Source organism: Chiloscyllium plagiosum, unplaced genomic scaffold (genome assembly GCF_037043375.1).
Source record: "Chiloscyllium plagiosum isolate Xiang-an unplaced genomic scaffold, Cpla_swu_hap1 HiC_scaffold_34, whole genome shotgun sequence".
Taxonomy (NCBI): domain Eukaryota; kingdom Metazoa; phylum Chordata; class Chondrichthyes; order Orectolobiformes; family Hemiscylliidae; genus Chiloscyllium; species Chiloscyllium plagiosum.
Window position 1 is genome coordinate 47,709,475 of NW_028270172.1, and position 288,358 is coordinate 47,997,832.

At 42.5% G+C, this 288,358-nt stretch overlaps 5 protein-coding genes across 11 annotated transcripts; 2 read left to right on the plus strand and 3 right to left on the minus strand.

The window, feature by feature from the left end:
* Positions 1 to 14,192: 14,192 nt before the first annotated feature.
* LOC122564336 (CD83 antigen-like) lies at positions 14,193 to 43,391 on the minus strand. Of its 3 annotated transcripts, none has more exons than XM_043719060.2 (5): positions 43,236 to 43,390; positions 42,941 to 43,068; positions 39,923 to 40,151; positions 16,492 to 16,592; positions 14,193 to 16,048 (listed from the first exon to the last, which is right to left on the minus strand). In XM_043719060.2, the coding sequence occupies exons 1-5, from the start codon at positions 43,291 to 43,293 to the stop codon at positions 15,881 to 15,883; spliced, it is 684 nt and encodes a 227-aa protein (XP_043574995.2). In that variant the 5' UTR covers positions 43,294 to 43,390; the 3' UTR covers positions 14,193 to 15,880. The 3 variants fall into 3 exon arrangements, with proteins under 3 accessions (XP_043574995.2, XP_043574996.2, XP_043574997.1); XM_043719061.2 differs by having other exon boundaries at positions 42,941 to 43,065; positions 43,236 to 43,387; XM_043719062.2 differs by lacking the exons at positions 14,193 to 16,048; positions 16,492 to 16,592 and adding an exon at positions 34,564 to 35,132 and having other exon boundaries at positions 43,236 to 43,391.
* An 11,225-nt stretch (positions 43,392 to 54,616) lies between these two features.
* Positions 54,617 to 117,783, minus strand: rmp24 (ribonuclease MRP subunit p24). 2 transcript variants are annotated; one of them, XM_043719056.2, is made up of 6 exons: positions 117,635 to 117,783; positions 90,191 to 90,306; positions 82,333 to 82,355; positions 82,045 to 82,244; positions 72,928 to 73,148; positions 54,617 to 58,947 (listed from the first exon to the last, which is right to left on the minus strand). In XM_043719056.2, the coding sequence occupies exons 2-6, from the start codon at positions 90,280 to 90,282 to the stop codon at positions 58,803 to 58,805; spliced, it is 681 nt and encodes a 226-aa protein (XP_043574991.2). In that variant the 5' UTR covers positions 90,283 to 90,306; positions 117,635 to 117,783; the 3' UTR covers positions 54,617 to 58,802. The 2 variants fall into 2 exon arrangements, with proteins under 2 accessions (XP_043574991.2, XP_043574990.2); XM_043719055.2 differs by lacking the exon at positions 117,635 to 117,783 and adding an exon at positions 117,296 to 117,628.
* A 320-nt stretch (positions 117,784 to 118,103) lies between these two features.
* Positions 118,104 to 186,945, plus strand: LOC148141160 (uncharacterized). 4 transcript variants are annotated; one of them, XM_087978655.1, is made up of 7 exons: positions 118,104 to 118,253; positions 172,095 to 172,222; positions 172,372 to 172,509; positions 176,613 to 176,640; positions 176,902 to 176,964; positions 183,229 to 183,286; positions 185,302 to 186,945. In XM_087978655.1, the coding sequence occupies exons 1-7, from the start codon at positions 118,244 to 118,246 to the stop codon at positions 185,381 to 185,383; spliced, it is 507 nt and encodes a 168-aa protein (XP_087834781.1). In that variant the 5' UTR covers positions 118,104 to 118,243; the 3' UTR covers positions 185,384 to 186,945. The 4 variants fall into 4 exon arrangements, with proteins under 4 accessions (XP_087834781.1, XP_087834782.1, XP_087834783.1 ...); XM_087978654.1 differs by lacking the exon at positions 118,104 to 118,253 and adding an exon at positions 155,915 to 156,319; XM_087978656.1 differs by lacking the exons at positions 118,104 to 118,253; positions 183,229 to 183,286 and adding an exon at positions 155,911 to 156,319.
* Positions 135,379 to 155,857, minus strand: LOC122564335 (CD83 antigen-like). Its single transcript, XM_043719058.2, has 5 exons — positions 155,701 to 155,857; positions 155,359 to 155,483; positions 144,144 to 144,372; positions 138,924 to 139,030; positions 135,379 to 135,555 (listed from the first exon to the last, which is right to left on the minus strand). Exons 1-5 carry the CDS (start codon positions 155,741 to 155,743, stop codon positions 135,460 to 135,462), a joined length of 600 nt encoding a protein of 199 aa, XP_043574993.2. The 5' UTR covers positions 155,744 to 155,857; the 3' UTR covers positions 135,379 to 135,459.
* A 24,590-nt stretch (positions 186,946 to 211,535) lies between the features above and the next one.
* LOC122564332 (E3 ubiquitin-protein ligase RNF182-like) lies at positions 211,536 to 240,607 on the plus strand. The gene is made up of 2 exons (XM_043719053.2): positions 211,536 to 211,801; positions 238,544 to 240,607. The coding sequence occupies exon 2, from the start codon at positions 238,704 to 238,706 to the stop codon at positions 239,439 to 239,441; it is 738 nt and encodes a 245-aa protein (XP_043574988.2). The 5' UTR covers positions 211,536 to 211,801; positions 238,544 to 238,703; the 3' UTR covers positions 239,442 to 240,607.
* Positions 240,608 to 288,358: the final 47,751 nt, after the last annotated feature.

Genomic DNA, 288,358 nt, shown 5'->3' on the forward strand with positions numbered 1-288,358 from the left:
TGTCTGTACTGGGACATTATCCCCTTGTCTGCACTGGGGCATTACCCCCTTGTCTGTACTGGGCCATTACCCCCTGTCTGCACTGTGCCATTACCTCCTGTCTGCACTGAGCCATTACCCTTTGTCTGCACTGGGCCATTACCCCCTGTCAGCACTGGGCCATTACCTCCTGTCTGCACTGAGCCATTACCCCCTTGTTTGTACTGGGGCATTACCCCCTTGTCTGCACAGGGCCATTACCTCCTGTCTGTACTGGGCCATTATCCCCTTGTCTATACTGGGGCATTACCCCCTTGTCTGCACAGGGCCATTACCCCCTTGTCGGTACTGGTCCATTAACCCTTGTCTGCACTGGGGCATTACCCCTTTCTCTGTACTGGGGCATTACCACCTTGTATGCACTGTGCCATTGGCCCCTGTCTGCACTGGGACATTACCCCCCTGTCTGCGCTGTGCCATTACCCCCTTGTCTACACTGGACCATTGGCCCCTGTCTGCACTGGGCCATTGGCCCCTGTCTGCACTGTGCCATTACCCCCTTGTCTACACTGGACCATTACCCCCTTGTCTGCACTGGGCCATTGGCCCCTGTCTGCGTTGGGCCATTACCCCCTTGTCCGCACTGTGCCATTACCCCCTTGTCTACACTGGACCATTACCCCCTTGTCTGCACTGGGCCATTGGCCCCTGTCTGTGTTGGGCCATTACCCCCTTGTCTGAACTGGGCCATTTCCCCCTTGTCTGCACTGGGGCATTACCCCCTTGTCTGCACGGGGTCATTACCCCCTTGTCTGCACAGGGCCATTATCCCCTTGTCTGTACTGGGCCATTACCCCCTTGTCTGCACTGGGGCATTACCCCCTTGTCTGCATAGGGCCATTACCCCCTTGTCTGCACGAGGTCATTACCCCCTTGTCTGCACAGGGCCATTACCCCCTTCTCTGTACTGGGCCATCAACCCCTTGTCTGCAGTGGGCCATTACCCCCTTGTCTGCACTGGGCCATTACCCCCTTGTCTGCACTGGGGCATTACCCCCTTGTCTGCACGGGGTCATTACCCCCTTGTCTGCACAGGGCCATTATCCCCTTGTCTGTACTGGGCCATTACCCCCTTGTCTGCACTGGGGCATTACCCCCTTGTCTGCATAGGGCCATTACCCCCTTGTCTGCACGAGGTCATTACCCCCTTGTCTGCACAGGGCCATTACCCCCTTCTCTGTACTGGGCCATCAACCCCTTGTCTGCAGTGGGCCATTACCCCCTTGTCTGCACTGGGCCATTACCCCCTTGTCTGCACTGGGGCATTACCCCCTTGTCTGCATAGGGCCATTACCCCCTTCTCTGCACTGGGCCATTACCTCCTGTGTGCACAGGGCCATTATCCCCTGTCAGCACTGGGCCATTATGCCCTGTCTGCACTGGGCCATTATCTCCTGTCTGCACTGAGCCATTACCCACTGTCTGCACTGGGCCATTACCCCCTGTCAGCACTGGGCCATTACCCCCTTGTCTGTACTGGGCCATTACCCCCTTCTCTGTACTGGGCCATTTCCCCTTCTCTGTACTGGGCCATTATGCCCTGTCTGTACTGGGCCATTACCCCCTGTCTGCACTGAGCCATTACCTCCTGTCTGCACTGAGCCATTACCCCCCTGTCTGCACTGAAGAAGGGCTTATGCCCGAAACGTCGATTCTCCTGTTCCTTGGATGCTGCCTGACCTGCTGCGCTTTTCCAGCAACACATTTTCAGCACTGAGCCATTACCCCCTGTCTGCACTGAGCCATTACCCCCTGTCTGCACTGAGCCATTACCCCCTGTCTGCACTGAGCCATTACCTCCTGTCTGCACTGAGCCATTACCCCCTGTCTGCACTGAGCCATTACCCCCTGCCTGCACTGAGCCATTACCTCCTGTCTACACTGAGCCATTACCTCCTGTCTGCACTGAGCCATTACCCCCTGTCTGCACTGGGACATTACCCCCATGTCTGCACTGGGACATTACCCCCTTGTCTGCACTGGGACATTATCCCCTTGTTTGCACTGGGCCATTGGCCCCTGTCTGCACTGGGACAATACCCCCCTGTCTGCACTGTGCCATTACCCCCTTTTCTACACTGGACCATTACCCACTTCTGCACTGGGCCATTGGCCCCTGTCTGCGTTGGGCCATTACCCCCTTCTCTGTACTGGGCCATTACCCCCTGTCAGCACTGGGCCATTATCTCATGTCTGCACTGAGCCATTAGCCCCTTGTCTGTACTGGGCCATTACCCCTTGTCTGCACTGAGGCATTACCCCCTTGTCTGCACTGGGCCATTGGCCCCTGTCTGTGTTGGGCCATTACCTCCTTCTCTGTACTGGTCCATTACCCCCTTGTCTGTACTGGGCCATAACCCCACTGTCTGTACTGGGCCATTACCCCCTTGTCTGCACTGAGGCATTACCCCCTTGTCTGCACTGGGCCATTGGCCCCTGTCTGCGTTGGGCCATTACCCCCTTCTCTGTACTGGTCATTTTCCCCCTTGTCTGCACGGGGGCATTACCCCCTTGTCTGCATAGGACCATTACCCCCTTGTCTGCACAGCGCCATTACCCGCTTCTCTGTATTGGGCCATTACCCCCTTCTCTGTACTGGGCCATTACCCCCTTGTCTGCACTGAGGCATTACCCCCTTGTCTGCATAGGGCCAATACCCCCTTCTCTGCACTGGGCCATTACCTCCTGCGTGCACTGAGCCATTACCCCCTGTCTGCACTGGACCATTACCCCCTGTCGGCACTGGGCCATTATGCCCTGTCTGCACTGGGCCATTACCTCCTGTCTGCACTGAGCCATTACCCACTATCTGCACTGGGTCATTACCCCCTGTCAGCACTGGGCCATTACCCCCTTGTCTGTATTGGGCCATTACCCCCTTCTCTGTACTGGGCCATTACCCCCTTCTCTGTACTGGGCCATTATGCCCTATCTGCACTAGGCCATTACCCCCTGTCTGCACTGAGCCATTACCCCCTGTCTGCACTGGGCCATTACCTCCTGTCTGCACTGGGCCATTACCCCCTGTCAGCACTGGGCCATTACCCCCTTGTCTGTACTGGGCCATTACCCCCTTCTCTGTACTGGGCCATTACCCCCTTCTCTGTACTGGGCCATTATGCCCTGTCAGCACTGGGCCATTACCCCCTTGTCTGCACTGAACCATTACCTCCTGTCTGCACTGAGCCATTACTCACTGTCTGCACTGGGCCATTACCCCCTGTCTGCACTGATCCATTACCTCCTGTCTGCACTGAGCCATTACCCACTGTCTGCACTGAACCATTATCCCCTGTCTGCTCTGGGCCATTACCCCCTTTCTGCATGGGGGCATTACCCCCTGTCAGCACTGGGCCATTACCTCCTGTCTGCACTGGGCCATTACCCCCTGTCAGCACTGGGCCATTACCTCATGTCTGCACTGAGCCATTAGCCTCTTGTCTGTACTGGGCCATTACCCCTTGTCTGCACTGGGGCATTACCCCCTCATCTGCACTGGGCCATTACCTCCTGTCTGCACTGGGTCATTACCCCCTTGTCTGCACTGGGCCATTGGCCCCTGTCTGCGTTGGGCCATTACCCCCTTCTCTGTACTGGTCCATTTCCCCCTTGTCTGCACAGCGCCATTACCCCCTTGTCTGTACTGGCCATTACCCCCTTGTCTGCACTGGGCCATTACCCCCTTGTCTGCATAGGACCATTACCCCCTTGTCTGCACAGGGGCATTACCCCCTTGTCTGCACAGCGCCATTACCCGCTTCTCTGTATTGGGCCATTAACCCTTTCTCTGTACTGGGCCATTACCCCTTTGTCTGCATAGGGCCAATACCCCCTTCTCTGCACTTGCCCATTACCTGCTGCGTGCACTGAGCCATTAACCCCTGTCTGCACTGGGTCATTACCCCCTGTCAGCACTGGGCCATTATGCCCTGTCTGCACTGGGCCATTACCTCCTGTCTGCACTGAGCCATTACCCACTGTCTGCACTGGGTCATTACCCCCTGTCAGCACTGGGCCATTACCCCCTGTCAGCACTGGGCCATTACCCCCTTGTCTGTATTGGGCCATTACCCCCTTCTCTGTACTGGGCCATTACCCCCTTCTCTGTACTGGGCCATTATGCCCTGTCTGCACTGGATCATTACCCCCTTCTTTGTACTGGGCCATTACTCCCTTCTCTGTACTGGGCCATTACCCCCTTCTCTGTACTGGGCCATTATGCCCTGTCAGCACTGCCATTACCCCCTTGTCTGCACTGAACCATTACCTCCTGTCTGCACTGAGCCATTACTCACTGTCTGCACTGGGCCATTACCCCCTTGTCTGTATTGGGCCATTACCCCCTTCTCTGTACTGGGCCATTACCCCCTTCTCTGTACTGGGCCATTATGCCCTGTCTGCACTGGATCATTACCCCCTTCTTTGTACTGGGCCATTACCCCCTTCTCTGTACTGGGCCATTACCCCCTTCTCTGTACTGGGCCATTATGCCCTGTCAGCACTGGGCCATTACCCCCTTGTCTGCACTGAACCATTACCTCCTGTCTGCACTGAGCCATTACTCACTGTCTGCACTGGGCCATTACCCCCTGTCTGCACTGATCCATTACCTCCTGTCTGCACTGAGCCATTACCCACTGTCTGCACTGGGCCATTACCCCCTTCTCTGCACTGGGCCATTACCCCCTTGTCTGCACTGAACCATTATCCCCTGTTTGCTCTGGGCCATTACCCCCTTTCTGCATGGGGGCATTACCCCCTGTCAGCACTCGGCCATTACCTCATGTCTGCAATGAGCCATTAGCCCCTCGTCTGTACTGGGCCATTACCCCTTGTCTGCACTGGCGCATTACCCCCTCATCTGCACTGGGCCATTACCCCCTGTCTGCACTGGGCCATTACCCCCTGTCTGCACTGGGCCATTACCCCCTTGTCTGCACTGGGCCATTGCCCACTGTCTGCACAGGGCCATTACCCCTTTCTCTGTACTGGGCCATTACCCCCTTGTCTGCACAGGGCCATTGCCCCCTTGTCTGCACAGGGCCATTATCCCCTTGTCTGCACAGCACCATTACCCCCTGTCTGCACTGGGCTATTACCCCCTATCTACACTGTGCCGTTACCCCCTTGTCTGCACTGGGCCACTGCCCCTGCTCTGAGCCATTACCCTCTTGTCTGCACTGGGCCATTACCTCCTGTCTGCACTGGGCCATTACCCCTTGTCCGCACTGGGCCATTTCCCCCTGTCTGCACTGGGCCATTACCCCCTGTCAGCACTGGGCCATTAGCCCCTTGTCTGTATTGGGCCATTACCCCCTTCTCTGTACTGGGCCATTACCCCCTTCTCTGTACTGGGCCATTATGCCCTGTCTGCACTGGATCATTACCCCCTTCTTTGTACTGGGCCATTACCCCCTTCTCTGTACTGGGCCATTACCCCCTTCTCTGTACTGGGCCATTATGCCCTGTCAGCACTGGGCCATTACCCCCTTGTCTGCACTGAACCATTACCTCCTGTCTGCACTGAGCCATTACTCACTGTCTGCACTGGGCCATTACCCCCTGTCTGCACTGATCCATTACCTCCTGTCTGCACTGAGCCATTACCCACTGTCTGCACTGGGCCATTACCCCCTTCTCTGCACTGGGCCATTACCCCCTTGTCTGCACTGAACCATTATCCCCTGTTTGCTCTGGGCCATTACCCCCTTTCTGCATGGGGGCATTACCCCCTGTCAGCACTCGGCCATTACCTCATGTCTGCAATGAGCCATTAGCCCCTCGTCTGTACTGGGCCATTACCCCTTGTCTGCACTGGCGCATTACCCCCTCATCTGCACTGGGCCATTACCCCCTGTCTGCACTGGGCCATTACCCCCTGTCTGCACTGGGCCATTACCCCCTTGTCTGCACTGGGCCATTGCCCACTGTCTGCACAGGGCCATTACCCCTTTCTCTGTACTGGGCCATTACCCCCTTGTCTGCACAGGGCCATTGCCCCCTTGTCTGCACAGGGCCATTATCCCCTTGTCTGCACAGCACCATTACCCCCTGTCTGCACTGGGCTATTACCCCCTATCTACACTGTGCCGTTACCCCCTTGTCTGCACTGGGCCACTGCCCCTGCTCTGAGCCATTACCCTCTTGTCTGCACTGGGCCATTACCTCCTGTCTGCACTGGGCCATTACCCCTTGTCCGCACTGGGCCATTTCCCCCTGTCTGCACTGGGCCATTACCCCCTGTCTGCACTGGGCCATTACCCCCTGTCTGCACTGGGCCATTACCCCCTGTCTATACTGTGCCATTACCCCCTGTCTGCACTGTGCCATTATCCCCTGTCTGCACCTGGCCATTACACTGTCTGCACTGAACCATTATTCCCTGTCTGCTCTGGGCCATTACCCCCTTGTCTGCACTGGGCCATTACCCCCTGTCTGTACTGTGCCATTACCCCCTGTCTGCACTGGGCTATTACCCCCTGTCTGCACTGTGCCATTACCCCCTTGTCTGCACTGGATCACTGCACCTGCTCTGGGCCATTACCCTCTTGTCTGCACTGGGCCATTACCCCTTGTCCGCACTGGGCCATTTCCCCCTGTCTGCACTGGGCCATTACCCCCTGTCTGTACTGTGCCATTACCCCCTGTCTGCGCTGGGCTATTACCCCCTGTCTGCACTGTGCCATTACCCCCTTGTCTGCACTGGATCACTGCCCCTGCTCTGGGCCATTACCCTCTTGTCTGCACTGGGCCATTGCCCCTTGTCCGCACTGGGCCATTTCCCCCTGTCTGCACTGGGCCATTACCCCCTGTCCGCACTGGGCCATTACCCCCTGTCTGCACTGGGCCATTACCCCCTGTCAGCACTTGCCATTATGCCCTGTCTGTACTGGGCCATTACCCCTGTCTGCACTGGGCCATTACCCCTTGTCTGCACTGGGGCATTACCCCCTCATCTGCACTGGGCCATTACCTCCTGTCTGCACTGGGCCATTACTCCCTGTCTGCACTGGGCCATTACCCCCTTGTCTGTACTGGGCCATTACCCCCTTGTCTACACTGGGCCATTACCCCCTTGTCTGCACTGGGCCATTGCCCCCTGTCTGCACAGGGCCATTACCCCTTTCTCTGTACTGGGCCATTACCCCCTTGTCTGCACTGGGCCATTGCCCCCCCTGTCTGCACAGGGCCGTTACCCCTTTGTCTGCACTGGACCATTACCTCATGTCTGCAATGAGCCATTAGCCCCTCGTCTGTACTGGGCCATTACCCCTTGTCTGCACTGGGCATTACCCCCTCATCTGCAATGGGCCATTACCTCCTGTCTGCACTGGGCCATTACCCCCTGTCTGCACTGGGCCATTACCCCCTTGTCTGTACTGGGCCATTACCCCCTTGTCTGCACTGGGCCATTACCCCCTTGTCTGCACTGGGCCATTGCCCCCTGTCTGCACACGGCCATTACCCCTTTCTCTGTACTTGGCCATTACCCCCTTGTCTGCACAGGGCCATTGCCCCCTTGTCTGCACAGGGCCATTATGCCCTGTCTGCACTGGGCCATTACCCCCTGTCTGCACTGAGCCATTACCCCCTGTCTGCACTGAGCCATTACCCCCTGTCAGCACTGAGCCATTACCCCCTTGTCTGCACTGAACATTACCCCCTGTTTGCTCTGGGCCATTATCCCCTTGTCTGCATGGGGGCATTACTCCCTTGTCTGCACAGCACCATTACCCCCTGTCTGCACTGGGCTATTACCCCCTGTCTGCACTGTGCCGTTACCCCCTTGTCTGCACTGGGCCACTGCCCCTGCTCTGAGCCATTACCCGCTTGTCTGCACTGGGCCATTACCCCCTGTCTGCACTGGGCCATTACCCACTGTCTGCACTGAGCCATTACCCCCTGTCTGCACTGGGCCATTACCCCCTGTCTGCACTGGGCCATTACACTGTCTGCACTGAACCATATTCCCTGTCTGCTCTGGGCCATTACCCCCTTGTCTGCACTGGGCCATTATCCCCTGTCTGTACTGTGCCATTACCCCCTGTCTGCACTGGGCTATTACCCCCTGTCAGCACTGTGCCATTACCCCCTTGTCTGCACTGGATCACTGCCCCTGCTCTGGGCCATTACCCTCTTGTCTGCACTGGGCCATTACCCCTTGTCCGCACTGGGCCATTTCCCCCTGTCTGCACTGGGCCATTACCCCCTGTCTGCACTGGGCCATTACCCCCTGTCTGCACTGAGCCATTACCCCCTGTCTGCACCTGGCCATTACACTCTGTCTGCACTGAACCATTATTCCCTATCTGCTCTGGGCCATTACCCCCTTGTCTGCACTGGGCCATTACCCCCTGTCTATACTGTGCCATTACCCCCTGTCTGCACTGTGCCATTACCCCCTGTCTGCACCTGGCCATTACACTGTCTGCACTGAACCATTATTCCCTGTCTGCTCTGGACCATTACCCCCTTGTCTGCACTGGGCCATTACCGCCTGTCTGTACTGTGCCATTACCCCCTGTCTGCACTGGGCTATTACCCCCTGTCTGCACTGAGCCATTACCCCCTTGTCTGCACTGACCATTATCCCCTTGTCTGCACTGGGCCATTACACCCTGTCTGCACTGTGCCATTACCCCCTTGTCTGCACTGGGCCACTGCCCCTGCTCTGGGCCATTACCCTCTTGTCTGCACTGGGCCATTACCCCCTGTCCGCACTGGGCCATTACCCCCTGTCTGCACTGGGCCATTACCCACTGTCTGCACTGGGACATTACGCCGTGTCTGCACTGGGCCATTACTCCCTTCTGCACAGGGCCATTACCTTCTGTCTGCATTGGGACATTACCCCTTTCATTGTCCGTGAACCCTGCACTGCCCAATTCTACCTCTTACTGAAGGTTCACAAACCTGACTGCCCCGGTCAACCCATTGTCTCAGCCTGCTCCTGCCCCACCAAACGTATCTCTTCATACGTTGACACCTTCCTGTCCCCCTTTGTGCAGGAACTCCTCATCTATATTGGCGAAACCACTCTCGCCCTCCACCTCCTCGAAGATTTTCATTTCCCCAGCCCCAACAGAGTATCTTCACCATGGACATCCAGTCTGGTACCATCCATCCGCCACAACAAATGCCTCCAAGCCCTCTCATGCCCTTCCCCCGACACACTCATCTGCCTGGCTGAATTGGTCCTCACCCTCAACAACTTCTCCTTCCAATCCTCTCACTTCCTCCAAACCAAAGGGGTAGCCATGGGCACCTGCATGGGAGACCCAGCTATACCTGCCTCTTTGTTGGGTACATGAATAGTCCATCTTCCGCAGTTACACTAGCACTACCCCCCCCCACCTGTTCCTCTGCTACATCAATGACTGAATCAGTGCTACCTCGTGCTCTCATGAGGAGGTTCATCAGTTCATCAACTTCACCAAAACCTTCCACCCTGACCCCAAAACCTTCCAACTCGGCACCGCCCTCCTGACCTGTCCATCTTCCTTCCCACCTATCCGCTCCACCCTCCTCTCCGACCTATCACTTTCAGCCCCACCTTCATCTACCTACCGCATTCCTAGCTACCTTCCCCCTATCCCCACCCCCCTCCCGTTTATCTCTCAGCCCCCTTGGCCCACAAGCCTCATTCCTGATGAAGGGCTTATGCCTAAAATGTCGATTCTCCTGCTCCTCAGATGCTGCCTGACCGGCTGTGCTTTTCCAGCACCACACTCTTGACTCGGAGCCTACCAAAGCCAGGAGCCCTTGATCCCACTACTGACCCACACTGCTCCAGCCTCTCCCTAATGTCAGAAGATGAAAGAGAAAGAAAAAGACAGAAAGGAGAGAGAGAGAGAGAATGATGCAGCCAACCTGGAGCAGACAGGCTGAGGAGCCTCAACATTCCCTACCATGTTGGCTCTGCCTCCTTGGAGCTGAAGATGATGATCTGCCTTTAGGCAGAGGAGGGTGGTCCAGAGAAAATAGAAAAAAGGATGGAACTCTGTTTTCACTCTCACGAGAGAAATGAGCACATGATGTTTGTGAGGGGCTCAGACAGGACAGGAAGAAGCCAAGATGTCCACCAAAACTGCTGGCCACAAGCCAGATGGAGAAGGTGAAATGGCCTTCCCTCCTGGGTAGGATGAACAAAAACTGCCCGTGTACATTCCTGGGTGTGTTACAATTACTCCTGATTGACACTATGTATCGGGAAGCCATAGCACTGCGAAGGCTTCTGCTGTTTAAGGTATGTTTGCAGTATCTCTTCCAAAATCTTCCACTATTGCTGACATTAACACACTGAAGACAGCTCCTACATCATCAACACCCCAAACACTGCTAAACAAATTAAAGGATTCAGAAGTCACAGAAGGGAGGCTGTATTTAGAAAAACTGTAACAGATGTGCTTCTGCATGTCAGAGGTCCCTAAGGTGGTACAGGATCATAGATTGATTGCAAGAGTCCATTTAGCTTATATGTCACTGTGGCTCAGGACTTTGAATGTATTGACTTTTCCACTGAGAGAGAGTGGCAAACCTCTCGGGGAGCTATATGTGACAGGACAGGACTGCATGCAAGACTGTGCAATGATAAGCATAGGATGCCCACCACACAACTTACCGGACAATAGAGTTGATGGTATAGTGATGTTTAGAGAGGATGATAGCTGTGTTCTAACTAGTGTTCTCCTCCAGCCACCTGGAGTACATGCTGTGTTTCAAGGCAGTCACTGGGGCAGATGAAGATACCATGCATCACAGGGCTGCATCATTGTGAGCAGCCACCTTGGCTCCTCCACCTAACGGAGTATCTGGACACTGAAGCTCAATGGTGGGTGCCCTGCAAAGATGGCCTCTGGAGATACAATATGAGGATGACTGTTATGGGCATCTCCACCGAAGCAGGTCAGCAACTAGTTTGACTCCATCTCATCTGAGGTCACATGGAAGACAGCACATTGGACAGAGGACTAGGTGGGACTACAATGGTATCTCAGTTTAGGCAACATTCCATTTTCCATCCTTTCAGATACTGTCAGCTGCTATACTTCCATATTTTTGAAGGAGCAAATTACTGCAGATGCTGGAATCTGAACTGAAAACAAAACATGCTGGAGATCCCAGTGAGCCAGGCAGCATCCATGGAGAGAAAGCAAACAGGCAATTCGAATCTAGATGCCTCTTCTAGACTGGAGTCATTTAAGTTCCATATTTTTGAAATTTTGTTTTGTGGCTAATCTGGTAATTTTAAGAGAAATTTAGTCACTGTTATTTAGTTCAATTCTAGCAAATCTTCATTGGTGGTCCTACATTAAGTTGGTCAATACTGTTAGGTGGGGTGTTATACATTGCAATGCAGGGAGATGTGTCACATCGAGGTTTTTGTAGAGTCATTTCTTGGATTCAGCCTTATGTTAACCATGGATATGTCTTCTCTATCCATTATCTAAGTGAACAATACTAGTGCCAAGGAATTATGACCGATAACTCTTACCGAGCCCACTAGCTGTGAACTGCATTATATGTGTTCATGTGGGCTCTGTCTTTGAAAAGTATGTTGTATATGCAAATTGACATGCAACTTTGTCATTAAAAAAATTAATTTCTTCTTATAGAAATTATAAAATTTCTCTATATTTTACATTTTGTATTATTCGCATGCATATTTTGTATTTAGTTTCTATTAGAAATCATTAACAAAACCTTGTAAAACTTTCTACTAATTATATTAGCAGCCAATTAGAAAGAGGCCATTTGGCCCATCGGGTCTACAGCAACTCTCTGAAGAGCATCCCACCCAGGTCTTGCCCCCAACCCTATCACAGCAACCCCACATTTATCATGGCTAATCTATCTAGCCTGCACATGCCTAGACACTATGTGCATCGCCCAGTGGCTCAACATTTCAACTCCCCCTCCCACTCTACCGAGGATATGGAGGTGCTAGGCCTCCTCCACCGCCGCTCCCTCACCACCAGACGCCTGGAGGAAGAACGCCTCATCTTCCGCCTCGGAACACTTCAACCCCAGGGCATCAATGTGGACTTCAACAGTTTCCTCATTTCCCCTTCCCCCACCTCATCCTAGATTCAAACTTGCAGCTCCGCACTGTCCCCCTGACCTGTCCGGACTTGTCCGACCTGCCCAGCTCCTTTTCCACCTATCCACTCCACCCTCTCCTCCCTGACCTATCACCTTCATCTCCTTCCCCACTGACCTATTGTACTCTATGCCACTCTCTCCCCACCCCCACCCTCCTCTAGCTTATCTCTCCACGCTTCAGGCTCTCTGCCTTTATTCCTGATGAAGGGCTTTTGCCCGAAACGTCGATTTTGCCTGTCCTCGGATGCTGCCTGAATTAGCATTAGCATTACCTAACCTGCACATCTTTCAACTGTGGAAAGAAACCCACGCAGATATGAAGAGAATGTCCAGACTCCACACAGCCTGTCACACAAGGCTAGAATTGAACTCGGGTCTCTTGGGGCGCGGTGAGGCAGCAGTACTAACCATTGAGCCACCGCGCCACCCATATTTGTATTAACAAATATTAAATTTGTAATTTGATCAGAGTAGTTAATCAACTCTGATGTGGGCGGCACGGTGGCACAGTGGTTAGCACTGCTGCCTCACAGCGCCAGAGACCCGGGTTCAATTCCCGCCTCAGGCGACTGACTGTGTGGAGTTTGCACATTATCCCCGTGTCTGCGTGGGTTTCCTCTGGGTGCTCCGGTTTCCTCCCACAGTCCAAAGATGTGCAGGTCAGGTGAATTGGCCATGCTAAATTGCCGTAGTGTTAGGTAAGGGGTAAATGTAGGGGTATGGTTGGGTTGCGCTTCGGCGGGTCGGTGTGGACTTGTTGGGCCGAAGGGCCTGTTTCCACACTGTAAGTAATCTAATCTAATCAATAGTAACTCCAGCTAATTATTTCCCCAAATCTCTTGAGCATCAGACACCAATCATTCAGGATATTAGTAAGGACCCTGAGGACTTTGTGATGCGTGGATCTATGTGGGAAGTGACTGAAAAGCTTAAATATCTAATCAATAGAACCTCTGCGCCCCGGACCCTCTGTGATTGCCAATCACCCTTGGAGTTAGAGTTGGAGAGGCCAGACAGTTCTGCAGTATTTTCCTGTGTGTGTGTGTATCCAGGAAAATGTTTGATGTAAACTTATTCTAACACAACTGACCCTACCACTCCATTACTCCCCTGACACCATGACTAACACCACCCCCAAAATCAAATGTGCATCTAACATGAATATTATCCCTGTTTGCCTCTCATGATTCTCTTGTGCTACTTTAAACCAAGGAATACGTAGTAAATGAAAACCAAAATAACTACAGATGTTGGAAATTAGAAACAAAAACAAAAATTGCTGGAAAAATTCAACAGTTCTGGCAGCATCTGTGGAGAGAAATCAGTTAATGTTTCAGGTCCAGTGACCCCTCTTCAAAACTGCCTGAAGTAATAAATACTTTTCTTCAGGGCGAGGAGTAGAATGGTAACATCGTTTTAATGGTTATGTAGGAAATTGCACTAGTCATTCTAGTTGAAGATTGATATCAGGGAGTCAATGTAATCAGTATCTGTATTTGTCTGGACAACTATTTGTTTTCATTATTATAATTTTATGCATGTGCATGTGCTGCTCCACCTAGTGGTAGCATTAACCACTAAAGCAGCCACAGGGTTTGCACCATTTAATTCCTGCTCAATTGCATGTGGCTCCTATTACCCTTACTTACCATTTAACTTGTAGGATCCAATATTCTGTACTTCTGGCTGGTTGCATCAGGTCTTTTAATTCACCTTGAAGCTTAATTACTTGGCTTTTAAAAGACTATCAAAGAGTATGCCTTCATAAATATGTTTGACTTTAGATGATAGAACTCTGTACACCCTATATAAAGCATTGCATCTAAACAAGTCTCAACCAACTTTAAACAGGTGGGTCCAGTTCGATAACATCTTGGAAATCGTGTGCCAATGGTCCTACAAACCATTGTGACTGCACTGGGAACAGACATTCCAAACTACAATGCTGGCACATTCAGTTTTTAGGCTCACAAGTTGTTTGGCAGTAAAACGTTTTGCTGAATTTCTAGGCCAGTACATTTCAGAATCATACACCATGCCGAATTAGCTAATCCATTAGCCAAACCTCACTTTATTGTCCAAACATTACTCAATTCGGACCCAAACCCATGGAATTGGTTTTTACTCTTAAGTTATCATTGCCTCTTAGCTCCAATACCCCTTGAATGTGAACTTACAATCCTCCAAAAGTTGATCCTTCTGGTGAGAACTGTTGGTCCATGAAAGATATCAGCCATTCCTGACCTTCCCTCTGACAATGGAGTCCATCCACACCAAGATCACTACAGTTTGACTGGAATTCTTACAATGTCCAAACTGTCTGAACCTGGGCCTTCTTCTAACTGTCGTAGTCATTTTTGCCCCTTTATAGTAACTGATAGCAAACCAATCACAACCACATCAAATATTTCCCTGTTAATCAGGATGTCTGAGAGCTAATCTTCCTTGGTGTATTTCACACACAGTTCAGCCAGGTATCATCAATTAAACAATGCAGACTTTTTCCATGAAATAAAAGCTCCAGAGAAAATGATCAGTTCACAAAAACAGACTGTGCTGGAGAATCTCAGCAGGTCTAGCAACATCTGTGCAGAGAACAACAGAACTGATGAAGTGTCACTGGGACTTGAAATGTTAACTGTTTTTCTCTTCACAGCTGCTACCCAATCTGCTGAATTTCTCCAGCATTTTCTTTCACAGTCTCAGATTTCCAGCATCTGCAGTTCATCGGTTAATTTTATATTATTATCATCAGCTCAACCACTCATTCTTGCATTTGCTGCATTCTTCCATCTCATTTCAGGTTTCCATCATGTGTGGTAGTCTTCTGATCACAATATAATATAATCATTTTTTGTTGTCAATACTTAAGATAGTCCAGAACCACGGGCAGAGAGAAATGCCAATTTCGTTTTTTTTGCTGATGAGCTCCAGCTTGAAAACATTTGCACCACTGATGTTGAACTCAAAAATATATCCCAAAATGTGAAGTTATTTTTCCTCTCTGCATACAATGGTTTTCTCTACAGTTCATGCAGTTAGTCATTACAGGGGAACCTCGATTATCTGAATATTGGATTATTCGGCAAGATCGCAAGGTCTCGATGCTTGGCTAAACAAATTATCCGGAATTTCGATTATCTGGAATTCAATTAACCAAACAAAATACTCCCTGCCTATGTCTTTTGGATAATCGAGTTCCTCTGTATCTGCACATGAGCCTGAGAGCGTACGGTCCAAGCTCCAGGTTTTGGAAGAAGTTCGTGACCTCAGGATCAACAGTTGTGCAGATGCAGCCTATCAATGTTCCACATGTGGTGATCAGCAATAATACACCAATCATAGCATTGACTTCCGGTTCCAGAAGTCACTGCTGCGCAAGGGTCCCAGAGGCCCAGGCAGCTGGTGAGAAAATTGGAGGGAACATTGAGATAAAACCAATCAGAAGGAACTAGGCTGTAGTATTGAAATTGCAAACTTTATATTAATTGAGGGTAATATTGGTCTAGGTTTTCCACTTCTCAGCACACAGCAGGAAATCCTGTTGGCTTTTCGGTTGTTGGAAATTCATGATCTGGTAGTTCAGAGCTTTTCCATTGTATCCCTGAAGTGTTACAGAAGTAGAAAATCTAGGCCATAATGTTGTGAGCTGCATTGAGAATGTTCAATCTTATTTCAGTCTCAGAGAGAAAGCTTTTTGTCCCGTCAATGTATGCAGCCTTCAATAGACTTATGCTACTCAGTGAAATCCAGAGTTGAGACTGTGGGTCCCCCATGTTTGGGTTTCAGTCTGCCAGAGCTTCAACACCGAGTATTGAGAGAGCACATTGTTGCCAAACGGCCATGAATAACTCTTCACTGTCTTGCTCATTTCTTTTACACAGGTTTCTATTCCTCTGGAATACTTCTGGAAAGGGGAAAGAAAATCACAACATAGGAAACTTAAAAACATATTTTTAACCAAATTCATTTTAAAGCTCAACTCCATTCCAAAGTTATGATCTTGAGAATATTTGTTTCATTTTAATTATAGCAGCTGTACTTTGCCACCATGGAAGGGCAGCAGTTCTGCATGTTTCTGCTCTCAGTAACAGTCCTGTCTCATGGTCTCTGTGGGTACATGAATAGGAAGGGTTTAGAGGGATATGGGCCAGTGCAGCTGGCCAGTGCAGAATGACACCAACATCCTGATACCAACTGCAGTTGTTCAAAGAGACCTCCCTCATGGCCTTATCTGATGATGATGCCATGTGGTGTCCCTCAAGCAAGATAATCAATCAGCTCTCTCTTGTTATTACCACCCACAGTCTGAGTGACAACTTTCATTCAAACAAATAAAATGTAACTTACTTTGTATACAAGGTACATGCATAGAATGGGAGGCAGACACATTGCCATTACAATGAATATCAGCATATTCCTGGTTATTCCTTCAAACTGGTTAGATTCACCTGTATTAAAATAAAAATCAGTCATTCCAGTATCTAATGTCGTAAATACATGTTTATACATACAAATGAGGAATTAGTGAGTAATTGAGCTATATGAGGTCATAGAATTATATAGCACAGAAACAGATACTTCCATCCAACTTGTCCACGCTGTCCAGATATCCTAAAGTGATCTAGTCCCATTTGCCAGCATTTGGCCCTTGTCCCTCTAAACCCTTTCTATTCATGTACCCATCCAGATGCCTTTTAAGTACTGTAAATGTACTCAACTCACTATCTCCTCTGACAGCTCATTCTATACATGCACCGTCCTCTGTTTGAAAAAGCTGCTCCTCAGGTCCCTTTTAAATCTTTCCCCTTTCACCTTAAACCTATATCCTCCAATTTTGAACTCCCCTATCCTGCGAAAAAGACCTTGGCTATTCACCGTCACCATGCCCCTCGTGATTTTATAAACATCTTTAAGGTCACCCCTCAGCCTCCAGAGAAAAATAGCCCCTCAGATTTCTTCACACCTTTATTCTCAATCTAAACTGAGAAACTGATCTCATGTCTTTGAATGAACCTTGAAACCACGTTGTTCTAACTCAAAGCACCACCAACTGAGCCACCAAATAATTATCAGGTGAGGGTGGGATTAGTTACCACCCCACCCATTGCTGAAACATTTGACACCATTTACTGTTACATGTCTAATTGCCAAATGGGTGAGGTACCATGGGATGGATAGAGCCAGTCCTGTGGGCTTTCTGCAATTGCAGCTTAGTTTGATTAATTATCCAAAGCCACAATGGAATCTGCTTTGACCACACTCTCAGCAACCCTTGCAAATTTTAGCCACTCATGAGGTTAAAGTTCTTCCTCACATTGCTGTTGTTTGTTTTGCCATTTGTCTTAAACTGATACCTTCAGATTCTTGTCATTCCACAGAAGAGAATAGGTTTCTCCCTATCTACTCTGTCCAGACCTTTCATGATTCTGAACACATCTGATTAATTCCCTTCGAAGGATCCTTTTCTAAGAAGAACTACCCCAGCTTCCTCAAATCAGTCGGTCTTCAAAACAAATTCTACAGGCACAGCATTCAACCACATGACATAGAAGAAGAAATATGACATCCAGCCCATCACATCTGCTCCACATTCAATGAGATCATGGCTGATTTTACAATTCTCAACTGCCTTTTCCCCATAAGCCTTGATTTCAAGTCTTTCTCAGCATTGAACATATTCAACAGACAAGTCTTGACAGCACTCTGTAGTAAAGAATTCCACAGATTCAATACCATTTGAAAGAAGAAGTTCCTCCTTATCCCTGTCTTAAATGTGCTACTCTGAGAATGTGCCCTTTGGTCCTAGACTGTCCCCCAAGGGGAAACAATCTTCCTGCACCTGCCCTGTCAAGTTCCCTAAGAATTTTGAAGGTTTCAATAAGATTTCCTCCCATCCTTCTAAACTCCAACGAGTACAGACCCAGCCCACTTAAACTCTCCTCATAAGACAGACCCTCCATACCTGGTATCAGCCTAATGAAACTTCTCTGGACTGCCTCCGATGTCCACTGCATCTTTCCTTAGATAAGTATCCAAACTGTGCACAGTATTCACAGTAGTTCACACAACAGGCCTGCAGTGTCATATACAGTTTTAGATATTCCATTCCCTTTGAAATGAAGGCTAACATTCCATTTGCTTTCCCTATTACTCACTGAAAGTGGATGCTAACTGTTTGTGATTCATGTACAAAGATTTTAAATCCCCTGTTCTGTAACTTTATGCAGTCTTTCTCAATTTAAATAACATTTGGCTCCTCTATTCTTCCTGCCAAAGTACATAATCTCACAATTTCCCACATTATATACCAACTACCAAGTTTTTGACCACTCGCTTAACCTGACCATATCCCTCTGCAGACAATGTCATCCTCACCAGTTGCCTTTCTACTTATTTTTTGTGTCAGCTGTAAACTTGGCTACCACAAATTCACTCAATCATGAAAAGCAGCAGCCCTAGAATAACACTGCATATTTTCCTACAGTCCTGAAAGCTTGCCGTTAATTTCTGTTTGAGATTAGATTCCTTACAGTGTGGAACCAGGTCCTTCGACCCAACAAGTCCACACCGCCCCTCCAAAGAGTAACCCACCCAGACCCATTTCTCTCTGACTAATGCACCTAACACTATGGGCAATTTAGCATGACCAATCCACCTAACCTGCACATCTTTGGACTGTGGGAGGAAACTGGAGCACGCTGGAGGAAACCCATGCAGACACGGGGAGAATATGCAAACTCCACACAGACAGTCACTCGAAGCTGGAATTGAACTTGGAACCCTGGTGCTGTGAGGCAGCAGTGCTAACCACTGAGCCACTGTGCCGCCCCCATGTAATTTCTTGCTACTCAACCAATTTTATCACCATGTTGCCACTCTCCATTTTATTCTGTTAACATCAACTTGTTCATTTCCAAAAGCTTTTCCATGACAAGAATTAAATTTAATAGCTGCACGTTGTACCATGCTTCCACCTGTTTTGACTTGCAAACTTCCTGTCCTGGTGACTAATCAATTTTAAATATAGACAGCCTTTCTAATACCTCCTCTTGATCAAACATTTCAACTACTCTCTCGTTCAACATGAATTTGGCATCTTCATTGCTAAAGAAAGTTGCAAAGTGTACATTTAAACCCTTAGCCATACTCTGCATTATTTGAGGACACTGTTTTAATTCCTAAATAATCCCATGACTAACTCATTTATATGTTTTTGATTCCCTTTTATGTTAGCTGCTGGAATTTTCTCATACAATATCTTTGCCCCTCAGAATTCTGCCTTTCTCTGTACCTCTCTGAACTGAGTCTAGTCAGCCTGGTTCTCAATTGGTGAATTATTAACCTGACATCTGTCATAAGCACCCATTTTCTTCATCTTAGGATCATCATTCAATGAGCACTAGCTCTGGTTGTTCTACCTTTCCTATTTTTGGGAATTGTCTCAAATATTTAATCCATAAAGTCGCAGTTTTGTCTGCCATCTTCCATTTCAACAGACTTGAGCCTGATCCATTCTCACTGCATTTTCTAAACCTCTTGTGTGGGACATGGTTTTTACTGGCAAGGTGGAATTTGTTGCCCATCCCAGTTTTCCTATAACTGGTTGGTCTTCGGCCATTTCCGAAGGTGATTAAGTGTCAACCACGTTGCTGTGGGTCTGAAGTCACATGTGAGACAGACCAAGTAAGAATGGCAGACTAAAGGACATTAGCCAACCAGATGGGTTCTCATGACAATTGACAATGGTTACATGGTTATTACTGGACCAACTTTTAACTCCATAATTCTTTTCAATGCAATTCAGATTCCACCACCTATCATATGAGATTCAAATTCATAACTTCAGAACATTATCCAGAGTTTCTGGATTACTGGTCCAGTGACATTATCACTATATCACAATCTCACCTTTTCACTCCAATGAAATTGACCCTCCTCTAATTGAGTACTTTTACTCTGGATTGCTCCTTGTACTATTTTGTGGCTAACCTATACATTATGACCAGGTCCCTTTCGGAATGACCAGTGGGGTACCACAAGGTTCGGTGCTGGGACTGCAGCTGTTTACAATATATATCAATGATATAGATGAAGGCATTAAAAGTAATATTAGCAAAGTTGCTGATGACACAAAGCTGGGTGGCAGGGTGAAATGTGAGGAGGATGTTATGAGATTACAGGGTGAATTGGACAGGTTAGGTGAGTGGACAGATGCATGGCAGATGCAGTTTAATGTGGATAAAGTGGTTATCCGCTTTGGTGGCAAGAACAGGAAGGCAGATTACTATCTAAATGGAGTCAAGTTAGGTAAAGGGGAAGTACAATGAGATCTAGGTGTTCTTGTACATCGGTCAATGAAAGCAAGCATGCAGGTACAGCAGGCAGTGAAGAAAGCTAATAGCACGCTGGCCTTCATAACAAGAGGAATTGAATGTAGGAGCAAAGAGGTCCGTCTGCAGCTGTACAAGGCCTTGGTGAGACCGCAGCTGGAGTAGTGTGTGCAGTTTTGGTCTCCAAATTTGAGGAAGGACATTCTGGCTATTGAGGGAGTGCAGCGTAGGTTCACGAGGTCAATTCCCGGAATGGTGGGACTATCATGTGTTGAAAGATTGGAGCGACTGGGCTTGTCTACATTTGTGTTTAGAAGGATGAGAGTGGTTCTGATTGATACGTATAAGATTATTAAAGGAGTGGACACTCTGGAGGCAAGAAGCATGTTTCTGCTGATGGGTGAGTCCCAAACCAGAGGACACAGTTTAAAAATAAGGGGTAGCCATTTAGAACAGAGTTAAGGAGAAATCTCTTCATCCAGAGAGTGGTGGATATATGGAATGCTCTGCCCCAGAAGGTAGTGGAGGCCAAGTCTCTGGATACTTTCAAGAAAGAGATGGACAGAGTTCTTAAAGATAGTGGAATCAAGAATTATGGGGATAAGGCAGGAACAGGATACTGATTATGGATGATCAGCCATGATCATAATGAATGGTTGTGCTGGCTCAAAGGGCTGAATGGCCTACTCCTGCAACTATTGTCTATTGTCTATAATAACATTATCAGTGCTTTTCATTGCGAGAATGAGGATTATGAAAGGTGTGCGGTGAGGGCTTTCAGAAGATAAAACCCGAGCAAAGTTAGCAAGGGAAAAAAAGATCATGGAAGATCCACATCAAAAACATAGAATACAGAATTATTTAGCTGAAACAGCAGTGTGTTCATGCTCACAGTTGAATGCCAATTGTAACCATGGCAACTCCCTCACCATAACTAATCGCAAGTAGTTCAAAAACAGAAAGGAAATCTCACTGGAAATTCAGCTAACCTATAAATACCCTGACAGAGCCCATAGAAAACACCACTTACATAAAACAGCATACAACAAAGTTCCTACCAAGGCCACATCCCAATTGTCTCACACACTGCAGCCTTCGCCAACTGATGTTGCCATGACCACAGTGATCATGACTTGTAGAAAGACACAACAACTTGCATTTTTAAAGTACTTTTAGGAAAGTTCTCGAAGCAAATAGTTCAAATGACGGCCTGCAGGGAGGGAAATCTCCAAGGCCCAAACCTTTTAACTGTTGTTTAGAAGGATTTGCATCCACTCATACAAGGAACACAAAGTCTGCATTCAGTACAGTAAGCAATTAGGAAGGCAAATGGCAAGTTGTTCTTCCACTGCAAGGAGATTGGAATAGAAGAACAAGTAAATCTTGTTGCAATTGTATTACAGCAGTTTGGTGCAATAACACCTGGAATACTGTGAGCAGTTTTGGTCACCATATCTAAGGAAGAATATACTTGCCTTGGAGGCAGTAGAGGAAAAGTTCACCAGATTAGTTTCTTTCTGGATGAGAGAGTAGCCCTTTGATGAAAGGCTGAGTAAATTAACTCTATACTCTTTAAAGCTTAGAAGAATGAGAAGCAATCTCATTGAAACATACACGATTCTGAAGGGGCTTGACCAGGTAAACACTAGAAAGTTGTTTCTACTGACTGGGGAACCTAGACCATAGGGCTACAGGTCAGGTTAATGGCCAATCATTTAGGAATAAGATGATGAAAATGTTTTTAACTCAGAGTTGTGAATCTTTGTATCTGTTTACACCAAGAGAATTGTGGACACCCAAAAGTACATTTAAGATGGAGATGGATAGATATATTTTAATTTTTCAGGAAATCAGAGGATATGGTCTCACTGGCCTCCTCCAGTGGTCCCCAACATTACAGATACCAGTCTTCAGCCAATTCGATTCACTCCATGCGATATCAAGAAATAGTTGGAGGCACTGGACACTGCAAAGGCTATGGGCCCTGACAACATTCCAGAAATAGTACTGAAGACTTATGCTCCAGAATTTGCTGCTCCCCTAGTCAGGCTCTTCCAGTATAGCTACAACACTGGCGTCTACCCAACAATGTGTAAAATTGTCTAGGTAGGTCCTGTACATGAAGAAGGACTTGTGCCCGAAACGACGATTCTCCTGCTCCTCGGATGCTGCCTGGCCTGCTGTGTTTTTCCAGCACCACATTTTTCATCTCTGGTCTCCAGCATCTGCAGTCCTCACTTTCTCCCTATACATGAAAAGCAGGACAAATACAACCCAGCCAATTCTGCCTCATCGGTCTACTCTTGATCATCAGCAAAGTGATGTAAGATGTCATTAACAGATGCCCAGTTTAGGTTCCTCGAGGGTCACCTAGCTCCTGACCTCATTATAGCCTTTGTTCAATCTTGGACAAAACAGCTGAATTCAAGAGGTGAAGTGAGAGTGACAGCCCTTGACATCAAGGCCACATTCAAACAAATGTGGCATCAAGGAGCCCTCACAAAACTGAAATCAATGGGAATCGAGGACAAATTGGTTGGAGACATACCTGACGTGTAGGAAAATGGCAGTGGTTGTTAGAGGTCAGTCATCCCCACTCCACTGTAGTAGTTACTCAAGGTAGTCTCCTTGATGTTGAATGCTATTACCATCACTGAATACACCACTATTACCATCCTGGGGTAACTATTAATCAGAAAATCAACTACACTCACCATTTAAACACAGTGGCTACAAAAGCAAGTCAGAGGCTAGGAATACTATGGCAAATAACTCACCTCCTGACTCCCCAAAGCCTGTCTACTATCTACAAGGCATAAGAAAGGAATGTGTTGGAATGCTTGTCTGGATAGATGCAGCTCCAACAACATTCAAGAAGCTTGACACCATCCAGGGAAAAGCAGCCCACTTGATTGGCATCACATCCACAAGTATCCTTTCCCTTCACTACTGACACTCAGTAGCAGCTGTGTGCTCTAACTACAAGATGCACTGCAGAATTCACCAAAGATCCTTAGACAACACCTGTCAAACCCACAATCACTTACATCTAGAAAGATGAGGGCAGCAGATACATAAGAACACCACCACCTGCAAGTTTCCCTCCAAGTCACTCACCATCCTGACTTGGAAATATATTGTCATTTTTTTCTCTGTCACTAGGTCAAAATCTGGAAATTCCTAATGGCACTGTGGGTCTACCTGCAACACATGGATTGCAGAAATTCAAAACGTCAGATCACTATCACCTTCACAAGGGCATCTAGGGACAGCAAGTACATTCTGGGCAGCCAGCAACTCCCATGTCCCACAAACGATTTTTTAAAATAAGGAGGTGGGCAGCAAAGTGGAATTGAGGTAAAAGGATCATCCATGATTATGTTGAATTGTGGACAAATCTCGAGGGGGAAAATAGTCTACTTTTCCTCATAAAATAAAGAAAAATGAAAGAATTGCAAATGCTGTTTATCAGAAACAAAAACAGAAATTGCTGGAAAAGCTCAGCAGGTCTGGCAGCATCTGTGGAGAGAAATCAGGGTTAACATTTCGGATCCAATGACCCTTCCTCAGAACTTGAGCTCCTGAAACGTTAACTCTAATTTCTCTCCACAGATGCTGCCAGACCTGCTGAGCTTTTCCAGAAATTTCTGTTTTTGCTACTCTTTCTCAGTGCATCCCTCACCTCTTCCACTGTGACCCCATTTTGGGTTTTAGATCCCAAATGAGAATTGAGAGCACAAGGAGCGTGCCTGTTAGTGGGAGCACACTGTTATAACTCAGTCAGAGCTCCATGGGGCGCATTGCTGCTTCAGAGCACACAATCCCAACATTTCAGCTCACAACCCCACATGGGGCCTCAACTCCAACTTTGGGAAGCCTTGAGTCCTGTTCTAAATGCAGAAGGTTATTTGTAATGTGAATCAGGGAGACTTTTGCACACAAAGGACAGAAGATCTGTAAACTGCTCCCCCAAAAGGTCTGAAGCTGTGACAACTGGAGCTGTCAACACCCAGGTCAATAGAGTTTTTTAAGGTAATGATAACAACGGACAAGAAACAAAGGTGGGAAAATAGAACTGATTTGATTGAGTGGTGAAGCAGGCTTGAATAGTCTCTGCTTTAACAACCTGCTCCTGTTAATATGTTTAATTAGGATGTTGCCAGGGTTGGGTGGTTTGAGCTATAGGAAGTGACTGAATAGACTGGGGCTATTTTACCTGGAGCGTCATAGGCTGAGGGGTGACCTTATAGTGGTTTATAAGGTCATGACAGGCATGGATAGGGTGAATAGACAAGGTCTTTTCCTCAAGGTAGGAGAGTCCAAAACTAGAGGGGAAAGATTTGAGAGGGACCTAAGGGACAACTTTTTCATGTGTATTGAATGAGCTGCCAGAACATGTGGTGGAGGCTGGTACAATTACAACATTTAAAAGGCATCTGGATGGGTATATGAATAGGAAGGGTTTTGAGGGATATGGGCCAAATGCTGAAAATGGAACTAGACTTATTTAGGATATTTGGTCGGCATGGATGATTTGGACCAAAGGGTCAGTTTCTGTTTCTTATCTTTTGCATCTATAACTCTGAAATGCCTCCTTTCATGTGTGAAAACTGATTCTCCAGTCTTCTTTATAGTGAGTAATCAATAGAAAGCATGGAGGTTTCCATTGAAACCTTGAGTGAAATTTTCCACTTCCTGGAGTTGGCGAGGAAGGGAAGTAATTGGAAGGTTTATCCTGGAGAGAAACTCAGCTGCTGTTCTCACTCTGCAATTACATTCAGGGCATGGGTGACTTTCTCAACTCAGCAGCAATTAAACCTGTAATTAGTCAATTAATGGTCACATAAGGGCGTCAAATGAGCACCTCCTTGACCACCTACCTCTCTGGTTAAAACAATAGCTAGTTCCCTGATTGGAAAACCATAGTAACCTGTTGAATTGTGGGAGGGGACCAACTGGCACAACCTGGAGGCCATCAGAAACACTGAGGCAGGTGAGGTTGTGACCTAAAATCCCTGGGCCTACCTTGTCTCCAAACCCTTTCTCTCTGCTGGCTCCATCCTGTAGGGAGAACAAAACTGAGGGGATGGCCTTGACTGATGGGTTTTAGAAATCTGAAGCTATTGGTATTTGGTTGGCTGGCAGCTTTTGCTAACCCATTTAGCCACTGATGAGGCCTTTGATAGGGCAAGATCCTCAACATTTATTGGCTGGCAGCTCTTAATAAATTGTTTAGTGAATGGTCTGGTGAATTGTTTCACTGGTGGAAGCAACATAAGCTCGCTTGCCCTCAAGGGAAATTGCACTTTTGCTTCTGTTGAATGAAAAAATACTATGATTAATTCACTTCTTCTCAGTATATTGTACAAATAGAGACTCATATGTTGCTGTAAAAGTGGAGTAATTGGCCCTTTTCAGCCATTTAATAAGATCATCTGAAAAAATTCTGAAACTCATTCATTTGACAACTTCCATCTAATCTTCAGCAGAGTATGAGAGAATGAGCTGTACTACTGAAAATAAGGAATAGGTTATCAAATTGGATTTGTATTTGCAGCAGAACATATTTGTGTCACAATTCTAAGCAGATTACAAATCAAATTTAGTGGAAGTTTGCCCTGGTTCCACACAAGCTCATAAATATCCAATATGTGAGTCATAAAAGATTTCCAAATTGAATCAGTGCAAAGTGACAAATAACAGTGAACTGTTGTACTTTGGGTCTCCATGTTGCTATGGTTCTTTCTTGTTGCTATGACATTTTTCTGAATCTTTCTGTTGTGTTGTGCTTCTTATGGTGAATCGCATTGGCTGTATTCGCTGTTTCTATATATTTGTGGAACATACTGTGTATATATTAATCCTGTTGCTCTCAAAAGAAATAAAGTAAAAAATGACAGCGACTTTGCAATAAGAGCATTCAAGACAGGGCATGAACTAATTAAATCTAACACTTGCCAAAAATCTCACTGCAATAACCAGAAATGACTTCTCCAAGGCCAGCCCTAATTACTGTATCTATCCAGATTGGGTCTATCGCTAAGAACTTGCTGTGTTCATGGCAGGGTCAGGCAGAGATGAAAACTGACTGAATCAAATCTTAAAGTGAAGTTGCCGAAATGTAAAGTAAGAGAGATGAAAAGAAAATCTTGCAGAATCCATGGGCCTTTCACTGATTTTCTCATATGGTACCCTGAAGTGACTGTCATAGCACTTTCATGCTATACTTATTGAGTGACTGGATTTAAAGGATAGCAAAGATGATTCTCGATAGGAGCAAGAGTGACAGGGTAATTGACATGGGGGACTTCAACTTCCCAAATATTGACTGGGAATATGATAGTTCAAGTACTTTAGATGGGTCAGTTTTTGTCCAATGTGTGCAGGATGGTTTCCTGACACAGTATGTAGACAGGCCAACAAGGGACGAGGCCACATTAGATTTGATACTGGGTAAAGAACCTGGCCAGATGTAAGGTTTGGAAGTAGGTGAGCACTTTGGTGATAGTGACCACAATTCAGTTATGTTTACTTTAGCAATGGAAAGGGATAGGTGTACACCAGAGGGCAAGAGTTACAACTGGGGAAAGACAATTATGATGCGATTAGACAAGATTTAGGATGCATAGGATGGGAAAGGAAACTGCAGGAAATGTGCACAATAGAAATGTGGAGCTTATTTGAGGAACAGCTACTGCGGGTCCTTGATAAGTATGTACCAGGCAGGCAGGAAAGAAGTTGTCAAACACAGGAGCCATGGTTTGCTAAGAAAGTTGAATCTCTTGTCAAGAGGAAGAAGAAGGCTTATGTTAGGATGAGATGTAAAGGCTCAGTTAGGGAGGTTGAGAGTTACAAGGTAGCCAGGAAAGACCTGAAGGGATAGCTAAGATGAGCAAGGGGCGGACATGAGAATTTGGTGGCAGGTAGGATCAGGGAAAAACCCTAAAGCTTCCAAAGGTAACTAAGGGATACATGAATGACTAGAGTAAGAATAGGTCTAATCAAGAATTGTAGTGAGAAATTGTGCATGGAGTCAGAGGAGATAGGGGAAGAGCTAAATGAATATTTTTCATCATTTTTCACAGTGGAAAAAGACAGTGTTGTTGAGGAGAATACTGAGAGACAGGCTACTAGACTAGTTGCGATTGAGGTTCACGAGGAGGTGGTGTTATAAATTCTGGAAAGTGTAAAAATAGATAAGTCCCCTGGGCTGGATGGGATTTATCCAAGAATTCTCTGAGAAGCCAGGGAGGAGATTGCCATGCCTATGGCTTTGACCTTAAGGTTGTTATTGTCTACAGGAATAGTGCCAGAAGACCGGAGGATAGCAAATGCTGTCCCCTTGTTCAAGAAGGGGAATAGAGACAATCCTGGTAATTATAGACCAGGAAGCCTTACTTCGGTTGTAGGTAAAGTGTTAGAAAACATTATAAGAGATAGGATTTATAATCATCTAGAGAGGAATAAGTTGACTAGAGATAGTCAGCACAGTTTTGTGAAGGGTGGGTCGTGTCTCCCAAACCTTATTGAGTTCTTTGAGAAGGAGACCAAATAGGTGGATGAGGGTAAAGCCATTGATGTGGTGTATATAGAACATAGAACATAGAACAATACAGCACAGAACAGGCCCTTCGGCCCACGATGTTTTGCCGAACATTTGTCCTCGCTTAAGCACCTATCCAATTGCCGCTTAAAGGTCACCAATGATTCTGACTCTGACACTCCCACAGGCAGCACATTCCACTCTCTGGGTAAAGAACCTACTCCTGACATCTCCCCTATACCTTCCATCCTTCACCTTAAATTTATGTCCCCTTGTAATACTCTGTTGTATCCAGGGAAAAAGTCTCTGACTGTCTACTCTATCTATTCCCCTGATCATCTTATAAACCTCTATCAAGTCACCCCTCATCCTTCACCGTTCCAATGAGAAAAGGCCTAGCACTTTCAACCTATCCTCATATGACCTATTCTCCATTCCAAGCAATATCCTGGTAAATCTCCTCTGCACCCTCTCCAAAGCTTCCACACCTTTCCTAAAATGAAGCGACCAGAACTGCACACAGTACTCTAAATGTGGCCTTACCAAGGTCCTACACAGCTGCAACATCACCTCACGACTCTTGAATTCAATCCCTCTGCTAATGAACGCTAATACACCATAGGCCTTCTTACAAGCTCTATCCACCTGAGTGGCAACTTTCAAAGACCTATGAACATAGACCCCAAGATCCCTCTGCTCCTCCACCTTACTAAGAACCCTACCGTTAACCCTGTATTCCGCATTCTTATTTGTCCTTCCAAAATGGACAACCTCACACTTGACAGGGTTGAACTCCATCTGCCACTCCTCAGCCCAGCTCTGCATCATATCTAAGCCCCTTTGCAGCCGACAACAGCCCTCCTCACAACTCCACCAATCTTCAATATGGATTCCATTAAGGCTTTTGATAAGATTCCACATGGTAGGCTACTGCACAAAATGTGGAGGCATGGGATTGAGGGCGTTTTAGCTGTCTGGATCAGAAATTGGCTAGCTGAAAGAAGACCTGACGAAGGAGCAACGCTCCGAAAGCTAGTGTGCTTCCAATTAAACCTGTTGGACTATAACCTGGTGTTGTGTGATTTGTAACTTTGTATACCCTAGTCCAACACTGGCATCTTCAAATCATGAAAGAAGACAGAGGGTGTTGGTTGATGGAAAATGTTCATCCTGGAGTTCAGTTACTAGTGGTGTATCGCAGAGATCTATTTTGGGTCTACTGCTGTTTGTCATTTTTATGAATGACCTGGATAAGGGTGCAAAAGGATGGGTTAGTAAATTTGCAGATGACACAAGGTCGATAGAGCTGTGGATAGTGTCAAAGGATGTTGTGGGTTACAGAGGGACATAGATAAGCTACAGAGCTGGGCTGAGAGGTGGCAAATGGAGTTTAATGCAGGAAAGTGTGAGGTGATTCACTTTGGAAGGAGTAACGGGAATGCAGAGTACTGGGCTAATTGTAAGATTCTTGGTAGTGTAGATGAGCAGAGAGGTCTATGTCCATGGACATAGATCCCTGGAAGTTGCTACCAAGGTTGATAGGGTTGTTAAGAAGGCATATGATGTGTTAGTTTTTATTAGTAGAGGGATCAAGTTTTGGAGCATGAGGTCATGCTGCAGCTGTACAAAACTCTGGTGTGGCCGCACTTGGAGTTTTATGTACATTTCTGGTCACCACATTATAGGAAGGATGTGGAAGCTTTGGAAAGGATTCAGAGGAGATTTACTAGGATGTTGCCTGGTATGGAGGGAAGGTCTGATGAGGAAACGTTGAGAGACTTGAGGCTGTTTTTGTTCGAGAGAAGAAGGTTGAGATGTGACTTAATTGAGTCATATATGATAATCAGAGGGTTAGATAGGGTGGACAGGGAGATCGTTTTTCCTCAGATGGTGTTGGCTAGCACAGGGGGACATAGCTTCAGATAGAATGGTGATAGATATAGGACAGATGTCAGAGGTAATTGCTTTACTCAGAAAGTAGTGGAGCGTGGAATGCACTGCCTGCAACAGTAGTAGACTCGTCAACTTTATGTGCATTTAAATGGTCATTGCATAGGTATATGGATGAGAATGGAATAGTGTAGGTTATATTGGTCTCACAGGTCAGAGCAACATTAAGGACGGAAGGGCTGTGCTGTAATGTTCTATGTTCTATGAGTCATTTATCTAAAAGATAAACACCTCCATCTCTCAAACCCATAATGCGCTGAAATTGATTTCCACCAATAATTAATCTCAGTCATTATTCACTCAGGGGTGATTTTACATGGTCCAATATAAGCAAATCTCTTGTGAAGATACTGTGTAAAGGCTTCAAACCCTGATCATCACAGAATATCTCAAAAACTGAATAACTAAGTGAGCCTAGAAGCCAGCTGTTGATGGCAAAGACCTGGACATTCCTTGCAGGTAAACAGCATTCCAAATTTTTCTTAGATGACCACACCTTTCCTTACTCTAATCTGAGGTTCCCACCTGTTTCAAGAAGTCCATTATCACCCTGGTGCCAAAGTAAAATCCGGCAGTGTGCTTTAATGATTCCTGCCCAGTGGCTCTGATATCCAGGATTATAAAGTGCTTCAAGAGGTTAGTAATTGCATACATCAGTTCCAGCCTCCCAGGTGGCCTTGATCCACTACAATTTGCCCACCATCACAACAGGTCCACAGCAGACACCATCTCCCTGTTCCTACACTCATCCCTAGAACATCTGGATAACCAGGACAGACTCCTGGTTATTGACTTTATCTCCACCTTCAACACCTTAATTCCAAGCAAACCCATCTCCAGTCTCTGAGTCTTAGGACTCTGCTCCCCTCTCTGCAACTTAAGATCCTGACACATGGACGGCAATCAGTAAGGACGGGTGACAACACCTCCTCCAAGATAATCCTCAATACCAGTGCAGCACAAGGCTATGTGCACAGCCCCTTATTAAACTCCTTATACACTCATGACTGTAAATTCAAATCTAACTCCACTTACAGTTTTGGTGATGACACCACCAGAGTGGCTCAGATCTTAAACAATGACGAGACAGAGTACAGGAAAGAGATAGAGAGCTTCCTGGTATAGTGTAAAGACAACAATCTCTCCCTCAATGTCAACAGAAGAAAGGAGCAGGTAATTGACTTCAGGAAGCAGAGTGGAGGACATGCCCCGACCTGTATCGATGGTGTTACAGCGGAGATGGTCATGAGGTTCAAGTCCCTATCACCAACAATCTGTCCTAGTCCATCCATGTTGATGCTACAGTCAAGAAAGCACACAAAAGTTTCTACTTCCTCAGAAGGCGAAGGAATTTCAGCATGTCCAAAATGACTGTTACCAATTTTTATAGATGCCCCATAGAAAGCATCGTATCCAATGGATCACAGTTTGCTATGTGAACCGCTCTGCCCAGTTACACAGATTCAAGAACAGCTTCTTCCCTGCTGTCACCAGACGTTTGATGAGACCTCTCTGGAGCTGTAACACTATATTCTACATTTGGTTCTATTATCTTGATATACTTATGTAAAATATGATTTGCCTGCATAGCACGTAAAACAATACTGTTCACTCTTTCACAGTCAAGTGACAATAATAAATCAAATCAAACCATCGTATGGTGTGACTATCCACCCATCACTTCCTCAGAGGTTCCTAGTTGAACAAACCATCATTCAATATGACTTTCATTTAGGAATGCAGAAGCTAATGGGATAGGAGAAGACTGTGTACACCATATACATAAACAATATCGCAGGAAATTATTTAAAACAACCACGTTCAGCTTTGTACTCTCCAATTATATTTTCTACAGTGAGAAAACCCACAGGAACACTGGATAACAGGGTTTAGAACTCAACAGATGACTACCTTCTGAACTCCATGACTTCAGTAGTCTCAGATCTTATCCACTGCTCCAAATATATATGACAACAGGTACAGATAATAGTTTTAATGTTGCTACTTACAGAATTGTTGTGCTCAACTTTTAGTAATTTCTAATCAACCTGTTCAGAGATGGTATTACACACCTCTGGAACAGGTGAGACTTGAAACCAGGCTTTCTGGCTCAGAGAGAAGGATGCTATCATTATGCCACAACATTGCCAGCCCCCTCTGCCTTGCACAACTATGTCTCATGATTTAATAACTCCACTGATCATAGACTTTCCCTTTAATTATATTGTGCCCTGCTTTCTACTGCCACCCTGCAGCAAACCATTTGCTGCTCCAGTACATTTTTTCAGAACTGCTACATTGCTAACCTCTTCCAATTTTGATAAAAGATCATCAAACTAAAACCTTGGGTTGAAATGTTCCTGCAGGTAAAAAAAAAATCACTGCCAGGACCAAAAAGGGGGATCCCGAGTCAGTAGCTTACCAGTGGGTGCCTGCTGCCCCATGGAGGAGGGTGACCTACCTCACAGCTGCCAGGCCATTTGTGGTGACCATGGCTGAGAGTAAACAATAAAGAAAAGGATACATTGTGTGAGTGCGTGTGTGTGAGTGCGTGTGTGTGAGTGCGTGTGTGTGAGTGCGTGTGAGTGTGTGTAAGAGCATGTGTGTGTGTGTGTGTAAGTGTGTGTATGAGCATGTGTGAGTGTGTGTGTGTGTGTGTATGAGCATGTGTGAGTGTGTGTGGGTGTGTGTGAGTGTGTGTATGAGCATGTGTGAGTGTGTGTGGGTGTGTGTGAGTGTGTGTATGAGCATGTGTGTGTGGGTGTGTGTGAGTGTGTGTATGAGCGTGTGAGTGTGTGTGTGTGTGAGTGTGTGTATGAGCATGTGTGAGTGTGTGTATGAGCATGTGTGAGTGTGTGTATGAGCATGTGTGAGTGTGTGTGGGTGTGTGTGAGTGTGTGTATGAGCATGTGTGAGTGTGTGTGGGTGTGTATGTGTGTGTGAGTGTGTGTGTGAGTGTGTGTGTGAGCGTGTGTGTGAGCGTGTGTGTGAGCGTGTGTGTGAGCGTGTGTGTGAGCGTGTGTGTGGGTGTGTGTGTGAGCGTGTGGGTGTGTGTGTGAGCGTGTGTGTGAGTGTGTGTGTGTGAGTGTGTGTGTGTGAGTGTGTGTGTGTGAGTGTGTGTGTGTGGGTGTGTGTGTGGGTGTGTGTATGAGCGTGAGTGTGTGTGTATGTGGGTGTGTGTATGAGCATGTGTGTGTGTGGGTGTGTGTATGAGCATGTGTGTGTGTGGGTGTGTGTATGAGCGTGTGTGTATGTGGGTGTGTGTGTGTGTGTGTGAGTATGAGCGTGTGTGTGAGTATGAGCGTGTGTGTGTGTGTGTGTGAGTATGAGCGTGTGTGTGTGTGTGTGTGAGTATGAGCATGTGTGTGTGTGTGGGTGTGTGTATGAGCATGTGTGTGTGTGTATGAGCGTGTGTGTGAGCATGTGTGTGTGTGTGTGGGTGTGTGTATGAGCATGTGTGTGTGTGTGTGGGTGTGTGTATGAGCATGTGTGTGTGTGTGTGGGTGTGTGTATGAGCATGTGTGTGTGTGTGTGGGTGTGTGTATGAGCATGTGTGTGTGTGTGTGGGTGTGTGTATGAGCATGTGTGTGTGTGTGTGGGTGTGTGTATGAGCATGTGTGTGTGTGTGGGTGTGTGTATGAGCGTGTGTGTGTGTGTGGGTGTGTGTATGAGCGTGTGTGTGTGTGTGGGTGTGTGTATGAGCGTGTGTGGGTGTGTGTATGAGCGTGTGTGGGTGTGTGTATGAGCGTGTGTGTGTGTGTGAGTATGAGCATGTGTGTGTGTGTATGTGGGTGTGTGTATGAGCATGTGTGTGTGTGTGGGTGTGTGTATGAGCGTGTGTGTGTGTGGGTGTGTGTGTGAGTATGAGCATGTGTGTGTGTGGGTGTGTGTGAGCATGTGTGGGTGTGTGTGAGTGTGTGTGTGTGTGTGAGTGTGTGTATGAGCGTGTGTGTGTGTGAGTGTGTGTATGAGCGTGTGTGTGTGTGAGTGTGTGTATGAGCGTGTGTGTGTGTGGGTGTGAGTATGAGCATGTGTGTGTGTGGGTGTGTGTGAGCATGTGTGGGTGTGTGTGAGCATGTGTGGGTGTGTGTGAGTGTGTGTATGAGCGTGAGTGTGTGTATGAGCGTGTGTGTGTGTGAGTGTGTGTATGAGCGTGTGTGTGTGTGAGTGTGTGTATGAGCGTGTGTGTGTGTGAGTGTGTGTATGAGCGTGTGTGTATGAGCGTGTGTGTATGAGCGTGTGTGTATGAGCGTGTGTGTATGAGTGTGTGTGTGTGTATGAGAGTGTGTATGAGCGTGTGTGTGAGTGTGTGTATGAGCGTGTGTGTGTGTGTGTGAGAGAGTGTATGAGCGAGAGAGTGTATGAGCGTGTGTGTGTGTGGGTGTGTGTGAGAGAGAGAGTGAGAGTGTGTGTGTAAGTGTCTGAGTGTGTGAATGTGTGTGTGAGTAATTATGTGAGAGTGTGTGTGAGTGTGTTTATACCGTCCATAATGGAGGCTACTGCCTAATTTACCAGCTGTTAGCACGACTGAGCTTACACTGATCACTTCTCCAAAATGCAGTAATTCTTCCCTTGCCAGTAAAGTGATAACAGGGCTGGGAATTAATTGTTTTAATTGCCACAAATCACCAAATGTTAAATTGATCTTCCAGGTACTAGATGTTGGCTTTAACTCTGTACACTCTCCAACATCATTTTACCAGCTCTCCACCTCCTCACCCATCTCCAAAGGGCTGGTCAAATCCAGCCCCTTAACTTTGATTCTCTCTCCATGGTATTTCCAACATTTTCTACATTTACTAATGAAACAAAATTGTTTCTATCTCTGAAACTGTTGATTTGCCTTTGCAGTAGACATGGACGAGTCTGTTCCCATCTGTAATAGCATCTTGAATACAGCATGAACTGTGTTTGGCTAGCACCAGAGACAGCCCTTCCAGGTGACTGAAGTGATCCTCTGAATTAAATGCTGAACATAGCTGTGGCCTTCATGGTATAAATTCAAAGTCCTCAGCACATAACAAAGTCAATATTTGCCCTCTGCAATATATCGATCTCTTCTGACACTGCTTCTTCATTTCTAACTTCAAATCATTGGCTTGGTAACCAAACTAAAACATGGCTACAAGGAGATGTGGAGTTGAAGCTTTTTGGCCCTTATTCATCTGGAATGAAATGAGGAAAACAAATCAAAAGGAAAGAACAATTTATATAGTATGAGAAGAGGGTCTGATTGGTTAGACTATCGTTGGCATGAGATGCAGCAGAAATCAAAGATAACTGATTAAAATCAACCAGGGAAATCAACTGTGTGGTCATGTAGATTGCCTTCAAGATGCAGGAAGGATTGGCTCTCTCCACAGACGTTCCCTCATTGAAACAGATGTAATGTTGAGACACAAAATGTTTTGCACAAAACGGTGAATAAAAATAGCATATACAAATTTGACAAGCCTGAAATAAAAAGCAATGCAGCAGCTGAAGAACAAAGCAAAGAATTCTAGAACTGTCAGTAAGTGGTGTAATTATCAACTAGTTCTGATTTTGTGGCAGGTGAAGAGATTTTGAGTCAAGGAAAGTTATTTGCAAACACTAAATATGTAAAAGACTGCTTTATCAGCATTGTACACTTACTTCAAAAACAAAATGAGATTTTTTTAAAAAAATGTCTTTATCAACAAAAGAGGAGGGGATAGAACAGTGAAAGTAGTCACAGATATGACCAGTCAACAGATTGAGGATATAAATTGAGCTCCTCTTATTGCTTGTAATTAAATTTTATTGTACAACAATTGAAGATTGTTTTTTCTCTGCACATATCAAAGGGACTGTATAGAGGTTGACTCGATTGCCCCATAAAAGGAGAGGGAGAACAAATTTTCTCAAGTATTATTGACTGCCCAAGGTCAGAAGGAATTCATAACATCAATTTAATCTGCTGTTACTAATGGAGCACTGAGGTTGAGAGAGTTTCAATGTTTGGTTGCAATAAAGACCTAGATCACAATGTGGTGTTATTTAATTGCACCAAGCAGTCTGTCCCCAAATGTTTCTTCCTGCATTCACCAAAGTAATGCCTCATTTACTATATATATTTTATTTCAATGATTTACTGCAAAAGCCTTCTTTTATACACATCAGTTTTGGCAGTCATGCTATGACTGCTGTCCCCATCCCCTTATTCTTCTTTCTGCGTCAGTGTTGTTTGTATTATTGCTCAGCTCCAAAGAGTGGTTGATAGCTGAAATGTCAAATGATGCATGTTCTGGACAGATACTACCTGAGTACCTTCAGAAGTTTTGCATTTATCTACCCACCCAGTCCCTGCAAGTCACCAGACTTGACATGAATTGTCTCAAACTCTTTGATCTCTTATCAGTCATGTTTGAGGTATCTATTGTTTTTGGGGTAGAGTGACACAGGCTATACATCCGTACGTTTGAAGATATAATAGTTTAAAAGTTCCAACTGATTGGAGCTGTTACAAGTTAAATTGAGACAAGGTAAAATACTTAGAAACGCAAAACCACTTCAAGATGTAGTTAAAATAACAAAAGAATTAACATTGGAGGAGTGAAGGGGACATTTAAAAAGAGAGACTCTCTACAATCCAGAAACCATCAAAATCTTCTCAGGAAGACATTACCAAATGCAAAGTACAGGCAGTGATACCATAGGCAGTTACACCAAAAAAACCCCTTAGAAATACACAGTACAGCCTGTGTTCCAAGGGACATTCTGGGGATATGTGAGAGGGAAGCTGCTATATTTATTTCTCTCTCTTAGAAATGGCCTGCTTCCTGTGGAAATAATCACAGATAAGGAACATTAGGGAGCTGAGAATATTTAAAAGTTGCAACATTTGCTACTGATGACTACACTCAAGAAACCAGTGAATGACCTCAGGTTTAAACCTTGTATCTCAAAAACAATTAAAGGACTCTTAAAATTTATTTTCTTTTATCTTCCTTCATATTGGATTTTACCCCTATGCCTGTATGTGAGAGAAAACAAGTGACTGAATGAAATTGATGTTGCATTTTTATTGTTTTTCATGGGGTTAGCAGGTAATATCATTGATTTCCTTCATTCTAGAAAGCCTTTTGATTAATCCCTTATTGCTTATAATAAAAAATAATTAACTGCATTTTAACAGGAGAAATATACAATCTCAGGTGAAAAAGAATTTAAAACTTAACTGTGATTAACAGAGAAGGTTGAAAAGAGGAAGCTAATATATCCCTTCTCATTTGGTTGTTACAAGAAATCTTTTGGGGAAGATTTCTATATTGCAACATTATGATATTCCATTCTGATGATACAGAATAAGTTATTCCTGGGTATCACTGCTCACTTATGGTTTCATCAAAACTTCTGGTGGGGCAAATTACAAGTAAACACCTGAGCTAAAAGTTCAAAACACTGCTTGAATCCATTGACTTCACTTAAGTTGGAGAACAGCACCTCATTTTCCACTTGACATCCATCAGGACTCAACATTGAGCTCAAAAACCAAGAACTCTGTCCTCTATTTTGATTATCTCCTCCCCTCTCTTAATACTGCAAACCCCTTTCAATTCCTGAGAAGTCATATTGGATTTATATTCGGTGGACGTGGATTGAGCCAGTCTTCATTGCCCATCTCTTGCAAAAATGCCATCCCGTATTCTCAATTCCTCCGCCTCCGCCGTATCTGCTCCCAGGAGGACCAGTTCCACCATAGAACACACCAGATGGCCTCCTTCTTTAGAGACCGCAATTTCCCTTCCCACATGGTTAAAGATGCCCTCCAATGCATCTCGTCCACATCCCGCACCTCCGCCCTCAGACCCCACCCCTCCAACCGTAACAAGGACAGAACGCCCCTGGTGCTCACCTTCCACCTACCAACCTTCGCATAAACCAAATCATCCGCTGACATTTCCACCACTTCCAAAAAGACACCACCACCAGGGATATATTTCCCTCCCCACCCATTTCTGCCTTCCGCAAAGACCGTTCCCTCCGTGACTACCTGGTCAGGTCCACGACCCCCTACGACCCACCCTCCCATCCTGGCACTTTCCCCTGCCACTGCAGGAACTGTAAAACCTGCGCCCACACCTCCTCCCTCACCTTTATCCAAGGCCCTAAAGGAGCCTTCCACATCCATCAAAGTTTTACCTGCACATCCACTAATATCATTTATTGTATCCGTTGCTCCCGCTGCGGTCTCCTCTACATTGGGGAGACTGGGCGCCTCCTAGCAGAGCGCTTTAGGGAACATCTCCGAGACACCCGCACCAATCAACCAAACCGCCCCGTGGCCCAACATTTCAACTCCGCCTCCCACTCTGCCGAGGACATGGAGGTCCTGGGCCTCCTTCACCGCCGCTCCCTCACCACCAGACGCCTGGAGGAAGAACGCCTCATCTTCCGCCTCGGAACACTTCAACCCCAGGGCATCAATGTAGACTTCAACAGCTTCCTCATTTCCCCTTCCCCCACCTCATCCTAGTTTCAAGCCCGCACTGTCCCCTTGACCTGTCCGGACTTGTCCGACCTGCCTAGCTCCTTTTCCACCTATCCACTCCACCCTTTCCTCCCTGACCTATCACCTTCATCTCCTCCCCCACTCACCTATTGTACTCTATGCTACTCTCTCCCCACCCCCACCCTCCTCTAGCTTATCTCTCCACGCTTCAGGCTCTCTGCCTTTATTCCTGATGAAGGGCTTTTGCTCGAAATGTCGATTTTGCTGCTCGTTGGATGCTGCCTGAACTGCTGTGCTCTTCCAGCACCACTGATCCAGAATCTGGTTTCCAGCATCTGCAGTCATTGTTTTTACCTCAAGAAGGTGGTGTTGTGCTGCCTTCTTGAACCAGTATAGATCACATGCCGTTTAGGAGTTAATTTCAGAATTTTGACCCGGTGACAGTGAGAGAATGGTAGCCATATATTTCCAAGTCTGGATTGTGAGTGGTTTGGAGGGGAATTTGCAAGTTGTTCCCATGTATCTGCTGCTCTTTTCCTTCTAGATGGAAGTGGTCATGCTATCTAGGGATCTTTGGTGAATTTCTGGTATATCTCATGGACAGCACACACTGCTGCTAATGAGCGTTAATGTTGGAGTGACTGAATATTTGTGAATGTGGTGCCAATCAAGGAAGCTGCTTTGTCCTGGATGGTGTCAAGCTTCTTGAGTGTTGTTGGAGCTGCACTCATCCAGGCAAGTGGGGAGTATTCCATCACACTCCTGACTTGTGCAAATGGTAGGCAAGATTTGAGGGGTCATGAGGTAAGTTGTTCACTGTAGGATTCCTAGCCTTTGACCTGTTCTTGTATGTATATGGCAAGAAACAGTTATTTCTGTTTCTCATTCCACAGATGCTGCCAGACGCTTTGAGTTCATCCAACACTTAGTGTTTTTATTTCAGATGCCTAGCATTCAATATACTTTACTTTTAAGGTGAGCTGCATAAGTTTACTAACTGACATCAAAGGAATTAATGTGGGAAGTATCCAGTACCACTTTGAAGCATTTCTAGGTGAATTGCTTAGTACAAAATCAAAACAAAAATACTGTCAATACACAACAGATCAGGAAACATCTGGAGAAAGAAATAGAACCAGAAACAAATTTTAGACCCTGTCAGTAAGCTGCTAGCCAGTTAATAAAGTGCAAATGAAGATATGATGGCTGAATTAGCACCCATTGAACAGGGTTTTATGTTGTGGGACAGCATAAGACATTTTGAGTATGAAAGTCAATATCTCCCATTGAATTTTCCATCCATGGATAGAATTTCTCACCAGTACCTGATTGGTATTTCTATCAAACAAAGCTCTGCTTCAGGAGTATTAGTTCACAAACCCTCATCTATGATATAGATGTGATAAAAGAAGAATGGAAAAAGAATATTCAGTACTGTTTTTCTAACAACATGCTAATTTTAACTTTTGATAAGATACTAACTTATTTTTTGAAGTTTCACATTTCCGTCTATGTTTTGCTCTCCAAGCGGTGCCCAAATGATACACTGGTATGTTCCCAAATCTTCATTGGAGACGTTGTAAATTGTCAAGAAATACGGACTGGTAGAATTAACCTCGACGGATCCATTGAAACCCAAATATTTCCAGACAATGTTCTGTTTGAAATCCCTTCGTATAATTCCTGTTAAACTGAACCCATCAGCAGCTACCTTGTAAAACATTAAAATGTATATAAATCACAGAGAATCAAACAGTGCTATATCTTTTCATGGAAACTATTTATGATTGAAATTACACAAAATTTCCTTGCTTAACACAAAATTCGATTTTATGCAAGCAATGTTAAGTGAATATAATTTTCCATTACAACTAATGTAACAATTGTAATTAGGTCTATCTCATCAAAAAAAATCATTAACTTGTAAATTGAAGAATGTTAATTGCTCACTCACTATATTTGTAAATGAAATAGTTTTAAAAATAAATGAACAAGCACAAAAGAAATATGCTAACTCTTTCCACTTAATTCTCCTCAAATCCTCTTCCACCCCTCAAGCCTCCCACTTACCTCCTCCCATGCTTTAATCCTTGCATTCACCACCTCTCCCACGCTACCTGGTCACCTCCTCTCAATCCTTCTGCATGCCTCACTTCCCACTCCTAGTCACTACCAATCGCGCTTGCCAAACCACCTGCTCACTGCATATCAAGCTTTTTGATCCTTCTGGTCTGTGAGACTCAGGAAGTTCCAATCAAGACGCAGTCAGAATTGTTAAGCATCTAATTCATAGAATTATGGAATCCCGACAGAATGAAAACAGGCCATTCAACCCATTGAGTCCACACTAACCCTCTGAAGAGTATCCCATCCAAACTCACCCCCTCACCCTATCCCTGTAAAGCTGCATTTCCCATGAGCAACCCATCTGACCTGCACATCTTTGGACTGTGGGAGGAAACTGGGGCACCTGGAGGAAACCCACGCAGACACGGGGAGAATGTGCAAACTCCACTCAGACCCAGTGCTGGAATCAAACCTGGGTTGCTGGTGCTGTTAGGCAACAGTGCTAACCACTGAGCCACCATGCCACCCAATTCTTAAGATGGATATATGACAGTGCGAGTAACAACAACAAACAATGTCAAAACGCAATATTTATACACACAGTACTTTTAAGTTGTTTATCAATTTTTCAGTTACTACCTTGTAGAATGTAATGTATTCAAGATTTGGAGAGATATATTAAAATGATTGTCAGTGTAATGAAGTAACAGACACTTGAAATTGAATTAAAGAGATAAAACTTGTCAGGACTCCACTGGAATTGAACTTACAGTTTAGTAATCTAGATTTCTTAATTGCTGTTGTTTTGCCTAAACCCAACACTAGATAAATGAATAGTACGTTTTGGGTTATTTTGTTTGAGAGACAAATATTGCTACTTTTTCGAAAAGATTGGCCTCATGCTGGTGATGACCCATGGAAACTAAGCAGAGAGGGTGTAATAGGGGAAAAACCCAAAGTAAAGCTAAAATTTACAGAAAAATTTACTTCCATTTCCAGAAGGCAAATAATTTGAATAATACATCCTTCGACTCATCATGACACGACTAAATTGCATGATGCATTTCATTTTGGTTTTAGTCTAAAATATAAAAGTATTTTTGTTAGTTTAGGAATATATATTAAAAATCTTGTTCATATATTTCCATTTACTCCTTGAGTTTAAAAGTAGACAAAGCTGAGTATGATGGAAGGATATTTATTTTCTGGGCTTTCCAAGCTAAAATCACCCCCACCTAATTAAAATTTTCTTTATTTACCACGTCCCTGGTTTATCAGTGATCTCTTCCCAGCTCACTTCATGATGGTACATTTCTCCCTTTCAAGGTTCAGAGATTTGCATGTTAATCAAAAGCTCCATCGAGCTAGATGGAAGTAAAAGATCCTCTATCATTACTTGGCTCAACTGGGTGGCATGGTTGGCACTGCTACCTCACAGCACCTGAGTTTGATTCCAGCTTCAGGCAACCGTCTGTGTGGAGTTTGCACATTCTCCCCGTGTCTGTGTGAGTTTCCTCCGGTACTCCAGTTTCCTCCCACAGTCACAAAAATTCACCGGCTAGGAGAATTGGCCATAGTGTTCAGGGATGTATAGGTTAGGTGCATTAGTCAGAGGTAAATGTAGAGCAATAGCATAAGGGACTGGGTCTGGGTGGCCTGTTTCCACACTGGAGGGATTCTTTTCTAAGTGTCTGGATTAAAATCCCCCCTGTTGACATTACCAAAAAATATATTGACAAATCTTTCACTATAAGATCTGTTGTTTACAATTGGACCCATATTTCTCCTGATCACAGCTGTCACTACATCCCAAAAGTAACTCACTGGCTGTTTAGAAAGACAATAACAATATTCTAAAATTGTTAATCTTTCTTAAACAATTCTGTGTGATTAGTGTATGCCAGTGAACTGTCCCCAGTCCAATGTTAAATGCATAATTAGAAATGGCTTGAAGACCATGAATTATTTTGTTAAAACCAACTGCTGCATGGCCTGTTGCCCAGTGGTGGTGAAGTAGTGGAGCAAGCGATGAAGATGACAAATTGCCGGGGTACATTGCAAAGCTGTTCCAGGCAATATAGACTGCAGAAACTATACAATCACCTATCTAATGGTGGTATGGTACTATTTGTGGGACATCTCGACAACTGTGCCCAGGTTCGTGACAGAAGTGTTAAGCTTTCTCTACGTAGATGGGCAAAGAAATATCCTTTGTCCCTCTAGGCACAAGGGTCAAAAGTGGGAGGAGATTCAGGTGTGGTGTAATTAAGTGGGTAAATCATTTGTTCTCAACTTGCCCTTTCTTTTAATTCTTGATGTGTCGGTGTGCAAATACACAAGAAACATCTCCCCACAACTGCCTCATCTGCCCACAGTCCGATTGTTTTACGTGCTATAAGCTTAGTCTACAATGTAACAGGAAAGCTTCTTTACCTTGTACCAGCTGAGAGCTCTGTACTGGATTTGAGATTCACCTGCAGCATCACAGGGCAGCTTTGCCATGTCACCCAACCTGACGAATACTTCTGTTACAGCTTCTGCACCCAGATAGAACAGCACTGCTAAAACAAGAAACATCATAGGCTAAAACATCAAATATATTATATTGCAGCTGTTAGTCGAGTAAAAGCAGCGAGTCACACACTTGGTGAAAGATGCAAGAAACATCTGTAGCATTCCAGAGTAAATAAATCCAACTCCGACTTCCAGGGATGAATTTGAAATGTACCTGGCTGGAATATCAGAAGCAGAAGTCGCTTCAGATTGGATCCGGGCAGCAAACCCATGTTCAGAGCGGCGACCAGACTGAAACTAAATCATGCTCCTGTTGTAATCTGAAGGGAAGCTCAGGCAACTTCATTTCGGTTCGTCTAAGTTTCGTTTCCCCGAAATGATCTAATTTCGTTTCAGTTTCGTTCTGATTGTCAGTCTTTAGAATTGAAAGTTTATCAGTTGAATGCAGAAGCAGCACGCTGTGCTATTAGAGTGAAAAGAAAGATTATGGGATTCGCAACTTGCAGCAAAAGTATCGCTGCATCTGTTTAATGTAATTTCTTTATCTGCAAGTGAAAGGTCGAGTGAACATTACAGGACTGAAATAAAATGAGATACAGCATAGATATCAACAATCAAACTATAAAAGTACAACATGCGATTTATTCAACATCTTTAACATGTAACTACCTCAGCTTGAGGCTTGTGACAAAAGCTGTCTCTAGGGCCACACCTTTGCAAAACACACTAGTTATTTTATATTATTTATGTTAAACACGCAGAGTCCGAGAGATGGACAGCATAGTTTTTATGCCGTTCTGCCCATTGGGTTTCTGTGGGTCAAACACAACCACCTAATTATTCTTATCCCAATGTTAGGGAGAAGATTTGTAGCTCGGGTGCTCGTTGTTGTGGTTCTGTTAGCCGAGCTGGGAATTTGTGTTGCAGACGTTTCGTCCCCCGTCTAGGTGACATCCTCAGTGCTTGGGAGCCTCCTGTGAAGCGCTTCTGTGATCTTTCCTCCAGCATTTATAGTGGTTTGTCTCTGCCACTTCCGGTTGTCAGTTCCAGCTGTCCGCTGCAGTGGTCCGTATATTGGGTCCAGGTCGATGTGCTTATTGATTGAATCTGTGGATGAGTGCCATGCCTCTAGGAATTCCCTGGCTGTTCTCTGTCTGGCTTGCCCTATGATAGTAGTGTTGTCCCTGTTGAACTCATGTTGCTTGTCATCTGCGTGTGTGGCTACTAAGGATAGCTGGTCATGTCGTTTCGTGGCTAGTTGGTGTTCATGGATGCGGATCGTTAGCTGTCTTCCTGTTTGTCCTATGTAGTGTTTTGTGCAGTCCTTGCATGGTATTTTGTACACTACATTAGTTTTGCTCATGCTGGGTATCGGGTCCTTCGTCCTGGTGAGTTGTTGTCTGAGAGTGGCTGTTGGTTTGTGTGCTGTTATGAGTCCCCGTGGTCGCAGTAGTCTGGCTGTCAGTTCGGAAATGCTCTTGATGTATGGTAGTGTGGCTAGTCCTTTGGGTTGCGGCATGTCCTCGTTCCATTGTCTTTCCCTTAGGCATCTGTTGATGAAATTGCGGGGGTATCCGTTTTTGGCGAATACATTGTATAGGTGTTCCTCTTCCTCTTTTTGCAGTTCTGGTGTACTGCAGTGTGTTGTGGCTCTTTTGAATAGTGTCCTGATGCAACTTCTTTTGTGTGTGTTGGGGTGGTTGCTTTCGTAGTTCAGGACTTGGTCGTGTGTGTGGCTTTCCTGTATACCTTTCCTGTATTCACCACAAAGGTATACAGGAAAGCCACACACACAGACCAACTCCTGATCTACGAAAGCAACCACCCCAACACACACAAAAGAAGTTGCATCAAGACACTGTTCAAAAGGGCCACAACACACTGCAGGAGAAAGTGAGGATTGCAGATGCTGGAGATCAGAGCTGAAAATGTGTTGCTGGAAAAGCGCAGCAGGTCAGGCAGCATCCAGGAAACAGGAGAATCTGGAAGGTTCATATTTGAAACATTGATTCTCCTGCTCCTTGGATGCTGCCTGACCTGCTGCGCTTTTCCAGCCACACATTTTCAGCACAACACACTGCAGTACACCAGAACTGCAAAAAGAGGAAGAAGAACACCTATACAATGTATTTGCCAAAAATGGATACCCGCGCAATTTCATCAACAGATGCCTAAGGGAAAGACAACAGAATGAGGACATGCCGCATCCCAAAGGACTAGCCACACTACCATACATCAACAGCATTTCCGAACTGACAGCCAGACTACTGCAACCACTAGGACTCATAACAGCACACAAACCAACAGCCACTCTCAGACAACAACTCACCAGAACGAAGGACCCGATACCCAGCATGAGCAAAACCAACGTAGTGTACAAAATCCCATGCAAGGACTGCACAAAACACTACATAGGGCAAACAGGAAGACAGCTAATGATCCGCATCCATGAACACCAACTAGCCACGAAACCAGCTGTCCTTAGTAGCCACACACTCAGATGACAAGCAACATGAATTCGACTGGGACAACACTACTATTATAGGACAAGTCAAACAGAGAACAGCCAGGGAATTCCTAGAGGCATGGCACTCATCCACAGATTCAATCAATAAGCACATCGACCTGGACCCAATATACCGGCCACTACAACGGACAGCTGGAACTGACAACCGGAAGCGGCAGAGACAAACCACTATAAATGCTGGAGGAAAGATCACAGAAGCGCTTCACCGGAGGCTCCCAAGCACTGAGGATGTCACCTAGACAGGGGACGAAACGTCTGCAACACAAATTCCCAGCTCGGCGAACAGAACCACAACATTCTAATCCCATTTTCTGGCTTTGGCCTTGGCATCAAGTATATATTCAAATAATTATTAAATGTTATGAGAGTTTCTGCTTTGACCACCCTTACAGACAGTGAGTTCCAGGTAACCACCACCCAGTGTGAAAACCTGTCTCCTCACATCTGCTGGAAGCCTGCTCCCCCTCCCCTTAAACAGATGCCTTTTCCAAAGTCACCACATAACACCTTCTCCAAATGGCCAATGATTCCCATGATTACTAATGTGGCAAACAACTTCAGTCAAAAATGCAAAGTGGACAATCTATCTCAGTCTTTTGAGGTCTCCAGCATCAAAGATGCCAGGCTTCACCTGCTTTGATTCACTCTATGTGCTAGCAAAGAATGCAGAAAAGGTCCCTGGGTCCCAACAACATCCCTGAATGTGGTGCTGAAGACTGATGCTGAGAAGTAGTCAGGTCTATGGTAAGGATCTTCCTCTGCAGCTGCAACACTAGCGTGAACCTGACAAAGAGGGAAATTGATGGAATGTGTCTGAGGGACTCCACGTACAAACTTCTGGATGGGGGGTGGGTACGGTGTGAACAATGTACCCAATGTCACCCTCATGCCAATGTAAGAGCTGTGTGTAAATCCTCGGTACGCAAACATGGAGTGTCCCTACATATTGAGGTTCTACTTGTCCCTGGTATTGCAAAGGATGGAACTAACCTCGTTGCCATGCACACTCCAAGTAGTTGGAATGATCCATATCATCTGTCCTTCATGAATAAATTTGCATTTTTGACCACAGGCCTATCAGGAGGAATTTAGATGAATGAGGAGGGATCTCATTAGAACTGATAAAATTTTAACAGGATATAGATGAATAAATGCAGGAAGGATCTTTCGATGACCAGGTATCCAGAACCAGGGGTCACAGGACAGAGATGGTGGTGAGCTGTCTTCTTGAATCGCTGTAATCTAGGTGCTGTGGGTTGACCCACGATGCCCTTGGGGAGGGAATTTCTAGACAGCGGTAAGCCTATGGCATTCTTTGCCACAAGAAACTGTTGAGAACAAAACATTGAAGATGTTTGAGAAAGATGTGGAGATAGTTCTTAGGACTAAAGGGAAGAAAGTGGGAACAGAGTACCAAGTTGGGTGAACATCAATAATCATGTTGAATGATGGAAAAGGCTCACAGGGTCTAGGCCACCACCCTGTGGAACTCCTGCAGAGATGTTATCTCCTACTCTGAGGAAAGGTCACTGGACCTGAAACATTCACTCTGATTTCTCTCTACTGATGCTGTCAGACCTGCTGAGCTTCTCCAGCAATTTCTGTTTTGGTCCTTGCAGAGAAGTTCTGGAGCTTAGATGACTGACCTTCAACAACGAGAAATACCTTCCTATATGCCAGGTACGCCTGCAGCCAGCAGAGAGTTTGCCCCTGATTCTAGTTTTGCTAGGGCTTCTTGATGTCACAACTTAGTTGAAGCAGTCTTAAAGTCAAGGGCGAACACTCTTACCTCTCCTCTGGAACTCAGCTCCTTTGTCCATGTTTGAATCAAGGCTGCAGTGAGATCAGAAGCTGAATGGCCTCGACAAAACCCAAACTGGGCATCACTGAGCAATTTATTGCTGAGTAGGTGCTGCCTAATACCACAGTTAATGACACCTTCCGTCATTTTACTAATGATCAAGAGTACACTGATGGGCCCAATGATTAAACATGTTGGATTTGTTCTGCTTTTTGTGTAAAGGACATAGCTGAGCGATTTTCCACATTGCTGGGTAGGTGCCAGAGTTTGGCTAAACGGACAGCAAGTTCTGGAGCACAAGTCTTTAGTACCAGTGCTGGAATGTTGCCACAGCCACAGCCTTTGTAGTATCCAGTTCCTCCAGCCATTTTGTTGTGTTATGAAGTTGAAGGCATGTACTGCACCTTTAAGAGAGAGTGAATGCTGTTTTGCACTGAGATGATTAACTAGCAGTCTCAGATTGTACTGGAAAATTGAAAATATGCAACATTTGGCTGTGAAATAGATACCTGAGTTGGTTGCTGTTTTGACAACAATTTGAATTTAACCAATCAGTTTAAATTATGCCCCAGGATACTAAAACCCAACTAAGTTTGATTTTATTGTTTTTTGCCAATGTTGAACCAATCAGATGATCTAAAAAAGGCAGCCAGTTTGAAAGTCTGACAGAGTAACTGCTATCAACACAGCAATTGTGATTTCAAACTCTATCAAAGGTATCTTTTCATATGATATATCTTCACAGTAAAAAAAAGATGACCCAGGGAGATCTTCTGCCAGAAGAAGAAAGAAGAAAGACAATGACTCGGGAGGATTTAAACTAGTAAGGTGGGGGTGGGGGTGGGGTGGGGTGGGGGGGTTGGGACCACAGAGATACTGAGGAAAGAGATCAATCTGAGACTGGTACAGTTGAGAACAGAAGCGAGTCAAACAGTCAGGGCAGGCAGGGACAAGATAGGAGTAATAAATTAAACTGCATTTACTTCAATGCAAGGGGCCTAACAGGGAAGGCAGATGAGCTTTGGCCATGGTTCGAAACATGGGACTGGGATATCATAGCAATTACAGAATCATGACTCAGGGATGGGCAGGACTGGCAGCTTAATGCTACAGGAGGGATAGAAAGGGAGGCAGAGGAGGGGTGTGGCAGTTTTGATAAGGGATAGCATTACAGCTGTGATGAGGGAGGATATTCCTGGAAATACATACAGGGAAGTTATTTGGGTGGAACTGAGAAATAAGAAAGGGATGGTCACCTTATTGGGATTGTACAGACCCCCTAATAGTCAGAGGGAAATTGAGAAACATACTTGTAAGGAGACGTCAGCTATCTGTAAGAATAATAGGGGGTTATGGTAGGGGATTTTAACTTTCCAAACATAGACTGGGACTGCCATAGTGTTAAGGGTTTAGATGGAGAGGAATTTGTTTAGTGTGTACAAGACAATTTTGTGATTCAGTATGTGAATGTACTATTAGGGAAGGTGCAAAACTTGACCTACTCTTGGGAAATAAGGCAGGGCAGGTGACTGAGGTGTCAGAGGGAGTGCACTTTGGGGCCAGAGACTATAATTCTATTAGTTTTAAAATAGTGATGGAAAAGGATAGACCAGATCTAAAAGTTGAAGTTCTAAATTGGAGAAAGGCCAATTTTGACGGTATTAGGTAAGAACTTTTGAAAGTTGATTGGGGGCAGATGTTCGCAGGTAAAGGGACGGCTGGAAAATGGGAAGCCTTCAGAAATGAGATAACGAGAATCCAGAGAAAGTATATTCCTGTCAGGGTGAAAGGAAAGGGTGGTAGGTATAGAGAATTCTGGATCATAAAGAAATTGAGTGTTTGGTTAAGAAAAAGAGGGAAGCATATGTCAGGTATAGACAAGATAGATCGAGTGAATCCCTAGAAGAGTATAAAGGAAGTAGGAGTTTACTTAAGAGGGAAGTCAGGAGAGCAAAAAGGGGACATGAGATAGCTTTGGCAAATAGAATTAAGGAGAATCCAAAGAGGTTTTACAGATATATTAAGGACAAAAGGGTAACTAGGGCGAGAATAGGGCCTCTCAAACGTCAGAATAGGGCCTTAGTGTGGAGCCGCAGAAAATGGGGGAAGATACTAAATGAGTATTTTGCATCAGTATTTAGAGTGGAAAAGAATATGGAAGATTTGGACTGTAGGGAAATAGATGGTGACATCTTGCTAAATGTCCATATTTCAGAGGAGGAAGTACTGGATGTCTTCAAACGGGTAAAGGTGAATAAACCTCCAGGACCTGATCAGGTGCACCCTCGAACTCTGTGGGAAGCTAGAGAAGTGATTGCTGGGTCTCTTACTGAGATATTTGTATCATCAATAGTCACAGGTGAGGTGCCGGAAGACTGGAGGTTGGCAAACATGGTGCCACTGTTTAAGAAGGGTGGTAAGGACCAGCCAGGGAACTATAGACCAGTGAGCCTGATGTCAGTGGTAGGCAAGTTGTTGGAGGGAATCCTGAGGGACAGGATGTACATGTATTTGGAAAGGCAAGGACTGATTAGGGATAGTCAACATGGCTTTGTGCGTGGGAAATCATGTCTCACAAACTTGATTGAGTTTTTGAGGAAGTAACAATGAGGATTGATGAAGGCACTGCAGTAGATGTGATTTATATGGACTTCAGTAAGGTGTTTGACAAGGTTCCCCATGGGAAACTGGTTAGCAAGGTTAGATCTCACGGAATACCGGGAGAACTAGCCATTTGGATACAGAACTGGCTCAAAGGTAGAAGACAGAGGGTGGTGGTGGAGGGGTGTTTTTCAGACTGGAGGCCTGTGACCAGTGGAGTGCCACAAGGATCGGTGCTGGGTCCTCCAGCTTTTGTCATTTACATAAATGATTTGGATGTGAGCATAAGAGGTACAGTTAGTAAGGTTTGCAGATGACACCAAAATTGGAGGTGTAGTGGACAGCGAAGAGGGTTACCTCAGATTACAACAGGATCTGGACCAGATGGGCCAATGGGCTGAGAAGTGGCAGATGGAGTTTAATTCAGATAAATGCGAGGTGCTGCATTTTGGGAAAGCACATCTTAGCAGGACTTATACACTTAATGGTAAGGTCCGAGGGAGTGTTGCTGAACAAAGATACCTTGGAATGCAGGTACATAGCTCCTTGAAAGTGGAGTTGCAGGTTGATAGGATAGTGAAGGAGGCGTTTGGTGTGCTTTCCTTTATTGGTCAGAGTATTGAGTACAGGAGTTGGGAGGTCATGTTGCAGCTGTACAGGACATTGGTTAGGCCACTGTTGGAATATTGCGTGCAATTCTGATCTCCTTCCTATCGGAAAGATGTTGTGAAACTTGAAAGGGTTCAGAGAGGATTTACAAAGATGTTGCCAGGGTTGGAGGATTTGAGCTATAGGGAGAGGCTGAACAGGCTGGGGCTGTTTTCCCTGGAGTGTCAGAGGCTGAGGGATGACCTTATAGAGGTTTACAAAATTATGAGGGCCATAGATAGGGTAAATAGACAAAGTATTTTCCCTCGGGTCAGGGAGTCCAGAACTAGAGGACATAGGTTTAGGGTGAGAGGGGAAAGATATAAGAGAGACCTATGGGGCAACTGTTTCACATAGAGGGTGGTACGTGTATGGAATGAGCTGCCAGAGGAAGTGGTGGAGGCTGGTGCAATTGCAACATTTAAGAGGCATTTGGATGGGTATATGAATAGGAAGGGTTTGGAGGGATATGGGCCAGGTGCTGGCAGGTGGGACTAGATTGGTTTGGGATATCTGGTCGGCATGGACGGGTTGGACCAAAGGGTCTGTTTCCATGCGGTACATCTCTATGATGGAAATGTGTTGCTGGAGAAGCGCAGCAGGTCAGGCAGCATCTAGGGAACAGGAGAATCAACGTTTCGGGCATTAGCACTTCTTCACCATCTCTATGACTCCTGGGAAAGCACCACTCTATACTAAATATACAAAACTTAGCTTCTTACCTTGGGAATAACTTTAAGAACTAGTCTCCTGTGCCAGAACGTGCAAGTCAAAAGTAAATCTGGAGTACCCCGATAATATGTTTATATTAGAGCTTGCTACTAAACTTAAGTGGAGCCGCCTAAACCTGTTTTCAGCAGGTTCAGGAGAACAGCTTGATCTGACCAAGAGTATCGAAAATATAGTTTACAACTCATTTGAAGTTCACTCAAAAATTAAAAACAACTTTTATGATTATATCTGGTTGTGAACAGAATATCTAATGCTAAAGTAACTTTGAAGTTCAGATCGAAGATACATGACACCATACAATAGTTCCAGCACAGAAAATGGCCATTCAGTCTATCAAGTCTCTGCTGTCTTTCTGCAGGAATGATTCACCTAGTGCTACTCCGCAACCTTTCCCCTGTAACTCAACACATTTTTCCTTCTCAGTTAATGATCCAATTCTCTTCTGAATGACTCAATTCAATCTCAGGCAGTTCATTCTGAATCTGAAGCACTTTGACAATTATCTGAAATCTATGCTTTCTACTCCTTGATTTTCCACAAACATGCAGTTTCACTCCATCTACACTGTCCAAATTAATCAAAATGGAATACTTTGGTCAAATTTCCTCAAGTTTAAGTCCCAGATTCTGACCATCCCTGGAATAATTTCCATGGAACTTCTCTGGATGTTCTCTAATCCTCAATGCCTCCTATGTATGGTGCCCAGAACACTTCTTCATACTCTAGTTGATAATGAACCACTGTTTTTGTTTTTTTTTACATGACTTTCTTCTATTCTCTGCACCCCTACTAAGACAACAATGTTCAGTGTTTTTTGATGATGCCCCCTATCTGCTCTGCCCCCTTCAATGATTTGTGCTCATATACACTTTCAGCACCTTTATGTTCTCTATTATTCTTAATAAAATGAAAAATCCCCTACTTCTCTGCATTAAATTTCATCTGCCACCCATTCCATAAAATAGACTGACATTCTGAAGTTATACACTATCCTCCTCCTCACAGATTACAATACTTGCAAGTTACGTGCAATAGTTAATTTGTGCCCTGTACACAATGCCTAGGTTATTAATAATGTATGGGATTCTGGGTAATCCAAGATGGAAGACAGGGAAAAGTTGTGGCTGTAAGAGTTCCTCCTTTTGTGAGATACTTTCAGTTTAAGAGCTGATTTCCACGAATTCTAAGATCAATTATTACAGTTTTATAAGCTGTTGCATTGTTCTGGAACTTTGGGGGAAACAAATGATCAAAACAACAGCACTTGAAAAAGGGAGACAAAGGCAGTGACCACATGGGAGGTGATTCAAGTGGATAAAGAAACCAGCACTGCAGTCTGACCCAGCAATAACCTGTACAGCTGCTGCCTTTGCTGTTTCAAGTAGCTTTGGACATTGGAGTTTGTCCTAAGAAAAATAAACGTCAAAATTCACAGCTGACCTTGGAGAAACCTGTGTGGGGGTGCAAACAGAAGGAGAGCAATTAAGTGGTCAGTTTTAAAGTGTAATTCACTTTTTTTTGTAAATCTACAATAGTGAGTAGAATGGGTTCTTTTTTGATTTCTGTGCTTTTATTGAGATCTGTCTATTGATTAAACTTTAAAAAGGTAAAAACATCATACTGAGTGAGCGTGGAGCAGTGTTTTTAAGAGAATTAAGACTGTGCTATTTTCTGGGTCTGAAGATTCTTTAGTAGAGTGATGTGCTCTTCCTGTTGGTAGTGGAAGATTAGGGAGAATTTCCATGTTACTGATAATTTGGTCTGCAAGAAACATGTTTGCTTGTGAATCCTATCAGATTGCGTGGATCAGCTGGTGGGAATTGGAGACAATGAGGAATTTACAGGAGCTACAGGGTGTGATGGATGGCAGTTATGAGAGAAAAAAAATGCAGATACAATCAGGTAAATAGGCGACCTCCAGGAAAGATAGAAGAGAGGCAGGCAGTGCAGGTGTCCCTGGTGACTATCCCCATCTTAAACAAGTATGCTGTTTTGGAAAATGTAGGGGGTGATGGACTCTCCGGGGAATGTAGCACTGACCACCAGGTTTCTGTTATCAAGACTAGCTCCAATTCAGTTCCAAACGATTGATTGTGATAAGGGATTCTCTAGTCAGAGGCACAGACATTTCTGTGATCAACAGCGAGACATCAGAATGGTGTGTTGCCTCCCGGGGCCAGGATCAAGGATATCTCAGAGAAGTTGCAGAATATTCCCAAAGGGTAGAAAGACCAAACAGGAGGCAATTGTACACATTGGAACTAACAACATGGAAGAGAAAAGATTTTGAGGCGAGAATATAAGTTAGGCAGGAATTTAAAAAGGTCATCAAGGGTATTGATATCTGAATGTGCCACGAGCTAGTGAGGGTAGGAATAGGAGGATAGAGTAGATGAAGGTGTGGCTGAGGAGCTGATGCCGGGAAGAAGGATTCATATTTTTGGATCATCGGAATCTCTTCTGGGGTAGAAGTTACCTGTATAAGAAGGACAGATTACACCTGAATTGGAAGGGCACTAATAAACTGGCAGAGAGATTTGCTAGAGCTATTTGGGAGGATTTAAACTAGTCTGGGGGGGAAAGGAGCTAGTCAAACAATCAGGGCAGGTAGGAACAAAGCAGAGAACAAATAGGACTGATGGGATTAAACTTTATTTATTTCAATGCAAGAAGCTTGACGGAAAAAGCAGATGAAGTCGAGGCATGGTCAGCAACATGGGACTAGGATGTCATAGCAATTACAGAGGCATGGCTTGTCGGGACAGGACTGGCAGCTTAATGTTCCAGGGTATAGATGCGATAGATCCTATTCTGTGCTGTACATCTCTATGGCTCTAAGGAAGAGCAGGGTTCTCATCAGACATCTGTGGAATTCCACTATAAAGAAGAAAAGGAAAAGGGAAAAAAGGAAAGGGAAAAAGCAAAATGAAGAATGAGTCTCTGAACTAAATATTGCTAAAGGCTTTGCACACTACAGGCTCCTGCACATTAAAACCACCTTTGGGATCAACCTATAGACTATAGAGTAATTTTAAACTAACCAACCCATACTGGAAACTCCAGGGGATTGCGTAGAATTCTGTGCCTCACCTACTATCTGGGTTGTGTTTAATATCAGGAGTAAACCCAAACTCACTGGTTTCATACAAAGGGTAGGTTAAATTTGTCTCCATCCGGTTTATTTTCCTGCATTAATGTTCATCAGCCAAACGGGTCTTTCACATAATTAATCTTGCTTTTAACTTCAATCGAGTCATAAGAAGAAATCAGGACAACTATAATATAATGCTCTTTCAACAAAGCATTTATTTTTGTTACATTGCTCACCACAAACTCCAGTTCACTTTGACAGCTAGTAAATACCATACTATTACAGAGTGTAAAATTAGTGAAACTTTACAGTGGATTATACATAGGTCACAAGAAAATCATAATTATTGATTCACTTAATGCATAAGCTGTTAACTCTGTGTTAAGACTTTAAAATAACTTTCCAGTAAATTTGAACTGAACCCCCAAATGGAAAATTTTGACATGACAAATACTCCATGGAGTCTTAACATGCATATACTGGAATAAGTAATATGGAGCTTGAAGTTGAAAACCTTAGATTAACACTGACTAGTTATATTTTACTTCAAAAAGATGGAAATGTGTCTTTGAAGATCCAATAAAAATTCTGAATAGACAATTGAGATACAGCCATCTTTAAAATGTCCTCCAGTGCAAACAGATTAACTATTTTAACCAATCACTGTCTTCCATTTTTGCCTTCTTCTATGGAAAAATCAACATTTAGGTGTTCCCACTAGCATATCTTATTTAATTCTGCTCAAATAAGTGAAGTACAGAGAGTGTCTCAATCTATTAACAGAAAAATATTGTCTACAAATAAAAGCGCCATAATAGCTTTAGAAATGCTTGAGATAAACCATTCCAATCCTTTGCCATAGTGCCATGAGTAGAACAATAGACAGATTACCTTACTCTTTTGTTTATTTATTCACTTGTATTTGCACAAATCTTGGACTGAGGTGCAGACTCCACGTAAAATTCAAGACCTGCACTTCCTTAGTTTTTATCTTTTTAAAAATTTGTGAAGAAACTATGTTAATAGCCTTTCAGACACTGCTAATGCAACTGAAGTGGGTTTCTGCATTTCAACCACAGCTAACCAGCTGGTGTTACTGCCTCACCTCAAAAATTAGCAGCTGCATGATTGAGCACCATGTCTGCTGCAAAAGATTTGCAGAATTTGCGTTGTTTCTTCACAAACTTGAGTTGGGAAGCAAAAGAAAGCTGAATATTCTAAACTACATTCTTATGTGTGATACCAGAGGATGGTGCTGTGAACCAAGTTCATCGAGTGCTGCTTCATAATGTGAACCTTCTAAGCTCCAAAACTCTCAGGCCCTTCCATCAATCTCAGAAGGCTCCTCCTGCAACTGGATTTTCCTCTCCCCATTTCCTATCCTATCAATCTTTCTATCTTCCAAAAGGTTTCTTTTCTACCCATTGCCCAGTTGGCATTACTAAAATAAATAAAATCAGAGTTTATTCACATCAAAACATTTGAGCGCTTCTCAAAATTCTCAGAGGCTAGGCTCCATCTTGAACTTTCCGCTTTTCTATTTCAGTTCTACTTCACTTTTGTTTTATTTTATTAAATTCTATTGCAAATATTAGCTTCGCTCAGAACTAGTCATCCTGCTTCTCCTTCAGTAGTTTGCTAGTTCAATCTTCATTTCAGGACCTGAGCACAATCAAACACAGTAATGAAGGAATGCTGCACTGACAGAGTTGCTGCTTTTAAGGGGAAATATTAAACCAAGATTCATGAGTTCTCTCCAGTGCACACAACCTTCTATGCTAGGTGTTGAAGATAATTAAGAATTCTTCAAGTGTCCTGGTGAACATGCATCCCTCAACGAAGATCACTGAAAAATACATTTGGTCTCCTTATTTTAAAAAAATATAGCAACGAAGCAGTATCAAGAAGGTCCACTTGACTCATTCCTGGGATGAAGGGCTTAATTTATGAAGAAAGAACTTGGACACAGTTTAAGATTAATCGTCTCCCTTTTAAGATAGAGGCATTTTCAGTACTGTTAGCATGTGGAATTGTATTCCTAAGAAAGCAATGGAGATTGTATCATTGTATTTATTCAAGGCAGAGGTAGATCCAGTTTAATAAGATCAAGAGTTAAGAAAAAAAGAAAGCACAACACAGCACAGGAGCAGAGCCTTTGGTCCTCCAAGTCCACTCCAAGAATTATGGGCGCACAGAAAGGAAAGGAGTTGAAATCACAGCAAGATCAACCATGGTTGAGCAGGCTCAAAGGGCTGAATGGCCTATTCTTTTTATGATGGCCTAGAATTCTTATTTGATGAAATGACATGGCAGCCCATACAGCACACAGCCAGATCGCCTGATGGGTAAACCAGAGCTATGTTTAGTTAATGTGTGAGGTGATGTGTGAGAAAACAGAGTTCAAAAGATAACAGCAGAACTATGTTCAAATCATTCTACTCCCATCTTTTCATAAAGAAAAGACCTTTTATTCCATTACGCTTTTGCACCAATTTTTTGAAATGGCTTTTGAGTAGTCCAAATTACCTACCCTTTTAACATAGTTCTACAAACATTCCCCCCCCCCTCCCTTGCCTTTACATGCAATTTATTTTTTAAAGTTACAACTAAATCTACTTCCATTTAACAGATAAATTACAGTTTGAAGTCCAATCGAAAAGACAGCATTGCTAATAACGTAAACTCTTTCTCACTCACTACTGTATAAAAAGGAGCAACATCTTAATTGTTTATTGAGACATTATATATTTGTACATTACAGAATGGAAGTATTTGGTCATCTTTTCCATGGGTACAATTGACCCTTGCTGCACAAATGTGAATCTTACAGTGCAATGTACAAAAAAGATTTCACACCTTAAAGATACCATAGCAGTCCAATCTATAATACTGTTCAGCAAGATATATTGACCAAAATAAAAAAGGCAAAATCTGTTTTTCTTGCATGTTATAACAGTTTTCCAAGCCAAATTAGGCAAAAGAGATTGTACCTTTGTAAATATATTACCCAATCTCTGACACTTCCAAGAGCTTTACAAATAATTAGGGAGCACATTGCATTTTCAGTTCTGTAATCTAGGCTCAAAATTAGTACAGATGAATGAAACAGCCCATAGTTCTCAAGTCATTATTAATGTAATTAGGCAAAATTACTATTATTGTAATCAATGATTTTTTTTTGCTGCTGAGTACACATGTATGAGCCCTATAATGTTTCCTTAACGTGGCCATTCGTGTGTGCCAGCTTGAAGGAACTGACTGCTGCTTAGTTTCCATAGGATGTTCCAGGTTGTTGCGCAGCCATGGATTGGATGGAAAATTGATTGTCAATGTTACAGTCTCACACGAATCATTACCGACAATAACAAACTCACTTCAGCTGTTGCAAGAAATGGAAAGATCTCACTGACACAGTAAAACGGGGAATGAATAAACTTGCAATGTATCTGGCCTAGGTACTGGACTAAAACTATTTCATTTTCCAGCAGGACAATTTTTTGCTTTGATAGAAAGTTTTGTTTAAACAGAAACACAACAATATTTTAATAAATTACATCTTCCAAGATGTCTGCTTAAGTATTTCATTAATGTATACATATAACCTTGGAGACAGTATCAATATAATTACACAATACCTATTAATTAGCAAGTTTCCTATTTTTCTACAAACAGGAATTTATTCCCCCGGTCCATCTGTTCTGACCCCTTGCAGCATAACGCCAACCATCCCCAGTTCAATATCACTGACTTGGCAGACAGTCCAATCTCACCAACCTACAAGCACAGACTCTGCCTGAGACCTTTTCAGGGCCAACTAGCAAAAAGCCTAACTCCACAAACACTATACACAATTACAGAAGCCTAAAATGTTAAGTTTGTAAAAGTCGTCATTCCTTTCAGAGGAATTTTAGCAGTAAGAAAGCTGACCCGCGGTTACAGTTAACAGTAAAAGGATTTATGACAACTATTTGTTCACGACCTGCAGCTATTCCCATTTGAACTTCAATATCGAGAAGTCTCATGGATGCGTATCCGTCTGGGGTAGCAGTATGTTTCAGAGAAAAACAGATGGCAGCTTAGCTTACCAACCATGCTGCATACATGCTTCTGTTTAATCTTTAGTATTGCAGAAGCATTGTTACCTGTCAGAGCTGCAACATGCTTTTTATTGTAACATTTCTGACAATTTATTTACAAGCAAAGAGAAACTTACAGCAATATTGCAAAATTCAATTTGCATAAAGCTATATACAGTGTACAGTTGTGCACCCAACCGATTACGCAAATTGACATGCAATTAATTTTTCCCCTTTTTTTCTTGCTCTGACGTTTGTGGACACAGATTAAATGTTACAAAGGAGGTACAAACACAAATTGCAGTTTACACTGAAGTTAGGAAATCGCGAAGAGTCCCTTTATTGTTCTGCTGTTTCTGCTCACAATTCAAAAGCATCTTTAGACGAGAGCAGTGCAGCTTCTTCCCTTTAACTGATTTCAATGAGGCCGATGAAGTAGAAACCGATGTTCTAAAAGGATAAAAGTTATATTGTTAAAGCACGCATAAATAGGAATTATTTTATCTGATGAAGTGACAGACCTGATTAAATACTTTTATTTGAAATCGACATTTAGTTGAAAAATGTCATTTCTAATAACCAAATAAAAATAAGTGGTGTAAAGCCAAAAACATACCTTGCAGTTCTTGAGCTTGCAAGATTGTACCTTCAAGTGTGGTGACATTTAGCAGCCACCTTGTCAGAGGCTAACCTACAGAATGAGGAGCTGAAATAAGCCAGTCATGCCTTCACGTCTGCTCCTCCATTCAGCAAGGTCATGGATAATCTTCTATGTCAACTACACCTTCCTACATTCAACCCATATTCCTCGTTTCCTTTAGTATCAATAAAACTCAGCAATGTCCCGACTGAGTATACTCAACATTGGATCATGAGCAGCTTCTGGGGTAGAGAATTCCAAAGGTTCACAATCCTTCCAATGTTGAGTGTTTATTTAGCCTTTGACCATTAAAACAAATATTGTTCAGCATACACCGTCAATGTCTCTACCTCGCAGTTAGGAGGCCTGGGGGTCATGCCCCACCTGTTCCAGAGAGGTTTAATAACATATTTGAACAGGGTTATTAACAAAATACAGATAGTTCCCAAGTGTGTGTTCTGGAATCCATTTGCAAGTCAAATTTGTATGCAAATCAGAACGTGATACATATATTAGCATTCATAAATTGGATATTTGCAAATCAGGGACACCATGTCTGGTGTAATGGCTTTTTCGTAAATACTAAGAATCATGGGTGGCATGGTAGCTCAGTGGATAGCACTACTTCCAGGTTCGATTCCACCCTCTGGCAACTGTGTATGGAGTTTGCAAGCTCTCCCCATGCCTGCATGAGTTTCCTCCCATAGTCTAAACCCATGCCTGTATGGGTTTCCTCCCATGCTAAAACTACCCATAGTATCCACCGATGTGCAGGGTGATGGATTAGCCAGAGTTACAGGGATAGGTTAGGGGATGGGTCTAGGTGGAACACTCTTCGGAAGGTTGGTGCAGACTCAATGGGCCGAATGGCTTGCTTCTACACTGTAGGGATTCTACGATTCCATTTCTGCTATTTCCTTATTCCCAATTATAATTTCTCCTAATGCTCCCCCAAGAGACCAATGTTTACTTTTACTAATACTTTCCATTTTACATTTCTATTAAGTCCAACCCCAGCTTCAATGTCTGCAGGGCAGCTACTGCGATCACGAGTGGGCTCCTGCCTTTTTCTAAATAAAAGGAGGCAGAACATAGGATGGGGATGATGGCACTCTTAACTCCAGCACCCTGACAGAGCTACCATAGTTGGCAGAGTTGCCACAGTAACAGAAACAGACCCTTTGGTCCAAATATGCCATGCCAACCTCAATCCCAAACTAAACTAGTCTCACCTGCCTGCACTTGGCCCATAGTCCTCCAAATATTTCTTATTCCTGTACTTATCTAAATGTCTTTTAAATGTTATAATTGCATCCACATCTGCCAATTTCTTTGGAAGTCATTCCACACACGAGCCACTGCACAAGAAAAAATAAATTCCCCTTGTATCTTTAAATCTTTCTTTTCTCACCTTCAAAAATTTGCACTCGAGTCTTGAAATCCCACACCTGGTGAAAAGACACTGGCCATATGCCTTATCCATGCCCCTCACGATTTTGTAAAACTCTATAAGGTCACCCTTCAACCTCCTATGCTCCAGTGAAAAAAGTCTCGGACTATCCAGTCTCTCCTTATAACTCAAACACTCTATTCCTGGCAACATCTTGGTAAATCTCTGCTGAACCCGCTCTAGTTTAATAATTTCCTTCCTATAACAGGGTGACCAGAACTGGATACAGTACTCCAGAAGAGGCCTCACCAACATCCTGTGCAACCTCAACATGACATCCCAACTCCTATACTCAAAAGGTCTGAGCAATGAAGGCAAACGTGCTAAATGCCTTAACCACAGTTTACCTGGAATACAAATTTCAAAGAATCATGCACCTGAACCCCTACATGTCTCTGTTCTATAACACTATACAAGGCCCTTCTTTTAACTGCCCTTATTTGTTTTACAATAACACAATCCCTCACATTTATCTAAATTAGACTCCATTTGCCACTCCTGAGCCCATTGACACAATTGATCAAGATCTCGTTGTAATCTTAGATAGCCCTCTTCACTATCCACTATACTACAATTATGATGTTATCCACAAACTTACAGACCATGGTTCTGAAAATCAAACAATTTTTCTGTTGGTAGATTAGATTAGATTAGTGTGGAAACAGGCCCTTCGGCCCAACAAGTCCACACCGACCCGCCGAAGCACAACCCACCCATACCCCTACATTTACCCCTTACCTAACACTATGGGCAATTTAGCATGGCCAATTCACCTTAGCTGCACATCTTTGGACTGTGGGAGGAAACCGGAGTACCCGGAGGAAACCCACGCAGACACGGGGAGAACGTGCAAACTCCACACAGTCAGTCGCCTGAGGCGGGAACTGAACCCGGGTCTCTGGCGCTGTGAGGCAGCAGTGCTAACCACTGTGCCACCGTGCCGCCCACAAAGTAATTCATCTTGTTTCATGCATTTGAATCTACTGCTCTTGACCTTTCTATTTTAGTGTCACTCTTAATGACTAAGTGATGTGCGATATTACCCTTAATCATTAAGCCCCATTGCGATTATCAAGCTTTCTGGCTTGATATCTGCTTATAATCACAGCATAGAAGAGACTCTTCAGCCCATCTTTCTTGCCATTGATTCTTACTCAAACTGCTACTCTGCTCTATGGCCTCAACATTTGTTCTTTTCAAATTTAACTTTTCCTGAATCCTTCAATTCCTTCATTTGGTTGAAGGCCTTTCTAATACTCTAGTCCCAGCCAGATTTATGTGCAGTTCAACCCATAGAACCTTCCCCAGTATTGGCATCAGCTCTCCAGAAATCAAACATTGCACATGACTAGAATAAATTCCACCCTTTATAGCTTCTTAGAAAACAGTCAACATTCAGTACAGCTAATTATTTTTGGTCCACTAGATGTCCCCTTAAACTCAACTGCACAACAACAACAACAACAACAACAACGAGTTCCTCATTGTTTAGAAACAAATCTACAAATCGGTCATAGGTCCAAGTAGATGACATCACACTGCCATTTTGAGTGATGAGGGAGTCAGAGTTATGGGGGATAAGAAAGAAAGTGGAGTTATGATTAGATTAGATTAGATTCCCGACAGTGTGGAAACAGGCCCTTTGGCTCAACAAGTCCACACCGACCCTCCGAAGAGCAACTCGCCCAGATCCATTCCCCTACATTAACCCTTGACTAATCCATCTAACATTACAGGCAATTTAGCATGTCCAATTCACTTAACCTGCACATCTTTGGACTGTGGAAGGAAACCGGAGCACCCGGAGGAAACCACACAGACACGGGGAGAACATGCAAACTCCACAGGACATTTGCCAGAGGTGGGAATTGAACCGGGGTCCCTGACACTGAGAGGCTGCAGTGCTAACTACTGAGCCACCATGCCGCCACAATAAAATCAGACATGGTCATAACGAACAGTGGAGCAAACTGCTTTACTCTTGCTCCTATTTGTGACCTTATGTTATGCTATTTAATGTGCCACCTAACTAGCTGTTATCAGATTTTGATATCTTCAGTTCAGTTATAAATACAGTAAAAAGCTTAGAGCCCAGTACAGATCTTTTGGGAATTTATATAAATTATCTGGATGTGAATATAGGAGGTATGGTTAATAAGTTTGCAGATGACATTAAAATTGGTGGTGTAGTGGACAGTGAAGAAAATTACCCCCGAGTACAATGGGACCTTGATCAGATGGGCCAATGGGCCAAAGAATGGCAGATGGGGTTTAATTTAGATAAATGTGAGGTGCTGCATTTTGGTAAGGCAAACCAGGCAGGACTTATACATTTAGTGAGACTTGGCGGAGTATTGTCGAACAGAGACATGGGCTGCAGGTGCATAATTCCTTGAAAATGGAGTCTCAGGTAGACAGGATGGTGAAGGCAGTGTTTGGCACCCTTGCTTTCATTGATTAATGCATTGAGTGCAAGAGTTGGGATGTCACGTTGCAGTTGTATAGTACATTGGTGAGGCCACTTTTGGAATTCTGCATTCAACTCTGTTCTGGATGCTACAGAAGGATGTTGTTAAACTTGAAAGGATTCCATTAAGGTATACATTATATTGTCAGCAAACAAAAAATGCTGGAGATCACCGTGGGTCAGGCATCATCCATGGAGACAAAGCAAGCTAGCGTCGAGTCTAGATGACTCTTCATCAACTCGAAACATTAGCCTGCCTTCTCTTTGTATATGCTGCCTGACCTACTGTGATCTCTAGCATTTCTTGTTTCAGTTCAGATTCCAGCATCTGCAGTAATTTGCTCTTACAGGATGTTGTCAGGGTTTGAGCTATAGGGAGAGGCTGAATAGATCAGGGCTTTTCTCCCCAGGATTGATGGAGGCTGAGGAGTGACCTTATAGGTGTTCCTAAAATCATTAGGGTGAATAGCCAAGGTCTTTTTCTCCAGAGTAGGGAAATCCAAAACTAGAGGGAATATGTTTAAGGTTAGAAGGGCAAGATTTAAAAGGGACCTCAAGGGCTATGTTTTCACACAGAAGGTGGTACAGATATGGAATGAGCTGCCAGAGGAAGTGTTGGAGGCTGGTTTAACAACAACATTTAATGGGTATATGAATAGGAAGGGTTTAGAAGCATATGGGCCAAATGCTGGCAAATGGGATTAGATTAATTTAGGATATCTGGTCAGCATGGATGAGTTGGACTGAAGGATCTATTTCCATGCTGTGCAACTCTGACTCTTTCACTAGTCACAGCCTGCCGATTTGAGTAGATAATCATCATCCTTATTCCATTTCCAATCTCCTAAACAATGACTAGACTCAAGTGAAGAGATTTTTGAGGTTCTGTGTACGCTCATTTTGTAGAAGTCTATTTTGTGAAACAGTAACACTTTCTCACATAAATCCCATCCATTAAAACCCCCTTACTTCAAAGTTAGCTATTCAAAAGAAAAGCTTTTTATTAGTCTCAGCTCACCCTTTCCAATGCTCTGCTGTCTCTGACCAGGTTGTGTGTAAGCTGCCAGTCACCCTGACCTTAATATTCCCCCAATTGATATCAGACTAAAGGACATTTTCAACAAAGGAGTCCCTTGGATTGGAGAATTCTGAAAGATCATTATGATATCTACAACTTATTTATTACCCTTGAGCAAAAACAATTGAAATCTGAAGTTTTTTTTCTATCTTTAGTCTCATTATTTTCTCCACTGTCTTTAAAACTTTAAATCTCTTCATACTTCTCCTAATGTTTTTTATTTGAATGTTTATCCTGCAGCCTTTACGAAAACTAACACAAGACAAATTGGTCATCTCCTGGCTTTTAATTACAGAATGACACATCATAGGAGTCTGTGCCAATAATGGACAGGAAAAGGCATTTGCTGCTAAATGCCAGGCAGACTCAAGATTTATTGCCATTGGCTTCACATTATTTTGATTGGTACTCAAAATCAGTCACCAAGGTATCAAGCCCCAGAGATATGGGTATTGCACATGAGACAGCAGACTGTACGCCAACATGCTTGCTTCTGCATCTCATCAAATCCTCTGATTTTAAAAGGCCTAGCACAAGCTGTATACCCTGCTTCCTATGGGCACTACTTTGGGCCTCCACCAATGAGGAATGAGGAAAATGCAGTGATAAAAATTGTGCCATTACTGTTAAGATTCTTGATTACCTCAGCCCTACAGGGCCAACCCCCTTCTCCGTGGTTTGACTTATTGCCCCATTCTAGGGTGTCCAGTAAGGAGCCCATCCTCACAGCTATCATGTCCTATCAAGACCCCAAGTATCATTTTTGGTTTAATAGGATTCTCTCATTTCTCTCCCAAGAGAGCACAAAGGTTCATTTAACTTGATCTGTTCTTACTGGACATCTCTCCCATCCAAACAATCAATAAAATGAACCTTTCATGCACCCAGAAGGAAAGTATATCCTCGAGACCGAAAACTAGTCATGATCTTAATGGATAACAGACTAGACACAAAGGGCAGTATGGCCATTCTATTTAGGTTCTTACACTTGCCTCATCATTAATTTATCTAAATTCAGGCACCTGCTCCAGGCACTGGTGCACCACAGGGAAATTTTCAAAAGTAACCATGCTGCACAAAAGGAATGGAGATCTGACGGCACATGGTCTGTCCATTTACATTGTCTAAGCAAAAGTAACCCAGGCACTAAAGTAGGAAACCATGCAGCACACGAGGTTTTTACATGATAATTTTTCTCAGCATATGAAACAGCTTTTCCTTCAAGCTGCAATGAGTACTATCATGAAAACAAATCAATATTTTGAAATTAATGCATGGATCGCATATTCCATTGGAAAAAGTGTTCATAGAGATTCCTGTGGGAAATCTCATGATAACATGCTCACAGGTAAATTATATCTATTTCCCTGTAACACTAACAGGTCGAGCTCAAATTGGATTGAGTGTTAATCTGTTGACTGACTCTATTTCCTTCAACATCATAAATCGTTCTTTAGGAAACACAGCTTTGTTTCATTAGTAACATCTCCCACCTGCTCAGTTTGTTCAATATTAAGAACCCTATCGTTTACACTTTGATTCTGGTCTTAAATGCCTCCAAATCCTAGGTGATTTGAAAACAAAAAATTCTGATGTTATATCAGGGGTTCGGGATGCATAGCATGGGTACTGTTGCTTCTAAGATGACCAGTATCTCCAAGGGTTGTACAAGCCAAGTGATAACATTCAGGACAATACTTGCAACCCAGCTGTTTCCTTTGGTCTGTCTTGAACTCAAATCATTGCTTGATCTACACCATGAACTGTGCAGCCCACTCCACATTTCAGACGACTTCTTTTCTATGCTAACCTTCTATAGTCAACTCTGGTCATATAACAAATTTCTTGCTTCTGGTTTTGCTCTCCCACTCAGAATTTACATCAACTCACCCATATTATTTACTGTGCATTAATATCTGGCCCTTTGCTTGCTTCAACACCATGGTCCTTCTCTGGACTCTAATCCCTAACCTCAACTAACTCAGTAATTATTTATGCCACCTTTTCTACAGTAGATCAATTTCTTATTATCCTTGAATTAATTTCTCAATTAAATAAACTTCCAGTGGTAAATATCTATTCCTTTAAATCCTCCAGCTTTTATTCATCTCTGGATTCTATTATCCCTTATTACTATTCATAATATCTGTCCTCTAATTGCAGGTTACTAAATACCTAGATATCTGCATATTTCCAATCACAACTGACAGTTTAACATTCAAGGTTCCTATTCAAATATTTAAGATGAAATTAAAATTGACAATTAATTAATTGGGCAATGCAAAACATACAATTGATCACATTTTGACACTATACACTGAATAATTCAACTACTTGTGCTAAACTGACTGAAAACATTAAAACAGAGGCTGCTGGAAGTACTCAGCAGCTTAGGTAATATCTGTAAAAAAAAAGAGAAAATTAAAATTTCCGGTCAATGATCTTTGTTCAAAATTGAGCAAATTTCGAGATGCATTAGATTTGAAAGGGAGGTTTTAAAGGACACAGAGTTCTGAGGAAAGGTAGAAGACAGGAAAAACTGAACGACAAAACAGCAGGTCTTACAGAACCCAAGGGAATGGCAATTGAGTAAGAAATTGTTGAACTGAGAGTCCAGAAGACTTTAAAATGCCTAATCAAAAGATGAGAGGTTGTTTCCTGAATTAAGCATCACTGCAATTGTGCAGCTTGACATCAGGCCTTTTGACTAGCTCTTTGCACATTTTGTTTTTTGTTTAATTTGTCCCATCACCATTTCCTCTAACCCTAGAAGACTAACTTTTGTTATTGAATCTTTCATCTTCCACGCTATCACATACTGCTGTCTCTTTTTGGCCCTATAAGTTTGAAATAACCATTCTTCCAGACTCAAAATGCCGGAGCTTCGTAGAGTTTCCTAACAGTTCTCCATGTACAGTGGATGACAAATTGCTGCACGGTGCTTGACTGCAGTGACACCATGGTTGTTCGTTCACATAGTAATTTGTTCCTAGTGCTTTCGGAATAAATAAGAGACCTTCCTTTGTCTTTGTCCCTTCTACCCTTGCTCAAACCTTTTTTCTTCATCTTTAACTTTTTCAAGCTCAGTTGAATGATCAAGCTGAAACATTAACTTTTATCTCTCCAGATATGCTGTCTGACCTGCTATTTCCAATGTTTTGTTTCTATTTAATATTTCACACATCTGCAACATTGTTATTAAAATATTGATTTATAGATTTATTCATTGCATCTGCTCTATGTATTTTCCTTGTGAAATCAACAGAAAAAACTACGCAATGTAGCAGGCAGCATGTAAATTTATTCACCAACACTTCATGACCCACTTGCCAAAAATGTCTTCCCTCCACCTACAAATTTATCAGAGCTTCACACAACTTCATTTTTCAGTTCAGAATTCAATTATGAAAACATTTTTATATATACATATATGCACCTAAATCAAATGTTCCTCTCAAAGAAGAACATTAATAAAATTTATTTGACAGACATTTAAGGAACCTTACTCAATATATAACACCACACAAAGTTAACAGTTAAAATAATTAGCATTTTCATGTATCTTACAAAAAAATTGGGTCACTATACTTGGGAAATGCATTATTTTTGTTCAGCACTGCAGTTGTATGCAGAGTTGAACAGTTATTTGAAATAATTGAAATATTTGAACTTTGGATTAGAGAAATTTAATTGAACTTAACCACAAAGGTGGCAGTGTACAGTATTTATTATAATTGCAGTGCATGAGCACTGGGACTGTTGCACTTACACTCTTTTCAGTGATAAGAGTATACATCATTGCAGGGAAAAGGAGACATTTGACAAAATGTTATTTCTCTTTTTTTCACAAATGCTGAAGACCTGCTGAGTATGCACAGCACCTTTTCTTTCCCCCAAGTTTCAATTCATTCAAAATCCTGCCAAAGCTATCTTATGTCCCTTTTTACCCTCTGATTTCCCTCAAGTATACTCCCACTGCCTTTATACTCTAAGGATTCACTCGATCTATCCTGTCTATACCTTACATATGCTTCCTTCTTTTTCTTAATCAAACACTCAACTTATTTAGTCATCCAGCATTCCCTATACCTACCAGCCTTTCCTTTCACCCTGACAGGAATATACTTTCTCAGGATTCTTGTTATCTCATTTCAGAAGGCTTCCCATTTTCCAGCCGTCCCTTTACCTGCGAATATCTGTCCCCAATCAGCCTTTGAAAGCTCTTGCCTATTGTTGTCAAAATTGACCTTTCTCCAATTTAGAACTTCAACTTTTAGATTGGTCTATCCTTTTCCATCACTATTTTAAATCTAATAGAATTATGGTCACTGGCCCCAAAGTGCTCCCTCACTGACACCTCAGTCACCTTATTTCCCAAGAGTAGGTCAAGTTTTGCACCTTCCCTAGTAGGTACATCCACATACTGAATCACAAAATTGTCTTGTACACACTTAACAAATTCCTCTCCATCTAAACTCTTAACACTATGGCAACCCCAGACTATGTTTGGAAAGTTAAAATCCTCTACCATAACCACCCTATTATTCTTACAGATAGCTGAGATCTCCTTACAAGTTTGTTTCTCAATTTCCCTCTGACTTTTAGGTCTATAATACAGTCCCAATAAGGTGATCATCTCTTATTTCTCAGTTCCACCCAAATAACTTCCCTGGATGTATTTCCAGGAATGTCCTCCCTCAGCACAGCTGTAACACTGTCCCTTATCAAAAACGCCACTCCCCCTCCTCTCTTGCCTCCCTTTCTATCCTTCCTGTAGCATTTGTGTACTGGAACATTAAGCTGCCAGTCCTCCCCATCCCTGAGCCGTGTCCCTGTAATTGCTATGATATCCCAGTCCCATGTTCTTAACCATGCTCTGAGTTCAATGCCCCTTGCATTGAGGTAAATGCAGTTTAATTTGTTAGTCCTACCTTGTCCCTGCCTGCCCTGACTGTTTGACTCTCTTCTGTTCTCAATTGTATCAGTCTCAGATTGATCTCTTTCCTCACTATCTCCCTGGGTCCACAAAGAACTGGGCACTGTAATATATGTAGCTTCCAGTTTGCAAACAAGCGCCATACTCTGAGCCTGACTGACAATCTTAAAATAATTGTCAACATAATTCTTACTATGCTCAAGATTATTTAAGAAATGTTGTCCAAGCATGGAATCGCATCTAATGTTGGAGATTGAGTTTTGTAAGCCCTGGCTGGTAGGTTACAGAGAGTATCTTGCTTGTTCTGCACCAGTGAGAACTTATGCTATGATCCACCAGTTTATAGGACATACACCACATTACTCATTTGTGAGATCAGCATAATATACTTTTGGCTTGACAATCTGATCCTGTTAGTTGCGAATATTACTCGTGTTGCTATTACATCGCAGCATGATTGAGCTAATTCCACCTACTCAAAACTTTTGTGATACTTTACCCCTCATTGGCAATCTGAAAGAGACTGGGTCAATGAGATGGTCTTGGGCTCATTCATAAGTTTGCAGTGATGTGCAGGAAATAAAAATGCCCTCATCACAATAGCAATTATCCTGTAGAATGATGTGCCCTGTTTCAGCATTAAGGATGCACAGGAAGGAAATGGCTGAGCCCTATTTATGAGGTTGCTGATAAAGTTCACCTTGTAGTGTGAGGAACTGCAGAAATCTCAACTTGTATACTGCCAGTGAAGATTGTGTGTAAACAGTAGTAGAGAAACCCTTGGCCAATTTCTCCACTAGGACATAAAGGAAAGGGACTTGTTTGACTGCTTCTTTTCAAAAAGATGAATTTGAGTGCAGAATGGAGCCCTTTAAGACAGGCAAAGAAATTCTTACATGCAAATACAGATTAAAATCGAGCAAGCTTATTTATTCACAAAATGAAAACTGCAAAATTTAGGAGGTTAAATGTAATTCCAATGAAGACATGTTTCTCATGGAACCCAAAGATGTTTGGGAGAGTTGGGTCTGGTTTAGCATATGAATATCATGTGGCTGTGACTCTCAGTATGTAGATTTTGTATCCCAAAGACTGGCAGACTGTATCCAATGGCATACTCCTTCAGATCCTGTTGTGCAACAAAGAAGATCCTGATGGTACTCAACCAGCCTGAGCTTGCGAAATTCAAAAGTGTGTCCAACATTAGATGTGATTCTGAAACTGGGTAACATTTACTAAATAATTCAGAGTGTGCCAAGAATTACACTAACCAATTTAGGATTGGTAATTTTAATTAGCATTGGACTGTTTTAACTCCATAAAATAGTTAAGACATTCTCTGGTTTATTTGTCAGGGCAATGCCTTTAAATGTAAATAAAACAAAAAAACTGCAGATGTTGGATATCTGAAGTGAACATAAACAGAAATTGCTGGAGAAACTCAGCAGGATCGGCAGCACCCAAACAGAGAAAATGGAGTTGACGTTTTGAATCCAACGACCCTTCTTCAGAATTTAAACAAAGCTTTGCAAGTAATCAGTCAGTCATCAATTAACTGGCATATTCTCCACAGGAACAACTTTACCAGAGTCTGCTTGCCAACCAAAACAGATTACATGCAGAATAAAAAGGTTGGTTTTCCTTTACATTGGTATTTCTTGTACATCATCCTGATGAGTACAAGACAAAAAAAAATTAGACAATTTGTCTTTCTTCAGCAATCTCAAGGTCTATGCTACCAAACAACTATTTATAAAGCATGCATTCTCACTCATTTTAAAGGAGAAAAGTGAATTTGGACTTGCAGACCAGACTATAATTTACCAAAAAGCTATTATAATGTTGTCTTCGTCAATTTCAGCTCCCCAAACACAAGTTTTAAAATTTAATTAGATTAGATTACTTACAATGTGGAAACAGGCCCTTCGGCCCAACAAGTCCACACCGACCCGCCAAAGCGTAACCCACCCATTCCTGTACATTTACCCCTTTACCTAACACTACGGGCAATTTAGCATGGCCAATTCACCTGACGTGCACATCTTTGGACTGTGGGAGGAAACCGGAGCACCCGGAGGAAACCCACGCAGACACGGGGAGAATGCGCAAACTCCACACAGTCAGTCGCCTGAGTTGGGAATTGAACCCGGGTCTCTGGCCCTGTGAGGCAGCAGTGCTAACCACTGTGCCAACGTGCCACCCACAAAATGTGTCTACTCATTCCACAGAATCAAAGTGTTATGGCACAGGAGGATACTTTTCAGCTCCTCATGTGTGTACCAGCTCTCCACCAGCATCATGACTTAGTGTCATGCACTTGCCTTTTCCCCACTGGTTTGCACATTATTTGAACATTTTCAGCACAAATCATCCAATGCCTTCTTTAATGCCTCAATTGAACCAGCCTCCACCACACCTCCAGGTAGTATATTCCCGATCTGAACTACTTATGCGAAAGTTTTTTCTCATATCACATTTGCTTTTTTGTCAAATCGCTAAATCTGTGCCCTTTAATTCTTGATTATTTTCCAAGCAGGAATAGTTCCTCTCATCAACTCTATTCAGCCTCTTCACAACTTTGAAAGCCTCTATCAGAGCTCGTCTTTGCCACCTTCTCTCCAAGGACACCAGTCCAAACTTCTCTAATCTAGTCTCTTAAATTTTGTATCCTTGAGAACAAAAGCTTATCAACTTCTAATCTTGCACCATGATATGTTGCCGACACCTCAAGTTTGGCACACTTCTCATTATTTGCTATGAATTCAACCTAACTGCGTTTTCCTCCAGTACAATTCAGTTAAGATCATATCCAGATCCAACTTTGGTAATTCAAATTAATACCTCATTCTGCTCCCCATCTTAAATTCATGCTGATAGTCTGCTTCACTCCTTCCATTATTATGCAACTTCCTCATTACCATCCTGCTCCTGCCTTCTTTCACTGCCATTTATTTTACCCATTCATTGCGACACCTTTGTTTTATTAAATTATCTATAATTACATAATCCACTGCTGCCTTATTTCTACCACTTTTGCAAAATACTCTTGCTTGTTCACCTGTCCTGCTGCTAGCACCAAGAGCAGGGATGCTCTTTGAATACATATGAGAATCTGAAGTCCTACTCTTATACTAGCCAGTGTATACAAAGATGTGGTTTTGCAAAAGCAGCCTTATGAAGAAAGTGAGGCACTAGGTCTGGTAAATCAACGGGACTAAAATAGAACTGGACCAGGTGGCAGAGACAAGGGAGTTCAATCTACCATGACATACGTCAGCAAATACTACCATGCTGATTAGACCTCCAAAGTGTCAACTGTCAGTGTGATAACAACAGAAGGATTGGACTTGTCTCCTTCTGGCTGTCAATATGACCAAAGTCTAATTAACAACATCCTATTTATTTGCTGTTATTGGCATCATTGTTATGAAAATCCTCAAATCAGAATTCTAAGATCCATCAATATTAGCAAATTTGGAAAACACAATTGTTTGGATTCTCTAGCACAGAAACAATGGGCCAAAATAGTCTATAGCAACAAAGAGCTTCTTGGCATCATGTTCATCTAATTTTTATACAAATTTATTGAAATATGCCAATATTAATCTATCATCATGCAGCCGACAAAGACGTAACCTTGGACATCCTGGATGCCTGTTCAGTAATACTAAAAGCAACAAAAAAAAGTGGTTGGACTTGTCCATAATGATAAAGTTATAAAAATGAGTTACGGCTTTGAGAAAAATTAACTGATGTTATTCCAGAAAATTAGTTAACTTAGTGACAAGGTTATGACAACAGGTAGTTATGACTGAGATACAAATACATACAAAATAAAGAGAAAAAAATACATAATTACCGTGGAGTTGTAGCTGGGCACTTGCTTTTAGAACTTGACTTATTTGTAAGCGGGGAATAACGGGTTTCTTGCTGCACGGACTGAGGCATTTTTGCTTCAAGTGTCTTCATATCTGTTTTCGTTTTACTTAAGCTTCTAGGGATGCGAGGCCTTGCAGGAAGACACATCCTATTTGCTCCATAGAATTTGGAAGTTTCTTTACAGGTATAGCACGTAACCAGCTGCAGGGATTTTAAAAAGATATAGCTAGTAAATATAGCTATGCTCAGAATCTCATATTAAACTGACCAATGACAGGTGCTTTCTAAACAATCACCAATCTTTGGCAGCAACTTTCAAACTTGTGACCTCTAACATCTATAAGAGCAAGGGCAGTAGACAGATGGAAACACAAGCACCTGCAAGTTCCTCTCCAAGCCACATACCGTCCTGATTGAGCTATAATCACCGTCCCTTCAAAGTCATCAAGTCAAAATCCTGGAATTTCTTTTGTAACAGCATCCACATCAAAAGGACAGTAGCAGCTGAACAAAGTAGTTCACCACTTTCGCTACATAAATAAATAGTTGAACCAGATGAAGATATCATTCTGAGCAGTACCAAGACAGAAAGAGAGGATTTCCAGTCTCGTCCAAAATACAGTATCTCTGACAACAGATAGACTTCCAATTTCTGTTAATTAAAAAATAGCCAAGAATGGTTTGTACTTATATCATTAAAATTAACATGAGCAATGACTCCTGAATGGTTGAACAAGTTTAACCTGACCAGTGAGGTCGTAACCCTCAGTCAAGATAAGTGGTAGAAATGCCATAATTAGACTGATCATATTCTGGGCTAGGGGAGGGGAAATTGGTCACTGTTGACTACCCCAAACCCAATACAGGAATTTAGAAATTCAGGTGTGTCCACTCTAGTGGTCAATTGTAATGCTCTTTGCATTGAATACCCTGCTGAAATAGAGCCAAGTGTGGAGCACAAATAACCTGTGGTACACAGGGTGTCCTGATTTGCAAACTAAATATCAACAAGATGGTATCAAATAACGATTGCAAACATTTATAAAAGACTAGGAACACAAGGTTTCTTTTGTGAATATATTTTTTGAATTAAATAGGGGATGATAATGGAATAAATTCGAGCTTATAACTGCTCCTTTGTTAATACCCCTTGTGCAGCTGCAATCCCTGCCTGCAAGGATTTGATGCAACACTAAATATAGCATTCAGTGGAGTAGGTTTTATGCAGTGAGCAAGGAACAAAGATGAGAAACAAAATATTACGAAACTGATAGATTTGGACATTCAACAGATAATAGCAATTCAACAGTTTAAGTTCAAATGTCAAATTGAAATCACTTATTTATTTTCAAAAATACAGGAAAAAATCTTTATTGAGATTTCAGGCATGAATGTAGGATTTGTTTCACAAATCATTGAAGTAGAATCCATTTTTTAAAAAGCATGCTTGCAAAGGAAGATTATGATGGAAGTACGGAAATTCAGCAATCTACTGGGATTATATTGGTATTTCATAAGGGAATTAGGAACATTTGCTGAGTTGAATGATCCATTTCTGGTTATAATATTCAATGACTATTTTGTGACATAACATTAATCATTGTTCCTTTCCAAATGCAGAGTGAAATCAGAGACATTTTGATGCTGGGAATACAATTACTTATACATGACATGCAGCATGCATACTAAACAGATCCAAAGTACAGATGACATACTAAGCAATATATTACTATAAAGCAAGGATCAGTCACCTAAACACATTACTCAGTGAGAGTGAATCAAATTACAGTCTATGTAGGTTACCGGTCTAATAATGCAGCATTTATTAAATGGTCTTGGAAACTATCATTGTGGTCAATCCAGATATTATGCCGAAATAAAAATCAGGTTCACTGAAACACAAGCTCATTAGCACTGCACAGAGATGACTGTACGAAAACCCAATAAATATTCCTCTAGGCAGAATTATATTATTTCTGGCAAAGAACCTATTGAACACAACATGTTACCGACAGCCTGTCAAAGTGTTCAATGCACTTCTTGTTATCTAAACCCAATGGGTTTCTCTGGAGTGCTCTGGATGAACAGACGTGCACTGCATGCTCACATCTGAAGGTCAGTTCAATTTTATTTAGTAGCACAGAATAGTAAATTTCAATTTTTAACCATTTGAACCAGATCCTACTCGAATCTTCTCATGCATAATTAAAGGGATCAGTTTAAAATGTTTCTACTTGGCGATTTGGTAATTATAGTGCTAGCTCACATAAATACAATAATCTATCCACAGATAACTGTAAATAAGCACATACACTAATTTTTACAAAGATTGAATACTAATTTTAAGATGATTCAATACTTACTGACACAAATGCAGCCATAACAAAAGAAACTTGACATTTACGATTTGCAAACTGTACAGTCGTGTTCTAAACACTGGTCCTGATGAGGACAGAAACGCACTAGCTTCTAGTCAGACTGGAGTACTGAATTGGGTGGGACTAGTTGTCGCCACTATTGGCTCTTCACAGAATTTTGAACCAACCCCCTGTCACAAGGGAGGGTCATCAATTCATTCATGGTGTTCGATAGACTAATTAGCAAAGAGGAATAAAAAGAACATAAGCTTTGAGCAGATTTACAAAGTGACAAATTTACATAACCCTAATAAAGAGAGTAATTCAAATGAAGGCAGAGTTTGTAATAAAAAGAATTGTTTTAAAGAACCAAATTTGATAATATAAATCATAAAACTAAAGCATAAATTGGAAAACAAATTGCCCAAATATTTAACACTGATATTTTCAAAACAAAAGTCCCAGTTTCTAATTTTTAAAGATTGAAATAATCTTAAAAAGATAGGAATTATTATTGCTGAATGTATGTTACAGGGACTAGCTAAGACTCTTATGATATAAAGGTCTTTTGGGGCAGCATGGTGGCTCAGTGGTCAACATTGTTGTCTCACAGCACCAGCCACCCAGACTCGATTCCACCCTCAAGTGATTGTGTGTGGTATTTGCACGTTCTACTCAGGCATCGGCATGTTTTCTCCAGGTGCTCTAGTTCCATCCCACAATCCAAAGATGTGCAGGATTAGGTGGAGTGGCCATACTAAATTGCCCATAGTGTCCAGGAATGTGTAGGTCAGGTGGATTAGTCATGGGATATGCAGAGTTACAGGAAAGGATACAGGATTTGGGCCTTTCCTGTGCGATGCTCTTTAGGAGGGTCAATGTGGACTCAATAAGCCGAAAATCACCAAAGGAATTCTATGATTCAGGTTGGCAGGTAACCTAGCACTTATATTACAAAGTGCATTTAATGTAAATAAGATGTCACGCAATGCTTCATAAAAATAATATAAAACAAAATTTGACTACAAAATATTGGGGGAGATGGCCAAATGAGCCACAATGTCTTTGCACCTAACCAATGTACAGCAAGCAGAATGGTTGGAGAGAAGTCAATAGACTTTGATTATTTTATGTTGTGACTTTGATTCTGGCAGGTAAAGTTCTCATTTGGCTGTAATATTGACTATAAACTTTAAAAATGATTTATCAAGCAGAATATAAGTGAACAGTTACTTGACATGCTGTAAATTTACAGTTATGAGCTGAATTCTGCTGGCTCAGATGTCAGAATGTTTCATTTGCTGCATGCACCTAATCTGCAAAGTAATCTGACATAATCAAGATCTCTGAATACTAATCCTCATATGGTAATTTTCTTTTAACCATTTATTCCCTCTTCACTTTGATATCCGCAGATGGATTTCTCAATTTAAACAAGATAGGCTGAAAAAAGTCCTTTAGTCATTTTAACACTGAAAAATCAAAAGGGCTGTAGCAACTGAAGCAAAACCTTCAAGATATTTAGGACTTTAGGCAGGAGGTTAAAGAGTAGGCCCAAAAGGTTTGTAATATCTGGATCACTCCTGGTGCTACGTGCTAGTAAGAGTAGGGATTGGAGGTTAGAGCTGATTAATGCGTGGCAGAGAAGCTGGTGCAGGGGAGAAGGATTCATATTTTTGGATCGTTGGAATCTCTTCTACCGTAGAACTGACCTGCAAAAGAAGGATGGATTGTACCTGAATGGGAAGAGGACGAATATACTTGGGAGGATTTAAAGCGGTGGTGATGTGTGTGTGGTGCGTGCGCGCGTGTGTGTGCGCGTGTGTGTGAAATGTTTACGATGACGCTGGTTTGGGACCCACAAAGATAGGTCGGAAAAGTTACCACTCTGAGGTTGGTGTAGTTGAGGGAAAAAAAACAGCAAGTCAAACAGCTAAAGTAGGTAGGAGCAAGCCAGAGAATGAGATAGGACTGATAAATTAAAGTGCATTTATTTTAAAATAAGAGGCCTAATAGGTAAGGCAGATGAACTCAGGGCATGGTTGGTTACACAGAACTGGGATATCATAACCATTACAGAATTGTGGCTCAGGGATAAACAGGTCTAGCAGCTTAATGTTCCAGGGTCTCAATGCCATGGGAAGAATAAAAAGGGGGGTAAGACAGGAGGAGGGAGAGGTGTTTTTGGTTAGGGATTATATTAAGAATGTACTTAGAGAGGATATTTCTGAGAGTACATTTAGACAAGCTATTTGGGTAGAATTGAGACATAAGAAAGGGATGATATGGAAATATAGAAAAAGGGCCACTATAGAGCGATAGGCTTGCTGGGACATTACATTTAGTTAACTTAGAATTGAAGCTTACTACAGCGACTAATATCAAAAAAGCTATCAGCAGTTGTAACTACATACTGCAATATCTTGCAGCAACAAACATCACCTGTGTTCCTAGCTTAAAGTGTAACTACAATGAGGTTTGATACGGATGCCAGACACTGAATTCAGCAAGAGAGACCAGGAAAGGTTAGTCCCTCCTGTAGGGATTCTATGGTTTAAATGGCATGCGGATGAGTGTATGAATGGGAAGCACTGAAGGATATGGCCAAATGCTGGCGATGGGACTAGATTAATTTAGGATATCTGGTCAGCATGGACAGGTAAAACCAAAGGTTCTATTTCCATGCTGTACAGTTCTATGAGTCTATAAGTGAAGAAGATGGATTAATGCAGAACAATGGACCCTGTCTATATGGACTTCAGTAAAGCGTTTGATGAGATTATGTATGGTAGACTGGCTAACAAGGTTAGATCACATAGAATACAGGGATAGCTCTCCATTTGAATACAAAATTTACTCAAAGGTAGAAGACAGAGTGTGACGGTAGAGGGTTGCTTTTCAGACTGGAGGACTGTGAGCAGCAGTGTTGTGCAAAGATCGGTGCTGGGTCCACCACCTTTTGTCATTTAGATAAATAATTTGGATGACAGTATAGGAGGTATGGTTAGTAAAGTGTGCAGATGACACCAAAATTGCTGGTGTAGTGGTCAGCAAATAAGGTTACCACAGAATTCAACAGGACCTTGATCAGATGGGGCAATGGATTGAGTTGTGGCAGATGGAGTTTAATTTAGACAAATGGGAGGTGCTGCATTTTGGTAGGCGGAGGTGGGTACTGCAGAAGCTGGAGATTAGAGTCAAGATAAGAGTGGTGCTTGAAAAGCACAGCAGGTCAGGCAGCATCCAAGGAGCAAGAAAATCGACATTTCAGGCAAAAGCTCTTTATCAGGAAAGGTATTTTGGTAGGGCAAATCAGGTCAGGATCTACACACTTAATGGTAAGGTCCTGGGGAGAATTGCTGAATAAAAGCGACCTCAGAGAAGGTACATAATTCCTTGAAAGCCGAGCCGCAGGTCGACAGACTGGTGAAGGTAGCGTTTAGTATGTTTGCCTTTGTTGGTCAGTGAATTGAGTATAGGAGTTGGCAGTCACATTGCGGCTATACAGAATATTGGTTCGGTCACTTTTAGAATACTGCATCCAACTCTGGTCTCCTTGCTGTAGCATAGATGTCATAAAACTTGTAAGGGTTCAGAAAAGATTTACAAGGATGTTGCCAGGGTTGAAGGGTTTGAGCTACAGGGAGAGACTGAACAGGCTGGGGCCATTTTCTTTTGGGAGGAGACAGGTGGTCAGACGCCGAGATTTAGAAGGTTGTTTGAGGCATGGATAGGATGAATAGCCAAGGTCTTTTCCCCAGGGTAGGGGAGTCCAAAACTAGAGAACCAGGTTTAAGGTGATAGGGGAAAGATTTAAAAGGGACTCAGGAGGCAATTTTTTCCACACAGAGGGTGGTTCATGTATGGAATGAGCTGTCAGAGGAAGTGATGGAGGCAGGTACAATTGTGACATTACAAGAGGCATCTAGATGGATATATGAATAGGAAGGATTTAGAGGGAGATGGGCCAAATGCTGGTAAATGGAACTTGGTCAATTTAGAATATCTGGTTGGCATGGACAGGTTGCACCGAAGGGTCTGCTTCTGTGCTATACAAGTACGTCCCTATGACTCAATGGGCAGATTAAATAGTTAAGTTCCTGAACCCACAGAACATTTCTGTAGAAATGCTGGGTCAGTTTATGCCGGTGATTCAAGTATTCTGACCAAAACAGCCCATGACTTGAAAGAAGCCATCATTCAACCAAACAAATTATTTCAGTCCAGTAAAATGCAAATTTAATCCAAGGATGTTTTCATATATGCAGTCTTCAAAATGCAAAAGAACAGAAATCTTTGATCACAACTTGTGAAATTTATGCTATATAATTTTTGAACATGTACAAATATATTGCATCAGTACTCTAGAACGTCTCTCCCCACTGCAGGAGTTGGAGCTGCTGCTTTTAGAGATTTTCAAAATACTTGTGCTTATATCCCATTGACAAATATGATATATAGTTATATACAGATTGAAGATTTTTTTTGTGTGGAACTTCATTTTAGTGAGGTTGTAATTGATTAGAGTGTGTAGGTAAGCGTGGTGCTGTCTGTTTTAGGTAAAGATGCATCTAGAATTCAAAATGAGGAGTTCTGATGAAATATATCATGTACTGAAAGGATGTGCAAGGAAGACTCAGTTGAGATGGGTAATTTGGTGAATTTTTAATGTGTAACGATTAATTTTACTTATGGTCGAGATCATAACGGCGGCACAGTGGTTAGCACTGCTGCCTCACAGCACCAGAGACACGGGTTCAATTCCCGCCTCAGGTAACTGCCTGTGTGGAGTTTGCACATTCTCCCTGTGTCTGCGTGGGTTTCTTCCGGGTGATCCGGTTTCCTCCCACAATCCAAAGATGTGCAGGTTAGGTGAATTGGCCAAGCTAAATTGTCCGTAGTGTTAGGTGAAGTGGTAAATGTAGGGGAATGGGTTTGGGTGGGTCGCTCTTTGGAGGGTCAGTGTGGACTTGTTGGGCCGAAGGGCCTGTTTCCACACTGTAATTAATCTAATCTGTGATCAGGTGGAAGGGTCTGTAGAGACCAAGTGTTTTGTTATCACTATCCAAGGAATTTGATGGAATAAGTGGAATCTGATGATTTACCACTGAAATTAAGACAAAGTATTGGTTTCTTTATATTGTGCAAGTACCACTTCATATTCTGTCAGAAAATTGCTCTCAAATGTTTTCATTTAATATGTATGTGAATATTTACCTGGTTCTTCAGTATTAGTTTAAACTGTTTTGCCTTGTAACTCTACCTAAGCTGGGAATCACCTTTTTTGGTGGCAAAGAGTCTGTGTGCATATTATAAGAGGAATAATTAATGCATGAGAATAAGCACTGAATTATAGAATTGTTACAATGCAGGAGAATACTTGTTTAATAAACTTAACTAGACCTACGCCATCACAATCTTTCAAATTTTGTCTTTTCAGGTGTTTATCCAATTCTCTTAAAGACACTTCTCAGGCAGGGGAGAATAAATCTAACTTCCATATGGAATCAGTTTTTCTGTAAATGTTTTTGTCAATTATCTTGAATTGACGTTCTCTGGTTCTCAACGTTTCTAACAATAGGAACAATTTCTCCCTATCCACTATAGTGATACCATGATTTTGAATACCTCAATCAAGCCTCTCAATCTTTTCTTTCCAAGAACCAGCACTGCAGATTCTCCAATATAAATCCTTCATTCCTCGAACTATTCATCAAATGTTTTTTACACCATCTCCCAAGCCTTCACATGCTTTTTAAACTGGAGGATCCAGAACTGGACACGTGACTCCAGCTGAAGTTGAACTCACAAGTCAGCATACGTTTTTGCTCTTGTTCTCCCATCTCACTCAGACAATTCCCATCTGTGCCACCACTATTGAACTTCATGGATTTCAACTTTGCCGCTGGCCCACTTAAAACTTCTTTATTCAAAGGGATTCAAGACGAGCTAGTCTAATCTCTCTTCAAAATCTAAGCACTGGAGCCCTGAAAGCATTCTGGTGAACTTTTTCCAAAGCATTATGCTGGAACTTTACACACGGCTGAAGTTGTGCCCAGATGTTGTGATTATGTGGTGCAATCCGGTATCATAGTCAGATGTAATGTGATCAGAACCACCAGAAATGCCTCCAAAGTTAGCAAATCTCCTTTACAGAATGTCAGATGCAGACAGCCCCTTACGCAGTCTCAGCACTTCAAACAGTAGCAGCTGCAGCTTATTGAAATGAAGAGTACTGGATCTGGTGCTGTGGGTTATTATTTCTTCCTTCAATTTAGCTAGAATCTTTTTGGAACATGCAAGTCATCTTGTGCTCTGAATGCTGCCAACTTAGATTCCAGAATCAAGACATTTTTCCCTCAAAGGAATAGGACCCTGGGGATGGCAATCTCGGAAGCCCGACAAACAAACGAACTGAAACAACATCCTATTGGCCAGGGTCCAAAATGAGGCCTCACCCCAGACGGGAGCAAATAAGTACTGCAGGAGAAACAGAATCCCAGGCTATTTGGCTTATTCAATGAACTACACATGTAATGATCATTTTGAAAACAAGGACATCTGGTGTCCCTAATTTACAGGTTTCATGGTATAAAAACAAGTCCAAGCTGTCTTGATTTGGAGGCTAAGCTTTGCTCTAAGATGTTCATACTCAGAGCATACAATGAAAATGGAGATAAAGGTGAGTAAATATTGGAGCAGTTTTTCCTCAACATTGATAAGCTTGCGTCAAACCTTACCAAAGTGCTTCTAGAGTTTCTATATTTCTGCAGTTGTCGCACTTGTTTGAGGTTAAGTTTCCAATTGGCTGCTTCACGTCGTAGCAGCTTTTTTATTTGAACAGTAATCCTTCTTTTGGATTTCAGTCGCACTCTATGGTTCCCAGGGAGAAGGCACTCAAAGCAATGGCTACACACTCCTTCTGGATTAACCTTCGTACCTACAATGAAAAGGCATGCTTAACAAAATTTGGTCCAAAATCTGCATATTCATCCAAACAATGAAACATTGGAGTGGTTCATACTGACCTGCTATCAGCTGACATGTCCATCTGAAATGAAAAAAGCACAAAGATAAATAATCAAAAATATTTAACCACACAAATTATGTAAAAACAGAAACTGCTAGAAAACCCAGTAGATCTGACTGCATCTACATAAACAGAAATGTCTAATAAGGAGTCATCAACAGAAAATACCAACTTTGTTTCTCTTACCTCACATGCTTTTTATTTTAAATTTCCAGCTTCTGCAGTGCTTTGCTCCTCCATCTTTTTAAGATTACACTGTACTCTGATTAAAGTACAATTTCATAAAACTAAATCACAGAAAAAACCTTGATATAAATATTTAACAGATTACTAAAAATCTAACATCTGAATAATCTATATTAAATTTTCTTTTGCTTTTGGTAATACTCCCTTTGTACCATAATAGGCAGAAGAATAAATTCCAAAAGGAACAAATTCCCTGATCTTGGAGGCAAAGTAATAAGACCATAAGACGTGGGAGCAGAAATTTGGCCATTAAGCTCATCGAGTCTGCTCCACCATTCAATCAAGCCTGATAAGTTCCTTAACCCCATTCTCCCGCTTTCTCCCCATAACCCTTAGGTTGAGTATCAAAGGGATCATCTATCTCAGTCTCAAGTATACTCAATGACCTGGCCTTGACAGCCTTCTGTGGTGATGAATTCCATAGATTCCCCACTCTCTGGCTGAAGAAGTCTCTCCTCATTTGCATACTAAACGGTCTTCCCTTTACTCTAAGGCTGTGCCCGCAGGTCCTAGTCTCTCCTACCAATGGAAACATCTTCCCAACATTTCTCCTCTGTCCAGGCCATTCAGTATTCCATAAATTTCAATCAGATGCCCCCCTCATCCTTCTAAACTCCATCGGGTTTGTCCCAGAGTCCTCAAATGTTCCTCATGTTAAGCTTTGAGGCATGATGTTCCCTCAATAAAACCATGCTGACTTTGCCCTATTTTATTGTTCATTTCCAAGAGTTTAGAAATTGCATCCATCACAATGGATTCCAGAACATTACCCACGACTGAGGTTAGGTTAATCGGTCAGTAATTTGATATTTTGCATTTCTCCCTTTTTAACCAGGGGTGTCACGTTAGCATTTCCAGTCCTCTGGGAAGCTCTGATTCTATTGATTCCTGAAAGATCACCATTAATGCCTCCACTATCTCCCTTAGAACTCTGGGGTGTAGCCTTAAGCTCCCTTATCAAATCTGCCTCACTGCACAACACTAAATCCAATGTTGAATGTTCCCTAGTGGGCTCCATTATAAACTGCTCCCAAAAGCCATCTCTGTCTAGGTGATTTATTCATCTACAGGCCATTCAGTTTTTCGAGCACCTTCCCCTTGGTGATGGCCACCATACTCAGCTCTGCCCCCTCACTCTCTTGAATTTTTGGGATATTACTCATGTCTTCTTCTGTGAAGACTGGCGCAAAGTACTTATTTAGTTCCCCAGCTATTTCCCCACGACTTTCCCTCCAGCATCATGTTCCAGCAGTCCAATGTCCACTTTTGCCTGTCTTTTGTCCCTTAGATATCGAAAGAAACTTTTAGTCTTCCTTTATATTACTGGCTAGCTTACCCTCATTTTATCTTCTCCTTCCTTATTTTTTTTGTTGCCTTCTGTTGTCTTTGTAAGCTTCCCAATCCTCTGGTTTCCCCACAGCCCTTCACCTCATCATATGCTTTCTCTTTTTGCTTTTATACTATCCCTGACCTCCCTGCTCAGTCAGGGTTGCCTCCCCCTCCCTGTACCAGGCTTCTTTTTCCTCAGGATGAATCTCTGCTGTGTCTCCTGAATTACTCCTACAAACTCCTGCCATTGCTGTTCCACTGCCTTTCCTGCTAGGCTCCTCTCCCAGTCAGTTCTACCCAGTACCTCCCTCATGCGTCTGTAGTTGCCTTTATTCAGCTGTAATACTGTTACTTCTGATTCTATCTTCTCTCTCTCAAATTGCATATTATGATCACTGCCTCTTAAGGATTCTTTCACCGTAAGCTCTATTATCAAGTCTGCCTCATTGCACAACACTAACTCGTGTTGCCTGTTCCCTAGTGGGCTCCATCACAAGCTGCTCCAAAAAGCCATCTCATAGACATGCCACAAATTCCTTTCCTTGTAATCCACTACCAACCTGATTTTCCCAGTCCACCTGCACATTAAAATCCCCCATGATCACTATAATTTTGCCTTTCCAACACATCTCTTCTTTCTCATGATATATCTTGCACCCCTGTTCCTGACTCCTGATCTCCTTGCAGCTACGTCTCAGTGATGCCCACCACATCATACTGGCTAATTTCAATTTATGCCATAAGCTCATTTACCTTATTCCTTATACTGCATGCATTCAGATAACACATTTGGTCCTGTATTAACTCTCCCTCTTCTCATTATCATTTATTTGTCCAGTGTGGTTGAAGTTTGATTGCTAACCCTTTCCATACACTGTCCTATTTGTGTCTGTGCTGGAGATCTTAATAACCTCCCCTGAATTCTGCAGTCTTACCTCGTCCTTTAATTCAGATTTTCTAATTTTCCCCTATAACTGAACACCCCCCTCCCCCCCTGTTTACAGCCCTAGTTATGTGATTTGCTAGGACTCTGGTCCCAGCCCGGTTCTGATAAAGACCGTCCCAATGTAACAGGTCCCTTCTTCTCCTGTACCGGTGCCAATGTCCCATGATTTCAAATCCACAGCAATCTTTGAGCCACACATACTTAATCTTATTGACCCTGTGTCAATTAGCAAGCGCATGGCTCAAGTAGTAATCCAGAGGTTATTACCTTTTTTGGTTCTGCTTTTTAAGTTAGCTCCGAGCTGTTCATACTCCCTTAGTAGAACTTCTACCCTAGTTTTATCTAGGTCATTGGTACCTATGTGGACCACAACCACTGGATCTTTACTGTCCCACTCCAAGTTCCTCTGCAGCCCTGATGAGATATTCTGAACCCGAACATCAGGCAGGCAACACAACTTTCAGGCTTCTGGATCCTGGTCACAGAGAACACTGTCTAGGCCTCTAACTAGATTATCCCAATTATAATGTTTCTCTTCTCTCCCCCCCACTTGAATGGCTCCATGCACCACAGTGCTGGCAGTGGCAGCAAAGTTAGCCACAAGCAATACCATTAAGTTCAACATATAGGTGGGCTGTGCTTTAATTTAATGCATATAGCCCAGCAATGCAACACAAGATCGTGAATTGGTATGATCTACAGCCATGAATGGAGGTTAAGTTGAATAATTCTAAATCCACCCTACAACGTAAACAGACAAATGTGGCATGACCAAAATAAGCTAATTTGTTGCTGAAATATTTAAAGTCTATTGCTCTGATCTATATTCTCAATTGCTCCTTGAGAATTATTTTGAAACAATATTTTGGAATATTATGCAAAAACAGGTGAAATGTAAGACAGATTTAAAACAGCAACGCCAACATGTTCTACCACTTTCTATATTTGAAAACATAATACTGTTACAGAAATGAGTTTTGATTAAAACACTGGATTTATTTTTATTATTATGATTTTCAAAATTCTGCACAGAGGAATTCCCTTCATGTTATCAATACACTCCTGGCAATCTCTCGTACATCGACTGGAAACAGCTGAAAATACTGGCACATTTCAGCCAATCTCCTGGACATGTTGACATGGGTTAAAGTTCTAAATTTGAGAAAGGCCAATTTTGACGGCATTAGGCAAGAACTTTCAAAAACCGATTGGGGGTAGATGTTTGCAGGTAAAGGGACGACTGGAAAATGGGAAGCCTTCAGAAATGAGATCACGAGAATGCAGAGAAAGTATGCTCCTGTTAGGGTGAAAGGAAAGGCTGGTAGGCATAGGGAATGCTAGATGACTTAAAGGAATTGAGGGTTTGGTTAAGAAAAAGAAGTATACATAAGGTATAGACAGGGTAGATCGAGTGAATCCTTAGAAGAGTATAAAGGCAGTAGGAGGGAAATCAGGAGGGCAAAAAGGAGACATGAAATAGCTTTGGCAAATAGAGTTAAGGAGAATCCAAAGAGTTAAGAAATAAATTAGGACTAAAGGAGAGAATTAAGGGAGATTAAGGGACATTAAGGGAGAGAATAGGGCCTCTCAAAGATTAGCAAGGTGGCCTTTGTGTGGAGCAGCAGAAAATGGGGGAGATACTAAACAAGTATTTTGCATCAGTATTTACTGTGGAAAAGGATATGAAAGACATAGACTGTAGGGAAATAGATGGTGACATCTTGCAAAATATCCAGATTACAGAGGAGGAAGTGCTGGATGTCTTGAAATGCATAAAGGTGGATAAACCCCCAGGACCTGATCAGGTGTGCCCTAGAACACTGTGGGAAGCTAGAGAAGTGATTGCTGGACCTCTTGCTGAGATATTTGTATCATCGATAGTCACAGGTGCGGTGCGAGAACACTGGAGGTTGGCTAACATGGTGCCACTGTTTAAGAGGATTGATGAGGGCAGAGCAGTAGATGTGATTCTATAAGGACTTGAGTAAGACGTTCGACAAGGTTCCTCATGGGAGACTGATTAGCAAGGTTAGATCTCACGGACTACAGGGAGAACTAGCTATTTGGATACAGAACTGGCTCAAAAGGTAGAAGACAGAGGGTGGTGGTGGAGGGTTGTTTTTCAGACTGGAGGTCTGTGACCAGTGGAGTGGCACAAGGATCGGTGCTGGGTCCTCTACTTTTTGTCATTTACATAAATGATTTGGATGGGAGCATAAGAGGTACAGTTAGTAAGTTTGCAGATGACACCAAAATTGGAGACGTAGTGGACAGCAAAGAAGGTTACTTCAGATTACAACAGGATCTTGACCAGATGGACCAATGGGCCGAGAAGTGGCAGATGGAATTGAATTTAGATAAAATGCGAGGTGCTGCCTTTTGGGAAAGCAAATCTTAGCAGGACTTATACACTTAATGGTAAGGTCCTAGGGAGTGTTGCTGAAGTTACCTTGGAGTGCAGGTTCATAGCTCCTTGAAAGTGGAGTTGCAAGTGGATAGGATAGTGAAGGCAGCGTTTGGTATGCTTTCTTCTATTGGTCAGAGTATTGAGTAAAGGAGTTGGGGCGTCATGTTGTGGCTGTACAGGACATTGGTTAGGTCACTGTTGGAATATTGCGTGCAATTTTGGTCTTCTTCCTATCGGAAAGATGTGGTGAAACCTGAAAGAGTTCAGAAAAGATTTACAAGGATGTTGCCAGGGTTGGAGGATTTGAGCTACAGGGAGGCGCTGAACAGGTTGAGGCTGTTTTCCCTGGAGCTTCGGAGGCTTAGGTCTACAAAATTATGAAGGGGCATGGATAGGATAAATAGGCAAAGTCTTTTCCCTGGGATGGGGGAGTCCAGAACTAGAGAGCATAAGTTTAAGGTGAGAGGGGAAAGATACAAAAGAGACCTAATGGACAACTTTTTCACACAGAGGGTGGTACGTGTATGGAATGAGCTGCCAGAGGAAGTGGAGGAGGCTGGTACAATTGCAACATTTAAAAGGCATTTGAATGGGTATATGAATAGGAAGAGTTTGGAGGGATATGGGCCGGGTGCTGGCAGGTGGGACTAGATTGGGTTGGGATATCTGGTTGGCATGGACGGTTTGGACCGAAGGGTCTGTTTCCATGCTGTACATCTCTATGACTCTATGTTTACCAAAGACATCTCTAATACAGATACATACTCAAAGTTTGTGAGAAGATTTGTAGCTCGGTGCTCGTTGTTGTGGTTCAGTTCGCCGATCTGGGAATTTGTGTTGCAGACATTTCCTCCCCTGTCTAGGTGACATCCTCAATGCTTGGGAGCCTCCTGTGAAGCGCTTCTGTGATCTTTCCTCCGGCATTTGTAGTGGTTTGAATCTGCCGCTTCCGGTTGTCAGTTCCAGCTGTCCGTTGCAGTGGTCGGTATATTGGGTCCAGGTCGATGTGCTTATTGATTGAATCCGTGGATGAGTGCCATGCCTCTAGGAATTCCCTGGCTGTTCTCTGTTTGGCTTGTCCTATAATAGTAGTGTTGTCCCTGTTGAACTCATGTTGCTTGGCATCTGCGTGTGTGGCTACTAAGGATAGCTGGTCATGTTGTTTTGTGGCTAGTTGGTGTTCATGGATGCGGATCGTTAACTGTCTTCCTGTTTGTCCTATGTAGTGTTTTGTGCAGTCCTTGCATGGGAATTTGTACACATCGATTTTGCTCATGCTGGGTATCGGGTCCTGGGACAGTTCGACTGGGACAACACTACTATTATAGGACAACCCAAACAGAGAACAGCCAGGGAATTCCTAGAGGCATGGCACTCATCCACAGATTCAATCAATAAGCACATCGACCTGGACCCAATATACCGACCACTGCAGCTGGAACTCACAACCGGAAGCGGCAGAGACAAACCACTATAAATGCCGGAGGAAACATCACAGAAGCGCTTCACAGGAGGCTCCCAAGCACTGAGGATGTCACCTAGGCAGGGGACGATACGTTTGCAACACAAATTCCCAGCTCGGCGAACAGAACCATAACAACAGATACTTACTGGAGACCTCTCAGCAAATATTGACACACGCCTGCTGATCTTTCACAACAGTGACCCATACTTGGATACTGTTGCCCCTTTGGCAACATTTGGACTCAATAATTGAGTCAGATACATCACTGCAGGATAAATGTTGCATTACTGTAAGACAGAATAAAAGAATTTCCTGCATAAACCAAACCCAATAAATTCCACCAGAAATATTTTGGCTTAAAGCCAGCTAAGTCAAAATGCAGGATCATGGCAAGTTTTAAGCCCAAACTGGCTCACAACCGGAAAAAAATTGAGAAGCACTGGTTTAGAAAGGCATAATGGAGCCAAACTTTCAGCAATTGAATTCCTTTACAAGGATACTATAGACTGGGAATAATCCAAACAAGATTGGCCAACCACAGCTACTCTACAAGATTTCCTTTAAGGTGAAAAAGAGGAAGCTTGAAAAGTAACATAGAAGTCTGAACTCCACTTTGCCATAATATAAAATACACTTCTTCAGTTGCCCAGCACCCTACAATAAATCCATCTCAGGGAGAAGGACCATGAATAATGAAAAAGCAATTTCTTCCAATCTCCAAAGGAGTCTTTGAGTTTTTCAATTTTTGTGATTCCCTAAACTGCAAGATTGTTTTTTCACAGTCTCAGCAAATTGAAACTGACAGAATTCATTCCTGAGGATTCACTCAAACCTAAGATTCCCAGTCAATCCAAATCTTCCCCTCCGACTAAAAGAAATTCTCTGTACCCAAACTCCAGCATCCACATATAAAAATAATATTTTAAAATGCACTACAGCTAAATGCATTAAGAGGGGTGATGGAGCACTGACGTAATCATGACCAAATTAACAGAGATCCTGAAAATGAAGTGAGAGAAAGTTGTTTCTTTCCAATGTTCCCCTGGCAGAGTCGTTTAAAACTATTTTATCCTTTAGTTTTAATTGGTGATTATTGCAAACAAGTTTCTTTCTGCCATAATTACTAAAAATATTAGTGCAAATAAAGGACTGAAAATAGGGAAATAGTTATTACATCAAAATCATTAAAACCACCAAAAATCAGTTTCTATTCATACCTGAAGGCATTTAATATTCTTGACAGTTTAAAAAGAGGGACTATGAACAAAATGGCACAAGCAGGCAGATACAAAATTATGCTAATACCTCAATTTGTGAATTATCTGGTCATTATCATAAGTTGATCCACTTGAAGTCTCAGTTTGTCAGGAAATAATCTGCACACTACATTTTTCGGTTCATTAACATGGCAGCAACAGCAATGAAAAAGGCTGGTTAAAATTATCCACTCAACTGTTACTTACAAAAGGTAGCGTGCTTCTGCGGGACAAGCATCCTTCAGCTGAAAGGCTAACTTCTTGAGAGATTGCAGTCTTTTCACAACACTAGTGGCCATGTTACATCAGTGGAAAATAATGATCTAGAAAAAATACAAAGTATGCAAATAAATACTAATTACTAATAGCCAGAGTCCGCTGATACTCCGTATTGCTTCCAACTGTGCACACACTGCAATCCAGAAATGTGCACAATTCCAAAAATGCCTCATGATTACAATTCCAATGACATCAGACACAAAGTAATAACACTTATGCAAGGTAAAGGGAGGGAGGTCAGAGAGCAAGGATGTGATGAAGGGGATTGGTAGAAGGAGGCCTGGTAGGAGAGAGAGGGCAGTGTTGGGGTGAAGGGGAGGAACAGCTTTGAGAGAGTGAGGATGGGATCACAGCCTCTGCTTCTCCCAACCCTTGCCCCTTCCAAGATATCCCCCTTTTCCTCTGCAAAGCTGACCCCTTCTTCCCTCTTCACAGCGAGAATAAATTTAAAGCCAAACCTAGTATGTGTACATGTGTCCAGATGCATTTCACATGCCTGGTGTGTATGTATGTGGTGTCAATAAACATGGCCTTATTACCAAAAGATTGTTCACATAAAAAAAAGTATGCTTCATCATAGTAATGCTTCAGTCTTGAACTTTCCATGAGGAATCCACAGATCAAACCCCAATCTTCCCAACTCTGAAGCTGCAGGGTGCTCCATCAATCTCTCTACTCAATGAGGAATTAATACTGCCCTTCCTCAAACTTGCCAAAGATCACCTTGGGGGCACGATAGTACTTGTAAATAATGTGGACAAGATGGTCGTAGCCACCCAGTTGACGATGCTCCGGATTAAACAATTTGGTGCACAAATACAGCAACTACCTGACATCAGTAGGTGCAGCTTAGGGCCATTAGCAAAACATCATTTTTGGTGCTTGATTCCTGCCTGGCTGGAATTTTAACGGACCTGCTTAACAGAGAGCACTATATATCTAAGCATAGTTGTCTCCAAACAGTAGAAATGTAAATTTAAAGACCAAAGTTATGTTAAAGCTGTATAAAGCTCCAGTTAAACAAATTTGGAATTCTGAATTCATATTAGTAGTGTATTTTAGTACGTATTGCACAGCTTCTCCACAATACAACTATTCTGGTACTATTCTTGAAATGGTTGAAATGATGAGGGAAATGTGGTATAGACTAGGTTGCATTTCCTCGAATACAGAAAATTAAGGAAGCAACTAATTGAGATTTAAAACGATCAAGAGTTTACAAGATATCTAGAAAGAAAATTTTCTTAAATAAACTTCAGAGCAGTTTTAATAATAATCTTAAGATTTGCACTACACAAGAAATCCCTTCCGCATCATACAAGGACTACTTAAAACTTAGAACCCTCTGCACCTCCTACAACTCTATGTAAATCTCAAAAAGCATGCAACACTGCTTAGGCCTTTGTTATGAAAGGTTTTTAGAAATTAAGTTTATAGTAACATACCAAGTAAACAGTATTAGGATATGGATGATACAGGATTTAATTAAATGGCAGAACAGTCTTGGTTTACTGCTCCTTCCATGTTCCTTTCTAAAGATTTAAAGGTAAAGTAGGTATACAAAGCTCTCCAGCGATTCAACTTTGTAAACCAGAGGTTTTGACGCTGTACACAAGGTCCCATAGCATTTTAGTCTGACAATCACTTAAACAATTCAAACTTAATATTGCATTCAGCTGATTTTCTTTAACTTCTTAATCTCATTTGTCTCAGTCGGTATGGTGGCTCAGTGGTTAGCATGCTGTCTCATAGCGCCAGAGTTCAGGGTTCAATTCCAACCTCGGGTGACTGTCTGCGTAGAGTTTGCACATTCTCCCAGTGTCTGTATGCTGCAGTTTCCTCTCAATCCAAAGATGTGTAGGTTAAGTGAATTGGCCATGCTAAATTGCCCATAATGTTCAGGGATGTGTAGGGGAGGTGCATTAGTTAGGGGTAAATGTAGAGTACTGTAATGGGGTAGAATAACAGGTCTGGGTGGGTTACTCTTCGGAGGATCAGTGTGGACTTGTTGATCCAAATGGCCTGTTTCCACACTGGAGTTTCAATGAAGAGGGAAAGTCATTGACAAAACAAATAATAATTGTGCTCAAGAATTTGGTAGAGAGACAACCTTTTTTGAACAACTAGCTTGTGTGAAAGTAATTCTGCAATACTATCAAGTTAGGGGTTCAAAACTTTGACCCAGTGACAATGAAGAACCAGTGATGTAGTTCCAAGTATCAATGAAGTGCAACTTTGTGGGGAAGCAAGAGGTGGAGGCCTTCCAGTACACCTGCTGTCCTTAAACTTTGAAGTAGCAGAGGTTAAGTGTAAAAGAAGCTTTGGCAAGTGCGGCTACATTCTATGCGGGTGGTAGACAGTGCAATGGTGATAGAGAGAGTGAACCGTTGACATGGAGGATAGTGTGCCAATAAAGTGGCTTTGACTTTCGAGTATTGTTGAAGGCTGCACCTCATCCAAGTATGCGCATAGTATTCGATCACATTTGCCTTTGGTGTACAGGACTTAATTAGGGGCAGCAAGAATGGATGAGGTGGTGAGCTACTCATAAACCAAATGAGCTGCTCTCAGTTACCATGTTTGGGCTGTCAAGTTTATGTTCAATGTGATCTTTAGGATGTTGATTCTGATTTCCCCATCAATTATACCACTGAAGGTCAAGGGGAGATGGTTAGACTCTCTCTTATTGGAGATAGTTATTGCCTTGAATAAATGGAACAAATGCTGTTTATCACTCAGCAGCCTATTTGGCTCTTTGTGGGTATTATCAGAGCAAATTGTGAACACTAACCACCATGCAATCTTCAGCAAAAATACCCACTTCTGACAATGATGCAGGGAAAGCTATTGACTAAGCAGCCAATTTTGGTTCAGCTGAGGTTACTGTCCAAGGAATTTTGAACTAGTTAATCAGAAATATCAGTCCCAAGAAATTTCTGCAGCAATATCTATGTATTGAGGTGATTGGCCTTGAACAACTCAATCATCTTCATTTGTGCTCCTAGATATGATTCTAAGCCACGCAGGCAGCATTCTCCAAACACCCCCAAATTCCTATTAACTTCAATTTGATTAGCATTCCTTGATACTACACTCTTAAAATGTTGCTACAGTGTCAAGGACAGTGATTCTGATCTCAGGTCTCAAATTCAACTCTCTTACCCACATTTAGATGAAACCTGTCAATCTGGAACACAGTGATTCAAAGAACTCAAACTATGTTGCTAATAGCAGATTATTAGGTGAGCATTATGAAAGCACATTGTATAAGTTGATTATATTTTGGATTATCTTTTTCATGCCAAATAAAATGAGCTGACAAGGGTTCTGCACAATGACTGGTCTGTGACTTGGTTACCATGGAGACTGGAGCCAAAATATGTATGCAATATTTCAGACCAGAGCCTACTGTTTTGCTATGGAAACAGACTGAGGATTGAGGTGTCAGTGGGGGAGCACTTTGGGGTCAGCAACCATAATTCTATTTGCTTTAAAATATAGTGATGGAAAAGGATAGACCAGATCTAAAAGTTGAAGTTCTAAATTGGAGAAAGGCCAATTTTGACAGTATTAGGCAAGAACTTTCGAAAGCTGATTGGAGGCAGATGTTCGCAGGTAAAGGGACGGCTGGAAAATGGGAAGCCTTCAGAAATGAGATAACAAGAATCCAGAGAAAGTATATTCCTGTCAGGGTGAAAGGAAAAGGTGGTAGGTATAGAGAATTCTGGATGATAAAGAAATTGAGTGTTTGGTTAAGAAAAAGGAGGAAGCATATGTCAGGTATAGACAGGATAGATCGAGTGAATCCCTAGAAGAGTATAAAGAAAGTAGGAGTATATTTAAGAGGGAAATCAGGAGGGCAAAAAAAGGGGACATGAGATAGCTTTGACAAATAGAACTAAGGAGAATCCAAAGGGTTTTTACAAATATATTAAGGACAAAAGGGTAACTAGGGAGAGAATAGGGCTCCCTCAAAGACCAGCAAGGTGGCCTTTGTGTGGAGCCACAGAAAATGGGGGAGATACTAAATGAATATTTTGCATCAGTATTTACTGTGGAAAAGGTTATCGAAGATAGAGACTGTAGGGAAATAGATGGTGACATCTTGCAAAATGTCCAGATTACAGAGGAGGAAGTGCTGGATGTCTTGAAACAGTAAAGGTGGATAAACCCCCAGGACCTGATCAGGTGTACCCGAGAACTCTGTGGGAAGTTAGAGAAGTGATTGCTGGGCCTCTTACTGAGATATTTGTATCATCAATAGTAGCAGGTGAGATGCCGTAAGACTGGAGGTTGGCAAACGTGGTGCCACTGTTTAAGAAGGGTGGTAAAGACAAGCCAGGGACCTATAGACCAGTGAGCCTGACATCGATGGTGGGCAAGTTGTGGGAGGGAATCCTGAGGGACAGGATGTACATGTATTTGGAAAGGCAAGGACTGATTCGGGATAGTCAACATGGCTTTGTGCATGGGAAATTATGAGGGGCATGGATAGGGTAAATAGGCAAAGTCTTTTCCGTGGGGTCCTGGAGTCCAGAACTAGAGGGCATAGGTTTAGGGTGAGAGGGGAAAGATATAAAAGAGACCTAAGGGGCAACCGTTTCACATAGAGGGTGGTACGTGTATGGAATGAGCTGCTGGAGGAAGTGGTGCAACATTTAAGAGGCATTTGGATGGGTCTATGAATAGGAAGGGTTTGGAGGGATATGGGCCGGGTGCTGGCAGGTGGGACTAGATTGGGTTGGGATATCTGGTTGGCATGGATGGGTTGGACCGAAGATGCTGTACATCTCTATGACTATGAGGTGTTTTTGCTTTACTATAGATTTACAGACTCTCATTAAACATCACTGGATAGAATGGGAAAGAGAGAGAAGCACACAGACAAATATAAAATCTGCTGTGATGTGCAATGGGAGGAGGCTGTTTTGTCTATTGACTTGCAGGCAGAATGCTAAGGAAAGTTTGTCCATTCACTGAATAGAAGGAGCCTGAAGTGACTTAAGACTGGAAAATTCACCATAGCAGAGCTCAGGGAAGGAATCACTGAAGTGGGTCTTGCTGCCGAAAGTCGATTCAGGAATTCTCAGCAGACCAAAGAACAAAAGCTTTCAATAAATCACAGGATATGATAATTCAGCAAAACGAGGAGAAGTGAACTCATAGGAAGCTGGCAGTGACTGAATCATAGTTTATGAAGACTGCAATTCTGTGGACAGCATATGCAGCATGGATTATTGGTCATTTTAAGACATGAACAAGAACTCCTTTTTTTCCTGTATTATAGGTATCTAGTAGGTAGGTAACATCTAGTTGATGTTGATTATATAGTAACAAACATTCAATAGCATGACTACTGAATTCCCTCGTAACAAAATTCTGAGGTAACCATCAACAGAAACTGAACTAGACCAAACATATAAATGCTTTGGCTAAAACAGGAGGTCAAAGCTAGGAATTCTGAGGTGTGTAATTCACCTTAACTTCCAAAGCCTGTTCACCATCTACAAAGCACAAGTCAGGGGTGCATTGAATTTTCTCGTTTGCCTGGTTGAATGCAGGATCAACAACAAGGACAAGGTAGCTTACTTGAATGACACCACCTTCAACATTCACTTCCTCCACTATTCCTCCTATGCACAGTGATAGCAGTGAACACCATCTAAAAGATGCACTGCAACAACTCGTCAGGGCTCCTTTGAACAAAATCTTCCAAACTTCCAACCTCTGCCATCGAGAGGGACTAAAGCAGATGCATGAAAGCACCCCACCCAAGAATTCCACTCCAAGGTTCCTCTATCCTCACTGGGTCAAAACCCTGGAACTCCTTAGCAGCATTATAGATATACCCATCCACCATGACTCAATAATTCAGGAGGAGACTCATCACCACTTTCTCAAGTATGAATGGGCATGAACAATAAATACTGGCGTAGTCAGTGATGCCCACATCCCACAAACAATCAATCATTTTTTAAAAACCATAAGGAATCACATGACAAGATTCTAAACAATCACTAGAACTTCAAATATGTTCAAAAGTCTCAACTGAGGTCCTGACAGTAAATATTACTTGGTAACACTGCCACAAAACCTTCCATTACTATAGCTCATAGAGTGCATAGTACAGGAATGGGTCCTTCAGTTCACGATATCGTGCCAAACACGTTGCCATACTAAAGTCAACCGTCTGCCTGCCCTTGGTCCATATCCCTCCATTCCTTGCATATACATGTGCTTATCTAAAGTCTCTTAAACCCTCCTATCATATCTAGCCCCCTGATAGCACATTACAGACTCCTATGACGGTGTAAAAAACTTGCCCCTCACATCTCCCTCGAACTGCATTTCCCCCCTCCCACCTTAAATACATGCCCCTAGTTTTAGACATTTCAACTCTGGAAAAGAGAAGAGAAATGTATGCATCTCAATTTTATACAATTCTATCAAGTTTCCCCTCAGCCTCTGCTGCTCCAGAGAAAACAACCCAAGTTTTTCTAATCTCTCCTTATAGCTCATTCCCTCTGATCCAGGCAGCATCCTGATAAACCTTTTCTGCACCCTCTCCAAAGCCTCCACACATCCTTCCTGTGATGTGGCAACCAGAACTGAGCGCAATACTCTATGTGTGGCCTAGCCAAAGTCTTAGGAAGTTGCAACATGACATCCTATCTCTTGTACTCAATTCCTTGATCAATAAAGACAAGCATGCCATACACCTTGTTTACCATCCTATCTACTTGCACAGCCACTTTCAGGGAACTATGGACTTGAACCCCAAGATCTCTCTGTATATTGATCAATTGTAGGACCCTGAATAGCATTAAGAGGCAGCACATGGAGCAGTAATTGATTTTTTTTCTTAATTTTTTCACAGCACGAGGGCATCGCTGGCCAAGCCAGCATTTATTGCCCATCTCTGATTACCCAGAGGGTAGTTAAGAATCAACCACATTGCTGTGGGCCTGAGTCACATGTTTGCCAGACCAGGTAAGGATGACAGTTTCCTTCCCTAAAGGACATTTGTGAATCAGATGGGTTTTTCCAATATTTGACAATTGATTCATGGTCATCATTAAACTCTGACTTCCAGATATTACTGAGTTCAAATTATACCATCTGCCATGGTGGGATTTGAACCTGGGTCCCCAAAACATTACCTGGGTGTCTGGATTAACAGTCTAGCAAAAACACCACTAGACCATTGCTTCCCCTTGGAGGGATTATTCTGCTTTTTGCAGACAGGCCGTACAAAGCTTGGCAATCTTTCACATAGTCAGGTAGCTGCACAGATGTAGTTGTATTGGAACTGCTTTGCTACCAACCTTAGCATAAACCACATCATCCGACACCACCCCTCCAACCGTAACAAGGACAGAACCCCCCTGGTGCTCACCTTCCACTCTACCAACCTTCGCATAAACCACATCATCCAACCACCCTACCTCCTGCAAAAATGCCATCCCATATTTCCAATTCCTCCGCCTCTGCTGTATCTGCTCCCAGGAGGACCAGTTCCACCACAGAACACACCAGATGGCCTCCTTCTTTAGAGACCGCAATTTCCCTTCCCATGTGGTTAAAGATGCCCTCCAACGCATCTCATCCACATCCCGCACCGCCGCCCTCAAACCCCACCCCTCCAACCGTAACAAGGACAGAATCCCCCTGGTGCTCACCTTCCACCCTACCAACCTTTGCATAAACCACATCATCTGACCTCACTGCCTGCTTTGCTAGAGGCAGGAGTAATTCTGGAGAAGGCTTCAGCAATAACAACTAGTTTGATCAAGCCCCTGGCTTTTGGAACACATACAGCACTCAGACATTTCTTGATATCATGCAGAATGAACCAAAGTGGTTAATACCTGACATTTGAGATGGAGGAGCTCTCAGAAGGCTGAGAACAATCAATGGATCAGCACTTTTGTATAAATATAGGGGCAAATGCTTTAGTCATGTCTTTTGCATGCTCATATGGGGCTCTATTATTGAAGGTGGACAATTTTTGTAACATTCTCCTTGAGTTAGTTAACTGAACATCAGAATTCATGACCAATTATGGCAGAACATTGACCTGATCTGCTGGTTCTGGAATTGCTCAGCTCTGTGGTTACGGCATTCTGATTCGGCTTTAGCTTTCTCAGTTGACAGTTTAGTTTTAGGTGCATCTGTTGCTGCTCCTGGCATGCTCTTCTATACTCTTCATTAAGGCAAGGTTAATAACTAGTGTCAGGAATATGCCAGGTTCTAAGCTTATAGATTGAAATGGAATACAATACTGCTGCTGCCGACAACACCTCATAGATTCAGTTTTAAGCTGCTAGAACTAAATCTATCCTATTTAGCACAGCAACACTGGCACATAAATTGGACAGTAATCTACGACTTTGGTCCTGTGGCTGGTGATGAGACACAGCCTGGTAATCATGATCTTCAGGACTCGACCAGCTTAGTCAGTTTGAGAAAGTTTTGCTGGACATTGAAGTTCCATCGTCAGAGTCTACTGCATCGCTGCTACTTTTACTGTGCTTATTCCAAGGAATGTTTCATACGGCAGCATACTGATTGATTAGCTGAGGGAGGGCAATAGGTAGTAATCAGGTAGTTTTGTTATTATGCTTAGCCTAGTTCCTGAGAATGTTGAGGATTGTCAGAACTATTTAGTCTTGACTGGACATTGTTATATTGTCACCTCTACAGGTCTGTCCTGCTGATCAGAAAATCAATGCTATGAATTATGATAAGGAGTCTGAATCCAAGTCTGACTAAGTTAGCTGAAAGGTACAATTCTGAGGTTATGACTATGTAAGATTATTGCTGCATGAGTTAGTGAAGAGGACCTCTCAGGGATTTGGTCAGGTGCTCCTTCCTGATGTTAAACCTAGGTTAATCCTGCATGTTATGTCTAATTTTATTCTCATCTGAAATTTTATAGTAGTTTGATACAACTACTGGGCTATTAGACTCTTTCAGAGAACAGAGAAGATGTAAGCATATTGCTGACAGTTTATATAGTGGCCAGACTAGTTAAAAAGATGGCAGATTTCCTTACCCAACATTATATGAAATGATCAAAATGTGTCGATGATAATCTGGTAGTTTTACGGTCACCACTGATAATTCCTTTTTATTCCTGAATTAAACAAACAAAATTTAAAGGTGCCAATGACAGGACTTGATCATTTGTGGTACAGCAACATTACCATTATACCACCGTACCTGTGATTTTAGGAATCAAATGAAATAGTAGTATTCAACCCTTTACTTTGTCCTTTGTTTCTGTACTCACCTAAAATCAAGAAAGCCAAGCGCGAATATTTCCATTGCTCGTTAGTTAAACACAATGCAACAACTGAAGCATCACAGAGATCATCTTCAAACTACACTTGACGGTCCCTGCCCAGTAGCAAGAGCTAACATGGGAGCCAAGCCACTGCTTAAGGAGCTGGCAGCAACACGAACTTCAGTTTCTCCTGAAAACAGCAATGCTACTCTCAAAGTATACCTCAAAAATGCCATGCTGACCTGCCAGCTATGGAGTCAAAGAATAATAAAAATAATTTTTCTTACTATAGAACTTTAATGTATTAAAACATCCTAAAGGTACTTCACAGGAGTATTATAAAACAAAAAAATGACAAATATTTGGTCAACAAACTATGCTTTAAGGAATTTCTTAAAATTTAAGGGAGAGGGACAGAGAGAAGCAGGAAAGGAATTCCAGTTTTGGGTCTCAGCAATGAAAGGACAGCCATCAATCATGAAGCAATTAAAGTCAGGGATACTCGAGAGCATTGATGTTTTGTTGTAGGGTTGGAGATGAATACAAAAATAGGAGGGGCCTACACACAGGTATTGAAACAAAAAAGGGTTTTAAAAATGAAGGCATTGCTTAATCAGATTAGAGTTGGCCAACTAGTGTTGGGTTCACACAAGGATAGCAGGACTTTCGAAGTGCTCAAGTTTACAAGGAAGGATATTTTGGGGGGGGGGGTGGGGAAGACAGGGTTGCGACTTTGTCAGGATAGAACAGATAGGTCTGCAGCCAACAAAAAAATAAGCACTTCAGCAGCAGAATCATAACTAAGTTAGCAAAAAGAGGTTACATTAACCCTTGGAATCATGTAAGCATGCGCTACAATAATGGACTGCAGCACTAGAGATGATTCTCTGAATCTACAACCTCATAACAGATAGAGAGTTGTACCCCTTTGCCTTAAAACTTTCAAGACTGCCTGAAAAAGAACATTCCAGCCTTTGAAATTATGTTAATCTATGAGGGAAGCACTGTATTCACAAAGTTATATGCTTGCTCCCATTTATTTCCATCCATTCCTGTCATTCCCATTCTTTTCAATATACATTTAGCTGTACTCTGAAATGAAAACTCAGAACACAATTCCTCAGCCTTAAATGTAATCCTGAAAATCTGAAGTACTGAGACATTCCTTCCATTGACCCTTACGAGGTTCTGAACTCCAAGTACACTTCCTTGACACAAAGTATCCGATATGAATCAGTCTGCCTCAAAACATTCGTTAGATATTTTTCCTTCTAATCTTTAATCCAATTTCTAGCCAGTCATCCGATAATTTTAAATTGATAATCAACAATGGCAAATCTGAACAAGTTGAAACCATTGTGCTATACTTCCATTGTACTGGAACCTTTTCCTGACCTCTGTCTCCTTTTAAAGCTGGTTAATTTTGGGGCTGTTCTGCACATCCTGTCAGTCAGATATTATACAGGTCACACCACACAAGTCTGTCCGCCCTCTGGCTTTCATTACATCAATGGAAAAAAAATGAAATAAAAAAGTGAAAAAAATGAAATGGTTCTAGTGCCTGTCATACTACAAATCTAAAATATGCAATGTGTTATTGAAGATGAATAATCTAAAATTGTACAAAAATACCTTCAGCAGCTATATTGATGTTTTTGCATACATATCTGAAGTTAAGTATTTATATATATTGCAGTTCTAAAGAATAATTATATTACACTAGAAAAGTTCTCCCCTTCTCTCTTCACAGATGCTGCCAGACCTTGGAGTGCAGGTTCATAGCTCCATGAAAGTGGAGTCGCAGATAAATACGATAGTGAAAGCTGCATTTAGTATGCTTTCCTTTATTGGTCAGAGTACGGAGTACAGGAGTTGGGAGGTCATGTTGCAGCTGCACAGGACATTGGTTCAGCCACTTTTGGAATACTGCATGCAATTCTGGTCTCCTTCCTATCGGGAGGATGTTGTGAAACTTGAAAGGTTCAGGAGATTTACAAGGATGTTGCCAGGGTTGGAGGATTTGAGCTGTAGGGAGAGGTTGAATAGGCTGGGGCTGTTTTCCCTGGAGCATCAGAAGCTGAAGGGTGACCTCAGGTTTATAAAATCATGATGGGGCATGGATAGGGTAAATAGACAAGGTCTTTTCCCTAGGGTGGGGGGGTCTAGAACTAGAGGGCATAGGTATAAGGTGAGAGGGGAAAGATGTAAAAGAGACCTAAAGGGCAACTTTTTCACACAGAGGGTGGCATGTGTAGAATGTGCTGCTAGAGGAAGTTAAAAATCACACAACACCAGGTTATAGTCCAACAGGTTTAATTGGAAGCACACTAGTGTTCTGCACATCCTGTCACTAGTGTGCTTCCAATTAAACCTGTTGGACTATAACCTGGTGTTGTGTGATTTTTAACTTTGTACACCCCAGTCCAACACCAGCACCACCAAATCATGACTGCTAGAGAAAGTGATGGAGCCTAGTTCAATTGCAACATTTAAAAGGCATCTGGATGGGTATATGAATAGGAAGGATATGGGCCTGGTGCTGGCAGGTGGGACTAGATTGGGTTGGGATATCTGGTCAGCATGGACAAGTTGGACCGAAGGGTCTGTTTCTATGCTGTACATCTCTATGACTCTATGACCTGATTTTCTCCAATACAAATTTCAGATGTCCAGCATCCGCGATATTTTGCTTTAATTTTACAGAAGTTGTGTGTTTAATGTTGAAATACGAGTCAATTAATGTGATCTGATTCACATACTAATATTTTTTGTTTCAAAATGTCAACTCAAAAGGATCAATAAGAAAATTGGTGGCATACAAACAAAAACCAAGACTCTCCCACACACAGTATTACTGTCTTTCTAGTTTAAAACACAACTAAGTAGATCATACGTAGAAGCTGTTAGTACTTGAAGCCAATTCAGTCTGTACATGTGAAGTCTAACAGTTGAAATAAGACATAAGCTCCCAATGTACAACTACCCATAAATAAATCTGCCTGGATCTGCTTAGGAGCTCTCACACCATACATAAGCAGCTTTATATTTCTTGTTACAACACAGCCAGCTGTTACCAGCATCCATTGTGATTATCTAGGGCAACAATTTCTACATAAAATCTAATTTGAAAATAGGACAATATGAATCCCATGTGATCTCAATTAATCAGAAGCTCAAATGGTCTATTGATTGCTCCATTGACTAATTTCATACACAATTTTAATTTCTCAAACTTGCTAATTGCAATCATTAGAAATCCCATTAAAAATACAGACTTAACTCAATTCTTAGTTAATTAAAAATATTATATTGTTCTTTCCAGAACTCTCCTTGGCTCAGTAATAGTTTATTTTGTCCTTCACAAATAAATTAACTGATGTTAATAACAGTAGATTTAAAAAAACACAAATAAACAAACTGCAGTGTAATTTCATATCTGTCCTTGGGAGATCTCATTATCGGAACTACATAGTGATTTCAGAGCCTGGTCAGTTAAGTGGTTGCCTCAGAGACTGAGAGGCAACATTATAGAGGTTTATAAAATTATGAGGGCACGGATAGGGTAAATGGATCCGTTTCCTAGTGTGGGGGAGTCCACAATTGGAGGGCATAGGTTTAAAATGAGAGGGGAAAGATTTAAAAGAGACCTTAGGGGCAACTTTTTCACACAGAAAGTGGTGCAAGTATGGAACAAGCTTCCAGAGGTGGTGCAATTACAACATTTAAAAGGCATCTGGATGGATATATGAATAGGAAGGGTTTAGAGAGAGATATGGGATTAGATTTAATTTGGATATCTGCTCAGTATGCACGAGTTGTAGTGAAGGGTTTGTTTCCATGCTCTACAGCTCTATGTCTCTATTTGCTGGCCCCATCCCCATCCTGCACATGAAGTGCCCGATTTTAATTTAGCCTTGAAATGTGCTCGTTAACCTAAAAGGAGGTTATCAATTTTATGTAATTTTCTGGGGTACCAATTTTTCTGGCCACACAATTTGTCCCTATCTTCTGGGATAAACAAACTTCTGAAATAATGTACACTTTTGTTTCTAATGCATATTCCTAATGAAAGCACTGAATAGTTGAATAAATTCACTGACCCTGAATTCCCAGCAGGTAACTATGTTGAAAACAGCACAGTTAAAGAATGTGTGTTGTAATTGTACCAGCCTCCACCACCTCATTCCATACATGCACCACCTTTTGCATGAAAAGAGTTGCTCCTTAAGTCTCAATCTCCCACTGCAACTCCCCCCACGCCCAAACCTATGCCCTCTAGTTTTAGACTCCCCCCACCCTAGGGAAAAGACCTTGTCTATTTACCCTATCAATACCTCTCATTATTTTATAAATATCTATAGGTTACCCATCAGCCTACACAAACAGGGAGGACAGCTCAAGCCTATTCAACCTCACCCTACAATTGAAACCCTGGCAACATCTTTGTAAGTCTTTTCTGAACCCTTTCAAGTTTCACAACATCCTTCCAACAGCAGGGAGACCAGAACTGCACACAATATTCCACAAGTGGCCTAACCAATATCCTGTACAGCCTCAACATGACCTCCCAACTCCTCTACTCAATGCTGTGACCAATAAAGGAAAGCATACCAAATGCCTTCTTCACTATCCTATCTACCTGAGACTCTGCTTTCAAAGAACTATTAACCTGCACTTCAACGTCTCTTTGTTTAGCAATACTCTGAAATTAGGCTCACTCTATATCGAAGGGCCAACCTGACTATTGTCACAGGCTCAGCAGTTATCTATACAAAAAAAAGTAAATAAAATTTAGAGCTAACAGCTGTGGTAAAATGATAGATTCTTAATTTTAATCACATTAAACTGCTCTAAAATGGCCTCTTGTGATGCCCTACTTTTGGACCAGAAGTTCCAGGTTTGAGTCCCGTCTGCTCCAGAGAGCTGTGTAATAATTTGTCTGAACAAGTTGTTTAAAAATACTTGTAAGCTGCTCTATCATTACTGAAATGGACATGATTCCTTTTTGTCATCGCTTGTTCAATGGTGCTGCAAGATTCACATAAAGTGATAGTAGATGGGGATCACCTACAGTAAACTGACCATCATGCTGTTGTATTGTTTCTGAACTCTGCTCTAGATTTGCCACTAAGTAACAGTGCACCAACTTATTTATTGCAGCACAATTGACATCTTTGTAAAGAGACGTAATAGATAAACAACTTTTTCCCTTCAGAAGGAAATGAGGCCCAAGTAAACAACATTAGCTGAGATAGCAAGTCGTAACACTAACAACAAATGTTACGCAACAATTTCATAGAAAGAATCTCGTGACAATTCAACTTCACTTCCCTCTCCTTTCCTGTTGTCTTAGATTTTTCCCTTTTCCTCAACGTACCCAAATCTCACCACTGATTCTTTTAAACAACTTAAATTTATCTCAACTACAGACATGAGACCGATGGAGATTAACAAATTGCATAGTAAATCAAAATCCTTCATAAGAACCACAACCTGGAGCACACATTTAGCTCCTCAAGTTTGCTCATTTAGCCACATTCATCAATCCACTTTCCTCAATATTGGAAAGGTACAGATACCATAGTCTTACTGGACTATGGGGCTGATCTCATCCGGTCACCACTTTTCAGGCAAGGGCAAAGGTTGAGGAGAATCCTTCATGGTTACCTCACACCGAAATGCAAACCAGCCGTTCTTCAAAGTGAGCTAACTGACTCCCAAACAATACTTTGTTTTGAATACAGGCAGTCCCTGGGTTACAAACAAGTTCCGTTCTGGACTCCGTTCGCAAGTCAATTTGCATGTAATCCAGAACACAATGCAGGATAATGGAAAGCAGCTGTTTGTAAGTGCAGGAAACGTTTGTATGTTAAGTCTTTAAAACTATAACCATGTACGGGATCACATTCATAATTAGATCATGATAGATACAAGAATTTGAAAAACAAAGGGCAGCACGATGGCTCAATGGTTAGCACTGCTGCCTCACAGTGCCAGGGTCCCTGGTTCAATTCCAGCTGTGGGCGACTGTCTGTGTGGAGTTTGTCCCCGAGTCTGCGTGGGTTTCCTCTGGGTGCTCCGGTTTCCTCCCACATTGCAAAGACGTGCAGGTCAGGTGAATTGGCCATGCTAAATTGTCCATAGTTGTTGCCACAGAACGTCCTTTATGTTCCCCCTAACTATGTAGTCCCCAACGACTTGATTTTCAGCATGCGATTCCATTGAGGCACAACACCATGAATCACTGAAAGTTAACACTATGGTTAACAACCATATTTGTTAGGTGCATTAATCAGAGGGGGGGTGAGTTACTCTTCGGACTGTCGGTGTGGACTTGTTGGGCTGAAGGGCCTGTTTCCACACTGTACGGATTCTAATCTAATCTAAATCATAAGTATGGGCACTTGTAAGTTGGACATTCGTAAATCAGGGACAACCTGTATACTAAATGATTGGGCATTCACAGAACTCTTGGGGTAGATAATTCAAGATTAACAGCCTTTTGAATGATAAATGTGCTCATCTCAGTTGTAAATGGCCAACTCTTGTCAGGCTGAGACTCTGGTTTAGATTCCCCAACACAGGGAAATATGTTTGTAGCATGTCAAACCACTTAAGATTTTAACTAGATCATCTTTCTTCAAAATGGCAGGAAATAGAGGCCTAGTCCACTCATTTATTCCTAATAGGACAACCCCCTCATCCTAGGAACCCAGTTTTAGTGAACCTTTTTTGCAAATCCTCTGTGCAACAACACACTTGATTAGTTCAGGAGACCAAACCTTTCTTACAGTACTTTAAGTGTGGCCTCACCAATGTCCTGAATAAAATTATATTCTCATACTCCAATCTCTTTGCAATAAAAAAAGTATTATTTGCTGTCCAAATTGTTTACACTTACATGTTAACTTTCAGTGATTCATGGAGTTGTGCCTCAATGGAATCGCATGCTGAAAATCAAGTCATTGGGGACTACATAATTAGGGGGAACAGATAGGACGTTCTGTGGGAACAAGAGACTCACGGTTGGTGTGTTGCCTCCCACATGCCAGGGCTCGTGATATCTCAGATCATGTTTTCAGGATCCTTGAGGGGGAGCAGGAGCAGCCCCAAGTCGTGGTCCACATAGGCACTAACAACATAGGTAGGAAAATGGATGAGGTTTTAAGACAGAAATTCAGGGGGCTCTGGTGGAAGTTTAGAGCAAGAACAAACAATTATCATCTCTGGTTTGTTGCCAGTGCCATGTACTAGCAAAGCAAGGAATAGGGAGAGAGAGAGAAGTTGAACACGGACTCCAGGGATTGGGTGGTGGGGGGGGGGGGGGGGGGGGGGTAGGTTTTGGATACCTGGACAATTGGGGCTCAGTCTGGGGTAAGTGGGACCTCTACAGACAGGATGGTCAACACCAGAACAAGTGGCGTACTGATATTCGGGGGAGGGTGGTGCTAATGCTATTCGCAAGGGTTAAACTGATTCAGCAGGGGAATGGGAACCTAACCTGTAGTTCCAGTATCCAGGAAATTGAGAGTAGTGAGGTCAGAAATGAGGTTGCAGGGTCATAAGAGTTCATGGCAAGCTGGAAGGTGGTTCGAAGTGTGTCTATTTCAATGCCAGGAGCATCCGAATAAGGTGGGTGAATTTGCAGCATGAGTTGGTACCTGAAATTTTGATGTTGTGGCCATTTCAGAGACATAGATAGAGCAGGGACAGGAATGGTTGTTGCAGGTTCCGGGATTTAGATGTTTCAGTAAGAACAGAGAAGATAATAAAAGAGTGGGGGTGTGGCATGGTTAGTGAAAGACAGTATTACAGTGGCAGAAAGAATGTTTAAGGACTCATCTACTTAGGTAGTAAGGGCTGAGGTTGGGAGTTTTCTAAAGGCTTGCAAACAGTCCCAGAGATGTAGAGGAAAGGATTTCAAAGGTGGTTCTGGATAGGAGCGAGAATATGGATAGTTGTTATGGGGGACTTTAACTTTCCAAATATTGACTGGAAATACTATAGTTCAAGTACTTTACATGGGTCAGTTTTTGTCCAATGTGTGCAGGATGGTTGCCTGACAGTATGTAGACAGGCCAATAAGGAACGAGGCCACATTGGATTTGGTACTGGGTAATGAACCTAGCCAGGTGTTAGATTTAGGTAGGTGAACACTTTGGTGATAGTGGCCACAATTCAGTTATGTTTACTTTAGCAATGGAAAGGAATAGGTATATACTGCAGGGCAAGAGTTAATGCTGGAGAAAAGGCAATTATGATGCGATTAGGGAAGATTTAGGGTGTATAAGATGGGGAAGGAAACTACAGGGCTTGGGCACAATTGAAATGTAGAGCTTATTCAAGGAATAGCTACTGCAAGTCCTTGATAAGTATGTACCTGTCAGGCAGGAAGGAAGTAGGAAGGAAGTGGTCGTGAGGGGGAACCGTGGTTTACTAAAGAAGTTGAATCTCTTGTCAAGAGGAAGAAGGCAGCTTATGGAAGGATGAGATGTGAATGCTCAGTTAGGATGCTTGAGAGTTACAAGTTACCAGGAAAGACCTAAAGAGAGAGCTAAGAAGAGCCAGGAGAGAACATGAGAAGTCATTGGCAGATAGGATCAAGGAAAACCTTGAAGCTTTCTATAGGTATATCAGGAATAAAGAATGACGAGAGTCAGATTAGGGCCAGTCAAGGATAGTAGTGGGAAGTTGTGTGTGGAATCTGAGGAGATAGGGGAAGTGCTAAATGAATATTTTTCCTTAGTATTCACACTGGAAAAAGAATGTTGTCGAGGAGAATACAGGCTACTGGACTAGACTGGATTGAGGTTCACAAGGTGGTTGTGTTAACTATTTTCACACTTTCCAGAATTGCTAAGTCCCCTGGGGTAAATGGGATTTATCCTAGAATTCTCTGGGAAGCCAAGGAGGAGATTGCAGAGTCCTTGGCTTTTATCTTTATGTCATCACTGTCTACAGAAATAGTGCCAGAAGACTGAGGGATAGCAAATATTCTAGAAGGGGAGTAGAGCCAACTCTGGTAATTATAGACCAGTGAGCTTTTCTTCGGTTATAGGTGAAGTGTTGGAAAAGGTTATAAGAGATAGGAATTATAATTATAGAGAGGAATAAGTTGATTAGGGATAGTCAACACGGTTTTGTGAAAAGTAGGTCATGCCTCACAAGTCTTACTGAATTCTTTGAGACGGTAACCAAACAGGTGGATGAGGGTAAAACAGTTGACGCGGTGTGTATATGGATTTCAGTAAGGCATTTGATAAGGTATCCTATGGTGGACTATTGCACAAAATATGGAGGCATGGGATTGAGAGTGATTGAGCGGTTTGGATCAGAAATTGGCTAGCTGAAAAGAAGGCAGAGGGCTGTGGTTGATGGGAAATGTTCATCCTGGAGTTCAGTTACTAGTGGTGTACTGCAAGGTTCTGTTTTGGGGCCATTGCTGTTTGTCATTTTTATACATGACCTAGATGAGGGCATAGAAGGATGTGTTAGTAAATATGCAGATGATATTAAGGTCAGTGGAATTGTGGATGTTGCTGAAGGAGGTTGCAGGTTACAGAGGGACATAGACAAGCTGCAGGAGCTAGACAGAGGTGGCAAGTGTAGTTTAATGCGGAAAAGTGTGAACGGATTCACTTTGGAAGGAGCAACAGGAATAAACAGTACTGGGCTAAGATTCTTGGTAGTGTAGATGAGCAGAGAGATCTTGGTGTCCATGTAATAGATCCCTGAAAGTTGCCACCCAGGTTGTTAGTGCGGTTAAGGCAGCATATGGTGTGTTAGGTTTTATTAGTAGAGAGATTGAGTTCTGGAGCCATGATGTCATGCTGCAACTGTACAAAGCTCTGGTGCGGCCACACTCCAAGTATTGTGTACAGTTCTGATCACCACATTATAGGAAGGATGTGGAAGCACTGGAAAGGGTTCAGAGGAGACTTACTAGGATGTTGCCTGGTATGGAGGGAAGGATTTACGAGGAAAGGCTGAGGGACTTCTGGCTGTTTTTATTAGAGAGAAGATGGTTGAGAGGTGACTTAATTGAGACATATAAAATAATCAGAGGGTTAGAAAGGGTGGACAGTGAGAGCCTTTTTCCTCAGATGGAGATAGCTAGCCTGAGGGGACATAGCTTTAAATGAGGGGAGATAGATATAGGACAGACGTCAGATGTAGTTTCTTTACTCAGAGTAATAGGGGCAAGGAATGCCCTGACTTCAACAGTAGTAGACTCACCAACTTTAAGTTCTATAAGTCCCGCTATTCCCAAGTGATCAAAAAAGTTAATTACACAAAATTTTCTAAACTATCTTTTAGATTGAAGTTGACAGAAAGCACAGGCCAGATTAAAGTGCTTTAAAAAATTACTATTTATCAAAATAAATATATTCAAGCAACAAATTAAGTTATGAATAACTGATATATAACTCTAACCATTTCAAAAACTCCCCCTCAAAAATAAATGGACATTATGGGCAGAGGTGAACACAAGGAATATAGTTCAGTTCCAACCACAGGGTTTGCTGAGGTGATCCTTTCGCTGATCAGACTGCTGTTTCTCAATATTCCCTTTTTCGGACACACTCATTTGTTTGAGGGGGCACAGAGTGGCTTGTTCACACTCAAGGGTCTTTGACTTATTACTCAAGTCACAGCTTACAGCAGCTGATGAGGCAAAATAAACTGTCTTCATTCCAGCTAGAACGCTTTTTACTGCAGAGCAGAAACACAAAAGTCCAATTGCTTCTGACCAGAACATTCACACCCCCAAGCTATTCAGCCACCTGGGAGCCAATCATCAACAACTGGTCACTTGCCCACAGACCAGATACTTGTTGCTGGACAAATAACCAGACTTTTCAAGCAGCTATATAAACAGCAGTATGACAAAGATTATTTTATCTTTGGTTTTTTTGAAGACAGGTCGTAAAGGCAGAGGTACCAAAGAGTCTAGTTTAAAACAGATGGGGAGTGGCCAGTTCTCCCACTTCAGATTTTAATTTGTCTCTTTTGTAGCTGTAGCAGTCACAAGATGAGAGTCCAGCGGAGTTGCAAACTTCAGTAAAGAACTCCTCTAACTTTCTTCTGAAACCTCTCTCTGGAAGTTATTCCCTCCTGTCGGTAAGAATTTGTGTTTGAATTTACTTTTTTGCCAAGGGGTGTATTAATTGGATGTTACTGTATTGGAACAGTTAATGAGTAATAGTTACTATATTGAGTCAGTTACGTTATTCTAAATTCTGCTTTCTTTTGTTCATGTTTCAATGTAGCGTTTAGAATCATAGAGATGTACAGCATGGAAACAGATCCTTTGGTCCAACTCATCCATGTCGACCAGATATCCTAAATTAATCTAGTCTCATTTGCCAACATTTGGCCCATGTTATTCCAAACCCTTCCTATTCATGTACCCATCCAGATGTATTTAAATATTATCACTGTACCAGCCTCCATCACTTCCTCTGGCAACTCTTTTCATATATGCATCACCCTCTGCATGAAAATGTTGCCCCTCAGGTCCCTTTTAAATCTTTTCCCTCTGACTTAAACCTATGTCCTCTAGTTTTGGACTCCCTTACTCTGGGGAAAAGACCTGACTATTCACCCTATCCATACCCATTATGATTTTATAAACTTCTATAAAGATCACACCTCAGCCTACAACACTCCAGGGAAAATTGCCCCAGGCTATTCAGCCGCTCCCTACAGCTCAAACCCTCCAAATCCCAGCTACATCTTTGTCAATCTTTTCAGAACCCTTTCAAGTTTCACAACATCCTTCCGATAGGAGGGAGACCAGAACTGCACATAATATTCCAAAAGTGGCCTAACCAAAGTCCTGTACAGCCAAAACGTGACCTCCCAACTCCTATACGCAACGCACTAACCAACAAACACCTTCTTCTCTAACCTGTCTATCTGCAACTCCACTTTCAAGGAAAGTATGAATGTGCACTCCAAGGTCTCTGTGTAGCAACACTCCCCATGGAAAATTCATGCCCTCACTTGCCTTTCAAAATGCAGCACCTCACATTTACCTGGATTAGACCTCATCTGCCATTCCTTGGCCCATCTGATCAAGATCCCATAATACTGAGGTAACCTTCTTTGCTACACACCACCACCAATTTGGGTGTCATCTGCAAATTTACCAACCTTACTTCCTATATTCACATCCAAGTGATTCACATAAATGACCAAAAGCAATAGACCCAGCACCAATCTCTATGGCACACCACTGATCACAGGCCTCCAGTCCAAAAAGCCACTCACCACGCTGTCTCCTATCTTCGAGACAATTTTTTAACCAAGTGGCTACCTCTCCCTGTATTCCATGTGATCATGGAATCCCAAGATTCCATGCTAACCATGGAATACCTTCTTAACAGTCTACCATGCAGAACCTTGTTGAGTGCCTTACTAAAGTCCATATACAAAACATCCATCTCTCTGCTCTCAATCCTCCATCAGTTCTTCAAAAAACTCAATGCAGTTAGTGAGGCAGGATTTCCCACACACAAAGCCATGTTGACGGTCCCTAATCAGTCCTAGCCTTTCCAAATATATGTAAATCCTGATGTCAGGCTCACTGGTGCATAGTTGTCTGGCTTTTCCTTACCTTTCTTAAATAATGACGCTACATTAGCCAACCTCCAGTCTACTAGCAACTCACCTGTGGCAATCAATTATACAAATCTCTCAGCAAGGGACCCAGCAAACAGTTTCTCGGCTTCCCACAAAATTCATATTGCATTCCACTGGCCATTAGCTTGCCCACCACCCAACATGTATGCTTTTATTTTCTTATTTTCCCAATTAATTTAGCAGTGACAAACTTACATGTACTGTACTTGTTTCACTTTTAGATATTTTCTAATTAACTTATTGAGAGTTGCAACTGTATACCTCTGGAGTAGGTGGGAATTGAACCTGGGCCTCTGGATATAGAGGTAGGGACACTACCATTGCACAAGAGCTTTGTTTCCTTACCTAATTATGTTAATCAATTTGCTTGCATACGTCCCAACATGGTTTCCTTATCTATATTTTCTTAGATCACCCTGTTCAGAGATGTTATTACAAACCTCTGGAGCAGATGGGACTTGAATCCAGGTCTCTGCAGCCCAAAGGGTCTTGGTTTCCGTATCTAGTTATTTTAATCAACCTGACTGGACGTGTTATGATATGGTTTCTTTATGAAAAACACTATCATAGGTTGTAAACAGCTGAAACCCAAGAACAGATCGTTTTTGTGCCTCAATAATTATAACCTGCCAACTCAAAATGGTCTATTTCTTCCTACATAGTTTTCTATCCATGGGCAATCTTTAATCCATGCTAATTTGCTCCTAATCCCAAAAGTCTAAACTTTGTCAAATAAATTCATGTGGCATACTATCACCTTCCTTGTTGAAAATCCAATAAATTTATCCATTACGTCCTACTCAGCAATCATACGAATTGATTGAGAAACTTAGATTGAAAACCACTGTGCTAAATTTAAATGAGAATGAGGGCAATGTAGCTGGAGTGGACTGGGAAGGGGGTTTAGAAGAAACTATGATTGATGAACAATGGCAAACATCTTAAAATGGTCATTCTGAAGAGTTCAGTTCTGAAGAAGTCATACCAGATACAAAACGTTTATTCTGTTTCTCTCTCCATACATGATTCTCAGATTCATACACTCTATGGCCAATCGAGTCTGTACTGACATAACTACAACTAAAAGTGCGCTAATCCCAATTTCCTGCACTTCTCTCAGATCCTTGAATGTTGATATTTGAAGTACTCATTCAATATCTTTTAACAGTTTTAAGGTTTCCAGCCTCTCCCAACTTCCCAAACAGTGCAATCCAAATTTTCTCCGCCCACTGATTAGGAACGTTTTACCCCAAACCCCCTCAATGTCCCGGTCCTACCCTAAGATTGTGCCTTCTTGTAATTCACCCCTCAGCCAAAGGGAACAGCTAATCATCCTGTCTATACCCCTCCATCTTATATACCTCAAGTCGTCTCCCCTCAGTTTCTTCTGCTATAAAGAAAACAATCCAAGTCTATCTAATCTTTCTTTATAGCTCAGTTTCCCCATCCAAAGGCAACATCCTGATGAACCTTCTCTGGACCCCTTCTAGTGCTGTCACAACCAGAACTGCACACAGTACGCCAGTTGCCTGACCAATGATCTATACAACGCCAACATTACGTCCTTGCTCTTATACTCTATGCCACAACTGATGAAAGTAATATGCCTTAACTATCCTATTTACTTGTTCTGCCGACTTCAGGAATTTGTAAATAATTATTCCAATATCCCTCTGTTCCTCGAAGCTAACCAGTGTCCTGCCAGTCATTAAATACTCCCTCATCTTGTTTCTTCCAAAGTACATCATCCCACATTTATGGTCAGACCTGCTGAGTTTCTCCACCATTCTAGTTTGCTTCAAAATTTTCAGCGTAGTATTTTGCTTTTATTTTTAAAAAGAACTTAATGACTCACAGCAAAGATGCATTCTAGTGAGAAAGAAGAATTCTAGGAAGGGGGGGTATACCAATTGTCGATAACCAGGCAAGTTAAGGAAATCAACTGAATTAAAAGACAAACAATGTGGCAAATATTAGTAGTAAACCGGAGCATTGGAACATTGTAAAAGTCAACAAAAGATGACCAAAAAGAAACTATGAGAGCCAACTAGCAAATAACACAAAAATACATAGCAAGAGCTTTTCTGAAGGCAACTGTGAACATATGGCCCATCAAAATTAGATTGGGGAAAATAATGGTAAGTCAGACAACAGAATGGTTAAAAAATATTCTGCATCAGTCTTTATGGCAGAAGATACTAATAATATTCAAAGATTGTGCGAAGATTTGTAGCTCGGGTGCTCGTTGTTATGGTTCTGTTCGCCGAGCTGGAAGTTTTTGTTGCAAACGTTTCGTCCCCTGGCTAGGCGACATCATCAGTGCTTGGGAGCCTCCTGCGAAGCGCTTCTTTGATGTTTCCCCCGGTGTTTATAGTGGTCTGTCCCTGCCGCTTCCGGTTGTCAGTTTCAGCTGTCTGCTGTAGTGGTTGGTATATTGGGTCCAGGTCGATGTCTTTGTTGATGGAGTTTGTGGATGAATGCCATGCCTCTAGGAATTCCCTGGCTGTTCTCTGTCTGGCTTGCCCTATGATAGTAGTGTTGTCCCAATCGAATTCATGTTGCTTGTTGTCTGCGTGTGGCTACTAAGGATAGCTGGTCATGTCGTTTCGTGGCTAGTTGATGTTCATGTATGCGGATTGTTAGCTGTCTTCCTGTTTGTCCTATATAGTGTTTAGTGCAGTCCTTGCATGGTATCCTATACAAGGTATTCACCAAAAACGGATACCCGCGCAACTTCGTCAGCAGATGCCTAAGAGAAAGACCACGGAACGAGGACATACCATAACCAAAAGGACTAGCCACACTACCATACATCAGGAGCATCTCGGAACTGACTGCCAGACTACTGCGACCCCTAGGACTCATAACGGCACACAAACCAACAGCCACGCTCAGACAACAACTCACCAGAACGAAGGACCCGATACCCAACATGAGCAAGACGAATGTAGTGTACAAAATACCATGCAAGGACTGCACTAAACACTATATAGGACAAACAGGAAGACAGCTAACAATCCGCATACATGAACATCAACTAGCCACGAAATGACACGACCAGCTATTTATCACCACTAAGTGCCCCATTACTTTCTTTAGAATTTATTAACTTAAACCTGATGTATTTAAATTCCTTTTTCTCCCTTAGACCTATTCTCCATTTTTCCCCAGGATGTTTTTTGCACCTTCTAGCTTCAGGACTGCTTCAAAGTATTAGCATAGTGTCTCTACCACTTCCTTAACAGAACAGAGATTTTTCCATTTGAAAGACCAAATTTACCCTACTAATACCTGTTTTTTATATCTATAGAAATGCTTATAATCTATGATAGTCTGTTATATTCTCTTTACTCTTTCCCTGTCAATTTCTTCATTCTCCTTTACAATATTTTATTTGGCAATATTACAAGCCTCTCCTTTCAATTTCAGAGTATCTTTTAATGCATCTGCCATGTGGCAACCGCTCTATCAGATTTCTATGCCTCAAAAGAATGTATGCTGATTGCATGCCTATTACACCAGGGGAGGCACAAGATGAGGGCAGGTTCTGGGTGGTGTAGTTGAGGTGTGCAAGCAACCTATGAGTTCAGTTTAATATTTACTCAGAAGTTAAGAATGTTTTCAACAATGTGACTTTTCCTGCATAATTAGTTTACATAATTTCTTTGGAAAATTTAGAGGATTCCAATGTAAATAGAGAAATACTAAATGAATATTTTGCATCAGTATTTACTGTGGAAGAGGAAATGGAAGATCTAGAATGTAGGGAAATAGATGGTGACACCTTGCAAAATGTCCAGATTACAGAGAAGGAAGTGCTAGATGTCTTGAAACACATAAAAGGTAGATAAATCCCCAGGACCAGATCAGGTATATTCTAGAACTCTGTGGGAAGCTGGAAATGTGATTGCTGGGCCTCTTGCTGAGATATTTGTGTCATCGATTGTCACAGGTGAGGTGCCAGAAGACTGGAGGTTGGCTAATGTAGTGCCACTGCTTAAGAAGGGTGGTAAGGACAAGCCAGAGAACTATAGACCAGTGAGTATGATGTCACGTTGTTGGAGGGAATCCTGAGGGACAGGATGTACATGTATTTGGAAAGGCAAGGACTGATTAGGGATAGTCAACATGGCTTTGTGTGTGGGAAATCATGTCTCACAAACTTGATGTGAGTTTTTATGAAGAAGTAACAACGAGGACTGATGAGGACAGAGTGGTAGATGAGATCTATATGGACTTCAGTAAGGCGTTCGACAAGGTTCCCCATGGGAGACTAGTTAGCAAGGTTAGATTTCACAGAATACAAGGAGAACTAGCCATTTCCATTTTGCCTGTCCCTTCTAAAAGTCAAATATTATGGAATATTTAGTTCTCTAAGTTGCTTTAGATGTTTTCATAATAATTAAATAGGTTTGATCTATTTGTATTCAGCAATGAATATTTTGCAGTGATTCTTTTCTTTTCCTCACAAATCAATGGTACATTTTGAAACCAAAACATTTACTGCAAGATATTGTATTTTTTATTTATCTGTTAAGCTTAACTATCATTCATCTGATGCCACAAACAATGAAAAACACCTTTTGAGAATGTTACAGTGTACAATAAGAAGTGGAATACAAGAGGAACTTAGGTCTGACAGCATCCATGTCGAGAAACAGTTAACATTTCAAGTCTGGAATAACTCTTATACCAGATTCAAAACATTAAGTCTCTTACTTTCACCACAGACACTGTCAGACCTGAGTTTCTCCACGCCAGCATTCATAGTATTTTATTTCCATAATAGCGTACTGTACTATCACTGTACAACAGGTCAATCACTGCTGGCAGAGACAAGTCTGAAAATTAAAAATGACGAGACAAAGTCTGAAAATTAAAAATACGTATAATGGTGAAATAAACCAATAAATGTAAATGATGAAGTTAGTTTTACAGCATTGACTCCACCAAGACTAAACCAGACAACACTCTCCAGCAGCAAAAACAGCTAAATTTAAAATGTCGACCACAAGGACTTATCTTGAGAAGATATAATAGCAGTATCTGTAAAATAGTGCAACAATCGACTGTGTAACTGATAAACATGGAGCAAGAATTACCGTTTAAACAGGTTCCACGTCTCGGGAAGTTTTAAACCTGAAGCTAAGCTCAGATCAGAAGTTTACCAGCAAAGTGGAAGTCGCTTGCTGGGTAACTCCACGTGTTAACTGGCTCAACCGGACACTACAACAACGAGTTTCACTTGTGAAGTTCAACAAATTTCATGAGTAAAGTGACATCGGCTCATTTTCATTCAGTCTTAGAATCCTCTATCTCAAATTAACTTTAGGCTACAAATTTTGTCAGTGCCAGACTTCCATGGCAATCTCTCTCTGTGCAAAGATGATCTTCGCCTGTCACTTTCCCAATTCCACAGTGAACGACGTGATGCGGCCTACCTCAGGCGCTTTTGACACGGCAGGTAGTAGTTACCGCCTCAGGGGGAAGCAGGGTCATACAGCCAGCGGAAACACCACACTGTGAATGGGCACGCGAGACTGACGTCACTCAGAGAGGTCCTATCGGCGGCGACGGGAATAACACCAGGGCGGAGTTAAGGGGAAGAGAATGAGAGGCGGTGTTGGGGGGGGGAGGGGAAATGCTGCAAGGGCGGGGTACCGGGGGGGGGGGGGTGTGGAATATTGATAGCGCGGGGAGGGGCGGGACCATAGGGGTGTGGGGGGGATTGATTGGGCAGGGGGCGGTACCATGGGGGATGTCTCTTTGGGGGTGGGGCGGTGACGGAGTGAGGAGTTGGTTTAGGGGGAGGGGCCTAGAGCGTTCAGTTTGCGGCTGGGCGCGAGGGGAAGGCGGTGGCGCGTGACTTGCGCCTAACGTGCCGCTCGACTCAGTTTTGGTGGAGAACTCGTTGCCCCAATCGTCGAAAGAAATCGTTTCTTCGTAGTTTTATTGCATTGTCCTTACTGCGCGAAGGCGAAAATACTGAGGATGCTCAAAATTAGAAACAAAAGCAAATAATCCTGACTAGGCTCAGAAGGATCGTGATCATGATACGAAGTGAGTATTTTGAATCCATGGTTACGATGGGGAAGGGTCATGGAAGATGGAGAACTTGGGGAAATAAATAATGACATCGTGAAAATGTCCATATAACAAGAGGAGGAAGTGCTGGATGTCTTAAAATGCATAAAAGTGGATAAATCCCCAGGACCTGATCAGGTGTACACAAGAACTCTGTGGGAAGCTACAGAAGTGATTGCTGGGCCCCTTGCTGAGATATTTGTATCATCGATAGTCTCAGGTGAGGTGCCGGAAGACTGGAGGTTGGCAAATGTGGTGCCACTGTTTAAGAAGGGTGGTAAGGAAAAGCCAGGGAACTATAGACCAGAGAGGCTGACTTTGACGGTGGGCAAGTTGTTGGAGGGAATCCTGAGCGACAGGATGTACATATATTTGGAAAGGCAAGGACTGATTAGGGATAGTCAACATGGCTTTGTGCGTGGGAAATCATGTCTCACAAACTTGATTGTTACTTCAAAAAAAAAACAAACAGGATTGATGAAGGTGAGGCACGTGGTGGTCGTGGACTTCAGTAAAGCGTTCCACATGTTAGACTGGTTAGCAAGGTTAGATCACATGTAACAGTGAGAATTAGCCATTTGGATACAGAACTGGCTTGAAGGTAGAAGGCAGAGGGTGGTGGTGCAAGGTTGCCTGTGGCCAGTGGTGTGCCACAAGAGTAAGTGCTGGGTCCACTACTTTTAATCATTTTTTTAAAAATGATTTGAATGTGAAGATGTGACATATGGTTGTAAGTTTGCAGACGATACCAAAATTGGAGGTGTAGTGGACAGCAAAGAAAGTTACCTCAGAGTACAACGGGACCTTCATTAGATGGGCCGGTGGCCCAAGGATGGAGTTCAATTTTGATAAATGTGAGGTGCTGCATTTTGGAAAGGCAAATCAGGACAGGACTTATACACTTAATGATAAGGTCCAGGGGAGTGTTGATGAACAAAGAGACCTTGGAATGCAGGCTCATAGTTCCTTGAAAGTGAAGTCGCAGGATAGTGAAGAAGGCATTTGGTATACCTACCTTTATTGATCAGCGCATTGTATATAGGAGTTAGGAGGTCATGTTGTGGCTGTACAGGTCATTGGTTAGGCTACTATTGGAATACTGTGTTGAGTTCTGGAATTATGATCACTGGCCCCAGAGTCTTTCCCCACTGACACCTCAGTCACCTGCCCAGCCTTCTCAAGAGTAGATCAAGTTTTACTCCTTCTGTAGTAGATACATCCACATACTGAATCAGAAAATTTTCTTGTCCACTTTTAAAAACAAAGCTTTTCTCTATCTAAGCCCTATGGCAGTCCTAGTCTATGTCTGGTAAGTTAGAATCCTCTACCGTAACCCTATTATTGTTACAGATAACTGAGATCTCCTTACAAATTTGCTTCTCAATTTCCCGCTGACTATTGAGGACGGTCTATAGAACAATCCCAATAAGGTGATCATCCCTTTCTTATTTCTCAGTTCTACCCAAATAACCTCCCTGAACATACTCCCAGGTATATTCTATCTAAGTATAGCCATAATGTTATCCCTGTCAAATACATCACTCCCCATCTTGTCTTGCCCCATAGTATCTGTACATTGAAACATCAAGCTACCAGTTCTGTCCATCACTGAACCATGTCTCTGTAATCTCTATAATATCCCAGTCCCATGTTCCCAACCATGCCCTGAGTTTTTCTGCCTTACCTGTTCGGCCTCTTGCATTGAAATAAGTGCAGCTTAATTTATCAGTCCTACTTCGATCTCTGTTCCTGTCTGCCTTGACTGTTTGACTTGCTCCTTTTCCCAACCGCACCAGTCTCAGACTGATCTCTTTTCTTACTATCTCCCTGGGTCCCACCCTTGCTTACTAGTTTTAATCCTCCTGAGCAGCTCGAGCAAATCCTTCCACCAGCATTATGATCACTGGCCCCAGAGTCTTTCCCCACTGACACCTCAGTCACCTGCCCAGCCTTCTCAAGAGTAGATCAAGTTTTACTCCTTCTGTAGTAGATACATCCACATACTGAATCAGAAAATTTTCTTGTCCACTTTTAAAAACAAAGCTTTTCTCTATCTAAGCCCTATGGCAGTCCTAGTCTATGTCTGGTAAGTTAGAATCCTCTACCAGCATTTAGTTCCCTTCCAATTCAGGTGAAATCAGTCCTGCTTCCACAGATCACTTCTACCCCAGAAGAGATTCCAATAGTCCAAAGGTGTGAATTCTTCTCCCTGCACCAGTTTCTCCGCCATACATTCATCTACTCTATCCTCCTAATCCTACTGTCTCTAGCTGGTGGCCCTGGTAGTAATCCAGATATTATTACCCTCAAGGACCTTTTTTTTTTTTAAAATTCTTGCCAAATTTCCTACATTCTCTCCTCAGAACCTTTATCCTTTTCTATTCGTATGTTGTTAGTTCCAATATGTACAATGACTTCCTCCACCCTCTCTGAGATATCCTTGATCCTGGCCCAGGGAGGCAATACACCACTCTGAAATCTTGCTGTTGGCCGCAGAAAGGTCTGATGTGCCTCTGACTAGAGAATCCTCTATCACGATCGATCACTTGGAACTTGGCGTACCCCTCATTTCGTTAGAACCAACCTCAGTACCAGAAACTACAGTGCTACATTTCCCTGAGAGTCCATCATTTCCCCCCCCCCGCCCACCATATTTTCCAAAACAGCATACTCATTTGAGATGGGGATAGCCACAGGAGATTCCTGCCCTACCTGCCTCCCTCTCCTAACTTTCCTAAAGGTTACCCCCTACCTGACTGCATCTGTGGTTTTTCTACTTTGCAACTGACATCCATCACATGCCCCTAGCTCCTGTAAATTCCTCACTGACCCTAACTGCCATTCCAACTGATCCATGTGATCTGATAGGATTCGCGACCAAATGCACTTCCTGCAGACATAATCATCAGCAACATGGAAACTCTCCCTACTCTCCCACATCTGACAGGAACAGCATATCACCCTATGAAAGGCCATTTTTGCATCTTAAAAATCTACAGACCCAGAAAATAGCACTGTCTTCCTGCTCTAAAAACACTGCTCCAGGATAACTTAGTACCTATGTTTTCATATTCTTAAAGTTTAATCAAAAGACAGATCTCAAGATATAATCAAAAAAAACCCACTCTACTCACTATTGTAGACTTACAAAGAAAACAGGTGGCCATATTCAAAAAAATATGGCCACTTAGCTGTTCCCCTGCTGTCACCTCCCCCACACAGGTTTCACTAAGGTCAGCTATGAATCTCACTGTTTGTTTATTTTTCCTTAGAAAGGACTCCATGTGCAGAGATACTTGAAACTAAACTGCAGAGGCAGTCAGCCGTGAAAGTCCAAATCCCTACAGTATGGAAACAGACCATTTAGCCCAATCAGTCCACAATGACTCTCCAAAGATCAACCGACCCTGGCTCACTCCCTGCAGCTCCCATGGCTAATCCACTTAACCTACATAACCTTGGACACTATGGGCAATTTAGCATGGCCAATCCACCTAACCTCCACATCTTTGGACTGTGGGAGGAAACCCACAGAGAGAGAGAGAGAGAGAATGTGCAAACTCCACACAATCACCCAAGGCTGAAATTGAACTCAAGGCCCTGGTGCCATGAGGCAGCAGTGCTAACCACTGAGCCGTCTTGACACCCAACTGTGCAGGTTTACTGCTCCATTGTTTTCACCTCCCATGTGATCCCTGCACTCTCTCTTCCTCCTCTTTTAAAGTGCTGTTATTATGATTTTTTCCAAAGCTCCAAAACAATGCAACAACATTGAAACAGTTCCAAAAGTTCCCAAGTTCCAGAACAATGCAACAATAATTACTGATCAAAAAATTCGAGGAAATCAACTCAATTTTGAGGAAATACCTCAAAAAGGAGCAGCTCTTACAGACAGAATTTATAGTGAAATGAGTCCACATTGCAGAAGAAGAGCTGTTGGAGGTCTTAAAACGTATAAAGGTAGATAAATCCCCGGATCTGATCCGGTGTGTCAGGACATTGTGGGAAACTAGGGAAGACATTGTGAGGCCCCTAGCAGAGATATTTGTGTCATCTACAACCACGGGTGAGGTGCCAGAACACTGGAGGGAGGGTGGCTAATGTTGTGCTATTGTTTAAGAAAAGCTGCAAGGAAAAGCCAGGGAATTACATTCCAATGAGCCTGAAGTCAATACTGGGTAAGTTGGTGGAGGGGATTCTGAGAGAGAGGATTTACATGCATTTGGAAGGGCAAGGACTGATTAGGTATAGCCAACATGGTGTTGTGCATGGAAAATCATGTCTCCAACTTTGAGTTTTTTTGTAAGAGGTGACCAAGAAGATAGATGTCTGTTGTCTACATGGACTTTAGTAAGGCCTTCAACAAGTTTCCGCATGGTAGATTGCTTACTAAATGTTGTAACAGTACCTGAACTATCAGGTACCGTTTTGTCTGGAGTGTAGGAGGTTGAGGGATGACCTTACAGTGTTTTCTAAAATCATGAGAGGCATAGATAGGGTGAAAAGCCAAGGTCTTTTCCCCAGGGTACAGAAGTCTAAAACTGGAGGCATTGGTTTAAGGTAAGCAGGAAAAGATTTAAAAGGGACCTGAGGGGCACTTGTTTTTACACACAGTGGGTGGTGAATGTATGGAATGAACTACCAGAGGAAGTGGTAGATGTGAGATTAAATACCACATTTAAAAGACATTTGGACATATGCATGAATAGGAAGGTTTAAAGGCATACAGGCCAGATGCACACGAATGGAACTAGTTCAGTTTGGGAAACCTGTTTGGCATGAACGAGTTGGACAAAGGGTCTTTTTCCATACTGTATGACTCTCTGCTCACATTAATATCTCAATTACATTACTGATATTGAAGAAGATAAATTTTAAGGTCAAATAAACTGTTAGTGCAAGGACAGACACACCGATCATTAAATTAATATGTTAGGTTGGAGAAAGCATAAATTTAAAGGGATGGTAAGTTAAAACACAGACCTATGATCACAGCTCAGGAAGTGAACTTATAGAGAGGGAATTACTACAGTTTGAAAATCATTGAGAGACTGAAGAACCTCAGATGATCGAAATCTGAAACAAAAGCAAATTGCTGGAAAATCTCAACAGCTCTGGCAGCATCTGCGGAAAGAAAACCGTTAACATTCAGGTCCAGTGACCCTTCTTCAGAACTGATTTTAGTTAAGGAAGGGTTGGTGTATATGTTGAAGATGGGGTGGATGGAAGGTGGAAGAGTAAACAATTGGTGGAGGTGGAGCCCAGAAAGAGGAAAAATAACTGGGCAGGCAAAGGAATGGGTAAAGATCAGTCGGAGAGAATCAATTGCTGCTAATGAGCACGATTAGAGGCTGACAATGGATTTGCGGCAGCAGCCCAGTGATGGCAAGGTCTGGTGTCTGGTAGTTGGGTTAAGGACGTGGGAGAAGATGCTCAGGGCTAAAATGATTGACCTCGAATAAAATTATTGATGGCTACAGGGTCCCCAAGTAGAAAATGATGTACTGTTCTTCCAGCTTGTGCTGAGCTTCGCTGCAGCAAGCCTGAGAAAGAGATATTAGCCTTGGAACATGGTCATGTGTTGAAATGGCAGACAACTGGAAGCTCAGGGTCATTTCTGCAAACAGAACATGGGTGTTTGTAAAGCAGTTGCTCAGTCTGTGTTTCGTCTTACCAATGTAGACCAGAAGGCATTGTGAGCAGCAAATACATTATACTAGGAGGGAAGTGCAGATAGATCGCTGCTTCAAGGGGAAGGTATCTCCTGGGCTGTGGATAGTGAGGATGGAAGAAGTAAATGGGCAGGTGTTGGATCTTTTGTGTTTGCATGGTGGGGGGGGGGTGGGAAGTGTTGGGAGTGGAAATTATTCATGTTATTATTTTCAAAGGTTCGCTAACAAAATCCATGGCTCACACAAAATACCTACCGAAAGTCTAGTGCCTATCATTCCAATATATCAAACCCCATTGAATCAAGTCCATCAATACGTAGACCATGAGAATAGGTATTAAAAACAGATACCCAATGTATAATCAATTTTTTTCTACCGTCAAGGTCAAGTAATGGTGTTGAGAACTAAGCTTCACCGGGTTTGTGCTCTGAGCAGCTATCAGATATAGCACTCCCCAATATCAACCCTTTCAGAACAATATACAGTTGATTAATTTGACATTCCAAACAACCATCTCACCACTAGTCATCTGTTGCTGAAGTCAAGATGTGAAAATTCCTGGGGACGATGGTGTCATCTTGGTGAAGGATGGATGATGAACAGATTGGAATTTAGAACAATTAAACTGAATGAAATAAGAAAGCCTGTAAGAACATAAAGTGACTTGAAAGGGTGGATGCTGAGCAGGTATTTCCTTTAAATAGAGGAGACTAGAACTATGGGACACTGTTTAAAAATCAGGTATCTCCCATTTAAGAGTAACATAAGGAGAATTTATTTCTAACAGTGTTTTACACATTTTAGATAGTTTCCTGGAATGCGTTGCCAGGGGAGATGGTAGAAGTAGAGACTGTAGCAGTGTTTAAGAGGCACTTGAACAGACACAAAGAGGCCGGGAATAGAGTGATACAGACTATTTGCGGGCAGGTAAGATTACTTTAGAACGATATCATGTTGGTGCAGATATGGTGGGTTGAAGGGTCTGTACCTGTGCTGTACTGTTCTTCATTCTATATAATTGGAAAAAAATTGAAAAGTCACATGTTTAGAAACAGAAAAGATTAAGAAAGGGAATGTCTGGGGTAGTTTGAAGGGCAGGAGAGATTAAATAACAAGATGATTTATGAAGATTATAAGAAACTGGAGCAGGAGTATGACCTTCAGCCAAATTGACTTGTTCCACCATTCACTAAGATCATATCTTTCACTCTATTTTCCTGCCTGTGCCCGTTGCCCTTGTGAATCAAACATTTGCTTCCCTTAGCTATAATTGCATCAAATGATCCAGCTTCCACTGCTTCCCGTGGAAGATACTTCTAAAGACTGATGATCTTCTGAGAGAAGAAAGATTTCCCTATCTCCATCTTAAATGGGAGATCCATTATATTTACACTGTGCTTTCTTGTTCTAGATGCTTGCAGAAAAGAAATAAAAACGGACTCTATAACTGTCAAAACTCCTCAGAATCCTAAAGAAACTAAATTACTGGACTCAATATTAGTCCTGAAGGCTGCAGGGTGCCCAAAGCCAGACCTGAGATGCTATTTCTCCAGCTTGTGTTATGCCTTGCTGGAGCACTATAGCAGGTTCATTATAGAAATGTTGACCAGGGAACACAGTGATGTGTTGAGTGGCAGAGAACTAGAAGCCCAGGGTCATTTTAGTCTGTGTTTTGTCTCTGTGGCATAGATGATGGTGACATCCTGCTGGTGGTGGAGTAAATGGCAGCTATTGATCCAATAGATGCAGATGCAGCAGGGGTGGAAAGCGATGATCAGGAGACTGTGTCAGTGTTGTAGTTCTGTCAGTCCTGTTTTTGGATATTGGGAAGAAGGTATTCAGTTGAGGGACTATGAACTCAGAATCTGTTGGGGGAGAACCCCAAATACGATGAGATTTGTGATTGTTGCGGACAGTCTGAAGTCAGAATCTGTTGGGGGATGCCCTCACATAGGATGAGATTGGTCATTGTTGTGGACATTCTGATGTTTATGGTGAGCCCATGGTCTGGGGACATAGGTGTTTTAGAGCTGGCGCTCAGTCTCTATAATGTAGAGGTCAGTATGCCAGACAGCAACAACCTTGTTGGCAGGCTTGATTACAAAGTCAGAGTTGGGGGATTTGAGAGCATGGAGAGCAGTCAGTTCAGAGGGAGATAGGTTCAAATGGGTGACGGGCCAAAAAAAATTAAGGCAACTGATGTCACACGAATAGTTTGGGAGTTCAAAACTAGAGGCCATAACTTTAAGGTGAGAGGAGAAAGGGAGCTGAGGGACAACGTTTTCACACAGAGGATGGCTCGTATATGGAATTAACTGCCAGATACCGTTACAACTGCCAGGTACCGTTACAACATTTAAAACCTATTTGAGTAGGTGTATGAATAGGAAATGGTTAGAGGGATATGGACCAAATGCTGGCAAATTGGACTAGTTTAGTTTGGGAAACCTGGTTGACATGGACGTGTTGGACTGAAAGGTCGGTTTCCATGCTCTATAAGCTTTCTATAAGTGACTCTAAGTTTTCAATGAACAGGTCAACTGCAGGTAAAAGGCCAGAGGGAGGAGTCCAAGTGGAAGGAGAGTGTTGGAGATAGGTGAAGAGATAGGGAGAAGATTCTTATTCAAAGAAATAGGCATAAAGGTGACTGAAATAGAGTTCAACGTCATGCGTTGTCCAAAATTCATTATGGCGAAGGATAAATCTAAGACCTTGCTTGAGCAGAGAGCAAAAGATTAGAAGCTAGCCTCATATCTACTGCAATATATAGTCCCACAGTTACCTGGACTATATATCCTCACAGTCTGCCTCTCATAAAAACTCCATTCTATTCTCTCAGTTTCTCAGTCTCTATCATAACTATTCTGACAATGATTCCTTATGCAGGCAGGTCTCATAAATGTTCATTTTTTCCCTCAATCGGGAATTCCCTACCACGATGGTTGACAAGGACCTCAGCTGTAACCTACCTATTTCCCACATTTCTGCCCTCGCCCCTTTTCTTCTATCTCACAACAATGATAGGATTCCCCCTAGTCCTGACTTTCCACCCACCAGCATTTGTATCCAGTGGATCACAAGCTGCCGTTTCTATCACTGACAAACAGGCAAGGAATAGAGTGATATAGACTACTTGCAGACAGGTAATTAGTTTAGAACAATATGGAGGGGGCACGGTGGCTCAATGCAGTCTCACAGCGAGGATCTAAAATCTGGATTTAGGCTATTGTCTGGCTATTTTGTTAATATGTGCCCTTATTAACAAAATGGCTTCTTAATGCAAGTAACGTAACAAAATGGCTTTGAGGCTGCAAATTGACAATGCTGTTTAAAACGGCTTTTAACTAACTGAACCAAAAATTAGCAGACAATGCTTCCTTCACAGTATGGAATTAACTAAGCTAAATAGGACATTACTAATCATTTTAGCTAACCTTGGAGACGCAGGTGCCGAGAGATAAAACGTGCAAAACAAAGTTAGTTCCCAGGAAATGTCATTGGCTTAACCTTATGTCTATAATGTCATTTTATTAAATTTTATTTGATTTGTTCTGTAATTAAGGCTGTACTATTTTTCAAAAACAGTATAAAAATTGTCTTTGTTTAAGCCATTTTTGCAGCTTTCTCCTAGGAACACAGAAGTGTTTAACATCGGTGTTGCTGCACAACCTAAGCCTGGCCGTGATAATAAAGTTTGAAATCGTGCAGAACCAGACCAAATTGCTAGTGTTTATTTGACCGATCGTGGAACCGAGGGACCCTTCCCATGGGTCGAGATCTTCAAAAGTGCCAGAGACCCGGGTTTGATTCCAGCCTCGGCTGACTGTCTGTCTGTGTGGAGTTTGCATATTCTCCCCATGTCTGCGAGGGTTTCCTCCAGGTGCTCTGGTTTCCTCCCACAATCCAAAGATATGCAGGTCAGATGGATTGGCCAGGCTAAATTGCCCATGGTGTTAGGTGCGTTAGTCAGAGGGATATGGGTCTGGGTGTGTTACTTTTCGGAGGGTCAGTGTGCACTGTTGGGCCAAATAGTCTGTTTCTACACTGCAGGGATTCTGATTTAGATTAGATTAGATTACATTACATACATTGTGGAAACAGGCCCTTTAGCCCAACAAGTCCACACCGATCCGCCGAAGCGTAACCCACCCAGACCCATTCTCCTACATTTACCCCTTCACCTAACACTACGGGCAATTTCTAATCTAAACATTATATCTTGTTGGCACAGATCTGGTGGGTTGAAGGGCCTATTCCTGTGCTGTACTCTTCCAGCAAGATATATTTCTTTCTCCCTCTCTTGTCAGCATTCTAAAGGACTGTTCCCTCCAGAACACCCTGATCCACTCCTGTTTCCAACACTGCTCCACGCCCCATGGCAACCTGCCATGCAATCACAGAAGGTGTAATTCCTGCCTGTTTGCTTCCTCTCTCATTATCCAAGATTCCAGAGACACCTTCCAGATGAAGCAGAAATTTAGTAGTATTTCATTCAACCTCATCTATTGTATTCACTGCTTACAATGTGGTCTCCTCCCCACTGGGGAGATGAAACGGGGGAACACATAGATTCTGTCCATTTAAAAAAAAATGACCTTGAGCTTCCAGTTTCCTGCCACTTCAACACATGACCGTGTTCACTGGCGACTGTTTCTGTCCCAGGTCTGATGCAATGTTTCAGCTAGGCTCAGTGCAATCTGGAAGAACAGCATCTCATGCTCCACTTAGGGATCCTGCAGCCTTCAGGACTCGATATCAAGTTCAATAATTTTAGGGTCTGAACACCTTCTTCCATGATTTTTCATCCACCCCCACGCCCTAGGCCTTGTTATTGCATGGGCTGCTTTCAGCACAGCCCAACCCATTTTCATCCAGTTATAATTCCCATGAGTAGCCTTTTTCTTCCTAACTTACCATTATCCATTCCTTTTTCTGTCTGTCTCTTTCTCTCTTTGGATTCTGTCTCCATCTATCACTTAACGCAAAACCTCGCTCATCATCTCAGTCTCTATTTTCGGCATATAAACCACCTTTTCCTCGTGACTACTGAAGAAGGGATACTGGGCCCAAAATGTTAACTCTACCTTCTCACTCTACATCTGCCAGACCTGCTGAGTTTCTCCAGTAATTTCTATTTTTATTTCAGATTTCCAGCATCTGCATCTCTTTATTTCTTCAGAATCTTGATTGTTTCAACATAGTTACCTCCCTGTTATTCTAAACTCCAACAAGGGCCCAACCTGTTCAATGTTTCCTCATAAGACAACATCTTTATCCCAAGAATCAGTCTCATGAACCTTTTTCTTAACTGCTTTCATCGCAAGTATATCCCTGCTTAAATAAAGAAACCAAAACAGCAAATTACTTTGTGCCCCTCACATTTTTAGCAAGACTTTGTAGCAAAGCTAACTTTCAACTTGTCTCTCCAATCACTTGCTGTACCTGCATTCTAAAGCATTTGTAATTCATTTCCAAGGACACCCCAACCCTCTGTTATGCTGCATTTAAAGCATAAACTGCTTATTCCAGAGAAAGTGTACAACCTCATCATACTACATCTGCCAAGTATTTACCCAATCATGTAACCTATATTATTTATCAGTCCAAATCCCTTTGAAAACTCATAGCATCCTCCTTTCAATTTGCTTTATTACCTATTTTGTCATCAGCAAATTTGGCTATAATACAGTCCATCCTTTCATCGAAGGCATGAATGTAGTTCACATTCAGCAATGGAATCAAAGGTTGTCAGTGACTGTTTTGAATGTGGAATTCAAAACACAAGGAGATCAGCCATGATCTTATCAAATGGTGGAACAAGCTCTAGGAGCCAAAATGGTCTCCTCCTGCTCCTATTTCATATGTTCTTAAATAGTGGAGTCCTAATCACGGAGGACTGGGCACTTCAAAAACTATACTTTGCCTACGTGAAGATGACTGATTTCTCCAGACCCTCTGTTTCCTGTTCATTAGCCAATTCTCTACAATCATCAATTTCTACAGTACAGAAGGAGACCATTCTGCCCCTTCTGCAATGCATTGGGCTTATGGTTGGGGATTTTAATTTTCCAAACATAGACTGGATCTGCCATAGTGTTAGGGGTTTGGATGGAGAAGAATTGTGAAATTTGAAAGGGTTCAGAAAATATTTACAAGGATGTTGCCAGGGTTGGAGGGTTTGAGCTATAGGGAGAGGCTGATAGCCTGATTTTCCTTGGAGCGTCAGGGTTGAAGGGTGACCTGATAGAGTTTTATAGATCATGAGAGGCGTGGATAGGATAAACAGACCAATTGTTTTCTTGAAGTAGGTGAGTCCAAAAGAAGTGGGCATAGGTTTAAAATGAGAAGGGAAATGTATAAAATGGACCTAAGGGGCACCAATTTCCTGCAGAGGGTGGTGCGTGTATGGAATGAACTGCCAGAAGAAGTGGTTGAGGCTGGTACAATTACAACTGTTAAGACATCTGGATGGGTATATGAATAGGAAGGGTTTAGACGAATATGGGCCGAATAGAAGCAAATGGGACTAGATTTATATAGAATATCTGATGGGAATAGACAAGTTTGCCTGCAGTGTCTGCTTCCGTCTTGTATATCTCTATGACTCTGTAATTGAAGGTGGAAATAAAGGCAGTTGGGGGCAGGTCGGTCTCTCTTCCAAGATCAGTCAATAAAACTAGCAATTCAGTCTAGTTCTGTCAGATTTCACACTTTATTTTATGGCTGGGTACATGTTGTCTAGCAACACAGAGGTTAAACACTTCTGTGTCCTGAGGAGAAACTGCACAAATGGCTTAAGACAAAGATATTTTTATTTCTTTAGTACAGCCATGGTTACTGAGCAGATTCAAACAATTGCCAATCAAATTTAATAAAATGATATTATTGACAGCAACTTAGCCCAATGATATTTCCTGCGAACCAACCTTGCTTTATACATCCAAGCACCTTTATCTCCTGAAACTATTTTCTCCACCTGCACTTGCAAGGTTAGTTAGGATGGCTAATAATGTCTTATCTAGTCTAGTTATTTCTATGCTGTAAAGGATGCTAATCTTTGTTGGAGCACATTAGTAAGGGAATGGCTCTGGGTGGGTTGCTCTTTGGAGAGTTGGTGTGGACTTGTTGGGCCGAAGGACCTGCTTCCACACTGTAGGGAATCTAAACTTAAAATGCTGCAGAAATAAACAAAGCATCTTGAGGTCAACCTGGATGTGTCCCCTTGTGCCCCAAAACCCGTAGCATTGTCCTTGGAACCATGGCCCACAGCACCCTAGTGCAAAAATACCTGGAGCCATACCTGTACTGCCCCAACACAGGAACATTGAGCATGGTAAGCTTGGTTTCCGGCCCGATGCAGCTGTGCACAGGTTCTGAGTCTCCTGGTGAGGAAGGTGGTCAGTCGCTAGTGTACCTCTGCACCCAGATGACAACTTGCTGCCTTCAGACCCTGAGGCAATACCTTCATGTTGAGCCTCCTGCCAGACAGTGTGATGGTTTTTTCTGCAGGGTATGTGACATCAATCCTTTATTGACTGCAAGGGTCTGCAAACTGTTCTCTGGATGCTGCCCGAACTTGATCAATGTCTGGAGCACGATGATTCATATCTGGTCTTCCTGCCATCTGTAGCAGCTATTGTCAGAACCGTTGCTCAGGAATCCACACTTCTACCATTATGAATTTGAGTGGCTGGTGGGGTCGGGGGACCACGACACGGGTAGGTGGGGTGGTTACCAGAATCACTGACGTGGTCGGTTGCTGAGACCTCGGCTGCACGTAGCTGCAGGAATTGGCTGGCAGGCAGGTAGCAGTGGACGTCTAGCTTGCAGCCGATGTTATCCGTTACCTGAAAATGGCAGTGCCTGGACCCAACATCGTACACCAGTTGGAGGATGCTCAGCTGTGTGGTGGATTCCTGACTGTGCATACCGCTGCTCAGATGGAATTTCACATGGACCCTAAGATCCAGAATCTCTCTGCAACCCACAATCTGAACTGCCACCTGAATAGGTGTTGTGTGCCTGTTCACCTTGCAAAGAGGTGGTTTTTGTACAGACTGCTGCTGCACACCGTACACAACCTGGACACATCTTGGTGTACTTACTTGCTGCCAGGAATCTCCAATGGAGGGCTGTCTTTGCAGGAGAGCTCCATCTTTCTGTCAGGGACCTATGGTGAAGGGGATTGCATGCATCAACCCCCATATAAATGCAGAATGTGGCATTTCACAAACTCCCAGCCCAACTGTTTATTTGGTGGTGTTGTGGAATCCATGGACCATGTTATTATTGGTAATGGGCTTTTAGTTGTTTGAAAAACCTTCTGTTGTGTTTTTGGTTGCACTTCAGCCCAATGCTTCTGATCGAAGGGGTTTGGGCAGATCAGAGGGCCTCCTCATGAGTGTGCTCCTGGGCCTAGCCTGGCTGGCAATAAACCGGCTGTGGAGGACAACATTTCTGCTGACTGCCTGCCCTCTTCTGTTAAGTTTGATCCTGTGTGTCCTTGGAGAGGAAGCATGCACTGTCCACCAATGCTCTCTATGCCTTCAGGGAGAGGTGAGCACTGCGGAGGTTAGAATGCTTTATTTTGCTGTCCAACACCATTTTGAATTAGTCCCCTTCTCTCCTGAAAGAGCCCCTCTCAATTTTTGAATGGCAGTATTGCCCTTAACAGGCTCTAAATGTTAACGTTTCATTAGCCACATGGATGTTTTCCTGGTGGTGGGAAAATTGAGTAGTAATCTTTGCAGAATGGTGGTTTTTAACTTTGTCACTATATTAAACATACATAGTGCTCGAATGCTGTTGGGAGGGGGAGAAGAAAAAAGAGTGGGGCCCTCTTCTATATTAAAAAGAAAGCTCTAAGTACTCTTGTGCGCAGTGGTAATGTCCATAACCCTGAACTGAAAGCAATTGTGGGGAATCTATCACATCCACAGGAAGTAGAAGTGGATATAGACTGCTGGGAGGGAGAGGTGGGGAGACGAGACGAGACTACTCTGAAGAGAGAAGAATGGACTCAGGATCCTGAATTGGTGCTGCTGATTAGGCCCTGCCCTGCGACTGTGTGCTGATGTTCCTGCTGCCTGGGCCCTACCTTTCGACCATTGAAAGGTCCTGGGGCAACCACTTTTAGAACTCACTAGCACAATCGGGGACTTCTGTCCTCCTTGAGCTCCACCCCCTGTTTTTTTGCTCCATTCAAAATGGTGACATCAATACCACAATCACAGTAGCAGGGCCCAGCTCTGGATTAGCTGTTGTTCTGGCCCTGTTGTGGGCCCATCATCCTTCAGGACTTTACAAAAAGCCTGGGGGTCAAATCTTATGCTTAATCAAACATGACCAGGGGGATACGCATTAAGGCAATGGCTGGTCATCGACTATCATCGCTGCCTCCAATCTTTTTTCTTAAGACTGAGTGGTGAACATGGCCTTGGAGAGAGGGCTTATTCTGGGTAAGATCTTTTGCCAGTGGATCCCTTGGAGCTCAAGGCGCAGAGAATCATGATCTCCAATATTCCAACTGCTGTCGCTAGTGAGCTTCTCTCTCATTTTACAGCTGTGGGAGCAGCAAGGTCAGGTATTGTGCATTCCTGCTTGGTCTTGGGGAAAGCAGCCTGTGATACGTCTATTCCTTCTGGTGCCATGGTGTTTATTTACTTGGACTGGGAGGAGGTGGCTGAGGGGGCATTTATTGTGCACTATGAAGGGTCGGCCAACTGTAATTTCTGAACAATGTCACTTGTATAAGGTGGTGGGGCATGTGCCCCACCTCAAAGGCTGCCAAAGCTACACCAACAGCCACTGCCACACAAGTAACATCCAGAGCACCTCAAAGGGATCCTGAACCCGTGGTCACCATTCCCATGACCTCTGGGCACCAGGTGGAAAGAAGGCATGGCGTAAAACTGGGCACCAGGTGGAAAGAAGGCATGGTGTAAGACCAGACACCTGGCAGCTGCCTCTCTGGATGTGTCCCATTCTGCCCCAGAGCCCATCTCATTGCCCTGGCGTCACAATCCTGGCATGCACACCTCAGTCTGAAAATGTCCCTGTGGCTGCGCCTGTGTTGCCCTGGCACAGGAACCCTGAGCTCAATGGTTGCGCGCGGTAACCCCAGTCCTCTGCAACTGAGCCATGGGATTCCGAGCCCAATCCCTGTTCGTGCAAAATTGGTAGCCTCAGTTCTGAGCCCGAGGATTGCGGGCCTGCTTCCACATATAGGACTTCCAATCCTATGATCGCTTCTCAACCCCAACCCCCCCCCCCCCCCCCCCCCCCCCACCCCCCAAACTCTCGTCACCTGATCACCAGGATGCTGGGAAACAAGTAGTGACAGAACAGGCTCCTTGACCTCATCAACATTCTAGCCTTCCCCATCCCCGGCCAACTGTATTTGTTGAGTGGCTGGTGGAAAGCACGAGTCTCAAGAACACCGGGGAGGCAGGGCTAAGCAGACCATCATCATGATGATGAAGAGGCGGCGTTCCCTGCAAGAGAAGAATTCACGGTACCTTTTGCCCCTCTCGCATCATAGCTTGATAGGTCCAGAGGCTTGGGGGTTGCAGCAAGACTTCCCGCTACTGAAATACCACCCACCCTGGGGGGGTCATGGTGTGGGTACTATAAACCTTACTGGGTCATCGCATGGTGGAGATGAGGAAGGTGTTTTCCTCACTTCTCACTCCTAGACTCTCTTACTGGGTTCCTTGGTCATGGGTGAGGACCTTTTCACCTGACGGGCCACGATTCTCTCTCAGGAGAGGAGTGGGTCCCTGAATCTCTGCTTCTCAATAACACAGAACAAGGATATGCCCTGCTGGAGTCCACCAAAGAAGCCCCTACTGGTGACCCTGGGGTTGGTGTCACATGGAGAATAGAGTCAATTGGTGGCACTGGGCCAACCTCCATTTTCATGATGGGAGAGGGGCTGGTGGCTGAGGACAACCGCCTGGAGGTGGATCTGGGTTCGGTGATGGGTGTTCATGTGATGCTGAGTCAGTCTCCAGCAAAGTTTTGGCTTCCCTGGTATCCCCCACTGACTTCAACCTCATCTCCATAGAGGAACTCTGGGATTTTTCTGGGATAAGTCTCAGACGTCATGATGGAGTCCAGTCTGAACTGGTCCTCTGGTGCACACAGGCAGTTCTCAGTGCACCTGCGATGGCCTGGAACCACTGGCCCAAAATGAGAGCTTGATCATAAACAGGAAATGGCAGTGGGATGTCGTCTTGGTATTTGCAACCTGCAAAAGAGGTCCAGCCCACAATGGTGCTCAGGTCTCATCAGCAGTTACTGAATTTGAAATTGTCCCTGTAAATTTCTAACAGAAATGCTCAGATCTTAATCCTACCTAATCATACTAAATTGGGAGATGGTTCAGGAGGAGAGGGCCACGAATTAGTCGCAGGAGCAATGCAAAAATAAAAGGTTAAGTTTTTAGTAAAGAATTATGTTATACAAAATGCAATATCTGTTTGTTTTGCTCTTGTTTTTACACATTGTTTTTAAGCACTGAGGAGTTTTCCACAGAACATTGGTTTTGCTTGTACTGCAGTAAATTTCATATAATTTGGAGCCATTTTATGATTTCTTGCACACATCTACAGGGCAAAAAAAAGAGAAGTTAGCAAGACAATTTTAAATTCATAACTGTCACATATTTTAGACCTATAAATCTTGTCTCAGGTTCAGCCACTAATCTATCTTGTCTAGAAATCCTTATTTAGGAGTTTATATTTACGGCTCAACATCTAGACATATTGGTGGCTATAATACTGATATCTATCTGCATTATAAGGACTGCAAAAACGCCTTTCACTTGCAAAACGCATACTGATTAGTACTTCAGCAGAAAGGAGCCAAATATAAAAAAAACTCCAGTAAATCAAGTTACAATCAATTATTGATCATTTCAGAAAGATCCCTATAATCATGAAATTAATAAGTATGCTACACCATCCTTGTTTACAGGACTAAATGCAAATTTTCTGAACTATTCATCTGAATCCTAGTGAGTGTTCCCTTAAGAAAATGGTTTTACCTATTTGAATGGCAAATGAAGGCGGACTGTTGATAGCACCTCAATGATTGATAGGCACCTCTATACAAGAAGTGTAGTTGCCTTCAAGTAGATCCAGTTTTTGTTAATGCAATGTTCATGGTATGTGTCATGACCTTTAAATTTCTTAGCACCAGATCTAAGTTTAACACATCTTTTTCAAGGTTTCTTTTTTGGATAGGGTTAGGCTGCTCTGGAAGGTTAGATCATATGGAATCCAGGGGGAGCTGGCAACCTGGATCATCAATTGGCTGGATGATAGGAAGCAGAGGGAAAGAGGAAGGATGCTTGTTGGACTAGAGGCCTGTGACTAATGGAGTGCCTCTGATCGGTGTTGGGCCCAATACTGTTAGTTATCTCTCTCAATGATTTTTATGAAAATGTAGAAGACACCATTAGTAAGTTTGCAGATGTTACTAAAATAGGGCAGTGAAGAAGGCTTTTGGTACACTGGCCTTCATCAGTCAGGGCACTGAGAATAGAAGTTGGGAAGTTATGTTGCAGTTTTACAGGACATTGTTGAGGCCGCAGTTGGAGTATTGTGTTCAGTTTTGGTCACCTTGCTTATAAGAAGGTTGGTATTAAACTGGAAAGCGTGCAGAAGAAATTTACAAGGATGTTGCCTGGACTGAATGGTCTGAGTTTAGTTTAGATTAGATTACTTAGAGTGGGAACAGGCCCTTCGGCCCAACAAGTCCACACCGACCCGCGGAAGCGTAATCCACCCAGACCCACTCCCCTACATTTACCCCTTCACCTAACACTATGGGCAATTTAGCATAGCCAATTCACCTAACCTGCACATTTTTTGATTGTGGGAGGAAACCAGAGCACCTGGAGGAAACCTCTGCAGGCATGGGGAAAATGTGCAAACTCCACACAGAGAGTCACCTGAGGCAGGAATTGAACCCAGGTCTCTGGCTGTGAGGCAGCAGTGCAAGCCACCGTGCTGGTGGAGAGGTTGAACAACCCAGGACTTTTTTCATTAGAATGTGGGAGACCAAGGGGGACCTTATAGAGGTGTGTAAGATCATGACAGGCATGGGTGGGGTAAATGCACTCAGCCTTTTTCCCAGGCACAGGGAATCAAAGACTAGTTTAAGGTTAATGGGGAAGGAATAAAAGGTAACCTGAAGGGCAACATTTTTACACAGAGGGTTGTACGCATATGGAATGAGCAACCAGCGGTTGAGGTGGGTACACTAACATTTAAAAGGCATTTTGACAAATATTTGGATAGGAAGGGATTGAAGGATGTGGACGAAGTGCAGGGAAATGGAGTTAGCGTAGATGGACATTTTGGTCGGCATGGACCACTCTGGGCCAATGGGCTAGTCTCCAGGCTGTAGGACTCTATGAATCTCTCTCTCTATGCCTTTGGAAATTAATAAAATTAAATATGAATGTTTGTAAAATAAGTGGATGAAGTCATTGGAACTGTCAAGCTCCTAAACATTTAAATTCCCTTTGAACTGTCAAGTCATTTAAACTTGTAAAAATTTCTTCAACTTAAAAGGTCCCCCTTAGGTCCCTGTTATATCTTTCTCCTCTCACCATAAACCTATGCCTTCTAGTTCTGGACTCCTCCACCCCAGGGAAAAGACCTTCTCTATTTACCCCATCGAAGCCCCTCATGATTTTATAAACCTCTAAAATTGTCACCCCTCTGCCTCCGACGTTTCAGGGAAAACAGCCCCAGCTGATTCAGCTTCTCCCTGTAGCTCAAACCCTCCAACCCTGGCAACATCCTTGTAAATCTTTTGTGAAACTTTTCAAGTTTCACAACTATCCCTTCGATAGGAGGGAGACCAGAATTGCACAAAATATTCCAAACGTGGCTGAACCAATGTCCTGTACAACCGCAACATAACCTTGCAACTCTTATACTCAATGTTCTGACCAATAAAGGAAAGCATACCAAACGCCGCCTTCACTATCCTATCTACCTACGTCTCTATTTTCAAGGAGCTTTGAACATGGACTCCAAGGTCTCTTTGTTCAGCAACACTCCCCAGGACCTTCCCATTAAGTGTATAAGTCGTATGCCTTTCCAAAACATAGCATCTTATATTTATCTAAATTAAACCCTATCTGCCACTCCTCAGCCCACTGGCCCAACTGATCAAGATCCTGTCGTACTCTGAGATAACATTCTTCGCTGTCCACTACACCTCTAATTTTGGTGTCATCTGCAAACTTACTGACTGTACCTCTTATGTTCACATCCAACTCATTTACATAAATGACGTAAAGTAGTGGACACGGCACCGATCGTTGTGGCACACCACTGGTCACAGGCCTCCAATCTGAAAGGCAACCCTCCATCACCACCCTCTGTCTTCTACCTTCAAGCCAGTTCTGTATTCAAATGGCTTGTTTTCCCTGTACTCAGATTTAACCTTGCTAAGCTGTCTACTATGAGGAACCTTGTCGAACGCCTTACTGAAGTCCATATAGATTATGCCTACCCTCGTCAATCACCTTTGTTACTTCTTCAAAAAACTCAATCAAGTTTGTGAGACATGATTTCCAAGACACAATGCCATGCTGACTATCACTAATCAGTCCTTGCCTTTCCAAATGCATGTAAACCCTGTCCCACAGGATTCCCTCTAACAACTTGCCCACCACTGATATCAGACTCATCAGTCCCTAGTTCCCTGGCTTTTCCTTACCACCTTTCTTAAACAGTGGCACCACGTGAACCAACCTCCAGTTTTCTGGCACCTCACTTATGATTATCGATGATACAAATAGCTCAGCAAGGGGCCCAGCAATCACTTCCCCAGCTTCCTACTGAGTTCTAGGGTACACCTGATCAGGTCCTTAACTAAAGATATACTGGCTGTATTAGTGAAAATAAAAATTAAAGCTGCACTCATTATATTTCAACATGATTTGAATACTTACAATGGATAGAAAAATCACAAGCATTAAGAGTGTGAAACCCAGAGTGGTCAGAACAACTTGTAAGATAGTTGACTGTCGTCCAAAGCTCTTTGAAGTTTGAAGGATGCCTGCATTAAAAAGTTGTATTTTACTAGCATATTTAATATAAAGCAATTACCAATCAACAGCTAGCAGAATGGCCTCTCTGAAAATCAACAAGACTGTACATTTTTATGGAGGTTTATGTTATATGAAAGAATACCAGGCAATACATTACTTTCAAGGTCAAGAGTGTGGTGCTGGAAAAGCACAACAGGTCAGGCAGCATCCAAGAAGCAGGAGAATCAACGTTTTGGGCATAATGCCTGAAACGTTGATTCTCCTGCTCCTCAGTTGCTGCCTGACCTTGTGTTTTTCCAGCACGACACTCTCGACTCTCATCTCCAGCATCCGCAGTCCTCACTTTCTCCTATACATTACTTTCAAAATGAGAAATGGCACATAGATGTTAAATCCTTACACTGGCAGTTGGTGCATCTAAAAGTGATAGATCATTTAATGCAAGTGATTTATTGCTATTGTTAAGTTTATTCAATTATTATTCCAAGTGCCAAATATTCCACATCCCACATGTATTGAAGAAGAAACTCTGAAATATGTTGAGCAAATTTCATACCCTTGTCAAATGGTCACCACTGCAAAAAGATCGGATATCAGACCAACTGCCCAATTAAACCTTCCATAAACCATGGCAATAGGTATCTGACAACAAAGACCTTGTTTTAAAATTCCTCTCTATCTGGGTAAGCTCCTCAAGCCTGGATGGTGTTAGTGGTATCTGGGATGTTGACTATAATGGGCGATTCCGCGAGTACGAATTTGTCAGACAGTGACTTGTTTAATCTGTGAGACGGATCTCATAATTTTGGCACTAGCCCCCAGAAGATAATAAGGCAGTCTTTGAAAGCTGTGTTTTTCCATTGTAATTTGCAAATGCAGATTTTGGAAATATGTAGAACAGGGTTTTCTCGGGGGTGACTTTAACTTCCCTAATATTGATTGGAACCTACTTAGTTCAAATAGTTTGGATGGAACAGTTTTTGTCAGGTGTTTCTAGGAAGGGTTCCTGATGCAATAAGTAGATAAGCTGACTGGAGGGGAGGCCGTATCGGATTTAGTGCGTGGCAATGAATTATGCCAGGTGTCCGATCTCTTGGTTGGAGAGCATTTCGGTGATAGTGATCACAACTCCTTGATCTTTACTGTACACATGGAGAGGAATAGGAACATACGATATGGGAAAGTATTTATTGGGGAAGGGGGGATTAGAACGCTATTAGGCAGGAACTGGGGTGCCTAAATTGGGTACAGGTGTTCTCAGGGAAATGGACAAAAGACATATGGAGGTTGTTTAAGAAACACCACATGTCTTTTGTGCATTTCCCTGAGAACACCTGTTTCCAATTTAGGTGTCCCAGCTCCTGTCTAATACCATTCTAATTCCCTGTCCCTTTTGTGCATTTCATGCCTCAAAGCTTATTGAATTCTAAGGATGTGACAAAACACATTGATGAAGGTAGAACATGGATTTTAGAAAGGCGTTTGATAAGGTTCCCCATGGTAGGCTCATTCAGAAAGTAAGGAGGCATGGGACAGGGAAATCTGTCTGTCTGGATACAGAATTGGCTTGGCCCATAGAAGATGGAGGGTGCTGGTAAGTGACAAGTATTCAGCCTGGAGCTCGGTGACCAATGGTGTTCTGAAGGGATTGATTCTGGGACCTCTGCTCTTTGTGATTTTTAGAAATGATTTGGATGAGGAAGTGGAAGGGTGGATTGGAAAGTTTGCTGGTGACATGACGTTTGGTGGAATTGTGGATAGTGTGGGAGGGCTGTTGTAGGTTGCAACAAAATAATGACAGGATGCAGAACTGGGCTGATAAGTGGCAGATGGAGTTCAACCTGGCAAAGTGTGAAGTCATTCACTTTGGAAGGTCAAATTTGAATGCAGAACACAGGGTTAAAGACAGGATTCTTGGCAGTGTGGAGGAACAGAGGGATCTTGGGGTCCATGTCCAAAGATCACTCAAAGTTGCCACCAGGTTGATCAGGTTGTTAAGAAGGTGTATGGTGTGTTTGCTTTCATTAGCAGGGGGATTGAGTTTAAGAGCCATGGGTTATGCTGCAGCTCTATAGAGTCCTGGTTAGACCACGCTTGGAATATTGTGTTCAGTTCTGGTCGCCTCGTTACAGGAATGATGTGAAACCTTCAGAGAGGGTGCAGAGGAGATTTACCAGGATGCTGCCTGGGCTGGAGGATGTGTCTTATGAAGAAAGGTTGTGGGAGCTAGGGCTTTTCTCATTGGAGCGAAGAACAATGAAAGGTACTTAATAGAGGTGTACAAGATGTTGAGAGGCATAACCAGAGATTTTTTCCCATGGTGGAAATGTGTATCATGAAGGGGTATAATTTTAGGGTAATTGGAGGAAGGTTTAGGGGAGATGTCAAAATTAAGTTCTTTATTCAGAGTGGTTGATACGTGGAATGCACTGCCAACAGTGGTAGTAGAGTCAGACACATCAGGGACGTTTAAGCAACCCTTGGATAGGCACATGGATGATATTACAATGAAGAGTATGTAGGTTAGTCTGATTTTACGAGTAGGATAAAGGGCCAGCACAACATTGAGGGCCGAAGGGCCTGTACTGAACTGTACTGTCCCCTTCCAATTCAGGTGCAACCCGTCCTTCTTGTACAGGTTACTTCTACCCCAGATGAGATCCCAATGATCCAAAAATATCTGGTTAGCATGGACAAGTTGGACCGAAGTGTTTATTTCTGTGCTGTACATCTCTATGACACATGGAAATCCTCAACATCAACCTGACATGTGGGAAAAGAGATGGAAACAAAACCGAGGTAACTGGAAGTCAGTTAGCTTAACACCTTTTATTGGGAAAATGTTACAGCATTTAGAAATACATATTAAGACTAAGCAGAATCAGCATGGCTGCATGAAAGGGAAATGATGCCTGGCCAGTTTGAGAATTTTTGAGGAGGTAACAATAAGGATATATAACGGAGAAATAGTGAATGTAGAATATTTGGATTTTCATAAGGCATTTGATAACACACCACACATTAGGCTACTTAATAACATAACAGCCTATGGTGTTGGAGGCATATATTAGCCTGGGTAGAGGATCAGCTAACTAATAGAAGACAGGGAGACATTTTTAGAATGGCAACCTGTACATTAGTGGTGTGCCACAGGGATCAGTGCTGGGACCACAATTATTTACAATATGTATTAAAGACTTAGATGTGGAAAGTGAATGTACTATAGCCAAGATTGTGAATGACACAAAAATAGGTGAGAAGGCAAGTGGTGAGGATAACACACACAGTCTCAGAGGGACATGGACAAGTTAAGTGAGTGAGCAAAATCTTGGCAGGTGGAATATAACGTAGGAAAATGTGAGGTTATGTACTTTGGTAGAAAGGAGGTGAACTGAATATTTCTTAAATATAGAAAGACTGCAGAAAGCTATGGAACAGAGGGAATTGGCAGTCCTCATTCATGACGCTCAAAATTCCAGCATCCAAGTTCAGCAGGTTATAGGGATGCAAATGGAATTATGCCCTTTACAGGAGTATTAAAATTGGGAGGCTTTCCTAAAACGATACAAGGCACCAGTCAGGCCAGGATTAGTCCTGAGCCCTTTCTCTAAGGAAAGATATACTGACATTGGAGGCAGTTCAGAGAAGGTTCACTAGGCTGATTCAGGTATGGAGGGACTGTCTTATGAGGAGACGCTGAGTAGGTTAGGCCTACACTCATTGGAATTTAGAAGAATAAGAGGTGACCATTTTGAGACAAACAAGATTTTTAGGGGGCTTAACAAGATTGATGCAGAGAAGTTGCTTTCCCTTGTGAGTGTGTCTCGGACCAGAGAGCATAATGTCAGATTAAGAGGTTGCATATTTGAAACAAAGATGACAGGGAATTTCTTCTCTCACGAGTCTGTGGAATTCTTCACTGCAGAGGGATGTCAAGTTTGGCATGTTAGGTATATTCAAAGCTGAGGTAGACAGATTTTTAATTAGTAAGTGAATCATGGGTTATGGGAAAAATCAGGAAAGTAAAGTTGAGGATTATCAGATTAGCCATGATCTCATTAAATGTGGAGAAAAATCAATGGGCTGAGTGGCCTACTGCTGCTCCTATGTCTAATGGACTGAAAACTCATCTGGTTCACTAATGTCCTTTACAGAACGAAACCGGTCATCCATACCTGATCTGGTCTACATGGGATCAGGTTGATTCAAAACCATTCTCTGGGCAATAATTGTTGGCATAACCAGGGACACTCACATCCTGTGAATCAATTTTTTAAAATTTCTGCGCTCAGTTAATTACAACATCTTGAACATCATCATTTTTAATTGGTGCCTTCAGCTGCCTAGGCCCTCAAGTAATTTCTACCCTAACCAATCTACTCTATACCCTACTTTTCCCTGTTGGGACACTCTGTATATTCTCAACCCTAACCAAGCAGTTAGTTACATGATCTAATGTTTCACATGTGGCTCAGTACCCTTTGATTTGTAATGGCTCTGTGAAGTAGAGAATATTTTACTACATAAAGGTGCTATATAAGTCATTGTCAGTGCAAGTACTGTCGACAAGCCACAGTGCCCAAACAACACTTGCTGGAGATTATTGTTGGTGGTATTTAAGGAAAATTGCTGATTGCAATCATCAAGTATCCATAATTTTAATGCAGAGTAAACAAACTGTCAACACTATTTTTGGCCCATTTCTCTGAATTGCAATATCGTGATGTCACATTAGAAGTAATTCTATGCAAAACTGCTCTTTCACATTCCTGTTGCTGAGACTTCACTATGCTAAAATTGGCAGCTGCATTTTCTACTTAAGAGTGGTGACTACACTTCAGAAGTATTTCAACAATTTTGAAGCAACACCATCACCTGTACAAGGTGAACATCCAACACTTCTCAAAGTAGCCAAATTGATTGATAAATATACCTTTGCCACCAGTGCACATATCCAACAAAAAAAAGTCTAAAATAAACATTTGACATTGTGGATTACTGTAAAATCTTAAATTATCTGTAATGTTGTCTAAATCTTTAAAACAACTACAGGATAGTAAATGCAGAAAGAGGCAAGCCACAATAGGATAATTCATAATCAAAGCTCAGTAATATACTGACCCACTTCCCTGAGGTCGATATTGGCTTCTCTGTTTCGTTTCCCAAGAGGCGCCCATAATGAACACTGATATGTTCCAAAGTCTTCGCTGGAGATATTGTGAATAACCAAGGAAAAGGGTAGTTCAGAAGCTAATTCAACTGATCTGTTAAAACCCAGATACTTCCTGGCAATGTTCTCTCTGAAATCCTTTTGAACGATTCCTGTTAAACCAACTCCATCATCAGTGATCTGTAGAAGTAAAATAATTATTTTCAATAGCAGTTCATTGGCAAACCTAATAATAAAAATACCAGCTTTGGATATTTGGAGACCAGAAACTATAGTCTGAAGATTATCATCAGCACTTAACATATTCATATTGTTTTAACTTTATTTTCTTAAGGCAGTCCATTGATTAGTTGACGAATAACTAGTACAGGATAAGATTGTAAGTTACTTAGATTATATAAAATATCAGTATATCCAAGGTCCTGTGCTAAGGTCATGTGATTAGTTTTAACTTAACCCACAATGTCATAAACCATATTGAGTTAGATTCTGCCCAATTTTCCTTTCCACTCACATTAAGGAACAATGATTCTTGGGGAATTATGGTGTCAAACTTTAAGAGTCTGAATACTATTTAATTAAAAACGCAAGTTCAATCACCTTAAATCACTATTCAAAACAATACTGTACACTACGTGAATGATAATCATGTTCTTGTAGAACTGATTTAGTTAAGCAATAAACAGATTTCACATGCCCAACCCTCCTAAACTGAAAATCACTTTTGGCCTCGTCATGTCCTGTGCATTTTCTCAAATTACAATAAGTTTCTAAAAGCTGTAAAGTACTTATGGCATGGTACTGTAAAACCTTAAGATGAATAGTAAGCAGACATAGGAAAATTCTGGATGAAAAATAATCCAACTCCAATCTAAATTTTTAGCAACTTGTAGTTAGTTACATTGTCAAATGAAACCCAAAGTAAAAGGCTTTTATTTTCTGGAATTTTTAAGATTCACTCATGGGTCTTGGGCATTGCTGGTCTCTTGAGAAGGTGATATGGAGCTGCTTTCTTGAAACGGTTAGAGACAAAAAAAAAACTGCAGATGCTGGAATCCAAGGTAGACAAGCAGGAAGCTGGGAGAACACAGCAAGCCAGGACTTGGAGAAGGTGACGTTTTGGATGTAACCCTTCTGGAAATGGTGAAGTCCATGTGCTGGAGGTAGACCCACAATGCCCTCAGAGAGAATTCCAGGATTTTGATCCAACAACAGAGAAGGAATGGCAATATATGTCCAAGTCAGGATGGTGAGTGGTTTGGGGGGGAATTTGCAAGTTGTGGTTTTCCCATTTATCTGTTGCTCTTGTCCTTCTGGATGGAAATGGTTGTGGGTTTGGAAGGTGCAGTCTAAGGATTTAGGTGAATTTCTGCAGTGTGTATTGTAGATAGTACATGGGTGGTGGAGGGAAAAGATGCTTGTGGATATAGTGGTAATCAAGGGGACTGCTTTGTCAAATATTGGAAACCAAGAGAGGTAAACTTATTAACCACACAACTTTTACAGGGATTGATAGGGGAGGTGTGGGATGATTTCCCTGCAATGGGTGGGGAAGGTCGTTCTAGAACTCAAGGATAAGTCACAGAACAAGATAGGTCACTTAGGACTGAAGTCAGATTTCTTCACTGAAAGAAACCATTGAAATTCTTTGACTTAAGAGATTCTGTCAGTCTTTACCACAGTCAGTATCTGCGGTGCTGGGGCTCAGTGGTTAGCACTGCTGCCTCACAGTGCCAGGGACTATCCCAGCCTTGGGCTGTGTGGAGTTTGCACATTCACCCAGTGTTTGCATGGGTTTCTTCCGGGTGTTCCAGTTTCCTCCCACAATCCAAGGATGTGCAGGTTAGGTGAACTGGCCATGCTGAAATGCCCTTGGTGTTCAGAGATGTGTAGGTTAGGGGCATTAGTCAGAGGTAGATATAGGATAGGGGACTGGGAATGGGTCTGGGTGGGTTACTCTTTTTGGAGGATCAATGTGGACTTGTTAGGCCAAAAGGCCTGTTTCCACACTAGGGATTCTATGATTGACCATGTTCAGGACAGATAGTAATTGATTTCCACATATTACAAACATCAGTGGGTATAAGAAAAGTATATGAAAAAAATCAGTAATGATCTAACTGCATTGGAGCTGAGAAAATTCAAAAGGCTGAATCACTTACTCCTGCTCATCGGATATTGGAGTTGGGCTTCTGAGCTTGGGGCTCATCCACGTCCATCTGCTTCACTTTCTATTTTCTTTTATTTTACTTAACTCTTGTTGAGGAGCTCGGTTGCAGCAATGTCATCAATGGTTGAGTGGGCCCAGAAAGGCAGGCACACGGTGTGGGCATCAGAGGCAGGTTTGGGTTCCCGACAGCTTCTGCATTATCAAGGAGATCCTAGCTCCAACTCACGGCTGCTGCAGCAGAGGCAAGTTTGAGTTCCCGGCAAATTTTGCATCCATTGTGGATTCATGGAGATGGAGGCGAGTTTGGTAAAAGACCCGGTGGCAGCAGCTGCCTCAGCAAGGTGGGCCCAAAATGGACTCATGGTGGTGACAGAGTTGAATTTGAGTCAGTGCAATACCTGGCAGCATCAATGGTGTCTGCATTGACAAGATACGAGGACTCAGTGGTGAGGGGATCGGTGTAGGTGAGATGGCACCATAGAATGGGGACTTTTGTTCCAGCGACACGTTGAAGGGAACTCCTGGCTGCCAGCCAGGTCCTTGCAAAGCACTTAACATGAAGAACTGTAAAGTTGAACATTTTTTTCTTTGTTCTGCTGCCTTTATATTCCATGTTTGGTTTATTTTTTAGCATGTTAAGATGGTGCTGGAGAATGGCAACACTATGCAACACTTTTCACTCTATTTTGTAACAAAACACACGTGACATTAAATAAATCAAATCAAATAATTTGGGTGCAAACTGGTCCTGTACCAAACCAGTTAAACAGCATTTTGGTTCTATCCAGTGAAAAAGCCTGAAAGTGAAATCTCTGATGTCAGCAATGTACAATCACTCAAACAGGACTAGATTTGACAGTACTCATCATAGAAAACAGAAGGACCAAAATGATTTTTCAAGGGGCAGAAACAGTCTGAAAATGAATTCAGTAGACTTACCTGTGAATAATGCCTAATTTCTGACAACCATTTTTACAGGGGCCTACTTCAAGGCAGAGAAACCATAGGCCAAGTCAGACAGAGGCCCCCATTTAATAAAAAAGAAACTCCAACTGCTATCCAGTATATAACAAGAAAAATATGTGCCATGACTTCACTACCATTTTATAACTATAATAAATGCAAAGAAATTCTGTAAAATGAATTTTAAAACGTATTTATAGGGCCACTTGAGCAGAAGTAGAAGTGGGCGGCACGGTGGCACAGTGGTTAGCACTGCTGCCTTACAGCGCCAGAGACCCGGGTTCAATTCCCGACTCAGGCGACTGACTGTGTGGAGTTTGCACGTTCTCCCCGTGTCTGCGTGGGTTTCCTCCGGGTGCTCCGGTTTCCTCCCACAGTCACAAAGATGTGCAGGTCAGGTGAATTGGCCATGCTAAGTTGCCCGTAGTGTTAGGTAAAGGGGTAAATGTAGGGGAATGGGTGGGTTGCGCTTCGGCGGGTCGGTGTGGACTTGTTGGGCCGAAGGGCCTGTTTCCACACTGTAAGTAATCTAATCTAAAAAAAAAGTAATTTGGCATACTGCAACCAAGTTCTCCTCCCTTATTATCATCCTGGTTTTACCTTGTTGCAATATTATGTTGATCCAAGTTCACCAAGCTAGGTAAAGGTGTCCATTCAGGGTGAGTAGCTCACAGGTTATATTTAACAGAATTAGCTATAAAATACAGAAGAATTTTAATCAGAATTTTTTTTTTAAATATTCATTCACAGCATGCAATACCATTAGCTAAGCCAGTGGCTTTCAACTGTTGTGCCATGACAAGTTGAAATGTATGCTGTGAAATTCAGGAAAAGGGATGTAGTCGTCAGATTCTGTGCTTCTGATCTCTTCCGGCACCTTGGTGTCTATTACTGAAGGCAATAGATTCTGAAGAGAAAGTGAGGACGATGCTATCAAGCAGCACTTAGTTCTGCCAGACCCACTCAGATCCTGATTTCAAGCTGGATCTGAGTGGGATCCAGTTACAAGCTGGAATGGATAGTAAATGCCGGCTCAGATAGTGACACCCATATTTTGTGAATTAATTTCCAAAATGCCCAGGAAGTTTAAACCGCTGAATCGGCAATAAATATTAACAGGTTCGGGTTTGCTTCCCTGGGTCCTCACACAGAAAATGTGAGAAGGACTAAAACCATCTCCGGGGATCTAAGATGGTGGCGATCTGAGAAGATCACACTGCAGAGCTTCACATCGCAGCAGGAGCAGGACGGTCCTTTAACCTGCCCAACCCAGGTCATCAGGTTTTCTTGGGGCATTGGAAAGATTGTGGAGCCCCAAGAAACATTTAAAAATTGACTTACCTGTATTTTCAGCTGTCCAGAAATGCCTAAAAAGGGAGGAGGAGCATCCGAGGCCGGGTCTGCAGCTCAGCCTGCAGTAGCCTCGGAGCCGATTACTCTCCAAGACCTGATGAACCAGATCTCGAAATCCCGCGAGATGCTGGGGAAACAGATTGAAGAGAAACTGGCTCCAGTCTCTCTCATGCTGCAGAAGCATGAGCAGCAGCTGGAAGACCTGGAGAAGAGGATGGATGAGGTGGAGCACAGGGTCACAGTGGTGGAAGCTGATGCCATTTCATTCAAGGATGAGATCCAAGCCCTGAAGACGCAGGTTCGTAATTTGCATGACCAAGTGGCAGGAGAAAAAACATTTGGATCATCGGTCTGCCTGAGGGTAAGGAAGGTGAGCAGCCTGTGGAATTTATTGAAGATTGGCTTCCGAAATTCCTTGACTTGGAGACTGGCACGAGAGGATTGAAGATAGAGAGGGCTCACCGGGTCGCAGCACGGAGGTCGGGTCTGGGTCAATGCCCTTGTCCGTTCCTGGTGCGGGATAAGGAGAATGTCATGGAGGCTTCCAGACTCCAGGGGAAGGATCCAAAGGCCCTACTTTACGAGGGGTCTAAGATCATGTTTTTTCAGGACTTTTCAGCGACGGTGATCCAGAAACGAGAATCGTATGATGGTGTCAAGAGAAGATTGAAGGAGCTTGGGATTCAGTACTCCGAGATATCCAGCAGTGCTTCAGATCACCTGAGATGGATCCATGCATCTCTTTGACACATCGGAGAAGGCAAGAGACTTTGTGGACAAACTAACCTAATTTAAACAATTGTATGTATAAATATTGTTGCTTGGGTATACGTTTATCATTCTGTAAAAGAAATGGAGGAAATCCGGTTGGAGCTTTGTTTCCCCCCCTTATGTTTTCCTCTATTGATAATAATTTGGTTCAAACTATGTCTGGCGGTAGTTAAGATGTACATTTTAAATTTCTAAGTTAGGACATACTAAAGGATAGGTTGGGGTATTTATTCCCCTTTTTTTATACTAAAGAATGTTTTTTTTATTCATATTGATATTCTGTGGGGCATTTATTCTTTTTAGCTTGTGCTTGCGATGCGGCTCGAGCTGGGAGAAGTGAAGGTGGTTGAGATGGTTAGATGCCTATTTATGGGCAGTTTGGGATGGGTAGTTGCCCCCTCCCGGCAGGGGGTGAGTTCCCCTACGCAGTGCTATTGGCGCTTTATATGTTGGTTTGTTTTCTGTTTTTTGTTGTTTTTTATTTTAATAATTTTGTATGTTTGTTAAATGTAGTGGTTTTAGTTTATGTAGTTTTTATATTTGGTGGATCGTGCAACACTAAGGTTCAGCAATTTATGGTTCGGCTCCTCTCTGGAATTTAAATGTAATTGCAGAAGATTATGGCTAATGATTTGATTAAATGGTGTACCTGGAATATCAAGGGAAATCACTCACCAATTAAGAGGAAGAGGTACTCTTGAGTCTGAGAAAGGAGAAGGTGGATATTGCTTTGTTACAGGAGACACATTTAGATGACAAGGAGCATCTGAAATTAGGGCAGAATGGCTTTGACCGAGTTTATTTTTCACCATTTAATACCAGAAGTAGGGGAGTGGCTATATTGGTTAGGAAAAATCTCTCATTTAAATTGTTGGAATGTGTTAAAGACATGGGAGGTTTCTAATTCTTAAAGCCTTGATAAATGGGGAAGAATATGGTATTTTAAATGTTTATTGTCCCCCAGGTCATCCTCTTAAGTTCTTGGGAGATGCTTTTTCTAAACTGATAAGTCTCAAGTCTCGGCACATCATTATAGGGGGAGATTTTAATTGCCTCATGGACCCCACAGTAGGCAGGTTGCCTAAAGGTCCCTCGATACCCTCTGCGCAAACTAAAAAGTGATTGGGTTTGTGTGGGGAATTAGGGTTGGTGGACGTCTGGAGGTGTCTCCACCCTACAGGTAGGGATTTCACGTTTTTCTCCAATCTGCATAGATGTCACACGAGGATTGATTTTTTTCTGACCCCTGCGGTAACCCTGGATCTGGTGGCATTCTGTACGATTGGTAATATTGCCATCTCTGATCATGCTCCAGTGTCCCTCATGGTTAAGATTAAGGATTACAGTGGATTCAAGGTACTGGCGAATGGACCCCTTTTATTCTCATGGACAGTAAGTTTGTGGAGTATTTCTCTAGGGAATTTAGGGCACTCTTAGACATCAACATAGGCTCAGTTGACAGCTCATCTGTTCTCTGGGAAACTGCTAAAGCTTATGCCAGGGGGTTAGTTATTTCATATTCCACCACTAGGAAGCAGCAGAATAGTGAGCAGCAACGTCTCCTTGAAGCACGGTTGAAGGCAGCCGAGAAGGCCTATTTTGACAGACCCTCGTTGGTCAAACTACAGAGGATTACGGCACTGCTGTCTGCACTAAATTCCATGCTCACGCAAACGGCAAAGAAGGAGCTGGCTTTTGCAAAGCAAAGGTTATATGAGCATGGTGACAAGCCAGGCAAATACTTAGCATACCTTGCCAGAAAGAGAAGTGCCCTACAAACCATTACAGCGATTAGGGAAGGATCTGGGAACCTAACATGTGATTCTAAAAAGATTAATGTGGCGTTCCAGAGATTCTACTCTAAGTTATATCAGTATGAGAATTGTGAGAAGTGGCAGGCCAAAATGGAATCCTTTTTTAGAGATCTGAAGCTCCCGGGTGTGACTCCCGAACAACAGTCCTTCCTCAATGCCTCATTATCAGAGCAAGAAGTGCAGGAAGCTGTGAGGCAGCTTCAGAGTGGAAAGGCGCCCGGTCCTGATGGACTTCCCAGTGAATTCTATAAGGAATTTATAAGTATACTGTCAGGCCCGATGCTGAATATGTTTAATGATTCATACAGTCATGATTGTCTCCCACCATCTCTGAGAGAGGCCATCCTTAAAAAAAGGGAAGTATCCGGAAGACTGTGCTTCATACAGGCCCATCTCGCTCTTAAATATGGACTTTAAGATCCTCACTAAGGCTTTCGCATTAAGGCTGGAGACTGTGTTACCCTCTATTATTAAAGAGGATCAGACAGGCTTCATAAAGGGTCGCAGATCCTCCAATAATGTTAGGAAGCTGCTTAACGTAATTAAAGCATGCCACCAGCAGTCAGTACAGGGATTGGTGATTTCTTTAGATGCAGAAGAAGGCATTTGACCAAGTTGAGTGGCCGTACCAGTTTGGTCTGGGCGAAGTTTTCATCAGATGGGTAAAGGTTCTCTACAGTGTACCTCTCGCTGTGGTCATTACCAATGGAGTACAATCAAGCAATTTTAATATTTCTAGGGGCAGCCGGCAGGGCTGTCCCCTTTCTTCATTACTTTTTACGTTGGTGATTGAACCATTGGCAGAGGCCATTCATGGGGATCTCAATATATCACCTCCAGAAGTGGGGTCAAAATTACATAAGATCTCACTGTATGCAGATGATGTTCTAATTTTCTTGACAAATCCAGCAGTTTCAGTGTCTTGCCTGATACAATGCATTCACGCGTTTGGCGCTTTTTCAGTGTATAAGATTAATTTTGCAAAATCAGAGGCTTTGCCTATGGGTGGTCTGACAAAAGAGATGGTTCTTGAGAGTGACTATAGATTCCCATTTAGGTGGTCACAGGGGGGTTTTGTGTATTTGGGCATATTCATTACTCCAGTTCTGGATTAGCTGTTCAAAGCCAATTTTACTCAATTATTTGAAAAAATTAAACAAGATCTCCAAAGATGGGAGGCACTTCCAGTCTCGTGGTTGGGTCGGATAGCACTTATTAAGATTAATATTCTCCCTCGTTTGCTATACCCTATACGGATGCTCCCCCGATTTTCAATAAACAAACACTCAGGAGACTGAACAGTTGGTTCAGTTCCTTTATCTGGCACCATAAACGGCCCCTCATTAAATTAGCCAAACTGCAGTTGCCTCACAGATTGGGGGGAGTAGACCTTCCGGACATTAAAAATTACCAATGAAGCTTCCTTTTGACCTACGTGAGTCATTGGGTTTGTGGGGACCCTCTTTCAATATGGCTAGATATCGAAACCTCCCAGGCAAGGTGCCCCCTTACCAGTTTACTGATTTTGGACAAGGTGAGGACAGTTAGGGAATATTGCCATAACCCAATAGTCATCAATACCGTTAAAGCATGGAGGGCAATTCAGCAGAGGGAAGGTAATATTGGCAAAACATCTTTGTTTACACATTTAGTGGGTATGCCGGGTTTTCAACCGAGTATGTTAGATTCAGAATTTAAAAGTTGGACAGCTAGGGGTGTGTCTTGCATGGGTGATTTATTTGAGGGAGATGTAATGATGTCCTTCGATCAGTTAGTACGGAAGTACAAGTTACCTAATAGAGACCTCTTTCATTTTTTTTCAAGTTAGGGATTTTATTCAAAAAAAGACCACACTTTTGACTGATCCCTACAAATCTGACATAGAAAGAGGGGTACTAAGGGCTAAGAGTAAATTCTCTGTCAGTACTTTATATCACCAATTGGGGGGTGCCACCTCGGATGAGTCTGATCGATTCTGCAGGATGTGGAAAAGAGAGCTGGGTGTTGAAGTTTCTTCAGAGGCATGGGAGGATATTTGGGAGAATGCAAGGAAGATATCAATTTGCTATAGGACCCATGCTTTACAGTTGAAGATTCTCCACAGGGTCCACTTAGCCCCAGACCATTTGTCAAAACTTAAACCAGGGGTATCTTCAGCATGTCCCAAATGTAAGGTCTGCACGGGCACTCTTACCCATTGTCTTTGGTCTTGTGACAGGCTTCAAACTTATTGGAGCGCTGTGATGGGCGCAATGGAGAGTATTTTAGGTGTAGGGGTGGAGAAGGACTCTATTTCTCTCCTTTTGGGCCTACCCATTGTATTTCCTGCAGATGCGCATAAGAAAAAACTTTTCAATATTCTTACGTTCTTGCATGGAAGAATATCTTGCTTGGTTGGATATCTGTAACCCCCCCCCAGGTGTGACGGAAGATTATAATGGAGCATATTCCCCTGGATTTTCTCACAAATATGGTACGCCACAAAACTGAGAATATCTACAAGACATGGCAACCCTTTTTGAAATACCTGGACACAGATTTATCTGCCACACTAACAAGGGCTTTTATATAGCCATAACGATTGTGTTTCATGACTCCAATATCCAGGGAGGAGGAACTGTGAATGTATGAGTGTTTTGTTTGGCTGGGCTGAGTTATTACTATTTATTTGTTGTTAGATTTTTTTTATTTAGTTAAATAGCTGGTTTAGGTTTTTTTTTAAATTTTATACTTTATATATGTTTATACATTCGTGCAGGAGGGTGGGTTGGGGAATTTTTTTATTATTTGGGTTTAGTTATGTACTATTTTGAATTGCATTGTTTTGTATTTGTAATATTTAAAAATCTATTTTTTCTTAATAAAATTATATTATATAAAACCATCTCCAACTTTTAGAAAACCCGACATTCCCCCCCCCGATCACCCGAGCAACCCGCCTCATTCACGGACATACTAAAGCGCTATTTAAATATCGCGAGGCCTCAAAGCTTTTCAGTATGTAAGGTAATAAAGACTTGTCAGTCCTGCGCTACTGAGAATTCAGATACACTCCCCATTTCTGAAGAGGCTAGGTTTGCAAGTCCCGGCCAGAAATGTGGAACCCCGTCCATAGAAGCAGAAATGGAATCGGAAGAACTGGGTGACATTATCACCATCACCGATCTTTTTCATTCCTTATCCCCCTGAACATACTATCGCCAGCAATGTTTTGTTTCCAGCCTGTGTGGTCTCCCTATAGCTACTATAATAACATGATCCGACAGTTTTTGCTTGACATTCACCACCTCTTCCGCAAGATCCCGCCCATGAACACGTAGATTCAAGTCTGTGCTTCCACTTCCTCCTCTCTCCCTCCATATTGTTCCTTGTCGTTGGTATGTTTGCTGCTCCTTATCTGTGCAGTTTATTTCTCCTGGGCTGTTGTGACCTTGTTGCCCCGTCCCTGCCAGTTTGGGTTGCATCCTCTCCCAAAAGTAGGGGTCAACCTCCCTGCACGTCTACCTCAGCCCGGTTGAGATTTTTATTCTGTCCCGTCCCGCCTCAAATTTTTATGTTTTACTGAATTACACGACGTACACTTTTACCTTCACCACGGGGGATGTAAATCTGCTGGGGGGGGGGGGGATATTATTTGATTGTTGTAGGACTAATATTAATTCTTCTCGACAAAGGAAGTGCAACTCCCAGTCATTCGGCCTGAACGCCATCGAATGGTGCAATGAAACAGCGCAGTCGGAATTACCCCAATTTCCTGCCATATTTGATTGCTGGTACCTTGAAACATTTGATCGCTTACCTATCTACAGATTAGCCCTGTTCCATACGATTCTGAAGATTGGTAGATCATACAAAGGGACTGCGCTTCGAAAGCTTGTGACTTCAAATAAACATTGAATTATAACCTGGTGTGACTTATTTCTTTGTCCACTAGTTCAACAGGGGCACCCCCACGTCAATATTAAAAATATCAGAAAGGAGTTAATAGTTTAGGACTGTTTCTTATGACGGCGTGCATTTATATAAAACACAGCAAAACATCATAAGACCCTGCAGACGAACAGCTTAAATTTGACATGAGTACATTATCTTCACCTTATACCAGCTGAGAGCCCTGTACTGAACTCCAACTTCATACTCAGCTTTACAGGGCAACCTTGCTGTTTCTCCACATTTTACTGTGACTTCGAGTACGGGTTCCGTCGCCACAAACACCAGTCCTGCAGAATAAGGAATACCAAAGCTCAGATAATGTACACAACTCGTATAAACTTAGCATTAAATACTATTGATCATTGATAAGGAAGCTGACGTTCAAAACAAGTAGTAGTTGAACCTATCTATCTGTTTCACTTTTACCCACGACAGGGTGCGGCAGAAAACGTGATCATTGTATACAACAATTATTTTCTTAGAACGACGCAGTCATACATTTACCTTGAACAGCTAGAAACCAATATTGCTTCAAATGAAACGCCATTCCTTTAAAACATTATGTGGAGAAACAGCAAGGTTTTTGGCTAATCTCCGGGAGAGCCAAAGCTCCGCGGCAAACAGCTAATGGTGTGTAAAGTTCATTTCCTGTTTTCGCCTTAATGCTGATGAGAAAATTTAATCCATTGACAGTTGAAAGTTCGGATAATTGGCTTCACTCGACAAATATATTTATTTATTGAACATATTACTTATTTTGTGAAAGTATTTCATTTTTTGTTACTTTTTTGTTGTGAAAGTAAACTGAGTCCGGAAGTACAGTCAACCAGGAGAAAGTGAGGACTGCAGATGCTGGAGATCAGAGCTGAAAAATGTGTTGCTGGAAAAGCGCAGCAGGTCTCTCTCTCTCACACACACACACTCACTCTCTCTCTCAGCCCTCCTGAAGAAGGGCTTATGCCCGAAATGTCAATTCTCCTGCTTCTTTGATGCTGCCTGACCTGCTGCGCTTTTCCAGCAACACATTTTTATTCTCCGGAAGTACAGTGTTATACTTCATTTTGTATGTACATGATGCAACGGCTGCACGCAAAGTTGACAGTGCTCCTGCTTTTAGCTGGGCGTAAGTGGAGAAACTGGGTTGGGGTCCGGGTCTGTTTGAGTGGGGGTGAGAGTGGGAGAGTGTGAAACGTGAGTGAGGGCTGGAGTACTAGGTTGATTTTTTGTGTGTTGGCATTTGGTAAAGTATAAGTCTGGCTTCACGCTGAGTCGTTTCATTGTAATAAAAGTGCACGAGTACGATTTCTCTCTCTGGGTATTACTCTGCAATTGTTTTCTTCTCTCGCAATAATTATGCAAGCATTATTTATTTCTCATTATTTATCACGACTGATTGTACGTAAGTTAACGGGATTTCGCGTCTACAACGCTGCAGATTTATTTTGATACGAAAAATTATTAATGATTTTTTAAATACGCTGTTTTATTCAACTTATTCTGGTCGTTTACTGCGTTATGGCGAGGATTAAAGTCCTTCTGATTTAATGTTACTTCGAAAAAATCTCGGGGGGGGGGTGGGGTCAGAAAATGTGTGTGGTGTTGCGTTAACTTGAGGCAATGTATGAAAAATGACAACTCCATTTATTTCTGCTAATTAAAGAAATTTTAGTGGTTTAGGCGCGTTTCGAACCGAGACTTTTACACTTCTATAATTTGTTAGTTACATTGTGTTTCTTCTGATCTCCTCATCTGCCCAATTGTACCTATCAGTATTCCCGTAAGGCACATGACTGCCTCACAATAAGTCTCGAATAGATAGTGTAAGCCAACGTGACTCATTAAATCAAAGCCTTGGCGGCTTTCTCCAGTTTGCTTATTGTCGTCAATGAACTACTTAATGAAGTGTAGTCGTCGCTGAAATGCCAGAAACACAACCGCCACTTTGGGCACAGCAAGCAGCCGTAATTACCAATGGGATAGTTGTTAATAAATGTAGTTTTGAGATATTAATCGAGGGATCTGTATTGGCCAGGACACAGTGCTTCGGGATCTTTAAGATTGTGAAAGGTGCAATATAAATGCAAATGTTTATTTCTATTGATTGCTGTATACATAGAATCAGATTCTCCAATGCTTTTAAAAACATGATTGGAGTTTCTGCTATTTTTATTATGCAAGATGTATTCCTGGCATAAACGAGTTCTCACACCCACGCCTTATGTAGGCACAGTGTTTAGCACTGCTGCCTCACAGGTTCAATTCCCGACTCAGGCAACTAACTGTCTTGTGTGTTTGCACATTCTCCCACCGTGTCTGCGTGGGTTGGCTCCGGTTTCCTCCCACAATCCAAAAAATGTGCTAAGTTGCCCGTAGTGTTAGGTGAAGGGGTAAATGTAGGGGAATGGGTCTGGGTGGGTTGCTCACCGGAGGGACGGTGTGGACTTGTTGGGCCAAAGGGTCTGTTTCCACACTGTAGGGAATCTAATCTAATCAACACCCCCCCCCTCCCCCCCCCCATAGAAATAAAGTTAGACACAGTTTGAGATCAAGCAAGGAAGGTAAACATGAGTAGAAATTAATCTTATACACTTAATGGTAAGGTCCTCAGGAGTGTTGCTGAACAAAGAGATCTTGGAGTGCAGGTTCATACCTCCTTGCAAGTGGAGTCACAGGTAGATAGGATAGTGAAGGCGGCATTTGGTATGCTTTCCTTTATTGGTCACAGTATTGAGTACAGGAGTTGGGAGATCATGTTGTGGCTGTACAGGACACTGGTTAGGCCACTTTTGGAATATTGCGTGCAATTCTGGCCTCCTTGCTATCGGAAAGATGTTGTGAAACTTGAAAGAATTCAGAAAAGATTTACAAGGGTGTTGTAAGGGTTGGAGGATTTGAGCTAAAGGGAGAGGTTGAATAGGCTGGGGCTGTTTTCCCTGCAGTGTCGGAGGGGTGACCTTAGAGGTTTTTAAAATCATGAGGGGCATGGATGGGATAAATAGACAAAATATTTTCCCTGGGGTGGGGGAGTTCAGAACTAGTGGGCATAGGTTTATGATGAGAGGGGAAAGGTATAAAAGAGACCCAAGGGGGCAACTTTTTCACGCAGAAGGTGGTACGTATATGGAATGAGCTGCCAGAGGAAATGATGGAGGCTAGTACAATTGCAACATTTGAAAGGCATCTGGATGGGTATATGAATAGGAAGAGATTGGAGGGATATGGGCTAGGTGCTGGCAGGTGGGACTAGATTGGATTGGGATATCTGGTCAGCATGGATGGGTTGGACAGAGTTTTTTCCGTGCTGTGCATCTCTGTGACTCTGAGTAGAGATTAAAGACCAAGAGATAGGATGGTAAGAGTTTGGAGGAATGATGCTGGGAGCATCCGGGGGTGGAGAGATAAATGGGGATGGGGGGGGGGGGGCAAGGCTGGGAGAGTGCAATAGGTGGATGGAGATGGGGATAAAGGTGATAGGTTGGAGGGGAGGGTGGAGTGGATTGGTGGGAAGGAAGATTGACAGGTGGGCACTAATGAGATGAGGTGTATTATTGCTGAAACACAAGATATATATACAATTCTATGCAGCTCCCTCTAGTTTTCTGAGTAACTTTACTGTTCTTAAATTATAATGTTCTGTCACTGATTTGCAATCTTCTTTGGAAGCACAAGATGGTAAAGAAGTTTGTACTACCAAGTCTACAGCTAGCCAAACTGAGGTTGAGGCTGTTCTTCTCACTCCCAAAGTTCTTGCTTCCGATGGCAGTGATTTCACCAGAGTATCAGTCCTTCTATTAGAATGGCTCCTTCAAATACAATGCTTCGGTTCACTCCCAATTACAGCAGCTTACTATCTTTTACCACGTTGGCTTGGTAACCAATGTGGATTCCTCTTATGTAGTTACAGCAGTATGATGCAACATAATAAGCATAATTCAGTTACAGGTAGTTCTTCTATAATGCTGTAGTTGCATTCCCGTGAAACCTTACTTAATAAAAAATTGCTTATGTAAATAATAGGGCCTATGGGAAAAATGGGGTGACCAACAAAAAAAAAATCACTCATGGTTGCTCAAACATCATACAAAGCATAGCACAGCCTAAATGAAGGTTGAAATCATATTTATTAACAAAAGTACATTTAACACAATACATTTTTAAAAATGTAAGAAAGCTGAATCATAGAAAGGAACTGAGATAGTAAGCCAGGAAGCATGCAGAATTCACTGTCAAATTGGATCAGGCCAGATAGGTATGGCTTACTATCTCATTTCCCTTCCCTGCATGCTGTTCAGTTGGCAAATGTCGCTTTGTGTCCCAGAGAGCTGTTACTTATTTCAAAGGGATGTTCCACTATCTAAAGAGATCATGCCTAACACATCTGTTAGAATTCTTTAAGGAGGTAACAAGCAAGTTAGACAAAGGGGAGCCAGTGAACATGATCTATTTGCATTTCCAGAATGCCTTTGACAAGGAGACTGCAAAATAACATCCTGTGGTGTTTGGGGCAAGGTACTGGCATGGATAGAGGATTAGCTGACTGGCAGAAGGCAGAGAGTAGGGATAAATGGGTCTTTTTCAGATGGCAACCAGTGACTGGTGGAGTTGTGCAGGGGTGTGTATTGGGTCCTCATTTATATATTAATGATTTGGATGAAGGAATTAAGAGCATCATTGCTCCATTTGCAGATGAGACAAAGATAGGTGGAGGGATAGGTGGTGTTGAGGAAGCGGAGATGCTGCAGCAGGACTTGGACATGCTAGAAGAATGGGCAAAGAAGGGGCAGATGGAATACAGTGTGGTAAAGTGTGAGGTTATGCACATTGGTAGGAAGAATTGAGACATAGACTATTTTCTAAATGGAGAAAAACTTCAGAAATCTGAACCACAAAGGCGGAGAGAAAGTCGTGGTTCAAGATTTTCTTAAGGTTAACATTCAGGTTCATTTGGTAGTTAGGAAGACAAATGCAATGCTAGCGTTCATTTCAAGGTGGTTAGAATATAAGAGCAGAAATATATTGCTGAGGTTGTATAAGCCTCTGATCAGAATGCATTTTGAATATTACAAGCAGTTTTTGGTCTCCGTAACTAAGGAAGGATATGCTGGTTTTGGAGGGCATGCAGAGGGGAGCTTTACAAGAATGATCCTGGTGTTAAAAGGATTGGTTAAGGGACTCTGGGTCTGTACTCAATAGAGTTTAGAAGGATGAGAGGGAATCTCATTTGAAGCTTGGAATACCAAGAGGCTGAATAGACAGGATATAGAGAAGATATTTCTCTAGAGGGAGAGACTAGATTCAAGGGGAAAGCCTCAGAGTAAACGGATGACCTTTCAGAACTGAGACGAGGAGGCATTTCTTTAGCCAGAGTCTGGTTAATCTGTGGAACTTATTGCTACAGAGGGTTGAGACCAAGTCACCAAATATATTTAAGACAGAGAGAACTTTTGATCTCTTCTTACCAATCAAAAGCCCAAGGGGAGAAGGCAAGAGAATGGGACTGAGCAATGTACCAGCCATGATCAAATGGCAGAGCAGAGGCAATGGGTTGAATGGCCTAATTCTGCTCTTTATCTTAGGGTCATATGAGCAAAGATTTTGGGTTGGTGGGTACCATGTAGGCTTTTATTTCCAAGGGCTTATTAATACTCTTTCCAAACAAAGAAGTGATGCATTGACGCTCTTGGCACTATCCAGGCTCCAGCAAATGATCAAGTTTGACAACTGACAAACAATACAAACATGTCATGTTTCCCTTGTTGGTTTGATCAACCAACTCAGTAAAACTTGCTTGTCTGACCTGGGAAAGGCACGTCTCTTTTAATGAACTTTGAACTTTGACATAAAGCTTTAACTTGCGTTCACTATTCTCCACTTTTGTTAATCAATCACTCATCTGATATTTATAGACAATTCCCTGACAATCTCATTAAGCTGATAAATAGTCCACATTATCACATCTGATTCACTGTGTATTTTAAACATAACTTTTCAGCTTTTGTAGAATTACTATGACAGTTCAGTCAGTTATAGCTGTGTTAAAAGTCTTGATGTAAATAAACATGCACATTCCTTCAGCCAACAGTGGCCTTTCTCATTTTTAGGTGATCACCAGGCTTCACATGTTTTCTTCTCACTTCATTCAATCTTTAATTTCACTTCCCATGGTTTTGGCTAATGCAGCAATTTTCGGTGGGCTTTCCTGAGCATGCAACTTGCGTGGGTGAAAACATGGCTACCAATGGTCAAGTACAGAGAGTGGGGAATGCATCACAGGCAAATATTGAAGGATTCCAAAAATCCTTGGAAAAGTATGAATTGGAAGTGGTGCACAAAGGCATTTGAACATGGGCAAGAATTTTACATTGGAGGGTGGTTGAATAGGAGAATTAGGTCAAATACGTTTAGCAAACATAATTTAAAGAATGAATGGAAAATTCAAGTTAGGAAAAGGTAGCAAGTTATTTGAATTTTCTCAAACTTTTGTGGGGGCAGGCATAAAGAAATAAGCAAGTCTGGATGTGACAGAAATATGGATAAGAGGTTTAACATTAAATGGGTTGAGGCTGAAATGTGGGCGAGCAATGTTACTTGTGTGGAAACTGATGGTGTTTGACAGAGAGCCCACGGTGCCAGAAGCTTAGCTTAGACTTGAATAGAATACAATGGCTACAGTCGATCTTGGAGGTACTAGCAAGAAGGGGGATGGATTTACTTGCTTGAATTTGTGGGAGACTTTGGCTTTGACTCCCATGTTTAACTGGAAGCTTTGCGTATGAAGGGACATGGGTGTTCTTTGTGTATTGCAAAGTTACTGCACAAGTAGAACAAACAATTAATAAATCCAAAGAAGAAAAATCTCTCTGCATGTTGAAGAACTGGATCCTAGTTTCCCTCAGAGATTGATTACGGTATAAGATCTTTTCAATGCCGAGGCAAGCCGAAAATGTCATTGCACTGGCCAACGTGACCAACCAAAACCCACAGAGATTTGGGCCACAGGATCCAGAAAAAATATTCATTCTGTCTAGTACCTGAACCACCATTCACAGAGGGCCGCTCTATCAGCCACCTTCCTTTCCCAAGATCAGGAAAAATCATGTGAATACCTATTCAGGATTCTGCAGGCTTTTGTCAGTGTTGCAAATGCAGTGTCTGTTGACTTCATGATTATGTACATGCTGTAGTTGTAAAAAAGTTTGGCCACATACTTAAGAACCAGTTCCTGTCAGGGTGTGTCTGTGAATAAAAAATGCACTAAGGCCAAACAGTTAATTGTGAGTAAACCTGTGTGAAGCTCCTGCTTTTCATCAGATGCTGATTTACCAGATGAATAATTCAGATTTTGGTCATGTTTTGTAAACAAGTGCAGAAGTGAAAGAAGTGCATCACGGGTGTCCATCTCTGGCTAGTTTTATATGGCCTCTGAGTGGGCCCTGCGCCTCTCATCGAAGCTGTTGATTCTAGTGTGTTCTAAGGAAGGCCTACTCGACCCGAAACATTAACTGATTTCTCTCCACAGATGTTGCAGATCTGCTGAGCTTTTCCAGCAATTTCTATTCCTGTCTCTCATTTACAGCATCTGTACTTTCAGTAGTGAGTTGGGCATGGAGGTCATCCTCTTGACTTATGATGGTTATGATCCTGTTGATCTTGAAAGAATGTGAGAGTGTTAGTAGGTGTTCTCCAGTGTGACCTCTCCCAGGATCAAATGGGAGATAAGTGCTGGCAGGTGAATTGGCCATGTTAAAAGTGCCAATAGTGTTAGGTGCATTAGTCAGAGGGAGATGGGTCTGGATAGGTTACTCTTCGGAGGGTCGGTGTGGACTGGTTTGGCTGAAGGGCCTGTTTCCACACTGTTGGTAATCTTACAGTTTGGAGGATCTTGTATGCTATTTTTAAGCGGCACGGTGGCACAGTGGTTAGCGCTGCTGCCTCACAGCGCCAGAGACCCGGGTTCAATTCCCGCCTGAGGCAACTGTCTGTGTGGAGTTTGCACATTCTCCATGTCTACGTCAGTTTCCTCCGGGTGCTCTGGTTTCCTCCCACAATCCAAAAAAAATGTGCAGGTTAGGTGAATTGGCCATGCTAAATTGCCCGTAGTGTTAGGTGTAGGGGAATGGATCTGGGTGGGTTGCCCTTCGGAGGGTCAGTGTGGACTTGTTGGGCCGAAGGATCTGATTCCACACTGTAAGTAATCTAATCTAAGAGGTGAATACCCTGCTGGAGGACTTCAGGTCTTCCACCTTCTAGAACAAAAAGGTCCAGTGGATCTCTGCAGCAGTGCTTAAGGAAGGTGTATCTTCAAAACCAAGTTTTCCCCTGAGACCCTGCAGAATTACCTGTACATGAAGCAGCCAGATGCAGTGTAATGCATGTTATTTTGTCAGCCAAATGACTCAATTACAACTTGTAGATCATGTTTTTTCTGAACTTGATGCTCTCCATAGCTCCTTGTAGAAGATGGGGCAGGAACCAATTAATGACTGGAATATGGCTGCCTCTAACTGAATGTTGCAGCTCCTCTTTCTCAATATGAATCAGGGCTGCACACTAATTTCTGGCTATACTTGAGTCCCACATTCCTGACCTCTGGTTGTGAGGTGGAAAGAGGGGTGGTTGATTTAGAGCGCACTCTTGGACTATTCCTTGGCTGAGCTAAGTTAACCATTGATGCATTCAAGCAGCAGGTAGTTGAAGGGCCTTTTTCCATGGCTGTGTACCTGAGCATGTATTACCTGCAAGCACACTGAAGGCCTTCAGTGATTGATGAGTACCTGATCATAGTGCATCTGGAAAGGTTACCTAATTTGATTACTCAAGTTTCACATGTCTTTAGCTTTTGTAACTTAGTGTTTTGCCCTTTTCAAAGAAGAACCAGATGAAATGGAGTATAAGTAACATTTGATTTGCTTGCTGGTAATCTGTATCTAAATGAAAGCTTTTAAAGGTGCGTAATCACTTCTAGTTATTTTTCACTACCAAGCTTTTTGGACTCTTGTACGTTTTCCTGGGTAGAGCAGCCTGATTTCAATTTGCTTACAAAACCGAAGACATTCATTTCAGGGGCCTTTTTTTCAAAAAAGTAAATCCTTTTCTGAAAAACATTTCAAAGCGTTTTTTTAAGTGCAGTGGTCCCAATTGGATACATTATTCCCAAAGCAGCCAATCTAGTTTCAAGGGTTCATAATAACTACTTCGCTTCATCACAAGATAGAGACAATCAATTGAAAATCATTGATATCAAAGGTAAAGAAAATTTTGAAGTTGAGTCCAGGAAAAGCTTTTGAAATAGTTGGAGTAACAATAGAACATCTAAACATCCTTGGCAGAGCAGGATTAGAAATGACTGAAGGATATATTCCAAATGACTTGAGACACATTATACATTGTTTTAATATTTTAGGTAACAATGGAATGCATTTTAGGACTAATAAGCTTAGTGAGTTGTCTCATTAAATGGTCTTGAAAATCAAATAGAAAAATGTAGAAATCTATTTTAAGGAGAAATTGGTGAAATGCTTCCTGCATTTAGATTTGGTGTAGGAACAAGAGAGGCTGTGTTAAAACAAACCAATTTTTAATAAATAAGTAAAATGTATTAATGTATGTTTCATGGACTATTTAAAAAGCATTTTATCATGTTTATTAACAAAAGTTAGTAGATGTATTGCTGAAATGTTACATTGTCAGTAAAGTTGAGAGATTTTCCCAAGCCTGTATAGGTTTCAAATAGTGATCCCCAGATTAGTAATGGAACCATCAGACAGTAGAGTATGTAAACAGCTGTGTATTGTCATCAGTTATTTAATCTGTACATAGCCCAAGCATTAAATAATTAACTGTGATTCCATAAGTAAAAGTAACATTTGCACCACACAAGTGTCAAGCAATGACCACCGTTAACAAGAGAGAGAATCTAATCATCACCCTGTGATATTCTCTGGTGTTATCATACTGAATCCCCCACTGTCAGCATTCTGGAGGTTAGTGTTGACCAGAAATTGAACTGGACTAGTCATTTAAATATAGTGACAACAAGAGGAGCATTAGAGGCTGAGGGGGTGACCTTGTAGCCGTGCATAAAATCAGCATCAGGGGCATGGATAGGATAAAGAGAGAGATTCTTTTCCCCTGGGGTGGGGGAGTCCAGAACTAGGGGGCATAGATTTAGGGTGAGAGAGGAAAGATATAAAAGGAACCTGGGGGCAACTTTTTCATGCAGAGAGTATGGAATGAGCTGCCAGTGAAAGTAGTGGAGGCTGGTACAATTGCAGCATTTGAAAGGCATCTGGATGGGTATGTGAATAGGAAGGGTTGAGAGGGATATCGGCCGTGCCTTGGCAAATGGGGCTAGATTAAGTTAGGATATCTGGTCAGCATGGACGAGTTGGACCAAAAGTCCGTTTTCATGTTGTACATCTCTCTGACTCTAAGAGCAGGTTAGAAGCTAGGAATCCTGCAATGCATAATTCTTCCCCATATTCCCCAAAGCCATCTTCCGCCTCTGACAAGACTGGAGTCTGATTAGAAACTCCTCAGTTGCCTGAATGAGTACAGCTCCAACAACACTCAAAAAAAAACTTGGCACCATCTAGGACAAATCAGCTTGCTTGATTTGGTATCACATCCACTCCCTCAACCACTGACACTCACCAGTATATTCCTGAGAGAGCACCTTCCAAACTCATGATCATTTCTATTTGGAAGGATAAGGGCAGCAGATACATAAGAACACTCACCACCTGCAAGTTCCCCAACAAGCTGTTTACCATCCTGATTGGGAATGTATTGCTATTCCTTCAGGATCGCTAAGTCAAAATCTTGGAATTCATGCCCTGAAAGCACTGTGGGTCTACATGCAGAAAATGTTGTAGCTGTAGCAGTAACAGTAGCAACAGGAACCTTTATGGCTGTGGGTCTGATGTCACACCTTAGTGAACCATTTGGGATAATGGACAATGGTCACCATTAGGCAGAAGTAGGTACTGCAGATGCTGGTACGTGATATTACCACTGAAGAGTCAGAGAGGAATGGAGGATGAGGTGGGATTGTGTACAAATAATGACCAGAACCAATAAGTGGCAAAAATAGCCTCCTTTATTCAGCAACCGCATGTAGCACTAGTTTGAGGTGGCAACAGAATCCCGAAATGCAGTTCTTACACTAGCCTCTTTATACACAGTTCTTACGTATATTAAAATGCCATTACTATGGTGTTACATTTGTTTTATCTATAGCACGCAAAGGTTCAAGTGACTTCTGTCCTGGGGAAAAATGAGTTAAACATCTGTTAAATGGTGGCTGTTACTTGTGATGAGATTAAGAGTGTCTGTTCGGAATGCTTGCATAATTAAGTGGTGTTAGTCCTTTTGTCTTTAAGTTAGTAAATGTTAGTATAAATACTAGGCCTATATGCTTTAAATAATTTAAAAATTGTACCTGTACTTGAATAACGGATATTAAACTGATTACCGCAGCGGTGTTGTGAGATTTTGTTTCCTATTTGCTGGTTTGAATTTCATTCATTCCTGCAATTTCACGGAAACGCTGTCTTGATAGTAAGTTTTTTTTAAAAGGGGGCAATGGCTGTTGGGGAACTGTTTGATGTTCTGTATTTATTCAGATCCTGCAAGATGGTTGGTAAGGGCTGATAATCTTTTGTGGAGATCTGATGGCGGGGATAGTATTGTTCTGAATGTGTTAAGCTTATTCAGTTAAAACTCACCCAACACCAGGTTGTAGTGCCAGGTTTATTTGGAAGCACTAGCTTTCAGAGCAGCGCATCTCCAAATCAAGCTTGTTCAGAGGTTTTATGAATGAATGAAATTGTTAAAATAGGGAGTTATGAATGAAACAGGAAAGCAGTGTTATTAAATATAGGGTGCTTATGAGTGGGTTAATAAAGAGTTATTAGATTAGATTACATTACATTACAATGTGGAAACAGGCCCTTCGGCCCAACAAGTCCACACCGACCCGCCGAAGCGAAACCCACCCATACCCCTACATTTACCCCTTACCTAACACTACGGGCAATTTAGCATGGCCAATTCACCTGACCCTGCACATCTTTGGACTGTGGGAGGAAACCGGAGCACCCGGAGGAAACCCACGCAGACACGGGGAGAACGTGCAAACTCCACACAGTCAGTCGCCTGAGTCGGGAATTGAACCCGGGTCTCTGGCGCTGTGAGGCAACAGTGCTAACCACTGTGCCACCGTGCCGCCCACAGTTATGAATGAGGAAATATAAAGTGCTTGTGAGTGGGTTAGTAAAGAGGCAAAGAACTAGCAAACAAGCAAAGGACCTGGGCATGCTTTGACATGAAATGATTTTGGAATGTTTGATTATAATTACTGGAATGCTCTCAGTGCTGTGCACCCCAATTGAACAAATAAGAAAATATAACAGACAAATGCTGAATGTAAGGTTTTAGATTTAGGTGAGGCTTTGGAACCATTTCTGGGAGAGGTGGAAGTCTGAATGCGTTGCACCTCAACAGATCTGTGACCAGTGCATTCAAAAAAGGTTCACTCGTGCCATCCAGAAATTTAAATGGGAGGGGCAAAAGGGCCTAATGTTAGAAAAGGGAAACTAGGCACACAGTATTGATAGAACAGGAATAAGAAATAGTGGGTATTAGGTGGACTCTTAGTAAATATACAAGGTCTATGGTGGTTTTTATTGCTTGTGTGAAAATACAAAATGAGTAATAAGTAAGATTAGTGAGCTGCGTTCACACATACTTAGTTACATGGTAGGGTAGAGGCATGCATTACTGGAGATTTGGCTTCAAAATGGCAGGATTGCGTACTAAATATTCCTGGATACATTGTGTTTAGAAAAGATGGAGAAGAAAAGACAAGAAGCAGGTATGGTTTGGCTGAGGAGAGGTGTGAGGTTCTGCTGTGGAGGTGGTCAGAGGAGTGGTGTCTAATCCCAGGCAGAGAGTAGTTGTCATCTGGTGATGAGAGAGTCACAAGGGGTAGCTGAGTATCTGGTATAGTGTCAGGGATGTTTCAGGTTTCAGAGGTGGAGAGCTACAGCTAAGTTGTACTGAGGGTTATAAGATGTCTGAGGGAATTGTAGTTGGGAAAGTGTGTAGTATTCTGGGAGCAGAAAGGGGGTCAGTTTAATAATTACCCAGGAGTTAGACTAGGATTTTAATCTAAATTTCCTGACCAAATACATAGTTAATTGCAATTGAATTCTCTGATTTAAATGACTTAGAAGTGCCGGTGTTGGACTGGGGTGGATAAAGTTAGAAATCACTCAACACCAGGTTGTAGTCCAACAGGTTTATTTGGAAGCACTAGCTTTCGGAGTGCTGCTCCTTCATCGGGTAGTTGTGGAGGTTAAGGTTACCTGGTATTGTGTGATTTCTAACCTGATTTAAATAGAGTCATAGAGATGTACAGCATAGAAACAGATCCTTCGGTCCAACCCGTCCATGCCGACCAGATATCCCAACCCAATCTAGTCCCAGCTGCCAGCACCCGGCCCATATCCCTCCAAACCCTTCCTATTCATATACCCATCCAAATGCTTCTTAAATGTTGCAATTGTACCAGCCTCTTCCACTTCCTCTGGCAGCCCATTTCATACACGTACCACCCTCTGTATGAAAAGGTTGCCCCTTAGGTCTCTTTTATATCTTTCCCTCTCACCCTTAACCTATGCCCTCTAGTTCTGGACTCCCCCATCCCAGGGAAAAGACTTCGCCTATTTATCTTGTCCATGCCCCTCATAATTTTGTAAACCTCTATAAGATCACTCAGCCTCTGATGCTCCAGGGAAAACAGCCCCAGCCAGTTCAGCCTCTCCCTATAGCTCAAATCCTCCAACCCTGGCAACATCCTTGTAAATCTTTTCTGAGCCCTTTCACGTTTCACAACATCTTTCTGATATGAAGGAGACCAGAATTGCACGCAATATTCCAACAGTGGCCTAACCAATGTCCTGTTCAGCCGTAACATGACCTCCCAACTTCTGTACTCAATACTCTGACCAATAAAGGAAAGCACACCAAACGCCTCCTTCACTATCCTATCTACCTGCGACCCCACGTTCAAGGAGCTATGAACCTGCACTACAAGGTCTCTTTGTTCAGTAACACTCCCTAGGACCTTACCATTAAGTGTATAAGTCCTGCTAAGATTTGCTTTCCCAAAATGCAGCACCTTGCAGTTATCTGAATTAAACTCCATCTGCCACTTCTTAGCCCATTGGCCCATCTGGTCCAGATCCTGTTGTAATCTGAGGTAACCCTTTTCTCTGTCCTCTACCTCTTCAATTTTAGTGTCATCTGCAAACTTACTTACTAACCTCTTATGCTCGCATCCAAATCATTTATGTAAATGACAAAATGTAGAGGACCCAGCACCGATCCTTGTGGCACTCCACTGGTCACAGGCCTCCAGTCTGAAAAACAACCCTCCACCACCACCCTCTGTCTTCTATCTTTGAGCCAGTTCTGTATCCAAATAGCTAGATCTCCCTGTATTCTGTGAGATCTAACCTTGCTAATAAATCTCCCATGGGGAACCTTGTCGAACGCCTTACTGAAGTCCATATAGATCACATCTACTGCTCTGCCCTCGTCACTCTTCTTTGTTCACGTTTGGAGGCATGATTTCCCACACACAAAGCCATGTTGACTATCCCGAACCAGTCCTTGCCTTTCCAAATATATGTGCATCCTGTCCCTCAGGATTCTCTCCAACAACTTGCACATCACAGAGGTCAGGTTCACCGGTCTATTGTTCCCTGGCTTGTCTTTACCGCCCTTCTTAAACAGTGGCACCACGTTTGCCAACCTCAAGTCTTCTGGCACCTCACCTGTGACTATCGATGATGCAAATATCTCAGCAAGAGGCCCAGCAATCACTTCTCAAGCTTCCCACAGAGATCTCGGGTACACCTGATCAGGTCCTGGGGATTTATCCACCTTGAACCGTTTCAAGACATCCAGCACTTCCTCCTCTGTAATCTGGACATTTTGCAAGATGTCACCATCGATTTCCCTACAGTCTATATCTTCCAAATCCTTTTCCACAGTAAATAATGATGCAAAATATTCATTTAGTATCTCCCCCATTTTCTGTGGCTCCACACAAAGGTCGCCTTGCTGATCTTTTGAGGGGCCCTATTCTCTCCCTCGTTATCCTTTTGTCCTTAATATATTTGTAAAAACCCTTTGGATTCTCCTTAATTCTATTTGTCAAGGCTATCTCATGTCCCCTTTTTGCCCTCCTGATTTCCCTCTTAAATATCCTCCTACTTTCTTTATACTCTTCTAGGGATTCACTCGATCTATCCTGTCTATACCTGACATATGCTTCCTTCTTTTTCTTAACCAAATCCTCAATTTCTTTAGTCATCCAGCATTCCCTATATCAACCAGCCTTCCCTTTCACCCTGACAGGAATATACTTTCTCTGGATTCTTGTTATCTCATTTCTGAAGGCTTTCCATTTCCCAGCCATCCCTTTACCTGCGAACAAATGCCCCCAATCAGCTTTCGAAAGTTCTTGCCTAATACCGTCAAAATTGGCCTTTCTTCAGTTTAGAACTTCAACTTTTAGATCTGTCTATCCTTTTCCATCACTATTTTAAAACGAATAGAATTATGGTCACTGGCCCCAAAGTGCTCCCCCACTGACACCTCAGTCACCTGCCCTGCCTTATTTCCCAAGAGTAGGTCAAGTTTTGCACCTTCTCTAGAAGGTACATCCACATACTGAGTCAGAAAATTGTCTTGAACGCACTTAAGAAATTCCTCTCCATCTAAACCTTGAACACCATAGCAGTCCCAGTCGATGTTTGGAAAGTTAAAATCTCCTACCATAACCACCCTATTATTCTTACAGATAGCTGAGATCTCCTTACAAGTATGTTTCTCAATTTTCCTCTGACTATTAAGTGGTCTATAATACAATCCCAATAAGGCGATCATCCCTTTCTTATTTCTCAGTTCCACCCAAGTAACTTCCCTGGATGTATTTCCGGGAATATCCTCCCTCAGCACAGCTTTAATGCTATCCCTTATCAAAAATGCCACCCCCCCCCCCCCCCCCCCCCCCCTCCTCTCTTGCCTCCCTTGCTATCCTTCCTGTAGCATTTGTATCCTGGAACATTAGGCTGCCAGTCCTGCCCATCCCTGAGCCATGTTTCTGTAATTGCTATGATATCCCAGTCCCATGTTCCTAACCATGCCCTGAGTTCATCTGCCTTCCCTGTTAGGCCCCTTGCATTGAAATAAATGCAGTTTAATTTATTAGTCCTACCTTGTCCCTGCCTGCCCTAACTGTTTGTTTGACTCACTTCTGTTCTCAACTGTACCAGTCTCAGATTGATCTCTTTCTTCACTATCTCCCTGGGTCCCACCCCACCCCCGTACCTTACTAGTTTAAATCCTCCCGAGTAGTTGTATGGACAGTTCTAGTAGGTTCCAGGCATTAGAATAATCAATTTCCCAGGCAATTCCCTTGGAGTATTCTGTTCGGGATTCTGCAGGATCCCCTTGCACAATTCCCATCTACATGGCAGAAACAAAGGCTTGCCCATTGAAAATTCCAATTGTATATTTCTACCAAATATGTCTTGCTTTCTTTGATGTGCATCTTTGTTCCCATGCCATGATTTGCTGCCAGCTCGTGCTGTCACTGTGAATTCTGTGGAATTCCCCCATAAACTCATACCACCTCCATCTTGACCAGAGAACATGTAACTTCCTATGAATACTTATCCATATACTTTTTGTTGAAGGACACTTGCATTTCATTAAAATCAAAGTGAGGGCAGTAGTATCCATATACAGATACGAATGCTTGTGGACTTAAAAATATTGAAAGTTATTCATCGATTTTGGGACATTAATACTTTTTTTGTTTACAGTTGCCAGTGGTTACTACATTGAGACCTACAACGAAACATATTACTGTGAGGATCCAATAGTTGTACGTGTCCCTCCTCACTTTAACATCAGTGAGAATTGTAAAGAAGAATGGACTAAATTACCTATGGTGAGCTTTTCTTCAGCAATAAAACATTTATATGAATTATCTCCTTTTAAGTAGAAAATATACCAATATCTATGGAATTGTTCAAGTTCTACAAATACTTTGTCCTTTCAACTTGACTATAAACTATGTACTTCTCATTTTCCTCCCAGAAAATTGTAATAGCGTCAAGTGCAACTTCTTCAAAACCCCAGTGCCACCCCCCATGTGTACGCGTGTTTGGCAGAGAGCTAATTCTCAGTGAGTGCTCGCAAGTAGAGCTTATCATTGCTTGTTTTGACAATAATGAGGTTAGTCGGCTCTTATTGTAATTGATATTTGTTAATTTTCCTAGTTAAGAATGAAGTAAAATATAATCTCGGATTTGTGTACTAGCTGCTGACTTATGCCTATGATTTGTTGTTCTGTTATGTTTCAGTTGTCATCATCAATCTACTTTTGATCATAAACAAATTTATGGAATGGATCATCAACAGTGTATTAAGCAGCAAAGGAATAATCTATTAGCTAATACACATATTGGCTTCCAGTATGCCCACTTGGCTCCTGATATCATTGTGACCTTGGTCTCATCATAGATAAAAGAACTGGACTTAATGCTAAGGGTAACTGCCCTGAGTATGACATTAAGGATTCCCAGCAAAACTAATTGTTGTCCCTGATCTTGGACACGACATTGCTGCAGCAGCTGTTCAGGTTACAGAGATGTTGTTACATAAATCTAGAGCAGGTGGGACTTGAGCCCAGGCTTCCTAGTTCAGAGCCAGGGACACTGCTACAAAAGCCCAGGGTATTATTGGAAAGCAACAGATAAGCATAAGCAGGAGAAAGTGAGGACTGCAGATGCTGGAGATCAGATTCGAGAGCGTGATGCTGGAAAACCACAGCTGGTCAGGCAGCATCCGAGGAGCAGGAGAATCGATGTCAATGGATCAAAGCCATTCTCTGCAATTTGCTTCACGTCTCATTTCTCAAACCCTGATGAAGGGTTTATGCCTGAAACGTCGATTCTCCTGCTCCTCGGATACTGCCTGACCTGCTGTGCTTTTCCAGCACCACACTCTATGATCAGCACAAGCAGCATGTTCCCTTTTTTCCTGATCCAGAGCCAGCTCCCGTTGCTTCCCCTCTAAAGGAAGTCAGCTCTTGACATTTTTAACCAAATGGTTTAGACACATTATGATAATTAACTGGAGCAAGTGGGACTTGAGTCCTGGTCTTTTGTCTCAGAGGCTGAAACACTACCACTGTACCCCACAAGTCCAGGCAGGGTCCTGGGCCAATCATTATCAATTGCTTCAATGGTCTTGGCTCCATATAATGTCAGAAGTGGGAATGCTCACTGATTTCACAATAGTCAGCACTATTTATGACTGAAACAGTCTGTGTTCATGAACAACATCCAGGTTTGAACTGATAAGTGGCAATTAATTTTTGCATCGTATGAATGCTAGCCAATGATTATCTCCAGCAACAGAGAAGTTAACCATTGCCCCTTAATGTTCAATGTCATTACCATTGCTAAATCTCCCATTGTCAACATCCTGGCAGTTACCATTGACCAACTTGACTAATATATACGTGCTGTGGCCACAAGACCAGGTTAAAGGCTAGGAGTTCTGTGGAACCTGCCCCCTGTCTCTGAATGTTTGTCTGCCATCTATAGGCAGTAGTCAGAAGTGTGATGGAATGGGTGTGACTCTAACAACATTTAAGAAACTTGACACCATCCATAACAAAGCAATGACAATACTTGATCATGACCCAAAGTGACTCCACTTTTGAGTAGTCATTCTTTTCACCACTGATGTACAGTGGCAGCAGTGTACCATCTATACGATGTACTGCAGCAACTCCCCAAGGCTCCTTTTCATAGCACCATCTAAAAGGGCAGTAGCTGCATGTGAACACCACGTGTAAATTCCCCTTCAAACCACTCACCATCCTGTTTTGAAACTATGTTCCTTTACTGTCATTTTGGTCAAAATCCTAAAATTCCTTTTGCAACATTATTGGTGTCTCAAGGACCTAAGTACTGCAGCAGAAGGCAGCACACTGCCAGAGCCATTGGGGATGGGGAGTAAATGGGCCAGCCAGCAACACTCATTCTCTTGTACAAATAAAACAAATTATTCTGGCAAAATGTATTGAAGTTCAAGCTTTTGCTTTGTTTTGTTTTGCTTTGTTTTGTCAGTTTTACGTTCATGTTTACATAAAGATCAGTACTGCTTGTCAACTTTCTTTGAAGAAAAACAACAATCTAGTTCTGAAGGTTTTTTTAAAAAAATTAATCCTTTTTGTCGTCTTGTTCCATTCTATCCCAAGTTGAGGATTTTGGGTCAGTTATCTTGTTACCGTAATTAGTTGAATTTGCTACAGCAATAAGTCAGGTTTAGCTGTTTGCATCTTGTGTATTGACAAATGTTACTGGATGACTGCTAAGCAGGTGTTTAAATCTACGACAACATTTAGTACAGATGTTTGCATGCATTCAGCTACTATCTTAAACAGAATTTTGATTACATTATACCTCCATACTTAGATTTATAAATCTATCTTTTATACAGTAGAACATTCTTACTTGACAAAATCTGGTTCAGAGCCAAATAAGCTGGATAGGCCTTCAAAGCTTAGTTTAAAGAGGTTTTCAAGGAGAATTTTTAAAGATGAGAAAGAGGTGAAGATTCCGAGAAGTTTTGGAAGTTGTTTTGAGATTCTGGTCTGCACAGTCTTATAAACATAGAAAAAGACAAAGGAAATTGAAGATGCATAAGGCCATTTAATCACTGGAGTGTTGCTCTTTGGGGAAGATGTTTGCTTTAATCATGACCAAACACCATGAAATTCTCTCCATTGACTGCAAAAAGCTTTAATGGGGAGTTCTGATTTTTAAAACATTCATCCATCTGAAATGCAGTCTCTGTTTCTAGCTCAACAGATACTGTCCAGATATATCCTGTATCTTTTATTTTTTAAATTTTAGTGTTATAATTTTATGATTTTTGTTTGAAGGATTTTTGTGTAAATTTGTTACACTTTCTGCTAAATTTTGTGCTTTAACTCCCCCCGCATAGAGCTTTACATTACTAGAAATGCAACTTATCACCACCATCTTGAGACCTTTTAAGGATTTACAATGAAATACAGAAGAGCCTCGATTATCTGGTATGCGATTATCCGAATATCAGATTATCCTGTAAGATCGCAAGGTCCCGATGCTCGGCTGAATTGTTATCCAGCATTCAATCAACTGAACAAAATGCTGCCTGCCCATGCCCTTCGGATATTCGAGGTTCTCTGTACTGCCTTCAGTGAAGTTTGCATATTATAAATTAACGTCGAGAGGGTGGTGCAAGAAAAGCACAGCAGATAGGCAGCATCTGAGGAGCAGGAGAATCGACGTTTTGGGCATAAGTCCTTCATCAGAAATAAAGCTTATGCCCGAAACATCGATTCTTCTGCTCCTTGGATGCTGTCTGACCTGCTGTGCTTTTCTAGCACCACACTCTCTATTCTGACCTCCAGCATCTGCAGTCTTCACGTTCTCCTATTATAAATTAAAGGTTGAGTTTATGATCAACGCCACCACTAGATGGAGCATTCCATATCTCTCTCTCAGTCTTACTTGCAGAAAACTAAAAATGAATATAAATAAAGTCCTCAGGGGAGTAATGGTTCAAGAATACAATGACTAGTCTTAACAGTTTTCCTATTGACATAAAACTTTCATGGGGAATAGCACACCGCTGTCGAGTAAGTGGTAAGTTTTATAACTGATAATTTTTTAAGAACTAACTTTCCCAGCCACCACTATTCTCCTTTATCAGTTGGCATTAGAGAAAAAGTGCTTACTAAATGCATTCCATTTGTGTATAGTGATGAGGGACAAAAACCATAGCTGGAATAGTCACTTCCTAAGTTTGGGGTGACTTCATGGAAGCAACTGCACATGCTCAGATGGATCATGGCAGCACCCTGTTTGATATGAGTGCACGCTGTCTGAAGTCTGGAGTCCCTTGTGCCTGGTTTGTAGTGTGAATGTTTCTGGCCAGTGTAAAAAATCTACAGAAACTCAGTCAGATCATAAATTGGATGTGCTGAATTTTGTACCAGAATTCCAGATGAATATTTGAGGTATTTAGTCCCCTTTATTTCAAGGTCTTGGCTGAAATATTCTGTTAGTTGCTCCAATGTGATGTTCACCTATTAAGTTTGTCTCTATTCCAGATTAGTTAGAGCCATGGCTATGTTAGTTAATTCATCTAACAAACTGATTTTGAGTTTCAGGATGAAAATGGTTTGGATGGTGTGTAGCAGTCAAGAATTGCTTTATGCTATATACAGATTCACAGGACAGTGTGTGATTTTATTAACTTTTTAATGTTTTTCACAGGTTTATGAAAAAAGAATTTTTTTCTCTGGTAAGTGAGCCTTTTTGATTATATAAAAATCAAACTTGGTCTTGCCAACTTTTCTTTTTGAGTAATTTTATCCATTTGTGGAGCCTCACAGTTCACTTGTTGACAATTTTGTTGTTGAAATTTACTGGATTCCACCAGAAATATCCACCACCTCTGTGCTTGAATTCCCACTATGCCCACCTAGCCTGAGCATGCACATTAAAATAAATCCTTGAATTGTATCGCTTGTAATTTGCGTTTTCTTTCGTGTTGGGAACAAAGGACTGAATAAAGGGGAAGAAACCAGATATATAGAGGAGAATCTGAACACCCGCCATCACCAAAGTAAGTGAACAAAAATGAAGTACTACAAGACATTATTTATTTAAAGTTCACAAACTTTATGTTTGTATGGTTGTTTTTCAAAGAAGAACTTAATTGTTACTTCCATTACATAACATTGCATGAAGAATTTACACTTTTTTGTAAAAATAAAAATTACGGTATTTATGCAATATGGGTTTATTTATTGCCAATCTGCCTGAAGAAGGTGAGACTATTTGAGCTCCATATTATGATCTGGTCGATATCCATATTGGGCAAGTCAGATCCCAAAGTGAAAATCTGGTTTTATTTTAACAGTGGAGATCTGTTACTAAATGCACAGAAGAGACTCCACCAGTGTATAGTTTACGTAAAGAATAAAACATTTATGAAACAAGAAAAGCCTGAATTATATTACATGAGACAGAAAAGTTTGGAAAGAATTCAAACTCTCATTAGCCATTTAATCCCAGCACTCTTTCTGCACTGAGTCCAGGCTGATACGGCTGCAACCAATTTCCTTTGTGAATGTCTATGTGTTCACTTTTGTTTTTCACCTGTTACCTCTTCCCTAGATATCTAAGACAAACTACAAAGTAAACTTGCTATTACTTTAACCTCTGAGCAAGCACTTGAGTTCTTTAAAATCCACCTACAGTTGTCTTGCCTCTACTCTCTAGCATGTTCACATAGAGACTAACTAACTGACTGACAGAAACATCCAGGATGGTTTCAGTTTGTGTTTCTGGATTACTATCCCTAGGTAACCACAGCCATACAGGTTTTATTTCTAGTTGAAGAGTGTGGTGATGAAAAAGCATAGCTGGTCAGGTAGCAGGAGAGTCGACATTTCGGGTATAAGCCCTTCATCAGAAATTAGGCTTGCAGGGGAATGGGAGGGGGATGGTGTTGGGGAGGAAGGTAGCTGAGAATGCAATAGGTAGATGAAGGTGGGGGTGGAAGTGGTAGTTCAGAGAGGAGGGTGGAGCAGGTAGGTGGGAAGGAAGATGGACTGGTAGGACTGTTCAAGAGGGCAGTGTCGAGTTGGGACTGGGTTAAGGTGTGGGGGAGGGGAAATGGGGAAACTGGTGAAATCCACATTGATCCCGTGGGGATGGAGGGTCTCAAGGCGGAAGATGAGGCGTTCTTCCTTCAGGCGTCCGAGTGGTTACGACTTGGCAATGGAGAAGCCCAGGACCTGTGTGTCCTTGGCGGAGTGGGAGGGGGAGTTAGTGTTCAGCTACCAAGCGGTGGGATTGGTTGGTGCGGGTGTCCCAGAGATGTTCTCTGAAATGATCCACGAGTTGGCATCCTGTCTCCCTGATGTAGGGGAGACCACATCGGATGCAGTAGATGACGTGTATGCAAGTACAGGTAAATTTCCATTGCACCCGATGTGGTCTCCTCTACATTGGGGAGACAGGATACCAACTTGTAGATTTTTTCAGAGAACATCTCTGGGACATCCGCACCAACCAACCCCACCGCCCTGTGGCTGAGCACTTTAACTCTCCCTCCCACTCCACTAAGGACACACAGGTATTGGGCCTCCTCCACTGCCAAACCCGAACCACCCGACACCTGGAGGAAGAACGCCTCATCTTCCGCCTTGGGACCCTCCAACCCCACAAGATCAATGTGGATTTCACCAGTTTCCCAATTTCCTCTCCCCCCACCTTATCCTACTCCCAACTTGACACAGCCCTCTTGAACGGTCCTATCTGTCCATCTTCCTTCCCACCTACCTGCTTCACCCTCCTCTCCAACCGATCATTTCCACTCCCACCTTCATCTACCTATCACATCCCCCCACCCCCGCCCATTTACCTCTCAGCCCCCTTGGCCCACAAGCCTCATTCCTGGTGATGGGCTTATGCCCAAAACGTCGATTTTCTTGCTCCTCACTCTTCAACTCTGATCTTCAGCATCTGCAGTCCTCGCATCTTTCTATTTCTACTGAACTGCCAACCCCCAATTCTACACATCAAAGGAATAAACCTGTTTAAAATGCATGCCAACAAAGAGGCCTCCAGACCCCTAGACACAAAGCCCATATGCACTCTAAAATAAAACTGAAATCACGTCTCCTCCTCTTCACCCAAAATATAACTTAGAGGTTAACTTATACATTGTTCCTGACATACAGCAGACCTTGTGATAGTGCTGTTTCCACAGTGGAAGCACTTTCCTGGATTCTGATCCAGCAATGATTAATGTCAAATTGTATGCTATTCCCATACAATTTCTGCTCTTATCTGGTCTGATAAGTATTGATGGTAGAGGCCACATGTTTGAGGTAATGTTGAAATTTGTTTGCTGACTTAGTGTGTGGTGCCTATGGATAGTATGTACTGTAGCATCTGGATCTACTAGTGGTGGAGGGGCTTGATACTGAGTCCAGTGGCAAGGTACTAAACTTGTGGACTGCCAGACTCCCATTTATTCCAATTATTATTTCACAAATCTAATATCTCCCTATGCAACTGTGTCACCTATTGTTCTACAGTGTCTCTGTTAAGCACCTTGATTGTGCTAGATGTTGTTGCAACATGTGTAGCTATTTTGCACCAAGAGGTTTTCCAGTTTAGATTAAATTGGATTCCCAACAGTGTGGAAACAGGCCCTTCGGCCCAACCAGTCTACACCGACCCTCCGAAGAGTAACCCACCCAGACCCATTTCCCTCTGACTAATGCATCTAACACTATGGGCAATTTAGCATGGCCAATTCACCTGACTTGCACATCTTTGGACTGTGGGAGGAAACCGGAGCACCCAGAGGAAACCCACGCAGACACTGGGAGAATGTGCAAATTCCACACAGACAGTGGTCCCAGGTTCGATTCCAGCCTCAGGCGACTGTCTGTGTGGAGTTTGCACATTTTCCCTGTGTCTGCGTGGGTTTCCTCTGGGTTTTCCGGTTACCTCCCACAGTCCAAACATGTGCAGGTCAGGTGAATTGGCCATGTTAAATTGCCCCTAGTGTGAAGTGAATATAGGAGAATGGGTCTGGGTGGGTTGCTGTTCGGAGGGTTGGTGTGGATTGTTGGGCTGAAGGGCCTGTTTCCACGCTGTAGGGAATCTAATCTAACCTTAAAAAGTCCACACTGACCCTCCGAAGAACATCCCACCCAGAACCGGCCCCCTACCTTATAACCTGGCGTTTCCCTTGACTAATCCATCTAGTCTGCATCACCCTGAACACCATCGGCAATTTAGCATGGCCAATCTACCTAACCTGCAGATTTTTGGACTGTGGGAGGACGCCAGAGCACCGGGAGGAAATCCACACAGACACAGGGAGAATGTCTGCACGGATTTTGCACAGTCATCTGAGGGTTGAATTGAACCCGGGTTCCTGGCACTGTGAAGCAGCAGGGCTAACCACCGCTATAAGTAGCACAACAAAGTACAAATCTATTTGAAAAAATAGATGATCTGAATACATGTAAGACATTGGCTCAGCCGCATTTAGATTACTGTTCTGGTCGCCTCATTATCAAAAGGATGTGGACGCTTTGGAGAGGGTACAGAGAAGGTTTATGAGGATGTCGCCTGGTATGGAAGGTGCTAGCTATGAAGAGAGGTTGAGTAGGTTAGGATTGTTTTCATTAGAAAAAAGGAGTTTGGGGGGACATGGAGATGGAGATGGAGATAAGCTTTTTCCCAGGGTGCAGGATTCAATAATGAGTGGTCACGCTTTCAAGGTGAGAGGTGAAAGGTTTAAGGGGGATTCACGTGGCAAGTACTTTACACAGAGGGTGGTAGGTGTCTGGGACGCGTTGCCAGCAGAGGTAGTCGAGGCAGACACGGTAGTTTCATTTAAGGTGCATCTGGACAGATGGGCAGAGGGATACAGATGCTTGGGAATTGGGCGACAGGTTTAGACAGTAGATTTGGATCAGCTCAGGCTTGGAGGGCCAAAGGGCCTGTTCCTGATCTGTAAATTTTCTTTGTGCTTTGTGTGTTCTCAACATTTCGTGCAATGGAACACCACTCACCTTTGCAATCTGAGAAACTTCTTTTCAACCACACCCCTTTGATTTCCATTCTCCAGACATCTATGTACCTCATCTTTATTTTTGCAATTATCTTTTTCACAGTATCCTAATATTGTATCCTAACAGACACTTTGAAAAAATCCATTTAACCCCTATTATTTCTTTTAATTTTTTTTTAGCTTATGTTTCCTTTTCAAAATCTATGCTAATTTGCCTTGAATAATTTGTTTCTCCAAATGCTTCTTAGCTTAATTCCATACAATAAATTTCAACAATGATCATGTCACCAGGCATCTGATGGTAAAACCCAGTTGAGTGCATATTTTTGAAACGTCTGATCTTAATCTCATTTGAAGAAATCCTATTTTACACTTGTTTTCTGTTTTTTTTCACGATAAGTGTACAACTTGTATAAACAGTAGTACTTTTGTTTGAAATGTTGATTTTTAAAAAAAAAATTGGTTTTGGTTATCTATGCCTTCCTTCCTTGTAATAACAGAAATGCTGTCTCTCTCAGAGAAAAGATGTGGGGAGTCTTCTAGTATGTTATGCATTTGGCATCCAATTTCTTTCAACATCAATCTATTGCTAACTTTGACCCAGCTCATGACACGTGATAAAATGATGACACTCATCTGCAATTAACAATAGCTAGGCTGGAGTTTTTGAACTCTTCATGAGTAACAATGAATGATTTAATTTCTGTTTGTGTACATTTTGGATTCTTTTTGAAGAGCAAAAATTATTGACCTTTCTCGCTTGCTTGATTTGAAGATTAAGATAATCCTGTGGTGCTTGTCACTTTAAAAATTTACGCTGGAAAAGCACAGCAGGTCAGGCAGCATCTGAGGAGCAGGAAAATCGACGTTTCAGGCAAAAGTCCTTCATCTGGTTTCCAGCATCTGCAGTTCTCACTTTTGCCCACTTTAAAAATTATAATAATGTAACACAAGAAGTGCTTGTATTTCTAAACAATAAGTAGTAACTCTGTTTTTAAAATGTACTTTCCAAAACTACCTATTATAACAATTCTATAAACAAATTGAAATAGAAATGTTTAATAATATGCTAAATGTATCATCAAGGTTAACGGTACACAGTTAATGAGCATTGACTACGTACCTTGAAGCCAGATAAAAGAACAATCTCGTATACTTGAAATCTTCTGTAATTTGTGGACAAATCAAGAATGCATTATCTGTCCTCCCTTGTTCCTGGCCCTCCCCAAGAAAGTTTAAATTTAAATTTTTGGTTTAATTTGATTTTTTTTATTGGTGCCCTTTAAGTGACTATTACGTTTTAATTTGATTTTGATTCATTTATTTCAAGAGTATAAAGAATATTCCATAGAAACAAATGTTAACATAAAGTTTGTAAATTTTGTTTGATTATTCATCTTTTGTTACAATGCCCTTTTAAGGTGCAGTCAGGTGAGTTATTCCTGTCCTATTGCACTTTGGAGGGAGAAGAAGGTATAAAATTAAAAATCACACAACACCAGGTTATAGTCCAACAGGTTTAATTGGAAGCACACTAGCTTTCGGAGCGACGCTCCTTCATCAGGTGGTTCAGAGCGTCGCTCAGAAAGCTAGTGCTTCCAATTAAACCTGTTGGACTATAACCTGGTGTTGTGTGATTTTTAACTTTGTACACCCCAGTCTAACACCGGCATCTCCAAATCAAGGTAGAAAAGAAAGTCTGCTGTTTGAGCTGGTTCGATAGTTTATTAGTTAATTAGTACTCTGTGCAAAAGAGAGTCTTCTGGAATATTCAGTGTCAGCAGGGAGGGGGTAGACACATGTATGTTATATTTTATATGTAAACCAGTATCAATAAAGGATTTGGATTCAGTTTCATAGTTCATCTGGCTTGACATCCGTTTATCAGAAGTTGGCACATTTCAGGTTATGATTCAGATTTAAGTTTTTTGGTTTTCAGTAAATGTTGTTATTCCGTTGTACATTGAGACTCAGTTGTACCTTGGTAGTTCGTACAGTGAGTATTCATGCTTTTGGAGTATAGTAGAGTATAAATGATTGGAACTGGTCAGAAACAATTTATGCATGTATCTCCTTTTACTTTACACAGTATTTCTGAAATGGAGAGCTGTTATGTCAGGGGGAGGAGTTACGGGGTTTTAAAATAAGGTCACAGAACTCCTTAAAAGTTGATTTTGGAAACTGAGTAAGCAATTACCTTAGCATCTTTTCATCAAGATATATAATTAAAAGTTAATATTTTGTCTGATGAGTTTCAATATAACAAGCTATTTTTGTCTTTTCAAGGTATTTATTATATTCCACTGATTGGTGTATTGGTGGTTATACTTGTATCTATATTTTGGTAAGTAGTGCATGCTGTTTATTTGTTTTCATTTTTTAAAAATCTTGGAACAGCAAAGATGCATCAAGGAAAAACTGTTTTCATTCTCTAATTCTGATATAATGCAAGTTAGTGTTAATATTGATAATTATGTGGCAATCCAAAATGGCACAGTTGTCTTCTCCCTGGATTTTGAAAACACATATAAAGTTCTTACAAATCACTGAGTTGTATCAAGAACACTACAACAAACTTAGAGTGAAACGGGATGGACCATCTTTATCATCTTAGGGCAAACACCGTCAACTGTGCAAATTCATCCTTGCTAATATATAGAGACTTGTTAAAAACAATTTGAGAGAAGTCAGACTTAAGCACAATATGACAATCATTCTCAAATAATAATAATTTTTTTTCAGTATCTCAGACTGCCTTGTCACTATATCTGGGCATGACTACCTAACTGACTGGCTAAGCCCACCAGAGCTGGGAGAGCAGTAATATACAGTGGGAAAGGAGTGACCCTGGGAGTTCTCAACATTGACTCTGACTCGAGCTTCTCTCCACAGATGCTGCCAGACTTGCAGAGTATTTCCAGCAATTTCTGTTTTTTGCTTCTGATTTCCTGAATCCAAAGTTCTTTGGGTTTTTTTTTTTGTTTAATGCTACAAAACACAATGGAAAATGTCTTTATCCGTGAAGGCTGGACTGTAGACAAATTATGCTCTTGTCACTCCTGCCAATTCAGTCATTGATAGGTGCCCTTACAGCAAGTAAGTTTCTTTTTAAAAACTCTTTCATGTTGGTTTTCATACTATCTATCACAGTCCTGAAACAGTAGAAATATTCTAAAGGCTTCGGCTGGCTGTCACAGGTACTACTTGAGTCACTCTTGTTGATGGACATTGAAAAACACTATTTTCTGAGCCCTTTTTACCCGCAAAGTAATAGTCAAGGTGGAGAAGTATTAATTCATTAGCAAAAGGAGGGTGATAAGTGACAGCAGGAGGTTCCCATGCCCATGTTTGACTTGATGCAGTAAGAATTAAGAGGTTCCGGAATCGATGTTGAGAATGTCAGAAGTCAGGTTTATTTGAAATCACAAGGTTTCGGAACTCACCTGAATTCACCTGCCAAAGGAGTAGTGCTCTGAAAGCTTGTGATTTCAAATAAACTTGTTGGAATATAACCTGGTGTTGTGTGACTACTTACTTTGTCCACCCAGTCCAACATTGGCAGCACCACATCGATGTTGAGAGCTCTCTGGGTCACTGTTTAAATGCCCGATGATGACCATCTCTGAAGAGAGAAACTACCCATCTCCACTTAGCAACGGTAATGTCATGGAGTGCTGAATTGCCCACTATCAGCATTCCTGGACATAATTATTAACCGGTTATCTGAATACCAAAGCTGCAAGAACAGGACAGAGGCTGAGTATGGTGTATGAGTAACTCACTTCCTGACACTTCCCAAATCTCTAGACCATCTGCAGGAAATTGATAAGATACTTCTCATTTGCCTGGCTGATTGTAGCTCTAACATTCATGAAGCTTGACACCTTCTTGGATAAAACAGCCTGCTTAACCTGCATCCCATCCACCACAGAAAATATTCACTTTCTCCTCCTCTGCTCATACACCATGATTGAAATTTATAGTATCTCTGAGATGCACTCTAGCAACCGCTCGGGTCTTCTCTGATGGCATACTCTGAGCTGTGACGTACACTTTAGAATTACCAGGCAGTAGATGTTTGAGAACAACTATTTCAAGCCCACTTTCAAAATCTACCCTGAATTTCAAATAAAAGCATGCTCCTTCGAGCCACCATAATGCAACTGTGGACAGCACATGGACTGTTCCAGAAATTAACTTGCCTTCACTTCTCAAGCATAGTTTTTAAGAAAAAAACAAATGCTGATCTCACCAACAACTCCCAATCCCATAAATGAGTTCAAACAACAATTTATCAACTTGTTTACAATCAGTTGGATGCCTTGATCTGATTTTTCTTTTTGTCCCTTATGATTTCAGGTACAACAGTAAGTGCACTAAATGCATCCGGTCCCACTTCCAGAAGCATGTGACTTTTCTTGCTGTGAGAAGTAGAAGATGACAGAATGCTTTTCATAACATGATGTTATCTACTGCTGCATATGTATTTTAATGTTTTTAGACTGGATATATTATTTGACTTTCAACAAATATTTGAATTATTACAACACAGCAAAGTAATAACTGTGCAGTGGGACGTAATCCATGACACAATCCTAGGAAACCCAACACCTGGAGTATTAATTATATGCAACTTCCCAAATTGACCTGTGAAGACGCTTGGACATCAGTGCCTTAATCTTTTATATTGATGACTGCTTTCATAGTTTATCATGCACAGAAATATGTTCTTTATGCACTTTTATTGCTAATTAACTGCATTTTTAGTAAGAAGGGCTGGGGCTGTTCTCAATCAGAGAACACCTTTTAATGGCATTAATATAAAGCTATTTTCTGTGTTCCTTGCCAGTATCTTGAATTTTACTTTAGGATACCTAGGAAATATTAAATGGTTTTTACATTTTCATAATGGATTGTTGGAAGATGTTGGTAAGCTGATTGGAAAACGGGAAATACAGGAGGAATAAATGGGTCTTTTTTGCCCTGAGTGGTAGGCTCTCACCGGTGAGGTGAGGCATGGAGTCAATGATTAGACTCCAATGGTTCACTGTGTATTAATGATTTAGATGCGGGAACTGGGACAGTGTAAACTTCAAAACTTTTAAGTGTTCATGGTTTGAAAGAATCAACAATAATTCTGTTTGTAATAGAGAAGATGAAAGGGACCAGGCGAAGGTGTTATAAAGGAACTGAAAGTAACGTGAATTAACCATCCCCAAAAAGGAGGAGTTGGAGGAACATAAACATGCTGTTTCCTGGGAGAGAGTAACGAACAATGCTTGATAATTACCCACTTTTAATGAAGTAACGTTAAGTCTGTCAGCATAAGGAATACCCTGAAGTAAACTGGTTAATTGCAGAACAGGCTGTTTTAAATGGACAGCTAAGTCCAAATGTAACAAGGAACAGGAGAGCTGCTACTTATTAGAAGGCAAGCTACAGACTTGAGGTCTCCAGATGTGTTATCAAAGTTGGAGATGAAAGAATCTGTTGAATTATCAATAATGTCACATCACAAACTTGAAAGAAAGAAAATTGTATAAGAATCCAACACCAGAATGATTCAGCAAAACTTTGAAGAACAATTAAGATCAGACAGGGCTCTAGAGGGTTACAAGGTAGCCAGGAAGAAACTGAAGAATGGCCTTAGGAGAGCTAGAAGGGGGAATGAAAAAGTGTTGGTGGGTAGGATTAAGAAAAACCCTAAGGCATTCTGCCATTACATAAGGATGGCCAGAGTGAGGGTAGGGCTGATCAGGAATAGTGGGGGTGAACTTGTGCCTAGAGCCAGAGGAGGTAGGGGAGGTCCTTTTTTTTAAAAAAAGATATATTTATTGAAAAGTTTTGACTCTTTTACAAAAATTATAAAAGTACAGAAATACAAAAAGATAGAAATAATATCACATTGTTACAGCAATATTAACAATAGACTGCCTGCTATTCTTCAGGATACAATTGTCTCATATTTACTTAACCCAAATTAAATTAAACTCATTAAGTGAAGTAGTATTAAATTACAATCCAGTAAAATTAAATTACTTTATATTACACTACTCTCCTCCACTCACCACACCTCTATCAAAGCTCCCATCCACGAACAACAGTTATTATACCCGTATTTACTGGGCATCCACCCCCTGGGGTCCCCGACCATTATATACAGCCCTCATGGTTATATAAAGGCCCTAATCAGTATCGCCGATAGGACTGTGTCTATGTAATTCAGAAAGGGCTGCCATGTCTTAAAAATTTGTTCTGTTCTATGGCGTACCATACTTGTCAGGTAATCTTGGGGGACGTGCTCCATCACAACTCTATACCACCTCGCAAGACCCAGAGGTTTTTCTAATTCCAGTTCATTAGAATGTTCTTCCTCACACAGTGTGAAAGAAGGTTAAATAACTGCTTCCTGTGCTCATCCAGAGAGGGCAGATTCGGTTGACCCAAAAGAAGGGATACCGGATCTGCCTTAACTTCAATTACCAGGATCTTCTCCAGCTCATTTACTATGGCACCCCAGTATCCGTGAATCTTGTACCAGGACCAAAAGCAATGTGTAATTTTACATTTTGGGACATTTTGGAGAAGATCCTGTCTTAAACTTTGCGAACCTCTCTGGTGCCATATGGGCCCTGTGAAGGATCTTCAATTGCATAGCTTGTGCTTTATTGCATATTGAGATTTTCTTTATATTCCCGCATATATCTTCCCAACTGTCCGATGAAATTTCTTCCCCATACTCCTGATTCCAGATCCCGTTTAGTCTCTCCGTATCCAAGGTGTTCCCTCTCTGCAGATAGTGTATGGTACTAACCGAGAGAGCACCCCCAACAGCGGAGCCCTCTTTGTTCTAGATCCTACTTGTAGGGCTGAGTGAAGGGCATGGTCTTCTTCTGTATGTAATCCCTAATAGAATCGCTATATTCTGTAGATGATCCCTAATCCCTATAAATAAAAAGCAGGGATCATCAGCCATGCTTGGCATGGAGACTCACTGAAGATGTTACCCAGTAGGGTAACGAAACGTCTGAAAACAAACCTTCCAGCTCACCAAGCAAACCTACATTGAGAACCTCAACCTGAGCTACAAGTCTTCTCAAAACTCGATAATCCCTAACCTGAAAGTATCGGAAACGGTCCCCATTAGGAATCCCATATTTCTGGCTTAATTTGTTGAAAGACATCAAGACCTCTCCTTGAATATATCTCCCAAACAGGAGATTCCCTTACAGTCCCATGCTCTAAAGCCAGAGTCCGTTGACCCTGGCCTAAATCCTGGAGCTCCCACTAATGGAGTGAATGGCAAAGTCTTAAGCAAATTGCCCTCACCCTGCCACATTATCCTCCACGCTTTCACCGTATTTATGATAATCAGGCTCTGACAGTGCTCAACCATGGATCACATCTTGTCCATAAACAGTAAGTTAATGAGGGAACATCTCACCTATCTGGTTAATAACAACGGGAGCATCCTCATGGGATATAATAACTGAGGAACAACATTCATTTTAGCCATGCCTATACAGCCTAACCATGATATGGGTAGCCCCTCCCACTGCTGCAAGTCCTGCTTTATTCTTTGAAGCACTTATGCAAAGTTAGCTCTGTACAGCTGACGGAAGGTTGGGGGTAATAAAAATTCCCAGGTAGAGAAAACTTTCAGCGACCACCTAAAAGGAAACTCCATTCCATCCTCCAGCTTCGGTACTTCACCAATCCCCCCATGGGTATGACTTCCGACTTTGCAAAATTTATCTTGTATCCTGAAAATATGCCGAATAACTTAATTTTTTGTATTAGCCGGGGTACGGACTTTTCCAGATTAGCCAGAAATAGAAGGACATCATCCACATAAAGATTAATTTTGTGCTTCCCAATTCCCACCTTTGGTGCCACAATCCTGGGTCCTTTTGGATGGCCTCCACCACCGGCTCAATAACCAGGGTAAATAGCAGCGGCGAGAGAGGACATCCCTGTCGACTGCCTCTCCTCACATTAAAATTGCTCAATTTGACACCATCTGTGATAATCGCTGCCTTGGGGTCTCTATATAACACTGCCACCCACCTGCGAAGTCCCGTCCTAGACCAAAGCAATCTAGAACACCAAAGAGATACAATCATTCCACCTGATCAAGCACCATTTCTGTATCCAAGGAGACCACCGAGCCCAGAATCGATCTCTGTTGACATACTTGCACTCTGTTGATTTTGCACCTTCCTGATTTGGAGATGCCGGTCCACAATCACCTGATGAAGGAGCGGCGCTCTGAAAGCTAGTGTGCTTCCAATTAAACCTTGTTGGACTATAACCTGGTGTTGTGTGATTTTTAAGTCAATACCTTCCTGATACTGTTGGAGGAGCTGCGGCCCATGATCAAACCCATCTGGTTCTCTTTTATAATAATGGGCAACACCTTTGATAAACTTTTGAAGTCTACATTCAACAATGAGATGGCTCTATACGAAGTACAATCCTCAGGCTCTTTCCCTTTCTTCAAACCAAGGAAGATGTTGGCCTCCCTCAGGGAGGGTGGAAGTGCAATTGACTATACAGCTGCAGAAGTGGTTCAGCTGACGTGTGTATAAACACCTTCTAAAACTCACTTGGGAACCCATCTGGACCGGGTGCCTTGCCACCTTGGAGCTGCCCTACTGCCTATTGCACCTCTTGTATTGTCAGATGTGTGTTTAAAAGGGAGGCCTGATCTGCGTTTTACCGGGGAGGTCCGGGTTTTCAAAAAAGGATTCCATTCTTGTTACTCCATTCCCACAGCTCTCCAACTGGTATAACTCTGCATAGAATTCCCAAAACTGGCATTAATCCTTTTCAGGTTGCGAGTGATGGTATCAGTTCTCTCCTTAATAGACACAATGGACTATGGAGGACTTTTCTTCCTGGCCAGATAAGCCAGGTATCCATCTGACTTATTCCCAGATTCAAACAGCCATTGCTTTGCAAGGGAGACCCCTCTCTTCGTCGTTTGTTTGAGTCCAGAGCAGCCCGGAGAGCCATGACCCGTTGTACCTTAACCATAGATGGTCTGGTACAATATGCCGACTCAGTGCCTTCAGCCGGGCCTCAGGCATTCGCTGCTGCTCTCCTCTCTGCATCTTTCTCATTGTTGAGTATGAAATAATCAGACCCTTAAAAACGTCTTGATGGTCTCCCAAAGCATTGATGAATTACTGGTCGTATCGCAACTGATGTCCCAAAAAGCCCTGAACTCCTTTGTAATGTACTATTTAAAGTTGCTATTCCTCAAAAGAAATGGATCCATGCACCAGTGCTGTGTGTCTATTCCACTATCCTTGGTCTTAACAACCAAATACACTGCCGCATGGTCCGAGATAGTTATGTTCCCAATCCTGCAGGCCAACACCAAGTCTAAACAAACTGATGGAACAAAGAACACATCAATTCTGTGTGGCACTTGTGCGGATTGGAGTAAAAAGTAAAATCCCTCCCATTATGGTGGAGACACCTCCATACATCCACTAGCTCCAACTCCTTACACAAATCCACTTACTGTCAAGACTGCAGAGGTGTACCTGACAGACCCCTTGGCATCTTGTCTACCCAGGTCCATGAGTTGATTAAAGTCTCCTCCTATAATCATACAGTGCACCTCAAGAACCATTATTTTAGGGACCACATCAACTAGAAATATGAGAGGATGTGCTGGGGGACAGTAAACGTTCAGGATGCCATACTCTTCTCCATGTACCAGAGCCTTGAGAATGATGAACTGTCCATACTCATCCTTGATTTAATCTATCATCTGAAATGGGAGGTTCCTTTGTAGCTGTATGGCCACTCCTCTGCTTTTGGAGTTGAAGGAGGAGAAAACCCTACCGCATCCCCCCTGATGTAATCTCAGATGTTCCCTATCGGTTAAATGTGTCTCTTGCAACAGAAAGATGTCAACCCTTTTCTTTTAAGATTTGAAAGTACCTTTTTCCTTTTAATGGGGGATTGGCTCCCCTTTATATTCCAGATGCCCCACCAAAACAGATCGCTAGCCATGACTGCACATTACAGCCCACGATCTCCCAAGAGGCAAAAAACACAGACTTTATCAAATCTAAAAACTATTCCTATAAACACTACTAAAGCTACTAAATCTAAGAAACTAACCACTGCTCCTAACTTGAACAAATAATGACAAAACCATAAATCTCCAGAGATCTCCCCCCTTGCCCATAGGGGGCATTCACTCCCATCTTTACAGCCATCCTGGCTCCTTCCAGTTAGGGCCATGCCCCAAGTCCAGGCAATGGGGAAAAAAAACATGTTATTTACACTCCTGCAAGTTAACAATGGACACACTCCTCTCCCCCTCCACATCTCACATATCTTTACATCAAAGAAGTAACCACCCTTCATCCATAAAAACAGAAGTGAAATAACAGATAACCACCAAATGGATATAATATAAAACAAACCAGATTTTACACCAAAGCAATACCAAGCTTATAAGGCATGTGAGAAACAGAACTCACTCACAAATCAATCAGCCTGAGACAAAGCCTTGGAAACAAGAACAATTTATTACAGCCTTGCAAGAACCGGATGCCTCTGCAGAAATGCGCGCGAAAACAGATCCTGTTAGCATTCTTATTTAATTTACAAGTTGCAGAATCACGCCTCCCTTTTCCCATTCTATCATAAGCCGATTACCTCACTTGTTAGTTATTTTCTTATCTGGCCATCCTGCTGTCCTTGTCTGCATTCGTTGTTCCTTGTTTGTTACAGCTTGTTCTTTTATCCAGTTTCTCTTATCATACTATAAGCTTTATTGTGAATTGCCCTCGCTTCTTCTTTTTGTGGTCAGCTACAACCCTTTAAAGTTATTTCCTAGCTTAAAACTATTTTCTTTAAAAGACCCTCTATATTCATTAAAGTCTTGGCCTTAAGTATGCGACACGCTACAAGAATTAACACCCCACCCCCCCCACCTGCAAAAACAACATTTCTAATCTCCCACAGGCAAGAGACCAGGGAAGGGAAAAAAACAATGAGAAGATTACAAAATATTATGCCATTGTCCGCACACATCTTTTCCTCTTTCCCCCTCAGTCAAAGTCTATTATTTCAGTGAGTTCACAAATTCTTTTGCTTTTTCTGCAGAGTCGAAATTATAGATAGACCCCCCCACAATTAAAATGTAGTACTTCCCAATACCTCAGAGAATATTTAATATTTAAGTCTCTTAATTTCTTCTTCACATCATCAAATGTCTTCCTTTTCTTAATTATGGCCCCAGAAAACTCTTGAAAAAACATTATAAAGGTTCGAGCCTTTACAAACCAGAGCCTGTGGATGTCTTCCCAGTATTCTGGATGTTTCTTTTAGGAACTGCTTTTCTTTATAGTTCTGGAGTTGCACTAGGACCAGGCGGGGGCACTGAACCGACCTGGGCCTGTGCATCCGGATCCGATCTGCTCCACACTCACCTGGCTCGACTCAATCTTCAGCCCCGGCAACGCCGAGAGCTGCCTCTCAAGAAACTCAGCCAGGATCTCACCCTCCTCACGCTCCCAAAGACCCCTGACAGGTAAGTTTTTTCTCCGACCTCAAAAATCGAGGTTGTCGACCTCTTCCAGTAAGGCCCAAACCTGGCCTTCCAAGGTTCGGACCTGCCCTTTGAAGTTCTCCTTCGCGGTCTACGAAGTGGAAGGGTAGATTAGTAAGTTTGCCAATTGCACGAAGGTGGTGCAGTGGTAGTTAGTGTGGATGGCTGTTATAGATTGCAATGGGACCTTAACAAGATGCAGAACTGGGCTGATAAGTGGCAGATAGAATTCAACCTGGGAAAGCGTGAAGTGATTCACTTTTGAAAGTTGAATTTGAATGTAGAATACAGGGTTAAAGGCAGGATTCGTGGAGAAACAGAGGGATCTTGGGGTCCACATCCATAGATCCCTCAAAGTTACCATCCAAATTGATAGGGTTGTCAAGAAGGCGTTTAGTGTGTTGGCTTTCATTAGCAGGGGATTGATTTTAAGAGTCGTGAGGTTATGCTGCAGCTCTATAGAGCCCTGGTTAGACCACACTTGGAATATTGTGCTCAATTCTGGTCACCTCATTATAGGAAGGATGTAGAAACTTCAGAGAGGGTGCAGAGGAGATATACCAGGATGCTGCCTGGACTAGAGGGCATGTCTTATGAAGAAAGGTTGAGTTAGCTAGGGCTTATATCATTGGAACAAAGAAGGATGAGATGTAACATGATAGAGGTGTTCAAGATGTTGAGAGGCATAGATAAAATGAATAACCAGAGACTTTTTCCGAGAGCAGAAATAGCTATCATGGAGGGGAGGGCATAAGTTTGAAGGTGGCTGGTGGAATATTTAGGGGAGATGTCAGAGGTAGGTTCTTTCCACAGAGATTGATGGGTGTATGGAATGCACTACCAGCAGTGATTGTAGAGCCAGATACATTAGGGACATTTACGCGATTCTTGGATAGGCACATGGAAGATAGATTAGTGTGATCTTAAAGTAGCATAAAAGGTCAGCACACCATCAAGGGCCGAAGGGCCTGTACTGTTCTATGTTCTAACATTGTGTAAGGCTCGAACCCTGGACACATCCAGAAACACATGAAATTGGTTAGAATCCTGGCCAGATTCCATCATTAATCAGGTATAGTCAAGTTGAGGCTTAACTTGCATACTTGATCTTACTTTGGTTGCTACATGCAATAAAGTTTCAATCATTGTTTCAGTACTTGATCGCCTGTGAGATTTCTGAATAAGTAGCTGAATTACAGCAAACTTGTGATTTACCAACAACAGAACAAAATATATGTCCAAGTTTGCAGTTGCAACAAAGCTAGGTAGGAGGGTGAACTATTTAGAGGATACAGAGATGCTTCAGTATGATTTGGATAAGTTATGAGAGTGAGCAAATACATGACAGATGAAGTATGATGTGGATATCCCCTTTAGTAGCATAAACAGGAAGTTGGATTATTATATGAATGATAATAGATTAGGACAGAGGGAGATGTCATAAAATCTGGGTATCCTTGAACAACAGTTTCTGGCACTTGGAATATAGTGTGTAGGTTTAGTTTCCTGATCTGAGGAAGGATGTTTTGGTCCTGGAGAGAGTGCAATGTAGGTGTACCGGACAGTTTCCTAGTATGATAGCGCTGACATACCTTGTATGAAACCTTGTCAGTATTGAACAATGAAATGTCATTCAATAGTTTGTGTTTAACTTCAATTAAACAACATGAAATACTTTATAACTCTAATTCATATATAGAGCTAATTTAGATCAGACATATTTTCCTGATAACTTCTGTCAATTGAGTTGAAACCAACCAATTGCACAAATATTTAGCCTTGGATTTGTCGGATTTGCCTGAGAGACAGGAGCTGCTGGTGAATGTTTCCTTCCTCCAAATAGTTTGCTAAGTTTAATAAGCCTTCACTGTGCCATAAATGTCCCAGATTTTCAGGGTCTAGCATCTTTCACTTTTTTTTTGCCAAAAATACTGATGTACTATCCCCATGTCAAAGCTAGGTTGGTGATGACCATGGAGGACCTCCCTTCCCCCCCAACTCGGGAGTACCCCATACCCTGTAGAGTCCCACCGAGACATGCTGAGTTACTCTTCCCCTTTACAATTACTGTGACTTCCTTGTTCCAGTTTGCTACCCTTAATCTATAGACTTCAACAACTTCACTACCACAACAATGTCTGCTGATAACCCCCCCTTGAGCTCCAGTGAGCAAACCCTCTGGATTGATCATGATCCAATCCCTGTTGAATGAATTGGAAGGATAAACCTGACCGAGTGACAGCCCCCTGACTGATCTCCATGCAACTCCCCAACTAGTTTACAGCTAATTTCTAAAATATTTAGTCTCAACCTGCAGGACTAATTGTGGCCCACTTCCTGGACTAATAATACAAATCCCTGACCTTGAACACCCCAAGTAGCCGACTGACTGTGTCTAACTCCCTGGATAGATATTGGATGATGCCCTTGACATACTTTGCTGGTACTCTCTGACTGACATTCATTGCATATTTTGACGAAGGACTAGTCCCCTTGCACTTTCAGCCATGGCTATTTTGTTAACATACAGTGTATTTGCTGTATAAGCTGCCTAACCAGTACCCTTTCATCAATACTCTCATCCACCTGGCTGAACTGTTCCTCACCCTTAACAACTTCTCCTTCCAATCCTCCCACATCCTCCAGGTGAAAGGGATAGCCATGAGCACCCACATGGGCCCCAGCTATGCCTGCCTCTTTGTCGGTTACATAGAACAATCCATCTTCCATAGCTACACCGTCACCATCCCCCCAACTGTACTTCCACTACATTGATGACTGTATTGGTGCTACCTCATGCTCCCATGAGGAGGTTGAACTGTTCATCAACTTCACGAACACCTTCCACCCCAACCTCAAGTTCACGTGGACCATCTCAGACACCTCCCCTTCCTGGACCTCTCCAACTCCATCTCTAGCAACCGACTAAACACGTGTATCTACTACCGACTCCCACAGCTACCTAGACTACACCTCCTCCACTCTACCTATCATAAAAATGCCATCTCCTATTCCCAATTCTACCGCCTCTACCACATTTGTTCCCTGGATAACCAATTCCACCTTAGAAAGTCCCAGATGGGCTCCATCTTCAAAGACTGCAATCTCCCCTTCCTCGTGGTTGACGATGCCCTCCAATGCGTCTCCACTTCATGCACCTCTGTCCTTGAATCCCACCCCTCCCAATGCAACAAGGACAGAACCCCGTGGTCCTCACCTTCCACCCCACCAACCTGCATATACATCGGGTCATCCACTGCCACATCCGCCACCTACAAACAGACCCCCAACACCAGAGATACATTTCCCTTCCCACCTCTATCAGCATTCCAGAGGGACCATTCTCTCTGCGACTCCCTCGTCAGACCCATCAGCCCATACCCCACTCCTAGCATCTTCCCCTGCCACTGCAGGATGTGTAAAACCTGTGGCCACACCACTCCCCTCATTTCCATCAAGGCCCCAAAGGATCCTTGAGGAGAAAGTGAGGTCTGCAGATGCTGGAGATCAGAGCTGAAAACGTGTTGCTGGAAAAGCGCAGCAGGTCAGGCAGCATCCAGGGAACAGGAGAATCGATGTTTCGGGCATAAACCCTTCTTCAGGAATGAGGAAAGTTTGTCCAGCAGGCTAAGATAAAAGGTAGGGAGGAGGGACTTGGGGGAGGGGCGTCGGAAATGTGATAGGTGGAAAGAGGTCAAGGTGAGGGTGATAGGTCAGACTGGGGTGAGGGCGGAGAGGTCAGGAAGAAGATTGCAGGTTAGGAAGGCGGTGCTGAGTTCGATGGATTTGACTGAGACAAGGTGGGGGGAGGGGAAATGAGGAAACTGGTGAAATCCGAGTTTATCCCTTGTGGTTGGAGGGTTCCTAGGCGGAAGATGAGGCGCTCTTCCTCCAACTGTCGTGTTGTTGTGGTCTGGCGATGGAGGAGTCCAAAGACCTGCATATCCTTGGTGGAGTGGGAGGGGGAGTTGAAGTGTTGAGCCACAGGGTGGTTGGGTTGGTTGGTCCGGGTGTCCCAGAGGTGTCTCAGAACACCTCTGGGACACCCAGACCAACCAACCCAACCACCCTGTGGCTCAACACTTCAACTCCCCCTCCCACTCCACCAAGGATATGCAGGTCTTTGGACTCCTCCATCACCAGACCACAACAACACGACGGTTGGAGGAAGAGCGCCTCACCTTCCGCCTAGGAACCCTCCAACCACAAGGGATGAACTCGGATTTCACCAGTTTCCTCATTTCCCCTCCCCCCACCTTGTCTCAGTCAAATCCATCGAACTCAGCACCGCCTTCCTAACCTGCAATCTTCTTCCTGACCTCTCCGCCCCCACCCCAGTCTGACCTATCACCCTCACCTTGACCTCTTTCCACCTATCACATTTCCGACGCCCCTCCCCCAAGTCCCTCCTCCCTACCTTTTATCTTAGCCTGCTGGACAAACTTTCCTCATTCCTGAAGAAGGGCTTATGCCCGAAACATCGATTCTCCTGTTCCCTGGATGCTGCCTGACCTGCTGCGCTTTTCCAGCAACACATTTTCAGCCCCAAAGGATCCTTCCACATCTGACAGAAATTTACCTGTACCTCTACCAATGTCATCTACTGTATCCGTTACATCCGATGTAGTCTCCTCTACATTGGGAAGACAGGACGCCAACTTGCGAATTGTTTCAGAGAACATCATTAGTTATGAACAGTTGTTTTCAATTCTAGAAGGAGTGAAAGAAGACAAGTTCCCTGGACCAGATGGGATTTATCCGAGAAGCTAGGGGAAGCTCTGAGAAGCTAGGGAGGAGAAAGCAGAGCCTTTGGCTTTGATATTTGAGTCATCATTGTCTACAGGTTTAGTACCAGAGAACTGGAGAATTGCAAATGGTGTGCCCTTGTTCAAGAAGGGCAGTAGAGATGACCCAGGTAATTATAGACCAGTGAGCCTTACTTCTGTTGTAGGAAGGTTTTGGAAAGATTTATAATTATTTAGCAAGCAACAATTTGATTTTAGATAGTCAACATGGTTTCGTCAAGGGCAGGTCATGTCTCACAAACCTCATTGAGTTTTTTGAGAAGGTGACCAAGCATGTAGATGAGGATAGGGCAGTTGACGTGGTATACATGGACTTCAGTAAAGCCTTTGATAAGGTTCCACATGGTAGGCTGTTGGAGAAAATGCAGAGGCATGGGATTGTGGGTGGTTTAGCAGCTTGGATTAGAAACTGGCTTTCTGAAAGAAGGCAGCGAGTGGTGGTTGATGGAAAATATTCAGCCTGGAGCCCGGTTAGTAGTTGTGTGCCACAAAGATCTGTTTGGGGACCTCTGCTGTTTGTCATTTTTATAAATGACTTAGGCGCAGGCATAGGTGGATAGATTAGTAAATTTGCAGACGACACTAAAGTCGGTCGAGTAGTGGACAGTTTGGAAGAATGTTACAGGTTGCAGGGGGACTTGGATAAACTGCAGAATTGGGCTGAGAGATGGCAAATGGAGTTCAATGCAGGTAAATGTGAGGTGATGCATTTTGGAAAGAATAACAGGAAGGCAGAGTACTGGGTCAATGGAAAGATTCTTGGTAGTGTGGATGTGCAGAGAGATCTTGGAGTCCACGTACATAGATCCCTGAAAGGTTGATAGTACTGTTAAGAAGGCATACGGTGTGTTAGGTTTCATTGGTAGAGGGATTGAGTTCCGGAGCCACAATATCATGCTGCAACTGTACAAAACACTAGTGCGGCCACAGTTGGAATATTGTGTACAGTTCTGGTCGCGCTATTTCGGGAAAGATATGGAAGAATTGGAAAAGATGCAGAGGAGATTTACCAGGATGTTGCCTAGTCTGGAGGGAAGGTCTTATGAGGAAAGGCTGCAAGACTTGGGTCTGTTCTCATTGCAAAGAAGAAGAGGGGATTTGATAGAAACACACAAGATAATCAGAGGGTTAGACAGGGTAGACAGTGAATGTCTTTTTCCTAGAATGATGACGTCAGCTTGTACGAGGGGACATAACTACAAATTGAGGGGTGATAGATTTAAGACAGATGTCAGAGGCAGGTTCTTTACTCAGAGAATGGTAAGGGCGTGGAGTGCCCTACCTGCCAATGTAGTCAACTCAGCCACATTAGGGAGATTTAAACAATCCTTGGATAAGCACATGGATGATGATGGGTTAGTGCAGGGGGAGGAGCTGAGAATAGTTCACAGGTCGGTGCAACATCGAGGGCCAAAGGGCCTGTTCTGCGCTGTATTGTTCTATGTTCTATGTTCTACCTTTGGGACACCTGCACTAACCAACCCTACTGCCCTGTGACTGAACACTTCAACCCCCCTTCCCACTCTGCTGAGGACATGCAGGTCCTAGGCCTCCTCCATCGCCAAACCCTAACCACCCAATGCCTGGAGGAAGAACTCCTCATCTTCCGCCTTAGGATCCTGCAACCACACGGGATCAATGTGGATTTCACCAGTTTCTTCATTTCCTCTCCCCTCACATTATCCAAGTCCCAACTTTCCAACTGGGCACCACCCTCTTGACCTGTCCATCACCTTCCCCATCTTTCCGCTCCACCCTCTTCTGCGAACTATCACAGTCTCCCCCACCTCCATCTCTCTATCACATTCCCAGCTACCTTCCCTCCAGCCCCACACCCTCTCCCATTTATCTCTCAGCCCCCTTGGCCCACAAGCCTCATTCCTGATGAAGGGCTTATGCCTGACACGCCAATTCTCCTGTTCCTCGGATGCTGTCTGACCTGCAGTGCTTTTCCAGTCCACACTCTTGACATTGAAGTTAGTGCTGTCCACCCACATGTCTGCTGTCTTAACTGATCATTCCTGACAAACAGGATCTTGTCTAATTCTGTGCCTGAGCTAAAAGGCAAGATAGAAGTGTTGCAGATTGGCACATTCCAAGGTCCAGGACTACGTGCTGAGGGATGCCCTGAAGGTTGGGGCAACTGCTGCCAAGGTCCGGTGAGGAAGGACCACTATGTAAAGTCCTTTTACTGAACAATAACGGGGGGGCCCATTCAGTAATTGGGCCTCGCTGACGCCTCAGCTAAATGCCAAGAGGTTGATGATAAACATAGAGAATTGTGAACATCAATGACTCAACTTGTTCTGTTAAGTAGAAAACAGTACACATCTGAATGGCTTTACCAAATGTACATGTGCCGAAGATTTCTTTCTATGAATAAAGTATTTTTTAAATTTAAAAAAAGGCAAGACAGAAGTATTGTAAACCTGTAAGTTTGAAGTGAAGGGGCAATGCTCAAAACCACAAGGTGGAGATGCTGTGACTGTTCGACTAACTGTAAGTGAGCACTAAGAAAACAAACTTGAGAGTCCTGAAATGCACCCTTGTCTTATATGAGGTGAGTGCCTGTCTCTCTGTGCAAAGCAGCATTGTAATGGAAATGTGTCAGTGAGCTATAAAGTGCAGTATTGAAGTTGTGAACTGCATTATAACTGGGTCAGAAATACGTCATGATGACGTGGTGAGGCTGGTGCTCCATAAACAGAAGGTCCAAGTGGTCACTGCCCGTGGAGCATGATCTGAGATTTTGGAGAATGCTGGCCAAGTTGGAGGCCTAGAGAAGATGCTGCTGAGCTGCAGGCACCAGGTAAATGCAGTGACATTCATGTCAGGAATTGTCGACATCCTGTTTCTCTCCACTTGAGAAAACAGCAATTTACATATAAATGGGGTGATATTAGATTATAATAAGATGTTAATGCATGCAAATAGGCCCCTTGCTGCTCACAAGTGAAATTCTCACCTAGCCATGGAAACCTTCAGCAGGAAATCAGACTTTTCTTTCTCAACATCAAGAATCTCACTTTTCCAGTCTTGCTGTACGTTCCCAACTGTCTCGTCATTGTCTGTGTTGTTCAGGAGCTGGCAAAATTCAGCCCACTGTCTTCCGAATCCAATACTTCATTCAGGTTCACCTTGGCTCTGGCATCCTGATAAGAATCCCACTCTGGATCAGATCTACGAATTTCAACTTTCGGATTATCCCTCTATGACAAAGTGTCTTGCTCTCCAAGCTTTGAATTGGATATTCTATATTCCTTGAATTATCTAATGACACTTAGTGCTCTAATAACAGTCTAGGATTTGATAATGAAGCCATAAGACATCAGTTTGGGAATCATACATTCTTGTGACGGCTTTTTCCTCTGTCAAGCATCTACCTGTTCCATTCACTGTGACCATGATGTTTGAATGGTTTGTTAAGATTTGGATCCAAAGATTTATCCATAGATGTTAGATTCTAGGTATAAATGCAATGTGCGTGTCTCTTGGCCTTATCAGATATATGGGACCTGAGCATGACTCACACTAATGAGCTGCATTCTTTACAGCGGCTGGGAGGATTCAAGATATTATTGACCCATAACCTTACGCCATCCTTATATGCCAATTCTTACCAAGGAGATTTTCTATTTTTATATATTTTTTTAAAATCCATGTGTTTCATCCATGTTGCTGATTTGATTAAATTGTTATCCATGTTTTTTTGTCACTGCCCAGTCACTGGAAACTGGTAATATCAGCATCAAGGTCTTTTGGTAGCCTCGGAGGGGTCTTAATATTCTGATACAACAATAGACTTCTTCTTCATAAAGCAATGACATTAACTAGCTATTCTGAACTCTTTCCTGCACTCAAGGTTTCATTTGACCCTTCTAAGTTTCTATATTTGCTTTTTATTTCTGGTGAAATTGTAACCATTCTCACAAATGTTAGCAGCCCATTCTGCATGCTTTTCAGGCTGCAGTCAATGATCAGTTCTGTGTTAATGGTGCACTTGATCCTGGGCATCGTAAGGGCAGATTCCTTTTCCTTCCATTCTTGCACCAAATTCTTATTAACATTGAATTCTCTGCTACAGCAAAACTATATGAGTTTTAACTTGAAATATTTCCTTCTCTTTGCTGAAGGACCCATTTCTGTTTCAGTTCCCATGTACAGTCTGCCCTCTGTAAATATACCTTACACTCCCATACATCATCGACACAAATAATGTTTATTAACGTCTTGACTGTATGTGCTAACGAACCATATGCAATGAGGAAAGCATGCATTTCTGGTGAAAAATTGAGGCTGACTTCGAATTCATATATTGCTGGAATGAGGAGCCATCCGAACTGCTGCATAAATGAAAAGCATGATTTTTGACAATGCAATGTGTTGTTCCTATATCCAGGTTTACGTTTCCCTGCAACCTACAGGATGCTGCTTTCTTTAATCACCTGCTTAAATCCAACTCACGATTACTTGCTTTTGCAGAAAATGTTCCTGGTTTTGTTTAATGATATTGTGATTGTTGATTGTGAAGTGCCTTGCAGCCTGCAGTTTTGTCCTTGAGGCTTTGAGTAGGGTAACTTTACTCTGATTATAATTACCTTCTATTTCTAACCTTGAGTACCTCTTGTCTCTTTGTTTTTACATAATTTGGTATTACAATCCTTATTGTCATATCTCTTAATTCCTGACTCCCACCCTTACAACAATTTTACTCGTGCCTTCAATGCAAATATATCTTAACTTACTTTATACAGCAGCAACAGTGTAGAATAGAGAACAGTAAATAATAAGAGAGGATACAAAGCAATTGTTAGTTAATAGAAGCGATCAAAACCTCATTCAAAAACATGGGTTTGAAGTTTTGGGAGACAGAGACAGAGGAAAGGTCAGAGATATTTGGAGGGAATTCCAGATGCCAGATCCCTCAGTGGAAGGCTGTTACCCCAAGGGTAAGGTACACGAGGAAAAGGTGTTGTACAGAAAGCCAGATTTGGAGGGCCACCTCTCAATGCTTTGGTTTTCTTTAATGATGCAAGTTCTACAACCTGAGGTGTTAATTCTGTTTCCTCTGTCACATATAATGTTGGATCTGCAGAGTATTTCCAGTGTTTTCATTTCAGAAAGAGAGTTTGTTTTTGCTGCAATTTCTGATTACTTTTCTAATCCAATCTTATGTGTAATCTGTTATCTAATTTGCAGTATTACATTTGTCAGTCAGAAATGTAGTTTTTTTAATAAATGTATTAAGTGAAGTGTTAATTTTAAAATTACACTTCTTTGATAAAATGGCAACACGTAACTGAGGCATTATTGGAAAAGAGGCTTCTGTGCAGCGCTGTAGTTCCTGATTTGAAACTCATTCACAATTTGATTCAGGCTTTTTAAAAAAGCTATTAACTGATCCAAGGATATGCAAAACAAATACAATCAAAATATTGCAATTCTTCTGGCACACTGTGGCTGTAATTAGAACAGGAACACATGTAGACCATTCCGCTGTTGAGCCTACCCTGCCATTCAGTGCAACCATAGCTGATTGAATACTTCAACGCTTATTACCTGTACCATCCCCATAAGTCTGTACACTGCTGGTTATCAGGGGTCTATTAAACTCTATCTTAAACAGAGCTTCCACAGCCCTCAGAGACAATTTGAAGATTTCACAATCCTCCAAGTCATCAAAATATCTCCTTATTTCTGACATAAGTAGTAAATTTATGCCCCTAGATTCCTTACCTATAGGAAATATCTTGCCTATATCTACCCTATCCCTTTGGAGTTTGGCAGAATGAGGTGATCTCATCAAAAGTTATGAAATGCTTAGAGAACACAGGCCCAGTTTTCTCACTCTCTCTCCAACTGAAAGTCCTGCCTTCCTAGGAACAAGCCACCTGAGTCTTTGTTGGACTCGCCTTATGATGATAATACCTTGAGATAAAGAGCCCAAGACTGCACACAATAATCCAGGTGTGGTCTAATCAAGCTACCATACCACTGAAGAAAGACTTCACTACTCCTGTACTCAAATCCTCTTGCAATAAAGGCTAATATTTCACCTGCATGTTAGCCAAAAAGACTTCTTCAAAAGCACCTTCCAAATCTAACAACTCTACCATCCAGAAGGACAACAGCGGCAATACATGGGAACGGCTTCTTACTTTTTCTAGCAAATTAGAGATGAACAATAAATGGTGGTTTTCTTGTGACACCCAATCCCTTGAGATAGTTTAAGAAGTACAGCAGTGAACCACTGTTAAACTAATTGTTCTTTGATCCTAATTTTTTTTTCACTTAAAAGAACAGTGTATTTTATCAGGGTAATAAAACCCAAATTGTCAATAAAGGCAAACTGTCGTACGTTCCCATGAAGTGAGGTTTTAATGTTGGCAGTCTGCCCTATTGTAGCCTTAAGGCCCAAAAATCTGGAGTATGGTCCAATGAATTAGGCAGTCAGACCTGTGCTGCCCTGGCTAATCTTTCTCCCTCAGTTAAAACTGTTAAACACAGGTTAACTACTCATTCATGTTATTACTTACAGTGCAATCAAATTTGGTGCTGCCTTTATTTATGTTGTAGCAGTGGTTGCAGACTGGTTTTTAGGGGGTGTGGATTGATCGGTCCTTTGAAGGCAGCTGGGATTGGTACAGCTGGAAGAAACCCACCTGCCACACATCACAATTTGGAGTAGGCTAAGGTGGCTGAGAGTGGGCCTTATGCCCCTAAGTGGGAGAAAGAGCTACTCTTGGGAACAGCTGGTCAATCAGGTTTTGACAGTAGGTGCTGCTAGGGATGAGGAAGGAACGTGTAGGAGCTAGATACCCAGAGAGATACACCTGAGGTATTAAGGTGGTGAGGGATCCTCAGAGAGGTAGAGGCCTGCTGGTGCAGTTGTGTTGCCATCTTTTGGAGTAGGGGAGCATTCCCCTTGATGTGAAGCCCTCTGACTCAGTCATTGGACTGAACGTGACATCGAGGAGCCCTAGCAGAGCTGGAATCAAGGGAAATGAGGGCACAAAAATCCACTGGTTGGAGTTGTACCTGACGCACAGGAAGATCGTAGAATTCCTACAGTGTGGAAACAGGCCATTTGCCCCATGGAGTCCACACTGACCTCCAAAGAGCATCTTCATCCAGTCTCGCACCCCCTCCCCCCAGCCCCAATCCCCTCTAATCCTACATTTCCCATGGCTAGTCCACCTAGTGTGCACATCTTTGGACTATGGGAGGAAACCAGAGGACTCGGAGAAAACCTGCACAGGGAGATTGTGCAAACTCCACAATAATCTGCCTGATGGTGGAATCAAACCTGGGACCCTGGCGCTGTGAGGCAGCGGTTCTAACTGCTGAGCTATTGTGCCACCCTCTAAGGTTTTGGTTGTTGGAGGTCAGTCATCTCAGTTCCAGGACATTTCTGCAGGAGTTCTTTAGAGTATTGTCCTCTGCCCAAACATCTTCAGCTGCTTCATCAATGACCTCCTGTCAATCATATGGTCAGAAGTGGGGTTGTTTGCTAACGATTGTGCAATATTCAGCATCATTCCCAATTCCTCAAATACTGAAGCAATCCATGTTCAAATGCAACAAGATTTGGACAATGTAGCAAGTAACATTTAGAACGTAGGATCTAGGAGTTGGCCACCTGGCCCTTTGACCTGCTCCGCCATTCAGTAAGATCATAGCTGATCTTTTCATGGCCTCAGCTCCACTTACCCACCCGCTTTCTGTAACCCTTAATTTCTTCATTGTTCAAAATAAATCTATCTTAGCCTTAAAAACATTTAATGAAGTAGCATCAACTACTTTTACTGGGCAGGGAATTCCGTAGATTCACAATACTCTGGGTGAAGAAGTTCTTTCTCAATTCAGTCCTAACTCTACTCACCCTAAGTTTTGAGGCTAAGCCCTCTTGTTCTAGTTTCAACAGCCAATGGAAACATGATTTCTACGTCTATCTTATCTATTCCTGTCATAATTTTATATGTTTAGTCATAGAGCCATAGAGATGTAGAGGATGGAAACAGACCCTTCGGTCCAACTTGTCCATGTCAACCAGATATTCCAACCCAATCTAGTCCCACCTGCCAGCACCCAGCCCATATCCCTCCAAACCCTTCCTATTCATATACCCATCCAAATTCCTTTTAAATGTTGCAATTGTGCTAGCCTCCATCACTTCCTCTAGCAGCTCATTGCATTCATGTACCACCCTCTGTATGAAAACGTAGCCCCTTAGGTCTCTTTTATATTTTTCCCCTCTCACCCTAAATCCATGCCCTCTAGTTCTGGACTCCCCCACCCCATGGAAGAGACTTTGTCTATTTACCCTATCCATGCCCTTCATGATTTTATAAACCTCTGTAAGGTCACCCCTCAGCTTCCGACACTCCAAGGAAAACAGCCCCAGCCTGTTCAGCCTCTCCCTGTAGCTCAAATCCTCCAACCCTGGCAACATCCTTGTAAATCTTTTCTGAACCCTTTCAAGTTTCACAACATCTTTCCGATAGGAAGGAGACCAGGATTGCACGCAATATTTCAAAAGTGGTCTAACCAATGTCCTGTACAGCCGCAACATGATCTCCCAATTTCTGTACTCAATACTCTGACCAATAAAGGAAAGCATACCAAACGCCGCCTTCACTATCCTATCTACTTGCCACTCCACTTTCAAGGAGCTATGAACCTGCACTCGAGAATGTAGTGCTGGAAAAGCACAGCAGGTCAGGTAGCAACCTAGGAGAATCGACACTTCGGGCATAAACCCTTCATCAGGATATATTTCTCAACCCATTCTCCCCATAACCTTTGATCCCCTTTACAATCAAGAACCTATCTATCTCTGACTTAGATATACTCAATGACTTGGTCTCCACAGCTTTCTGTGGCAATGAATTCCACAGATTCACCACTCTCTAGCTGAAGAAGTTTCACCTCAGCCCTGTTCTAAAGCATCTACCCTTTATTCTGAAGCTGTGCCCTTGGATTCTAGCCTCTCCTGCTAATGGAAACATCTTCCCAAAGTCTACTGACAACTGGAAGCGGCAGATTCAAACCACTACAAATGCCGGAGGAAAGATCACAGAAGCGCTTCACAGGAGGCTCCCAAGCACTGAGGATGTCACCTAGACAGGGGACGAAACGTCTGCAACACAAATTCCCAGCTCAGCGAACAGAACCACAACGAGCACCCGAGCTACAAATCTTCTCACAAACTTTAAATTGCTGACAATACTCCAAATATGATCTGACCAGAGCCTTCTCAAGCCTCAGAAGTACATCCCTGCTTTTACATTTTGATCCTTTCAAAATAAATGCCAACATTGTATTTGCCTTCCTAACTACCAATTCAACCTGTAAGTTTACCTTAAGAATGTGCTGGACTAGGACTCCCAAGTCCCTTTGCACTTCAGATTTCTGAATTTTCTCCTCATTTAGAAAATAGTCTATGCCTCTCCTCATTCTTCTAAATTCCAATGAATATAATCCCAGTCTACTCAGTTTCTCCTCATTGGCATCATATGAATGCCACACAATAACAATCTTCAATACGAGACAATCTAATCACCACCCCTTGACATTCAATGGCACTACCATCACTGAATTATCCATTGTCAACATCCTTGGTATTACCGATGACCACAGACTCAACTAGATTCATCACAAAACCACAGTGGCTACAAGAGCAGGTCAAAGCTAGGAATACTGCATCAAGTAACTCATCTCCTCACCCCCAAAGCCTGTCCACCAATTATTAGATACAAGTCAGGAGGTTGACAGAATATTGTCCACTCGCCTGGATGAGTGCAGCTCCAACGATACTTGTCACCATCCAGGACAAAGCAGCCCGCTCGATTGGCACTACATCCACAAGCATCCATTCCCTCCAGCACCGACACTCAGCAGCAGTGTCTACTGTCCACAAGATGCACTGCAGAAATTCATCCAAGATCCTTAGACAGCACCTTCCAAACCTACGATCGTTTTCAGGTAGAAGTACAAGGGTCACAGATATATGGGAAGACCACCACCTCCAAGCCACTCGCTATCCTGACTTAGAAACATATTACAACGTGGAAGAGCTGGTGTTGGACTGGAGTGACAAAATTTAAAATCATACAACACCAAGTTATAGTCCAACAGATTTATTTGCAAGAACTAGCTTTTGGAGCGCTGCTCCTTCATCAGGTACTGTGGACATAAAACGCCTCTAGATCCTGCTTCCAAATAAACCTGTTGGACTATAACCTGGTGTTGTGTGATTTTCAACTTCATAAGTATATCACCATTTCTTGGCTGTCACTGATTCAAACTCTTGGAATTCTCTCCCTCAGGGTCTTGTGGGTCAACCTACAGCATGTAGATTGCAGCAATTCAAGAAAGCAGCTCATCACCATCTTCACAATGGCAACTGGGGGTGAGCAACTGGCCAGCCATCGATGCCCACATCCCATGAGTGAATTTTTAAAAAATAGCCATGTCTTCCTTCCTACCCTTTTACAACTAAGCCAAAAATGATGGCCTAACCTCCTGCCCTAGCCTGGTGTATGATGGCATGGAATGCATATTTTCCAGGTCAATAGACTTGCTGACAACTCTGATTGATTGTTATTTATCTATTTACATGTGGGAGGCAGCCTACCGATTCTGGTACACTCTGTAGGACAGCTTGGGAGTTGGGGAGTTAAGGTGGTGAGCTACCCAATCCATTTCATGTTCCCTCACCTGCTGAAAATACACCAGAAAAAACACGTCATAGAGTCATAGAGATGTACAGCATGGAACAAGACCCTTCGGTCCAACTCGTCCATGCTGACCAGATATCCCAACCCAATCTAGTCCCACCTGACAGCACCTGGCCCAAATCCCTCTAAACCCTTCCTATTCATTTACCCATCCAGATGCCTTTTAAATGTTGCAATTGTACCAGTCTTCACCACTTCCTCTGGCAGCTCATTCCATACATGTACCACCCTCTGTGTGAAAACGTTGCCCCATAGGTCTCTTTTATATCTTTCCCCTCTCACCCTAAAACTATGCTGTCTAGTTCTGGACTCACCCACCCCAGGGAAAAGACTTTTTCTATTTATCCTATCCATGCCCCTCATGATTTTATAAGCCTCTATACGGTTACTGCTCAGCCTCCGATGCTCCAGGGAAAACAGCCCCAACCTATTCAACCTCTCCCTATAGCTCAAATCTTCCAACCTTGGCAGCATCCTTGTAAATCTTTTCTGAACCCTTTCAAGTTTCACAATATCTTTCCGATAGGAAGGAGACCAGAATTGCATGCAATATTCCAACAGTGGCCTAACCAATGTCCTGTACAGCCGCAACATGACCTCCCAACTCCTATACTCAATACTCTGACCAATAAAGGAAAGCATACCAAATGCCACCTTCACTATCCTATCTACCTGCGACTCCACTTTCAAGGAGCTATGAACCTGCACTCTAAGGTCTCTTTGTTCAGCAACACTCCCTAGGACCTTACCATTAAGTGTATAAGTCCTGCTAAGATTTGCTTTCCCAAAATGCAGCACCTCACATTTATCTGAATTAAACTCCATCAGCCACTTCTCAGCTCTTTGGCCCATCTGGTCCAGATCCTGTTGTAATCTGAGGTAAACGTCTTCGCTGTCCACTACACCTCCAATTTTGGTGTCATCAGCAAACTTACTAACTATACCTCTTATGCTCACATAAAATGCACATACACACTTTAAGAAGTAATTCATTTGTATGTGAAGTGATTTAAGATGTTTTCAAAGTTGTGATAAGGCAGTATTTAAATGCAAGTTCTTTTTTTCTAAATTTGCTGCCATGTAAGAGATTTTCACAGTAGTATCTGCAAAAGCTTCCTCTGATCATCTTGTAGGTCTCTATCAAATCACTTTGTAGCCTTCTTCTTTCCAATGAGAACAAACTCCAGTCTCTCAGCCTTTCCTCATAAGACCTTCCCTCCAGACCAGCAACATCTTGGTAAATCTTCTCTGCACCTTTTCCAATGTTTCCACATCCTTGTAACTAGCGTTTTGTATAGTTGCAGCATGACATTATGGCTCTGGAACCCGTCTTATGAACATCTACCTGTACCAGATCAAGTACCATAACAGTATGGAAAAAGTGAATGGACCAATAAGACCAGGCTCTCCCTGTTGTGAGCAGTGTTCAGTTCTGGACACTTGTAGTGGGTAGGTCAGAGTTTCATTGGAATATTAAAAAAAAATGATTCTGACACAGGGCTGATTCTGACAGATGAGCTAATAACTCATCTCTTTTGCCAGTTTTGTGCACAATCTGGCAATTGAATATCCAATCACCAATTTTCATCACTGTGTATTTCTGCCACCATAAATTTGATTGTACTATGTGTCATCTGTTCTGGATTTGTGGTAAAGATTAGATTTAGATTAGATTACATTACAGTGTGGAAACAGGCCCTTCGGCCCAACAAGTCCACACCGCCCCGCCGAAGCGCAACCCACCCATACCCCTACATTTACCCATTACCTAACACTGCGGACAATTTAACATGGTCAATTCACCTGACCTGCACATCTTTGGATTGTGGGAGGAAACCGGAGCACCCGTAGGAAACCCACGCAGACACGGGGAGGATGTGCAAACGCCACACAGTCAGTCGCCTGAGGCGGGAATTGAACCCGGGTCTCAGGCGCTGTGAGGCAGCATTGCTAACCACTGTTCCACCGTGCCACCCACTAAATATAGGACATAGAGTTTGAAAATGACCAAACTACCACCAAATCAGTGTATCATTATCTCTATTTCTTGACTGCTGCTGATGGTCATTGGATATGCACTTACATGCTTCTTTATCAAGATGGTGTTTACTGTCCAGACCATCAGATATGTGCACACTCACCTTAGAGCTGTCTTTAAGTGTTAAATGGCTGTGCAGCATCTAAAATATAATCAAAACACTTCACAGTTTAGTTCCTCATCCAGTGTACCATTCATAGGCCATTCAGGTCAATAAGTACATGCCAGTGTTTACGCTGTACAGGATCCACCTCTCATCTGTTTATATTTAACCCAATCATTTTATCCTATGGCTTTTTCCTGCATACACTTCTCTCGTTTCCCCTCAGGTACATAGTTTCACATTCTAACCATCTTCTGGGTAAAGAGGTTTCTCAATCCTGAATTCCCTGTGGAATATAATGACTATCTTATATTTATGGTTCCAAGTTTGGCCTCCCTTTTAGGTATAAATTTTTTTTCATCTCCCCAAACCTTTTCATAATCTTAAAGAATCAGGCCTCCTCTCAACCTTCAATTTCTTGAGAAAGAGTCCTAGCTTGTTCAATTTCTTTGATAGGTATAACCACTCAGTTCTGACTACAAACTAGTACTGTATTTTTGCACCTTCTCTGTTTCTTTATTATACCAAGGAGACTAGAACTGTTCTCAGTACTACAAGTGTAGTTCAGACCAGGTTCTGCATAAACTGTAAATAACTTTGCTTTTCAATTCGATATGAATTCTGGTGTTTGTTTGCTCTTTTCCCCCCAATCTTATTTGCCTACGCTGCTGTATTTAGTGATACATGTGTCATTTGAGTCTGGGAAGATTTAGTTTTCCTTGGCAACTAATGACCAGATTCAGGTTATGTTAATTAGGTGCTGAATTTAGGCCACAGAAACTGGCCTGATTTAGGTTTGCTCTATTATCTACCTATATAATATAATAAGGTTAACTCTGGTTTGTGATTGTCAAGTAAATACCATGAAAGTAACAACTAAGCAAACAGTATTTTTACATACTAATAAACTTTACTAATCTTGTGAGCACAGAAGTTTAGGTGCATAATAGGTTTGATTAGGTAGGGTTAGAGATACCTATAAAGCAAAAGGCTTTCATCTACTTAAAGCTTGTATTAATATAAATGAAACAGTCAATGGAATGAGCTTGTTCCATCCACGTCCTGCTACAGTATGTAGTTGAGAAGCTGGGATCAGAGTTATAAATAGCCTGGTTCAGTCAGAAGCTGCTGCCGCAGTCTCTGTAGGTACCGCACCTGTGAGGTGATGTATACTCGTCCACCTGAATTCCACATAGAGTCATATTACTCTGCAATGGTAGCTGGTTTCTTATTTGGGATTAGTCATAGATTCCACTCTACATTGTATGGACTGTAATGTAAATTGCCATTATATTACCAGACAGGCTGAGCGTGAATGAGCTGCAGTCTGACCGAGTCTCGTTTAAACCTACTTCCACCACCAGTTACTCTTTGGTCATTATCGTGCTGCATTTTGCCTTGAGCCATTTGCTTCCCAGAGAGCAAATCAGCAAGTCATGGGCAGGCTCTGAATGTTATGTGCTTTATTCATTTTTTTCTTTGATTCACACTGTTACCAAGGTGACAGAGATGATCAGTCCCTCACTGAAGCAACAAAGGCATGTTACACAGTTCTGATGATGAAGGAGTGCACCATTCCATAAATCTGGGATTTAACAGGTAATTCTTTTTTCGTTTTAGACTTTATGCGAGCATTAAAGATATAAATCACCTTCAGAACAAACTTGCTTCCCTAAAAAAGATAAAACTGAACTTAAGCAATCTGGTCTTATCTTTAAACATGGTTCGATAATACAAGTCAAATTGTTCCCTGGAAGATACTCTGTAACAAGTCTGATGTCAGTTTGTTTCATACAGATCAGATATGAGTTCTACAAATGCCAGTGCATCCTTTTGGAAATGAGGTTTGATGGACGGTGGGTGTTTTGGTATCATTATTTCATCAAATACCATGAAATGATGTTTGTCTAACATGTGAAATATTTACAGCATATTAGGAAATGAACAATAGGATATGTTGTAAGATATTCAGTGTGGATCTCACAAAATAAAATCAATTTTACTGAAATGAACAAATACATTTTTCTGTCTGGTCACTGCGTGCTGGGTATCAGCACTTGGTGCTTGTGCATTGTTGATCACACCTTAACAGCTGTTTAAGTTACAACCCCAAGGTCAATTCATAGATTCAAATTGATTTAAATGTGGCACTTAGCTATAAATGTTAGACATCCACAGACTGTGTAGAGATTGGGGCAGAAGGTAAATAGATAAGTAGAATTGCAAAAATAGTTGGCATGTTCATTTACTATTTCACAAGTAAGATCAAAGCTGTAGGAAGGGTCCATGGTTGTCTCTTTCGAGTATGAAGAAAAACAGACAAACAGTTCCATGCTTCTGAGTGTTTTATAATGTGACATTCACAGAATGTTGATTTTATGAGGGAACAGAAAGTGCTGTTTTCCATAAAAAGTAAAAAGGCAATGGAAAATTCAAGAGTTAATAACTAAACAGGCCTACGGGTAGGTTTTGTTTGTAATACAATTCTTGTTAGTCTGTCAAGTTGTGCAAAAACAAAACTTAAATGCATGGTGTCATTTGAGATGGGTCTTCAGTTTTCAGTTGGAATTTAGGCCAGTAGAATCATCTTGACTAGAGCTGATCAATCATGCATGGGGAGCATGAAAAGAAGATAATCCTGGTAAAACATAAAAGATAATGAAGAAGAAAGACTATCAAAAGCACCTATATCTCTTTTACTTGCCTGATGGTGTGAAGACTAAAGTAATGACTTGATAATCTCTCTTTCTGAAACTGTAGGCATAATATTCCTCATTTAAAAAATGCAGTCTGCTTGGACTGGATGAAGAATTATAAAGGTGTGAAATAGCAAAAGGAAGTCAGTTTCCAAATCACTACAAATGCTTTGATCATATTCATAGTAAGGAATTCTTCCCAACCTCTAACACTCTCTCAATAATTTCCATAAATAGTTCTGTCCAAGGGACACTTGGCATTTATTGTGCATCTTGCTGGTCACTACTATGCAAATTACATTCATTCCAAAACTAATAGTCTGCACCTTAATATTTGTATGAACAAGACTGGCAAAAGTGTTCAGCAACTGTCAATCAAAAAAATTATATTAATTCTGAAATTGTCAACTGAATACAGAAAAAGGTATATGTTTTCAAATCTTTACAAACTGGAATTAGCCATCATATTGGGTCAGCAAGATGATAAACATTAAAAATCTTCAATTAATAGAAAATAGTAAAAATGTTTTGTAGAATTTGATTGCCTGTTGAACACAATAAAACACATTAAAATGAGAAACAAACATGAAAGTACCAATGTCCAATGTGATCTAAAACAAAACAAAACTGTTCAAAGCAAATGACCTGCAGGTACAATGGCATTTCTGTTCCTGTAAGATGCAAACAGTGTAGAGAAAGATAGAACACAGATGTCATTTTTGATCGTGATTGTGAAGTGGAGGTGCTGGTGTTGAACTGGGATGGACAAAGTTAAAAATCACTCAACACCAGGTTATAGTCCAACAGGGTTATTTGGAGGCACTAGCTTTCAGAGTGCTGCTCCTTCATCAGGTAGTTGTGGAGCAGGATCATAAGACACAGAATTTATAGCAAAGGATTACCACGCAATGGACACCACACAACAATCATCAGACAGGGGTGTTCCCTTCCAGTCGGGGAACACTTCAGCAGTCAGGGACATTCGGCCTCGAACCTTCGGGTGACAATCCTCCAAGGTGGACTTCGGGGCAGGCAACGAAGCAGAGTGGCCGAGCAGAGACTGATAGCCAAGTTCAGTACCCATGAGGATGGCCTGAACTGGGACCTTGGGTTCATGTCCACTACACTATACACTCTCACACACACACATACACATTCTTACATACTCACACACTCAAGCAGAACCCCTGTCATACACATACTCTCTCTCATATACACACATATTCAGCCCTTAAAATCACACCCACGCACACACTCTCTCACAGGCTTATACCCCATCACACTCTCACACACACACTTTACCAAGCTTGCATGCATGCAAACACTCTCTCTCACGTGCATTCACATTCACACGCACACACATACTTGCACACACACTCTCTCTCATGCACATGCACACACATATAAGTCTTTGGGGTGAATTTGTGTTTGCAGAATTATATTTGCAGATACATTCTATTTTGCTCAAAAAATGCACAATCTGCAAGCAGTCAATACAGGCAGTCAATCCATGTAACATTTTATAAATTCTTACTTTGGAAATAGAACCAGTCTGACTCAAGATTGGAATACAGACACTCTAACCTCACACCTTTAATACATTGTCTGAGCTGAGATGTCACTTTTTTTAAAAAAAACCTTAAGTTGTCTCGAGAATGTGACTCAAAAAAGTTCTGAACTGAACACTGCAACCTATTCTGAAAGATGAAAGACTTAACAACAATCTAGTTTGTTCAATGTATCATTCCAGTTGCATAACACTGTAATCTTTTGCAGTAAAGTCTGTGTCTTATGATCCTGCTCCACAGTTACCTGATGAAGGAGCAATGCTCTGAAAAGCTAATGCTTTCAAATAAACCTGTTGGACTATAACCTGGTGTTGTGTGAATTTTAACTTTATTTTTGATCATAACAGTTTTTTCAGGTTGATGATTTAGGACAGATATTGCTAAGTATTTATGACCATGTTATACAAATATAATAAGGATGGTAATGAAATTAGCTGCGTGATTGTTTGCTCTCAATGTCTTGCAATGTGTTCAGATAAGTGATGTTTGATCACGGCTGTTATTCAAAACTAGGTGTAAGGTTCCTCATTAATGAATAGCTTAGAACTCTGGAAGGTTGAACAGTCGAAGTAGAGGAGACACCAGACATGTCTGCTCTGCTTAGATTTTCCAGGTGTGGATATGACCTAGGAACTATTTACCATTGAAGAAGTCAAACAGTTCTTTGGAAGCACGATGTGGATTCTATAGCAGACCTAAGCAGTGCAGCCAGAAAAAGCAATTAGTCAGACACTGATCTGTCTGAAGTGAGTGGGCTGTCTTTCAAAACACAGCAGGATCCAGCAGCTGACATGAATGACAGATAATGTGAGTCCCATGGCATTAATTTCAGGTGAGCCACTTGCTTCGTGGAGCGGTATGTGCAACCTGTGCACTGCTAATTCTACACCTGAAAATGGGTCATGACCGATTTCTAACTGCGCAGATATATTTGTCCTTGGCAAAATTGTTGTGAAAGCAAGTAGGAAACAGAAATTTGACCTTTCCAGTTCTTAGCAACAGGGATTGGTACATTCTAAAACAGAAATTGCCCATCATTCAAAAATGAAATAACATAACAGCAGTTTTTCACTCTGTCAGTAAGCATATGATATGTAGCAATCTGCAAAATCCAGCCGCTGCAGTCAAACTGAACTCTGATCATCTTTGCTGAGTAAATCCACCCATACCCAAATTATAATACTTTACATTTCACCCAGTCAAATTAAATTGCTCATGATAGATTGATGGATGGTATTTGTGTTTCAGGTTTCATCTTTAAATAAGCAAGTTCCTATGGGCAAATTGTGGTTTAGTTATTTTGATTTATAAGAGAGTAAGTGTCAGCTCAGGGCAACTTCTTTGTGCGCAGATGACATTTGTATGAGTCATTAGCTCTGTCTCTACTATTACAACCATCTACTAATTACACCAAAGTGGCATAAGCTAAGATCTTAGATTTTGATTTATATATTTATTTTTGAGTTGTTTATAATTTTTTTTCCACTTTAACAGCTTTAGAAAACGAATAATGCTGAGAATGAGAAATCAGAGGCTTGAGGAGAGAATTGAGCTACTATGAATCTGTTCTAGCACTGCAGCAGGGAAGGCTAAGAGGAGATGTCAAGTTTTTTTAACACGGTGCAAGTTTTAATGGGGTCAATAGTAGTACATTTTTCCTTTAGTTAACATTGATGAAGATCATCAGTTTAAAACTGAGAATGAGAGAGTGTGATAATGCTCATGGAGAATCATCAATTAATCTCTTTGAGGAGCTCACTGAATAACAGGCAATGGGCTGCCCAGCTGCAACTCATTACCTGAGCCCTTGATTAAGGACACCCAGGCTCCCAGCCCAGCTGTTTATTTTGCAATGCTGTGGTGTCTGTGGACCATGTATATATTGGTTGTGAGTGTTTGCATTCCCTTTTTAGTTGTTTGAAAAACCTTCTTTTGTGTTCTTGGTTGCACTTCTGCTCAGTGCTTCTGGTCTTTGGGCACCTGGTGTGAAGGGATGAAGGGAGACCTGACCACCTCCTCATGGGTCTGCTCCTCAGCCTGGAAACAGACTGTGGAGGTGGTCATCTCTGCCGACTGTCTTCCCTCTTCTATGGCTACATTCATGCCCGATTGTCATTGGAGTGGGAGCACACATTGTCCATCACTGATTTCGATGCCTTTGGAGAAAGTTGGGCATCGTGGGGGAACAGTTTAGTTTATTTTGTGGCACTGTGGAGTCTGTGAACCATGTATATTTTGGTTGTGGCCAATTGCACCCCCTTTTTAGTTAACTGAAAAATCTTCTGGACAAGTCGGACTGAAGGGTCTGTTTCCCTGCTGTACATCTCTATGACTTCATCCCCAAGCTCCTGATCTTTGGATATCCAGTGTGAAGGGGTATGGGCTTCATTTCCCTCTCCAACTCCAATTTAGTTTAGTCCTTTCTCATTCTCCTTACCCCCATCCCTTCACTTTTGATGGTTCGCATTGCCCATAATAGACTTTGCTTATAAATACTTAATTGGCTACACAGGTGATTTACTGCTGACGGTTAGCAGTTTATATAAAAAAGAAAATGTCACGGTGATTTGGTGATGGAAAAGATGCTATTCAGTTTTGTGTGATAACATTTATAGGTATAAAGAGAAGAAAGCAGACCCTCTATTCAAGCTGGGACTAGTATATGTACTTTCTATATGTACGCCATGAGATATGGCTCTATTTTGCTGTGCAGCAATAAACAATGCTCCTTTCCAGTCAGGCTTCCTGAGTTATTACAAATGGTTTAGGAGAAATGTATTTACACAGAAAACTTAAACAGGCTACGCATTTGGCTCAAGATGTACTTGAGGCTTAGATTATTGCATATTTCAAGAGACAAGAGGAGATTTATAGAAGCAACAGAATAAAAAGGACGATGGGGAGGAGACAGGGCAATGCCATTGGTTTTTGAACTGCTCTGAGGATTTGGTGCAGTTTCAATTGTCCAGATAGATTTCTTCTATGCTGTTACTTCATAGAATTCATTGAGCATCTTTGCCATTGTAATTCTGAAGTGGTGCCATGCTGTTTTTATGGGTATGTTGGCATACTATGCTGCTGCTGCTGATAGCTGCTGCTACCATCCACTCTTAAGTGTAGGAAATTACAAGGTCTGGATGGTCTTGCATGGTACAGGTAACTAGAAGACAAGCTATACTTTATTGCATATTAGTAACTAATGCTAACTGAGACCCAGTTTGGGTTTTGCCAGGACCACTCTGCTCCTGACCTCATTGCAGCCTTTGTTCAAACATGGACAAAAGAGCTGACTTCCAGAGGTTAGAGTGACAGCCCTTGACGTCAAGACCAAGTGTGGCATCGAGGAGCCCTGGCAAAACTAAAATCAATGGGTATTAGAGAGAAAGCTGTTTGGAGTCGAAAAAGATGGCATTTGAAAAGTACAGCAGGTCACGCAGCATCCAAGAAGCAGGAGAGTCGATGTTTTGGGCATAAACCCTTCATCAGGAATTGAAACATTGACTCTCCTGTTCCTTGGATGTGCCTGATCTGCTGTGCTTTTCCAGCACCACCCTTTTTGACTCTGACTCTTCAGCATTTGCATTCCTCACTTTCTCCAGGCAAGCTGTTTGGAGTCATACCTAGCATATAGGAAAATGGTTCTGGTTGTTGGAAGTCAATCATTTCAGCTCCAGGACATCTCTGCAGGAGTTCCTCAGGGTCATAGGTCCAACCATCTTCAGCTGCTTCCTCAATGACTTTGCCTCCATCATAAGGTCAGAAGTTGGGATATTCGCTGAAAAGTTCACAATGTGCGATTCCTCAGATGCTGAAGCATTCTATGTTCAATTGCAACAAGATCTGGACAATATCCAGGTTTGGCCTTCCAACTGGCAAGGAACATTTGCACCACAAATACCAGGCAATCCCACCTCAAGTAAGGAACAATCTAACTATTGAATGTTGCCTTAACTGAATCCACCACTGTCTGCATCGTGGAGGTTACAATTGACCAGAAACTCAGTTGGACTCACCATAGTGGCTAGCTGAGCAGAAGCTAGGAATACTGCAGCAAATAACTCCCCTCCTAACTCCCCAGAGCCTATAAGGCACAAGTCGGGAGTGTGATGGAATACCCCTCACTTGCCAATAAATCCTGGCCACCCAGCGATGCTCACATCCCACAAGTGAATTAAAAAATTTAAAACTACAGGTTACATTGATATGATAGACATTGTTGTTGAGATGATAGGTTGAAATTTGCATCATCTTGGTCAAGTCTTTGCAGGGTCTGTCACGATGAGGCCTAACGACTGTCTCGCTGTATCTCTCCAAACTCATCTCATTAATTACTTATCATGTCCCTATAGTGTCTCTCATGGATTTTCAATCCATCTTTACTCACGCCATTTTCAGAGCAGCTCACCACTCAGCGTGTATCCTGAAATTGATTGACATCCCTTGCAGTTGCACAATTTTTAAGTGATCTCTCTGCGTCTATACAAGCACTATCTGGAACTGCCATGCATGTTAGTTAACATTTGCCCTGAATATGGCAGATAGTGGGAAATTGGTCCACTGCTTTAAGAGCAAGGTCATGGAGGTTGTGCTGGAAGGAATGGTACTGATGCAGGTATTTCTCCTCCATGACCAGCAGTGGAGACCACGATACCAAAAGATGGCGAGCCTGGTCCAAGATTAAAGCAGTCTCAGCCTTCTGGAGGAATACCCAGCAGTGTAGGGAGAAGGCCAATACCATTCTCTACTCTTCTAGGGTAAATGTCACCATCTTCTCCCCAAAACCTCACACTCAGTATCACTACTATTGGACCCACCTCTCACCAATGCTCATGCTCTACCAATCTCACTGACACGTGCAACATCTTCCCTCACTCACCACAATCTCTGACAGCACTAATCCTGCATGCTCTATGTATCGCTAACTCACTCAGGACATCTCTCCATTGGCACCAACAGACATAGTTGTGCTACTCACTTTCATCCATTATAATACCTACCTGTCCCCCATTCCTGGAGGAAAAAAGTCCATGATAGAGCAGAAAGAGTCAAGACAGGTGATGTGCTGCCTGTCTTCTGGCTTCTTACCCCTTAATGTGATGTGGATCCTGATTCTGACTGTCCTGAGCAGGGCCTGGACTGGTATTGGAGGTTGCCTTTGACATTCTGTACTGGGAAACCCCAAGTGAATGTTTGAACCCCTTTGAATTGACTGAGACCTGATGACAAGCATGACCAGCTTCCTGGCTTTGTGTCTGTGCTCAGTGATACAGCAAGACAACAGTAATGTGAGCCCAGTTGTCTGGCTGAGGGGGCAATGCACAAAAAGACAAGGCAAGACAATGCAAGGCGGGGATGTGGTGAGCATTTGGTTGGCTCAGAGTGTGTGCATGCTGTTAGAAGTGTCCCTGAGCGCACAGTCTCCTTGCTGCAGTATGACAATAATAGTTTTCAGTACAGCCTGCAGTACAGCATTGAAGTCCAGAACTGTCTGTTTTGAACTGGAGAAGAGCATTGGGGCTTTTTGGAAGCTGCCACGTATCAAATACCAATATCCGCAAACATGTTGGCACCCAAGGAATGTGCACTGAGATGGTGTGGTCTGATTTCCAGCATGGAGGTCATTTGCAGTGAGCTGGATCTACCAGGTGGTCACTCTGGTTCTTTTGTCAAGTTTTCCCGAAATTATGACTATTTAACTGGTTTGGTAAGATGGGTGGCTGAATAATAATCAGACAAGCCGAGGAGTTTACCAGAGTAATTCCCATCAAATGGCAACTCACTGCTGCCTTGTGAGAACCTTGTCTTGTTGCTTGTGAATAGCACAAAAGATGAAACGAGTTGCTCATGACATCAAGATGGGCTTCACCACATTTGTCACCCAATTTGGTCAGACATCTTCCCAAAGCCCACGTCGCTCAGACCCTTATAAACCTTTGCCCTATGCAGAGGACCCGACATTAGTTTTCCTTTGTGATCATAAATTGTTCAGCCCACAGGTTTATATGACATCATCATAGTAGATGGGGCTTATGGCACACCCTGGTATTAACCCTTTCAAAGCACCTATCCACCTTGACAGACCTGATATTTCTAAGTAAAAACTAAAAGAACTGTAGATGCTCTTTAATCAAAAACAAAATCGGAGTTCTGAGAAAGGGTCGCTAACTCTGATTTCTCTCCAGAGATGCTGCCAGACCTGCTGAGCTTTCCCAGCAACTTTTGTTTTTGTTTTGGATATTTCTGCAGCTTGATTGACCTAATGGATTTTAAATAGTAAATTCACAGTATGAACATTGGATTTACAATTTATGGTCTAAAGTTAATACCTTTCGCAGTAAGTTGTGCCCATGAAATATAATCAAGCTCCTGGAAATTAGCTTCCTGTCCTTTGCCAGAGGAGTTGGCACTGCTGTTATTCAAATCTGTGGAAGAAGAACAAAGTTCACAAATACAAATAGTCAGAATTTATGGAATTATGTTATGTAGTTTTCCCCAAGACATTTAATTGGGGTGGTTTTGTTTCTGTTTTTGGATGAAAATGGAGCAGGTCGAGGTTGTAAAAGGGTGCTAAATTTGATAGAAATCTGGTCTGTTAACTTACTTACTTTTAGTCCCACTCAAACTTCCAGTTGGGTCTGGATCAGGAAAGTTCATGACTCATAACTTTCCAGTGAAATGGACTTCTTACCTGCAACCCGGAATAGCATTCAGCGTTAATAGGGATGCAACATTTAGCCGTTGGCCGTGAAACATTAAACAAAAACTCTGTAGGTCTGGAGCATCTATAGAGAGAAGCAGAATTAATAGGTGGAATCTCCATTTTTGGCCAGTGGTCTCATTAACTGCCTGAAAGGGTGACAAGGCACTGGCACTGACTGAGGAAGAAGGCCCATTCTACCTTTTTGCCATCAGGCAGGTAAAAGGTTAAAAGGAGGGCTTTAATCCAGCAAATAAGGTCCCTGAGTGGGGAAATGGAGCAGACATCCTTCCCAACAGAGCTGTGAGCAAATCCGAAGCCAGCAGCACCATTTAGAAGACAACGGGGGTTGCACAGGAGACGAGCAGGTGGTTTGGAAGTAAGAGCAGGGGTTGACAGTGAGTGACCTTCAGTCATTCACCAGGCTGCCTGCCCTCTATTTTCTCTGTAAGGGAAAGTGGCTCGTTTGCAGGCCCACCTGCAGATGTGTTAACCCCAGTAGTGGTTGGCTGAGGCCCTTACATGACCATAGACCTTCCCAATAATACTTAACTCCAACCCAATGGAGCTGGGAAGACACTGGAAATTGCGTATGCCTCCTCCCTGCCTAATTAAATGGTCTTTGCACTTTCAACTTCACCTCTTTTGGATGTAAGAAATTCTACCCAACTCTTCAAATTGAATACAACTGTTCTCCAGCAGTCTACTCGAAACATTAACTCAGTTTTTTCTCTTTTGTAAATGGTCTCAAACTTGTTGAGTTAATCTAGCACTTTCAGCTTTTATTGCAGATATCTAGCATCTACACTGCATTTTCCTTTTATATTCAGCATGTTAAAGTCTTTCTTGGCTCTTTCTGTGTCTCTGTTGGTATTCCTTTTGCTGAGACTCAGGATTTCACCATTCCTTGTACTAGCTGCTCTTCATTACTACTTTTTTTCCCCATCGTGACTCTTGACACCTATTGGTTTTATTGGCTGGAATGGAAGAGAACAATCTATGGAGAAATGCCAGGTGATCAAGCTGCCCAAGGGATGCTCCACCACCTCACGTGTTCATAATCACCCATCTGCGAAGATAGAGAAATAATCTAACTTTGATTCAGGCAATGCTGTTGGAAACGTCTCTTCCCAAAGACTTTTGTTAGAGGAGATCCCTACTGTACAACAATCATGTGCGAATGCCTGTTGGAATAGCATTGTAAAAAAGAAAGCATGTTTAGATCTGAACAAAGAAATACCTGTTACGCTTAGAATTTCAAAATTAAATTAATTCATAGGGTGAATACTATTGTCCATTCCTAGTTGGCCTTGAAAAGGCAGTGGTCTTGAACGACTGCAGTTCATTTGTTATAACTACATTCACAATATCATTGAAGAGGGAGTTCCAGGATTTTGACCCAGCAACTCTGGAGGAACAGCAATATATTTCCTTGTCTGGATGGTGATTGGCTTGGAGGGGAACCTTTAGGTGATAGTATACCCATGTATCTGCTGTCCTTGTCTTTCTAGACTTTGGTGGTATGGGTTTGGAAAGTGTTGTCTACAGAGCTTTGGTGAATTTCTGTAGCGTTTGAATGAATGCAGCTCCAACAGTACTCAAGGTGGTTTGAACCATCCAGGACAAGGAGCAGGAGAATCGACATTTCGGGCATAGAAGGGCTTATGTCCGAAACGTCGGTTCTCCTGTTCCCTGGATGCTGCCTGACCTGCTGCGCTTTTCCAGCAACACATTTTTCAGCTCTGATCTCCAGCATCTGCAGTCCTCACTTTCTCCTACCATCCAGGACAAAGCAGCCTGCTTAATTGGCACTACATCCACAAACATTCAGTCCCTCTCCCGCCAACACTCAGTAGCAGCAGTGTGTACTATCTACAAGATGCACCACAGAAATTCACCTGGGTCAACAGCGCTGTATTTGCTATTGTCAATTCTGGCACCTTAGTTAATGCCAGGTCATCTGTTCAATTTCATTTTTTTTTTAGACTTTCTCACCGTTGGTAAAACTGAATAGGCCATTTCAGAGAGTAGTTAAGAGTCAATCACATTGCTGTTGGTCTGGCAGACCAGATAAGGACAGCAGTTTCTTTTCCGAAAGGACGTTAATGAACCAGATGGATTTTTTTGTGACAATTGACAATGACCATCATTAGACCCTGAATTCCAGATTTTTATTATTGAATTCAAATTCAATTTGAACCAGTGTCTCCAGAAAATTACTTGAATCTATGAATTACTAATCTAGCCTCCCCCAGTTTGTTTTGTACAAAATCATGAATGCCCAGTCATACATTGGCAGAGTAGCAGAAAGGATAAGGGACTATCAAAGAATACAGGAGAATACAGATAGACTGGAGAGTTGCGGAGAAGTGGCAGATGGAGTTCAATCCAGGCAGATGTGAGTTGATGCATTTTGGGAAGTCTAATTCTAGAGCGAATTATACAGTGAACAGAAGAGCCTTGGGAAAAGTTGATGAGCAGAGAGATCTGGGAGTACAGGTCCATTGTACCCTGAAGGTGGCTGCACGGGTGGATAGAGTGGTCAAGAAGGCTTGCCTTCATATGACGGGGTATTAAGTATCAGAGCTGGCAGGTTATGTTAAAATTGTACAAGACATTGGTTCGGCCACATTTAGAATACTGTGTACAATTCTGGTTGTCACATTACTAAAAGGATGTGGACGCTTTGGAGAGGGTGCAGAGAAGGTTTACGAGGATGTTGCCTGGTATGGAAAGTGCTAGCTATGAAGAGAGGTTGAGTGGGTTAGGTTTGTTTTCATTAGAAAAAAGGAGATGGGGGGGGACTTGATTGAGGTTTACAAAATCATGAAGGGTATAGACAGGGTGGATAGAGACAAGCTTTTTCCCAGGGTGAAGGATTCAATAACGAGAGGTCACGCTTTCAAGGTGAGAGGTGAAAAGTTTAAGGGGGATACACGCGGCAAGTACTTTACACAGAGGGTGGCGGGTGCCTGGAACGCGTTGCCAGCAGAGGTAGTAGAGGCAGGCACGATATATTCACTTAAGATGCATCTGGACAGATGCATGAGTAGGTGGGGAGCTGAGGGATACAGATGCTTAAGAATTCGGCGGCAGGTTTAGACAGTAGATTTGGATCGGCTCAGACTTGGAGGGCCGAAGGGCCTGTTCCTGGTCTGTAAATTTTCTTAGTTCTTTGTTCTACTATTAAAGGTCCCCCCCCCCATATGCTCAAAATGTCTAAACATTTCAGAAAATCAGCATCTCTTTAAAACAATTCATTATATAGATGTCTCTTTCTTTCATTTTCACTATTACTGTTAAATATGTATTGTTTAGACTTGTGTAACTTTAAAAATATTTGTTCCTTTGATATGCTATTGCTGTGATGATATTTATGTAGAATAGAATCATAGGAAGGTTCCAGCCCAGAACCCAGTGCGTCCATGCTGAGCTCGTTGTAACAGCCAGTCAGAAAAGCCCACTACTCAGCAATGTTCTTCTCTTCAGTTAATTTTTCATTTTTTTTGAACACTGCAAATGAACCTGCCTGCATCACACTCATTGGAAATGCACTTTAGAACTTAAAACGTTTTTCTTCATTTTTTTTGCCAGTTTTTGGATCTGTTCTGGCAGTTTTTCCTTGAAGTTTGCCTCATTGTTTGCCTCAAAGGTGCCTGTTTTCATGGTGAACTGCACTGGATGCTACTATGGGAGCAGCTGTGGTATCCCTTTGTGTATATCTTGTTGCATGCTCTAAAGGAAGAGGATCACACAAGGCATGTTATGCAGGTTTTTATCTTTCCAACATCAGCTTAGTACACAAGGTCAGGCATCCGTACCTAGAACTATCAAATGAAGCCAGTACACCAACATAGCATTTCTCTAAAGAAAGGTCACTGAGCTTTGCAGAATGCCACAGCCAGACCACTTCAGCAATAATGTTTGAGGTAATACTTTAGTATAAACTGAAGAAGGGCCTGTGCCCGAAACGTCGAATCTCCTGTTCCCTGGATGCTGCCTGACCTGCTGTGCTGTTCCAGCAATAAAGTTTCAACTTTGATCTCCAGCATCTGCAGACTTCACTTTCTCCTCGAATACTTTAGTTTAGCCCATCAATGATGTCTGAAATTCTTGTAGCCTGTGTATGTCACAATAAGGTCATCTGTTAAGGACTGTTGAAGGCACAGAGTGTCGAGATGACCCCAAGTGCTGGAGACACGTCTGCCCAAAAGAGTAGGGAATCCATCAGAAAAATATTTCAAGTGAAAGGTCATCCTTTTGTCTTTGTTTCTCACCATTCACATGCTGTTGGAATATTTTCAGTATTTTCTAATGAATGGCATTGTATGTTGTTTTGAGCTTTAAGTAACCCTTTTATGCTTTTTTTTTGCATGTTCTAAAGGAAGAGGGTAATAAGAGTCATGTCATGTGTCTGTTTTTGTACCTTGGGAAACTAACAATTTACATTTTATTAAATTTTAGAATACCAGTTTCTGCAGTCTTTTGCTTTTTGTATTGATGCAATCACTCATCAAAAAGATACTGTCACCTAAATGAACCGACAATCAAGCACACCCTGAGGACTTTTGAATTTAATGCATTTCATTGGTTTTGCTGCGTATTTACTCCTTGGATACAGTAGATATATGAAATCCATATTAATCATATTAACTGAGGGTCAAAAGCAATCAGTTGATGACAACCGTTGCTTATGCTCTTGCCAAGAAAATAGAAGGTTGTGGATCCAAGCCCCATGTCAGAGAATTGAACACAAGACCTGGTCTTAGAGTTCAGTGCAGTAGTCAAGACATAAAATGTATAGGGAAAGGGAGAAAACCATACGGTCCAATGATCATGGCTGATCTCAGGCTTCAACTCCATTGTCCTGCCTTACCTCAAAACTCTTGATGCCTGGAAAAACCAAAAATCTGCCTGTCTCAGCCTTAACTATGTTCAACGATGATGAATGATTTTTGGAGTAAAGAATTCCCAAGATTCACAATCCTTTGTGTGAAGAAATTTCGCCCCCTCTCAGTCATGATTGGCCCTTCATTCTGAAATTGTGCTGAAAGAGCATTGATTTGTTAGCATTGGATTTGAGATGAAATAATAAACAAAAGATCTTCCCAGATGGATTTAAAATATACCATTATACTATGTGAAAATTAGTAGAGGAGTTCTTCTGGAGATATGATCATTTATTTCATTGCTGGGTGTGGAAGTATGTGGATAAATTAGTAGGCACATTTTTGGCACTATGGTGGTAACATATTTAAATGTGGCACTTTAGAATGTCCTGAGGTCATAAAAGGTGGGATAAAGTACAAGACCTATCTTTATCTCATACTTCACCTGTACAACAGATATGTCCTTACTTTGTATTACTGGCAAGACTGAAGTCTGTGTTTAACTGAAGTTACAACTACAATTTAGTGTTAGTTCAGTGTTTTGCCAATGTCATTAATGTTACACTTGTGGGTCTGTTATTGACTTTTGTTGTTAATATAAAATTGACAGTATTTATTCAGCTACCAGTAATACAAATCTCTGGATTTTCATTTTTATTGAATGATGGCTCGGTGTCAAAATTACCCCTAGGCCTCCAAATCAATTGTTCAGATTCTCATTGTTCACCAGCGAGAATCGTGTTTTGATGTCCAGACTTTAGTTAGAAAATGAGATGTTGCTCTCTCTTTTGAGAAAAGCTTTGCTTGATTTCCCCAATTTTTTTTTGCCATGGCCCATGTTGTTCAGAGCCTGGGAAGATTTCGCCTTTTTCGAACTAATTTCTCCTGATCAATGTCTTTTATCAGTAATTTGAGAATACAATATTCATCATATTAGAACATCAACTGAGGGTGTGCTTGGAAGCTGGAATCTTTCTGTGACTTAGCTATGGAGTCACACTTGAACATCTTCAAATTTAGACATTCCAGAGAAAACAGCAGATCGTTACTTGTCAGGCCAAGCCACTGCTCAAAATACAAAGTTGTTGCTGAGATGCAAATGAAGTTGCTTGTTATTTCTTCTCTTTGCTGATTAGGAAGCTGAACCAGTGTTTGGTATCCAAAAGAAATTATTTATTCATCTTTTGCAGAATAGACTATGTAAGCACTGAATTAGATCATATAGCTCAGGTAGGGATGCTTGTGTGGATTGAATCTTTAGGTTGACTTCTTCAAACACTGGGAAGAAGTTGGTACAGAACATTAGGTGGATTGACATGGCACCCTTGTGGTGCTCTTTTGTTTATAATAATGAACTTCTGAAAATGCATAAACAATCCATGCTATTCAAACCATGAGAACAAGGAGGCCATTCTTTCAAAAACCAATTTACAGCTTTTCTCAATGATAACCAACGTGTAACAATCTACTTCATTGCTCAAGCCATTCCAGACCAACAAACTATAAACTATTTGAAGGTGTAATGTTCTACTGCCAATGAAGGAGAGTGACCATTATCATTACCCTAGCTTATGTATCTCTATCTAACTGACATAGACCTGCTTTGAATTGATTATTGACAATGTGAGTTAAACAACCAGCTTTGAAAGTTAAAAAACCAGGTTATAGTCCAACAAGTTTAATTAGAAGCACTAGCTTTCGGAGCGCTGCTCCTTCATCAGGTGGTTGTCTACACTGGACTATAACCTGATGTTGTGTGATTTTTTTTTAACTTTTTACACCCCAGTCCAACACCAGCACCTCCAAATCAAACTCTGAAAAGCTTAGGGTTCTTTCCAGAAAGTATATGCAGAGTGATCAATCCCAAAATAGGCATCGGTATTATCAACTGAGAAGGTTGACACATATTGGAAATCCAATCCTACCTTTTGCACAGCAATCAAAACTGGACTTGTAACAACCTCAGCAGATCCAAATGGACATCCAGACATCCATCTAGCAGTCTGGACACACAGCCATCTTTGAACAGTGTGGTATGGTAAACAACTAAGGTTGACCTCCTTCGTTCTTTTATGAGAGATGGCTGTTGCAACTGAGGAAAAAAAAAGAGGGTCATGATTTTTTAGGAAGGTTTCCGAATATGTCTGTGATCAGTGATTGTTTTAATACCATGAGCATTGTGATTATAGGAAATAATCATGCCATGCAATAACACCAAGACTGATTGCAAGGAGTGAGCTTATATCTTTAAGGAGCTGGTGGTGAACATGACAAAGGTGCTGTGATAATCTGGGAGTGTGAAGGCAAATCCAAGCGTATCTGAGCTTCTTTGCCCATATCCTAGAGGATAGCAAGTCACAAGAGAAGTAGTCAGACACCTGTCACTCCTGAGTAAGGTAAAGGAGACTATGGCTCAGATTGGGGGCTAAGGCTTGGAATAGGATGGAGATATGTTGTCAGGAGACACTGAGCAGAAGAAGTGTCAGAGTGGGGATGGAAGGCATGATCTGGGGTTTGGAGTGAGTGAATTTGGGGACTGTATTTGGGGCTTGGGCCTGCTCAGCCATAATTGAGCTGTCAGTGCATGGACTCCCCATCATTTTCAACCACAACTCCCAATGCACCCTCTTCCACTCAAGCTCCTCAGGCCTGGGTTTGGGTAATGGTGTGGTTTATGGTGGTGGAGCAGATAGTAGTGAAGGTTGGAAGACTAAGCAATGTCAGGACTGAGGAACAAGTAGTCAAGAACTGACAGAAAAAATAAGTTCCATTATTATTACGAGCTGAAAGTTTTCTCCGTTTCGTGTTTCAAACTTTTTCTTAAATTTTGCTCTCTTGCACAAGCCAGTCCATGTTGCTCTCCCCCTCATGGCTGAGTAAGTCCCACAGTGCATTCATGACAATGATAAGTATTAGCTTAGTCTAACATGGACATTGGCAAGATGAGACTTTCCAGCATACTTCCAGTCATTGTTTGAGAAATAGCAGACAAATGCTATCCTGGGAGCTAAGAATTGGGATGTGGGGCAAACGTAGAATTAGTGGACGATCCCAGAAAACACAAGATAGCTGGTTATCCAGTCAGTATGTATCAATTTCAATTGCTCTTAAAGAGTTAATAATTGAAGTGATTGTTTCATGTTCCTTTATAGGATTCCTACAACACAGATAGAGGTCATTTGACCCATCGATCTGCATCAACCCTCTACAGAACATCCCACCCAAACCCAGACATCCACCCTGTTCCCATAACTCCACATTTCCCATGGCTAACCCACCTAGCCTACACATATCTGGACACTACAGACAATTTAGCCTAGCTAATCCACTTAACCTGCACATCTGGACTGTGGGAGAAAACCACAGCACCTGGTGGAAGTCCATGCAGCCAATGGGAAGAACATGAAATGTCCACATGACAGTCACCTGAGGCTGGAAGTGAACCTGTGTCCCTGGCACTGTGAGGAAGCAGTGCTAACTACTGTGCCGCCCTTCATTAGCCTCTTTAATTTTTTATCAGTGTTCCTGGTTTTCCATAATTGTGGGAAAATTGATAGAGTTGTGGAATGCAAATTGCATGTAAAAATCTCAGCCACTTGTGAACAGACTTTTTTAAATAATTCAATTCAAACGAGCCAATACTAGGTTGGTTTAATTCTCATCTGAATCAAAGAGTTAGCTGCACTACAAGACATGAGCATGTCATTCAAACTGGTTTTCAATGTCATACTGATGGAGTATTGTATTGATGGTGATGTCGTCTTTCAGATCAGGGGCAGACCCATTTCTTTAGTTGAAGGTAAAACATCCCATGTCTTATACTCAAGGTTCTTGTTACAAACAGTTTTGCCAACTTGTCTTCCTCACAGCATTTAAACTGTGGTTTTACAATGTTTTATACATAATTCTTCTAATTCATTGCCAGCAAAACCAATCTTAAACTCTATTAAGAGGTTTTATTTGAATAATTGTATCAATCATTCCTTCAGATGGATTCATTAAATGCATTACAGCACAAGCAATGAATATAGTTGATAATAACTTTAAATTTAAACCTGGCATATGTTTTACAAAAGCAAAATATTGTTGTTGCTGGACATACTCAACATGTCTGGCAGCACATGTGAGAGAGAAAGAATAAAAAAGTTTGGAGAAATAGGACGTTGCATTAGACAGTACCTGAAAGGGTTAACTGATATAACACAATAAGCACCACCCATCAAGATAGGAACAATTGGTCCTGGGAGGAACTAACCAGTCTGTCATAACCTTCAGAGATTGTTCTCAGTGTTAATATTGTATGGTTGTCTTTTCCCACTTATAGAGTCATAGAGCTGGACAGCATGGAAACATACTCTTGTGGTCCAATCATTCATGCCAACCAGATATCCTAAGTTAATGGAGAGGGATAAGTGTGTACTACAGGGCAAGAGTTATAGCTGGGGTCAGGGAAATTATGATGCGGTGAGGCATGACTTAGGATGTGTGGCTTGGAAAAGTAGACTCCAAGGCAAGAGTGTAAATGATATGTGGAGCTTGTTCAAGGAGCAACTATTGAGTGTCCTTGATAATTATGTACCTGTCAGGCAGGGAGGAAAGGGTCGTGCGAGGGAGCAGTGGTTTAATAAGGAATTGGAATCCCTTGTTAAATGGAAGAGGGCGGCCTATCTCAAGATGAGACGTGAAGGTTCAATTGGGGCGATTGAGAGTTATAGGGTAGCCAGGAAGGATCTGAAGAGAGAGCTAAGAGCAGCAAGGAGGGGACATGAAAGGTCCTTAGTCGGTAGGATTAGGGAAAACCCTAAGGCTTTCTATAGGTATGTTAGGAATAAAAGAATGACTAGGGTAGGAATAGGTCCAGTCAAGGATAGTAGTGGGAAGTTGCGTGTGGAGGCGGAAGAGATTGGGGAGACACTGAATGAATACTTTTCTTCAGTATTTACTCAGGAACAGGGCATTGTCGTCGATGCGAATACTGAGTCACAAATAAGTAGAATGGATGGCTTTGAGGTATGTAGAGAAGAGGTGTTGGAAATCCTGAAAAAGGTGAAAATAGATAAGTCCCCTGGGCCTGATGGCATTTATCCTAGGATTCTCTGGGAAGCAAGGGAGGAGATTGCAGAGCCATTGGCCTTGATTTTTATGTCCTCTTTGTCTACAGGAGTAGTGCCAGAAGACTGGAGGATAGCAAATGTGGTTCCCTTGTTCAAAAAGGGGAGTAGGGATAACCCTAGTAACTATAGGCCGGTGAGTCTCACTTCTGTTGTGGGCAAAGTCTTAGAGAGAATTGTAAGGGATAGGATTTATGCACATCTGGATAGGAATAATGTGATCAAGGATAGTCAGCATGGTTTTGTGAAGGGCAGGTCGTGCCTCACAAACCTTATTGAATTCTTTGAGAAGGTGACGAAGGAGGTGGACGAGGGGAAAGCGGTAGATGTGGTATATATGGATTTTAGTAAGCCGTTTGATAAGGTTCCCCATGGTAGGCTACTGCAGAAAATACGGAGATATGGCGTTGAGGGTGAGTTGGATGTTTGGATTAGGAATTGGCTGGATGGAAGAAGACAGAGGGTAGTAGTTGATGGCAAAGTTTCTTCATGGAGTGCCGTCACTAGCGGTGTTCCGCAAGGATCTGTTTTGGGACCATTGCTGTTTGTCATTTTTATAAATGACCTGGAAGAGGGGTTAGAAGGTTGGGTGAGCAAGTTTGCGGATGATACGAAAGTCGGAGGAGTTGTTGACAGTGAGGAAGGATGTGGCAGGTTACAGCAGGATATAGAGAAGCTGCAGAGCTGGGCAGAAAGGTGGCAAATGGAATTCAATGTAGCTAAGTGTGAGGTGATTCACTTTGGGAAGAATAACAAAAAGATGGGGTACTGGGCTAATGGTCAGATACTTGGTAGTGTGGATGAGCAGAGGGATCTTGGTGTCCATGTACACAGATCTCTGAAAGTTGCCACCCAGGTAAATAGTGCGGTGAGGAAGGCATATGGCGTACTGGCTTTTATTGGTAGAGGAATTGAGTTCCGGAGTCCTGAGGTCATGATGCAGTTGTATAAGACTCTGGTGCGGCCGCATCTGGAATATTGTGTGCAGTTTTGGTCGCCATACTATAGGAAGGATGTGGAGGCACTGGAACGGGTGCAGAGGAGGTTTACCAGGATGTTGCCTGGTATGGAAGGAAGATCGTATGAGGAAAGACTGAGACACTTGGGGCTGTTTTCATTAGAGAAAAGAAGGTTTAGGGGTGACTTGATTGAGGTGTACAAGATGATTAGGGGGTTAGATAGGGTTGACAGTGTGAACCTTTTCCCGCGTATGGAGTCGGGTATTACAAGGGGGCATAGCTTTAAATTAAGGGGGGGGTAGATATAGGACTGATGTTAGGGGTAGGTTCTTCACTCAGCGAGTCGTAAGTTCATGGAATGCCCTGCCAGTAGCAGTGGTGGACTCTCCCTCTTTATGGGCATTTAAGCGGGCATTGGATAGGTATATGGAGGATAGTGGGTTAGTATAGGTTAGGTGGGCTTGGATCGGCGCAACATCGAGGGCCAAAGGGCCTGTACTGCGTTGTATTCTTCTATGTTCTATGTTCTATCTAGTCCCATTTGCCAGCATTTGGCCCATATCCCTCTAAACCCTTCCTTTTCATGTATCCATCCAGATGCCTTTTAAATGTTGTCATTGTACCAGCCTCCACCACTTCCTCTGGCAGCTCATTCTATACACATACCACCCTCTGCGTGAAAAAGTTGCCCTTTGGGTACCTTTTGAAATCTTTTCCCCCCCTCACCTTAAACCTATGCCCTTTTGTTTTGGACTCCAGTACCCCGGGGAAAAGACCTTGGCTATTCATCCTATCTATGCCCCTCATGATTTTATAAACCTCTATAAGGTCACCCCTCAGCCTCCAATGCTCCATGGAAAACAGCCCCAGCCTGTCCAGCCTCTCCTCGTAATTGAAACTTTCCATCCCAGACAAGATCCCAGTGAATCTCCTGTACACCCTATCCAATGCAATCACATCCTCCCAATCGTTGGCAGGGTAAATTGAGAGGCAGTTTTATAGTTACTTAGATTTTTAATCATCTAACTTTCCCTGGGTAACCATTTACTTAACTGCAGCAGAGGCCTCTGAATTTTTCACTGGATACTTTCAGAGGGTTCAAGTGTAGAGAATTTCCCAGGCATTTCCCAACTGTCTGCTACACTGGGGATTCTGCAGGGTCCCCATGCATAACTCTCATCTATGCTTCATTGGAAAATCTGAGCTGTTGTATCCAGCTCAGTTGTATGACACGAGCACAAATAATGCTCTAATCCTACAATGAAACAGACAAGACATCTGACTTGTACATGATAAACAAACAAACAAGATGATGATTCTGACACAGAAGGTATCTCTCTGGCAACAAACATACATTCGTAATGTGTTAAGCACATCTGTCCACACCAATGAATTGCACACCACAGAATACGGCTTTGCATACTATAACCATGATAGTCTATGGACTAGATCTAGTTGTTTTATATGTCTATCAAACTGACGTCTTAATGTATAAAGATAATACGCTGATGTTCATCCTTATCTATATTTATCAGAACAGGTTCTGCATTTGTTAAAGAGTAAAATAGGGGATACTGTATTGTTGCACAGGTGTCACAGAAGCATTAAAATAAAATCAATGTACTGCAGATGCAAGAGATCTCCAGCATTTTATGTTTTTATTTCAAAAGTGCACTATATTTTTAAGACAACTAGATGATATCATAACATGTGATGCTGTCATATAAGTGATCCCCCATCTCTGTTCAATCAGTTGATCTGTTAGCAAGCAGCCAGCCAATTTATCTGTTAATCTGCTAGCATAAGTATTAACTATGTAAGTAATGTAATACTAATATAAGTAAATACATAACTCAGATGGGACCTATTGGTTCCACTATAATGCATGTTTCTTCATCGCAAATTGGCGTTAATGGGATTGAATAATTTACACTGTTTCTTGTAGAATGCGAACTTTCCTTATTGGCTTTAGTTTGGGTTCCAGCCCCATTAGTTTAAAAGGTACAGCTATTGCACCATTTTTCTTAGAACACAAGATTGCATGAGAACTGAACTATCACATATATCAGAACTGATGTAAGTCTTGGATTTCATATTGGTATATATAATTAATTGTCAATAAACTTCTCAACTTCTGACTCAATAGGAACCCAACTCTCTGCAGGCTCCATTATGTGGTCTAACACAATCACGAGCACATCAATTTTTTTCTTTAATTCTTTCCTAGCGAGCACCTGTCCTCCATCAACATTATCATGCTACATTTGAAACAACTCAGACTCTCAGACAAATGAATAATTTCATTAGACCAATGCAAACAATCAGATGAACAACTCAATCAGCTCATTAATATTTATGAGATCTCATGATGAATAAATTGCTGGTGCATTCATCTACAAAACAGCATTGATTGAACTTCAAAGTAATTAGATTAGATTACTTAGTGTGGAAACAGGCCCTTCGGCCCACACCGACCCGCCGAAGCTCAACCCACCCAGATCCAATCCCTACATTTACCCCTTCACCTAACACTACGGGCAATTTAGCATGGCCAATTTACCTAACCTGCACGTTTTTTTTGAACTGTGGGAGGAAACCCACGCAGACACGGGGAGAATGTGCAAATTCCACACAGTCAGTCGCCTGAGGCGGGAATTGAACCCGGGTCTCTGGCGCTGTGAGGCAGCAGTGCTAACCACTGTGCCACTGTGCTGCCCAAAAAGAGAAACCCACCCAGACCCATTTCCCTCTGACTAATGCACCTAACACTACGGGCAATTTAGCATGGCCAATTCACCTGACCTGCACATCTTTGGACTGTGGGAGGAAACCATTAATTGGACGTAAAGTGTCTTGAGGTGTTCCGAGAGATGTGATATATTGTTGAATAGATTTCTTTTTAACCTCTTCTTCCCAGACAGCTTTTTATGAGGTGGGAAATTCTAATAATAGATTTGTCATTCAATCTGTTAATTTACCAGTTCTTCTCTATGCAAAATTATGTTAAATATTTTCCATACAAATTGTGAATTATAAATTATGAGTCTTCATTCCTGGCTCATGCTTTATTTAATGTGACGTGCAAAAAAAAACAGGAGTGTTGACTCTTGTTTTCAATTGTCTGACCTATCGAGGGAGGCTCTGCATTGGGAGGTAAGTTTTACACCATTTATCTTAAACTGTATACTATAAATTAAAGTGCCATCTCTGAAACCTGATATAATGCCTTATTATGGGTCACAGTGAAGAGGCCATTTTTAGCTAGGGCAGTGGTGACCAGTCTATCCATATGGACAGATCATATTTCAGTTTTTATCATTCTCAGAGAACCACAACAGTAAACATGAAATTCATCAAAAATATCCAAAAACAATAAATTGCTACTTGAAATGATTAATGAATATAAATGACAATTAAAAAGTGCCAAGCCTCAAAGCTTAATAATAGTCATTTTTCACACGTTTGGTCAGGCAAAGGTTGAAAGAAAAAAAGAATCAGCCCCAATTCACAATTATCGGGGAAGGGGGTGGCAGCTGAAGCTGACCTAAGAAATTTAGCTAACACTGACCTCGCATCACCTCTGGCAAGGCACACTCTAAACTGGGCAAGGGCTTTCGGGAGAGAGCAGGAATGTGACATTGTGATAGAAAGTCAATCATTATCATACTGAATGGCAGAGCAACTTGAGGGGCTGAATGGCCTCCTCCTTTTCCTAATTTCTATGGTCTCAGCAGAATATTCATGAAAGCTGGAGTTTAAAATTTGCTGACTTTCAGCCTGGGCTTTCTCTGTCTTCCTCACCCACATCTTTATTTCTTCTTTTCTTTCTCCGTCACTCCCTCTTTCTTTTCAATTTTAATGTGTTTTATTCTACCTGCTTTAATTGCAAGAATATTATCCAAGGGGCTTTGCGCTCTAAACTTCACTGATCTCAAAGAAACTCAGAATAAATGACCATGAACAGCAAAACGGCTTCAGAAATCTGAAAATGCATGGCAACTCAAGGCAGTGCTGCAGCGCTTGGAGGTGGTAGTCCACTGCAGGAATTTCAACATGTCCCACCATGCAGGTTACCTACTGGGGGAGTAACCTGCGAGCTGCCAATCCCAACCAGTCGCTCAACAAGGTTGGAGCTTGTGGTTTCTTGGTGTCTTAGCTGCACAGCCAGAGCTCAGGCTCCTTCCAGCCACTTCCCCATGGGAGCCAGGAACAGTTGTTGCCTGTCTCTTTCTTTGGCTTTTGGAGGTGGTGACCTCGGTTGGCTATCTATGACTAGCCAAGATGACCTGATCAAGCTGGCCTGGATTCTACACTCCTGCTTGGCTCTGATTGTCACAGCCATCCAGGGTGCCTCTAACAAAAAGGCCAGCTCTACCAGTATGTGACTGAGAACTTTCCTTTATACAATAGGAGCAAGGTTGCCCGACAGAAAATGCATTCAGTATTACTTCTGCCTTAATGACTGCTGCGAGAAGGTCCCTAGGAATGAGGCTGATTGCGGTGAAAGGGTACCTCCCTAGCTCCAGATTCTGCTCTTTTCCTCCTGTGAAATATTGCTGATGCTGGAGACCTGTACCGAAAGCAGAAGCAGGCCGCAGACATACCACTATGGCTGCAGGCCTCAGACTGCTTACTGCTATCTCTCCAATTTTAGATTGACCCCCCCCCCACCACATTTTTTGCTGACTGGCTCACTGCGGAGTCTGCAACAGGAACAGCTCTTTGCAAAATCTGTGACTGAGCTATAAATTAAAGCAGATGTGGGGACGTATGAAATGGGCTGAATGTGGTCTGTGGGCCTTAGGTTGGTCACCCTCAATATACAATAGAATGTCCAAATAACAACACATGTAGAAAAAGTAGATGAAAACATAGTTTTGAAAAATGAAAACATTGTTATTTAGCACAGACTCTGTAACATTGCCAATATTCTCCGTCTTCTGACAGTGCCTCAGAGAGAAGGGGACACTCGTCATGGTGTACTGCTTGTGGCAAAACCTTTTTTTAACTCACCATGTGACTGTGCCATATTAGTTTTGGACTTGGCCTGACACTGTGCAACTCCTCCTGCCCCCCCACCTCCCGGTAAGGTTTCTGCCTCTTCAGCTTCCTCACTATTAGACTGGTTTAAAACTCACCTTTTTGATCAATCTTTGACTCGCCTTTCCAAATGTTCCACTGTTTGGTTTGGGAGAATTCTTCAGCTAGACAACTTCTTTAAAACCTGCCTACATCTTTTAATGGGGGACTGCTGAATGATATGGAAACAATCCATTGCCAGTCAATACAACCGAAGTCTCAATATTTGGTAGGATCAGCAATTAAGCCGAGATGTGACCCTGTACCGCCCCCTGCAGATGTATTGAGGCAACTAGAATTATTCAAGTGAATCACAGAATCCCTTCAGTATGGAAGCAGGTCATTCAGCCTATGGAGTTCACACCAACCCGCCAAAGAGATCCCACCCAGACTCAGTCACCCTGCCTGCCCCCCTCCCAACCCCCAAACCCCCACACTTATCTCTGTAACCCTGAATTACCCATGGCTAATACACTGAGGTTGCACATCCCTGGACACTATGGGCAATTTAGTATGGCCAATCTACATAAAGTGTACATCATTGGACTGTGGAAGCAAACTGGAGCACCCAGAGGAAACCCACCCAGACACAAAGAGAATGTACAAATTCCACACAGACAGTCACCCGAATCTGGGATTGAACCCGAATCTGGGATTGAACCCGAATCTGGGATTGAACCCAAATCCCTCGTGCTGTGAGGCATCAGTATTAACTATTATCAATGGAAACAGAGTTAAACTATAGTAATGGCTTCCATATTTCTGAGATTCGGATTCACAAAGTTTGGTCATCCCTATATTAATATATCTACTTGCATTCTAAATGTCTCAAATATTTCTACCTCTACCAGGGTGCAAATTGTTCTAAGTATTGATCAGTATTTCAGGAACAGTTCTTGCTGATAGCGGTTTTAAATTTATTATTCACGTTTTAAAAATTTGCCCTTTAGTTTCTGTTTTTCTGACAATGTAAATTGCCTTCTTAACTAAACTTCAAGGCATTTACATGAACTTCTATCTTATTTAAACAATGAATACATTCACAAATATAGATCGACTAGTCAGTTTGAATTGCATTGGTCAAAGAATAAAGTTCATTTTGCAATCCTGGTCCTTGAGTACTGATTCATCAACTGGTGTTTGTGTTGAAGGTCTTTACCAGCAGATTTGCTGAACAAACCCTATAAAGCATATAAATGGCTCGCTACTCATTGGTTAACATCACAGTCCTATTGAGAACCATTCACTTACAACATAATAACAATTAAAATCTTTGTTCTTCTGAGCAGAGTTTAAAGCTTCAACACAATGAACAATGTGTGCCTTCTTTCTCTCTCTGCAGATTGTCTGATAGTTTACGTGCCTGGGACCACAATCACAAGGACAGGCGAAGGGTTATCCATGTGCAATGCTGCTTCCGGTCTGGATTTACTGATGTTAAACTGGATATCACAAATGACCTTCTAAAATAAACTGTTGCTGTTGTGGTTGAACAGTTCATTATGAATTGCCAGACTATAGAGAATTCTATTGAGAAACAGTGGTTTTCTTCTGAGGAGTTGGAATGCAAAATCTGTTACAACCCTTACAATTTGAAGAACAGGAGACCCAAGTTGTTGGAATGCTTTCACAGGGTCTGTGCCAGATGCCTGCACAAAATTGTAGACCTTGGAGACTCCTCACAAAGTATAATTAGCTGTCCCTTCTGCAGGTATGAGACCAGTGTATTAGTCAATGAAGTTGGTGGACTCCCAGATGATGATAATATTCTTGCTGTCCTTGTATGCAAGGAGAAGAATAGAAAGTTTGCCATGGATAGCCCATCTGAGCTTCTGCTGACTCCAAAAAGGTTATCTTCCTTTGGAAGCCCTTCCCGATCCTCAAACTGTCTGGTTATAACCATCATGGAGGTTCAAAGGGAATCCCCACAATCTCAGAGCTCAGCATCAGTGACGGAATTCTACGACTCCAATTTTGGTTCAATAGCCTCAATGTCTCAGCAGTGGGCAATTTGGAATTGCACTCCCTTTCTTTGTCGTGCAATAGGCAGGATTCTAGTCTGGCTATTGGGACTGCTGTACTTCAGCTCTTTACCCCTTGGTGTATATCTGCTTGTGATTCAGAAGGTTACACTAGGGATCATATTTGTCAGTCTTGTTCCCTCCAGTCTTGTTATGCTTATGGTCTATGGTTTCTGTCAGTGCTTATGTCATGAGTTTTTAGATTGCATATCTTCATGAAAGCAAAATCTAAAAGTATGTAAGAGTTACACTCGCACTGACAGGTTGTAGGAAGTTTTGTGTCTTATATTAACTCTGGCTTGTGAACTGTGTAATTTGGCAATTGTGCTTTGGCTGGAAGGTCTGTTCTGCAGTAGAAAGTTGTTATAAACAGTGATAGTTGTTTTACTTGGTGTGTAATATATTCTACGGCTCATTACCTTTTTCAAAAGTGAGATGTTTACGAACTGAAAAGCACAAAGGGAAGTAAAGGCACACGTTAATATGTTGACGTTTGCTCGTACAGAACTTGATATTGCTGAGAAAAGAGATTTTGTCAAAGGTTTTCATCTTACACACATCAGGACAACTCATGATAAATACCAATGTAAAACAAAATGGCATTTTAACTGAGATAGGAGAGTACTGATTGGTTGTCATTTGGACTCTGATTGACAGAGGAATTGTTTTGTAGAATGCACCAGTTAATGATGACCTGACAATTAACTGCCATGGTTTCTTTAAATTTTAAACGAAGGCAGGTTGACTCTGATTGATTAGTTAAGGCATTGCCCAGAGGAATGAACCTTAATATGTCTGTCAACTTTTTTATGTGTTGTAACAGGTGTAGTGTCTGCAGGTATTTTTTCTATCTGTTAAGAACAGAGCCCCGTGTATTAATATATGTAGCTTTCAGTACATGCAGATGCACCACATTGCAAACCAGACTGATAATCCTAAATTAATTGTCAGCATAATTCTTTGCACTCTCAGGGTTATTAAGAAACTGTTTCCCAATTACATTTAATATTGGACACTGTTAGTTTTGCAAACACTGACTGGTTTCAGTGCCACAGTGATGCTAAAGTAGGCTAAGTATCCCAAAAACTGGCAAATGGTATCAAACAGCATATCGTTTGAACTGTTGATAACAAGCAATGTACTGACTGTACCCAATCAAATCATGCATGCATGTGGAATATAGACCTTTAAAATTTACAGAGTCTTATTATAGGTGCACTAATCCTTTGCTGTATTATAATCAAAATATTTGTGTATAGTTTAAACATTTTTGCAATTGAATTATACATTTTCCAGGATTCATTTGTTTGAAAAATAATCTGTTAAACAAAGTTTCATGAATGCACTAATCTGGCATCTTAATAAAAGTGGAAAATGCTTTTATGTGAAGCCAGCCACCAATACTACATGGCCTGCAGAAACAGACAGAGGAGAGAGGAGTGTTTGACTGGGGCTGAGGTTGAAATGAAAGTGAACCTGTACTTGTGATTGTTACACCATTTGATAATCCAGGGTTTTACACCTGGATAATGAATAATATTCATGGTCATTTTTGAACTTAGCTTTATATTTAATGGTCTTGTTATAAAGCTAAGTAGCAGTCACAGATAACGCTTCTGTAAAGCACAACATGAAGAAAGATATTGGAATTGCAAACAACAGTGGAGCAGAAGGACTTGGGACATAAAAGAGCTATCTAGATTTCTTTCAATTCAGATAATTATCTTTCAGGATGAAGTGATTTTATCTTCTCACAACTGTGCATTAACTGGCCGCAAAAAAATCCCTGCTTTTAGGTGTTGAAGCTCCAAACCCTTTATGTAATGCCTGAGGTTAGGGAAGAAATTCAGATGACTGTGTCTCAGGGAAATTCAAGCAATCTGGGTTTTATTGGAAATGATGTGAAGATTAGAGCTATACTTTGCGAGAGATTGAAGAGATACATAGGTGAACATGTGAAGGATATACATTTGTGGGAGATTGGAGCTGCTTTTTTAGGTAATTGAATACTGTGGGATAATAGAGCCACATGTTGCAGGAGATCGAGGAGATGGACATTACAGATCGTTCTGCTACAACATGCATTTCACTGTAACACGATTGACGAATTGGGGACGTTGTTTCTAAAGTGCAAACTTTTAAACATCTTTTGACTGTAACAACAATACTTTAAGTGCTGTTTCTAATGCATGATTTTTCTAAAACGTAGGATTGCACACGAATGCAACCATTGCAATAAAGAAGAACTGACTGTATGTGAGATTGGAGACATCTCCACACTCCCAAAATGAGAGAAAATTACAGACATTGAACATGCAGAGCAATACAGACAACTGGAGAGGTGCATATTGTTGGAGATTTGATAGCTGTATAATATTGGAAATTGGAGAGGTGCACATTATTAGATAATGAGATGTAGGCACTGTAGAAGTTTAGAGAGGCAAAGGTTAAATAGTTCCTTCCTGCAATGAAAGAGTTATATTAGATTATATTAGATTACATACAGTTTGGAAACAGGCCCTTCGGCCCAACAAGTCCACACCGCCCCGCCGAAGCGCAACCCACCCATACCCCCACATTTACCCCTTACCTAACACTACGGGCAATTTAGCATGGCCAATTCACCTAACCTGCACATCTTTGGACTGTGGGAGGAAACCGGAGCACCCGGAGGAAACCCACGCAGACACGGGGAGAACGTGCAAACTCCACACAGTCAGTCGCCTGAGGCGGGAATTGAACCCGGGTCTCTGGCGCTGTGAGGCAGCAGTGCTAACCACTGTGCCACCGTGCCGCCCACAGTTGTCCTATGATAAGACCTTTCCCTAACATTCAAAGGCATTACTATCACAGAATTCCCCCATCAATATCATGGTGGTTACCATTAATCAGAAACTTAACTAAACATAGAAAAATACAGCGCAGTACAGGCCCTTTGGCCCTCGATGTTGCGCTGATCCAAGCCCACCTAACCTACACTAGCCCACTATCCTCCATATGCCTATCTAATGCCCGTTTAAATGCCCATAAAGAGGGAGAGTCTTCCACTGCTACTGGCATAAACTAGCCATATAAATACTGTGGCTGCAACAGCAGGTCTCTGCAATAAGTAACTCATCCTTGACTCAGTAAAGCCTGTGCACCATTTGAAAAACACAAAGACACGAGACAGAAAATTCTCCACTTGACTAGATTAGTGCAGTTGCATTAGCTCTCAAGAAGCTCAACACCATTCAGAACAAAGCAGTTCTCCCAAATTCCTCCCTTTGTTATTTAGAAGGGCAGGTCATCAAACATGTGGAACAGCACCACCAGCATGTTCCCCTCCAAGTCAACACTCTTGGAAGTATATTCTCATTCCTTCACTTTACTTTGGCTAGATCAAACGCCTGTAATTCTATTCCTAAAACACAAACACTAAATATTAAATGGACTGCAGTGGTTCAAAACAGTGGCTGCCCTCCACCTCTTCAAGACCAATTAGGATGGACAACAAATGCAGGCCTTGTTCAGAATACTCTAACACTTTAACTCCCCCTCCCACTCTGCCAAGGACATGCAGGTCCTTGGCCTCCTTCATCGCCAGACCCTGACCACATGATGCCTGGAGGAAGAGTGCCTCATCTTCCGCCTAGGAGCCCTCTAACCACAAGGGATGAATGTAGATTTCTCCAGCTTCCTCATTTCCCCTCCCCCCACCTTATCTCAGTCCCAACCCACTGATTCAGCACCACCCCCTCGACCTGCAATCTTCTTCCCGACCTCTCCGCCCCCACCCCCTCTCCGGCCTATCGCCCTCACCTCCTTCCACCTATCGTATTCCCAGCGCCCCTCCCCCAAATTCCATTCCCCCCCCCCCCACCTTTTATCTCAGCCCGCTTGGCACACCAGCCTCATTCCTGAAGAAGGGCTTATGCCCGAAACGTCGATTCTCCTGTTCCTCGGATGCTGCCTGGCCTGCTGTGTTTTTCCAGCACCACATTTTTCAACACAGAATATTCTAATGCCAAGATTAGATGAAATGTTCCAAGTCAGGATAGTGTACCACTTAAAGGGAACATGTGGCATCTGTCTGTCATTATTGTTGAAGATGGTAGAGTTTGTAGATATGGATGGTGATACTGTTCTGCTGCAGATTTGGCATCCACCTTCTTCTTGGGGATTGGGACAGAATGTACTTTGGTGAATCACGGACACACAAAGTACTTCTGCCTTCAAACACAAGCAAATGTTGTTACTGTTCTAAAACATGATGCGTAGGCTTTAGATAATTGAGGGAATGTCTTACAGCCTGCTGCGCTTTTCCAGCAACACATTTTCAACTCTGATCTCCAGCATCTGCAGTCCTCACTTTCTCCTCGAATGTCTTAAGATGCCAGACTTACTTGAAGTAGTATGATATCCCTTTGGGTTGAGGTATGGTACCTCTCGGAGAAGTCAGGTAAGTATTTGTAGTGGCCAAGAATAAATATAAATATGCATTTAGGTTCCCTGGCTCGTTAATGATTTTTGAAAAAAATGGTTATTATGCGTGAATAGGTATTTTACAGAGATATTTGTTTTTATTCGTGACAAATGCTTGAATGAATTTGAATGTTATCAATAACATGATAACATGAGGTGGTACAGTGACTCAGTGGTTAGCACTGCTGCCTCACAGCACCAGGGACCCAGGTTTGATTCTAGCCTCAGGCGACTGTCTATCTGGGTGGAGTTTGCACATTCTCCCAGTTTCTGCGTGGGCTTCCCCCATGTGCTTCAGTTTCATCCCACAATCCAAAGATGTGCTGTTTAGTTGAATTGGCCATGTTAAATTGCCCGTAGTGTTCAGAGGTGTGTAGGTTAGGAACATTAGTCGGGGTAGATATAGGATAACTGGGAAGGGGAATGGGTCTGGGCCTGTTACTCTTTGGAGGGTCGGTGTGGACTTGTTGGGTCGAAGGGCCTGTTTCTACACTGTAGGGATTCGATATCTAAATAAGCTTTTTAAAAATATAATAAAATCTGCACTTGACATTTAGAACTGATTTCATCTCTCAGTGGCTGCATGAGTTGGTGTGCAGGGCATAAAGGTAAAGGGATGAGAGATCAGAGGTTCACCTGTGTTGACACTATGTTGGCACAGGAACTATAAAGCCATGAACTGGGGGTATGGATTAGTGAGGAGCGAAGAGTCATCATAAATGAATGGAGGACATAGTTGTAATGAGGGACCATGGTGAATGAATAGAGGAGCATGAAGTGGTTTAAGTTGGGATGGATGAGGGATGGAACTTGTAGAGATGAGGTGTGAGGGGTAAAGAGTAGTGGGTTTAGTTTAATCATATTGTTTTCATTATAACAACGATGAATTCCCAAAGTACTGAGTCTCTTAACCAGCCCCCTCAGCACCCAGCAGCTTGAGTAGCAGTCTTTACACTTTTACCAAACCCTTGCTGGGGTTTGCACACTTACTTCCTGCTTGCATTTTCTTCCCTGGAACAAAAATGCAAAGATTTGCGACATTTTCTCTGATGTCAGATTTGCAGAGTCATGAATTTTGAAGCAAAGAATTCAGCTTACAGGGTGCAAACGAGAGGAAGTCCTGATTTTGTTCTCATTTTTAATTATCAAGCTCAAATATGTTATGACACATCTCTTGGCTAAGTGGGACTGAGTCTAGATCTTCCAGCACAAAGGTAGGGATGCACCACAAAAGTCCTGATCCTGATTTTATTCATCAAAGTACTCCATTTAGACATACTGTGTCAACCAACATAATGATTACTGTAAATAGTAACAGGCCAGCTCTAGAACATCACACTTATCTTCACTGTCTTACTTTCATTTACATGATTACTGTTAGTTTGAAATAAATGTGAAGTATCAGGTAGTTTTTAAGTTCTGATTGTTCAGTTCGAGGTATTTACCAAATGATTACTTTCATAATTTTTGAATGATAATATATATTTGTTTAGATCTCTGGGGCAAAATATTTATTTGATAGAAACAACAGGTAATCCAGAAATTGATAATTTATTTAGAACAATTAAGAGTCTGATTTAGGTGCTGTTTATGTAAAGTGGTTGCTGTATTGGTCTTAAGCAGAGCTTCATTCAATTGCTACTTGATGAGCAGTCAAAAGGAGACACATAGAAAATAGGAGCAGCAGTAGGCCACTCTCTGGGGTTCTCCTCATTTCAGTCCTAAATAGCCTACCACATATCCTTCAATTATGACCCCTAATTCTGGTCACCTTAGTTATGTGGAACATCCTTCCTGCATTTAGTCTGTTTTATCCTGTTAGAGCTTTCTAAGTTTCTAAGATATTCTGTCCCGTGCTTCCCCCCTCATCCCTTCTAAACTCCAGTGAATATAGTACTAACCAATCCAATTTCTCTTCATATGTCAGATCTGCCACAGGAAACAGTCTGGCAACAGTTATTGTACTCCCCTCATAGCTAGAACATCCTTGCTCAGATGAGAAGGTATTGTTGTATCTCCCCTTTTCCAAATCAATTGTCATTCAGATAAAAATCCGCCTTTCTGTTATTGCTACCAAAATTGATAACCTCACATTTATTCACATTGTGCATCATCTGCCATGCATTTGCCTACTCACTCAAGTTGTCCAAATCATACAGAAGCATCTATGCATTCTCCTCACCAAGCTTTCTGGTGTTTGCAAACTTGGAGATATCATACTTAGTTCCCTCATCTAAATAATTAATATATATGGTGAAAAACTGGGGTCCAAGCACACATCCCTGCAATACCTCACTAATCACTGCCTGTTTATTCCTACTCTTTGTTTCCTTTCTGTCATCCAGTTTTCTGTCCAGTAGTACATTACTCCTAATTCCATCTGCTTTAATTTTACATGCTAATCTCTTATATGGGACCTTATCAAAAGCTTTGCAAAAGTCCAAGTAAGCCATACCCATTAACTCCCTATTATTGATTAAATTCCAGTAGATTTGTCATGCATGATTTCTTTTGTAAATCCATGTTGACTCTGTCCCATCTTCTCGCTATTTTCCAAGTCTTTATAATCAACTCCAATATTTTCCACACTACTGATGTCAGGCTAACCACTGTATAATTCCTGTTTTCTCTCTAGCTCTTGTTTTTAAATAGTAGGGTTACATTACCAACTCTCCAGTCCACAGGAACTGCTCCAGTGTGTGTCGAATTGTGAGAGATGACCAGCAATTAGTGGGCGGCACGGTGGCACAGTGGTTAGCACTGCTGCCTCACAGCGCCAGAGACCCAGGTTCAATTCCCGCCTCTGGCGACTGACTGTGTGGAGTTTGCACATTCTCTCAGTGTCTGCGGGAGTTTCCTCCGGGTGCTCCGGTTTCCTCCCACAATCCAAAAATGTGCAGGTTAGGTGAATTGGCCATGCTAAATTGCCCATAGTGTTAGGTGAAGAGGTAAAATGTAGGGGAATGGGTCTGGATGGGTTGCGCTTCGGCGGGTCGGTGTGGACTTGTTAGGCCGAAGGGCCTGTTTCCACACTAAGTAATCTGTAAGTAATCTAATCTAATCAATTCATCAACCCCTTTGGCTTTATTTCCTGAAATCTGAACTGCTCCCAATCTTCAGATCTGGTGGGTTTTTTTGTCCAAACTTCTATTCTCCCTCGATGAATCTAATACAATCCTAATTTCTCTTGTTCGCTACCTTTCCTGTTTTACATGGGTCCCCAATTTATAAACATCCAATTTACAAATGCTCATACTTACATAAACTATTTCATACATGGGTGTAATTTTAAAGACCAATGGAGTGCCACAAGGATCGGTGATGGGTCCTCATTTATATAAATGATTTGGATGCGAGCATAAGAGGTATAGTTAGTAAGTTTGCAGATGACACCAAAATTGGAGGTGTAGTGGACAGCGAAGAGGGTTACCTCAGATTACAACAGGATCTGGACCAGATGGGCCAATGGGCTGAGAAGTGGCAGATGGAGTTTAATTTAGATAAATGCGAGGTGCTGGATTTACAGAAAGCAAATCTGAGCAGGACTTATACACTTAATGGTAAGGTCCTAGGGAGTGTTACTAAACAAAGAGACCTTGGAGTGCAGGTTCATAGCTCCTTGAAAATGGAGTCGCAGGTAGATAGGATAGTGAAGGTGGCATTTGGTATGCTTTCCTTTATTGGTCAGAGCATTGAGTATAGGAGTGGGAGGCCATGTTGCGGCTGTACAGGACATTGGTTAGGCCACTGTTGGAATATTGTGTGCAATTCTGGTCTCCTTCCTATTGGAAAGATGTTGTGAAACTTGAAAGGGTTCTGAAAAAATTTACAAGGGGCTTGCCAGGGTTGGAGGATTTGAGCTATAGGGAGAGGCTGAACAGGCTGGGGCTGTTTTCCCTGGAGCGTCAGAAGCTGAGGGGTGACCTTATAGAGGTTTACAAAATTATGAGGGGCATGGACAGGATAAATATACAGAGTCTTTTCCCTGGAGTCGGGGAGTCCAGAACTAGAGGGCATAGGTTTAGGGTGAGAGGGGAAAGATATAAAAGAGACCTAAGGGGCAACGTTTTCACACATGTATGGAATGAGCTGCCAGAGGGTATGGTGGAGGCTGGTACAATTGCAACATTTAAGAGGCATTTGGATGGGTATACGAATAGGAAGGGTTTGGAAGGGTATGGGCCGGGTGCTGGCAGGTGGGACTAGATTGGGTTGGGATATCTGGTCGGCATGGACAGGTTGGACCGAAGGGTCTGTTTCCATGCTGTACATCTCTATGACTCTATTTACAAACACTTCCTGTATTTACGAACTACTCCTTTATGTTGTCCTGCATTGTGTTCCAACATGTGTACAAATCAATTTGAAAATTGACTCAAGATCAGAACCTGTTCTGAATGAGGAGCTGCCAGTAATTTTGTACCAGTCAGTACCATTTGAGAGAAAACAGTTACAGAGAGAATGCATTGGACACGCGAGGAAGGAGCTCAGAGTAGAAGGCTAGAAATTGTGGGCAAGTCTACAGGCTGGCATCGGTTACCTGGAAGTTGGGAGGCAAACGATTCTGCTATTTGGATTTGGCCAACGCTGTGTTTGTAAGGAGAGTGGAAAGTAAAATAATTGCAACATCACAGAAAATCTGTAAAATAATTGGTTGATGAGAAACTGCTGTTACAGACTGTCTTTAAATTGTAGTTTAAAAGGAAAGCTTATTATTTCTAAATAAGTAGCTCTATTTGGATTTAAGAAAGAAACACCAGGAATGAGGAATCCAACGTTATCAATTAAGTAATTCAAAATAGAATTAATTTAGTGGAAAGGAAATAATTTTAAGACATGGCCACTCAGCTTGGTCAAGTGGAATATATAGCCAGCAATTTGTGGGAAGTCATGGACTATACTAGTGCAGAAACATGAGCTCTGGGTTTCGGAGCTTGAATAGCAGCTGGAATTAATATAACACATCTATGAGTCTGAGTGTTATGTAATAGCACTTTCAGAGAGGTGGTTACACAACAGCTTAATGCCCTGGAGGCAGCAAAGCGATTGATGATTGCCAGACATTCCAAGAGGAGGCGTTAGGTGATGTTGGAGTACCCTAGGGTTCTGCTTCCAAACCTGCTTTCTGTTGTGAGAGCACTGATTCCTCAGGGGAGTGCAGACAGGGCCAAGTTTGTGGTTCCACAAATGGTTTGGCTGTGCAGGGGGACAGGAAGAAGAAAGGAGGCAATAAAGGTAGGTGATTCATTTGTTAGGCACTTCTGTGGCCACAGACTTGACTCCAACATAATATGTCCCCTGTGTGGAACCAGTATCAACAATGTCAAGAGTAGTGATAGTGCATTCTTCGGAGGATGGATGAAGAGCCAGTATGTGGCGATACTTTGCGTATAACATGAGAGAAAACATTTTTTACTGTATATTTTACATACATGAAGCAATAAATCTAAATCTAGTAGTAGTCCACATAGGTACCAATGATTTTAGTAGGAAGGGAGATGTGGATCTGTAATCAAAATTTAGGGAGCTAGGTAGAAATTTAGCGAGCAAGAACTCAAATATAGTAATTTTAATATTACTCCTAGTACTACAAGCACGAGTATGGAAACAAACGATAAAACTGATGAATGGGAAGATGGCACCTTATAAACCAGATGTGTTTGCTTCTGATCAGATCTTGGACAGAGTTACTTGCAGGACATTTTATTACTGCTGTTGGGAAGACTTTAAATTAACCTGGCAGGGTGTGAGAATCAAGGGAGAAATTTGACAAGGTACCCTAAATACTGGAAGAGACATAACAATAGTATAGAGAATAGAAAGGTGAATAGGTGAAGTTAGCGTAAGGGAGAACGTAATGAAATTAAAATCAGAGCTATGTGCATGTATGAGAATGCACAGAATCTAGTAAATAAGTTTGGGGACTGACTTGTGAAATATGTTGATGCAGTGAGAACACACATTTGGCTCAAGGAAGGTCAGAACTTGGTGTTAAATATTTCTGGATACAAGTGTTTAGTAAATGTAGAACAACATGGAAAAGTTGGGGTGGGTTGGGGGTTTGGGCTTGTTGGAGGGTAGTGGTAGTATGGGAGTTTTGGTTAAGCAGAGAATTGCAATGCTAGCTGAAGAAAGAGGATTCCCAGAGGGTTCAAAGACAGAATCAATTTGACTCGAGCTAAGGAACAAAAATTCTATAGACCACCAACTATCAACAAGGATACAGAAGGAGGAATCTATTGGGAAATTTCAGAGTGATGCTAACACTGTAGAATTGTTATAATTGGGGATTTTGACTATCAGAATGTAGACTAGGACAGTGGTAACATTAAGGGCAGGGAGTGGCAGAAGTTCATAGACAGCATTTCGAAAATCGTCCCACAGCAGTTATATAGAGTCATAGAGATGTACATCATGTAAACATACCCTTCTGTCCAACTTGTCCATGCAACCAAAATCTAAAATTAATCTAGTCCAATTGTCAGCATTTAGCTCATATCCCTCTAAACCCTTTTTATTCATAGTTAAAAATCACACAACACCAGGTTATAGTCCAACAGGTTTAATTGGAAGCACTAGCTTTCAGGGCGCCGCTCCTTCATCAGGTAATTGTCACAACCCCCTGATGAAGGAGCATCGCTCCCAAAGCTCGTACTTCCAAATAAACCTGTTGGACTATAACCTGGTGTTGTGTGCTTTTTAACTTTGTATACCCCAGTCCAACACCGGCATCGCCAAATCAATTCTTGTTCATATACCCATCCAGATGCCTTTTAAAGTTGTAATTGTACCAACCTCCACCACTTCCCCTGGCAGCTCTGTCCATACACACAACACACAGTGTCAAAAAGGTGCCCTTTAGGTCCCTCTTAGTTCCTTCCCCTCTCACCTTGTTAATCAGTCCACCATGTGGAATCTTGTTGAGTGCTTTAATGAAGTTCTTATAGATCACCGCTGTGCCTTCATCAATCCTCTTCGTTACTTCTTCAAAAAACTCAATAACATTAGTGAGACAATATTTCCCATGCACAAAGCCATGTTTACTATTCTTAAACAGTCCTTGCCTTTCCAAATACACATAAATCCTGTCCCTCTGGATTCCCTCCAACAATTTGCCCACTACTCATGTTGGGCTCTCTTGTCTGTAGTTCCCTGGCTTTTCCTTACCTTAATTAGTGGGACCATGTTAGCCAACCTCTACACTTGGGGCTATCGATGATACAAATAACTCTGCAAGGGACCCAGAAATCACTTCCCTAGCTTCCCATAGAGTTCTCAGGTAACCTGATCAGGTCCTAGGGATTTATCCACCTTTATGCATTTTAAAACATCCAGCACCACCACCTCTAAAATATGAACATTTTTAAGATATCACTATTTATTTCCCCAAGTTCTCTATCTTCCATTTTCTTCTCCACAGTAAATACTGTTGCAAAATACTCATTTAGTATCTCCCCCATGTTCTACGGTTCCACACATAGGTGGCCTTGCTGAACTTTGAGGGGCCCTATTCTCTCCCTGGTTACCCTTTTGTCCTCAATGTATTTGTAGAGTCCCTTTGGATTCTCCTTAAGCCATTTGCCAAAGTTTTGCCCTCCTGATTTCCCTCTTAAGTATAGTCCAACCGCCTTTATACTATTCTAGAGATTCACTTGATCCCTGCTGTCCACGCCTGACATATGCTTTCTTCTTTTTCTTCAAACCTCAATTTCTTATGTTCAGTTCAACTTAAAAAGATGTGCTGTTGGACAGGTTCTTGGAAAAGAAGTGAGCCAAGTAGATTAAGAATCAGTGGGGGAACATTTAGGAGGCTGTGTTCATTTTGTCATAGGATGATGATAGGAAAAGATATTAGGCAATCCAGAGTAAGAATAAACCACTGGAGGGAGAGCATCCTCAGTGAAATATGAATGGAGCTGGCTAGATCAACTCGAACAAAAGTTTGATGGAAGAAATTATAGCCAAACAATGGGCCACCTTCTTAAGCAGATATATTTTGGGTACAATCCCTTAAAAGGGAAAGGGAGGGAAAACTAATCCAGAGCTCTTGGGATGAAAAAGAAGATAGAAATTAACATTTTTAAAAAAGGTCTGCTTACCGACTGGTGTAGAAAATTAAATTGAGGAACAAAAAGGAATACAGGAAGTTCAGGTAACCAAAAAAAAGAAAGAAAATACTGGCATTCAACATAAAGGGAAATCACAAAGTCAAAGACATCAAAAGTAAAAGGGTGATAAAAGACAATTAGGGACCAGAAAGGGGATTTACACATGGAGGCAAGAGGTACGATTTAGGAGTTAAATGAATATTTTCCATCTTTCTTTATCAAGGAGGTAGTTGCTCCCCAAGGGATTGTCATGATGTGGAGGTGCTGGTGTTGGACTTGGGCGAACAAAGTTAAAAATTATACAACAATGGGTTATGGTCCAACAGAACCAAATAAACCTGTTGGACTGTAACCTGGTGTCTTGGAATTTTTAACTTTATCCAAGGGATAGTAATAGTGGAGGATTTGTCCTCTGTCACTAGAGGATTTCAAAATTATGAGGAAGAAGTATTGGATAGGCTATTGACACTTAAAGATGACAACACTGAGACCAGATGAGATGTAGCCAAGGGTAATGAAGAAAGTGAAAGTGGAAATTGTAGGGTCACTGGCCTTAATCTTTCAATCTCCTGTAGGGTCAGTGAAGGTGCCAGATGGTTGCGATTTGCCAATCATTATGTCCTTGTTCAAATAGGTTTTAAGGATAAGCCCAGTAATGACCGTCCAATCAGCTTAACTTCAGTGAACGAGAAGCTTCTAGAAGCAATTATTTAAGATAGCATTAATAGTCACTAATGGGGTTGGAAAGGTGATGGTCTGGTAGTATTGTTGCTGGACTGTTAATACAGAAACTCAGGTATTGTTCTAAGGATCCTGGTTTTAATCCTGCCATGGCAGTTGGTTGTATTTGAATTCAATGAAAATATGGAATTAAGAGGCTAATGATGACTACAAATCCATTGCCAATTGTTGGGAACAGCCCATCTGGTTCACCCATTCCCTTTAGGGAAGGAAACTGTCATCCTTACCTGTTCCAGCTGACATGTGATTCCAGACAAACAGCAATGTGATTGACTCTTGACTGCCCTCTAGATAATTAAGGGTTGGAGCAATAAAGACTAGCCTAGCTAGCCAGTGGAGGCCTCATTCCATGAATGAATTTTAAAAAAACTCACATGTGAAGAACGTGGATTAATTGGAAGAGCCAGCATGAGTTTCTAAAAACAAAATAGTGTTTGACTAACTTGCTAGAGTTTTTGAAGACATAACAGAAAAGGCTGACAGAGAAACTTTTGTAGTGGAGTTCACTAGAGCTTGGTATTGGGACCCTTGTTTTTCCTGGGATCAGTTAGCTAAATTGCCAATGCAGAGTAATGCTAAACAGCTTGGGTTCAATTTCTATACTAGCTGAGGACACCATGAAAGTCCCACCTTCGGATTAAAACACCACCAGTTATCCCTCTCTGAGCAGCCCCATGGTTTTCTGGGACTACGATGGTGGCTATACTTAATTTATATATTAATCATTTAGACGCTGGAGTGCAGGGGACCATTTCAGAATTTGATGATGATAGAAAACTTGGAAGAATTGAAAACAATGTGGAACCTCATTGACAAGTTGGTGGAGTGGGCAGGTCAGTGGCAAATTAAGTTCAATGCAGAGATATGAGGAGAATTTTGGTTAATAAAAAGCATGGACAGACAATATTAAATAAATAGGATGTACAATACTTAAGGGTAGGAGCTGTGGGACCTGAATGTACATATGTGCAGATCACTGAAAGGGCAAATGGAGAGAGTAGTTAATAAAGCAGGCAATATTAGGTTTGATTAATAGGTTGACAAAGTTCCAGACCAGGAGATTATGCTGAACTTATATAAGATGCTTTATACTCAGTTGGAGTATTGTGTCCAGTTCAGAATCCATACTTTTGGAAGAATGTGACTGCATTGGAGACTGTTTGAAGGCATTTTACAAATATGGTTCCATGAAAACATCATGGATGAGGATAGCTTGGATAGGTTCAAACTTTTACTTGGAGAGAAGTAGGCTGACAGGAGATCTTATTTAAGTCTGCAAAATCATGAGAGGTCTAGATAGAGTTGATACCTGATTGCAAAAGGATCAAGAACAAGAGGGCACAGATTTAAAGTGATGTGCAAATTTAGCAAGTGTGACGTATGAGGAGTTCTTTATTGCAGTGAGTGGTGTGCATCTGGATTGTGCTGCCTGGAAGAATGGCAGAGGTAGGTTCAGTTGAGATTCAAGAGGGTATTGAATGATTGGTCTGATTCAAATGATGTAGAGAGTCTGAGGAAAAGGCAGGCAAATGGCACTACATCATAATGTACAATGAAGATTGGATGCAGACATGATGGGTAGAATGGCTTCCTTCTGCCGTGTAATTCAGTGAATTCAGCAGTCAGTGAATAAAAGAATATTGTATGAATATTACTTATTCAATTAATTCTAATATAATAATAAGTGCAACTTAAAGATATATGGTCAGCTAGGCTCAACATTCAAACAATCTGTTCAATTGGTATTGCTTTGGTTCAATGGAAATATCTTAAAATGTTTAAAAAGTGAACTGTTGATAAGAAAAAGTGTCATCACAGATCACCATGTATAGGTTATATGGATTATAAATACTCAAAGCTATGGCATGTCTGACCTATTATGGATCTGACAATATGCTATGGTGATTTCAGTCTGAGATTCCATTCCAATAATCCACTGTTCAAATCCCACACTAAGTTAAGAGCTAATCTAGTAATGATAGAAATGTCAGAAATTAACAATGAATTCCTATTGTAACATTGAATTGGAACAGTCAATGATTATTAGAATTAGAATCTGAATCCCTACAGTGTGAAAACAGGCCCTTCGGCCCAACAAGTCCACACTGACCCTCCGAAGAGTAATCCGCCCACACCCATTCCCCTACCCTATTACCCTATATTTACCCCTGACTAACGCACCTAACCTACACATCCCTTAACACTATGAGCAATTTAGCATTGCCAATTCACCTAATCTGCACATCTTTGGATTGTGGGAGGAAACCGGAGCACCCGGAGGAAATCCATGCAGACACAGGAAGAACATGCAAACTCCACACAGACAGTCGCCCGAGGCTGGAATTGAACCCGGGTTCCTGGTACTGTGAGACAACAGTGCTAGCCGCTGTGCCGCCCATACGATTATAGTTCATAGAAACAAACAAAGGTCTCAGAGTTTGACTGGATTGATATTATAAAAAAAACCTTGTACTAACTCTTTTGTTTGTATGGATTAAACAGTGACAATGCACAGTGATGAAGCACAATTTGCTTTCTTGCAAATTGCATGGATGTAAGTTTATGTGTGAATTCCACAAGTATAAAATTCCTCAGCTCAGCACTGCCCCAGGGCAAAGTAATGATAAGGCATAGTATTTACCTGTGGGAGGGAGAAGCAAATCACCTCCACATCTGTGTCTTCCTCAACAGTTTGTCTTCCAGACTCAATCATCGGATAATGGTGCATCATGTTGGGGAAGAGTCAACACAAGAGGAAAACACAAACCATCTGAAAAACAGCAATATTTATTGGACTGTTAATTGTGTTTGTCCTTTACTAACCAGGGCAAGTTTGGTCGATTTATGAAAAATAAGCGACATATGTACACATGTATGTAATTGTTAAATACATATGGTGCTGATGTATGTATCTGTCACTGTCAAATCAATGTGAATTTTGCTCAGGCTCGTGTGTAGAAGAATAATAAATATTTACAAAGTAGGTTGACTGAGCACAGACTGTTTAATCTTTCACCCCTGTGGCCAAAACACAAGTTCACAAAAACATTTTGAATGAATGGAAGTGTTTAGATATTTTGTTTGAACTGTCAGAAGGAACACACAATATGACACAGGGTTTTAAGAAATCCAGCCATCAGCCACAGCAGCACTGTTTGTCTCACAATGTTGTAGTACTGTGTTATTAACACCGACCCACATTACTATGGCACAACCAGTTCTGAAAGTACTAAGAGTCTAAGTGTAACGGAATATACATGTTTACATTGCAGGATGGTTTCAATCCCCAGAATTGAAGCACTCCAGAGGAGATGGGTAGAGCCTGCTAACCAGCATCCTTTCCGAATGAATAAAGTGTGTGCGTTGCTCATTTGCTTGTATTGAAGGGAATGCTTCTTGAAGGCGGGAGCTCAATCAAAGGCACTCAGTATCTAACCAAGGCCATGTCATTGGCAGAGGTTGGTTCCTGGGTTCCAGCACTGGCCTTACTCTTAAAACTCACTACACACCTTCCCCTTCATAATTCACCTACCTTTGGCCTGGATCCTCCAGGATTGCAACCCCATAGGCAGCCATGGTCTTTCCTGTGGCATAGCCGATCATCGGATTTGCTGGCCTCTGTTTGGCAAGCAGCTCCTGTCAGCTTCCTGATTCTGGATGAAGGAACCCCCTCCACCACCCTCCGCATTGTCCTGTTAAATGCCTGATGGTCAGAAGAAACAATGGGCCTCCCTTCTCAGGATCAGCGTGGGCACCCTGTTGCTTTTTCAGCCATGAGACACTTGCAAAATTCCAAAGGTTCTACCCACTGAAATGTAAAGTTCATCATAGATGTGGGTTTTCTCTTGAAGCTGAAGCGCAAAGCTTTCCTTCAATCTGGCAATGTACGCCCCCCCCCCAGTGGCTGGGGAAAGGTGTGTGCAGTTTAGTGAGTGCAAACCAATGGCCTTTACAAAAGGTCAGTCAAGGTCAAACAAGCTGGCTGCCTATTTCTCTAACCTCTTTAGAGAAGTATAAGCTTCAGGGGTGCCATTAAAAATAACACTCGAATATTTGCAGATTTTCTGCAATCTTAAATGTGTAGTTGCACTGAACTTCAAAGCCAGAAAGACAAAGATATTTCAAAGAGGTATGCAGATTACAACAACTTGGACCCCAGGAGGCACTGTTGCAACATCACACTCCAAGAAATTTGAAACAACAATGAGCCTGGGAAGTCAGGTTACAGGATGGTTGTCATTTTGATAAAAATGTCTTTGATTTCCAGTTTCAAATGTATTGATGATGTTAGTAGTTGTATTTTAGGCATTTGAAATGTTAGCCTGTCACTGAAAAAAATATAACCCTTTACAAGTTGTTCTTGATAGCTTACAATAAGTTGTCTTGTAAATTCACTAACTAGTTGGAATTTAGTGCCCTCTGCAGAAGTGGGTTTGGTGGCTGGACAGACTTAATTGAGCGGAAAGTTACTGGAGGAATCCTGTCACCTTCTGCCTTGGTCAGGATTAAACCCGTGACAGCAGGTTACAGTCCAACAGGTCTATTCGAAGTCGCAAACATTTGGAGTGCCACTCCTTTGTCAGGCTAACCTGATGAAGGAGCAGCGCTCCAAAAGCTTGTGATTTCAAACAAATCTGTTGGACTATAACCTCATGTTATGTGACTTTTGTCAAAAATTTAACTACTCCAGTCCAACACTGGCATCTGCATGTCATGATTAAGCCCAGGAAAGACAGACTCTTAGATAGCCCAGCCACCCCAACACTGTTCCAAGCCTTTGCAAAGTCTTACAAGGGGCCTCATCCTGCAGTCACTGATATTTATCTAGCTGACAGAGGTTCACAGGGTTGGTGGGATTGCTTCCCAGTTCCTGGGGCCACAGGACTGTGTCCCTCTTAGTCAGGTACCCAGTTCCTGATCAAGGGATGTGGATTTGGGGAGGAGGATGGTTACTGAGAGCCACCCTTGTGTCCTTCCTGTCAATTCCATCGCTCACCTCTGGCCTGACTCCTGAACCTTAGATATCATGTTACTGACAGCAGCTGGAGAATAAGAGCCCTCTTGACTACTTAAAATTCTGCTCTCTATGTCTTCTCATACTGATTAATACAAGGCTATTAATTATGATACTTAAATAATATGTGTGGGTAACAATAGCATGTTTCAAACATAAGCTGTAGGTAAAAATTCATGAAACTAGAGAAAGATCTGTTCAGTATGTGTAGATGAATAGTTACTGAATTATAAAACATATGAGTCAGAATCATAAAGCCCCTTATCCAATAGAAACAAGGCTGAGAGCCTGAAAATAACTTACCTGTCATTAATGTTGCCATAGCAATCCTTCTCTGGGTCATACAGGATCCCACAGTCTATTTTTATTTTGCTCAGAAATAGTAGAAAGTATTGTGGACCCCTGCCAGCCTGTGCTTGACCCTTCCCTGTGGTCTCAGTTTTTTCCACTTCCCATCTCTGGCCTTGCCTCCCCCTTACACCCATGGCCTCTCCCTGTCCCATCAAACAGCCACACCTCGCAATTCTCTGCCTGTGGCCTTTCCTTACCCTACACCTTCAATGGCCTCAGTTCCTCTTTAGCCCCTTTAGCCATAGCCCTATTTGCAAACAGTGGCAAATACTATCATGCATTAATATCCTCATTAATATATCATCTCACCTCACTGATACGCAATTTCCCATTTTCCCACTCACTGAAGAGAAACTAAATGGTGACAATTCCCGACATGAAGGTCAGAGCGGTTACCTGGCAATTCTATCTTGTAGCTGCACCTCCAGACCTCCATTAATCATCAGCATCACAGAGCATGTTCTACAGACAGTGACTGCACAACACTCCCCTCAACCAACAGGCCCTGTCGACAGAGCAGGGTGTCAATTACCATCCATCTGAAATGTGTGGAGCAATTAAAATGAACCGTGCAGGGCAGCGATGGAATATAAGTACTTGAACAGATGCATAGCTGTGCTTTAAAGATAGCGCTAGCATCAGGAATCTGGGAGGTCCTGGCAGTGACAAGTACTTCTACCTGGAGTGAGACAGAGAAAAATCAATGAGCAGGACATCAAAGGGTCAGTGTATGTAGGTCATGAGAATAGTTTAGGAAGATAGTATAAGAAAGCAATAGAGCTCACAGGGAGAACTTTCAAGACACCCACAAAAATAACACTTGGGCTAATGTTTAGTAATATTCAGCTTCATAATTTTATATGAATTGGTCACATCTTCGATATTAAACATGAAAAGGCACCTCAATTGTCTTTCCGTAAGCACCAATGAAATAAATCTTTGGCTCATCAAGGGAAACATCTACTACACAGTATCAGCTCTGCTGTCTCCAGCTCTGCACAATATCACACTTTGGCTGATAAATTATTTTTTATTACTTATCTAAAGTCACAAAACGTATGAGGTGGTGGGTGGATGTGGCAGTACAGTTAACTTTAACGGAGGAAAGTGATAAAAGAAACCTTTTCATAGGTTTCACAATCTGGTTTGCTTCATCTATAGTGTGGAGCAGGGCTTAAAAAATACATTCAAAAACATAAATCATTTAAAAAAATATTGAAAAGATAACTTCTGAAGATAATAATCATCATTAAATCACGAACAACCTGACATGTTAGAAGACATGTAACATCTGGGAAATACTGATGATTAAAAGGGCAGCTTGATTACTTCCAATTCATTAACTTTAATACATTATTTCTCAATGTTTACTTTTTAAAGCACGCAATAGCCAAGTAAACAACTGTATGAAGTTTCACAGGAACAACTTTGCATATATCTGTGGAGATTTGAAAAAGAAAGATAGAAAACAAAGAGATGTCCCAATGGATTAGACTACCTCTAATACAGTGACAACAGCAGGTATCTGTGTTGCCTATCGGTCTGTGAATTGTACTGTTCTTAAATGAAAGGAAGGGGAAACACCCTTAAATGGACCAGTGTCCAATCCAGGCATTTGTACAATTGAAAACTGAATAACACAATTCATTCAGTTAATTCATGAGGCAAGAGATGAGCTCATGCTGCATATTGACCAAGTTTTGAGCTATAAAATCTATTCTGTTCTTGAAGATGTTTTTGCTTGTGGCAGTCTGTTTACATAGGACATTTTCAGCTTTACTGATTGACTATTATTGAGACCACTTGATTTCGAAACCATAAATTCTACTAGGTGGTTCCTACAAAAAAGAAATCATTGCGATATCTTGCATTATATGCTATCTTAAAATTAAGAGGATCTGAAATTGCCAGATTTGTTTCGACAAGTGAACTTGTACTCAACAGCAACAAAGGTTGAATAGTCAGCTGTGAAAATCAGCACAATTATCTCACCATTGATAATTGCCTTTATACCCAGTTTCCCCCAGCTGTACTCCTATTGAGAGAGGCTCAAAGGTAGGAGTTGTAATTTAACGATTATTATTTGAATCTCTTACACATGAATGAACATTCACTTTTGTTACTTGAAGCTAAAATCATTCTAAATGGCCTTTGAAGACAAGTTATCTAAGCATGGAAATGAGCTGTTGCTCAGGTGGAACCCCTTTGAAATTAATTATATAATCCTGTCATTCCTGCTCTTGGGTATTAGATCACAGGTTTTATGACAGCTGAGACTCATCCTTGTGAAATGATTATAACTGATCTTTCCTCATTACCTCCATTAAAAAACTACATAATACATGCAATGAGATGAATCATTAAAATTTGCAATAATATGCAATAACTTACATTGACAGTGGTTCTTGATCACTGAAACCTCTGGCTGCAGCATGAGGCCCACCTCACTGATTGTATTGCAGAGACAGAGACACTGATTCACTCATGGGTCTTGAAATTTTCCACACAGGAGTAACTTGGACAGTCAACTCCCAATGCATTTAACTCTTCTCTAATTTAAAATTTCAGAAGTGCACTAGTTAGATGAAGCGAGACTTCTGGATGGAAACACAATCAAATGGTAAATTTACGGATAACATGTGTCCAATTTTCCCATGTGCACTACCAACTGGCAAAGGTCCCTGTAGGCACCATCAACTCATAATATTATCCCTATGTTATTAAACAAACCCATGGATTTGATCCATTCTACAGAGAAACAAAATAGGACAACCTTTGCACTTTGACAACTAAGAATGATCTTAAATAAGTAAGTAACACATTTGTCAATTTGGATTTGAGGGGTGACCTTAAAGAGATTTATAAAATCATGAGGGGCATGGATAGGGTAAGTAGACAGGGTCCTTTCCCTTTGATGGAGGAGTCCAGAACTAGAGGGCATAGGTTTTGGGTGAGAGAGGAAAGATACAAAAAGGACCTAAGGGACAACTTTGCATGTGTCGGGTGGTGCATGTAGGGAATGAGCTGCCTGAGGAAGTGGTGGAGGCTGGTACAATTACAGCATTTAAAAGCATCTGGATGGGTAGATGAATAGAAAAGATTTAGAGGGATATGGGCCAAGTACCATCAAGTGGGATGAGGTTAATTTTGGATATCTGATTGGCATGGATGAGTTGGACCAAAAGGTCTGTTTCTGTGCTGTACATCTAGAGTCATAGGGTCATAGAGTCATAGAGATGTACAGCATGGAAACAGACCCTTCTGTCCAACTCGTCCATGTTGACCAGATATCCCAACCCAATCTAGTCCCACCTGCCAGCACCCAGCCCATATCCCTCCAAACCCTTCCTATTCATATACCCATCCAAATGCTTCTTAAATGTTGCAATGTACCAGCCTCCGCCACTTCCTCTGGCAACTCATTCCATACATGTACCACCTCCTGTGTGAAAAAGTTGCCCCTTAGGTCTCTTTTATATCTTTCCCCTCTCACCCTAAACCTGTGCCCTCTAGTTCTGGACTCCCCCACCCCAGGGAAAAGACTTTGACTATTTATCCTATCCATGCCCTTCATAATTTTGTAAACCTCTATAAGGTCACCCCTCAGCCTCCGACACTCCAGGGAAAACAGCCCCAGCCTGTTCAGCCTCTCCCTATAGCTCAAATCCTCCAACCCTGGCAACATCCTTGTAAATCTTTTCTGAACCCTTTCAAGTTTCACATCTTTCCAAAAGGAAGGAGATTAGAATTGCCTGCAATATTTCAAAAGTGGCCAAACCAATGTCCTGTACAGCCACATGACCTCCCAACTCCTGTACTCAATGCTCTGACCAATAAAGGAAAGCATACCAAACACCTTCTTCACTATCCTATCTATCTGCGACTTCACTTTCAAGGAGTTATGAACCTGCACTCCAAGGTCTCTTTGTTCAGCAACACTCCCTAGGACCTTACCATTAAGTGTATAAGTCCTGCTAGGATTTGCTTTCCCAAAATGCAGCACCTCGCACTTATCTGAATTAAACTCCATGTGCCACTTCTCAGCCCATTGGTCCAGATCCTGTTGTAATATGAGGTAACCCATGACTCTTTGACCAGTGTTAGAAACGAAAATCGCTTCTCAATAATCGCTCTAGACAAATTCAGGAAAACAAAGTTTATTAGCAAGTCTGCAGAGTTGGGCACCCTTCTGAGAAAAGCGCGCCGAGGCTAACAATGTCTTCTGATTAAATACAGGACAAGTCCCTCCCCTCTGTGGCTCTAAAGAGTCACGAGGTTCACATTCTAAACCGTTCAGTAATTTTCCATTCTATATCCTTATCTTAAAGTCTATAGCAGATGTCTCCCGAGTTGTTTTTTACTTCTTACCCTGTAGTCTTATCAGTCAAGGACTTATTCTTCTCTGTCAGAGTTAGTGGTCCTATAAATCAAGGACTTGTTTTTCTATTCTGTGTGAGTGGTCTTATCAATCAAGGACTTGTTTTTCTACTCTGTCAATGTGAGTGGTCTTATCAACCCGTAGCAGCAGATGTCTCGTCTTTTATTACAGAGAAGCATGTAATAAAATACCCTACCCCTATGGCTCTATTCCCCTTAGACTCTGGGGTCATGCACATCTCAATTGTTTGTACCGAAATCGTCTCTCACAATTCCACCCTTTTTTTTTTATGTGCATGACAAAGATAAGCCTCTTCCCATCAAGGGCCCGGGAAATCCTTGGTCTTTCGCAGCAACAGCACCTTAAGTTCCTGCGTTCCATGTTGGGGTATCGCCACTGCCTGGAGTTGGGAAATATTTTTCTGGAGTAAAGATTGAACACAGGGGGTCAGGCAGGGTAAGATGAGTAAAAGCATTACGCCCCCCCCAGCCACCAGTAACACCGTGCGCCACCAACTACCACCTAAGAGACCATCCCGCCATCCGATGCTACCAAGAGGACGCCAGGATTGAACCGGCACATGGGTCAGTTTCCGAATTTTATCGGAAATCTTCAAAACCGCTTTACCATTATCGTCAATTTTCAGACAGCAGTTAGTCAGGTTAAACTTCCCGCACACGCCCCCTTCCGAGGCCAACAGATAATCCAAGGCAAGCCAGTTTTGGTATATAGCAGCCCTCATCTGATTCTGCTGCTTAGCCAGCAACTCTAGGGCCAGGGCGGTCTGATTAGTAATGACCTCTACGACTGCTTGGATCCTGATAATTCAATTTAACATATAGATAGGAGTACGGTATCCCCATGATCCGTCCTGTGCCCATGTAGCAGGCCCGTAGTATTCAATAATACGGGCCGGTGGCCATTCATCCCCCCAATCACCAACTTGGATATCCCTTGTTGGCCTCCGCAGGGAGTCAAATAGTTTAACCCCCAAGTCGTGGCCCTCCTCCCGGGGTAATAAGAAGAACTCTGGTCTAATTAGACCCAGGAAGCATACCCCAGCCCATCCTATGGGCAACTTGGCATATGCCTGATTACCGCATATCCAGAATAGGCCATCTGGGGCAGGCCCCCCCCTGTTTCGCAACTTCGTTCCACACCTCTTTTATCCCAGGGATGCCCTCATAAGGGCCGGTGCCGCTACAATTCCAAAACCGAGAGTCATCACTCAGCCTCACACAATTGCGGTTCTCCTGTTTCGCAATGTACCATGTGATATCCTCAGGCCACCAGACTTGTGTGGTTGCATTCAACACACTCTGACAGGGGCTGATACCCACCTCAACCTTCCCTTACCCTTCAACACAGAACTGGCCTTCCGGGCTGTTAGTCAGTCTCCACACCTGCCCTTTCCTTTCATTGACATGCGTCCAATTATACTGAAGCAACTCCCATATATCTAAGCTTTGACCAGACCACGGCCATTGTTCAGTCATATGTGGCCCCCCACAAACCCAGCAATTGCTAATATTTAACACGGTGGCTATCCTCGACGTAAGATCAATAAACAGGTTCTGTGTTACATCGGGGAGTTTGATCTTTTCTTCTACCTCCTTGTATATAGACTGCACCTTGGAGACAACGACCGTCCTTTGACGGTCGCGCTCTTTCTCTAACTTCCGTTTAATGTTCTGTACTAATGTCTCCCTGACTCTGTCCACATGTTCTTTGAGCAACACAGAGGGTAGCCCCCACTGCCCAGCTTTGTTAACACACACCCAGCGGTCATTGTTAGGGCATCCATGGGCTTTGCCACCGTACCCTTTATTATACACCTGATAATAGGGTTTTCCACCCTCCCAACATTCTTGCCGTGCATTCACATCGTAACACCGATCGTTCACATGGGAGTGAGACACAAATGACCCCGAGTAGATCTGACTCCCAAGCCTCATCGTAGTCCGACATTTGTCACATCTCCCCTCGCCCTCCCCCACATACAGGAGTAAACCGATCAATATCCCCACCAATACAGTCCAGGTAGAGTTCATTGTCGCTGTCTTTTCAGCTTTACCACCAACGGCTTGTCCCCTGGCCCACATGTCCAAGTACTCTCTCCTTCTGGCAGAATAGGCCCCTTTATCCTCGATGCGTGGGCCCACCCTTTTTCTTTCGTCCGAACAGCGGCTTCAGTTGTTAACAGGACCAGGAACGGTCCTTCCCACTGTGGCTGGAGCTTTTCGGCCTTCCAGGTCTTTATAAGTACCCAATCTCCGGGCTCCACCTTATGCAAGAGGAAGTCGAGCGGCGGAGTCTGAGCCAGGAGACCCTTCCTCCGGAGTTCTGCAAAAGAACGGGATAAGGCCAGTAAATAGTCTCTGACAAATACATCTCCCCCTTGTAGAGTGGGACACCCATCAACCTTACTCCAATATGGTAATCCGAACAGCATCTCATAGGGGGAGACCCTGATATCCCGGCGAGGTGCTGTACGTATTCTCAATAGGGCAATGGGAAGGCACTTTGGCCAGGGTAACTTAGTTTCTAACATCAGCTTAGTCAATTGGGTCTTGAGTGTGCCATTCATTCTCTCAACTCGACCCGAGCTCTGGGGATGCCAGGGTGTGTGGAATTTCCATTGGATACCCAGGGCAGTACAGATCAAATGGTGTAGCCTAGAAACAAAATGTGTCCCACAGTCTGAGTCGATAGATTCCATTATGCCATATCTCGGGATTATGTGCTCTAACAACAGTCGGGCCACGGTTGGTGCATCGGCTTTGGCGGTTGGGAAAGCCTCTACCCAGTGAGTGAAATGGTCTACTATTACTAGCAGATACTTCCATGTCTGTACTGGGGGTAAGTCTGTAAAGTCAATTTGGATCCTCTGGAATGGCCTAATTGCGAGGGGCTGACCACCAGCTGGCATAGAACGCATGGCTTTCTTGTTAATTCGCTGGCAAGTGGGGCATCCGACTATTTCTTGTTGGGCTAACGTGTATATCCCCCTACATACATAGTCTCTCAGGATCGTGTCACACATGGCTTGCACCCCCCAGTGGGTCTGATGGTGTAATCGGTGCAGAATACTCCGGGTGATCTGTTTGTTTAGTACTTGTCTCCCATCAGGAACCGTCCACTTCCCGTTAGTTTCTAGCCGGGCACCCAATTGATCCATTTTATCAATCTCCCCCTGGGTGAAGACGGGTTGTTTAGCGAGCCCTTCCCTCAACGGTATTAATGTTAATAATTGGACGTGTTTTTCGACCGCTGCCCGCTTGGCTTCCTCATCTGCCAGCCGGTTTCCCACTGCTTCCGGTGTCGACCCCTTCTGGTGACCGGGTACATGTACTACTGCGAGTTCTGTAGGCAACGCCAGGGCTTCCAACGTTAGGCTGATCATTTGTTCGTGAGCTAACTCTTTTCCCCGGGAAGTTATCAATCCTCGCTCTTTCCAGATTTTCCCGAAAGTATGAACGATTCCGTATGCATACTTTGAGTCAGTATATATGGTCCCCACTTTCCCTTCCAATAACATCAGGGCCCTCTGGAGGGCGTACAACTCACAGGATTGGGCTGACCACTTTCCGGGCAGTCGTCCGGACTCGATCGTTCGTTTCGTTGCGCCATCTACGACAGCATAGCCACTGTACCGTACCCCACTGATGCACCGGGAGGACCAGTCGATGTACAGTTCCTGTCCTTCACCCAGCGGGGCCTCTTGCAAGTCCTCTCAGCTTTTGGTCTGTAAGTCTACAAATTCCACACAATCATGCTCCTGTTCCCCATCTGCAGGACGTCCGTATAGAAACTGGGCAGGGTTGCAACTGAGATCTTTTGCAAAATTGAGATCGTCTCCGGTCATCAAAATCGTCTCATACTTTAGGATGCGAGAGTCTGTTAACCAGCGGTGAGCCTTTTGAGCCAGTATGGTACTAACCGAATGTGGGGAGTATACTGTGATCCTTCCTCCAAAGGTAAGTTTCCGGGCCTCTTCTACTAACATTGCCGTAGCTGCCACTGCCTGTATACAGGTCGGCCATCCACGTGACACGGGGTCTAACATTTTTGACAAAAATGCAACCGGCTGACGTTTCCCTGCCCGCAGCTGGGTAAGCACACCCTGGGCAATTCCGCCGGCGCTATTAACATATAACTGGAACGGTTCCTTCAGGGTGGGTAAAGCCAATACCGGAGCTCGGATCAGTTTATTTTTAATATTAAATCGCTGCTCCTCCTCATCTGACCAGTCCAGCTTTTGTTCTTCTTGTACCAGTTTGTCGTACAAAAACTTTACTAGAGTGGTGTAACTTTCAATCCATATCCGGCAATACCCTACTAGCCCCAGGAATTGTCTGATTTCCTTCTTCGTCCTGGGTATTGGCATACCCGTAATCCCCGATATTCGTTCTGGCATGATACGGCGATGCCCCTTACTGACCTGATGGCCCAGATATCTTACTTCTTGCTCCACAAACTGGAGTTTTGACCTGGAGACGCGTAGGCCCTGTTTCCCCAGGAAGTTCAGCAGGGCAACGGTGTCTGCTCGTACTTACTCTTCTCTTGGTCCTGAGAGTAAGAGATCATCGACATATTGGAGCAATTGATTCTCCGCGTTACACTGAAACCCCCCTAAGATCTGCTCCAGTATTTGTCCAAACAAGTTGGGTGACTCCGTGAATCCCTGCGGCAAGACTGTCCATCTTAACTGTTGCTTTCGTCCTGTGAAGGGATTCTCCCATTCAAATGCAAAAAGGTTCCGACTTTCTTCATCAAGGGGGCAACTCCAGAAGGCATCCTTCAGATCTATTACGCTGAACCATTCATGTTCGGGGGGAATTTTACTCATTAACGTGTAGGGATTGGGCACCACCGGGTATCTAGCCTGGACTACTTCATTCAACCCCCGCAGGTCTTGCACCAGCCTATATGTCCCATCCGGCTTCCTCACAGGGAGTATTGGAGTGTTGAAAGGGGACATGCATTCCTCCAGTAGTCCATCTGTGATTAATCTTTCTATCACAGGTTGTAACCCCTCCCGTCCTTCCATAGCAATCGGGTATTGTTTCCTTCTTACCGGGCCTCTTCCTGGTAACATGGTGATTTGGAGAGGTTTGATGTTTAGACCCCCTCTGTTCCCCTCTCGGTACCAAACTCCCGGGTCTATCTGTTGATCGTCTTCTTCGGTGAGGGCGAACAACCTTACCACCATTTCCCCGTTACTTGGTACCGTTCCGATCCCTAGTTTGACCTGCAAGTCTCTTCCTAACAAATTAAACCCCGCCGATGGCAGTAGAAGGAGGTCTCGTTTAGTAGTTCTGTTTTCATACCCAATTTCCACGTCCTCCACTACTGGGACTTGCAATGTCTTTCCTCCAATGCCAGATACCCCCATAACTGTTCTTCCTGCTCGGGCGCCGGGGGGTATTTGGATTATACTTGATCTTTCGGCTCCCGAGTCCACCATAAATGTGATCTCCGACCCTTGGGGCCCTACTTTCAAGTTTACCAGGGGTTCCTGTCGATAGTCCTTTTGCCCCAAGGGTAGGAACCCCCGACCTCCCTAATCTTCCTCCATCAGGGCGTACGACCGCACTTCCCGCTTGTAGCGGGGGCACTCTCACTTAAAATGTCCCTCTTCATTACAGTAGTAACATCTGAGTATCCTCCTCGTTTCCCTGTCGCGGCCTCGCGTTCCTCCACCCTTCCTTTGTCCCGGCCCCGGTCCTCTTTTCCTCTGCTCTTGCCACGACTCTCCCCTTTCCTGTTCCTGCCACGGCTCCCCCTTTTCCCTCCTTCCAGCTGTCACTTGTTGCACCGTCTGCATCATTATCTTTGCCGCCTTCTTTTGCTTCTCATCGTCCCTTCTCACAAACACCTTTCGCGCCTCCCGTAGTAGTTCACTCAGAGGTTTACTATCCCAATCATCCATTTTTTCTAACTTCTTTCGTATGCCTGGCCAGGCTTTTGATACAAACTCTACCCGTATGAGTTGCTGTCCCACTGCCGTCTCAGGGTCCACCCCAGCGAACTGCTGCAAGTTCTTCCTAATCCTGTCTAGGAAGCCTGTAGGGGTATCTTCCGGGTTTTGATGATTCCCAAAGGCCTTGGTAAAATTGTGCCCCTTCGGGGCTACCTGCCTTATTCCTTTTATCCAATATTCCCGCATGTCCCTCATGTTGCGTCTTCCTTCTTCCGTTTGCTTATCCCACTCGGGGTCGGTGAGGGGAAATTTCTGCTCCCCTCCTGCTCCTCCCTCTCTCTCCCAGACCAACAGCGCAGCTTGTCGTATCATCTGTCGCTCCTGGCCAGAGAACAATGCTCCCATGATGGAATACATCTCATCCCACGTGTAAGTATTTGGCCCCAGGAACTGATCTAATTGTTCAGCCAGGCCCATGGGGTCCTCCAGTAGGCCCTTCATCTCCCTCTTGTAATTCCGTACTTCAGTACTCGTTAAGGGGACGTTCACATATCCCGTCCCTCCTTCCGCGCCTCCCATGGGCACTTCCCGGAGTGGATTCATTCTTGCAATCGGGACAGCTGACTCTTTTCAGCTTGAGATCTAGTCTGTACTCCTGAGGCACCGGGTGGTTCCTCCCCGCTTTCTTCCCCTTCTCCTGAATCGTCGCCACCCGAAGGACTATTTTGCGGGGCAGACGGGGTCACGTAGGGCGGCGGTAAGTGATCTAAAGGTTCCCAATCTTTCTGCCCTTTCGAGTCTTCATTGGCTACCTGCATTTTGCAAGATAGTGTGACTGGTAGCCAACAAAGGACGTAATCACTGTCCTCCCGAGTAACATTAGGTTTCGAATTGACATATAAAATTAGAGCTTGCCGGACCCAGTCTTCATCAGTGCCGAATTTAGGCCACCACACTGAGTCTCCCTGAATAGGTTTTTGGGACCACGTTCGACAGTATTTCACCATCTTCTGTCTAGATTTTCCTTTTTCCCTACCCTGACCCCAATTATTTAACATTATACCTAACGGACTATCGGCAGGTACCCCGGGGTATTTTTCATTGTCTACGCTCAAGCCTACCTCTCCCTTATCCGCCTTGGATCCCTTATTTCCCATTGCCGAGGACTTTGTAAAATCGGAGATTCCTGTATTATCCCGTGATAATCTATCACTATTTAGCCAATTCCCGGACCTTCAGTCCCGTGATCGCCCAGGTCCCTTTGCAGGCACCCCCGGTCTTTGGATTCCTGTGTCCCACGTCTCTGTAGAAAAATCTACAAGCACCCCGTAGGTCCACGTTCCTCCGCAAACACGGTCTCTGCAAAATCTCGCACAGACGAGCCCCGGTCTCTAGATTCCTGAGTCCCACGTCTCTGTAGAAAAATCTACAGGCACTCCGCAGGTCCCCAGTCCTCCGGAAAGACGGTTCCCGCAAGTCTTTTCTTACCCGGGTTCGGTGCACCGAAATTACTCGATCGTTAACCGTCCCCACTGCCTCGGCCACACCCCTCCTTTGTTCTCCTGAGCCTTCCGGATATCACTCGCTCAAGCCGCGCGGGGCGACAAGCAAGGAATCAGGGACTGCCGAACTCGGCATGGTGCACCTTCTCCGATGTCCTTCCTCAGCCCCCCTCGCGGCCGGAGTGTTGATCGGACGAGCACCCAAGTTTGTTAGAAACGAAAATCGCTTCTCAATAATCGCTCTAGACAAATTCAGGAAAACAAAGTTTATTAGCAAGTCTGCAGAGTTGGGCACCCTTCTGAGAAAAGCGCGCCGAGGCTAACAATGTCTTCTGATTAAATACAGGACAAGTCCCTTCCCTCTGTGGCTCTAAAGAGTCACGAGGTTCACATTCTAAACCGTTCAGTAATTTTCCATTCTGCATCCTTATCTTAAAGTCTACAGGAGATGTCTCCCGAGTTGTTTTTTACTTCTTACCCTGTAGTCTTATCAGTCAAGGACTTATTCTTCTCTGTCAGAGTTAGTGGTCCTATCAATCAAGGACTTGTTTTTCTATTCTGTGTGAGTGGTCTTATCAATCAAGGACTTGTTTTTCTACTCTGTCAATGTGAGTGGTCTTATCAACCCGTAGCAGCAGATGTCTCGTCTTTTATTACAGAGAAGCATGTTTTACCCTACCCCTATGGCTCTATTCCCCTTAGACTCTGGGGTCATGCACATCTCAATTGTTTGTACCGAAATCGTCTCTCACAACCAGATAACACAAGAAAAAGCATATAGAAGACATAGATTCCTTACGGTGGACAGTATGGAACTTAGAAAAACTATTGAGATGCCAGCTCTTTGTCTTGAATCAGCTGTGCTGCAGATTGGTTTCAATGAATCAGCCCTTCAACACTGCTTTTATCTGTTTTGTTTCCAGGATCCAGGAAACCCAACCAAATGAATAAAAATAAAAATGCAGTTACAAGTGAGGCCTATACGCTTCAAAGCTTTTACTGACTGAGCCACGCTCAGAGCAGATCTGTCTCTGGCTCCCCTCCATTGCCTCCATTAACGCAGGACGTAGATGGGTTAGAGGAAATTCAGAGTTGAGAGTGTGGGACTGGAAAAGCACAGCAGGTCAGGCAGCATCTGCGGAGGAGGAGAATCGACGTTTTGGGAATAAGCCTATCATCAGGATGAAGAGCTTATGCCCGAAACATCAATTCTCCTGCTCCTTGGATGCTGCCTGACTTGCTGTGCTTTTCTAGCATCCCACTCTCGACTCTGATCCCCAGCATCTGCAATCCTCACTTTCTCCTTGGGGGAAATTCAGTTGAGTTGATCTTGGTTTTCAATAATTTTTACTTCTTACCTGCACCCAATTCACTGATTCTTTGTTAGAATTACCCTAACTTCAAGTCAGTGGAGGGAAAGAGTTGAAGGGACAGGAACATATAGGGAAACTAGTAAATCTTGTAAATGACACATACCAGTCCAACTTGTTTGGCATACTTCAAAATGGAGCTCTACTATGGCCAGTACGTTTGTTTCAAAGTTTTAAAAACATCTATATTTTCCTTCTGGGAAATAGAGGGGGAGTGGGGGTGATATTAAATCAGAAAGAGAGGAAGCAGGTGTGAGGTGTAATTGTTTGGCTGGAATGTGGAGAGAAACTGGAAGCAATGTTGGTTAAAGAGAATAAGAAGCAAATTAGATGTTCTTAAAATTGAACTGATTGGTTGGTCTGTTGACCTTTTGGTTCTTCTTTTTCCAATTAAGGATTTATTAGTTGTGAAACGTAAAAGTGTTTAATAATATTCAGTATTCTCCTTTTTAATTCAATTATTGTAAAATATTCCAAGGGATGCAAGAAACCTGGGTTCAGGAGAATGAGGTATTCAAATAAAATGGTTCATTCAAATATTAATATAGTGCCATAAACAGGGTCTGCATTTCTAATTAAATTCCCTCATGAAACTAATAAGTTTGCATTTCTTCTTATTGCTACAAGGTGCAAAACTGTGGCTTCAACAGGGCCAGAGTTAGGCTGCCCCGATCCCAAGTATTGAAGTATGAGATGCCTGTGGTGGTAGCCCATGTTACTTTAGAACTCAGGAAAGGCCTAATCTATCTTAAAAAGGATCATTAATTGCTTTCAGGTTAGTTGCTGACTCAGTTCCAGTGGCTCTTTGCTGAATTATTAGAAACGTTTGGTGATAGGTGTTGTTCGTTAGGTTAGCACTCAAAGGTTTTGAATTATTTTTCAAGAATTTTTCTCAGACCAATCACTCCCAGTCATGCCTGTAGTAGTCACTATTCCCTTTGGAATGTGACAATGTGATGGAGAGAATAAGGAGAGGAAAAGTCTGTACAAAGAGTCTGAAAAGCTTTATTATGTTTTTTGAGGCCGTGACTAAGGAGATAGATGATGGCAGAGCTATAAACATTGTCTACTTGTACTTCAGTAAGGCCTTTGACAAGGTCCCATAGACTGGTTAGTACGGTTAGATCACATGGGATTCAGAGAAAGCTTGCCAATTGGAGACAACATTGGCTTAATGATAGGAGATAGAGAGTTGTTTATCGGACTGGAGGCCTGTGAACAGCAGTGTTCTGCAGAGATTGGTGCTATGAGTACTGCTTTGTGCCATTTATATAAATGATTTGGATGAGAATATAGAAAGCATAGTTAGTAAATTTGTGAATGGCACCAAAGTTGGTGGTATAGTAGATAGTGAAGAAGGTTACCTTAGTGCACAACGGGATCTTGATCAATTGGGCCAATGAGCTGAGGAGAGGCAGATGGAGTTTAATTTAGATAAATGTGAGGTGTTGCATGTTGGTAAGGCAAGTAAGGGCAGGACTTACATAGTTAATGGTAGTGCCCTGGGGAGTGTTGTTGAACAGGGAGACCTAGGGGCCAGGCACATAGTTCATTGAAAGTTGTGTTACAGATAGTCATGGTAGAAAAGGCTGCTGTTGGCACACTTGCCTCATTGCTCACACCATTGAGAATAGGAGTTGAGACAACTGTAGTTGTACAGGACATTGGTGAGGCCACTTCTGGAGCACTGTGCACAGTTCTGGTTGCCTTGCTTTACGAAGGGTATTATTAAAATGGAGAGAGCACATAAGAGATTTACAAGGACATTACTGAGACTGAAGGGTTTGAGTTACAGGGAGGGTTTGGACAGGCTGAGAGTTCTTTCACTGGTGCGCGGGAGGTTGAGGCTTGACCTTATTGAGGTTTATAAAATCATGAAGGGCATAGATAAGGCAAACAGCAAAGGTCTTTTCCCTGGGCTTGGGGAGTTTAAAACTAGGGGGCATTATTTTAAGTTGAGAGGAGAACGATTTAAAATGGACCCGAGGGACAACTTTTTCACACAGAGGGTGAGTGTTCATATTTGGAATGAACTGTCATAGGAAGTAGTGGACGCAGGTTCACAGTTACAAAATTAAATAAACATTTGGACAGATACATGAATAGGAAAGGTTTAGAGGGAAATACGCCAAATGTGAGTACATGGAGCTAGTTTTAGTTTGGGAAACTTGGTCAGCCTGAACCATTGGACCGAAAGGTCTGTTTCCGTGCTGAATGACTCTATTACTCTAAGAGCAAGGAGAAAAATACTCTCAGCAGGATGCCACAAAGACCCAAAGGCTTCATGGAGCTATTCACCTACCTGAATCCCACTGAACAACATTATTACTTCATTACCTTCAAAGATGTACTCACTGAAAGTTGCCACCTGGTGGATACCAGTCAGTAGCCTCAGAGCAGATGGATTTCCAAAAGCTGTGAAGGTGACTATGTTTATAAATTCCTCCATTTCTTCTAGCCTGGAGCAGATGGTGTCTGCAATATCGCACAGTCCACCATCCACTTTTGTGTAAATCATGGCGATTGACACAGTTTTCATGAAGAGTGTGAAATACATTTTCTTCTCTCATTCCAGAGAGGACAATTGTTGGGCTTGGGTCTGGTATGGGTGGTCAGCAGCTTGTGAGGCCAGTCAGACCACATGTGGAATCCCCTGCGCTGAGCTACTACAACAAAACGTTTGTATATAATTTATTTTTCTGACTGTAATGTTTATCCTTTTAACTGTGTCTTATTTCTAACTTATACTATATATCACGACAAGGTAATACAACTTATTTTCTTTTATATTCCTGTTTTTGTATCTAGGTTTGTACCTAAAATACTTTGTGCCAAAGACAATGCCATGAGAGGTGACATTATAAACTTTTTGCTGTACTCCTCTATTTGAGTATACGTGTCAATAAAGGATATTCTATTCTTTTCTTCTACATTGTCATCTGACAGACCACTGGGGTGCCTCAATAACACTTCTGCCTTCTTGAGTTCTTTTCGAAGAGCCGAGCAGTACTTGACAAAGCATTGTCAGGGCTGCATCCAGCACAATCTCACTCTTGTGAGAATACAGCCTATTCCATCGGGCATACATCAAGTAATTGAACAGTGAAGTGGGATAAGGAAGAAGTGTGAAAGGACAAAGGAAATAAATGATCATTACATCTTCTCTGGGTGGTCTGTTGCTAAATATCTCATCCAACTGCGAACACAATTGAATACCTCATTCAACAACAAAGTGCTGAAATAAAACCCAATATGAAACATTCCAAATCAGCTTTATTAATTATCCAATATTCCACAGAAACGTCAACCAAACATCCTTGTGTACTCCATTAGTGTCTGTCCAGTAGCTGCCTTTGCCTGGGTTAGTGTTCTGGCATAGTGCTGTGCCAGCATGTCTAGTAGGACCTTGAGAGTCGAGAGTGTGGTGCTGGAAAAGCACAGCAGTTCAGGCAGTATCTGAGGAGCAGGAGAATCGACGTTTCAGGCTTAATGAGCAACTTATACTTACTCTCTGTTTCTTGTTAGCTAGTTAATCTTCAATCCTTGCAAATATATTACTGCCTTTTATATGCCACAATGACTTTGATGTGGTACCTTAACAAATGCCTTCTGGAATGTTAATTCAAGTACATTCATTGGATCCCCCTTATCCAAAACACATATTATTTCTTTTAAAGAACTCCAAAATATTGGTTAAGTAGACTTTTCCTCTCTATGTCTGATCACTTGAACTTCTCTAAGTGCTTCTTACATTAAGCAAGGTTTTCCAAGGAGTGCCAATTTCACACAGATTGCCAGTCTGACCCTTCACTTTTACAAAAGGAGGGGCTCTACATATCTTCGAAGAGATTTTGATCAGGGTTTCTTCAGAAATGCAGAATTGTACTTCCATTCTGACAGTTTGTTCATAGAGTGCAGCTGTTGGGGGAAGGCAAACCACTCCTCCTTTTTACAATGGTCAGCTGTAGTAATTTTAAGTTTAAAACCACTTTCACAGCTGCTGTAAATACAAGTACATCAGTTAAACGTGATGTTTGGGCCCTTGTGTCCCTACCCTTGGACTGAGATATCCAGTTTTAAGTCCTATGTGTTCCAGAGGAGTGTAATTACATCTCTGAACAGGTCGATTAGAAAAATAGGTTTAATTTTAAAAAAAACATTTGTTAGGAGGCTGTCTTGTGACACAAAGTTGGTGTCCCTATCCCCAGACCAAGAGACCGAGGTTCAAGTACCACCTGCTTCAGAGGTGTGTAATAACAGCTCTGAATGTGTTGATTAGAAAACTAGGTTAAATTTAAAAAATGGGATGTTAGGGTGCCATATGGGTAAGGGGTAGGGTTCCAGGTAGGCAGGGTTCCATCTGGGTAGGGAGTAGGATGCCAGTTGGGTAAGGGGAAGAGTGCCAAGTAAGTAGGGTGCCAGGGGACTTGGCACTTGGAAAGAAGGGGCCTGTTGAAAGCCACCGCACTGTATCCTTGCTGCCAACACTCTTCCTCCACTTCTTCCACACCCTCCACCCGCATCCTGGATTTTGCCCTCACTCATCTGTGGCCTGATTGTGGGTTGCTAATAGGTTCAAATTGCCACTGCTGGAACGGAGAGCTTCCAGCTTTTGTTTGACCAGCAGAGAGCATGAATTCCACCTGCCTGGGATCCCTGATCCTGACAACAGTCACCACTGCCCTTGTATGTATCAAATGGCACTAACCCACTAACAGTGGGTTGTCTGGACATTCCAATCAGTTCCTGACTATTATTTCAACAATTCAATCATAAAAGATTTCATTAACACATCCATCCACATGCAAGGCAAGTCAAACTCTCAAAATCTTTAATCTTGCAAGCTCAGACTCATGACAGCTGAAAAACATTTTAATGCCAACCTTGACAACAATAAGAAAAAACCTGGTAGCCTTGCTAAGTGACTATTTAGTCTCAGCTATACCCACATCTCGGCCTCTAAGATTCTACTAGCGTGCTTTAGCTCTCATACAGCAAACACCTCCTTTCACACTTTGCATGAATTTCTGCTGAAGTTCACTTTTTAGATATATTTTTCCCTTTCAAACCCTTCAGATCAATGAAGGACCAAATTACTTCCCTATCAGCCAGTTTTCAGATGGTCTTACCCAGGATGTAATACAAGAGGAATAAAGTAAACAATGTTCAGCATAACGTTATGGAATTAAGGAAGTATGCGGTCAGTAATATTTAAACTAACTCTTGTTAATTAGCAAGGAAAACCAGGTCACATCTGATAACCTAGGGCTTCACTTTCACTGTGTTCTGCCATACTCACTATACTTGCAGGTCAGACACACATCTTCCCAACTTCCAGAACCTTCTCTTTATGAACAGCAAGCTAGTTTTACATAATACAAGTGTACAGATGTAAATGTGCTGGAAAACTGCAATAAAAACAGAAGATGCTAGAAATATTCAATAGCTCTGAAAATATCTGTTGGGAAATCACCAGATGTAATAAGCTGGATTTTGCCACTGGGGAGCCAATCCTGATATCAGGATAATTCTGGATGGAGAATGTGGAAATGGTGCTGGTGGAACACGGGGTGTGATTTTCCAGGAGGCAGTCAATTCCAAAACCATCTTGTCCAATTCGAGACAATGGCTGGGCTCTCCCACCAGAACAATGAACTGGCGTGAGTCCCTGAGATATCTGCTATCCCCTGTCTCCCTTTGTGATGCAGCCAATGCCAAAGGAGTCCCCGCAGCACCATGGTGGTGCCTCAGTAAGAGAAGAGTAGCTTGCGGTGAGGCAGGGCAAGAGCTAGCAGAGATGTCATTCATCATAAAGTGGCTGCTAGCTTATGTCTGACACGTGGGGATATATCGTATGGTGAATTACTGTGGTAAATACATTTAAACCGTAAATCTAAACTGTCAAACATTTTAAAGCATTGAACTTCACTGCAAAGCCACCTCTAATTCATTTTCGAACTTTGACAAAGCAATGTGTTGTGTGGTTTGGAATATAGCACTTATAAGGCTTATTAACAAACGTGATTGCCACTGAACTGGCTCATCTACCTCGCGGACAGGTCTCGTTAATAGAAGTATGTCAGTGAGCTGACCCAATGTGCATCTTACTAAACAACCTCAAGACCCAATTTGCATAAACATATCTTCACTGGTTTGATATTCAACCTCATGGTTTCAGATCAAAACTGTTCCCAGCTGGCAGATGCATAGGAGGACAGCCAAGAGAGAAAGGGGAGTATTGGACTGAATCTCATGTCATTTTGGCTAAGTCCAAGTTTTGTTGAAGATTTTGGAAGGTTTGTTTTCTGCAATACTAGTGAGTTTTCTCACCATATCATGCTAAACTCTTTTCATTTCCTATCTACCCTGCCCCTATGGCATCGATTCTGGATCCCATCTTACCACGTTGTTCACAGAACAACTTGCCACTCATCTACTGAAAAACTAGCATGCAATGTGGCCACGCTATTGTTAAAAGGGCTGCTGTGCACTTCAATGAGCACTAGCATTTGCAGCTTGCTCAAAGAGGTTTCTGGAAGATGTTGGAAAAGGAGAAGACAGCACTGTAAATCTCCAGCAGAGACCTCGAGGTCTTGGTTGAGGGGCAGGTGCAGAAGAGACCTGTTCTCTTCCAGAGGCGTCCATACCAGCAAAGCCTGTCAGCCCAGTCCAAGTTTGCTATTTGGGTCATCCTCCACAGTCGGGAGGAATGGCCAGCAGTGCCATAAGATGTTCAGTGGCCTTCTCTGTTGCACCAGGATAAATGCCACACTCTTTGCCATCTCATACTCACTCTGTGTTACTGCACCCACCTCCCATGAAGACTCAGCTTTCCCACTTTCACTACTACCTGCAACACCTTCCCTCAGCTGTTCTCACACACCATTAACCTTGCATGATCGCTGTGCTGCTTTCTCACTCCCTCACCACCTCGCAACCACTTGTGCCTGTACTAACTCGATTGTTCCTGTTCTCTTCACATAGGAGAAGGCAGATGATAACAGAGCACAACAAGCATGTGCAGTGTTGGGGTACCTGCTATGAGGCTTCTTGGCCTCTATAGAGGAGAGAATCCTGGACTAACACAGGAGAATACTGGGACCACTGAGATATCTATGTCCCAAAACTGAGTAAGTACCACTCATCATTCCATTGCAACTCTCACATTAATCCTGCTGTCAGTGTCACTCAGAGTCATACAACATGGAAACAGACCCTTTGGTCCAACTACCTTTGGCTCAAAGGTAGAAGACAGAGGTTGGTGGTGGAGGGTTGTTTTTCAGGCTGGAGGTCTGTGACCAGTGGAGTGCCACAAGGATCGGTGCTGGGTCCTCTACTTTTTGTCATTTACATAAATGATTTGGATGTGAGCATAAGAGGTATAGTTAGTAAGTTTGCAGATGACACCAAAATTGGAGGTGTAATGGACAGCGAAGAAGGTTACCTCAGATTACAACAGGATCTTGATCAGATGGACCAATGGGCTGAGAAGTGGCAGATGGAGTTTAATTCACATAAATGCGAGGTGCTGCATTTTGGGAAAGCAAATCTTAGCTGGACTTATACACTTAATGGTAAGGTCCTAGGGAGTGTTGCTGAACAAAGAGACCTTAGAGTGCACGTTCATAGCTCCTTGAAAGTGGAGTCGCAGGTAGATAGGATAGTGAAGGAGGTGTTTGGTATGCTTTCCTTTATTGGTCAGAGTATTGAGTACAGGAGTTGGGAGGTCATGTTGCGGCTGTACAGGACATTGGTTTGGCCACTATTGGAATATTACATGCAATTCTGGTCTCCTTCCTATCAGAAAGATGTTGTAAAACTTGAAAGGGTTCAGAAAAGATTTACAAGGATTGGAGGATTTGAGCTATAGGGAGAGGCTGAACAGGCTGGGGCTGTTTTTCCTGGAGTGTCGGAGGCTGAGGGGTGACTTTATAGAGGCTTACAAAATTATGAGGGGCATGGATAGGATAAATAGACAAAGTCTTTTCCCTGGTGTGGGGGAGTCCAGAACTAGCGGGCATAGGTTTAGCGTGAGAGGGGAAAGATATAAAAGAGACCTAAGGGGCAACTTTTTCACGCAGAGGGTGGTACGTGTATGGAATGAGCTGTCAGAGGATGTGGTGGAGGCTGGTACAATAGCAACGTTTAAGAGGCATTTGGATGGGTTTATGAATAGGAAGGGTTTGGAGGGATATGGGCCAGGTGCTGGCAGGTGGGACTAGATTGGGTTGGGATAACTGGATGCATGGATGGGTTGGACCGAAGGGTCTGTTTCCATGCTGTACATCTCTATGACTCTAGTCCATGCCAACCAAATTTCCCAAACTAAAACTAGTCCCATTTACCTGTGTTTGGTCCATATCTCTCCAAACATTTCTTATTCATGTCTTTTAAAGGTTTTAATTGTACACGCATCCACCACTTCCTCTGGAAGTTCATTCCACACATGAGCCACTCTCTGCGTAAACAAATTGGCCCTCATATCTTTTTAAAATCTCTCTCCTCTCATCTAAAACATATGCCCCTAAGTGTTGAAATCCCCCAACCTAGGGAAAAGAGATTTGCCATTATCTATACCACTCATGATTTTATCGACCTCAATAGGGTCACCCCTCAACCTCCCATGCTCCTGTGAAAGAAATCCCAGACTTTCCAGCCTCCCCTTATAACTCATACCCTCCATTCCCAGAAACATTCTGGTAAATCTCTTCAGAACCTTCTCCAGCTTCATAATATCCTTCCTATAACAGGGTGATCAGAACTGGACACAGTGCCCCAGAAGAGGCCTCACCAATGTCCTGTACAACCTCAACATAATGTTCCAACCTCTATACTCAATGGTCTGAGCAATGAAGGCAAGTGTGCTAAACGCTTTTTCTTAACCACCCTATCTCATTGCACATTGCATCTAGCCACTGTCTTTGGCAATTTCTCTCTCATGTCTTTCAGTGAGCAACTCTAGCTACCCTCTGGACCTCTGAGGATTAGGGTATCAGAAACATTGGCAAGGCTATCTCCTGTAACCACTACCAACTCAGATGCTGAAACCTCAGAGGCACCATTAGGTCTAGAAAATGTGAAACCTCAATCTGGTGATACCTTAGTGTAAGAGAGCCACAGCTGGATGAGGATGAAACATCCACACTACAGGCACTCGGAGGACTACTGGAGACCATGTACCAGCTGAGCTCCCATCAAGAGATGACCCTGTAGTGTATGCAATCAGGCCTTCACCTACATGCACAGGAGGAACAGGAAGCAGTAGCTAGGAATGAGCAATGGCGTTCTTGTTCAGAAGCTGCATCAGTGCAGAAAGTCCTGTGACTTGTCTGTCTGCCTCCATGAATAGATTCGTGGCTCCAATGGAAGGCCAGGCCCAGTATCCTCAGTGGCTGCCAGAGGAGCATACACACCTACAATCTACTGCCCCAGCTACTGGTGCTCAGAACAGAAGGCATGGCAGCAGGAGACGGAAGACTTGGTGCGTACTGCAGGTGTCCCTTCCCAACAAGGAAACAGAGCAATGCCAGGAGGCAGCCAGCTGCAGGAGGAATCACATAGAGAGCTCTCAGAAATTTCCTCTCAGGACACACCAGAGATGATCAGGCCCTCTATCTCTAACCCTGCCTGCCGTTCCCCCACATCCCAAACCCAAGACATTTCTTGTAGATTAGGGTCAACTTACCTCTGCTTGTACTTGATCTGTCCAAACACATGCACCTCCAGGGTTACCTGGCCAAAGCTCCATGGTTAATGGGCTCAACTGCTGAGTATGCTGCCTTCAACCCCAGCTGCAGAACTAAGGCGGACATTAAATTATAACATGATAGAGACAAGAAAAAGACCTGTTTGGGCTTGTAATTCATTTTGCACTACTGTATAAATTTCACTGCTTTAAACTTACATTTGTTTGTTAGTCTCTCTGTGGAGGTCTGACTTGCATGGTGACATCACTTCATTGCCCAAGTGAAGTTCCACAGATGGAAGTCTGTATTGAGGACCTGCTGCATCATATGAAATCAAGAGGAACAATGTATCTTCATGACATTGGGCCATGCTCACACAATGGCCCTCCTTGTACAACACTCTTTGTTTGTGGCCTGTGTCTAAAAATGAGGTTGTCAATGAGTTGGGCAACAATGTCTGTAGCAGTGAGGTGCTACACATGGAGGGGACAATGATTAACATGTCCAGAGAATAGCAGATCTGTTTCATGTACAACGCATGGGGATGTGAATAATGTTCCTTTCCTTTAAAAGTTCTATTAACAGTGAAGTTGAATAATTTACACTGCTCACACTGAGCATGGGCGTATCCACTTCCTTCCCTATTGAGCAACTTCCAGCACGATGGAAGGTGACAGTGAGTCCTTCTTGGCCAGTATCGTGCTGTCTCCACCTAAACAAGTCACTAAGTCCCAACCATCCAAAAATCCTTCCTGGTAGCTTTTACTACAAATCTAATACGCTTCCCCCAGAACCTCTCCCAATCCATTTTATATGTGCCTGCACATGCCCATATTGCTCACCAACCATTGGAAAATGAGGTGACCATGCAAGGTGTTGTCATTTACTGTCCCAGGTTGGCATTATGTGAGCTAGTGCAAGCTCTTTCCCTTTTGTTAACCAATCTCCAAACTATTCACAAGAGTAGGTTTAACACAAAACTTAACACAGTACAGTACCATGTTCCTCAAGAGTGTGTTGTCATATAATATCTTACATCACTAATGAAGCAAACTGACTATTTACACATTAAACATTAGCCCTTCACATGACAGGTAAGATCTTTGACCTTTCACAGAAGCTCCCCACCACTTCTGATGCAGACTGGATGATTTTACAGCAAAATATGAATGACTTGAGGCTGGAAGATATTTGTTGTCAGAAAGTGGCAAGGGAGGAAATCCCATACACTCCCTTTCTACGTGCTCCAATCAAAGCAGAGGACAGCTCCAGCCCGGTCTGTCCACAAACATTCTCTTTGTTGTTCAAACGTTCAACGGAATGGCACCAATTTAGTTTGGTGTTACTGGAGAAATGTCAATACTGTATGTGATTACATCACTCCCTCAGGAGAGTGAGATATGAACAGGTCTGTCCATGAATTTGTCAGAATAGAATATCAAAGGAACATCTCTGAAAAGACACTGGAATATGTTGTATTATATCAGGGTCTATAGTTCATGTTACTGAAGCTGCATGCAACTCCTTAAAGTCTCTTTTGCACTCTCAACCTTTTCTAGTTGTATCACATTTACATGAAAAAGGCCTAAAAAATTAAATCAAGAACAATAAGAGCTTTTTTAATTGTAATGTTAAAAGCTAATCAGAATGCTCCTCTTCATGGTTTCAAATTATTATTTTAACAGAAATAACAGTGCTGTAAATAAACCTGTCTGAGCTAGATCATGGTCATCAATAAAGATGCATCAGTTTTAAAATGTAACCTCAGGCCAAATAAAACCTCTCAAGATCACAAAATGGTCTACAGACGGAGCTGAGTGACATCAAAAAACAGGAGAAACAGTATTGGGTGGGGGGGGGGGGGGCATGGGGAACAGGGCAAAGTCAATGTCAATCTTAAAGATAGAGAGTTTAGTTAAGGGACAGGTAATCAAAAGCTACAGACTTTAGACAAACAATTCAATAAAGATTTCATGTTATTAGAATTCCTGAAAAGAAATTCCAAAGAAATAGACTTGATTTCTACTTGAGCCAAATAATGAGTCGACGTATGATTAACATTTTAGGAGAAAGTGAGGACTGCAGGTTTTTAAGCTATGATTAACATTTGCCCATATTAAAGAGAATTGGACACAAGTTCATTAAAAATATTTTTACCAAAGCAAAAAAGATATACCAAAGGGACATGTGAACTGATCAATGTAGTAAAAGACATACCAACATTTGTAACTCCGGATGGACTTTATGTAAAGCCATACCATTCAGAATTAAGAATGCTTTTTGCAACTTGTCAACAATTAACCAACAAGATCATTAAAGGGTTATCCAACTGAGTTATACATGTTGTGATTTGTTTGCAACAGCCAATGCTGGGAGGGGCGTTTAGAACAGTTAAACAAATTGTTTGATTGGTTACAAAGAGCCACTTTGGTCAGAAATTTGACCAGATGTGAATTTGCTGAAACAGAAATTACTTATTTGGCCCACACTGCGGAGTTGGGGAGTCTAGGGTAAACACAGAAAAATAGGAAATAGGAACAGTAGGTAATGTGGCATTTCGAGCCTGCTCTGTTATTCATTATGATCATGACTGATCATCCAAATCAAAATCCTGATCCCACTTTCTCCGTAGATCCTTTTAGCCCTCAGAATTAAGCCTTTTAGCTTAGATCCTTTTAGCCCTCAGACCTATATCTAAATCCTTCTTGAAAACATTCAATGTTTAGACATCAACTATTTTCTGTGGCAGAGAATTCCACAAGCTCACCGCTCTCTGGGTGAGAATGTTCTGCTCATTTCAGTCCTAAGTAAGCCAGTCCCATATCTTTAGACTGTGACCCCTGGTTCTGGCTTCCCCAGTCATCAGCAATATCTTTCCTGCATTTACCATCTCTGATCCTGAATGAATTCTATAGGTTTCTATGAGATCCCAGTTGAGACTCTCATTTACATCTGCAGTCCTCACTTTTGCCTAGTTCTATGAGATCCCAATTCATCCTTCTAAGCTCCAATGAATACAATTAAACCTCTCTCTATATGTCAGTTTTGCCATCACAGGAATCAGTCTGGCAAAACTTTGTAGCGCTCCATCCAAAGCCAGATCATCCTCCCTCAGATAAAGCCACCAAAACTGCACACAATACTCCAGGTGTGGTCTCACCAAGGCTCCGTATAATGACAGCAAGACATCCTGGCTCCTATACTCATATCTTCCCTCTATTAAGGTCAATGCACTGTTGGATTTTTCACCACCTTTCAGCAACTGGTGTACAAGGTCACCCAGGTCCCATTGCATCTTCCCTTTCCCAATCTATCACCATTTGGGTAATAATTTGCTCTTCCTTTTTTTGCCAATAGATTCATATTTACAATTTACATTTATCTACATTGCTGGCAAAAAAGAGGAAAGGTAAATTTACATTTATCCACATTATACTTCATATGCCATGCATTTTTCCACTCTCACAACTTATCCAAACTACACTGAAGCATCTCTGCATCCTCCCCACAGTTTACCCACACACCCAACTTTAGTTCCCTCATCTAAATCAGCAACATACGTTATGAACAGCTGGGGTCGAATTACTGAACCCTTTGGTACCTGACAAGTTATTGCCTAGCACTTGGAAAAATACTCTTTTATTTCTATGCATTATTTCTTGTCTTTCAACCAGCTCTTCACCCATGTCAGTACACCACTCCTAATTCCATATGCTTTAACTTTACATTAATTTCTTATGTGGGACCTTGTCAAACGTGTTCTGAAAGACCTAGTAAATAACAGCTACTAGCTCTCCCTGATCAACTCTACTGGTGATCTTCATGAAAAAATCCAGTAGATTTGTAAAGTATGATTTCCTTTTCACAAATCTTTGCTGACTCTGTCTGAAACTGTCACTGTTTCCCACGTGCTCTGCTATTAAATCATAATAGACTCTCGCATTTTCCCTATACCGATGTCAAGCTTTATGAAAGTATGACTGATTTATTGTCATTTGTATTTTACAATGAATAACACAGTAAAATACTGTGAAAAGTTTCTACAGTCACCACAATCTGGTGCCATTTGAATAGTTTAATAATAATAATATGGATAAAAGATATAACTGAAAGTTCTGAGCCAGCTCACCAACAACACCTGTGTGCCACCCCTCCTCCACCACTTCACCACCACCTGCATTGGACCCACCAACGGAGGAGTTATCACACTTTAGGCCTTGGGGACATATTGGTCCTTTTAATCACATCAATTTCCCCAACACCAGTTCCCCACTAATGCTGATTACCTTTGATTCGCCCCTCGCACTACACCATTTTCCACATTTTTGGAATGTTATTTATGTCCTCCTTTATGAAGGCAGAACCAGAATATGCATGTAATTCATCTGTCATCTCTTTGTTTCCATTATAACTTCCCCTGTTTCTGACGGTAAATGACCCACACCTGTCTTAACTAATCTTTTTCTCTTCATAAACCTATTTCCAGTCTCTCAAGACAGAGCCAGAGGAGGGTCCTAAGCTGGAGCTCGTCCACTCCATCTATTTTTTTTCTTCCCTTTTCCTTTTTTTTTCTCTGTACTTACCTCCATTCCTTGGACGGCATTGGTGGTGGAGAGTTCAGTCAGCATGGACTCTTGGCCTTGTGGAAGTTCAGTGTGATTCAATGGTGTCCCAGCCTTGAGGAAGCCCAGCATGACTCCCTGTAGTGAGGTGAAATTCAGAGTGGACTCCTTGCTTTAGAAGGACTCTAATGTTAAACATTTACTTTTATCTCTTTATTTTTCAAATTTATACCTAAGATTTTGTACCTAGGTATCTTTGTACCTAAGATAGTGCCGGGAATGTGACTTTTTACTTTTCGCTGTACTCATGTACCCTTGCACTTGTGTAGGTGTGACAATAAACCTCATTCTAAGGAGCTTTCATAATGAATTTACATGTCCCCCTCAAGTTCTCTCTCATACTTTATTTTCCTCCTCTTAACTAATTTTTCTTTGCTGAAATCTAAATTGTTCCCAATCATGAGATCCAAGCAAAGACCATACAAATTGACCAAAAAAAGCAGCAAACCTAACTTCCCTTGTTAGTGCTCGGTCAGGCAACCTTTCTGGATTTATTGTTGTGCCAGACAGGAATGAACAATTATTGCAGTTCCTCTATGTACCTTTTAAACATTTTCTATTGCCTATCTACTATTATGCCTTTGATTAACGTTCCCCAATTTATCATTGCTGTTCCCATGAGGAAACATAACCTTAGGGAAAAAGCCATAAGTTAAGAAGTGTTTCTTCACTCTAGGTAACTGTAACAGTTTCTACTAAAGAAAGCAACAGATGCTAGCTTCATTAACAATATTTAATGAGAGCAGTGGATTATTTTGCCAGACAAAGTGTAAAAGGACTGATAAATGGCAATAAGCCCGTTGAATGGTGGGATAAACTGACAGGGTGGAATGGTCTGTCCTATGTTCATATGTTTCATTAGTGAAGCCAATTTTTATTGGCATCCTGTTACTAGAAATAAACCAGACTCTACTTTTGTCCTATGCATGAACTTACTCTTCATCTATTTCAGTGTATAGTTCTTCCCATAATGATCCAACTGATGACATCTTAACTCTATCAGTTCATTTCCATGCTATCAATTAACTTGCTTCAGTAACCTTCTACAATTTGATCATTAACTTTTGTACTTGTGTCTTCTTTTCTCCTCCTCATCAATCACAAAATCTGTTGTTGTGAATTTGTTAAAACTCTCTGAGGATATCTTCCCCTGGGACTATCCTTAGTGGGAGTAAAAGGTTCCATTATTGAAACCTCAGGGAGTGTGTGGTCATAAGGCAAGTCTCTCAAAAACTCAGCCACATGTTAGTTTCAGTCAGAATTTAAATAATTGAAATCAGGCTGTTTCTTTTTAAAATGCTTATCTTGTTATGGAAATGGTTAGTTTTATTAATTGTTTGAAAGTATTATTAAAATATAAAATGGCATATACACTGCAAATTCATCATGATATTTTGTCAAAAAGTCCACATTTATTTTCAGTTGATTTGTTCAATCCTCATAAACTGAGGTGATGCGCTGACAAAGTAATAAAATACTTTGGACAATAAATGTAATCATAAAAAGCTTTATGTCTTACCTTATGATGTAGGGAGACATCAGCACTAAACGAACCAACAGAAATGATTTGCCCTATGTTAACTGAAGCTTGTTAATGTATTAGATGTGTCACAGTGTCTGACCTATCTAGCCCTATTCGTGAATAGCTGAAACAGATGCCAACTTACAGCCTACGTAATAGGCAGGTGAAATATTTGTACTTACTTTGCAAATGACAACAATTTAGCAGTGAACTGGAGGACAATATCCTTGTTGCTAGAATGTCATCTAAAATCCCCATTATGCTCTTTTCATTTAGAATCTGTAGTGATTGGGATCCGGATTTTCAGTGGTGACATATAGAACATAGAACATAGAACATAGAAAAATACTGCGCAATACAGGCCCTTTGGCCCTCGATGTTGTGCCGATCCAAGCCCACCTAACCTACACTAGCCCACTATCCTCCATATGCCTATCCAATGCCCGTTCAAATGCCCATAATGAGGGAGAGTCCACCACTGCTACTGGCAGGGCATTCCATGAACTCACGACTCGCTGAGTAAAGAATCTACCCCTAACATCTGTCCTATACCTACCACCCCTTAATTTAAAGCTATGCCCCCTCGTAATAGCTGACTCCATATGTGAAAAAAGGTTCTCATGGTCAACCCTATCTAAACCCCTAATCATCTTGTACACCTCTATCAAGTCACCCCTAAACCTTCTTTTCTCCATTGAAAACAGCCCCAAGTGCCTCAGCCTTTCCTCATACGATCTTCCTACCAGACCAGGCAACATCCTGGTAAACCTCCTCTGCACCCGTTCCAGTGCCTCCACATCCTTCCTATAGTATGGCGACCAAAACTGGACGCAATACTCCAGATGCGGCCGCACCAGAGTCTTATACAACTGCAACATGACCTCAGGACTCCGGAACTCAATTCCTCTACCAATAAAAGCCAGTACGCCATATGCCTTCTTCACTGCACTATTTACCTGGTGGCAACTTTCAGAGATCTGTGTGCATAGACACCAAGATCCCTCTGCTCATCCACACTACCAAGTATCTGACCATTAGCTCAGTACCCCATCTTCTTGTTACTCTTACCAAAGTGAATCACCTCACACTTACCTACATTGAACTCCATTTGCCACCTTTCTGCCCAGCTCTGCAGCTTATCTATATCCCGCTGTAACCTGACACACCCTTCCTGACTGTCAACAACTCCACTGACTTTCATATCATCCACAAACTTGCTCACCCAACCTTCTAGCCCCTCCTCCAGGTCATTTATAAAAATGACAAATAGCAATGGTCCCAAAACAGATCCTTGCGGAGCACCGCTAGTAACTGCACTCCAAGATGAACCTTTACCATCAACTACTACCCTCTGTCTTCTTCCAGCCAGCCAATTCCTAATCCAAACCTCCAACTCACCCTCAATGCCATACCTCCGCATGTTTTGCAATTGCCTACCATGGGGAACCTTATCAA

Bases quoted from the DNA above. Each gene is read 5' to 3' on its own strand.
- LOC122564336 (XM_043719060.2), bottom strand. From the start codon at position 43,293: ATGGGTTTGCTGCCCGGATCCAATCTGAAGCGACTTCTGCTTCTGATA. The intron at 40,152-42,940 runs GTAAAGAAGCTT...ATGTTTTACAAG, and splicing joins GAGCTCTCAGCTGGTACAAG to GTAGCTGCTGATGGGTTCAG. The intron at 16,049-16,491 runs GTAAGTTACATT...TCCCCTTTCCAG, and splicing joins GCATGTACCTTGTATACAAA to AAGTATTCCAGAGGAATAGA.
- LOC122564332 (XM_043719053.2), top strand. From the start codon at position 238,704: ATGAATTGCCAGACTATAGAGAATTCTATTGAGAAACAGTGGTTTTCT.
- rmp24 (XM_043719056.2), bottom strand. From the start codon at position 90,282: ATGGCCACTAGTGTTGTGAAAAGACTGCAATCTCTCAAGAAGTTAGCC. The intron at 73,149-82,044 runs GTAAGGTTTGAC...AAATCCCTGCAG, and splicing joins GAAACTCTAGAAGCACTTTG to CTGGTTACGTGCTATACCTG. The intron at 58,948-72,927 runs GTAATTATGTAT...TTATCCTTTTAG, and splicing joins TGCCCAGCTACAACTCCACG to AACATCGGTTTCTACTTCAT.
- LOC148141160 (XM_087978654.1), top strand. From the start codon at position 156,262: ATGTACATGATGCAACGGCTGCACGCAAAGTTGACAGTGCTCCTGCTT. The intron at 172,510-176,612 runs GTTAGTCGGCTC...TGTTTTTCACAG, and splicing joins CTTGTTTTGACAATAATGAG to GTTTATGAAAAAAGAATTTT. The intron at 176,641-176,901 runs GTAAGTGAGCCT...TTGGGAACAAAG, and splicing joins AAAAAGAATTTTTTTCTCTG to GACTGAATAAAGGGGAAGAA.
- LOC122564335 (XM_043719058.2), bottom strand. From the start codon at position 155,743: ATGGCGTTTCATTTGAAGCAATATTGGTTTCTAGCTGTTCAAG. The intron at 155,484-155,700 runs GTAAATGTATGA...CTTATTCTGCAG, and splicing joins TTGGTTTCTAGCTGTTCAAG to GACTGGTGTTTGTGGCGACG. The intron at 135,556-138,923 runs GTAAGTATTCAA...TTTGCCCTGTAG, and splicing joins TTGTGATTTTTCTATCCATT to ATGTGTGCAAGAAATCATAA.